This window comes from Lepidochelys kempii, chromosome 1, assembly GCF_965140265.1.
Source record: "Lepidochelys kempii isolate rLepKem1 chromosome 1, rLepKem1.hap2, whole genome shotgun sequence".
Lineage (NCBI taxonomy): Eukaryota > Metazoa > Chordata > Testudines > Cheloniidae > Lepidochelys > Lepidochelys kempii.
The window spans coordinates 206085567-206321263 of record NC_133256.1 but is presented as its reverse complement, the minus strand read 5'-3'; the positions used below and the strand labels follow the sequence as shown (position 1 = coordinate 206321263).

The following is a 235697-nucleotide window of genomic DNA, read 5'->3' as shown; positions in this document are numbered from 1 at the left end:
GATGCTGCTTATGACACTTGATACAGCCATTGATGCCCTCTACGTAGGCTGGGGCTTCTGCAACAGGACCACAAGCACAGACCGGTGGGATCACATTGTCTTGCAGACCTAGGATGACCAGCAGTGGGTCCAGAACTTTCACGTGAAGAAAGATACATTTCTGGAACTCCATGAAGAAAGCTTTCTGGAGCTCTGTGAGCAGCTTGCCTTGACCCTTCAGGGTAAAGACACACGCATTAGGGTGGCCATGCCGGTCCAGAAGCAGGTCGCTATAGCTGTCTGGAAACTGGCTACCCCAGACTGGTACAGGTCTGTTGACAGCCAGTTTGGTGTTGGAAAGTGAATAAGGAGGTGTTATTTACTCCTTCACATAACACAAGAACTAGGGATCATCAAATGAAATTAATAGGCAGCAGGTTTAGAAGAAAGAAAAGGAAGTACTTCTTCACACAACGCACAGTCAACCCATGGAAATCATTGCTGGGGATGTTGTGAAGGCCAAAACTATAATGGGGTTCGAAAAAGAATTAGCTATGTTCATGGAGGATAGGTCCATTAATGGCTATTAGCCAAGATGGTCAGGGATGCAACCCCATGCTCTGGGTGTCCCTAAACCTCTCACTGCCAGAAACTAGGAGTGGATGACAGCGGATAGATCTTATGTTCTTATGGAAAGTTGACTGTGTGTAAAGTGATGGTGGAGGTTTCTGAGGCAATCAGGAGTATGATTTACCCCAAGGAGATGGGCATAAAAAGATATTCCTGAAGTAACTGCTGGCTTTGAGAGAATGGGGTTTCCAAACTGCACCAGGGCCATTGATGGGACTCATGTGCCCATAGCTTGCCCTTCTCAAGGAGCACATGAGTACCTAAATCACACAGAGTATTGCTCTATTGTTATACAGGTCTCATGGACCACAGAGGCCAATTTATGAACATCAACATGGGCTGCACTGGAAAAGTTCATGATGCCATGGTTTTGCGCCAATTGGGAGACTACATTCTCCAGTCTCCCTTTGTTCTTGGTCACTTTGATAAGTGCAGGCCAGGATACAGCTGGTTCTGTCTTTCTGTTTGGGCAGTAGAAGGAGGCTTGATTTCTTACTGCCTTCCCACCAAATGTGTTGCTGGCACCTGGGATGCTAATAAAACTTCTGCACACGCTGCACCCGGGGCTCTGGCTGAACCCCTATTTAGCTGCTCTGCATTGCACCTTTTCTAAGTTCCTGTTTTAAAGCAGAAAGAAACACCTGGCAAGATGCTATTCAGAGTCATGAGCATATTGTATTTTTCAGGACAAAGAACAGCTGGCTCAAGCTGAACCCAGACAAGACTGAAGTGAAGCTGGTTGGAAAAGAGAAACACTTCGAAGAGCTGACCAAGACATTGTCTCCACCTTCATCAGCTGTGTGAAGCCTTGGGTGATGAGGCAGCCTCCGTTTCCAAAAAAGCCACCTTTTCCTCCAGCTCACTAGGAAACTTTATTCCTTCTTTCTGGATGTGGAGCTGACCATAGTGATCCACGCATTTGTCACCCCAAGGCTGTATTTCTGTAATTCACTGAATCTGAAGCTGAATTTGAAGATGATGTGCAGGCACCAGTTGGTTCAGAATCCAGCTGCCTGCCTTCTCCATGGTTCAGGCTGCCGTGAGCACATCAGGCTTGTATTCAAGCCCCTCCACTGGCTCCTAGTCAGTTTCTAATGCCAGTTTAAGGTCTTGGTCCTAATCTTGCAAGCAATTAATGAATCAAGCCCCGACTACATCAGAGATGGAATTCCAGTCTATGGACCACAACAGCAGAGCTCCTCTGGGACAATGCAGATTTCAAAGCCCAGGACAAAGCACATGAGAGCTGGGGACAAAGCATTCTCTGTCAAGGGGATCCAGGGGGATCCAGCTATGGAACAATCTTCCAGAGAAGATCAGGCAAATCCAGGAAAAACTGCAAAATTGTCTTTGAAAAGACTTCGTCCCCAATAGCCAGAATGAGACTTGCAATCTAGAAACCCCTCCTACTCATCACCCAGCCTCCCAACCAACAAACAAAAACCCTGACAGAAAATCAACCTTAAAAAAACCTCTGAAAGTAAATCAATAAATTAAACAAAAACTCCAAACCCCTCACTCCAAGCAGAGAAGAGACGATAAAGACTCTAGGAATCTCATTGGGGACTTTGCTATTGCTATTGCATCAAGGTGTAAGGCATTCAGATACCATGGGGCTGGATAGTGAGAGCTGTGAAGTGTCCCATTGTTATTTACTGTAGCTCACTGTGGGAGAGGTGATTTGGCATAACTGGACAATCCTAATATTGCATTAACATTGGGGGCAGGATGCATGTAATGAGCCAATTCACCCGAGCAGGTGTCAGGAAGAATAAGTTACCGCTCCTCGCACCACGCCAGGAGTCTACACCCCAAGGGAGGACAAAGGCACTGTTGTTGTCATGACCTGATTAGGGTTCATGACATGATCAGAGGGGCCGGGGGAGGGAGCTTTAACTTTCTCCATAGGAGGCTGCTGCGGGATTCCCTACATCAGCTCCAGCAACACCACTTTCCCACCCAAAGTTGCCCATGTTTTGGACAGTACTGGTGTCCTATGGGCAGCAGAGGGGTGGTTGGGACCACTTTTCACCATTGCAGTCTCAATCAAGCAAACTTTTCACTGTCCGGAATCTCTGCCAGGGTGGGCCCTGGCATGAATTTGGTCCAATAGATATGTGTTCACATGACAAGCAGCAATAACTGACCTCCTATTTGGCAGCCTCAGCATACTGGTTAAGGACTGATGGGACACGGAGACCAAACTCTCCTTTCACCCCACATTAGCTGGCTGCACAATTTGTGGGAATCTTGCCTTGCTGCTGCCCAGCTTGTTCTGGTTCCGGGGATAAATACAGAACTCCAGTCTCCAGAGCGCTGTCATCGATTGCCTTTCACCAGCACTGCAATCTTTCATCACATTGAGGGCTGGATTCTCTGCTGAGGCCCATTTCTGACTATAACTGGCTAAGAAGATAACAGGATTCAAAAAAGAACTAGATAAGTTCATGGAGGATAGGTCCAACAATGGCTATTAGCCAGGATGGGCAGGGATGGTGTCCCGAGTCTCTGCCAGAAGCTGGGAATGGGCGACAGGGGATGGATCACTTGATGATTACCTGGTCTGTTCATTCCCTCTGGGGCACCTGGCATTGGCCACTCTCAGAGGACAGGATATTGGGCTAGATAAGGGGTCGGCAACCTTTCAGAAGTGGTGTGCCAAGTCTTCATTTATTCACTCTAATTTAAGGGTTCGCCTGCCAGTAATACAGTTTAATGTTTTTAGAAGCTCTCTTTCTATAAGTCTATCATATATAACTAAACTATTGTTGTATGTAAAGTAAATAAGGTTTTAAAAATGTTTAAGAAGTTTCATTTAAAATTAAATTAAAATGCAGAGCCCCCTGACCAGTGGCCAGGACCCAGGCAGTGTGAGTGCCACTGAAAATCAGCTCGAGTGCCCCCTTTGGCACGCATGCCATAGATTGCCTACCCCTGGGCTAGATGGACCTTTGGTCTGACCCAGTTCGGCCATTCTTATGTTCTGCTGGTCCCCACCAAGCAGGGGAGGGGTTGCTGGAGTGGGTTACAGTTCCTTGACTGTCAACCCCAACCTCAGGGCTGCTCAAACTGCAGGCTGGTAACAGCTCACACTGCAGGCTGGTAACAGCTCACAAGAAACCATCTACCAACTGAAAAGAGCTGGTTTGCAGCAGCACTCCAACCACACCCCTATGCAACACTGGGGCAGCGACCTATGAGAGGGTTACACTGCTTCAAGATCCACCACCGATGAGGGACCCACATGAGCTCTGGCCGTTTTCAGAGCAATGCAAAGGGGTGGGCTAGGAGAAAGAATCTCATGCTGAATTGCACCGGACCTGCCTTAGGCTTGGAGCTGTAGAGCATGCACTCTGAGCTGGCAGTCCCGGGCACACGGATCAAGGCTGAGTTCGTTACTGAAAAGGCTTTGTCAAAGAATAGAAGCTGAGGAGAGGGGAAGTGAAAGCCGCAGAGGCCAAGACACCTGTTCTTGTGTCTCTGTTTCTCTGGTGACCTTGAACTTCTATATTTGAGCAAGCGATTATGACTTGTTTGTTTCTGTCTTATCCTTGTTTGTGAAGCTTGACTGAATTCACATACCCCTATTTACAGAAAATGCCACCTTGAAGCTGCTGGGAAATTCTCACACCTGGCCAGGCACTGACCTCAGGGCAGGGGATTTATTCTCATTGGAGATACATGGGGCCTCTTGGAAAAAGCAAGTGAGACCAACATACTGACCATAACTGGCCTTTAAGAATAATTTCAAAATGTATCCGTGACGGTAATGCTCATCAAAAGGAGCAACTGAGGGCCAGGACAAACATGCAAATTTCCAGGACAAACATGCAAATTTCCACACAGGTCTGCCAATGCACTATAAGCTGATCTGCAGCAACCCTGCTAGTCCAGTCTTGGGCACCCCATCCCACCAATGTGCTGAAACCAGAGGAGACGCACCATGTGCGACCCACAGCTTTACTGCTTGGCTTGTACTGAGCATGCTCACATGGACTGAGCATGCTCAGTAACATCTGCTGAAGCTGTTGCCCTCACTCTGCCCCTCCCCACTGTCGGCAGGTCTGGGTCATCTCTGGCTGAAGCATCTCGGTTCTGAGCTAAGTACCGGTCTCCCCAGCCCCATATTTCTGCCAATGCACCTTATGCCTGCCCTGCTGCACTCCATTCCTGTGCCCCCATACAGGCTTGCCAAATACTCATGGTATAAGAAAGCATTTCTGGTTAAAGGGAAGAACAATCATATTCCAAAGCACGCTCATAGTGCAATACATGCACTCCCTGGTGTTTATCAAGGCCAAAAAGGTAGAAATTTTATGGCATCCCCTTGTCAAAATATTGCCAGCAAATCATTAAGCCTGCCCCAGTTATGTCTGAGGGACAGCTGGCTACAGAGATAGTGTCTTCATATTTATACAGATCTTTAACTTTGATCCTATCATGATTATCAGTTTCCCTCAGAAATACTCATCTATACCTTAAACGAGGAGCTCATTGTCGAGCTCTAGAAGCCAAATGATGCTGTCACACAGCTTCTAGTAAATCCCATGAAGGAGTCAGCCCTCCTCGCAGTCCAAAACCTAGTGTCAGCATCACAATCTGCCTCATTTGAGTGGCAAAGAGTGTCCGCACCCTTCATGCCCAAGACTTACGATGGAGTGGTGTCCAAAAGCCCGGAGCCCACTGCCCTCTGATGGTCTGCAGCACCATAAGAAGATGTGCAACAGTCCCTGTGCCTCACAGGAGACTTAAGCCAAGATGGAACCATTTCCTTCATCAGGAGATGAGGCTGAGGTGAGGCTGCCTTTGACTATGCACTCTGTAACTAGCCTCTCGGGTGTTCTGTTGTTATGGCACATCCAGGGAAGATGGGCTAGTTGTGAATCATTTAATGACCCATATGACAGAAAGGAAAATCAGCTGCAGCTCAAGAAAAGGTGTATGTGTAACACTGACAGACCCCGGTCGTCCGTAAGATCAAACCGGGGTCCTCTGGAGCTTAGTGCATGAGCCTCTACCGTATGAGCTAAAAGCCAACAGCCTCTTAAAGCTAAGGCTGTAGAGTAGACTCATTTTAACTCTCAATAAGTGGTCTCGGTGCCACTGGATGGGACAGAACACCACACCCAGGAAGTGTGTGGGTTACATATGGTTAGGCAGACACCATCTCACTAGTGGCTGAACTAGAGTGTCCCAACAGCAAGGGGAGGGTTTTTCATTCCACCTGCAGGCTGTGCTCACAGGAACAGGGAGGAAGAGTCCTCTCCCTAAAAGCCTGGCTCTCTTGGAAGGAGAGAAAGAGAACTATGAGAGAGGAAGGTACCTCTGGGAGGGAGACAGGCACCCCTATTAGTGAGACTGGACCCAAACTGAGGGAGGGGAGACACATACACTGAGGGACAGCAGGGAAAATAGAACTCATGGGGGATGCCAGGGGACATGTACCAGGATACAGAATCCAATTTAGAGCTAACTTTAGCTGCCATGAGCAGGCCTCAGTTAAGACAAGACAAGCCTCAACAAATAACTGCTGAACAAGCCTGAAAAAGAAATTAGTGAAACAACTAACTACTGTGAATATGTTTATAGAAAATAAGGGAGGCAAAAAATAACTAAACTAACTCTTGTGGCTGTGTTTATAGCGAACAAGGTAGGCAGGAACACCCCGAACTGATAAGATTGGTCCTTATACAATCTGCAAAGCGATTGTCCTTGAACAATCTGCAGTGATTGGTCCTGACATGCAAGCAGTAAAAGTTAGTAGCTAGGAAAGATGTATATAAACTGTGTAGTGTGTGACATGAATTGGACCTGGGGTATCACCCTGTACCTACACCCCCTGCATCTGAGCCTGGGCTGCACAGACGAAAAGCTGTTACATGCCTAATAAAGTAACCAGAGTGATGAGCTGGAGTTGAACTGAGTTTTTTGGATCCCAGAGAACCCGCTGAAACATTCTTCCTGAACTGGAGGAGGTGTTCTGGATATGCCAAGAGGGAGGACTGACTACCAGAGGACATGAGGATGCAGCAGATGGAAAGGGGTTGGGGGACATAAAGCATGGGAGGTAACAGCGCTGGGGAATATGGGGGACACAGAAACCTATGCACAGACAAACGAGTACACACAGGCATGGTCATGCACACAGGGCTTTCAGGATGAACAGAACTGACATCATCTGTGGATTTAGCTCCTCGTCCCACTCAACTCTTTGTGGCTGCCTATATGGTTGAGCTCACTGTAATCCCGTCTTTGTACTACTTATTCACAGAATAGTGGCTCAGAGAGGTTCCCAGCTGAGTTTTTTACGTTTTCTAAAAAGGTGCCTGCTCACTAGCACGCAGGTTACTCCAGTGCCCTACACGGTGTGACTGACACACAAAGGAACTTCAGGCACTCCTTTCGTTCCTGTATTTGTGTCACTGTGACTTGCCTTTGCTAGATTCTGTGTGTTACTAAAGTGCTGCCCCTACCACCACTCCTCACGTACACAAGGCCACCACTGCCAGCGATGAAAGTAGATTGATTGAAAGAGCCTGGGGAACACACCACAACAGCCAGAGAGGAGGGGAAATGCTGCTGCCCAAGCAAGATGGACAGACAAGCTTTGCATGTGTATGTTCTCAGCTGGTGGAGAGAGCCTCCTTTGTGGGTTTTGAAAACATGAGCTGAACATTGGGTTTGGGCTGGGGTTGCTGCGCCTCTGATTTCTTCTTGTGGGGACAGCCCCACCTGCGCGTTCTGAGAAAGCACCAAGGATCAGTTCCCCTTTCGGAACACATGTGCCTAGCAGATTTCATCTGGGGGCTGTTCATGCGTCTGAAATAGGAGTGAAAAAATAATTGCACAGTTGTTGCTGGGCAGCCACACACCCCCACACAGAGTTTATATAGACCAAGTGTTTAGCAGTAAGAGTGGAGGAGGATGTTGTGGGGGTGGAAGGATGGCCTTATGGTTAGGGCACTGACTGGAGACTTCTTGTGCGAACTTCTCATTTTGTGTTCCTATGACTCACTTTTCCATTGGCAAAGGGGGGTTATAACATTTCCTTGATGCACACAGGTGTTGTGAGCATTTCCTGATTATGACAATGAAATTAGTGTTGGGGAAGATATTTCATGTGAGCAGCCTGTGTTTAGCAGTGGTTGAGGATGGAACCCATGATACTTCCATAGGAAAAAGGAGCTATGCTCCTCCCCAACCACGTGTGAACCACAATGGATACCAACCAAGGGGGGGGAAGGATACAGCAGGTCACAAGCATACAGAGGGCATTTGCCACACCAGCATCCAAATGTTTCTCTTGGCGACACCATCTTGCCTTCAGAATGCCACGTGTGCAATCTGTCACCATCCTGCAAGTGATAAGTGTGTAATCAAACCTTCTTTTGCCAGACCTTCAGATCAGGGTAAGATTTCATGAGTCATAACAGGAGAGGGTAGATAGAGACCCTCAAAACAGTGGGCACCTATAGTCTATCAATAAACGTCATTTGGAGGAAATAAAATCCCTTCTTCTCCTGAGAGGTAAATGCCAGATCTCCTCAGTATCTGCCATCATGCACCCTGCCAGTATATCTCATATTGGTGTCCCTGAACTGCCTCACTGGTTGACCAGGGAGTACTATCCTTTGTGGCGGACATATGCAGTTGCTCCTTCTGGCAGGGAAACCGTCACTGGCCCCAGTGCAGCTGGGAAAGCTAAATCTCTGGAAGCCATCTATTTAAAAAGGCCATCTAATTTCTAATACCAACCATCCATGAGTAAGAATCACAGTAAGAATCCCCTTACAGGCCACCCTCCACACCACAGCACTGACAGTTGACCTGCCTTGCCATGGACCCATACAAGTCTGGGGTAGCCAGCTTCCACAGGACAATTGCAACCCACTTTCAGACGGGACTGGCCTCCTTCTGTCAAGTGTTCTGGCACAGGAGGGTCCAAGCAAGCTCGTCACACAGCTCCAGGAAGGTCTGCTTCCTTATGAGGAAGTTCTGCGGCCACTGCTGGTCATCCTACATCTGCATGACAAAGTGAAGCATGCTTGTTCTCCTGCTCCAGACGGACAGTGGACAAACAGGGAATCCACAGCAATTGCAGCACTGATCATTACTGTCCAGTCTGCAATATGTTAATTTGCCTCCAAATCCCAACACATTCTGCGTTTTAGAAAATGCTTCCAAACTGCCCTCCAGACTCTCAACGAACATTTACATACATAAAGAAAAGGAGTACTTGTGGCACCTTAGAGACTAACCAATTTATTTGAGCATAAGCTTTCGTGAGCTACAGCTCACTTCATCGGATGCATACTGTGGAAACTGCAGCAGACTTTATATATACACAGAGAATATGAAACAATACCTCCTCCCACCCCACTGTCCTGCTGGTAATAGCTTATCTAAAGTGATCATCAGGTGGGCCATTTCCAGCACAAATCCAGGTTTTCTCACCCTCCACCCCCCCACACAAATTCACCCGGCTCCGGACTGCTCCAGCCCCAGCTCCACTCTGCCTCAGGATAGGGTTGCTAGGTGTCTGGTTTTCAACCGGAACGCACTGCTGACTGGGCCATTAAAAGTCCAGTCAGCGGCGCAGCAGGGCTAAGGCAGGCTCCCTACCTGTGGCTCCGTGCAGCTCCCACAAGCAGCAGCATGTCCCCCCTCTGGCTCCTAGGTGTAGGGGCCTCACACTGCCCCCCGCCCCAAGCGCCAGTTCTGCAGCTCCCATTGGCTGGGGACTGCAGGGGCGGCTGCCTGGCTGCACCTTCACGTAGGAGGCGGAGGAGGACATGCCGCTGTTCCGGGAGCTGCTTGAGGTAAGCGCTGCCCAGAGCCTGCATCCCTGAGCCCCTCCCCATGCCCCAACCCCAGCCCTCATCCCCATCAGGGAGCCCGCTCCTGCACCCCAAACCCCTCATCACTGGCCCCACCCCAGAGCCAGCACCCCCAGCTGGAGCCCTCACCCACTGCCTCAGCCCGGAGCCCCCTCCCGCATCCTGAATTCCTCATTTCTGGCCCCACCTCTGAGCCTGCACCCTCAGCTTTACCCTGTCCCCCACCACATCCCACCCCACCCCTGAGCCAGCCTGGTGAAAATGAGCAAGTGAGTGGGGGTGGGGAGAGTGAGTGACACAGGGAGGGAGGGAGCAGGGGGCGGGGCCTTGGAGAAGGGGCAGGGTGGCACATTGGGCAGGACAAAGGTGTTCAGTTTTATGCGAGTAGAAAGTTGGCAACCCTACTTCAGCACTGCGGTTGCTCTGCCTCCAGCCTCTTGGGCTGCTTCTCTGGCTCTGGTTGCTGCAGCTCTCCTCCCAGCACTGACCTGCTCCCTGGGCCACGTCTCTGGCTTTTGTTGCTGTGGCTCTGCTCCCAGCACAGATCTGCTCCCTAGGCTGCTTCTCTGGCCCACCCAGCCCTACTCCCCAGCTCAGCTCGGGCTCCTGCTCTCTCCTGGCTCAGCCCCACTCTGTTCCAGACAATTCCAGCTAACACGAAAGATGGGACCCCCCTGGCTTCCTGACTCGCTCATTAGCCTGCCTGCCCTTTCAGTCAGGCTGACCTGAAGCATTGTCCTCTCCCCATTGTTCCTGGGACTGTCGGTCTGATTTCCCATCGACCTTTCCCCTTTCTTTTGGTACTGGGAGCTAGTCAACCAAAAAACCCCAACAGTCCCCTTACATATGCAGCAGAGTCACTGAAACAGGTAAAACCCTCTGCACCCTCTTGGTGGCAGGAAGAAGCAGGCAAGGCATATAGAGTGGCACATGATTGCTAATTTTGTGACAAATAACCACAACAGAAAGGATTGCTACCACTGGGAGACAGCTGTCTGTTGCAGTTGGATGCAAATGGCAAGTACTGCAGCTCATTCTGTGGCTGCTGAATTTACATGGCCCTAAGATGCTCTCAGCTTTTTATAGCACCTTTTCTTCAAAAACTCACATTTAACAAAGCACACAAAACTTACTTCCCCCCCTGCCATTGAAATGCAGCTGACTCAGGTAGAATGCAGCAGCTGTGGACCATCACAGTAACACCACAACAGCTCAGAGAGGAAATGAAGACTATTCCCACATCCAGCTGAAAGTCTCATGCAGCTCCCAGCCACCCTTCCCACCATGGAGAGCCAGGAAGCAAGGGGCAACTGACAGACCCACTCTGCTTACCTTGGTTTCTGGCTATGGAAAAGGAAGGCAGTGACTGGAGGGGTAGGAGAGTTTTTTCTTTACGGAAAAAATTATATTTTACAGTTTTATTCTTAAGCAGAGTTAGAGCACAAACAATTAACACTGTAGTTGAAAAGTGTGTTTACCCAAAGTTGCCAGAACTAATAAATTATTCAACAGGAATACTGTGAATTAAAAATAAGGCAACAATCCTAAACAGCCCCTTAAAGGTCTCCTCATCCCCAAAAGTACAGAACTGATAAAGCTAGTAGAAAATGAGTTGGAAATGCTAAGTGTCACCTCTCTTCCAAGGAAGGGAGGAGCAACCTGCAAGGGAATTGTCTTGTAAAGAAAGGAGGCAGTTGAGGGCTTCCAATTTGGACCATTCTTCCCCCACAAGGTGCTGGCCTTGATGCTGCACCACCTATGCATAGAAAACCCTTAGATCCCAGCACTAGCTGCTCCCACTTCAGATTCTGCTATCTGATAATTCCCTGTTTCCTCCTGCCTCTTCATTGGTTGGTGAAAAGGAGCGGAGGTCCACAAGCCCAAGAAGAAAAAGGGGGAGTCCTTCCTCTCCCTTGGTGCTTTCATACTCTTCCCCTTACACCTGCATAGCATTTGTAGCTTGCAAGGGTGATGACAAGTTACAATTCTGTGAGCTCACTGTTGCAATGCATTTAGGATGCTGGGCAGAAAAAACCCAGGCATCTCTGAGGCTACTGGCTCAGTATCTTCATTGTGCTAACTGATCTCAAGGCATTGGCCTCTGTTAGATCTCACTTCAGCACCCCCAAGCTTGCTGAGATGGTGACAAGGAACTGGCCTGCATGTGCTCACTGGCTCAGCCCATCTAGTCTGATGCAAGAGGCTAACGACAGAACGTTTCTAGTGGAAGTGTGGGGGCTGGATGTATGTTATTAAATCTTCCTGATCACTAGAAAAAAGGGGTTTTCGTGGTTTGGAGGAAAACAACCTGGCCCACCCAGAGTGACATCCATCCTCCAAATTGAATCCCAGGCTGCCTACTAAATACCAAGCAACAAAGAAAGCAGTTCCTATGCTAGCCTGAAGGGAGTCACTCTGGATCAGCTAGGTTTAATAGCAGGAATGTACTGCCACTTGTCCTGGGACTCAGCCCTTCACTGCAAGGAAATGGCTGTATGTACAGCGACTCTGGGACTGGCTGCTTAGTAGATAAGGCCAGAGTCAGTCCACAGAAGAGCTTATGGCTCTCACCATTTTAGAACAGTCTCAAGGTCTTACTGCAACCAACCCCACAACAAGACAACACGAGAAGCCCTACTGGTGAATTTGCAAAGTAGCAAACCAACACAAAGAGAGTTTCCGCAGTATGCATCCGATGAAGTGAGCTGTAGCTCACGAAAGCTCATGCTCAAATAAATTGGTTAGTCTCTAAGGTGCCACAAGTACTCCTTTTCTTTTTGCGAATACAGACTAACAAGGCTGTTACTCTGAAACCTGTGCTCACAGAGTAGAGCTACCTGGCATGTCATTATGGCAGGTCCTATGAATTTGGTTACCCTCACAGGAGCAACATTCAAAACCTTACATTACTTCCAAAGTGATGGGCTCAACCTGCAGAGGGCTTGGGTATGAGCCGACATTAATTCAAATAGCCTGCTCCCATCTGAATCGTTAAATGGGCAACATCTTGTCCCCACCTCGTGCATCCCTAGAGACACTTGCCTCAATTCTACTATAGAGGTGATGGCAGAAATGAAAGATCAGACTCCATCTCAAGAAGGATCTCAGTATGCTGGGATACCAAACAAATGATAACCAGACAAGGAGTTGTCCTGTTATTTTATTTACTCCTAGTTTCAGAATATTTCATCTTAAAACTGCACAGTTCACCATGCCCCATTTTTAGATCTGGTTAGCACAGGCCGTGGTTAGAGCAGCAGGCCCTGGGAGTCAAGACTCCTGGGTTAAATTCCTTGTTCTATAGTATGGGGCTTGGCAAAGGTGCTTCCCCTCTTTATGACTCAGTTTCTCTGGCTGTGAAATGGTCTTTCCATCAAAGCACCACTGTGAAGGAGGGCAGCTAGCAGTTTTAAACATCTACACCACTGGCCAGAGTTCAGCTCTGGGTCATAATTTTGCTCCAGCTCTCCAAAGCAGACATGCCATTATACCCTAGGGCCAGAGTGATCCCTCGAGTAATTCCATGAATTGGGTCCAGGGGGCTAAGTCCTGTTCAAGGATACACATTCCCATTTAAATGAGTGGTGGCTGTGTGTCATGGGGCTGTATTCAAGGTCAGATTTAGAGCAATACAATCAATAACCCAGAAGCTGCAGTTATATTTGCCAGTCTGTTAAGGGTTGATTTACGCTACCCTTAGCAGAACTTCTACTGGAGTTAGAGAGTTTTGAGCGTAGCTGGATGGCAGGATCAGCCCCAAAAGCCTGAAAACAAACCTGCACCTTGCTTTAAGAAAAATCACCTGGCAGGGGAGGGGGGGCGGAGGGGGAAGAGAAATGCACTCATGTGCTCTGTAAAAGCTACATCTGCCCTGGCAGTGATTCACTAATGTGAGGTTTTAGAGTAACAGCTGTGTTAGTCTATATTCACAAAAAGAAAAGGAGTACTTGTGGCACCTGAGAGACTAACCAATTTGTTTGAGCATAAGCTTTCGTGAGCTACAGCTCACTTCATCGGATGCATACTGTGGAAACTGCAGAAGACATTATATACACATGAAACAATACCTCCTCCCACCCCACTCTCCTGCTGGTAGTGGGGTGCTAAAGTGCTCACTCTCCTTACAATGTGTATGATAATCAAGGTGGGCCATTTCCAGCACAAATCCAGGTTTTCTCACCCCCCCCCTTTTTTTCCCCCCAAAACCACACACACAAACTCTCTCTCCTGCTGGTAATAGCTTATCCAAAGTGACCACTCTCCTTACAATGTGTATGAAAATCAAGGTGGGCCATTTCCAGCACAAATCCAAGTTTAACCAGAACGGGAGGGGGAGGGGGGTAGGAAAAAACAAGGGGAAATAGGCTACCTTGCATAATGACTTAGCCACTCCCAGTCTCTATTTAAGCCTAAATTAATAGTATCCAATTTGCAAATGAATTCCAATTCAGCAGTCTCTCGCTGGAGTCTGGATTTGAAGTTTTTCTGTTGTAATATCGCAACTTTCATGTCTGTAATCGCGTGACCAGAGAGATTGAAGTGTTCTCCGACTGGTTTATGAATGTTATAATTCTTGACATCTGATTTGTGTCCATTTATTCTTTTACGTAGAGACTGTCCAGTTTGACCAAGGTACATGGCAGAGGGGCATTGCTGGCACATGATGGCATATATCACATCGGTGGATGTGCAGGTGAACGAGCCTCTGATAGTGTGGCTGATGCTATTAAGCCCTGTGATGGTGTCCCCTGAATAGATATGTGGGCACAGTTGGCAACGGGCTTTGTTGCAAGGATAGGCTCCTGGGTTAGTGGTTCTGTTGTGTGGTATGTGGTTGTTGGTGAGTATTTGCTTCAGGTTGGGGGGCTGGCTGTAGGCAAGGACTGGCCTGTCTCCCAGGATTTGTGAGAGTGTTGGGTCATCCTTCAGGATAGGTTGTAGATCCTTAATAATGCGTTGGAGGGGTTTTGAATGTGAAGTGTTTTGAGATCCTTGGATTAATGGTAAAATAGGCAGGCTAAGTACTATTATGACTAGCAAATGTGCTGGTGAAAGCAGGAATAGGTAGGTTCTCAATCTCAACCCACCCCGCTAGAAAATTCAAGACCTAGGGTACATGGCAAATCTAAGATTTAGGGACTTTTGCTACTAAAATAAGTGAGAATACTAAATATTTCTTCTGTTTGCACCAGGTGACTGCAGCAAAAATAAATGTCTGCTTCCAAAATCTCGCATCTGGGTCTCCGCAACAACTAAACCTGTATCTACTAAAATGTATTTCAAGACACCTGCAGGTTTCAACATTGCCCAAAATAATATTGCACACCATGGTAACAATAAGAACAATTCTCAGACCGGTGATAGCTTTGTGTTACTTATGGCAATATAAGGACCTATTTCTCAAGAGAAGAGTATTACACCATTTTATCGAATGGAAATTGAGGCCCAGTGTACTTATGAACCTTATGCAAGATCACCAAGCAAGTCAGCAGCAGAGATAGGATTAGAACACAGAACTGTCTGGCTCCATCCCTATTTGGAACACTTCACTTTGTAGAGCCATTCCCTGGCTTGTATCATTTAAATGGCAGGGATGGTAGTAAGAGGATGAGTAGGCAATGAGTTCTGCATTCAATATAGCACTGAATCTGCTTGTATTTACATCATAACCAGTTCTTGGATCAATCACTGGATGGAGCTTTTCTATCCAGAGCCTAGGTGGATGGCAGAACTGGTACTAGATTAGCAGTCTGTGCGTGGCCCTTTCTCAGTACAACACAAACAAAGACAGGAGTAAGCACACTTTTCATATCAGACTTCAGATGCAGATAAAACCTCAAGTACCCACAAATTGCATATAAGTTCCAAGGTCAAGATATCCTGGTAGGACAGAAGCCTACTCATAATACTAACCCTCAAAGACTTAAATAGAGCTATGCTGGAGCCAGGGACTGGGTTGCATAGACTCAGTTTCAGGGACTTCAGCTTCTGCATGGGTGGTGTCTAACACACTATGATCAGTAGTAGGAGTTGCCATGAGGTATTTAAGCGTACTTTCACTGCCCATTTCCTACTAGCAGATATTAGGGGTTTTTCAATCCTTTCATCACGAACTATGCCAGTACTCTTAGAAACCATGAAGTCCTATACGTTTCCAAAATGCCCACCTGCAGCTGCTCCTCAGCTTTAGGAGCAGAGTAACAATGCTTTGGCAGGATCACATATGTTTGCCGTAAATACATTAGTATCTGGCACTTGGTCCTCACCATCACCCCAGGTTCCTTTGAATATAGGTGTGGCAGATGAAAGGTAATCAGATGTGGTTCTTTGCAAACAACTTTCTAAATCCCCTCAATTGAAGCATAAGGGATTCATGGCGGTGCAGAGAGGAGGTTAAGAAATCCCTCTTTTCCATAGCCTCCAAGTCCTAGCCAGCTGACCTAGTTGGAGAGTGAGCAATCTGTTTTTGAAAGTTATCTGCTGTAAAGCCGCATGCTATTTTGTGGAAGCAATCAAGTAAAGCTTGAATAATTTTTCTGTTGGAAAGGCAGCTTTCAGGAAGAAGAGATGTATTTTAATTTGTCATTTATCCTTCAGCCACCCCCACATACAAATAGTCCGTCACACACAGGGTGTGTTCTCACATCTGCCCTGCACCACACTATAACTGGTTAGGAATGTTGTATAGGATTTAGCTGATGCACCCAATAAAGCAAGTTATACCAGTCCTTTTTCTCATTTACATACCTAACCAGAGTGAAATACACCTTTGTTACATTGAAGATGGGTTATTTTCATGTCTTATACCTTGACCTGACCCTGGAGGGCACCTGCAAGTTACAGCTGAATCAACACAGAGAATCATCAGTTAAGTGGCTGTTTGAACTTAATCCATAAGGATCAACATGATTCTGTAAAGGGAAAAACTGCTTGTATGATGAAAAAAACGTAAAGATTTGATCCTACACTATACATATGTGAAGAGCTGCTATACAAGATAAAGTAAAATGACTGGGGGTGCTATAGATACCATTCTACAATGAGACATAGCTTTTGTGTTATTCCTGTGGAGAAGCAGGAGTAAGGCCAATGTGGTTGCAAGGTTTTACATATAAGAACAAGAATGGAGAGGCTGGTACACCAAAACAAGAAATACAAGTGAGGACAGAGGGAGGTTTCACATGAGATTAAAAAGTGAGGCAGAAATAAGACGGGACTATTCAGGGTGGCCAGAGCTGCAAAGAATGCTCTTGCACTTCTGTAATACTGCGTCTGATGATCTTAGAGTGACAAGATAGCAAATGTGAAAAATCAAGACAGAAGGTGAGGGGTAATAGGTGCCTGTAAGAAAAAGTCCCAAATATCAGGCTGTCCCTCTAAAATCGGGATACCTGGTCACCTTAGATGAACTTGACTAGAGGAACAAAAGGAAAAGTTGTGATAGAGTAAGGAGGAGGAAGTGGAGGTGAGAGAAGAGCCATAACCTTAACACATACATGGTTTCCTCCCTTGCCACATCAACTGGCAGCACTAAAAACAACCTGGAATCTGAAAGTCAAGCTAGGTTCTTTCTGGCTCACACATCCACAATAAAGATCCTGCTCATACAAATTAATTAAGACAAGTCTTATTTTTGCATGAGCTAGAGGAGAACCTAGCTCCTGCAGCTATATTCACCCTGGAGCACTCACACAGTAATAGGTTTCAGTTCTTTTATAATGCTTTTTATACACAATTCGTAATTGTTCAGTCAATAGTCAGCAGCTATAACTGAACCCATATAAGAAGTGTATCATGGTGCTATTTTTAGACTAGAACCATGATTTGATGTGCTAGCATTCCTGATAGCATGCTAGATCTTTGAGAGATAAAGGAGGAAGACTTTCTCTGCTGGATCAGGGACAACAAAAGCCTACATTAATTTGCAATCTTGCATCTAAAGGCGACAATGTAGAAGCATGCAATAAGTTAAGAGCTATGCTGAGGTTCTCCAGCGCTAGTTCAGATTGTTTCTGTAAAGTAGAGTCTACCCCCCCTCGACTCCAACGATGAACATGGGGATGAGTCATTAGCATCTGCTGGCTCACTGCCAGGGAAAGAGTAATACAGCTTGTTAATAGAGGCTATACGGGCTATCATAGGCTGTAGGAAAGATGTGTAGCTTTTTCCAAGCCTCTGCTGTCTCTTGGTTAGGTCTTTAGGGGAAGGATCAGCTTGTTTCAGATCAAAGGTAATGAACACACTGCTGAAGTCCTGTTCCTCTTGAACCTCTCCAGGAGTTTTAAGACACCACCACCAGGTGATCTAGGGCTCTGAAGCTTGATCAAGAGGCCTAGCTCATCACTACTGAAGTGCCTGGTGGAGCATTACTTTAAGAAAGGTGACATTTTCCCCCATACCCAGAGGATGGAAGAAACTTGAGGCTTTTGGTTTAGATCCCCCCACCCCGTAATGAGAGCAAAGGGATGAAACAAACAATAGACTGGCATGGAAGGGCTGCCTCTAGTTTCCTTTAGAGACTTGGCTTCTTTCACTGTTGTGGGTAGGCCCAGTAAAATGCCATCAACAGCTCATGACTACTCAAGAAGATGCCTCTCATCGTGAGGTATAAGCGTTGTTTAGCTTCCTTCTTGCCATTCCTGAGGCCACCAGGGGAACTGAAGCACAGAAAATGGTTTAGTGTGCACCACCTGTCCCAAGAAGGAAGCATAAGCCATTTGTCTTCTTCCCCCCCCCCACCACATTTTACCTTCCCCCTCCTGCCCACATGAGACCATTGCATAGGGTCTGGAGACAGACTAGTATTACTACCCCTGGATCAATGAGTAAGTTTACAAGAAGCCTAACTGGCTAGGGGGAGGAGATTAGTCCCTAAATGAGGTCAGCTATAGGAGTTCTGCCATAGTGGGCCCAGGAAGGTGCCTACCTCAACTGTTCAGTAAATAAACCCTGTTGAGGCCAGTAGGATGAGCTAGTTCCTCCTTATTAGAAAGGAACATAATCTGACTTGTGTTCCAGTGCTGTTGGTTCTCCTCAACTTTGTTCAGATACATGACAAATCTCTTCCATTTCACCTCCATTGTAAAGATCTTACCACTCCTAAATTATGGTTCTTTTCCCAAGTGACTGAATGGAGAGGGATGAATAGCCTCCTCCCCCTAGGGACATGAAACAGTTTGTACTCATTACCTGCTACACCCAAGAGCAGACCAGTGACATGAAGTTGCTTTTTGCTATATATTCAAGCTATTAACTTAACACTGTTCCACATGACTTGATATTTGGAACATTTGCCTAGTTTTATACCCATCTATTGTTACCAGACAATAAGTAGACCTTAGCACACAAGCGGCAACATTAAATGACAGTGGAGTCCTTAAGTTTTTATTTGTCCAAGAAACTCAAAGGCATAGTTAAGGTCCAACATCCAACATTTTTATTTTAAACATAACAAAATAAATTTGAGATCACAGTGCATGGGAGTGAGCACGTTAAAAGTGACCAACCATTCTGAGATAGGCCCTACTTAAGCACTGGGGGCTCATTATAAGTTTGAAAATCCTCCAGAGACTACACCAAGCTGTGCCAACTCCCCAACCCCATCTCAAATTAAAAATAAAAATAAAATCAGTTTCTCCCAAGTACCCCCGGGCAGGTTTCTGGAACTGGCTTTTAAACAGTTTGCTATTAAAACAAAAAAGCCACTTGTTGAGGACAAATATAGAACAGGCTCTCCCAGACCTAAAGCAAGAATATCACATCACTTTAGTCAGTTAAGGAAAAAAGAAAACTGAACTATTCTAAATGCCTCAAGTGAGTGGCTGTTTCACCTTCCATTTACACATGAGGAACAAAAAGAGAACGAAGTTCTGACCTTTAATTTTTCCAGTGTCCATGAATGCAGCCCAGTTTTCCTTTCAAAAGCCCTTTAGTCCAATCAAAACGAGCTATAGACTAATACATTTTAACTACTGTGAAGAGCAACAGGTAAGCAAGACTTCAGCACTTGGAAGCACTAGTTAGTCTTCCCATCAGATATTACCAAGGCTGAGAATGTTCCTCTGAATGCCCAAACTCGGCCTAGACTCTGAGCCAACTGTGACAGGAACTGGTTTCCTGTTACTCTTGTTTCCTGCCACACAAATACTACACCCTGATCCAGTGCAGTGTGGCATGTCCCTCAGTAAAGGAGAGGGAATATTCCAAGTTGATGGACGGGCTGAAGGCTTATATTTGAGTTTCCTTTTAATTTAAGATTATTTCTCTTCTAAGTCTCTGTTCAAACCTCTCAATGAACAGGAAGTCAAGAGTTATCACATCATTAGTCAGCAATAGAAACCCCTGAAATATAGGCAGTATGTAAATACCAAGTGCTTGTCTCCAACAGCAGGTCACTCTGGTATGAAAATTGGAGTTATTTCCATTATAAAGTTTGTTCTGAGGGGTGAAAATTTCAGCTAAAATTAAAGCAGCTAGTATTTGAACATAAGTATAAAAAAATCAGAAGTGAATAGGGCATTTAGAGGTAGGGTCACCGCCTGCTTCCTTAAAAAGCATGCTTTAGCCGCCAGTCTAACTGATAACTGGATACGCAGAGGATAAATACGGTAACATTTGCTCTTCCCTTAATTTGCAATAAAGGGGAAATGCTGCTGTCCTCACACCAGTTCAGAGTAGCTATGAATCACACAGAGGTGGTCATTCAGAATACCTGTTGTGGTCTAAATGTTTGGGTGCACTAGCCTAATGTGCATGAACAGTTCATTGGAGCAGTAGCTCCGCTTCCTCTAAAAAAAAAATTGGGGGGGATGGGAGAGAAGAGATACAATGAAGTCTTAGGACTTCTCTACACTTCACTAAGCACTACCAACACCAACAGGAGAGCTTGTCCCATCAGCATAGGTACTCCACCTCCCCAACATGGAGTAGTTATGGTGATGGGACAAGCCCTCCCATCACTACAGTACTGTTGGCACCAGGCGTTAGGTCAGTATAACTATGTCACTCAGGGGTGTGGATTTTCTACACCCCTGAGCAACGTAGCAATACAGACATTAGTTGATAGTACAAACCAAGCCTTAGGAGTAGAGATTAGATTTCAAGAGGGCATACTGCCTATAGTTAAGGCTACATTGCAATCGGGGTGACTGCAGCATGTGTATGTCCACACATCCTGCAGTCACTCCCGATTGCATGTAGACACACTCTTAGTCTCAAGTCAGGCTAGCCCAGCAAAACTGGTAAACAGATTCTCCTGGGGCTCAAGTGTTGTTTAGACTATAAGTTACCTGGCTGGTGTTTCTGAAGACTTTTGTGAAGCTACTCCTGCAACAGTGAGCTGTGATAGTTCTAGTGTAAGATTTGAGTTCTATTCAAATGGAAGTTTTGCTTCCAGTATCCAGGCAGGCGGTATTAACTATTGCAGTTCAGCCTCTTACCCCACATTCAACCTGCACTTGAACCAGAAGCATGCAATGGCAGCACAAAGCCTAGTTGCAAAGGCATCATTAATACCACCAAGGGAGACTGAATCAAGTGAGCAGCCTAAAGTTAGGTTAAGGCTTCTACTTAAACTCTTCCCAGTGCTCATTCTCATGTTACCCAGTGCTAAAAAAAGACGGACTTACAAAATTAGATAAGCCAGTGAATAGGTTGCCAAGAATACTTTGAAACAGAGAAAAGCTGGACTAGTAGTAGCACCTTATGCGAGGCTATTTATTACTCCAGCTCTACCGCACCATTAAGCCAGGATTGCTGTGGAGCAGTACAGAGGAAATAAAGTACATTCTAGCAATACTCTTTTGCCAGTGCCAGTGGTGAGCCTGGCAGAGCTAGATATGGCTTTGAGACCTTAATTTTAGGAAGGCAGACTGGGGGGGGTGGGGAAGAGTATTTCAACATATAAAAATTAAAGCCAGGAAGCTGGCAATAAGGAAGATACTGAGCCAGGGTCACCATCTAGCATGTGGCTCTGCAACTCAGGAATCTGGTTACTACACCAGCACTTTGAACAAGGGGAAACAAAACAAAGTTTCCTGAAACTAGAGCTTAGCTACCCTGGCTCCAGAGGGATCCATAGCCTTTTCCTCTGGCTTTCTTCCTCTCCTAGAAAGACGGTTTCCCTTGCTAGGTAACTTCCTGGCAGCCAGATTTCTGGCCTTGATTCCCCCCCACCTTTCTGAGTTTAGGGTACATACAGCAATACCACCTAGCCAGATCTGCAGTAGTAGGATTTATTACAGTTAGTAAGACTTTAGGACTAGATTTTTTGAGAGATCTCAGCAGCTCTCAGAAGAGTGGAGTTGTACACATAAGAATCTGCCTACTTCCTTCAGGCATCAGAACAGGAGCAAAGGTATGTGGGTTTTTTTGTTTTGTTTTCTTAAAGATCTAGCCCTTAGATCCTACAAGAGAAAACAGCTTTGACTCATATACACATCTATTTGAGACTGAAAGAAACGTGCCCCTTTCAGGAAGGGGGTTGGTATTAAAGTTAGTATAAAGGATAAGTTCAGGTATTGATAACAGAGAAACTAAAAACCATTAAAAAGGGACAATATTTGAGGTATAGTTTTACTCTTGTGATCCTCTTGAGAGAGTTCTCCTCCTCCCTTATTAGTGGTCCTTGTTAGTGGCACTGGAGAACCCAAAACTACCCGTGTTTGATTTACTCCTGTACACCACTTTTGGTAAGCTTACTTGCCTGGTCTGAAGATTTTGGCTTTAGACGACAAGGTAGATTGTCAGTAGATTTGGTAACCACAGGAACTTTAGAAAAAGAGGACTAAGTTTTCAAACTGGTTCAATCTTTCTTTCTGAACATGGCAAGGAAACGCCACACTTAGACGCACAAGTAAAGATTTTTTAGGAGTAGGTGTCTTCATTTATACTTGGCAGCATAAAGTAGTGCTGAGCACCTAGAAGCCCCCCAGTTAAGTCAATGAAGTTGCTAGATACTCATTTTTGAAAGTCAGCTGTTTGATATTTAAAAGAATGCTTCAGGTTAAGCTCAAGTTTATTCTTCTCTACTTTAGACTCCTACCTAGCCATGGTTATGCTAACTGAATAACTAAAACTAAGCGTTTCATATTTTACATCTGTCCTGCTGAAGTGGTCCTTATGAGTCTGCCATCCAAGAGTCAGACATACCGATAGCTTTTTATTGGAGGAGGAATTTTATCCTTTTGAGAAAGGGGCATTAGAGGAATTTTATTCTAGCAAGAAACAGCCTTCTCTGGTTGTGCCAGAGGAGTGTTGCCCAACCACTGCTTTTGCCCTTCACCTTTAGTTCTGAAGATTTGGGTCCTCATCTTACTTTCTACTTCATTCTGTAGAGAAGTTTGAATCCTGTGCTTAATACTTGACAGTTAAGCTATTGCAATTCCAGATATTGAAGTATCACCCCAGGCTCAAACAGGAGAAGACAGATGTAACTTCAACTTACTGAAGATGGTAAGAAAAGTTATGCAAAGCCAGGCTTAAATATTGGCTAAGTCTATTTGAAGGTTACCATGTGTAGGTTATCATTTTACCCTCTTTCCACTTCTGGGAAAGAAAAGCTAAGACCGCCAGGTCCTCTGCTGGACTGTACTTAATCCATGTTTCACTACTAGGCATCTAAATAATCATATGGGTTAATGTGCCAATAAGCTTCCTGACCCTCCTATGGAGAACTCTGGAAGATTTGGGATTTTTAGCCTTTGGTTAGGTCTACACTACAATTAGACACCCACTGTCAGCTAGCTCAGGCTGCAGGGCTGTAAAATTGCAGTGTAGATGTTTGGCCTCAGGCTCTAGCCTGAGCTCTGGGACCCCATAAGGTGGGAGGATGGTCCCAGAGCCCAGGCTCCAGCCTGAGCCCAAACATCTACACTGCAATTTTACAGCTTCAGCCCCTCAATGGGTGTTTAACTGCAATGTAGACATGACTCTTCTCTATTGGTTAGGAAGGGTCAAGACAAAAGCTAAGCATCCACCATTTAACTAGATTCAAGACATACTCCTTTGAAGAGCAATCCTCCCCTTCATAGAAAAGGGGTCTCCACTTCAGAGATTACTCAGAACACAGTATGGCCTGATTTCTGCCTTATTCAGTCTTTGTGCTACACTATTTAACAATCATATGAAGTTGCAGTGAAGACACAGAGGAGAATTTGAATAGGTCTCCAAACAGCTTATCTGATGCTATGAACTTGTGAAAGGGCTATTGTTGAACTCTGAAAGGAGCATTTTCAGTTTGAGACAGGAAATTATTAGATTAGTTTCTGTAAGGGAAAGGGTTTGGTCCTGCCCAAAGGTGTACAGGAATATATGCATTTGTATGAGGCACTTGGTAAATATCTAAATATATTTGAGAAAAGGTTGGGTGTTTGGAGTGTGCCACATAGGCACACCTCATCCTACAATTTAGGAGAAAAACATGCTCTCTTAGTACTGTACATGGTGGTGAGGAAAGGGCATATTAAGCTGAGCTTTAGTATAGGAGGTGTGCTATTCCTATTGGAACCCTGTGAAAGACATTCCTGGGAAGGGTTGCCCAGTCAAAAAAGGGTTCCAGTTCCTTTAGAAGGGCAGGCTTCAGACAATTTTTTTTTTACCCGAACATTGTTTCAATACTTGTAATTGTTTTTGAAGCTTTAATTGTGTTAAGGACTTCAGTCTTTAGTACATAGGAGTTAACATTCTGGGGAATTGGTCAGCTGAGAAATTCTCTTCTGAAACTTGACACCCAAAGAGTATTTCAAACCTGCCCCACTGTCAAACTCCTCAAGAAATCAATTTTCAACTCTAGAAAAGCAATACACAGCTACTGCAGGAACCAGTAAATTCTGGAGCCCCCCCATGAAAAAGGACAGTGTCCCTACAGTGACCCATTCTGTAAAGCCAGAAAGTACAAGATGCTCATGCACAGCATGAGCTGTTAGGGGGAACAGCTTATGCAAGAGCTTCCAATGGAAAAAACTGACCAGGACTTGAGACTGAGGGAGTGTAAAGTGAGCAGGGGAGGCAATAAGGAACACACAGAATGATCTTGTTGCTACTCTAGGACAGAATGTCTTTGGTTCTGTACAAGTTATTCTCACAGTTTCCTCTCAGTATGCAGCTGTATTACAGTACCTAAATCAAATGTGCAACAGCCATGTCCTCAAAAATTTATAACTAACTAATTCCAAACATGAGGCCATAGGATCCCTTCCCCTAACAAAAGGGCAATAAGGCTTCTTGTGGCTTTTGTACAGAGGGTCCTGAAAGGTGCTTTTTTTTTTTTTAAAGCCAGGAACCTAGTGGTGTGATCACACTGCACACCAGGGAAACAGCAGAGCCAGAGGTAAGCCACAGATCCCCTTTAGAAAGCCTCTGGTGATTAATGGTTCCCACCACAAGATTCCATTTAAGAAATGCTCAAGTTAGAGATTAGTTACAAGGCAGCCAGGTGGGATAAGACTGGCTATAGGGGATGGGAGAGTTTGCAATATAGTAGTTGCTGAAGTTCCCATCGCTGACATAGGGTGCTGGCTGATAATAACAGGTAACATTAGTGGCATTAGGTATGATGTTTTGTTCTGCCAACACTCTAAGTGCTAGCAGCGAGATCAGGTTGAGAGTCTGTCTCCGCTCATGTCCCATGAGGCACACTGTGCTTGAATTTACCACCCTGCGCAGGATCATGAGATAGTCATATTTGCTTCTCTCCTCTTTGGAGAAGTGGTTCTGGAGGTAAGTCTCCAGTTTGCGTTGCTGATCCAGGATGTCAGGGAAGTCTATGAAGAACCGGGAGCACATGTAGCGCTCTAGAGTTTTAATCTCCTCCTTGTCCATAGGCTGGAAATCCCGCACTAAGAGGTTGCTGTACTTCAGGAGCCCACCACCTCTGATCTCCTCAGGATTCTTGGTAGCTATCAGTCTGTTTCGGAGGTGGTCAAAGGCTGCCTCAAAGTCTCCATACATACTCTCTCCAATTACAGTTGGATGGAAGTGCTCCGACATCGGATTTTCTGAGCAGTCATAGTAAAAAAGCAAGGCATCTAGTATGATTTGGAAGGAGTCCACACTGAACTCAAACTGTCGTCGTATGCGATCTACAAACTTCAGCTCTACATTCCTGCCATGTTTGTTGGAGAGAGATATTAAGCTCCATCGGTCCGTCTCTGTGGATACTTTCACTAGCTTCTGGATGTAGGCTTCTTTCAGTGTCATTGGGCTGATTTTTAGTTTGCTCACCCCCTCTGGCAAGAAGTTTAAGAGGGACCGCAACACCACATCTCGGACTAGCTGAAACTCAGCTTCAGTTGGAAGGGACACTTGAAAAATTAGGTCCAGATCTTTGCAACCCAGTCCATTATCCTTGACCAAGACGTGACCAGCTGCAGAACCATTCAGCCGGACATCGTGTACTTGGATGCCTGCCTCATCCAGCCTGTTGCGAACAGTCTGAACAATGTCCTTCAGGGTTATTTTCAGTGTTGGGAAGTTGCCCCGTCCATGGATTGGAACCACCTCTGTCAGAACCTCATGCAGACGGCTGACCTGCTCCCAGCTCAGTACACTGCATGACATGCAATCAGTATTACTTCCTTTGCCTGCCATTTTAGAGTTTGATCTTCTCCAAAGAAGCTGGAGGGGAAAGAAAAATATTAAGTCAGATTTCACTGTTATCACAGAGCACAGGCTATACATCCAGGAAGTTAGTCTATTCATATCTTCATTATACACAGTACTTGAAAAGCCATCCACCTACACCCCAATAGTGATCTCTTTCTGAAGAGATATTTAGTCTGTCTTGTGGTAGACAAAAGTAGTTTCATGCTCAGTTTTGCTGCGAAAGACTTTTGTTAGCAGCTGACCTACCGTCAGCTACAATCCTACATGCTGCTGCATCACGACAAAAAACTTGTCTTTTGAATTAGATTAAGGGCCTGAATTTCATAGGGACTGTAAATCCACAATGCCAACTCAAAATTCAGCACTTCTGAAGATCAGATCCAAGATATTTCTATTTAGAGCTGAAATAATTAGATTTCACCTCCAATTGCCATGATGCTGGAAAGCAGACTCAGTCTGTACCTTATCACACCCCAGTTAAAGAAATCCAACCCCACTGAGCTCAAACTCAAATTCTTACCACTCTAAAAGTTCCAAGATATTTCAGGATTCTGAATGCAAGCTGAAACTACACTTCAGTCATATAAAAGCTAAAGCCCCGACATTACTCTAGTCTCACCCTGGTCCTCAAAAGAGAAGTCATTAGTTACAATGCATAACTATTTTTGAAATTACTGATATGCTTGCACTGACATTTTGCCTCAATTGTGAAGGAGCTAGCATGAATTCAGTTAAATGCTATTAAGGGTCACATAATGACAGTATCTCACCTAGTTTTATGCAAAGGTGTTTCTAACCTCAGCAGCTTGATGTCAGGCAGCAAGTCTGATAATGCCTAGTCTTAGTCCAGACCTTTTGAAGTCTGTTGTGTTGAAGTTGAACAGACTTACATCTTACTTGCCTAAATAGCTTTATTTGAAAATGTTAGACACTTATGGCTCTAGTATTCAACTCCAATTGATATTAAGTTACATATAAAGACACAGAGGAAACAGACACCTTAGGTTTCCATTGTGGCCAGATGCTTTTGCCAATCAAGGCCTGGTCTGTTGCTCCATCTTGGAATGCTCAAGGAGGCTGCACATGCAGCTGCAAGAACTGGTGCAGCAAAGGTATTCATTCAATAGTAAACACCTCTTAGAAGCAGAAGGTCTTACATGCATTACTAATCTTGTACCTTCCTGTCAAAGAGCCATTGCAATCACACTGCAAGGAGGAGAGGGTTTTTCAGGCAAGAGATGTGGCTATCAGAACTGCAGGGTTCTATACCCACTGTCCTTCAGCCTTAGTGTGACCTTGGCCAACTCATTTCACCTATGTCCCCACTCGCCATCTGTAGAATGGGGATGACCCCTTACACACATGGGACACTGCGAGGCTAAGTGCATTTGTGAAGTGCTTTGAGGTCTTGGGTGGAACTTACTACAAAGACCTGATAACATCCTCTCATGCATGCATAGCGCTCATTTAGTTCAGTGGGTATGACGGGTCCCCAGAAATGCTAAGACCACTGTCTAAATGGATCACTGGCAAGCTCTCTAATGACATTCCATCTTTGGATCTCATTTACTGATCAGCCCTAAAATATTTAGTGAGCTCCTCAGATCCAGATGACACTGCTGCTCCTGAGTCAGAGCAAGGCAAACACAGGCCAAGATATCAAACCTTCTGGCAACACTGCATGGATTAATTGGATCTCCTTGGACACCTCAAAAAGATAAGGAAGAACACCTACATGGCCCGTTTTGCTAGACCTACATAATTACTTCAGTCATCAACATTCTATGCCATATTATATCTAATTAGAGAGAATATATTTTCATTTATGCCACAAGTGTTTAGATGCTCCATCTGGGACAGACTTCCCCCTCCCATGTCAACACTAGTAACATTAAGTAATGTCACTTTTGGACCCAACTGAAGTGAAAATAGTATGTAGAATTCTAGCAAAATAAAAAACTTTGTGAACTTTCTTTGGTACTGCTATTCCTGCTTTCAGGACACTTCTAGATGGAAAGTTAGTTTAGTGCTGCTACTACTGTCAGTTTCCTCAGAGGAATTTCTACAGTTGTGTAGAATTTAAACCCTAGGATTGTTAAAATCAGAAGCCTCTCACATCTAGGTCACTGGTTGTAATCATGTACAGATTAGATGAGATGTTAACTGGTAGTGGTTTAGTGACAACTGACCCAGCTGTCTTAGACTAGTTTCTAATAGGTTTGGGACACCAGAGCTGATTAAGGCATAGTTTACATTTCAGTAACTTCCATCCTAAAATTCTTTATATAAAGCAATGTGATATTAGAAGTAGCCTATGCCCTACCATGGTTCTAGACCTAAAGCTAGAGAAACTAGCTTAAGATAAATCTAGTTTTTAGACTCTCTGGAGAATTACAACAGGCTGAGATTTTTAATTTGCCCAATGAACCATTTGTATTACCTTGTAATAGTCATTAGTATAAAACATAGGAGTACTTCGTGTTACAGCAAAGAATATTTCTTAGACATCAAATAAGTATTATTTGATAGAATGACAAACATTTTAGTTGTTAACTGCAGGTATACTCAGAATGCATTTGCTATGGCATTACATAAGTGTGGTGAATAGCAATATATATTAGAAGTGCAGAAACAAGCTTGTTGCATCTTATATGATCTTTAAGAATACAAGGAAAGCACATTTGCTGGTCTACACTTGGTTTTAGTAACTAGACAATGACATAGGTAGATGTGTTGACATAACAGCTGCAGCTACAAGCTTGATAATTTTAAATGCACAAGCTATTATACTTCTGCACACTAGGTTCATCATCACTTGCTCTATATAGTGCAGCTACTGTTACATACAGTAAAGTTGCACTCTATATTGTATTACTTCAAGCATGTTGGGTATTATTGCAACCAAAATTTGTACATCTGTGTTTCCCTCATTATAGAGGCACACAAAGTCATACCAAAATATGCCCAGTGTTTGTTTCATAGATGCCAAGGCCAGAAGTGACCACTGCCGATGTAAAATCCTCCTGTGCACCAGCCCTGAATATTTGTTCCCCATGTAGGTACTTTTGGGTCACCCCTTTACCTTCAGTAAGTTACCATCGCCCTTAGTCCCCCATGCAGGGATCTTGTTTAACGACTCACATGTAACAGACGTGTTTCCCCAGACTGTCTAACCCCCTTTGCCAGACATGCTGTGTCTTCACTGAAGACAGACTCCGTGGCAAGCAGGAGGTTTTCAGTTTAGCAATTGAGTTATCAGCGTGCAAAGGTAACTGCTGCAATTGGCTCAACAGCTAATAGGAGCGCGGACAGATCAGCCAATGCTTTAAGTGCGCCCCCGGGAGAACAGTGAAGCCCAGGGTGGATTTTGCTCATGGAGTTGCCTGCACCTGTAACCTGGAGGGGGTGTGCGGGGCACCGCCAGGCTCTGCCCTCAGGTGCAGCAAGCACGGGGCCCGCTAGTCTCCCCGGGAGCCGCGCACAGTCCGTGGCCTGCAGCGCAGCCAGCGCCGGCCGGGTGCAGCGCAGCCCGGCCCGCCCACAGGAGCGCAGCAGGGCACCCGTCAGCTCCTCGCGCCCGGCCTTACTGGCTCGCGCGCCGCTCATTAAACGCGGCCGCGCGGAGTCTCATTCACTCACCTGCTCACTCGGCGACACGCGCCTCCGCAACCGCCACTCAAACCTGTCACTCCGTCCAGCCGCCCCCCAGAGGCCCTATTTATACCCGCTCCGGCCACGCCCCCTCCGGCCGCGCCCACTTAATTTGCATGGCGCACGCGGGCGCCGGAGCCCAGCTGCTATAGGTAGCATCCGCTTTGTAATTGGCCGCCGCCTCGGTGGATCGCGCGTGACGCAAAGCTAGCACGGCAGAGCCGGCGCCTTGGCAACCGCGGCGGATGGATCACGGGAGCGCGCCCCAGCCAGAGCGGCCAGCTTCGCGTTCCGGGAACGCGCCGCCACACTAACGGGCACCGGCCAAGCCAGGCGCCCCGCGGTCGGGGGGCGGGGCTTGGCCTTGGGCCTGGGGGCGGGGACCCACCCCTCAGACACCGCTCCCCGGCCTGTAGCCCCCCGCCGCGCAGCGGGACACCGTAGGGAGATGGAGGCGCGCGGGCGCGTGGGGTGGGGCAGGAGGGGGACGGGGGGCGGGAGGGGGATGGGAGCGCACGCAGGAGGGACGGCGGGGGTATATTGGGGTTCTCCAGGGGGATGGAGCAGGAGAGGGGTGTGGGGGGGATGGGGGCTTAGGCCAGGTGGGATAGGACATCTTGCCTGGGCTTGCTCCGTGTGTGACAGCCATCATCCCCCAGTGAACGGGCCACCTGGCAGGCAGGGGCAGATGGGGATGCCTTTCACCCCGCGCACCAGCCTGCCCGCACCCTCTAACACAGCTGCTCCATCTCATGCCACTGGGAGCCCCAGCCATTTGGGAGCCCCTTGTGGGTACAGAGCACCCTGTGGAACCTCTCCTGAGTGCTGCCCTCACTAGTGCCCTGGATTGTGGTCCAGCAAGGCCCCAGGATGCAAGAGTACTGAATTTGCTTAGACACAGCTCCTAGTTTCCATTCCAGCAACATGATGAGACCTAGAAGGGATGGTCTGGTGAACAGTGCACTGGGCTGGCACTTGGGAGATCTGGTTTCTGTTCCTGGCTCTCCCACAAGTTCTGTGTGTGGCCGTGGCTAATCTGCTATGTGCTTCAGCTTCCCATCCCAAAAATAGGGATAGCACTTCCTTTCCTCCTGGGGTGTTGTGAGGGTAAATCTGTTAATGATTGTGAAGATACTGTAGTGATGAGGGACATATAAGTATACAGATAGATGCTGTGGAGCTGGCTAAGAAAATAATATTAGCCACAACTGAACAGCATGGAAGTGTTGGCCACCATGCCTCGAGACATTTAAGATCCCTGTCTATGGTGAATAAAGGCTGAGAAACAAATGCAGTGGTAGTTACAGATGTTTCAGGTAGTCAAAGTGTGAGGAAGGTGTTCTGCTAGTGAATGAGGCTGACTAGAAAATACGAAGCTTGTACACTGTGATGCATCTTATTCAATGGTGTCCATACAAACAGTGATCTCCAGTAATTACATTTAATAGGTAAATAGCCTTTCTTTCCACTAAAAAGAAAAGGAGTACTTGTGGCACCTTAGAGACTAACCAATTTATTTGAGCATGAGCTTTCGTGAGCTACAGCTCACTTCATCGGAGTAGCTCATGAAAGCTCATGCTCAAATAAATTGGTTAGTCTCTAAGGTGCCACAAGTACTCCTTTTCTTTTTGCGAATACAGACTAACACGGCTGTTACTCTGAAACCTTTCTTTCCACTGTAGAGGACAGACCCTCCTTTTTAGCTGAACTTATGTACATTTAAGACAAATTAATATTTGTGCTAGTAACAAGATTTTATTCTGTTTTCCATATTTAGGGGATAAAAATGCTTTGACTATTTTATTTTTAAAGACATGCTCCTTCTTTGAATAGGTGGAAGAACAGAAAGGCCAAGATTTTAAACTCAATCTAAATGTAAGAAGCCTGGTTTTCAAAAATTGAATAACCAGCAATTTGCACTGACTTAAGTAAGGAGCTGCTTGGTAGTCAGCATTTTAAAAAATCAGGCCATTTAATTTAGGCTCCTAAAAACAAAGATTTAGGAGCCCACCTTTAGGTATTCATTTAGAAAAATGGGAAAGGATCATAGGGAAAGTTAATTGTCTAACTGTGTATATATGTGTAGCTGAGAGCATAGTGATAGCTCAGGATCACAGCATATAGATGTGATTGAATTTTACAGCCACCTCACTCACTGACACACCTTCCATTGGTTAGTATCCTGGAAACCTCAATCCATAAACCTGAAAGAGATTTGAAAGAAAAAACAGAATGATGTGTGAAAAACATCTCGGTTTCCTGAATTTTGGACAGAAGATGTTAAACTCCCCCTGGCTAGTGCATAGTATTTTTTTAGTAGTAATTTTGAGACCTGATAAATTAACTAAATCTGATCTGATTCTCATCACAAATAATTTGTTTGATTTCTCTTTCTGGAATAAGCTCCATGTACATGTCTTCTGTCCTCTCTTTTTAGCTGTTCATATCCATTCTGTGCTGTCAGCAACATTCAACTTGATTTTCTCAACTGAAATAGAAACATTAAATAGAGGAAAAATGCTTCAGGAACATCAAAGAAAATGTGGAATAATGGGCTGCTATGGTAGGAGAGAAGTGTTTGCCAAGGCATATGCACTAATACCAAACCACTATCAGAATGAATCAATACATCGAGATATGGGGCCAATAAGGCTCTGAAATCAGCAGGCTCATGGATATGTTACTAAGGAGTAATTGGGAGTGGGACTCACCATTGCTGATTTAGGAGCATGCTTAAAAATTAAACACTTTCCAGAGGCACAACATTTACTTGCTCACTTGGATTAGCAAATTGTAAGTTGTACTCCACAATGTGATCTGTACTCACGGTGGGTTACATCTCTGTGTTAAAGTTGAGAGTCGCTACAGATTTCATTGTAGAACTCAGGATGCATAGGCATATTATGCATCCAGTGTTTAACCTGATGAAAACATTCTGGAATCTATACTGAGCCTCAGAGCAGGAACAATTTCTATTTTTCATACCTAGTAGAGCCTGTAATGTTCACTCAAAATGCAATCAGTTTAAAGTCATACAGGGAACACCCATCAAAATCCCCACATCTATTAATAGTGCTTTCAGCAGTTTTACACTGCACCTTTAGATGTCTATGAGATTGTGTTTGGTGTGTTGGGGGAGTGTGAATATTCTCTAAATTTGGTAGTCTTGGGGGACAGAAACTAGTGCTTCTATGCAATGGAAAACTCTTCTGAGAATGTCTCTACCACATTCTATCTCTACCAAACTGTGAGTTTCCATAAACTCTGAGGGAAGATGCCAGTCATCATTGCATGAATTCATCCTTCAGAGATGGGGAAAAGAAAAATATATTTAGCAAATATGGTGGGGGAAGCCAAAAACCAGTCATTTAATCACCTTCTTTCCACACACTGTGTAGGCTCCGTTTCCACACCCTGTAGGGTCAGTTTCTTGTCCCTGCTTAGTGGGGAGGCTTTCTGGTATGACTGCACCTGTGAGCCTGTAAATAGTAGAAGATACTTCTATACCAGAACAAGAAAGAGAAGTGGAATTTAGAGAAGAGAAATGGAAATTAATACAAGCTGAAGAGCTTGTTGGTGAGGACAGATAAAAGAAACTAAACATTTATAAAAGCAACGAGGAGTCCTTGTGGCACCTTAGAGACTAATGCCCAAATAAATTTGTTAGTCTCTAAGGTGCCACAAGGACTCCTCATTGTTTTTGCTGATACAGACTAACACGGCTGCCACTCTGAAACCTGTAAACATTTATAGTTTGACTAAACAATAATCACTGGGTACAAGTATCTGAAAGATGTAAACATCAAGCAGCAAGAGGAATTATAAAGTCTGATCTGAGGGGACATACAGGGGACTAATGGGGTGGACTTAAGAAAAGAAAAATTTAGACTGGTTATGAAGAGAAATTTCCCATCACTGAGGCTTGTAGAAAGCTAGAGAATGGTCTCCCATGAGAAACAAGGCAAGCCCCTTCAGTTGTGTCAGTTAGTTTCAGTTCTGAGTCATAACTACAATTATACTACATCTTCAACCCTACTCCTGCCTCAAGCATTTTTGGATTCTGTGGCAGGAAATGATTTTTGGCAGCAAATTTTCTGGTTTCTTGTGGATTAATAGCAATTTTCATACAACCTGAAAAACACTTTCTAGTTACAATATTTATTAAATATCAATAAAAGCAAAAAGATACAGTATAGAGTTTACTGAAACTACAAATATAAAAATTGTATTCTTGTTACAACAGGCCCACATTTTACAACGTGTGTTTACAAGATCCTTGTTTTACGCCAAATGCTGGTAAAATGAAGGAGATAATTGGAGGAACAATGACCTCATCTCTACTGAAGGCATCTGTCATCATATTACCAAGGTGGAATGGTACACAGTCGTGAGGAGCTACTGGACTCTATTACACAGATTGCAGTAGTGGAGAGGAATGCCTTCTTCCACTTTGACTGATAGGAGACTGTGCCAGTTCCTCTCTGATGAGGATCTAGCCTTTGTGATTCACATCTTTGCACCTTCAAGTTAGTTATTGCAACGCATTCTACATGGAGCAGGTTGGGAGGGCCACATGGAAGCATGACTAGCAAATTACCTTTGACGCAAAAAAGACCAAAGAACATGCATTACATCAGTACTCTCTATGTGCCACTGGTTCCCATTTGGTTCCAGATCCAATTCAAGATTAGAGTCTTAGTTTTTAATGGTCTGGGGTCTAGTTTCCCTCAGGACTGACTCTGGAGATGCTCCAGAAAATGAGGCCAAAAACTGGCTTCCTTTCAGGAAGGGGACAACGCAAGATTCATCTTTTCACACAACCCTTCCTTCAACGATGATGGTATGAAAATGCTCTGGTGATACACCTTGCTGGGGAAAAAAGAAGAAACAAAGAAATGGTGAAAAACACAAAGTAATACTGTCACACAGAATGATGAAGCCTAGATGCCCTTTGTGGGAAAATATTTTTTAATTTACTTTTGTACATAGTGCCCAGAAACCTTGTGATGGTCACATTAAAATTTGTTTAAAGATTAGTAAATTCTTGGATTAAAATTTTTTCCCCATTTGAATCCAGTAATAGGACAACAAATTTATTTTTGGCAGAAGAAAAGCAGTTAAAAACCTTTGTAAATGTCAACGATCTGGCATTACCATTTGCCTTACCTGATGCAAGCTGAATGCAGTGTGTCACTATAAATCTAGGGAAGGTATTTATAAATTGCAAAAGCCTAGAAGTGAGTGTGAGATAGATTAGATAGATCGCACTCTATTCTGTGATAGACAAATAGTTCTGCAGTCAGGGAATAATTCTGTGGAAACATAGAGTACAACATGGTAGACAATACTGAAGACTCAAAGAACAGATAGAACAATACCATCCACTACTTCCATCATAACAAAATCTTCCTTTCTCTAATACCAGAAGCAGCTACAGGGCTTTCACGCTGCTTGGGGGAGATACAGGCATTCTTTCTCCTGTGTTACGGCTGTAGAAAAATATGAAACCTTGGACACATCTGTATAATGTTCTAATGAACTGGTTTGTGTGTGTATGTGTCACTGCCTTCTGTCTGAATGAATCAAAACTCCTCAACTGTATGTCATAGGCCCTGTACTGCTAATACTGAATGGTTGCTTATGCCTTAGTTCAAGTCTCTGGGACTTGTGCCTTTAGAGCAGGAGGATCTCAGTTTTACTCCTGCTGTTGCTGTGACAGCCCAAAGAAGGCCAACATTTTCCTTTCAGTTATGAAATGGAAACCATAGTGATTGAAGCATGCTGAGACAGAATGCATTTACCGGAGACAGTGGGTAGCAGTTGTTTTTCCCTGCACACGAGTTTGCTTGAACTACTTAATTAGTCACAACGTTTTCTGTAACTGAGGGTAGAACAAACTGTTACAGATTTCAGTAGCACTAGAAAGGTAGTAGGGAGATTGTGGATGAAACTGAGAAACATTTAATCTATTTTGGAGGTTGTGAGCAAATTCAAGAAACAAAGCCCTAGGCAAAAGCAGCAGGTAGCAACCCGGGTGAAAGGGTAGTTCAGAGAAATGGCAAAAGAGAGACAATTGAATGTACAACCCCAGCCATGTGAAGGTCTTCCAGCGGGGCTGTCCTCCTGCTCTTCCAACAGAATTCAATGCTCTCCTCTCAAGATAGACATTCATTCTGAAATATTGGCTCCTTCATATTGCATCATCTTCCATGCCCATGGAAGATGATGTTAGTCAAGTGCTCTGTAAAGCTTACACCACCATCCTTACCAAGAATCTGAATCCTTGAGTCCTGTCTGCTCCTCCTCTTTTCTGTTCTGTATTTAGTTGAATGGTGCTGTCCCCCCTCCTAGTACATTAATAGATTTTAAAGCCAGAAGGGACCATTAAATCATCTACGTTGACCTCCTGCATAACATAGACCATAGAATTTCAGCTAGTAACCCCTGCATTGAGCCAAAATAACCTGTAGATGACTAAAGCATATCTTCCAGGAAGGCGTTTGGTCTTGATTTGAAGACAGCCAGAGATGGAGAATCCAGCACTTCCTTTGGTATGTTCCAATGTTAATCACTCTCACTGTTAGAAATATGTATCTCTTATTTCTGATTTGATTTTTTCTGGCTTTAACTTCCAGCATTGGTTCCTGTATGCCCTGTGAAGATATTTATATACCATAATCTGGTCACCTCAAGTCTTCTTTTTGATAAGCTAAACAGAGAGAGCTTCTCACTATGAGGCATTTTCTTCAGTTCTTGAATAATTTTTGTGGCCCTTTTATAGCCCCTCTCCAATTTTTCAACATTTTTAAAATGCGGATCACAGAACTGGACACACTATTCTACTATTGATCTCACCAATGCCGTAATGAAGAAAAACCATTTGTCTGTCCTACTCACTAGTCCTGTGTTTATGAAGCCAAGGATCATATTAGCCCTTTTAGGCATGGCACTGCACTGGTAGCTCATGAGTTGTTTGTGCACTAGGACCCCTCATTTCTTTACGGAGTCACTGTTTTCCAGGACAACCCCCCCCCCACACACACACTTTAGGAATGGCCTGCATTCTTCATTCCTAGCTGTAGGACCTTGCATTTGTATTTAAAACGTTTTATTTAAATGGGTCTAGCCTACCAAGGGGTCCAGAATGCTGTGTATGACTTGCCCTGTCCTCATCACTATTTACCACTCTGCCAATTTTTGTGTCCTTCTGCAAATTTAATCAGCTGTGGCTTTATATTTACTTCCAGATCATTGATTAAACTATCGAATTAAACATTGGTGAAAGGTCTTGAATTGACAGTTGAAGCCTTTGGTTTATTCCCTGTGGCCATGACAATAGGAAATAGGGGCACAGCATGGAATACGCAGCCCAGGGGGAGGGAACGCTAAAGTGGCTTTGAGTCACCTTTGCACCTTCACAATCCTGGTCTGCTCCAAGGCACCCAGTGTAACTTAGAGAGTCCTTTGGTCCTATCTAAGTTATAACAGCCTTTTGGGGCTGCCCTGTGGACTGTGGCACTGCCTCGAATCTCTACAACATTGCATACTGTGGCCCTGCCCCCAATACAATCCTGCCTCCAGCATGACACCATCCCAGGCCTTGCAAAGGGGATTTTGAAGGGCAGCCTTATATCCATCTTGTGCAGTACCTGCATCAGGGGAATGCTCCCCTGGCATGAACCAGGGCTTTTATGATCCCTTATGCCACTCCAGCCCTTTTACACAGTGTAAAGGTGTCAGGGTGGGTGTGAGGATATTACAGTGTGAATGTAACAGCACCTTACCTCTTCCTAATCTGTCATTTTGACTGTGCCCAAGAGAACTCTAAAACAGCACTTCTGTTCATGCATTCCCATAAACCCTCATTCTGATCTGTGCAGCACCATTGCACTGGGAAGTTCTTTCATAGATTCCAAGGCCAGTATGAACCACTGTGATTATCTAGTCCAGGGGTCTCAAACATGTGGATGTGGCCCCGCGGAGTTATTTCCTGCAACCTGCCATAGGCGCCGACTCCACTGGCAGCCAAGCTCCCCTCTCCCCCAGCTCCCCATTCTCCTCCCCCCCCCGAGCGCGCCGCATCCCTGCTCCTCTGCCTACCTCCCAGCGCTTCCCGCTGCCAAACAGCTGTTTGGCGGCACTTAGGGCTTTCCAGGGGGGAGGGGGGAGGAGCAGAGACGCAGGGTGCTCAGGGGAGGAGGTGGAGAAGAGGCGGGGTTGGGGTGGGGATTTGGGGAAGGGGTTGGAATAGGGGCAGGGAGGGGGCAGAGTTGGGGCGGGGACTTTGGGGTAGGGGTTGGAATGGGGGCGGGGAAGGGGAGGGAAGAGGCAGGGCAGGGGTGGAGGCTCACGGTCTAGATGAGCAGTCTGAAGTATGAAGTTCAGCATGTATGATTCTTTGCTGTGAGTAGTTGGGAAGAATGTTTGTTAAAAGTGGCAACATATTTTGTATGAATAATTACTTTAAAAGGTCCTGCCATTACAGGTATGTTGATAGACTGTTAGTGTAGATCATCATCAGTGTTACTGACCATATAAGGAACAGTTACAGGTGTTTATATTTTATTAAAACCCCTCTTCGTATTACAGTTTTTAAAAAAATTAATACATTGACTTTTAATAGCATACTATATTACTCTTCATTGTTTTCATTTTTGACTATACTTTTGTATCTTTGTATGAAAAGGTTTCAGTGATGCAGCGCTCGAGCCAATGTACTAGTCCTCATGTGGCCCTTGTGGTGATTTGAGTTTGAGATCCCTGATCTAGTCGGACCTTCTGCATAACACAGGCCATAGAACTTCCCCCCAAATAATTCCTAGAGCATATCTTTTTGGAAAAATATCCAATCTTGATTTAAAAATTGTCGGTGATGGAGAATCCACTACGGTCCTTGATAAATTGTTTCAAATATTAATTACTCTCGCTGTTCAAAATGGATGCCTTATTTCCAGTCTGAATTTGTCTAGCTTAAACTTCTAGCCATTGGATTGTGTTATACCTTTCTCTGCTAGATTGAAGACCCCAATTATCAAATATTCGTTCCCCATGTTGGTATTTATAAACTGTAAGCAAGTCACCCCTTAACCTTCTCTTTGTTAAGCTAAATAGATCGAACTTCTTGAATCTATCACTATAAGGCATATTTTGTAATCCTTTAATCGTTCTCATGACTCTTTCTCAATGCTCTCCAATTTTTCTTTCTTGAATTGTGGATATGAGAATTGGACACGGTATTCCAGCAGCATTTGCATCAGTGCCAAATAGAGGTAAAATAACCTCTCTATTCCTACTTCAGATTCTCCTGTTTATACATGTAAAGATAACATTAGCCCTTTTAACCACAGTTTCAGATTCGGAGTTCATGTTCAGCTGATTATCCATGTGTCCCCCAAGTCTTTTTCAGCATCACTGCTTCCCAGAATAGTGTCTTCCATCATGTAAGTATGGCCTGCATTCTTTGTTCCCAGATGTATATATTTACATCTAGCTGTATTAAAATATACATTGTTTGAAAATGCTAAATGTTAAAATTCATAGGGCCAAGAACTGATCTATGCAAGACGACACTACAAAACACATCTGCTAAGTGATGATTCCCCATTTACAATTACATTTTGAGACCTATCAGCCAGTTTTTAATCCATTTAATGTGTATTATATTAATTTTATATTGTTCTAGTATTTTAATCAAAATGTCATGCAGCACGACATCAAATGCCTTCCAGAAGTCCAGCTATCAACAGTATTGCTTTTATCAACCAAACTTGTAATTGCATCGAAAAAGGGTATCAGGGTAGTTTGACAGGATCTATTTTCCATAAACACATGTTGATGTGCATTAATTATAGTACCCTCCTTTAATTCTTTATTAATTAAGTCCAGTATTAGCCACTCCATTATCTTGCTCAGGACTGATGTCAGACTAATGGGCCTATCATTACCTGGGTCATCCCATTTTCCCTTTTTAAATATTGGCACAACATTAGCTTTCTTCCAGTCTTCTGGAACTTCCCCAGTGTTCCAAGACTTATTGAAAATCAACACTGATGGCTCAGTATGCGCCTTAGCCAGCTTTTTAAAAGTCTTGGATGTAAGTTATTGGGACTTGCTGGTTTAAAAATGTCCGACTGTAGTAATTGCTGTCTAACATCCTCCCAAAATACTAGTGGAATGGAAAGAGTGTTATCATCATATGACATGACTACATCATCTATTTTTTCCCCAAATAGAGAACAAAAAATGTATTGAACACTTCTGCCTTTTCTGCATTATTATTGGTAATTCTACCATTTCCATCTAGTAATGAACGAATACCATTGTTAGGAAACTTTTTGGTCCTAATATACTTAAAAACACATTCTAATTGTTCTTAATTCTGCTGGCCATAGATTTCTCCTTGTGTCCCCTTGCTTCCCTTATCAGTTCCAAGTTTTTGATTTATATTTATTACTACCAACTTCCCCTCTCTTCCATTTGTTATAGATCTATACTTTTAACAGGTGCCTTCACTTCCCCTCTAAACCAACTTTTTCAACCGATACACCTACTTCTTCAATTGTGGGATTGTGGGTTTTTTGGGTATCTAGTAGAGTGTTCTTAAACAATTCCCAGTTTTCATTCACATTTTTCTGTTTAAATTCTTCCTCCCAGTTGATCTGGCTCATAATTGTTTTCAGCTTTGTGAAATAGGCCCTTTTAAAGGATCAAGTACGTATATTACTGATTTGGACTTTATTCTGTTAACACGTTATCAGTGTGATCAAGTCATGATCACTGTACCTACAGTAGATTTAATTTTTAGTTATGTGATCAGTTTCTCTCTCTGTCTAGATGAGGTCTAATATAGAATTCCCCCCTGTTGGATGCAACAATTTTTGAGTTGGGAAATTTTCATTTATAGTATTAAGAAATTCCAAGGATGCTTTAGTACTGGCAGCATGAGACCGCCAGCATATGTCACTCAAATTGAAGTCCCCCATAATAACGCAGCTTTTTTTTCAGCACTTTATAAATAGGTACTTAAGGAGCCAGTCATCCTGTTCCCTATCATGATTTGGTAGCAGACACCAACTAATACTCTATCTTATGCTTTATCTGTTAGTACATTGTTCCATAAGTATTCAAGATCATTTTCTTCCGAGTTGTCAGTGACTCAGAAACAAGTAATGCCATTTATTACATAGAAGCCCACTCCCCCTCCTTTGTCTATGTGATCCTCCCTAAATAGGTTGTAATAATTGATTTTAACATTCCAATCATGTAAATCAACTCACCATGTTTCACTAATACCAGCTAGATTGAATTTATGTCCATAATCCAGTTCCTCTTGTTTGTTACCCATGCTCCTATCATTGGTGTATTGTCAATTAAAGAATGTCTTCTCTTCATGTCCTTTGGTTCTTTGATTAATTTTGTTCTCCACATCTCAATTTTCTGCTTGATGAGTGCTCACATCTTCCCTCTTTTTACTCACCCCTTTTGTTATTAATTTAACAGCCTCCTGACTGCTCTAGCCAGCCTGTCTCAAAGGAGATTGGTTTCCTGTCTACTGAGGTGGAGGCCACCCAAACTGTACAACTCCCTTTTCCTCTAGAAGGTGGACCAATGTTCTGCAAAACCAAAACTCTGCAGCCTACACCATTTACCTAGACAGCAGTTCACTTCCAATATCTTCTGCTTGTAGCTAGTTAGTAGATATCAGACTGGACAAGAAAGCTGAAGTAAGAGTAAGGCACTGTGATCTCTTAGGATATGAAAGAAAAGGGGCATAGTTGAGATTGTGGCTGTTTTATGTGGGAAGTGTCACTTTAATTCTCCATTTCCTGGTTTCCTCAAATCAGCACATCAGGAATCTATCTGTACAATTTGTGAATTATGGTTGATGCTGTGAAGTTGTTCTGATGAAATTGCTGTGTTTTTGAATGCCTCTGCCTATGTGGAATCCACCCTTTGCGGACAAGGGCTGTGTCATGTCCTTTACAGACCAGATACAAAAGTGGATTGTTAGAACTTAAAGGGTGCTTATTCAGGTGGAAACACCTTGGGACAGTGGGTTAGATAGAGCTTAGGAGAACTAGTCTTCTCTTATCTTGTCTGCAGGAGGCTGGTGAAGAAGAATGAAAACACCAGCAACAGAACTAAGGAACCAGATCTTGGTAGGGGAATATATAAACTCAAGAGACTCTGGGCGACACGGATTGGAAATTTTGCGCCGGAAAGGGGAAGAAATGATCAGGTTTTCATAGCAGGGTTTCCTGTTTAACCTTGGCCCAGGCACAGTGAGGGAAAGCTAGCTGACCTAGGGAGAGGTTCCATGTTTCTGAAAGTAGACATGAGCTGCAGGGGAAGGATTCTGCACATCCCAGAGGGCTGTGCCCAAGCCTAAAGAACTCTCCAGAGTGGTGAGGAAACCGAGGCAAGGAAATATGTGTAGGCATGTTTATTATTTTGTCTAGATCTTTGTATCTCTTGTGCTGTGAAGTAAAAAGCAGTGGTGTTTTAGAATCCTATGCAAAGGCTGTCTGTGTATCTGTTTGCTTTCACTATCGCCATGCCCCTGAAGAGTTAACCTGTAAAGCCAAAGTGCTCACAAAGGTGGAGTTCTGGAAGGGGATGTGCATAAACTCCGCAGGAGACTGAGGGGTCAGCACTAATCCCAGGGGTTGGGCAGTTGGACCTTGGGGCAGGGCCGGATTAACTTTTTGCGGGCCCAGTGCCAAACATATTTGTGGATCCTCATGGGGAAAGGTGCAGGGGGGTGGGATGGTCAGTCTCCAGAATGAAGGGTGGGCTGGGGGCAATGAGGGACAGCACGGAGGGAGCAGCCTCGCTCTGCGCAGCCAAGCAGGAGGGCACTGTTTACAAACCTGCAGCTGCCAGATGCACAGTGGCCTGCCCAGCCCTGTGCTGCCAGCATGCCCCTTCCCCTTGAGGGCAGGCCCGCACCACACCACTCCCCGCCCAGTGCCCCACCCTTAAGTCCAGTACCCCCTCGCCCAGAGACCCCCACCACAGATCTCTATGCCCAGCCCCCACTCCTCCCAGAGACCTCCCCCGCTGGCCTCCCACCACAACTGCACAGCACTCTGCATATCACACTGCTCTCCCAGCACCCCCTGTCCATAGACCTCCCCACTACCCACCACCTTCCTCACAGTCCCACTATCACAGCTGCACAGTACCCCATATTCCTGAGGGGATTCTGCACCAAAAAATTAAAAATTCTGTGCACAGTATTTTAAAATTCTGCAAATTTTATTTGTCAATAAATAAATGTGGAGGCTCCACCATGGCAGCTGGGAGCACAGGCCACTGGTTGCATGGAGGTGGGAGATTACCCTGCAGCCTCTCCCCGCCCCTCCCCACCCAACCCCGGGACAGGGACTCGGCAGTGAGGCTGCACCCGACCCTGACACAGTGCAGGGGCCAGGCCTGCCCCAGAAATATCCTGGGGCCCTGCCCCCCTGTGCCAGGCGCACCAGGTGTGGGTGAGCAGGCTCAGCCCAGCAGCAGGATCCAAGTGCAGAGGCACTTTGTGTGGGGGGATCCAGGTGGGGGTAAGAGAGTTATCTGTGGGGCAATCTGGGTGCGGGCGGCTCAGTGGGAGATCTGGATGCACAGAAGCTCATTGAGGGTTCCCGGTGCAGGGTCAATGGGACCAGGGGGAGTGGGGTTCACTTGGATGGGGGTTCAGGTGCAGGTGGTTGGGGCTCAGTGGGGAGGGTGTCTGGGGAGACTCATTGGGGTGGTACAGATGCAGGGGAGTTGGGGCTTGTCAGGGTGAGGGTTCGATGGGCCTGCTTAACGGGAGCCCCAGCTTCTGCCAAGGAGATGCCGCATGCTGGGCTCCGGCTTCCCCCCGCCCCCGCTGCCCTCATCCCCTTCCCCTCCCCATCCCATGCCCCTTCCCCACCGTTCCATCTCCTCCCCAGGCTTGGGGGACAGGGGTGAATCCACCCCTCAGCATGAGCCAGTGGAGCAGAGTGGGTTAGGGCCGGGTCACTCCACTTCCTGCCGCCAGGTGATTGCAGGGTGGGCCCGACCCCGCACTCACGGGGTGGCGGGAAGTGGAGTGACCTGGCCCCAACTGCTCCTCTCTGCTCCCCTGGCTCCCAGGCTTGAACTTGGGGGGCAGGGGGGAACTGCCCCCCCAGCACTCACCAGCAGCACGGCTGGGAGCCGGTGGAGCGGAGCGGGCTGGGGCCGGGTCGCTCCACTTCCCACCGCCCAGTGAGCTCTGGGATGTAGCTCAGGGGAAGGGGTGGAGTGGGGGCAGGGCTGGGGCAGAGCAGGGGTGGGAAGAGGTGGGGCAGGGGCGGGGGCAGCTTTCCTGGCCGGCTCAGCTGGCTGGGGGATCGGGCTGGCTGGGGCCACTTCTGACTCTGGGCCCGGCGCAATGGTAAACCCGGCACAATGGTAAATGCCCTGGGGTATCAGCTGTCATAAAGGGGAGCTAGATAGAGGATCTGGCCCAGAAGAGTGTGCCTAGGGACCCCCTGCCAGGGGCAGTGTCTTGTGTCTAGACTCTCTTCAGACTCTGGAGGTTTAAAGCACACAGGGGACTCATCATTTGGATCCCCTTAGAGTAGTGTAGGGACTGTCCAAGAGGGGGAGCTTGACTAGATCTGTAACACCTATGATGTTTTTACTGTTATGTTCTCATGTTCTCAAAGGGCACAAGGAGCACAAGGTAGTGTCTAGCACTTGCAGCCTTAATTGCATGTTAACAAAGGATTTTGCATGTGCATGCTAAGTTCTAAGTTCTGACCTTACCTAAGGTGGGAGGGGCCAGTGCTTTCTGAGCAACACAATTTAAGTTACATTTTTTGTGTCACAGCAAGGTTTTGAACGTTATGGTGTGCAGCAGAGATGGCTGGCATGTCCTTGTACAAAGGCTTCTGCTTTCCCCCTCAATTTTAAATAGAATCATGGGTTGCAAACCTCTGACCCAAATAAATTCTGATCCCTGAAGAAATCCAGTCTCTAGATTTTATCTTATTTCACTGCTGATTGAGACCCATAGTCTGGTTAACAGGGATTGTTCAGCACAGAAATCTAGGTTTAACTTCCATTTCTATTTTGCTATTCACCTTTAGCAATTGCACAGAAACTAGCATAATATAGAGGAGGGCAACAGCAATTTAATTAAACAGAGGAACAACTGACCTTCAGTGATGGGACTCAGTTTGGGGGTTTCAAACAAGACTTCTCAGGAGTTATTTGGGTTAGATTCTCATTTATGTTAAGGCCCCTTAACGATACTATACACTGGCAAGTATAACAGGGCCTTAGTGTGAATGAGAATAGGGCCCAGTTGAATGCCAAAGCAGATGGACCAATTTTGGTCTATAACATAAAAAAAAAAAAATCAGTCTTAGATTGGACCCAAATGTGGAAAATTTCAGTCTAGAAAGAGATTTTTAGACTTTTATTTTTTCCCTGCCTTTATTAACTCCCACTTATGTGATACTATCATGAAATAGATCCTAGGGCAGAGTCAACTCTTATTTCCCAGCAGATTCTCTGTGTGGGTTATTCCCTTAGGAAAGCTTGGCTCAAGTGTAAAATCCAGTTGGTACCTAATTTCCAGCAAGGCAGATGGATATCACACAGTGAGAAAAGGATCCTCTGGGCTCCAATTAACTGTTTTAACCTAAACCCAGTGGCTCTCAAACCAAGTCTAGGTCTGAGTACTGGATCTTCAAGTTTTTCAGACTGGTTCTCTAGGCTCCCAGTCTTTACCAGAAGGTTAGTTTATTAAATCCTTATGTTGAGCAGTATTTACTTATATGAGTGGTTCCACTGTGGTCATAAGACTACTCACAGAAGTAAAGGATGGCAAAATCTAACCCTTATTTATGAGTAAAGGCTACAATTTTTATCATGGAGGTCACAGAAGTAATGGAATCCGTGACTTCCAGAGACCTCTGTGACTTCAGCCCGCAGTGGCTGGGAGCTGCAAGGTCCCCCCGCCATCTGTGGTAGCCGGGAGCTGCAGGGTACAGCTCCCAAGGGCTGCGAGGGGACCCTGCATCTCCAAGCCCTGGGCAGCGGGGGACCCTGGAGCTCTAAGCTCCATGAATTTTTCTTTATTGCCCGTGACCTGTCCATGACTTTTACTAAATATATGCATGAAAATATCTTAGCCTTAATTATGAGCCTTTAGGCTAGGTCTGTCTGTGGCACCTATGCTCACCTTCCCATTTCGTTCTGCACAGTAATATACAATGGAACTCGCACTGCTCCAAATCTCAGACACTCAATCAGGAGAGATTAATTGATGAGCTCAACGTTGACTAGAAAACATGACCCTTAATCTTATCTAGAGAGGTTCCTAATTTTTTATCGATAATTCATTTTCCTGATGCTGAGTAGCAATGATGCCAACACAGAGCACTTAAAAATAAGAATCAAGCCCTGAAAAATTATGCAACTGGTTTAAAAATGGCAGTATTTTAAAAAGTAATAAATACTGAGTTCTTTTTGCTTGTCTTTTGGTTTTTGAGCCTTTAGCACAGAGGTGGGCAAACTACGGTCCACGGGCCACATCCAGCCCGCAGGACCGTCCTGCCCAGCCTGTGAGCTCCCAGCCGGGGACGCTAGCCCCCGGCCCCTCCCCTGCTGTCCCTCCTCCTCTGTAGCCACGTGGGCAGTGCGGCTTGTGCCCGCCTACCTCCCAGGCTTTCCAATAAGCCTGTCCTGCCGCTCTGAGTGGCATGGTAAGGAAGCGGGGGGAGGAGGGGTTGGATAAGGGGCAGGAGGTCCTGGGGGGTAGTCAGGGGGCGGTTGGATGGGGTGGAGGTTTGGGGGTGGGCGGTCAGGAGAGAAGGAGCAGGGGGGGTTGGATAGAGGGTGGGGTCCTGGGGGGTCCCAGGAGGGGGGGACAGGGAGAAGGCGGGGTTGGATGGGGGTGGGGTCCTGGGCGGTCAGTTAGGGGACAAGGAGTGGGGCGGGGGGTTGGATGGAGTGGGGGGCCTGTCAGGGGGCGGGGGTGTGGATGGGGGTTGGGGCAGTCAGGGGATAGGGAGTAGGGGGAGTTGGATAGGGGGTGGTGTCCTCGGGGGTCTGGGGAGGAGGAGGACAGGGAGAAGGGGGGTTGGATGGGGGTGGGGTCCTGGGGGGGGCAGTTAGGGATGGGGGTCCTGGGAGGGGGTGGTCAGGGGACAAGGAGTGGGGTGGGGGGTTGGATGGGTCAGAGGGCCTGTCAGGGGGTAGGGGTGTGGATAGGGGTCGGGGTGGTCAGGGGACAAAGAGCGGGGGGGTTGGATGGGTCAGGCGTTCTGAGGGGGGAAGTCAGGGGGTGAGAAGTGGGAGGGGGCGGATAGGGGGCAGGGGCCAGACTGTTTGGGGTGGCACAGCCTTCCCTACCCAGCCCTCCACACCGTTTTGCAACCCTGATGTGACCCTTGGGCCAAAAAGTTTGCCCACCCCTGCTTTAGCATACACTAAGGTCATGCTTTCAAGGTTTTCTCTACCACCCGGAGAGCTAGAAATATACTTTATTGTTTAAATTTCTCAGGTTATCACTTGACTTCAAGAACTGGGGCTTTAAGAAAAACGCTACATTTAGTGAAACATGATAAAATTGTGAAAGTTGGCAACATTAAGCTAGACTGCTTCTTCTTCTGCCCCCACAGCTCCTTTTTGTAGCCACAGGTACAGAAACTTTACTGTTTTCTGGCTGTGTCCTAAGCAGAAGTATCCTTGGACAGAAGAGAAAAATACTATCTGTGGAAAATCCTTGTTAGACTCTACACATGTCCTGCACCCCAGACACGGACCGAAGAGGAGAGAAAGAAATGCCAAGGTCATTTGATAAACCAAAACATCAGGCTCCTGTTACTATATCCTGATGAATATTGCAAGGAAGGCAGCCACAGGGAAGAGCTGTGGCACTCTGCTAAATAATACAGTACCCTGCATCCTACAGGAGCACAAAGAGTTCTATAAATGCAGAAAAAAAACATAATCTTGACAAGGAAGACATGGTAAAACAACAAAGCACTAAAAAGCTAAGGGAAAGTGAAGGAACAGTAAAGAGATCTCCCATTTAAAATGGAAAAGGTGACACTACAGTGCTAATAAGCGATGGTCACATAAACACCACCCTATACCGGAAACCTACTGACCACTATACTTACCTACATGCCTCCAACTTTCATCCAGACCACACCACATGATCCATTGTCTACAGCCAAGCTCTACGATACAACCGCATTTGTTCCAACCCCTCAGACAGAGACAAACACCTACAAGATCTCTATCAAGTGTTCTTACAACTACAATACTCATCTGCTGAAGTGAAGAAACAGATTGACAGAGCCAGAAGAGTACCCAGTAGTCACCTACTATAGGACAGGCCCAACAAAGAAAGTAACAGAACGCCACTAGCCATCGCCTTCAACCCCCAACTAAAACCTCTCCAGTGCATCGTCAAGGATCTACAATCAATCCTGAAGGATGACCCATCACTCTCACAGATCTTGGGAGACAGGCCAGTCCTTGCCTACAGACAGCCCCCCAACCTGAAGCAAATACTCACCAGCAACCACATACCACACAACAGAACAACTAACCCAGGAACCTATCCTTGCAACAAAGCCCCTTGCCAGCTGTGCCCACATATCTGTTCAGGGGACACCATCATGGGGCCTAATCACATCAGCCACACCATTAGAGGCTCATTCACCTGCACATCTACCAATGTGATATATGCCATCATGTGCCAGCAGTGCTCCTCTGCCATGTACATTGGCCAAACCGAACAGTCTCTACTGTGACGGGGCAAGGCCAGCTGGCTATAGAAAAGTAGTGGGAGATAGATATATTAGCTCCAAGCTAAACAAATCCCTGGTACCAGGATAAGTGAAATGGCAGGGAGGTCAATGCTCCAGGTCAATTAAGACACCTGGGGCCAATTAAGAACTTTCCAGGAGGCAGGGAGAAGGCTAGGTTGATTGGGACACCTGAAGCCAATCAGGGGCTGGCTGAAACTAGTTAAAAGCCTCCCAGATAGTCAGGTGGGTGTGCATGTCAGGAGCTGTGGGAGGAAGTTGTGCTGTTGGAGAGGCTGAGTAATACACACCATATCAGGCACAAGGAAGGAGGCCCTGAGGTAAGGGTGAAGTGGAGCTTGAGGAAGTGAGGGCTGCTGTGGGGGAAGTAGCCCAGGGAATTGCACATGTTATGTTTCTAAAAGGTCAGCTACCATAGCTGATACTATTAGGGTCCCTGGGCTGGAGCCTGGAGTAGAGGGTGGGCTGGGGCTCCCCCACACACACCTTTGCCCCCTGATTAATCACTGAGACTGGGAGACAACAGAGACTGTGCAAGAAAGGATAACTTCTCCTCACCTCCCTTGCTGGCTTATGATGAAAATGGCTCAGTAGACTGTGACCCTTGTCTCTAGAGAGAGAAGGGTTACATGCAGGGTCACAGTGAGCCTCTGAGGCTAGCAAAATCTGCCAGGAAACGTGGGACCCACGGAGGCAAGGACAGAGCTTTGTCACACTACGTAAAAGAATAAATGGACACAAATCAGATGTCAAGAATTGTAACATTCAAAAACCAGTTGGAGAACACTTCAATCTCTCTGGTCACTTGATTACAGACCTAAAAGTTCTGGTCACCCTAGTCCTGTTCAACATATTCATAAATGATCTGGAAAAACGCGTAAACAGTGAGATGGCAAAATTTGCAGATGATACAAAAGTACTCAAGATAGTTAAGTCCCAAGCAGACTGCAAAGAGCTACAAAAGAATCTTTCAAAACTGGGTAACTGGGTAACAAAATGGCAGATGAAATTCAATGTTGATAAATACAAAGTAATGCACATTGGAAAACATAATCCCAACTATACTTATAAAGTGATGGGGTCTAAATTAGCTGTAACCACTAAAGAAAGAGATCTTGGAGTCATTGTGGATAGTTCTCTGAAAACATCCACTCAATGTGCAGCGGCAGTTAAAAAAGCGAACAGAATGTTGGGAATCATTAAGAAAGGGATAGATAATAAGACAAAAAATATCATATTACCTCTATATAAATCCATGGTCTGCCCATATCTTGAATACCGTGTGCAGATGTGGTCTCCCCATCTCAAAAAAGATATATTGGACTTGGAAAAGGTTCAGAAAAGGGCAACAAAAATAATTAGGGGTATGGAACGGCTTCCATATGAGGAGTGATTAATAAAACTGAGACTTTTCACCTTGAAAAAGAAATGACGAAGGGGGGATGTCATAGAGGTCTATAAAATCATGACTGGTGTGGAGAAAGTAAATCAGGAAGTGTTATTTACTCCTCATACCACAAGAACTAGGGGTCACTAAATGAAATTAATAGGCAGCAGGTTTAAAACAACCAAAAGGAAGTATTTTTTCACACAGTGAACCTGTGGAACTCCTTGCCAGAGGAAGTTGTGAAGGCCAAGACTATAACAGGGTTAAAAGAAGAACAAGATAAGTTCCTGGAGGATAGATCCATTAATGGCTATTAACCAGGATGGGCAGGGATGGTGTCCCTAGCCTCTGTTTGCCAGAAGCTGGGAATGGGCAACAGGGGATGGATCACTTAATGATTACCTGTTCTGTTAATTTCCTCTGGGGAATCTGGCATTGGCAACTGTAGGAAGACAGGATATTGGGCTAGATGGACCTTTGATTTGACCCAGTATGGCCGTTCTTATGTTCTGTTTTGGCAGCCTGAATGGGATCAGGGAAGAAAAGTTCACAAAATCCCAGAGCCCCTTAAGGTGGGTACTGAAAGGGAAGCAGCAGCATATCAAGGCATTGATCTTCATACCTAGCTAAAGTGACCTGCAACAAGGAGGGAACACTCTGAGCCAGTCCTAGCTGACTAGTGAAATATGACATTAAATATGTTAGAGAGACAAGCTGGGTGAGGTAGTATCTTTTATTGGATCAACTTCTGTTGGTGAGAGAGACAGAAGTTGGTCCAATAAAAGATATTACCTCACCCACCTTGTTTCTCTAGTATCCTGGGATCGACACAGCTACAACACTGCATACAACAGTGAATATGTTGTCTGTTTCTTGTAAAGATAGAGAGCTGTGTTGGGAACTTCCAACAACTTTACTTGTTAACTTACTTTAAAGGTGAAGTACAACACATTTTGTCAGCACCAGTTCTGGGCTCCCAGAAAGGTTTTTGCTGCAGATGCCTTTGCTAAGAATTAGGGATAATTTTGGGGGAGGCTTCAAAGGTGTTCTGCAGTGATATATTTAAAAAAAAAAAACAGGAGTCTTTTCTTGGTTCATCTGATTTGTTGTTAATGCAGATCCATTTTGACTTGATTCAGTTCTAACCAACCCAGTTATTAGATTGTAATACAGTAAGTGGCTGAATTTTCTTTTCAGAGTAAAACAAGCTCAAGCCTGCCCCCTGCTGACATTTTTGCTATTTGCATACTGGGAAGGCAAATATAGGGACCAAGCACTCTGGGTGCTCTTATTCTCCTGAGACCTCCTCAGAACCTAGTTGCTGACCTCTGAGCACAGTGGGAGAGGAAAACTCTTCCTGAAAACACAAAAGGACTTGCCATTCCCAAAGCCAGTCCCAGATGATGGAACACCCCTTTCTATGGTGTAAGGATCTGTGTACTGTTGCTTTGAAACAGCAGGAAGCCAGGTAGGAAGGGGATAGGGAAGCTAGGCAGAGGCTTTGCATTGAAGAGGAGACAGAGCAATGTTAGGGATAATACTGTTTTCCTTATTATAAAAAATATCCCATTTTAGTGCTAGAAGAAAACAACTTTCAGGGATTCTTTGGTATTGACACAAGAGCGCTCCTGCTTCTTGGACCCACATGGAACATGTAGCTGCTGGCAGGCATGGCCACCACATGATCCCCCATACAGATCAGGCTGACTCAGTTCTGGAATCTGACTCCTTTTCCTGTAGTCTCAGACCTTGCAAAGTCTTCTCAGAGCCCTGTCCCTGCCCTCCCACCCCAATCCTAGCCCGTTCCAATTTACTCTATGTCAGTGGTTCTCAACCAGGGGTATGCAGAGGTCTTCCAGGGAGTACATGAACTCATCTAGATATTTGCCTAGTTTTACAACAGGCTACATAAAAAGCACCAGCGAAGTCAGTACAAACTAAAATTTCATATGGACAAAATGAGAAAGGAAGCAATTTTTCAGTAACAGTGCTCTGTGACACTTTGTATTTTGATGTCTGATTTTGTAAGCAAGTAATTTTTACGGGAGGTGAAACTTGGGGTTCGCAAGACAAATCAGACTCCTGAAAGGGGCACAGTAGTCTGGAGAGGTTGAGAGCCACTGCTCTGTTACCTCATACAGTCCTATGTTTCCATGCAGGGCATTCAAGCAGCCTGGTTTGGGGTATTGAGTCTACAAGTTTGTGTATAGCAGGGTGGGTATGTATATGCAGGTCTCAAAGGTGGTGTGTGCGCCTGTGTGTTCGGGTATGGTGTGTCCGCAAAGCTCAGCTGGGGTGCGTGTCTATATGTGTCTGTACATACAGTGTGAACACGCCTGACTCGGCTGCGGGGGTGCGTTTAGGTGTCTGTGCGCATGGTGTGTACGCCTCACAGTGCACAGGTGTGTGTGCGCGAGCAACCACCAGAGGAGACAAAGATGGAAACTGCCCTGCTGGTGGGTGGGGGAAGGAAGAGGCTCTTCCCTCAGGTACCAGGAGGGCCCTTTCCACTGTAGAACCGAGGACGTCTCGCTGTCGGCGCTGAACGAAGCACCGGGAGGCGGGGTTCGGTGGCAGCGATGGGGAAGGGCTAAGCCGGGAGACGCCATGTTGGTGGTGGCAAGGGCGGGGAGAAGGGGCAGGCCGGGAGACGCCATGTTGGTGGTGGCAAGGGCGGGGAGAAGGGGCAGGCCGGGAGACGCCATGTTGGTGGTGGCAAGGGCGGGAAGAAGGGGCAGGCCGGGAGACGCCATGTTGGTGGTGGCAAGGGCGGGGAGAAGGGGCAGGCCGGGAGACGCCATGTTGGTGGTGGCAAGGGCGGGGAGAAGGGGCAGGCCGGGAGACGCCAGGCCGGGCCACACGACCCGCCAGTCGAGACGCTGACAGCGGGGCGCGAGGCCGGATGGTGCCGGTGCTTCCTGGCCTGTTCGTGGCCGGCGCGGCGGCCGGGGCGGCGGCCGGGGCCCTGCAGGCGGCGGGGGTGGCGGCGCTGCTCTCGGTGGACGCGGAGGAGCCGGCCGCGGTGCCGGGGATCCGGACCCTGCATATCCCGGCGCGGGACGAGCCCGGCACCGACCTGCTGAGCCACCTCGACTCCTGCGCCGCCTTCCTCAGCGCGGCCCGGGCGGGGGGCGGCGCCGTCCTGGTGCGATGGTGAGCCCGGGGCAGGGGACCCCTCCTCCCCCCAGCGTCCAAGGGGCCGCGTCCTGGCCCGGGCTGGGCTCCCGGGGCAGTGCGGCCGGAGGCTGAGCTGCCCGAGCCCCTTTGCACTGGCCTTAGCACCAGGGCAGGCAGCGCCTCAGCGCTAGGCCTGGGGGAGAAGTGCAGAGCTGCTGGAACGAGCCGTGTGGCGGGGTGGGAGCTGCCGCCGCACGGCCAGGCTGGAAGCGGTTCCCGTCATACATCGGGTTTACAGTTTGGTTCAATGGCTCTCAGCCCCCCCACGGTGCAAATCTTTCCAGCATCCCTGGAGAAGTGAGATGTGGTCGGGCCCTTGCTCCCTGCAGTGACCAGGACCAAGCGATCCCGTTTTCACCTCCCAGGTCCGCACGCTCCCCTGCCAGGCCCTGCTCACCTTCCCCCTCAGGCCAGAAACGGAGGAAAGAGATTAATTTCCCCAGAAGCAGACCAGTAAAAATGGAAGAGAGGCTTGAAATGAATGAATTCTCCTAGTGTATTTTCCCCAGTTTTGTTCATGATCTTATTCTGAAGAGTTCTTTGTCTTTCAGCCATGCTGGAGTCAGTCGAAGTGTTGCTTTAGTGACGGCGTATTTAATGAAAACCAACAATCTCACCTTCGAAGAGGCTTATGCCACTATCAAAGCCATCAAATCAGATGCCAAGTGAGTTCTTTGCCCTGATAAGATTCCTTTCTGTCCCTGTGTGGACTAATATGTACGTTCTCCATAGCCTAGGAAATGTGCCTCTGATTTTCACTATTGTTCCAGAATGAACGAAGGCTTTGAATGGCAGCTGAAACTGTATGAAGCAATGGGCTGTAAAGTTGATGTGACCAGTGCCATTTATAAACAGTATCGCTTGCAAAAAGTTACAGAGAAATATTCTGGTGAGTGAAGGTAATGTCTGAGGTGGTGTGTGTTCAGGGGAGCTATATGGTAGCTAAGAGTTATTGAACTTGCAAAAGGATGGTATATTATAGTTTTAGGGTAGATACCTGTTCCAGGACTGAAATATTAGCACTATCGGAATCAGCCTTTCAGTTACACTCTGCTGGCTCTAATCTAATTTGGTTTGGCAATTCTGTTGATTTATACCAGTGCAACTGAGAGCAGATAGTGCCCAAATATGGTGATTTGTGCATGTAAAAACCTTGATAGCCTGAAAACTTTGCATGTTGTGTGTATAAAGTTTTGTGACTGGGAGCTATCTGTACACCAAGACAAGATCAAGACATACTATCTGTAGATACAAAGCTTCTTGTAATTAGCACAATGGAACTCCCCTTTTTAGGAACTAAGGAGTGAGGCTCATCTCTTAGGAACTTCCTAAGGAAGGGGAAGGTGAGGGTAAGAAGTGCGAAGACTATAAATAGGTCATTAAGTTTGAGTTCAGTTCACAGATTTGTATCACTCTCTCTCTGCAGAGCTGCAGGACTTGCCACGAGAAGTCTTTGCAGTTGACCCAACCAGCATTTGTCAAACTCTCAACAGTGAGGTTCTCTACAGGTGCAGAAAATGCAGGTATGGAGCCTTTCATTTCTCACAAAGCGTTACTCTGAAATAAACTGTTGTAAGGAAAATAGCCTTTATAGCTTATTGGGTTTGTCTCTTTCAGAACAGGAATAAGTCCTTGAAAAACTTTCAAACAGAAGTACATATGATACTTTCCTTTGCCTAATCTTTGTTTTGTGATCATGAAGAATAAAATGTCTCTCAGGCTCTGAAGTCCCTTAGAACCCCTGGAGCTAAGTGTACATCTTCTGTAAGTAGGTGCAGCTCCACTTCGTTTTGGTGTAAGCAGAAGCAACTTAACACTGAGTTTAATAAGTTGAAACTGTTCAAAATCTGCCCCACCCCAAAGAAGCCTCTTAACTCCATAGGTCAGTTGTCTGGTCTTGTTTCGGCCTCTTTTTCTTAAGCATTGGAAATAAGAGAAATTCCTATTTTCTAGCTGTACAGTTCCCAGACGCATGTACCTGGATGATCTCATGTTTCATTAGCTAGGAGTTTGCTAAAAGTAACCACATAAGAAACAAAGTGTAACTGTGGGAAAGAGGCCCAGGGCTGAAAACATGATAGGATTTGCTGAGGTCGGGAGGGGGCCTAAAAAGGGACAGCCTTCATTGTCCTCGTCAAATGAAAAAAGAAAATGTACACTGTATTACCCCATCCATTTGCTGCTGCTACTATTGCCTTGTACTTCACTGTTGTCCAGTTATCTTCAGCCTTTTTCTCTCTCTCTCTCTCTTTTTCCTCTGGAGAATAGACGTTCCCTATTTCGTAGTTCGAGCATTTTGGCCCATGCTGAAGGAAGTGGACCAGCAGCCTTTGCTCACAAGAGGATTACAGATCCTGCTCAGCTTCGTAATGACAGTCGGGTTAAATGTACCTCTTATTTCATTGAGCCTGTACAGTGGATGGAGCCAGTATTGTTAGGAGTGATGGAAGGACAGGTGAGGGGAGCAAGCACTTCACAATGTTTATCTATGAAACTCCCTTAAGAGACATTCTCACTTTTTTTTTAATGATTCTCTGCATCTGACCAGACTCCTTAAATCTCCTGGTTTTACTGCTCGTGCAAGACTGCTGTTACAGCTACAGTCCTTTCAGTCTCCACCACCTCTGAAGCTCGTTAATAAGCTGTAAATGTCGTCTTCTCCCACTTCCTACAGCTCTAGGGCTCCCACATGACAGTCACCAATAGCCACTAGCTGATGGAGGATGATACCTGGAGTGGAATTCTGTTTCAGGTATCCTCCATGACAGTAGATTATTAAGCCATAGGACACCATTTTTATAGCTCTATCGAGTAAAATTGTGATTATGCAGCAGAGATGTTTTTAGAGCAACCTTGCAGAGTTTCACTTACCCTGTTAGAGATTGTGGGTTTTGTTTTGCTGAAGAAGCATATCTAGGTTTTTTCCATTATCACCAAAATGAAGGACAAGTAAGTAGATTTGATGCCTGGACTGGTGAGTCTTCATGACAACACTGTAAAGCTGAGTTAAACTATATGTTTGCTGCTTTCTCAGCTCCACTTCTGTCAGAAGACTCTTCTCAGCTCTCTTCTGCCCTCCCAAAAATCCCAGCTTTACCATGTATGCAGTTCTGCTGCCTTTTTCTTCCCACATTCCAGAAAAGCATGATCACATTACTCTACATTTGTTGAAAATGGCTTCCAGAGAAACTTGAAAATAGGCACTGTTTTCATCGCTCTAACAGTGGCATATGATACGGTATGGCACAGTGGCCTGCTCGTGACGGTATCATGGGTTCTGCTACCTTAGATCACAGGCGTTGTTGAACTGTTCCTCTGCAATAGGCAGTTCAGAGTCCATGTGGGGAAGAATACGAGTGCTTGGAGACGATAGAGCGGTGGGTTACCCCAGGGCTCTGTGCTTTCTCCAATCCTGTTCAACCTTTACATTAATGACCTGCCAACAACGGAGTCACGAAAGTTCATTTACGCAGACGACATCTGTTGTGGTACCCAGGCCCGGACATTTCATGAGCTTGATGCCACCTTAAACCGGGACAAGATAAAGTTAGTTGACTACTGTAAGACTTGGTCACAAGAGTCATAAAAACAGTCTAGTTCGTTCTATCTTCATCACGCCAGCACAACATGAGAACTGAATGTTTATCTGAATGGTCAGAAGGTGAAGCCTAAAGTAGAACTGCTCTATCTAGGTGTGACCTTAGACCGCACACTGAGTTACCATGCCCACCTGAAGAAGACAGCAGCTAAAGTTAAGATGCACAACAATCTTCTTAGCAAAGTGGCAGGTTCATCATGGGGTGCTCGTGCTCCAATTTTGCAGACATCAGCTCTTGCCACCTTGTATTCGGTGGCGGAGTACTGTGCACCAGTTTGGAGTTGATCATCACACACCAAACTGGCAGATATGCAGTTACATGCTGCCATGAGTATCATCTCTGGCACCCTGCATCCAACTCCACTCCCATGGCAGCTTCCAGTTCTGAGTAATATTTCTTCTTCTCATATCAGACGAGAGGTTGCCACTGGCAAGTTACTGGAGAAAGTATGTGCCAACTCAAGCCTGCCTCTGCACGATGACCTTTTAAAACCACCAGCTGCACATTTGTTGTTACGTCGTCCATTATAGTCTCATTTGCCATGCCAGGATGTTAGGGCAGAAACACTCTGGCGAGAGAAAATGATATCGCCGACCCCACAATTTGCCCACCTGGTTTTGACCTGCCCCGTCGCCAATAGTCCCTATTGAACAGGTTTTGGACCAGGCAAGGTCTCTCTGGAGCTAACCCGTGTAGTTGGGGCCTTCGTGACAGCCCTTTATGCAGCTGTGGTGCAACACAGATGGTGATGCACATTGTCAACGAATGCCTGCTGACTAGTTTCAGTGATGACCTAGAAGAACTGCATCACGCCACTGAAGATGCCATCGCTTGGCTAGATGACTATGCACACGCTAAATAAATAAATGATCCATACAGTACTCCTGGTCAGTTTCACTTAAAACTTTCCCTATTGTCTTCCAAACTTTCTGTGCACTTTCCCAGGCTTATCTAATGGACTTAGGTTCTCTCCCCACAGTTTCACTTCTTTAGATGCAAAATTCTTCTTTGCTGTAGCTTCTGCCATCTGGAGTAGCCGCCTTCTATCTCCCCAAATCCTTTAGAATCCCGACTTTGCCTTTACTTAATTATTTTTGTTCCTCTGCTACTTATGCAGCTGCATTCTACTATGTTTTGGGATAGTTCTTACAGCATGAAATGCTATGCACAATAGGCTTTATCGCAGAGGTGCTCAAACTGTGGCTCACAGAGCCCTTTCTAGCGGTCTGCAAAGTGGAGGGCCAGATCTTCAAAAAAGCTCAACTCCCATTTAGGCATCTGAAAATCTGGTCACTTAATTTAAGTGCTTCAGACCCATCAGCTATAATTGAGGACAATTGTAGATGCTAAATGTTGAGAGCGTCTTAAAATCTGGCTATTTCATTTCAGTTGTAATCAGGAGATGAGCTGTCTCTTCTTCTGGTTGCTGAATGCTCTTGTGAATCTGGTCCAAAATGTTCTGAATACCCAGCAAAACAGGTGATCTCTTGAAGTGATCTGCAAAATAAAAAAATAGAAAAATTCTTCCTTTATTATACTGAAGTGGTTAGATTTCAGTAGTCTTGTTGGACTTGTGAAGTATGATCCTCTAATCTGAGAAGGGACTTGTGTGGATTTGATTACAGTCTATAAGTACCTACATGGGAACAAATATTTAACAAACATGGGCTCTTTGGTCTAGCTGAGAAAGTGTTAGAACATGATGCACTGGCTGGAAGTTGAAGCTAGAAAAATTCAGACTAGAAATAAGGTGTAAATTTTTAACAGGGTAATTAACCTTGGAACAACTTACCAAGGGTCGTGGTGGATTTTCCATCCCTGATAATTTTTAATAAATATTGGATGTTTTCCTTAACAATATGCTCTATGAATTATTTTGGGGAAGTTCTGTGGCCTGTGTTATACAGGAGGTCAGATTAGATGATCACAATGGTCCCTTCTAGCCTTGGAATATGTGAAACTGTTGATGTGGTCCCAGGCTCTGTAGCTGCTTCCTAGGAGTTCTAGTCCTGAAGTCTGAGAAGTGAATTGTTTGAAAGAGCCTTATATATTGTTGCTTGTGTTTATTGCAGCTTCTGTGCCCCAAATGCACTTCGAAGTTGGGCTGCTTCAGTTGGCGTGGTGAACAGTGTTCGTGTGGCCGATGGGTGACTCCTGCCTTCCAGATTCACAAGAGTCGGGTGGATGAAATGAAAGCGCTGCCAGTCTGTGGATTCCAAACTCTCAAAACGTGAACGCTGGTGCTTGCTGGCTTTAGTGACTCCCCTGAGATTCTCTGAGAACTGTTGCCTGTTATAGTGTATTGATGTGGTCAGTAGTTACTTCCTTTCTGTTAGCATGAGGGTAGTTTGACACTGCTTGAACATACAGTTGTAGCACAAGCTTCTAGTGTTTATGAACATGTGCATCGGTGCAAGAGAATTGTTTAAGATGGGCTGGATGACTCTCCTTGAGGCTTCCTGTATTTCATAGGTTTGGGGAGGGCCATATGAATTAATGGAAAAAATCCATTGACATCTTTTTAAAAAACCATAGATGAAATATTGCTGATCGTAGAGCCTGCAAGTGTGAAGTGCTAATAAACTCCATCTAGTCATGCCTATGGTCTTGCAAAATATCTGGTAAAGTGGTGGAACACATTTGACATCTGTAAACACAGAGCATGAAAGGCATATTTTGAAACCAGTGGTGTTGTGAAGGCTCCTTAGTTTAGAAGGAGGATTGCGTGTGGCTTTTGCTTGTGGGCTATCATTTCATGGTAGCATTTCTGTAAGACCAGTTCCAAAGGTCCTATTTGAAGGCAAATGTTTATGAAGTGTTCTGAAAAGGGAATGCATGCTGTATGATAGGGGCTTATGACCAGAACACAGCATTGGGGGTGAGGAGTTTTATTCCACTCTCTTCTGTAAACTGTGTGTGTGACTGTGGCAAGCTACTTCTCCTCTGCCCCAATCTCTCCAGTTTCCTCAGCTGGAAAATGGAGGTGGTGGTTTTTTGTAAAACACTTGAGATTTTTGGAAAGAAGGTGCTGTGTATGTACTGTTTAGTCATGGAGATGGTCTCTTCTGAGGGTGGTTCTTCAACTTTTGTTTAATTTGGATCAAAGAACTGTTTCAAGTTAAGTTAGTAAATGGATGTTGAGACAATTTTCTATGAATGCCACTTTACAACAGGAACCTAAACAAGTCACTGAACAATTTTTCACGGGCCTCATAGGTAGCAAGGGGAGAGCAGTACCGGATTTAAAATGGCTCCGGTGGCACCGTTACGCCAGGCCCACACTTGGAAGGGGCCCACAATGGGTTAATCCAGCCTGGGCCACAGCCCAGCAATGTGAAGAGTCAGCAACTTCCCAGCACCAGCTGAAACACTCAGCAGCCTGGGGAGCGCAGCGCGCAGGTGCAAAAGGGACTGGGTGTTGCAAGTTTCTAAAAAGTGGTGGGAGTTGTAGTTTGCATGCCGCTGTGTTCTGCTGGGGCCCGGGGACCTGCACTGCCAGCTGCACTACTAGTCCCAGAATGCCCCCCGCCATGCTACCAGCCACCCCAGCTGAAGTTGTCAGAGCGGACCAAAAAGAAACCCCAAGCAAGGAAATGGCGTGGTGCAGGGAGAGGGTTCCCAGCACTAATCCCACTGCGCTCCCCTCCCTCTTGGAGCTCCTGGCTCCCCCCACCCCGAGTCTCTCTCTCCTGGGGCTGTGGGGAGATGGGGGCAGCCCTCCTGGGCACTGTCTCGACCCTGCACTTCGGGGGGCGGGGGGATGGTTGTCTGTGGACCCTGGGAGTAGGGGGTGTGGTGACAGCGGGCCCTTGTCAGTGCTGGCTGCCATGCCCCCTGCCAGTGAGAATGAGTTAATGGAAAGTTTCTAAAAAGAAACTATGATCGATAAGAGTGATTGCAGATGATTTAAAATAAGACAAAAAGAATGTTTTAAAATGAGCCTACATGGCCCTTCCCAACCCACATACCAGTGTTAAAGCCTATGTGAACCCAGGTGCAAAGGGGAAACTGTTGGTCAGCAAAAATGAGGGGAGGAATGAGGGAGGAAAGGCCTTAGAAAGACAGGAGGTTGTAAATCTTATCTTAATCAAGACTAGAAGTTGGTCTGAAATGGGTTTTAATGGAAGTCAGTAATTGGCAATGACAAGCACTCGTTTGCTAAAGGGTATAAAAAGTAATAGTTAAAGGGTGCATTGCTAATACCTGCCTGACCATGTTGAAGCTGCCCAAAATGGGTCTAAGCACTCCTGGGTTTGGTGTTTTTGTAGGTATCTTGATCAAATGCTTATAAATGTTTTGTTTGTGTTTTGGATGTATTAAATTGCTATTATTTAGTCTTTTTAGGCATGTTCAGAGCAATTGTATAAAATACAATTAGGCCTTTGGACTTATGGTTACATTAGGGTCTTGATTGTACCCTGCATAATCATTCCAACACTTCCTTAACTTTTTGCCCAGTGGTTAATGCACTCATGTGAGAGACCCAGGTTCACTTCCCCCATCTGCCTGATTGGGGAAAAAGGTGGGAGACTCCCGTTCAGATCCTCTCTGGGGGGTGCTATGGGACAACTACTAGCCTATGGGATATTCTGTTGCGGGTCTCCCTCAGTCTCCTCTTGAAGTTGTTCTGCTGTAGAACATTGGGCCAGAAGAGAGTGACTCTATAGCAGTGGTCCTCAGACTTTTTCAATTGTGCTCCCCCTTACCCAATTGCATGCCCCTGGGAGCTGGGGTGTGTGTGAGTGGGGCAGGATGGGGGAGAGGGAGCTGTGCTCTGGGGATGAAGGGGTGAGTGGGGCAGGATGGGGAAGCTGCACTTTGGGGGTGGGAGGATGAATGGGACAGATGGGAAGGGGCAATTGCACTTGGGCCAGGAGAGGGGAGCAGCTGATACCTCTCTTGCTGGAGCCATCCCTGAGCTCCCCCAGGCTCCAGGAGCAGCAGCACCTGCTGCTGCTCTTCCCACCTATTGGTGGCAGAGACCAGTTACTGCAGGTAACTTGACTTTTATTGTCTGGGCAGCTGGGACTGAGGCAGGATGGGGCTGGGAGGTGCTCTCCCTTTTCTTGGGGGGGCAGGCCTAGGCCTGCTGTGTCTAGGGTGACCAGACAGCAAGTGTGAAAAATTGGGCTGGGGGGTAAAAGGAGCCTATATAAGAAAAAGCCCCAAATATTGGGACTGCCCCTATAAAATTGGGACAGCTGATCACCCTAGCTGTGTCCCATCTCCCCTGATGTTCCTCTGTGCCCCCTGGGGGATGTGCCCCACAATTTGGGAACCACTGCTCTATAGCCTGCTGGTTAGGGCACCACCTTGGGAGATGGGAGACCTAGGCTCCCCTTCCTCCTGCTCCAGTGACTATTTAAAGGTCTGTCATTCTTCATAAGTTTCTATTTCAGTAGCTATTGGGACAAGACTGTCGAACATAAATTGCCATCTTTCAATATCCCCTATCACCCACAGTTCAATGGGAGGGAGCCCATATCTGCCCATATCTACTTTTAAGATCTTCTCAAAAGGGCCATATAAAGGCTGTCCTTAGTAAAGAGCACCAATCCCTTTTCTTGTACGGTAAGTGATGCCAAGCTGCCCTTGGAGAAGATGGCCTCTGTGTGGGATGGGATGAGGGGAGGAACAGGTGGATGGTGGTACGGTCATCTTTGTGAAGGGTAGCTAGTGGCCTCACTCCTTTGCAGAATTGTAAGCTGTTGGAGACAGCACCTAGCACAACAAAGACCTAGTCTCAGGTCCTGCACTAATACAAATGGGAGGTGGCTGCCATTTTTGAAAGAACAGTTTTTGGGGCATGTCATTCTTCAGTGTCCAGAGAAACAATCCCATTTTTCAAAAAAATATTCATTGCTCCAGATCCACAAGATTCATCTAGCTGTTTGTAGGGATGCCTGAGTGGAGAGATGTGGGATAAGTCAAATAATTTATAATGGATCCCTTAAGAAATTTTTTACTCCCATACTAGCTAATGGCTTTACATGTAAATTCTCAAACTGTTCATTTATGGGTAGGGTATTCTTCAGCCATGCTGAATCTCCCTGCACTTAAGTGCAAAGCTTAGTACTATAGAGCCCCAACAACTGCTTCCATAGCATGAGGGTTGGGAAAAGTGCGAAGTGAAGGGCTGTCAAGCTCCTGTTGCAGAAGTGGAGCCTAATTTGTTATTCATGGACCCAGCACATTACTGTTTAAGGGATCAATTGTCCAAATAAGCCAGGGGCCTACTGATCAACCTGTATGCATTATAACAAGGCAAGTATATATATATGCACCCATTCCATAGCTATAGAAACAAAGGCAGAAAGGTAGATGGTGTGACAAGAGGCTGTTCCCTGTGCTATTAAACAACGTGGGACTGTTTTCAGAGGCTAAAAGGCCAACAGTGGTGGCTGTAAAGGTCACTAATTGCATCTTGTCTTTAGGGAAAGAGACAACCTTTCACCTGCAGCCATTGGATTTGTACTGATTCAGTTTTCTAAGGGAAAGGGCTAGATGCTTGGGAAGAAGTTAAACTAGGTCTACCAAGGCAGTTTTAGGGGGGAGATCCCCCTCATCCCTTCCTGTGAGAGCTGGATAGAGCAGAACTAAGTAGCCATTTGCACAACGAACATTGAAATTGTACATTGAAAAGCATCGAGACTGACAGTTGGGTTCTTTTGTAAGTTAGTTAAAACTACCTTGACATTTCAAGCATTGATCTGCTAGGGCAAGCCTAAAACAATTCCTGCATTAAATTTTATAACATTTTAAAACCAGGAAGTGAAAAGTTTAATAATGGATTTTAATATAATAAATGCCTTTAATCACATAAGATTCAAAGTGTTTCTAGAACCCCAGGTTGGTCTTCCTCTTACAGCAATAGGTGATGCTAGATTAGAATGGTCTATTCTAGTTTTACATTCATTTTCTTGATATTTCTTCCCAGCTAAGCCCCATGCAACAGGATGCTTTTCCTTTCTGAAAGGCAGCTTTAAAACCTAAAGGGATTCTAAAAGCAGTAGTGTAAGGGGTGGGAGTAGTTTAGTTTGCTCAGACTTTATTTGTAGTATGCACTCTAACTTCCTAGAAGTAGTTTTGATTTTGCAGAGAGGAAATAGACCATGAATAGGAAGAGCCCACAAATACTTTAAATCCACTTTATTCTCACTGACTTGAACAGTTTTGCACAACTTTCAGCAACATCCATTATGAAATGAGGAAGAGCAGGTGTTGGTTTGTTTTTTTACACATCCTTTCATTCCTTCCACATGTGTGGAGGAAAAATTTGTAGCAACACAGTGAAACATCAATTTCAACACTGAAAACAGACAAGACAAAACAAAAATATATATATATGCAACTTTGAACTGGTCACACCTTAGGGCCAGGTACAGCACAATAAATATTACAACTGCTTTATCTTAGACCTGTTGTAAAGTTTATAACATCCTCTATTAATTTAGAGAAATAGAACATCTGTCCTCTAGCATGGAATGCTACAGACACAGTACACTTGTGATAGGTGTGAACAATGAGGATTCTGGTAAGGGCTTGTATAACTACTCATTTATACATGACCATGCTTCATGGGCAGCATACACTGAAATTAAATGAACTGTAAACTGTCAGCTATTCATCACCAGAGCACTGGGTTGAATATCTTTAATTTGTTTATTTTGGGAGATCAAAGAGGTTAATATGTGAAGAGCCTTTTAAAGTTTCAGCTGGGCTCAATGCCAGAAGTGAGTTAGTATAACACAGGAAGCAGCAGAAGTTGGTCCATTGTCATTCAAAGCTGAAGGATAGCTCAAAGGCATTAGCTGGAATAAGTCTGGGATTAATGTGTGGCCAAAAAACAAACAAAAAAGCACATTTAATTCCTTCTGAAATACAAGATCAAAAAGGCTGCCCACTCCCTTATTAATTTCTCCCACTGTGAAGCAATATGGTGAGTTCTGGCTCTAGTAGGTTAATGAGAAAAGGCTCCTCTGTATTTAGTCCTCATCACATATTGGGTCTGCTGTTAAACAAGTCCAAGAAGCAGTTGCTCTCTGACTACTTTGAGGACACCAAACACCTCCAGAGTGCAGTGCAAAAAAGAGTTACCAGCTTCTCTTGGCATCACAATGAACCTTTCAACAAGAAAGTTTAGCATTGAACATTCCCTCTAAAAAGGACCTTGCATACCATAACTGGACAAACAAATCAAATTCAGGTATCTTAAGGGAAAGTTTTGGAAGCATGTGGTGACTCAACATTGCACTAGAAGGCAAATGTTATGGCATGCAGCCACTGAGGCAGGACGGGATTCCTGCTCCATACAAGTAGGATTGACACAGCTTGTCCTGTCCTGTAGTACAAAGTAGCTACACTGAAGCAACTGAGGGTCATGCTATTTTCTGTTGGGAGAGGGATGCAAGAGAATAAAATTCTTGCTGCTGATAGTTGAGCAACTATGGCTTTGATTTTTAATTAAAGTGTAGTCCAACAGTCCTATTTAAATATTAGGTAGGAAAATAAATGCTACTTCTCAAATGCAAACTGACACATGGCTGCTTTCACATGTTTCTCCTCTTAGTTAAGACCTTGCAGAGTTCCACAACTACTGTGTTGTAATACACTTGCTTTAATACAGGCTCAGTTGGAGGTTTAGAAGGGGAACTGTACCAAAGAATACACTATATATTGGTAGTAGCAGTTCACTGGAAAAATTGAATAAATCCTATTTCAAAGCAGGGGAAATGCCCATTCTTTGCATGATAGTCACTGACTAAAAGCTAGGCCCATATGCCCTTAACATCACCACCTCAATGTACCATATCACTGCACTAAGAGTCTCACCTCCTCTGCCACTACAACTTATTTGATTTACTTCCCCCAAGAAGCAAGAGCCTGGCTGTTAAGAGATCACATCTATTTGGGAGTGAAAGGTGGGGGGGGGGTAGAGAATCCCCCACCTTACAAGTTTACAATTGCAGTACCTCACTTTCTCTCAGGCCCATTCACACTAACTCCACCTACCATTTCAAACACACTGTGAGGCCAAACAAACTAAGAGGAATGTTTTATAAAGACCTACTGTGTATGAACAAGGACATGTAGGACTGTTATAAACTCAGGTTCTCTCATTTCAGTCTTGCACAGTAGGGAAGCAGAGGGGCTGAGATGAGAAATTTAAACTGAAGGGGATAATTGGAATGGGGGCAAAGCCTAGTCTTCCAGACTACGGAATGCATTCTGCATGTCCTCAAAGAGCTGAGCATAGTCCGCCTTGATATTCGCCTCGCCGTCTTTCACTGGGTCCTGAAAACACATCAAGTGAAAAAGTTAGGCTTGAAAAACCTCTGCTCCCTCATACAGTCTGACAATGCTTTGCCACTGGCTTAACTCCTTCCTGACTTCTGAGTTTATATCTGCTCACTACACTCTGGAGAATGCAGATCATAGAATATCAGGGTTGGAAGGGACCTCAGGAGATCAGCTAGTCCAACCCCCTGCTCAAAGCAGGACCAGTCCCCAGTTTTTGCCCCAGATCCCTAAATGGCCGCCTCAAGGACTGAACTCTCAACTCTGGGTTTAGCAGGCCAATGCTCAAACCACTGAGCTATCCCTCCCCCAAATGTTTATAGCCTCTTTAAATGACAGCTGGGTTTATGTCTCTCCTTCCTCTCCCACATACCACACAATAGCATAATGGAAAGTTTTCCCAGCCATTATCTAGGAAATTGGACCTATGGTTTGTAGAAACTTCTCAGATGAAAACCAAGTGTAAAAGATTGAGGTAATGCTCACACTGGGAGTGATGCTATGTGATACAAGTGTTACAATGATTAAATACCATCTCCCCTCTAGCTACAGCCAAATGGCATATGGAACTGTGGCATGAAAAAAAGCAATTGAGCACATTAAGATTCATCTTCCTCATTGCACAAACAAAATCCTTTCCACTGAAATTGAGCTAGTACAAGTCTGCAAGAACATGTCAGGACATCTTCACTTTATACCAGAGAACTCTAAGGCCCCAGTTTCTCACTACAAATGGAGGGTGGCTGAACGTGCAGCTACACTCCCACTGAAGACAGGCTATAAGGCCTCTACTCCAGAGAAGCCATTTAATGAACAGGCTGGGACAACCTGATCCGCTGGATCTTCACCTCTCCTCTCCCTTATCACTGCACACTCCATAGTGATATTACAGTGAGGGAGGCCACAGATGTATCTAGACAGATGGTTTATACTTTTCAATCTACTCCCTCAACATTTCTCCTTAAGGCTCATGTCAAACTGTGGGATGTGGGCCATGTAAATGCTAATAAAACAGTTTGTGCCTCTCTTGAACCAGATTCCTGTTCACAAGGTACTTTTTTTTATTTTCATGGGTGCTTCTTTTCCGTTCCAGATTGGATGTGTGTTGTATGGACATTGCCCATCATTTATTGAAGGTTTACTTGAAAAAAAATGTGTTTTTAATAAGTCACGAACACATTTCTTGTCAGACACCTAAAATACAATACTATCTAATTTTTGGACCTAAGCCACTAGCAGTGCCCAAGGCCATTTGGTTGGGCGTGACCCTATTAACATAGCTGCTTTCTCTGTACTCATCCACCAAGGCAGTTCTCAGCTGAAAGAACCAGGGCCATGTATTTGATTGCAGCTTAGGCCGAGTCTCAAACAGAGAGGCATTTTATATTAACCAAAAAAAGTAGAGCAAGTGACTCAGTTTGTGGAACCACTTCTCCTCATGTAAGAAAAATGTTTACAGGCAACCCAGGATAACGGCTTTGTAGATGCATTGAAGGCTTCCATAGAACTTTGTGTCTCCTTAGCAAAGCAATGTCAATATCCCTAATTCCAATGCAGCGGGTGGCCGTACAGAGAAGCCAGGGAGCCAATGCCCTGCTGCCCACAGACATACCTTGAATTTCATGGAAACAAGTCTCTGGAGAATTTCAGACATATTTTCTCGGATGATGGACCAGGTGATCTTATTGTCACTCTGGGCTGTGGTCTCTACAGCTCGGCGCGCCATGTCGTAGAATGCAATCATGTTGGAAAGCATCCCCACGGTCTTATAAAAAGGGCAGAACCTGATGGAAACAAGACAGAATCTAGTATGTACAACTAATGACTTTCCCAGGCTGTAGCGCAGTTGAGAATATCTTTAATGAAGTGAGAGCTCTGGTGCCTTCATGACTAACATAACCCCCTCACTGAGGCTGGATTCCCTTGGTGGGTGGAAGTATAAGAGTGTTGGCCTATTTCATCCCATAAAGCTACATCACAAAACCCTTGATACACTCACTGCCAAGTGGCATAAACTACCTATTACAGGCCGCAAACTTTTTCAAAAGTATGACCCACTGGCAATGGATCTTTAACTTCAGTCATAAGCAGAGCTGAAATCTTAAAGTAGTGGCCTGGCATGATGGTGTGATCCTTGCAATACAATTCCAAGCTGTAGTGACACAGTGTCACCACATATTGACATCATGGCAACACCACAGCATCAAGTCACATCATCTCCATTATTGTGGCTGACTCCATTTGGAGTGCATTTCTGAGTGTTTCCCTTCCCATCTGTTTGGAGGAATGATGGCAGCTCCAGTGTGTTTCCTAGCATGACCTGGCAGCTCCTATGGCCCCAGCACTCCACTCCACACTGAGAGACCAGGCAAAGAAAGTGGTGGTCTTGACAGATACCACAGAAATACCACATTATTTATGCAGCGCATTGTTGTACTAGATAACGGGTGCACGTAGCAAACAGAATCCCTTCCCAAAACTTGGTCTAAAGGCACAAGCAGCTGCAACAGAGCAGCACAAGCAAGTTGCCACTGGAGGGGGAATGTGTCACAGCACAGATAGGTCTGGAGTTTGGGGAGAGGAGGAGGGAAGGCTGAAGAACTCCATGGAAGGCTATTCCAGACACAAGGGATAGCATGGAAACAGGGTATAAAGTAGATAAGAGGAGCCATTGAGAGGGAAGATTGAGTGGAGCACCAGGCTGAGTAGGGGCTGTAAGAGGAAGTTAGGAGTTGTAGATGGGCTAGAGCTGTGCAGTGATAGTGGAGAATAAGTGGCTTCAACCAGATTCTTGTGACACTCCTGAGTATCACTGGGGCCTATTGAAACAAAGATAGATTCTTATTGGGGGGGGGGGGGGGGGCGGAATATCAGTTCAGACTAAATGATCCTCTTCTCCCTTTCCAGAGGGAGTTCGTTTATCCAGGCAACGGGCTGGTTCATAGCACTGGTTTATTAGCAGTGCTCATTTCAATGGACAGAATGCTGGGGAAACTATCAATATAGCCAAGACCCTACCACGGGGCCCAGAAGGGGTCTGCATACAGTGCCTCTCTGACAACATGGAGCCAATGGCCTACATGGAACACCACAGGCTGCATTTTCCTAGGAGCAGCTCTCGGATCACCTTGAAAACAGGTCCTGGGTTGCCACATCAAACTGGATCCTATTCCCAAATAGGATTTCCATCTGAACATAATATATGGAAGAATGAATGGGGAGCACACAGCCTCTCGGCCCTCACCTGTCATAAGGGCTGTAGCCATTCTGCTGCAGGAAGTCATCTTTGATCAGTTTGGCAACCTCTAGGGTAATTTTATCTGTTTCCGCCAAGGAAGCCTAGAAGGCAAAGTCCAAATTTAGTTTGGTGCCAAGTTCTGTGTATGGGAGTGCTGGGTGTTGGCTTCCTAACTCTGCTAAGGCCCATAATGCCAGTTACTTGTTTACATTCATCTACAGGCATGTGGCTTACCTCCCTGCCTTTTCAGATCTTTGTATAAATACAAGGAAATTTTGTTGCATATTTCCCATTCACAGATACAAAGCCAGTTACTCAGCCAGCCACCAGTAGATTACAAGCAGCATTAAACACAACTGTTAAGTTTCCACCCTATGTTGGGATTCCTGCAGGTGTTAAGCAATGAGTTAAGTGAGAGATTCCTTCAAGATGCTAATTGCTTGCCTGCCAGGGCCGGCTCTACTGGTTTTGCTACCCCAAGCAGGACGTCTGAAGATGGATGCTGCCGCCGAGGCGCAGCGTGCAGAGTAAAGCTGTTGCCAAATTGCCCCTGCGGCAGCCTGAGAAAAGAGGCTGCCGCTGAATTGCCGCTACCGTGGAAAGAGGAGATGCCGCCCTGAAGGCACACGGGCTGCCGCCCCCTTTACAGGGCCGCCCCAAGCACCTGCTTGGAATGCTGGTGCCTGGAGCCGGCCCCCTCGACAATGCTTGCTAAGAGGCAGCTGTAGCAGTGACGTAAGCCTGCAGGAGATCGGGGAGCCAGAACTTCTGCTTTCCCTTCCCGGTTCCAGCATGTCCACATGAGGAAAACCAGACTCCAAAAATGCATCTGAGGGCATTTCAGTAAAATGATGATATTTCTGACCATCAAAAAGAAAAAGAAAACTGCCGCTAATCCCTGAAACCAGTAGTTGCTTTTCCCCAGTGTGCCATTCGCAAATGAAGTCAGCGATAAGAAAATTCTTAATAGCATGTTGTGCAGAGCCATCTATTCCCCTTCTCCTGAGCTCCTTGCACTATCAGTCCCTTCATCTTTGCCTCAATTTTATCCTCTCAAAAGGGGGTGACTGAGGCTTGAATGTTTGGGAAGTGCTTTCAGAGAGTCATGTGAGAGGCACCACAGAAAGTTTCAATATAAAAGATAATTAAAATAGCACCCAAGGAGCATGTTTATGCACTAAAAAAAAAGAAGAGAAATGCCAAAGTTGAAGACAAACACATGACCTAAATTACCCCTTGTGCAGGTACACTACAGCAGTCTCACTCCACGACCATGGGCTATTTTCACGGGACCTCAGCCTTATCAATATGCAGGCTGGATAGTGCTCAATGAACGAAGCAGGGGTATGACACTTCTTTCCAAAATAACCTGTTATAACCACAGCAGAGAGCAAGGCTGCACCCATAACATGTTAAACTGCTTCCATTTTAACAACAAACAATTTTAATCTTATCTGGTCCTGAGTGCTGTCATGCCTCACCCAGGAAGCACAACCTGAACTGCGATCTTGTAACTGAAGACTACAGTCATGCATGCCCAAAATGGGGCAGGAGTTAAGATTGCATGGGCTACCTTAATGCTGGCATCTCCTGACTTCAGCATTTCACTCTGCAACCTCAGTGTTCTTTTTTTGGTGTTTCAGAAGGTCCTATTTTACCCCCAGAACAACCAGAAGAATCCAAACCACATTCACGGTTCTTCTAGGTCATTTGGCTAGAGAGCAGAAGAGCAGCCAAAGCTAAATTGTGTGCGCGCACTATTTCACATGTCCCACTTAATAATGTAGGGTTACAGAGAAACCCTCATTCAATAAATCTCTTACTTCCAGGTCTGCCAGCCCATCCAATTTTAAACAAATAAAAATGGACATGTGTAAATCTGACACACACAATGGAAGCATTACAGTTTTACCAGAGCGCAGTTCCAGCTTAAAAGCTAGGTGAGTCACAAATTGGGGAACTGGATGTGGGAAGAAGAGAAGTCTTGAACCTTGGAGAGCTGCTGATATGGATGCAAGGGACCAGGAGCGAGGACAGCTTCAGTCAGAAGGAGGCCACCCAGCAGAGGTCCATGCTCGGTTTTAAAAAAGGTGTCTGGCACAGACAAGACTTGGGTTTGTGCCTTTTTGCTCTTTGTGGCGTGTAGATAAGCCCTGAACAGGTGAGTTGTTTAGGTTTTTTAGGCTTTTTTTCCTGCTCTTTTCACATCAGAAATTCAAACTGTGATCATCATTTTGCCTGGAGAGTGAAGAATTGGTAGGTTGACAGAGAAGCCACAGAAGTGAAATCTGATTGAGAGGAAAAGCAGTTTCTTCTTCCAATCCCCCGCACTGCTTAAAGTGGTTTGCTTTTGCCAACATTTAACTCCAACACATGAAAAATCCTTGGGAGAAGAGATTTATTAGAGGCTAGGATTTCTGTAAGGTGAATGAGGCATACAGATATAAGCACCTTCAGTCAAGCATAAATGCATCCACACTACAGGGGTTGTACTACTTTGTCTAGAAACCAATATAGCTAAAGCGGTACAAAAACCTGTGTGTAGACTCAGGCTTAAGGTCAAATCAAGCAAAACAAATCTGGAACACACATTTTAGACCGGTTTCAGAGTAGCAGCTGTGTTAGTCTGTATTCGCAAAAAGAAAAGGAGTACTTGTGGCACCTTAGAGACTAACCAATTTATTTGAGCATAAGCTTTCGTGAGCTACAGCTCACTTCATCAGATGCATTCCGTTTTAGACCTTCATACATCACAAAGTAGAAAAAGGCACCCCCCAACATTTTCCTCTTTTCTAGGACAGAGAAGCAGAGCTTAGAGCTCTGGTGGACAGGCACCTTCTGGTGCAAGTGGCCCCTCCTGTGGCTGCTGGAGGACTTCTTCCTGCCCATTACTTTCCTCCCCCAGTTTCTTCCAATGAAAGTTAGTTAATGCATGTAAGCTAGCTTGGCTCATGTGTACTACGCACATGTGAGCTACAGTCTTTATAGCATCTATATCAGTTGAAACAAAGTCAGTTTTCACTGAGACCCTCAAGACACCTTTCCTCAAGAGCAGTTTTTCTGGTTAGGTTTACGCGTTCTACCCCAAAATGCTGAGGTGTACTGAGAAACTGAAAGAAGCCTGTAGAATGGGAGGTCACAGCTAATAGGTCTCTAACACTAGGCATGACGACTACTCAGCCACTTCATAGAGAACAGACATCACTCATCTCTAATTCTTTGTATCATCATGCCACTGTTGTGTGTTAAAAACTCTAACAGGACAAAATTTAAATGCAACCCACTCTTCAGGCCTATACTTTGAGCACCGAATTAAGCGCATCAGTGCAGTGCTTTGAAAATAGCCCTTGTCAGGGTGCTGCAGGAGAAGGGACCTCAGGATACTGTACTGCTGCATGGCTGTGAACTGGCATTTCACCAGATGACAGGGGCACTCAAAGAAGTGACAGTGAAACTTTTCAACACGTTTATTAAATTAGAGACTGAGCTTCCGGGTCTAGTTCAGAGATAGGGGAAACAAATATCAGGTCAGGATCACTGCATCCAGAGCATTTTCCTTAACAAACAAGAAGTGCACTGCAGTTGGCTGCAGAGTTGTTTTGCAAGTGTACTCACGGGTTACTGGCGTGGCGATTTCTCCTATTTCTAGACTACTCTGAGGGCTGCTTTTTGGTTCCAGCACCAGAGCAGTAGAAAAGACTGAATTAAGTACAGCTAGTGGCAGGCAAGTCTATTGTTTTTGAGAAACACTTCTGTCTGAAGCATCTGGCAACAGCCACTGTCAGAAGACAGGATACTGTGCTAGATAGACCATTGGTCTGACCCAGTATGGCCATTCTTATGTTCTTAAGCTCTTATTACCTTCCCTCCAGCTCTCAGTGCCTGCACACCAATATCCACCCATCTCCCCATGGATAGTGTCTATAGTCTATGCCAGGAGCTGTGCAGTGGAGGCAGACCAGTTCTTTGGAAAGTCTCGCTAAGACAAGATACTCTTCCCCACTCAGAGTGATCATTGCTCACCTTCCCCACAAGCTGCACAATCTCTGCCAGGTCCTCCTCTTCCTGCAGAATCTCCTTGGCCTTGGTCCTCAGGGGGACAAATTCTGTGAAGTGCTTGTCATAATACTCATCCAGGGCCCGTGTGTACTTGCTGTAGCTGATCAGCCAGTTGACAGATGGGAAGTGCTTGCGCTGAGCCAGCTTCTTATCCAAGCCCCAAAACACCTGCCAAATCCAAAACAGATTCATGAGTTTCCTTCCCAGCAGAAGCCAAGTTATTAACTGAAGATGGCCAAACTCCCACACATTTCTGTATAATGAGTACAGCAAAGACCATCCAGACACAGGCTTGAAAGAGAAATCTTTCCTTCCCACACTAACTGGACCATAACTCGGGGCCTTTAGACACTAAGAGATCCTCCCCTACTAGATCAACTCAATGCATGCTAGACATTCATTTCATGATGGTGGATCCCAGCTCCAAAACTCTGTCTTGAATACTATCCTAGTGTCACGCTGGAGGGACTGCCTTGCACAGAACAGATTCCAGCACTGGTACCTGCAAAACTAAGTGGGGCCCTACTAACCGCCAATACCTAAAATCAACCTCTCTTCCCAAAACACAACTGTGCTGTAGGTTCACCCCCCCTAGAAAACTGTCCAAGTCTCAATGCTCCTTCATTTAGGGATGGAGAGAGAGGGGGCTGCATCCTAGTACAAGGCTGCCATCCTTACATTTGCCCTTTAAGAGGGACATGAATACTCCTGGGGAATCAGCCAACAGGACGATCCTGTGTGTGTCGGGAGTAGGCAGGACACGACACAGGGATGGGGCAGCTGCCCTTCCTCCCCATTTCCCCATGAATCCTGGCTGCACCAGGCCTGAGGGAACATCTTTCATAGGGGCAGGCCTCGATGCTGCCAGAACATTTCAAACCACCCTTACAAAACCCTCTTTCTGCAAATGAAGCCATTCACACCATGGCCATTAGGCACAATGGCTGTCACTGTACATTCATGCACTTCTGGTGCAGTTCATTCATTTCAAACCCAAGTGGAGTAACTAGGAGAATACAGCTTCAACACAGACTGCAACAAGGTCGCACGTACCTGAACAATGCCCAGAGTGGCAGATGTGACAGGATCCGAGAAGTCACCACCAGGGGGAGATACACTTAGCAGGAAGAGAGAAAGGAAAGTGGTGATCAGCAGCACTCGTGCAGGGCTAAGCTGAAGCTCCAAACCCAGCACCACAACTCAATACCAGTAGCAGCCAGATTTGCCACCCTCCACATCTTTCTTTCAACAAAATGCCACACTCCTTTGAAACCAAAGTCAGAGGATGCAGAAAGAGGAAGGATCTTGACTGGGTTTACTCTTGGTGAACAGTCAAATTTTCCTAATCCAGCATTAGCAGCATCAGGCCTTCCCAATTCTTGGTACAAAATAGAATTCATCTATCAAGAGTCAAGGTTTCAAAGCAGACAGCAGGGAACCACGGCCAATGGGAGCTGCAGGGGCGGTGCCTGCAGGCGGAGGCAGCGTGCAGAGCTGCCTGGCCACGCCTCCGCCTAGCAGCTGAGCAAGGGGGATGTCGCCGAGGAGCCCCCCAGGTAAGCACCGCCTAGAGCCCGCCTCACCCCAAGCCCCTCCCACACCCAAACCCAAACTCTGCTGCTGGGGGGCGGGGTGAAGAGGGAAGAGGTGCCGAGCTAGGTAGGGAGCCTGATGGCCTTGCCAACTCCTCCCCCCCACCCTCCAGCAACAGCAGGGGTCCCAGGCCACGCGCCGCCGCTTGCCTCCACCCCACTGGGCCAACCTCCAGTTTTATTCACTGGTATTTTTAGTTAAAAGGTTATGGACAGGTCATGGACCATGAATTTTTGTTTACTGCCTGTGACCTGTCCATGACTTTTACTAAACATACCCGTGACTAAAATGTAGCCTTATGGATGACTGATGAACATTTTAATTTCTGTAAGACCTCCCAGAGAAATGGATGGGCACTAGAAACCAGTAGACCCATCTACCATTTTCAGATAAGCAAATGAAGTTGATTTTAAATTTAAAGGTTTCCAGCTCCTCAGACAGGTATACAGATGTTTAAATTATTAGGAGATTGAGCACAAGGAGAAGAAATCAGAGACATTCCTGCAAGTCTAGGGAAAGTTACCTTCCTAATGCCACACTGAAACAGCTGTCAGCCCATCTACAACTATTACCTCACTCTACAGTAACTGCTGTCAAAGGTCTCCAGCATTTCTTCCTGTCCAAGTCTCAGCACCTATACTCTCATCCTGCTCAACCTCTCTGCTGAAGAGACAATCAGCTTCCCCGCCTGTCATTCTGATCAGGTCACTTCCCTCCCTTAGCTTGATGCCGTAGTGGATGGGGAGTCCGTGGAGGGATTTTTCAAGCAGTGTGTCACCACTATCAAAACCCTCCCTATTTATGCAAGCTTCTCTCACATCACAATGAGTTCCTGTCCAGCCCCCACTGGCTTCTCTGCTCTGCCTCTGTTCCTACTCTCAACCACTCATGTTCCAGCTTCTCACATAATCATCTACATACTGTCTTCCATCCATGCTGCCCCTTGAGCATGGTACAGTCTCCTTGAGCATACCTACATACCACATATCCTCTTATCCTCCCCACATTTCAGTCCCTCTTGAATTCTGTTGACAGGTATGTTATTCCCTCCCGGCCCAAACTCTGCTTACCTGTCAGTCTGTACTCAGGCTGGGAATTCCTCAGGGCAGGGGCCATTTCTGCTTGCCTGTCTGGGAAGCACCAACCCACTGCTCCCACTACCCACCCCCCCGAGAAGAGCTGCAATCCAGGGAATGCTGAAAGGTTCAGTACTTACGCCCCGACGATGCTGACGCTCCCTTCTCGCTCAGGGTTCCCCAGACACTTCACTCTGCCAGCTCGCTCATAGAATGAGGCCAGACGGGCACCGAGGTAGGCTGGATAGCCACTGTCTGCAAGCACCATACAGAAACTAAGTCACGTGAAGGCTCAACATCTACAGGAAGGCTTCCCGTGGCTGGACACCAAGAAAAAGACTACTCACCAGCTGGCATTTCAGCTAAACGCCCTGAAATTTCCCTAAGGGCCTCAGCCCATCGGGAAGTGGAGTCAGCCATCATACTGACATTGTAGCCCATGTCCCGGAAATACTCAGACAGGGTGATTCCTAGAACAAAGAGAAGAGCACACTGCAGGTTACAGTTCAGACAAGTACTCTGGCTCATATGCCTTCCCTAGAAGGGCAGGAAGCCTGTTCAAGTATCACTGAATTACTCATTTAGATTTTGATGACAAGGGAGGCTGAAAGTTACTCCTTTTGGACTCCCAAGAGTTTCCTCACTGCTCTGGTCTCTTCTCCCTCTCTGCTCCTATTCTCTGAACACAGATTTGCTTCCCCCTTGGTGAGCCACGTGGACTGTGTCCCATTCTTCTCGTCCATGAGATTCAAGAGCTATGCCATCAGTTAACTTGTGCTTCTTTTGAAAGGCTGCCTCTGTGGTGGTGTAACAGAGAGGGAGGCTAACCTCGAAGTGTGGCTTTAAAACAGTCCTTTACAGTAGAGAAGGGGATTTAAAGCTAATGGGACGCATCCTTTGGTTTCCAAATGGCAGACTACAATAACTTTAAGGGAGGTCAGATTTTGTCTCAAATATTTAACAGCATTCAGTAAACAGCTTGTATTTTAAGATGAAGGGCATAACCCTCATCCCACCAATTTAATGGGGGAAGCTAGCAAAGTAAAGGGAGATAAAAAGGTGCATAGCTGTATTCCACAGTCAAGAAATCATAGACTCTCTCCAGAATGAGCTAAGCTTTACAGAGTTAATACCACACAACTACAGGATCAGAGCAGACAAAAAAAAAAATCCACACTAGTGGCAAGGATTAAAATGGCAAATGTAATTCCTTGGCAGCCTATATCTAAGAGAAGATCAAACTACTACACAAAACCTATTGGATGAGGAAGGTTTAAAAAGATCAGTTTCTGAAACTAAGCAGAGCTAGTAAGCAGAGAATACATCGGTATCTGGATATACCGGAGGGCAAGGTGACACCTGTCCCGGGTAGCCTTTACTTCTCTTATAACTCTTACCAGTATAAATAGAGGCCTCTCTGGCAGCGACGGGCATGTTGGAGGTATTTGCTACTAGGGCTGTTCTCTTCATAATACTTTCTACCTTGCCATCAACTTCCATTGTGAGCTAAAAAGGCAAAAAAAAGCAGCACACGAATCTGTATAACCCTACAGAGATTATCCTCATACTCCTGTGCCAGAAAAAGCCCCAGTACAAGAGTATTTGCCCTCACAAGTGGTCTAACAACTAGAGCAGGGGATTGGACTCAGGGCTCGTGAGTTCTAGATGCTGTTCTACTACTGAGACCCCCAAGGGACTTGGGTAAATCCCTTAATTTACATGCCTTTGTTTGCCCACCGGTGAAAGGAAGAGGACAGATTTACTAGAGGTAAAGCTTGTTCAGGTAATTGGATCAATACCACTTAGAACGGATATAAATGCTTTCACCTTCAAAATGGTGTACGAACAATTGTACTTTGGAACCTCTGTGGACAATATGTAGATAGGGAAACAGACAGAAAAGGTAAATGACTTTCTAGAGCAGGAGGTGGGATTAGAACTCACAGGCCCAGGCCTCACTCCTGTGCTCAGACCATGTCCTGTAAATATGCTAGATGAGCAGTATCGCTATATTATTGCTCTCTGGTTCTTACGTTTGCCATTTTGTTGGCTTATCTTAGTATTAGCAGTGTTACTGTTCAGTAAACTTGTGAGGGAAATGCAGAGTGTATTGTCTTTATGAATTTAATTACACACTCTTCCTCGGCCTCCCTGTGTGGCCAGAAAATAATTTACTTACACGTTTGTGCAATGTGTTCTGTAATTTCTAGAAGAAGCTAGCTCTCCCAGGAGGCACATCTGTCCTCCCTACTATTATATCCCCATAAAGAACTGACTCAACTCTCCCAACGACAACTGAGGTGGATTATTTTTTGGGGGGAAGAGGGAAGAGCAGGGAACTGCACAGGTATTGCTTTGAAAACATAAGGCTATAGGAAGGAACCACAGTAGTCAAGTTAATAAACTGACGTGCAAAACATTCTTAATGCTACATTAGGGTTTAGATTTTAAAAAATAAATAAATTTACACACGAGTTTTCCATTCCATAAATGAGACCTACCATTAGGAAACAGAGACAGGGATTCCCTTTTCCCTTATAAAGAAAGAAGCACTGAAGAACACATTGTCACATTGCCTGTATTATCTTGCAAGAACACCCCCTAGGATCGGATCTGCAGAGGTGCTGAGCACCTACATTCTCAGTTACTTCAACACTAGTATATACCATACAAAGGGGCAGAGTTCAAACAGCTTTTGGAAAGATTTTCTTCATGGGTGTAACTAAAACCTCAACATTTATGTAATTTTGCCTATTATTTTGGGTTTGTTTTAAAACAAACATTTATCCCAGTGTTAGTTCAAATGCTGTGTGAGAGCTCCCAAAACTGATGTCCTTCCCTGGATGGGCCAGTGACAGCTCTTACTATAGCAAAACATAGATTACCATGCCACAGGGTGTCTGGAGGGACATGAAACAAGGCCCACAACAGCTGAGGTCTGACAGTATCCAGTGGTTCAAAACCACCACCTCACCAAGACACACGCAACAGCTCTGTTCCCAGGAACATTTGGAAAGAATCCTTGCATCCCATACTGACCTCTGGGAAATCTCTGAGTACTTCAGACATCTCATTTCCTCGTTCTCCACAGCCTACGTAGATGATAACATCACTGTTGGAGTACTTGGAGAGAGACTGCGAGATCACAGTCTTTCCACAGCCAAAGGCCCCGGGGATAGCAGTAGTACCACCTTGTACACACCTGAGGAAAAGAGCCAGACTGGTTTATACTGAACTCAGACAGAGAAAAGCGATGTCCTGTTTGCATATTGTAGTAAGTTTTCTTCTCAGCCCTCTGAGGCTCTCACTTCACTTGCCTAAGACAACACATGGAGCCAGATTTACCCCATGTCATGAGTGCATGTGATATTTCAACAAGCCAGAACAAAGGGAACGAACAGGCTGTCCCTCTATGCCAACAGCACCTACCACTGTTCCCAGAGTAACTACCTAGTGCTGGGACAATGGCTGGAACAGGTTCAGTACAAAAATATGTTTCACGAATGGAGATGTCTGAGGAATGAGCACACTGAGAACATCCAACTTAGAAGCATCATTGAGAGATGAGACATTAGGCCAAAGTTGTCAAGCATAAATGCCTAAAGTTAGGCACTTAATCGATATGTAGGAACCTAAATAAGTGGTCTGTTTTCACAGGTGCCAAGCCTCTGAAGTCACTAGGAGTTGCATGTGCCTAACTTTAGGCTTCCAATTTGAAAAATGTAGGCCCTTGAACAAGCTGCTCTCTCAGTGATAAGACCTTCAACTCTATTTATATGTGGAGACTCCCCAGTTATAGTATTTACTAGGCCTGTTTTACATTTTCCTCCTCCTTTTGGTGCACAGTGAGATTTTGCTTTTGCCAGGGATTCCTCTGAAGTACTTGCATCACCATTTTTGGGATGTTGCTTTGGGGCACAGGAGATTTATGTATAATTTTCCAGCCCCCCTTAAAGGAATTCTTGTACAAAGATCGGAACCAAGCCCCGCAGAACCCCAGGTGATACTTACGGGAAGAGGGCATCAAGGACCCGTTGGCCAGTTAGCAATGGATGGTTGGCTGGTAACTTTTCAGTGACAGGACGGACTTGACGTACGGGCCAGACCTGGACCATAGTGAACTTCTCCTTCACACCTTCAAATTCCAGCTCCAAGACAACATCCTACCAGAAGGCAGCAGACACCCAGAGTAAGCAGACAGCTGGATGCGGGGGGAATGCGCGAGTTCTCATTCTCACAAGTCTATACAGAATCCCACCAGCAATCCACATCATTAATGACTAGGTATTTTTTAGAGCCATAGGCCTTCCAGACACCTCAGTGTACTACCCCAGCCTGGGGGAAGCCCACTTCCTAGATTTACCATGTCGGGGAAATTACTCCTGGAGGAATTCAGCACCAATGTGCGCATGGAGAATTTACGTTCCCCCACATATTTCTTTGTTTCCCAGCAGAAAAATGACTTTCTGATGGGGAAGCAAAGGGAAGCCACAAGAGCCGTCATGTGACCCTCCCCAGCAGTATGTTTCGGGTGCCCAGGGCAGCCAGCAGAGGGTAAATCACTGTGGGGCAGAGGGTGGGACTGGGGAAGACCCAGCTGGTGGCCATTACCCTGCACCAGACTCAGCTGCCAGTCCCGGCTGAGCAGGACGAGACTACTTCTCCTGCATGGCATCCGGGGCCATGTCAGACCAATCCCCAGATTTCTCCCCCAGCTGTAGGAAGCTCTGCAAATTCCCCTCCCCCACATGCTTCCTGTGCCCATTGCTCCTCAGCTGCAGGGGGAGGAATCACTGTACAGGGCGCTGCTCCTTCATCTGCCCAACCTCCATGCATCCAGACCCCCTCATACTCAGACCCTCCCACTGAGCCTCATCCCCCCACCCAGAACCCCCTGACAAGCCCCACTCCCCCTGCACCACCCTAATGAGCCACCTGCACCTGGATCCCCAACCCACTGAGCCCCACTCCCCCAGCATCTGAACCCCCCCTGCCAAGCTTTATCCCCCCCCCCTGTCCTCCTGCTGAGTCCCAATCACCTTCACCTGGACCCCCCTGTAGAGTCCCATTACCATTGCACCTAGAACCAGTCCCCCCCGCCCCAAGCCCCTGTGCATCCAGATCCCCCCTGCACCTGGATCCCGCACTGAGCCACCTGCATCCAGATTGCCCCACACAGAACCCTCTCAAACCACACTTGACCCCCCCGCACACTAAGCCCCGCCACACTTGGATCCTGCTTTGCTGAGCCTGTCTGCCCACACCTGGCATGGAGGGGCAGGGCACTGTGGTGTTTCTGTGGCTGCCCCAGTCCTTGCGCTGCGTCAGGGTTGGGTGCAGCCTCACTGCTGAGTTCATGTCTGGGGAAATTGGGGGGCCCCTGCACAGTGATCTCCCATCTCTGTGCAGCCAGTGGCCTGTGCTCCCCAATGCCATGCTGGAGGTTCCACATTTGACAAAATTTTGCAGAATTTTAAAATATTGTGCACAGAATTTTTAAATTTTTTGGCACACAATACCCTCAGGAGTAGGAAATCAAGTGTAAGCATAAAGCCTCAGCTTCAAATAATCATGATGCACAGTAGCTAAAGAAAATGCCCTTGTTGATTCTGCATATACCCAGGACACAGCAGGACCACCCACAGTAGAGTAGCAAACATGGTGTATTTAAATGGCACTTGCTCACGCACATGAGCAAGGCTGAGTTTTCACCATACAGAGCAGCTTGATTTCACAAGGCATTAGGGTGATCACTGTTGGCAAGTTGGCAGCAGGTGACCTGCATCTCCAATACCCAGCTGCATATAATGCCCTTTGGTTGGTGCTGCAGGACACAGAAGGGGTGTACACACCTTCTGGCAAAAGCGTGAAATGCATTAGCCAGCACCATCTGGAAAACTTACTGATGTGTCGTAGTTCCCTGGCGGAGCAATATATGTTACCGTACCCCTGTTCCGTGGGGGCAACATAATTTTGTGTTTGATAAGGGAGTTTTCATTCACCAATCCATAAATATCTCCCCCAGTGATGTGACTGCCAACCTAGGATCAGGAAAAGAAAGTACTCCTTTAATCATACAAATGAAAGGTTTAGGTTTAGAGAGAGAAGCACAAGGCTTTATAAAAATGGTCCTTAAATCTAGCACCCTGATTGTCTCCCATGTAAGGTACTGTAACAGCACAATAGCCTGTTTGCATCTTTTACTAGCACTGTGACAGCCCTGCTAGAAACATGCCATCAGCCTACACAAGAACAGCAACCATTCTATGCAATGAGGCTTGCAAGGCTCAGGCAGCTGTGTGATTACAGACGAGTACTGGAGATTCCCTGGACTCCTTTCTACCCACCAGCCAGACTGACTTGTTGAGTACAGCAGAGGTGGAATGCATCAATTTGTAGGCAATGGAAAGTGAGGTACTAGAAGGCGGCAATCAGATCAAAGATTGCATGTTTCAGCAGCGAGGCCGTCTTCAGGGTTGACAAAATCACTTGGCTAGAAGTATTCCATTTGCAGAGGTATACCACCCTCTCCCAGAAAGCAGATGCGTTAGAGAGCTATAGCTATCCTACTTGCTATGCCCAGCATGTTCCCATTAATTCTCTTTATTGTACTGTAAAGACATCCAGTTTAATAGGTACCAATGTATTTCCCAACAGTGCCACCTAGCATCACGTCAGTGGTACAGTGACCTGCTCTTTCATAGCCACTTTGCCTTAATCCACCAGTATGCCCATCCTCAAGCGCACTGGACTTCTGTTTCACAGACACAATGTATCTGAAAATGTGACAATTCATCACTGCACGTTCTTCCCCCACACTGCAATGTGCCTGGGGGATTTTTGGCAGCTTTGTCATAGCCTACCCGCAGGTTTTTGGAAGGTGAAAAGTCCCATTTGAGGTCTTTGCTCAGAGCTGACACGTTGACACCTCTGGGGATGTAGATACTTTGGGTCTGAGTGCTGATGTCTGTCAGAGGCCTCTGGATACCATCAAAAATGGCCCCCATAATGCCAGGGCCAAGTTCCACTGAGAGGGGTTTACCAGTCCGGAGTACAGGATCTCCTACAGACACACCAGCTAAAGAGGCCTGTTCAGGAAAAGCTCATCCATACATTTACCAAAAGACGCTTTATCTCACCAATTCAATTGCTCAGGTTGTGCAATGCACTGTATTGCAAAGGAGATAAGCATTCAGCCTCTATTCTCATACCTCGGGCTGGAATAATTAAGATTGAAGTTTTCACTCTCCAGAGAGGAGACACTAAATATTTTCCCTTATGATCACTAGTCTCAAGCCACAAAATGGAAAAGTTTACTGGAAACTCACAACCATATTTAGAGATCCAAAGAGGACAGATAAAAGCTAGCTCATCTCTAAAGAGCCTCATGTGACTTACACCTCCTGAGGAGAGGATAAGAGAATGAGTCACAGGTGACAGTTGCCATTTAATATGCTGTAGGAAGGTGCTCACATACCATGGTGATGAGGGCTGTATAAGGGCTCTTCCCATGTGAAATTAACCTGTGGAGTCAGTCGGCAAGAGGTCTATTCTCCATTTAAGCCCTCAAAATAGAACTTCAGCCAGACTTCATGGCCCACATAGTACTTTTGCACAGAGATGGAAACATTGTGGCAGACTCCAAGTTTAATGACTCCCTCCCTGATAGTCTCCCTCCTTCTTCAACATCATTATCTATTACCATCATCACCACTACTAGATGGTACATTTTTGTAGCAAGCAAGTTTGGATCAATAGAATGGATTTCCCAAGGATACATGTGTAATATGCTCATGTTTAGCAGCGAAATCTGAATCCACCTAAAGGATGAATCCTTCCCAATTTTAAAGCTGTATTAGGATATTTTAATAGTACACACTTTTTGAAACCAAAGCAAAAACCACCCCCAAAAACTGAATTTGCTTGGTAGCGCTGGTATTTGATGTTTGTATTTGTCAATGAACAAATACAGTCCAGTTACCAAGTTCAAGTGTAACTGATGTTAGACATTAAATTAGGACTGAGGTTCAAGGAGGTGTGATAGAAATTTCCTTCTATATCCTCGAAAAACTTTACTGGGCTTATAAGTAACCGCTTTAGGGGGGAGATGTAATGTGAGGTGTGGGAGTTCAAAGGACTATGCTGAGAAAGGCAGGAATGAACTTTTGGGACTTCAAATGTGAAGTAGATTTCCGGGGAAATATCTAGAGAGAGGTTTATGCGAATTCCCCACCTCCAGTCATACAAAATTCCAGCCTTTTGACGCTGTATCTGAGGACAGGATGACATTCTGCTGATTACCTGTTCTGGGAGGTTGGCGATCGAAGGCCTGAGCTATAAAAGAAACAGGCTGATCTGTCCAGTCTGCGTTCTGGTTCTCCGTCTGAGATAGTTATGAACTTGTAATGATGGAGAAAGTCCAGTTGCGGTTTTGAAAGACTGACTCCTACTAAAGCCCGAGGCTGGAGTTGGTGAACCTGGTGAGCTTTTTAGCATGCGTGTAGATTCTTTTATTATTTTTAATATGTTTTCTCTGTATTACTTTCACTTTTAGAATAAAGGTGCTGGTTTATGTAGAGCTGTATGGTAACTTGTAACTTCTGGCAATTTCTCTGTTCATAGCCTCTGGAAAGGAAGCAAAGCCCAGACACTGGCCTGTACAGGCAGCCTGGCTTGCTGGGAATATCACAGTGTAGGCAAGGAACTGTGCAGCCTGGAAATACTCTAGTCAGGAGGGAGTGAGACACAGGTCTCTGTCCAAGAGAAATGATGGCTGAGGAACCGGTAGCCTAGAGTGGGTGCCCTGCACGGGCCAGAAAGTAAATACAGGTGCAGTTGCCTTGAACTGGAACAATAGGTACTGGGTATATTATGCAAGTCTTATACAAGCAGATGTGTACTTTGAAGACTGTCATTACCAGGGTTGTGCAATTATAGCAGTGTAAGGGATAAGGAACAGAGATGGCTTCTGTGATCTGGTCCCACTGAGGTTTGTTTATTTGCTCTACTGTACTCATCATCCTACCTGTTAGGATTACTTAGTTTGACAGGCCTTAAAGACACCAATGAGAAGGATACAGGTTTCTTCATACACCTGGATAGTGGCCATATCACCCTCCAGCCGGATAATTTCTCCCACCAGTTCACAGTGGCCAACTCGTACCAACTCGTACATAGCTGCACCTGCCATGTTGCAGGCAGTGACCACTGAAAAAGAAAAACACCTGGGTGAAACCATTTCACATCTTGTCTGAAGAAGTCTGCTAACCCAGCAGAGAATGTAGAGTGCTGGAAAGCAGAGGCCTGGTACCCAGTCAGTCCATGTAAGCAGTAAGCCGGTCTGGGAGGCACAACTGCAGAGCTTATAAACCAAAACAAAAAACTGTCCTGTGCTTATTATTCCTGCTCTGGGGCCTATGGCCAGGTACCATCATACCATAGTAGTCTATAGACAGCTGTAATTCATATCCAGGATATGCCCTGTACTCAGCACAAGATTAAGAAGGTTTAAGGTTCTAAATGACTATCCTCCCAAATCCCTCTATAAAGACACTCCTTCCCCAAAGCCCATCATGAGCACATTCGCCTCTGGGAAAAAGTAAAAAAAAACAAAACAAGACACCCCCACTACTCTGACATCAGACCATCTGGTGTATTGTCTATTTAACTTATGGAGTGTGCTGGGGCAGGGACTGTGCCATTTATTGTTACTATTTGTATTTGATAAGTTTGATTTTGCAGGAAAGTGACAGATTATTTTTAAACAGATCTTTAAAGTTGATAGAGCCTTTGCCACCTGATTAGAACTATTTTAAAGCAGATTATATTTTGGCCCTAAGCTACTTCACTATCCTAAATGACCAGAAACTAACTACAATAGTTTAGACACTGGCTTATGAATTAAACTGTTATGTTTAAGAGATTCCTAAAGTTGTCCCGCTTCCTTCAATACAATGCCCTCTAATACACAGGGTTTGACATACAGGAGGACATGCATCCACTGTGGCCGATGTATAATAAATAAAATACATAGTAACACCTTGCTGACATTTCCCATGCTGGTGGCTCCCAATTTAGTACACATGTGTAACGCAGCAGACAGTTCTTTGAGGGCTCTGTGCTAGATAGAGTGGGGGGGAAACAATTAACCACTTAGAAAAGCTTCACTGTGCTTCCTCCAAGAGGATATAAAGGTCCATGAAACAGTTTTCATAATACAATGTTGAACCCACGTGGGCCATCCCCAACCAAGCAGCACCTACCAGGTCCTGAGACTCCATGGACGTAGCCAAACACGCTCTCCCTGTCTTCATCTCGGATTTTGGGTAGCTTGGAAAAGTTCATCTTGCCCAGTTTACCTGCCCAGTAAGAAGACAATCAACAGTTCGTTCTATACAGAGCAGGAAGAGACCTAACCCAGTGAGTAGCAGGCTCCCCTTTTCCAGTGCTTCCAATTAAAGCCCACTGCAGGAGTCTCAAAATTCATGTGGACTCATGCACCTTAACTCCCCCCTCCACCACTATGAATTCATAGCCAGCTATAGTCAAGAGTGGTTTGCTTGGTTTAATTCAGCAAGACATACTAGTATGAGCAAGCTTTATTACCAATAACATGGGGCCCTGTACTGACAGTGTCACAAAGAGCTTATTATGGAACTGCTTCCACCCTGATTTTAACAGCAGAAATCACTAAGTACAGCAAACTATGCTTTGAATGTATTATTTTAAGCTCAAAGTTCATCTCCCACTCCCCTCCCCCTTGCTGAAAGGCTCACTTCAATCTGCAACATTTACTAGAATGATAAGTGATTTCACAACTTTCAAACCAGCATTTCTGAGCTGCGTAAGTACGGTATGCAGCCTAAAGTACCACTATGCCTGGAATTCCCCCAGTGCATTTTTATAGCACCACTTTTCAGCGTTTGTTATCTCTCTGTGACTGCTACAGCAAATGTACTCCTTCTACAAGTCAAGTGATGCCAACACCACAGCATCCAGCTGCTATATGCTCCCTTGTTAAACAGCTGTATAGATTCTGCAGGGCTAACAGGAGGCCTTATACTTACTAATTGGGAAAGACTTAAAAATAGATTTAGAGTTTAAAAACAAGGATTTGCAAAACAGCTCCTCATTGACTGGCCACAAACAGACTGTAGATGCACGTTCTTCCTGTAGTAACTGGCCGTAGGGCTGCACTGTGCTTTAGGTGCAGATAACAGCCCTTTGCTTGGTGTGTGTTACCTTGGAAACTCCCCACAATGTTACTGATCTAAGTGGGCATCACTTGCTACTCGTATGTTAATTCACTCCTAGAACAAATCAAAATAAAGTGTTGGGAAAAGCCCTGGAGACTGGCTGCTCTGTGTATCCACAGGGCAGATCAGATACAGCCAACAGCAGTTCATCCCCACCATCAAACCAACCCTGGAGAACTGAGTTCAGGCTCACAGCGCACCCTATGCCCAGTGTCTCTGTTGAAACAGTTAACAAGGGGGTTTATCATGGCTTGAAAAACTTGCCCCATAAACCAACTACCCCTTGTGAAAGATGCATGTGCTGCTAATCCATCTGCACATACACATCGCCTATCCCACCCGCCTTGCAGGGTTCCTCTTCCCAGTCTGCTCTCTAGGGATAGTAGGGAGAAGGCTGCTGCTCTCCAGGGCACATAGGGCTCAGTCTCTCAGTTCTTCCATTGTACATGGGCCCTCTGCTCTTCCCTAGCCCCACTCAGCCAGAATTCCTACTCACCCTGAGCAAGCAGGTTTTTTCAAGCCCAAGTGCTCACTCATGGTAGTGGTTTGTGTGATGTGGATACCCATTTATTCATTTCTCTAGCCACCAAAGAGATGATCATGACTCAGTCCCTACCAACTTGAATGGGAACTGGTAACCTAGAGATCAAAGACTGGGTGTTCCATTTCTAGTTCCTAGAGCTACCTAGTCCTTCTGGGCACAAAGTGTCCTGTGACCGTGCAGGACCTCAGGAACAGAGTGGAGTCCTCAGCACTGTGAAACTAGACTGTGTAGCTTAGCATTAGAAGCCAATTTCAAAAAGTTTGTTGAGAATTCCGTCAGCTATTTGACAACTCCAAGAGGGTGTCGTGACCAAAAGGCCACCTGAAGCTCAGGAGTCGCAGGCAAGGGAATCGGTGCAGCAGTGGCTCCAGCAGCGTTATTCCACATGCCCCACTGAACAAGCAGCAAGACTTAGAATTCCACCCAGAACGTGTACGCCAAGAGATCATTCACAGATGGATGCTCCAGAGCCATTAACACCACGGCAGGGTTAGTTCCTACCTACACAATCCTTAAAAAGGTGAAGCAAAGACTAATCTACATTCTGATGGGACTGAACCATGAGAGGTAAAAAGTTGCTCCTCCTCATCCATACTCCCACCTAGCTTAACAGAGGCATACAAGGGACTTGATCAGGTCACACCATTCTAGGTCAGTTCCTTCTGGAGCTCAAACACAAACTGTTCAGATCAGGAAGGTCAGCTGTGAGCCAAAGCCAGTGAGGTTATTTGAAAGGGTTTAACTCCTCTTCAGTCAGATTTTTTGAAGAGCTCACAGCAGGCGGCAAAAGCAATCATTCCAAGGACAGACAAGCACATGCATTTAGACCTGCAGCAAAAACACCCTACCTAGATCTTGTCCATCTTTCATCCAGACGGTCAACCTCCTCCACTTCTCTAGCATTCCCATTCCCCACTTGCTTCCCTGTACTTTGTCCAGAAGGCTACCAAAGTAATTTTCCTCACCCACCACTCTCTCCAGGTGGAATGTTTTGGAATCATTCCATTAGACTGCCCTTGACCCAACCATTTCAAGCTCCTCATCCTGACCTCTAAGGATATGCCTACACTGCAGCTGGGAGGTACAACTCGCACATGCACACCTCCAACTAGCATGCTAAAATAGTAGTGGGGACATTGTGGCACAGGCAGTGGCTCAGGCTAGCCACCTGAGCTCAGACCCATGGGGTGGATGGGCTTGAATTTGGGTGACTAGTCCAAATGGCTGCCCATGCTGCACTGACCACACTGCTATTTTTGACATGCTGACATAGCATGAGTCTATCTGGGCTGGGAATCACACCTCCCAGCTGCAGTGTAGGCATGCCCAATGTCTGCACAGCACTGCTCTGGCCTACACCTCTCCAAAACCAACATCCACTGCTAAGGTTTCCACTGCCCTGGCAACGAAACCTGCTTCAGCACTCCCTTCGGATCCTTCTCCCACATGGTCAGAGCAGCCTCCACATCCTGCTGCACCAAGCCATGAGCCCCAGAAGCACTGACACCTTTCTCAAGAGGTTATGATCCTTGAAATACTGAACACTATTCAGAAACCACTGTTCTGCATCTCCCCCACTGAGATACCTGGTAGCTAGTGCTCAGGTTGGTTCTGCAGGTTTTCATCTTAGACTGTACGGTCAACTCCTTCGGGGGCAAGACTGTCACTATATTCTGTACTGTGCCCCCCCACACTGGTGGAACTCATCCATGTGCTATAGGAGGCTGCTATCTGCCAGCCAGCATTGCACTATGAGCACAGATCGTGATTGTGTTTAGTATTTAACCACCACCACACTACTGACCTTCATCAGCCAAGACCACCTTAATATGTTAACAGAGCTGGACACAAGGATTTTACTAAATTCTTTTAGTCCCTTAAGAGGATTCCCCCAGCCCCTGAGGTTAAACATTACACACAGTTCACTTTTCCTTGGTTACCCGCAGCGTGAGCAGAGCAGTTACATAGAATGTAACAGACTAACAAGCATTACTGACCAGTTTTGTTTTTTTAATAAAAAGCTGAAAAAACCTGATTTTAAAGATCCTTTCAGAGTGGCCTTCTAGAGAGAAGATGAATGTATTCTGTCCAAAACCCTGCAGTAATAGCAGACCTCAGAACACAACCAGATTCAGACTTAGCTGGTTGAAAGCTATGCAAGTACACCACGAATCTAACTAGTCATTTTATAATGGAAATCCATAAGTAACAGACAGAAAAGCCCCAAATCCAGTAGTTTTCTACCTAGATTCCCCCCAATAAAATCATTTGACTGCAGAGAAGACCCCCAAAAAGTGAAAGATTTTCTGCTGCCAGTGTAAGAAAGCACCCAATATTCTCTGTCATGATTACTATCTTTTGCCTTTTAAATTTGATATGCGATCATTGATGGAGAGACGTTCAATTCCATTCAAAGTTTGAGCCCCATATCCTTGGACGAAAATTGGTTTAGGAATTAAGACCCTGGTGAGATGATCATAAAGTGCCTTTTTCTAGCAGGAAGCAAATGACTCTCGATTTATCATACCATAAATATCAAAGGATTTCTTACCTTGCTTTGTAAGGGAAAGGGGGAGGCAAAAAATCCACAGGCCAGATGAAGCAACCCAGATTTCAGCACTAAAGTAGCAGCACTTAGTAGCAAATGACTGTCCTTCCCAAAAGGCCCTCCAACCCCCTTACACAGAGGGATGCAAAAAGCCTGCTGCAGAGGGGGAAGAAATTCCAGGCACACAGCAAAGACACAGTCACCTGACTTGATGACTCATCAGTCTCTCCCCAACAGCACTGAGAATGCTGCAATAGCAAATCAAGCTGCTCCAGGCCCATCTGAGCTCTTGTTCCTAAATACAGCTTCACTGTATTAGCTGTCAGGAGGTAAAAGGAACATCATGGTTCGTAGCAAGTTCTTCCTGCAAAGGTCTCTAGGGGAAAAGCTAGTAAATTCAGCTTTGGAAATTAACATCCTTAAACAAAATCCTTAAAAGAAGCAGAATTTTACTACACTTTCTACTAGCTGCTTAAGTCAGTCTATACAATCAGTTAATTCACTTTCAGATTTCATACATCAGTTTCAGTACCAAGTTCTATCTAGTTATTTCTTGGTGGTTTTACATAGCTACGCATGCACATCAAGCAGCACAGTAACTAGCCGAACGTGAGACGCAAATTCGAGCGCAGTTTTAAAAGAATGACTGTTTCTTACTGCTCAGTCAACAGCAGCCTGTGAATGGAACACCGCTGCGACAGTGAAGAAACAGGGGAAAGAATCTGCAATACTACTTATGGCTTAAAATAGGGAATGAACTCATGGTAAGGTAAGGAATAAGTCCATATGGCGATTTAATGCTGTTAAAATTAAAAACCTTCTCTAGCTTAGCGAGCAGAAGAAGGGTATTAGCTATGAGGACCAATGTTCTTGGAGTAACAACTGCTAGAATTTGCTGTGGAAAATAGTTACATGACAACAGCGAGCTCTGCACTATATAAAAAGACAGGGGAAGATGTGAGCCCTGCCTCAAAGAGCCAGTAGGTCTTTGAAGAAGTCTCCTCCACCTTAAAATAGTTGCCTCAAAAACAAAAATAGGCATACAGTTACGATCCCTTCTCATTAGGACAATAGCATAGATGCTGCCACTCCACCGTGCGCATCGCATGGGACATGTATTTTTTAAAAAGGACATCTTAATTGTAATGTAGTGTAACTAAGTGTTAAGGATCTAGAAGACAGACACTTTTAGGTCCTGCAACTGACAATATTAAGAAGTGGGCCCCTTCTCCCACATCATTTGGTTCTGTGGATGAAGGGAAAGCAGTGGATGTATTGTTTCTTGACTTTAGCAAAGCTTTTGACACTGTCTCCCATAGTATTCTTGTCAGCAAGTTAAGGAAGTATGGGCTGGATGAATGCACTATAAGGTGGGTAGAAAGCTGGCTAGATTGTCGGGCTCAACGGGTAGTGATCAATGGCTCCATGTCTAGTTGGCAGCCGGTATCAAGTGGAGTGCCCCAAGGGTCGGTCCTGGGGCCGGTTTTATTCAATATCTTCATAAATAATCTGGAGGATGGTGTGGATTGCACTCTCAGCAAATTTGCTGATGATACTAAACTGGGAGGAGTGGTAGATACGCTGGAGGGGAGGGATAGGATACAGAAGGACCTAGACCAATTGGAAGATTGGGCCAAAAGGAATCTGATGAGGTTCAATAAGGATAAGTGCAGGGTCCTGCACTTAGGACGGAAGAACCCAATGCACAGCTACAGACTAGGGACCGAACGGCTAGGCAGCAGTTCTGCGGAAAAGGACCTAGGGGTGACAGTGGACGAGAAGCTGGATATGAGTCAGCAGTGTGCCCTTGTTGCCAAGAAGGCCAATGGCATTTTGGGATGTATAAGTAGGGGCATAGCGAGCAGATCGAGGGACGTGATCGTTCCCCTCTATTCGACATTGGTGAGGCCTCATCTGGAGTATTGTGTCCAGTTTTGGGCCCCACACTTCAAGAAGGATGTGGATAAATTGGAGAGAGTCCAGCGAAGGGCAACAAAAATGATTAGGGGACTGGAACACATGAGTTATGAGGAGAGGCTGAGGGAGCTGGGATTGTTTAGCCTGCGGAAGAGAAGAATGAGGGGGGATTTGATAGCTGCTTTCAACTACCTGAAAGGGGGTTCCAAAGAGGATGGCTCTAGACTGTTCTCAATGGTAGCAGATGACAGAACGAGGAGTAATGGTCTCAAGTTGCAGTGGGGGAGGTTTAGATTGGATATTAGGAAAAACTTTTTCACTAAGAGGATGGTGAAACACTGGAATGCGTTACCTAGGGAGGTGGTAGAATCTCCTTCCTTAGAGGTTTTTAAGGTCAGGCTTGACAAAGCCCTGGCTGGGATGATTTAACTGGGAATTGGTCCTGCTTTGAGCAGGGGGTTGGACTAGATGACCTTCTAGGGTCCCTTCCAACCCTGATATTCTATGATTCGCATTTCATCAGAGAAGTGTTTTCCTTTTCTTCTCATTCACTGACAGTTAGGGTTGCCAACCCCCAGGATTGTCCTGGAGATTAATCTTGAATTAACGATTATGTCATGTGATCAGACCTCCAGGAATACACCCAACCAAAATTGGCAACCCTACTGACCGTGTATTGTGGTCGGGCTCTCAACACTGGAGGGGCGGGAATGTTTTCAAATTTCACAGAAACTTGCTTTCATAAGTACTATTCCTATGTAGGGCACAGAAATGTTGACGAGCCCTGTATTGAAGGCCTCTCAGTAGATGATGTGGCTTTAAGGGAAGTTGTCACATGAGCATGGTTTATGGTAGTGTAATGTTTGAAAGCAGAAGCCCAGTCTCAATGCAACACTCTTTCAGTGCAAAATTCTGCATTTTGGGGTGGGGGGGGGGGAAAGACAGTCACTGGACTGTGAGCAAGTTTCAGCTCAGCTGCCCAGTGCATTGTAAGTTTTTCACATGCACAATGAGACTTTTTTTTAGTCAATTGCCAATTACTTCATTTCAAAGCCAGACCGATTTCATGTTGCAGAGGCTTTGAGAACCAGTCACTAGAAGCAGCACTGGAGGGTAAAAACAGAATTATTTTTAATCTGAAGGAGGCAAAGTTTTTTCCCTTCCTGCTTGTTTTTTCTTCAAAAATATCAAGAATGTGAAGTCTTGTTATTCTTTCATTTGAGAACTTCTTGGCTGACTTAGAAGAGTTGCCTGGGAGCAGTCTCAGCCCTTAATTAAAAGGTGCAATGGTGTTGAATCAGAGAGATCATTCCTCCCAACCGTTTGTCAGTAATTTGCATTTAATAATTGTATAAAAACTGTTTTTAAAAATAGCTTCCTCTGTTAGATTTCACTTCCTTACTACTTGAGATTTCATAACTCAAAGGAGGTCTGCAGACATCCATAGAGTTTCAGGGTGGCAAAGACAATGCGAAGTACAAATAGTCACGGCAAAAAAAAAAAAAAAAAAATTCTGCACTAGGACCACTGTTACAGATATTAATTATCTCGAAATGGGGCAAACAGCGAAGCTACGTGTGACAAAACTATTTCAGTTAGTCAAAACCAGAGAAAAATTAACTTCAGAGAGATTTAAACAAGGTAGGTCAATAGGCAACATGATAGCAGGTGAAATTAAGTGTTTACAAATGCAAAGTAATCCACATTGAAGGGAATTATCTGAACTACTCAGACTTCTTACATGGTTATTAACTGTATTAACTCAGGAAAAAGACCAGGGCATTATTGTACAGAGTTCAGTGTGCAGCATGAGTCAAAAGAGTAAATATACTGGATTTCATAACAGAGTAGAGAACACAGAAATTATGATGCCACTATATAAACCAACAGTATACCCTCACCTGGAATACTGTACCAGTTCCGGTCACCACAGCTCAAAGGGCACAACAAAATTACAGGGGTTTCAGGAACGGGCAACAAGAGTAATTAGCAGTCTGCAAAAACTTTCATGAAAAGATATTTAAAAGATTGGGGCTACATACCTTAAAGAGAAGATAAGAAAAGATGTGATACAATAAATGGTATAGGTAAGGTAAATTGGGAACTTCTAACAACTATGTCTCATAATACAAAAGCAAAGGGACATTCAAAGAAACTGAAAGTGGCAAATTCAAATTGTGGAATTCATTGCCACAAGATATTACTAGGCTGAGAGTTTAAATGTCTAATTCTTGCTTGAGTTCTAAACATACAAACTTACGGCTTTTTAAAAAAAAAAAAGTTTTTGCAAGGCCATTGTGATAGAAGACAACAATATCCTAGACAAACCTTACTAAGTTTCATACCATTGGGGTTTATTGAACATAAAAACAGCCATACTGGGTCAGACCAAAGGTCGATCTAACCCAGTATCCTGTCTGTCAGTGGTCAATGCCAGGTGCTTTAGAGGGAATGAACAGAACAGGCAATCAAGTGATCCATCCCCTGTTGCCCATTCCCACCTTCTGGCAAACAGAGGCTAGGGCTGCTATATTTTGTATTTGTATTCAAAATACAAATGTTTGAGTACTATTGTGGGATTCTATAGAACTTCTTTAGGAGGAAACTGGGATTAATGCATCCTCTAGGAGATATTAGGAACTTCAAAGGACCTTTGGGAGATAATACACTGGACCCTTGCTAGAACGCGTGTCTATATAATGTGAATTCGGACATAACGTGGTCGCAGCCATGGATCCCAAATTTAAGTACTGTACAGTATACTCAAAAAAACTGTTGACGCAATAAATCGACCACTGAGTGCTCTGTCGACTCTAGTACTCCACCAGAACGAGGAGCGCAAGCACAGTCAATGGGAGAGCGTCAGCTATTCATGTAGTTGAAGTTGCGCATCTTTGATCGACCTCGTGTGGTAGGGTAGACAAGCCCTAAGACGATTGCTGTAGGCCCAGAACACCATACAAATGTAATGTAATAAAAATTTACAGGTACAGTATTTATGTTTAGAAAAGTCAAAAATGGCAGGCAAAAGGCAGGCTTACTTGGTGCAGGACAAATTGGACACTATCGAACAACTTAGAAATGGTGAAACCCAGGCAAAGATTAGCCGTGATATTGGCATTAACAAGTCCACCTTTTGTGGATGGCTAAAGAATGCTGACAAGCTCAGAACTTGCATTCATAACCTGGATGAAGAGCATGGCCTTCAAAGAAAACGAGCCCATTTAGCAAATGATGCCGATCTTGATTCTGCAGTGTACACATGGTTTGTGCAAGAACAGCAGAAAGGCATTCCGATCTCTGGTCTGCTTATAGCCATGCAATTCGACCTGGAACTTAATGGCGAATTCAGCAATTTTAAAGTGAGTTCAGGTTGGCTAAGGTGATTTCAGAAATGACACGGAATCTCTAAGATTGCAGTTTCGGGAGAAAAACGCTCTGCTGATGCAGACGCCAAGCAATCATACCCTGCAAAGCTGAGGGAAATTTTACATGCAGAGAGTTACTCGGAGGAACAGGTTTACAATGCAGACAAAACAGGAATTATAAAATGTTACCCGATAAAACCCTGCCTGTCAGAACAGATGAATGTAAGAAAGAATATAAACAGGCAAAAAGTCACCTTACTTTATTGTTGTGTGTGAATGCAAAATGCAAGCATAAATTAAAACCATTATGCATTGGAAAGTCTCGCATGCCTTGGTGCTGTCATCACGTAAATGTGAACTGCCTGCCATTTTCATACAAGAACTCCAAAAATTCCTGGATGAGAGATTTCTGAACAATGACTCTTCACCGAATTTGTCCCTTCTGTGCAAAAGCCTTTGAGGGCAAACTGCTTAGAAGAAAAGGCCGTTCTTTTGCTAGACAACTGTCCAGTGCATCCTCTGGCCTAAAGACTCAGAACCCATGATGGTAAAATATGGGTTGAATACTTACCTAAAAACCCAACTTTCAAAAATCCAGCCGCTTGATCAAGGTGTTATCGCCATTTTTAAGCGGCACTATTAATGAAACTTGGTACGACAAATGATAGAAAGCGAGTTGTCTGTCACTGATTTTCTGAAGAAGTTGATTATAAAAAAAGACTTTTTACATTGTCAGCAATGCCTGGAATTTATTATGCGCCGAAACAATAAACCGCTGTTGGATGGTGGGACGGAGAGTGTCATTTGGCCACCCGCTCCTGGAAGAAAATGAAGAAAGCAGATCACAGTCTGACAAGGAATTCGACTTAGAGGAATTTACAGAAGAGGAAGTTGGAAGAACAGACATGGAGTGGATATAGGAGCTGTGCCAGCAACTGCCTGGGCTCAGGGTAACTGTTCTGCCACAAATTATCGAGTCCTGGATAAGAGGCGACAATGAAGCAGAAGAATTTTATCCCGTTGCTGAAAGTCTAATGGATGACCAAATTCTTCAGGCAGTATGACCAAACAACATTCCAGAAGCTGAAGAATTGGCCTTAGTCATGGAAGAGGAGGAAGATGAAGTGGACATCGTTCCAATGTCAACTGCGACCGTAGCTGGCTTAGAGACCGTTTTGAGATGCAAGATGTTGAGCCTATAAAAATTATGCAGCTACGTAGTCTTTTGCAGTTTGCTAAGCGGAAGCGGCACAGCAGCAAGAAGCAAAAGCAACTCACTGACTAAGAAAAACTAGACTATTTTATTGTAATGTCTACTTTAAATCTCTAATAAAGCAACACTTTTCGTCGTTTATTGTTTCCTTCAAGTCGGAGTTTATTTTCTAGGGTTTTCTATACTTTATGGATGTGACAATTACTGTATACAGTAATTTCATTTTAACACGGTCCCCACTATAACGCAGTACTAGGCATGGATCCCAAATCCCACATTCTAGCGAGGGTCTGGTGTACATGTGAAGTGGATTTCCTAAGAAATACTAAGGCAGAGGAGAATGCAAATGCCCCACCTGGAATCCACTTTTTTGAAGTTGCACTTTGAGCAGAGACCCATTGTCTGGCTGATTACCTATTCAGGGCTCTTCAAAGAGCCAAACTGGATACATGAGTGACACAAAGGATAAACCCAAGTGCGAGCCAAAAGACTATTCCTGCCGTAGTCCACGTTGCAGGTGGGGTGATCACTGCTAAGCTTTTTTGGTATGTGTGTGAGGGTTCTTTAATTGTTTTAAAATGTTTTCTTTGCATTCCTTTAAACTTAAGAATAAAACATGCTTGCTTAGAAAGAACTGCGTGGCAATTTATACTGTGGCAACTACACTGTGTACTTTCTCTAAAGAGAGGTCAAAAGAAGCCTGTGTAGGCAGCCTGTCTTTTGCTGGGGATTTCACAGTATCATCAAGGGACCATGCAATGTGGAAATCTCTCAGAGAGAAGAGAGATAATTGACTCCACCCAAGAGAGGCAACAGCTGGGGAGCCAGAAACCTAGAGTGGGTGCCCTTGCTGGACCACTGAGGGGGAACCCAGGTGCAGTTGCCCTGAAGAAATCAAAGTGGTATTAGACATTTAAACAAATACAAAGTTACAATTTAAAAAAAGTTTAAGGATATAAGCCCTTACACCTTAGGACATTTTTAACAACCGGGAGTTAGGACGCCCAAGGGCAGGATATACCCTTTTTGCCTCTATTACAGCGCGGCTCTTCTGAGGCAGTTGGTATGAGCCACTGTTAGACATGATATTGGACTAAAAGTCCACTGCTCTGATTCAGCAGGTCAGTTCCTTATTTTCTACTTTCTAAAAGAAAAAAAAAAAAAGAAAAAAGTTTCAGGCCTTGTGTTTTCACTATGAAGAAACAAAAATAATGCAGATAAGGCCAATTTTCCTTCCTTGGTAGATCACCTTTAAGTCCAGTGCACACATAGTGCCGGATCACCTCTAGGAAAAGAGGACCAAGAAGTTCTGGATCCACTATTTCCCTGGAATACAACATTAGGAGTTGACGGCTGTACCACAAAGGAAGAGGACTGTTCTGTTTTCCTCTATTCTACCCCTCTGAAGTAGACACTTCTCAAAACACACAGTGAGTAAGGGTGAAACACACAGGCATGATATTCCAGCTCAGTCCACTGTCTGGGTTTTCTTGATGCTGTTTCCCTCCAATGGGTCATGTGGACTTGACTGCTCAGGAAAAAAAAAGTCAGCAATATTTTCAAGTCGAAAGAAAATTTTGGAGTCATGTTGAAGGGAAAAAAATCTATTTTTGTTCTTCCCCTCCAACAGAAGCTCACACCTAACATGGTCAATGCAATCCCTTTGCTACTTTAAAGATGGATCTTTACCTTCCACCCAAAGAGACAGACTCTTCATAGACTTCTGGCCTTAGTCTTACTTCCTGTCTAACAGAGCTCATAGGATTTTCCTTATATTGTTTCCTGCTTCAAGTCCAGTAGCTGTACTTGAACTACAGCATATCTGTTTGAAAAAACATTTATTTTGGTAAATTGTTCCAATGGTTAATTACCCTCACTGTTAAAATCTGACACCTTATTTCCACTCTGAATTTGTCTAGCTGCAACTTCTCCCCATTGCATTTTGTTATTTGTCAACTAAAGAGCCCCCTATTATCAAAAATCTGTTCCCCTTGTAGGTACATATACACTGATCAAATCATCCCCTGAATCTTCTCTTTGATAAGATAAGGTAAGATAAATAGATTGAGTTTCTTACGTCTTCTCGCTATACAGCATAGTTTCCAATCTTTTGGACATTCTTGTAGCCCTTCTCTGAACCCTCTAAAATTTATCAACATCTTTCTTGATTTGTGGACACTAGAACTGGACACTATTCCAGCAGTGGTTGCACCAGTGCCAAGCAGAAGTAATATAACCTTCCTACTCTATATTTTCCCATTTAGACATCCAAGCATCAAATTAGGCCTTTGACCAGTGTCGTACTGGTAGCTAACATTCAGCTGATTATCCACCATTATTCCTAAAGTCCGTTTCCCCCGCACATAATCCCTGCTTCCCAAGATAGTCCCCGATCCTGTAAGAATGGCCTACGGTCTTTGTTCCCAGATTTATGACCTTACATCTGGCCATATTGAAACATAGTGTTTGTCTTCCCCCAGCTTACCAAGAGGTAATACCAGTGACCTGTTCTCTTGATTATTTACCACTCCCCCAATCTTTTGTCATCCGTAAATTTTAATCACTATTCATTTTTATCTCTAATAAAAAAACAAAAAGTTTTCTTAGCCCTATGCTATATCTGATCCCTGTGGGACATCCACCTGATTCTCCATTTACAATTACATGTTGAGACCCATCAGTTAATCAGTTTTTAACCCATTTAATGTGTGCCATGTTGATTTTGTTTTGCTATAGTTTGTTAATCAAGATGTCATGCAGTACCAAGTCAAATGCCTTACATAAGTCTATCACATCAACACTACCACCTTTATTAAACTTGTATTCTCAAAAATAATATCAAGATCTATTTTTGATAAATCCATGCAGATTGGCATTACTTATCCTCCTTTATTAGTTGAGTCCTCTATCAGAGATTCCATTATTTCATCTGAGATCCATCTCAGGCTGACAGGCCTATCTGTGCCTGTGCAAGCAAAAGGAGCAAGAGAAGAACACTTAATGAAAATTAATAAGAGCCTTAGATGTGGTGTCAGAGTTCTAAAAGAAGTCAGGGCTTGGTCTACACATGGAGCTCTTCAGGAACCAGTCCACATGTGGAGACACTTATTCCAGAATAAGACAGTCTAAAGCTGCAGGGGCTAAGAAAATTAGAGAACTACTCTTATGATCTCATACCACCAGATTATGCTAAGTGTAGTGGGGACACTGGATAGGGAGCCATACAGTGACTCTCCCTATGGGACTGAGTCACCTTATCAGATGATCTACAGTGGCTTCAAACAACAACGTTCAACGCCAACAGAAACATCCACATCCCCTTCCCTTAGTTAAGAACAGTGTCTGGATGAGGTAAGTACAAGAGATTGGAAAGGGGAGACTATAAAGAGATACTTCAGATCAACTATCAAAGTAGTTGGAAGCATACAGCCAGTGTAGCTCTAGATTAAAGAGATTCAAGAGCCGTTTCACGTTCTCTTACTCTCCCATTGCTGAAATGAAAGTTCTCTGGGGCCTTCGAAATTGCGGCGCTAATTCCTTCACGGGGGACCCACTCAATAGCAGGATCAGCCCGCACAGCAGCATTTACAGGCGTTACTTGTGCAACGCCAGACACCGCAATGGAGCCGCTGCTAAACGCTGCCACCTTCCAGCCTCAGGTTAGCCGCCCCCCCCCCGCCGCCCCCTTGTTCTGCATTTCAGGGGGGCGGTTTCGTTGCTTTTTTGTTTGCCAGGCTTGGCCCCCGGACCGCAGCAACAGGGGCGCGTCTTCATTCGGCCAGTAACCGGCAGGGTGCCCAGGCCGCCGGGTCACGCGTCAGCCCCGCAGCCCGGCTTCCCCCACCCCCGTAAGCACGGACCGGCCTCAGCTCCCGCGGCGCCAGCCGCCCCCAGGCCGGCAACGCGCGCGACCCCCCCTCCCCCGCCCCCGGCAGCGCCTCCCCCCCCCCCCCCCGCCGCGAGTCGCAGCAGGGGCCCACAGGCCGCCAGAGCGACGCGCCCCGGACGCCGCAGCCAGAGCGGCGCAACGGGCCCGGGTACGTCACCACGGCCCTGCGCCCCCCGGCCCGAGCAGCATGGCCCGGCGGCGTCACGGGCGCGCGCGCGGGGGTGAGGTTGAAGAGCCCCCCGCGCGCTCGGCCGGCCTCGCCCACCCCCGGCTCGGCGCTTCCCACATCTGCCAGGTGACGACGTCTCGCGGCCGGGCGGGGGGGGGGGAGGGGATGGGGGAGAGTCTCACCTGGGGCGGGCGCAGCCGAACCACTTCTTTTTCCCTTCACTTCAATGGCAGGCAGCGGCGATCAGCTGCTCATTCGCTCATAGGGCGCATGCTCCGAGTCACGAGCGTAGTCCCTGACCCGCCGGAAGTGAGGGAATCGGGAGACCTTCTAGTTTAAGGCTGGGGGTGTTTCTTTTAAATGACAGGTGGCCAATGCGGAGGCAGGCGATTGGCCTTCCAGGGCCACGTGACAGGACAAGGCCCTTCCCGCGAAGTGGCCACGGGAGAGGTCACGTGGGTGGCGCCGCCGCATAGCGCCGGCCCAGTCACGCCGCAGCGAGGTGAGGGGTCACGTCGGCGGGGTGGGGCGGAGCGCAGCGGACGGGCGGCCCGAGGCCCATGTGGAGGGGGAGCTGCAGGGCGAACCGCCAGCGCCGAGGAGGAGGAGGAGGAGGAGGAGGCCGGAGCCGCATCGTCGGGCCCCGCACGCACTGAGCGCGGATCCCGGCCCCGCCAGGCCGCACCATGAAGGGGTGAGTGCGGCCCCGAGCTCCAGCCCGGCCCTGAGCCTGGGGGGGGCCTGGCGCGGCCCGGCCTCGCTGTGACCGGGGCCTCCCCGTGCCCGGCTCCGTGCCGCTGCCGAGCTCCCGCCCGGCATCCCCGGCTGGCGGCGGCTGGCCCTGCCTCGGCCCTGGCCAGCGGGGGAGCCCCAGGCGCCGCGGGATCAGTGGGGGAAGCCGCCTGGTCCTACCCGGCCCCGGAGTCTGCGCGGGCTGCCGGGACTGGTGGCGTGATCCTCCCGGGGCGGGGGCCAGCGCTACTCCTGGGCCGCCTCCGCCGCTCCCCAGCGAAGCTGCGCGAACACCGAGACGTTAACCGCTCTCCAGCCGCCCCACGCGCCTTGTCCGCCCCTCGCCGTGCCCCGCCGCTTCCCGGCCAAGTCCCGCCTGGGGCCCTCCATTCAGCCGGGCAGCCCCCGGCTGTCTGTGCCCGGCCCCTGGGGCGTGCTGCTGGGCCGGGCTCTTGGATTGTTGGTTGTCGTGTGGCTACCTTGTGTGTGGAACGGGCTAGAGAAAACTCAGCTATTGAGTTGCAGTCGGTGCTTAGTGTTAAAGTAAAACCCATTAAGGGTCTGTCTGGTAAACACTGATGTTTATCTACAAGAAGCTCACAGCACGTTGCCCTTCGAAAGTACCCCACCTGCACGACAAAAGCGGCTCTCCTAGTCCTTGTCTCACCTTATCTGCTGTACTACAGAAATACTGGGTGGAAAAGCTGGTGCGTTCCATTCCGCTGTTGGGAAATGCAGATTATCATTTTGTGCAGAGGTCTTTCCTGTGAAGTTATCTTGCCAAATTGATATAAAAACAAATTGGTTTTCGCGTACAATCTCCTTAGCCTCCCTTCACGATAATAATAAAGAAGATAATAAAGAAGATATAACTAGTGTCATCAAATTGGTAGCTGGAAGTCACTCAGCAAAGTTCTGGATTGAACAGCATTGGAAATAATGTTTTATCTTAAAATGTTGCCTCCCCAGGCCAGGTAGAATTTTGTGTGACTGCTTTATAGGGAGGTTTGAAAGGATGGTGTAATTTCCATGAGTATTTGCTTTGATGTAGCCTTTAAATTCTATTGACATCTCTTTGAGGTTGCAGGACATGGATGGATGAGAAAGAGCTATGTTTTGTAGCTAACAATGATTTCTGCAGTGTAATCTGTTTGGGGTCTCCCTCCCTTTCTGGTTGTCTTGTGAAAATGTAGGATAGGGATTTCAAATGTGGTAAATGACACACTGATTCCACTGCTAAACAGAGGTAACATGGTCTAGTGCTTTGAACACAGGACTGGAAGTCATGAGACCAAGGTTCTGTTCCCAGATTTGATGACCTGTTTATGTCTAGTGTCTCAATTTCTCTTTCTATAAAATAAGGGTGTTCCTAAGCTGTCTTCCAGAGGTGGTGTTGGAAATAATTACTGTTTGGAAAGTGTTTTATAAGTGTCCGATATTACTATTCCAGTTTGGCAGCTTAAGGCAGGGTGAATGATAGCTGAAGTTCTTAGGTTTTTAAACCACTTTCTATTTGTTATTAACTTGTTAGCAGTTGGGATGAGGTCACAAACCAAGGCTGCTTGATGATAAAAACTTGGTTATCTCTCATTTTCATGACTAGTTTCAAACACCTTAAATGGTTTTCGGGGACTGAGTCAGTGAAGCTGAGAGATAAAAAACAGGCTCCAAAACTTAGACATCAGGTAACAATGTGGAATGGTTCCATAGAATTGCATACGAATAAAAGATTGCCCAACAGGAGTGATGGATTCCTTTCTCTTTTCCCACTCCCTTGGAGCTAGTCAGAGTTACCTTATTTGGTGTAGGGAAGGGCAATAGAATTGATCAGCAAAGGTGAGCCAGCAGTTGGCATAGTTATTAAGTTAGGTCCGCTCCTTTGTTGCTGGAGCTAGAATTTTGTCTTTTTCTTCTCTTTGTAACCCATCTTGCAGATTTCTACAGCTTGGCTCTCCTCTGACTCCATGTTGATTGTGAATCAGACAGAGGAGCTATTTGGGCCTGGATATGATACTTGTATGTCTATGCATGTCAGGGCAGACCAGACTGGGGTCTCTTGGCAGGATATAGTTATATATCCCTCTAGTGCAGCTCTGTCGTGTTCTGTGTACTCTTGGCTTTCAGTGGCTTCTGAGTTTGGGGCTCCCATACAAGTACAACACCCCACTACCACCCCCTCATAACAATTTAATACTCAATTTTATGTCCCCAATCCTGCTCCATTCAGGTCAGTTCTGGAAGAAGCCATTCATAGTCCTCTAATGTTCTGTGACCCTTCAAATCTAAGGAGGCAGTGGCACAGTGTATGTGGTTTATGGCTCTTCTCTCCAATCTCTCTGAATTTAGAAGAACATGCAGCAGTGAAGCTGCGTGTGCAGTTGCTTCACGTTCTATGTTGAATCTACCATATCATTTAGTGTGGCCATAGAATCTGCATAGGCCCAGAACCCCCTCTGCTGAGAGCAAGGAGAAATCAATGAGAAGTTAAGGGACCTCTGCTGGCAGCTGCTGTGGCTCCTTGGATTCCAGCAAGTGAGCCGAACTGTAAGCTTCTGAACAAGTCCTCCACTGCTGGTGCTCGCAGAAGTTCCCATCATTCTCTTCTAAGGAGACCTATGCTACTGGAGGGAGCCTCTTCCCATTTTTAAAACTCCTGTCCGTTGGACTTTCTAATGCTGGAAGTTCTAGCAGAAAGATCCCTGTTACTGACAGATATTGCATAAGATGGAGAAGAGCTGTGGTTTCTTTCAAGGAGGATGTGAAATCATCTAGCTGTGAAAAACAGTTTTCTCTGATTTGTTCTGTTTTACGAGAGGTTAAACATTAGACTTTCGGAAGGGTAATTATCAGGATCTCATTTGTTTTTCTGAAGATCATGATCACATTTGCTTTTCTCTCATCTTCTACACCTTCCCCGTTTTTTCATGACTTAAGCCATGTCTACACTACAAAATTACATCAACCTAACTTAACATCAACATACAGCTATTGCAGTTATTAAATCGCTTGTGTGTGTGCACACTTGACTCCTTGTGTCAGCGGTGCACATTCTCTCCATTAGTGCTTGAATCGATTGTACTGTCATGGTGGGGTGGCTCGTGAAAGCCAATAACAGTCGATGTAAGCAATGAATCTCTGCACTAACACTGCGTCAACCTAATTACGTTGACCGTGACTCTATGCTGCTTTGGAAGGCGGTGTTACAAAAGCAGCGTAGAGAGGCACTTATGTCAGCTGGAGCCAAATTTAAGTGAAGACACTTCCACAGCTAGGTCAAGGCAAGGCAGCTTATGTCGAATTAATCCTGTAGTGTAGACCAGGCCTTACTCACTAAGTTTATCCAATGTAAAGGTTATCTGCAAAACTTTTTCATGTTTGTTCACTTTGCAGCTTGTGAAATTGATGGTCCATGGAGATCCACTTTTGCTTCTCTTATTTTTGCCATAAATCCAGTTTTCATATTTTTTTTAATTAAAAATATTGGCTCTGATTAGTTGTGGGGGGGACTTTAGTGAGAGGAACTTGAACTCCGCCCCCTGTTGACCTCACTGTTTGCATGCAAAGCAGTTGCGAATAGCATCCCTGTCTCTATATCACATTCTGTTACACTGTTTTGTTAAAGTTTTTACATTGCTGCCTCCAAGCAAGGACTGTACAAAGGGAGGTTCTCACTGACTTGCAAGAGCTCAAGTTACAACTTGCTGATTAACATTTCTGTGGGATTTGTAATGTGTCAGAAAATAAAGTTATACCACCTGCTGAGGCAGGAGGGGTCTAGCCAAAAGGCAGACTTCAAAGAGGAATGAAAAACAGAAAAGCAGTTTCTCAGAAGCTCTATCTGTGGCCTTAAGGACTCTACAGGTTGATTCAGATGTCATGGTATTATCCAGGGCGGTGTTTCTCAATAACCGGTTCATGGACCAACGCCGGTCCCTAAAATCTCCTTGACACAGTTCAGGAAGGCAGAAAACTAGTCCCTGGAATCAAAAAGGTTGAGAAACACTGGTCCAGGGGACCCAACTGAAATCGGGACCCTACTATGCTAGATACTACACATATGCATAGTAATCAACGGTCTTTTCCACCCCCTATTCCCCCAAAAAGCTTTGAAACTTGGAAGCCTTGCAGATGAGCTCTTCCAGAGGCAGCTGGCTCTCTGTGGACTTATAGAGGTGAGACTACAGTTGGGAACATTGAATATAGGCCAGAGAAGTGGTGGTAATATGCATGAAACCCCTGAAGAGCACATGATGAATAGCTATGGCTAGGCTTAGACCTCAGATGAGTAGGTATTGAGGAAACATGTAAAGCCCTAATGCCTGAGGATATCAAACTGTAGATCAAGTTTGTGAAGCCTTGTGCTCACGTTGGACTCTTCGCTGTGCCTGGACAGGTAGACTGCCACAATAATACAGGAATGTCCTTGTTCTTCAGTTGGCTAGGAAAGTGAGTCCTGAACTGAGGACCTAGATCTGGTAATCCTACGCTTTCATGTACCGTGGGTAGAATGTGACCATCACACAACAGCTACATTTGATACAGCACACTACAGGCTGCATCAGAAGCAACATGAGAAACACACATTTACTTAGCCCTGGCAAGCCAGGGGACAAATTTAAGCCAAATATGGGGAGGTGGGTAGGGAGGCAGCAGGGGCAATGGGATGGATGGGCGGCTGGGGCTGGCACCTGCTGCCAAGCAGCCAGGGCCCCACAGTTGGAGGCAGCATGTCCAGAGCCCGAACCCCCACCATCCCCGGAAAGGTGGGGAAACTCACGCTAGCTGCCTGCTCCAGCATTTTTGGCTCCAGAGGAGGGCACGGCCCAACTCCTGTTGGCAGCCCTGCGGGAGGGGCTGCTGCTTTGCACCCCCCAATTCCCCCACAGTTGGCTGCATTTGAAAAATGCTGCAGGGAAGCAGAGTAGGTGTGCAACCCACAGGTCTTTAAGGGATAGTTGAAAACAAACTGACATGCCCCTGAACCCTGAGTAACCTGTGTGCCTAGCAAGAAAGCCAATCTGTTTAAGAAAACTAGAGGCTCTTCTGGCTTTGGAGGAGATTCTAAGCAAAGCTATGCTTTGCAGATCATTCATAGCTCTGTTTCAGTTTTAATTTATGGGAGTGCATTATCCTGTCTTGACTTCTGTTTTAACTTGCAAGCCAAAACAGAAGCAATAAAGTTAGCTTGCTGTATACTGGGCAGCAAACCCTCTCCTGAGTCCTCAATTTGTTGTGTTAAATTTTTTTCTCCCCCAGCTTACTTTGACTGTTCCTTGATACCTCCAGTAAAATTTGTGAGTTGGAGATTCTGTTCTGCTAAATTTAGAACACCAGCTGCTTTAGATAAATCTGAGCTCTGCTATCAGTTACACAGAGATCTGTTTCAGTCAGGTACATCCCTTTAGAAAGGGACTTGCATTACTTAGGCTATGTCTATACTACGGTGGTAAGTTGAACTAGGCTACACAACTCCAGCTACATAAATAACATAGCTGAAGTCCACGTTCTTTAGGTCGAGTTACCACGGGGTCTGCACTGCGGGGGGTCGACGGGAGACACTCTCCTGCCGACTTACCTTACTCTTCTCGTTGGGGGTAGAGTACAGGGGTTGACTGGGGAGCAATCTGCTGTCGATTTGGTGGGTCTTCACTAGACCCGCTAAATTGACCGCCAGTGGATCGATCTCAGAGCATCGATCCTAGCTGTCGTTCTCAGAGCATCGATCCTAGCTTTATGGTTGAATGGGGCTGAGATTCTTGTAACATTTTAAAAAAAAAACTTGAAATTTCCCTTTCTCCTCTTTATAGTGGGTTCTAACTGGTTTTGAAAGCTCTGAATATTGATTGTCACTGAAGCTTCTCATCATGATCAATGTTTCTGGGAAATAATTTGAATTCCTTTTGAACTGTAAACTGGTACAGCGTTCAGAGTAACAGCCGTGTTAGTCTGTATTCGCAAAAAGAAAAGGAGTACTTGTGGCACCTTAGAGACTAACCAATTTATTGGAGCATAAGCTTTCGTGAGCTACAGCATGCATCTGATGCATCTGATGAAGTGAGCTGTAGCTCACGAAAGCTTATGCTCTAATAAATTGGTTAGTCTCTAAGGTGCCACAAGTACTCCTTTTCTTTTTATTATATACACAGAGACCATAAAACAATACCTCCTCCCACCCCACTCTCCTGCTGGTAATAGCTTATCTAAAGTGATCACTCTCCTTACAATGTGTATGAAAATCAAGGTGGGCCATTTCCAGCACAAATCCCGGTTTTCTCACCCCCCACCCCCATACACACACAAACTCACTCTCCTGCTGGTAATAGTTCATCCAAAGTGACCACTCTCCCTACAATGTGCATGATAATCAAGTTGGGCCATTTCCAATCATACACATTGTAAGGAGAGTGATCACTTTAGATAAGGATACCAGCAGGAGAGTGGGGTGGGAGGAGGTATTGTTTCATGGTCTCTATGTATATAATGTCTTCTGCAGTTTCCATAGTATGCATCCGATGAAGTGAGCTGTAGCTCACGAAAGCTTATGCTCAAATAAATTGGTTAGTCTCTAAGGTGCCACAAGTACTCCTTTTCTTTTTGGTACAGCATTGCTTCCTTTGAGTACACCATCAAGGGGACACATTCTGCCCTGGTGTAAGCAGATGCTGCTGCCAGTGAAGTGAGTGGGACTTGTCAGTTCCACCAGGGCCAAATAGGTTATTTACCTACCAACTTCAAATCTACAGTTTGCACAGTAACACCAACTCTGCGCTCCCCTATGTATGGTTTTCAACCCATACCACAATGAGTTGTAATTAGATCTCGGGGGAAGCAGGCTTGTGTTTGGCAAGCACTGGAAAGATTGTAGAGCAGTGACAGTGGACGTGTTAATGCCAGTGTTCTGGGCAGGCTTCCAGTTTCAGTAGCAATAAGCACCTCACTAAATTCCTACTTCCATTTCAATTTGATGTAGAATCGTTCTTTGTTTCCTTTCTTAAATTTGTGTAGTGTTTCTGTGCATTGTCAGCAGCTGCATTATACCCCAGAAGTCATGGGTGCCCTTCAGTAGTTAAGTGATTCCTTTACATAATGTTTGTGGGATGAAAAGTGCCATATAGTATGGAAAGACCAAAGTTTCTCTGGAGTTCCACTTGCTACTAGACTTCTAATCGTAAGACAAGGTTCCTCAGACATCCTTGTAACTTAACTCTGGACATTGAGCTTGACTTTTTGAAAACATGAAGTAGACTTTTTTGGACATTAAAGTAAATTAAACACTTTTGCAGTTTGAGATTTTTTTTTTAAAAATCACTTAGTGAAGTGTTGAAGAAGAAGAATGGTGTAGTATTTTTGTCCAATGGACTCAAATTCCACCAGACTTGAAGTTGCATGTATGTTGACACACTTGCCCTAAACTCTGTAGTGAGGCCCATTGAATTTCATCACATTGTACACACACACACATACTACACACTGGAAATTCTTTGTCAGCGTCATTTAAATGGTCAGTGGAGATTGTATTATCTAACTTAGTAAAAAACAGTACAATCCTGACCCTTTGCTTTAATTTGGTATTAAATTCTATTTTATGTTGACAAGTTTAACGGGCTGCAGAATTTTGTATTAAAAACACAACTTTTGGGAGTTGTGGTAGAAATTTGGGAGTGGGGTGTCAGAGCAAGAAATTTTGGCATCCGGGTGAGGGACAAATGGGACTCCTCTGTCACCTATACAGTTGTCAGTAGTTTGAGATTATGGGATGAGGACATTAGGTGGATGTTTCTGCTAAAATTAGTGAAATAATGTTGTCGGTTTCAGTGTTAATGCTCCATTAAGATAGGGACATTTCATATAGTTGATTGTTTCAGGCTGTCTGAAGACTCGAGTATCTATGACTGCATCTGTTACACTAACAGTGGTCTCCAACCTTTTTACGCACAAGATGACTTTTTGAATTTAAGTGCAAACCAGGATCGGCCCCGTCCACTCCACCCCCCAACCCCCCATCGCTCACTCTCCCCCACCCTCACTCACTTTCATAGGGCAGGGGGTTGGGTTTCGGGAAGGGGTGCGGGCTGTGGGCTGGGGCAGAGGGGTTCGGAGTGTGGGAGCGGGCTCCGGGCTGAGCCTGGTGAAGGAGGGGGTGAGGGGTGCAAGCTCTGGGAGGGAGTTTGAGTGCAGGAGTGGGCTCCGGGGTGGGACAGAGTATTGGGTGTAGAAGGGAGTGCAGGTTGCTGGCTCTGGGAGGGGGCTTGGGATGTGGGCTCCTACTGGGTGGCACTTACGTTGGGCGGCTCCTGGTTGGTGGCACAGCAGGGCTAAGGCAAGCGGCCAGCATGCTCCTGTGGCCGCGGGGGGGGGAGGGCGGCTTGTGACTCCACACACTGCTCATGCCTGCAAGCACCGCCCCTGCAGCTCCCATTGGCCACACTTTCCTGTTCCTGGCCAATGGGAGCTGCAGGGGCAGTGCTTGTAGGAGGAGCAGCGTGCGGAGACACCTGCCCCACCCTGCCAGGGGCTGCAGGGGGGTGCTGGCCGCTTCTGGGAGCGGCATAGGGCAGGCAGGGAGCCTTTTAGGGGCTGGAGATCACAATTGATTGTTAGAGGCTCCAGGATTGACCAGTCAATCGTGATCTAGAGATCTGCACTAGAGTCTGGTCTACACCTAAAACTTAGGTCAACCTAGCTATATTGTTCAGGGCTGTGAAAAATTTCTTGCCTTGTGCTATGTAGTTAGGTTGTCCTAACCCCCACTGTAGACATAATTAGGTTGACAGAAGAATTAGTCTGTTGACCTATTTACTGCCTCTCAAAGGGGTGGATTTACTACAGCCATGGAAAAATCCCTTCCATTGCAGTAGTATGTGTCTATGCTAGAGTGGCTTAGCTACAGTGCTACAGCTGTACCACTGTAGCACTTGTAATGCGGGAGTACCCTGAAGTTGTCTTTAAAGTTTTCTTCACCACCATAAGGGATAGAAATTCTGCAACAAATTACATACAGAGTGGAATGCACAGAGATGGCCTCCTCAGGATATACTAAATAGAAAAAGTAAACAGTTTTCATTAATACCTTGGGCATAGAATAGTTTTTAGCAAATAACAAAAGAATACACGTTCATTACTAACATTTTTTTTCAAACGCTATACTTGTGTTGTCACTGATGCAAATGAAGAGAAAAGCATGGCCAAATATATATGCTGTGTCCGAGATATGTTTGGTCTAGGGCAACTTTACAAGTCCTTAGATTTGAAGACGGAAAACTGTCTGTCTGTACAGAGTGACTCTTGCAGATAGTGAGCTTCAGCATGTATGCGCTGAATGGTCCCTGTTTTCCATGTACTTATGCTGTCCCATCTCTCCCTAGACAAAATGAATCTATTTTTCTTTGTCCACAGTTCTTCAGAGCTAATGCAGTTCATGTGATTCTCAGATCTTTAAGGCCTGTTGTGGACATTAGATATTGTCCACGCAGGTGCTCCGAAGAGCAGATTTGGGCCAGGTTGAGCTTTGAAGTCCTGTGCAAACTGGAGGAGCATTTGGAGAGGGAGGCCTGTGTGGTGAGGAATGGAGGGCCAAGCTCTCCTTCAGCTCATGAAGATTTTTGGGGTCTAATTTATATGATGACAATCATGTAGTGGTATATACTGAAAATATGCTTTCAACAAAAGATTCCTCTGTGGCATTGTATCTGGTCCTCTCTCTTCTCGTTGGCACTGACTTTTCGAGATGAAATCCAGTTACACCTGCTATCAAGAACTGGGTTTGATGCATTTTAAAGGACCATTTGCAAGCGTGTGGATTTTAGAAGAACCATGTAGACAGGGTCTAGAGCGCTGAGTGAATGTTTAGATGAGACCCTATACCAATGGCATGTTAGATATTTTTTGCAGCAGTGAAAAGAGGGGCTTGCAACATCACTGCTTGCCCCAGGGTAAGTCATGTTGGTTCAAGCCTTGCTTTACATTGGTGCAATTACGCTGAGGAAAAGGAGAGAGGTTGCACTGATGCAGTAGTGCCAAAATCCTTAATGTAGACATGCTCAGAGTAGCCTAAGGCAAAAGAGATAGCGGTGACACAGAGGGAATGGCAAAAACTGTGAGGGTGACAAGAAAAATGGGTACTTTGTGGAATAGCTCAACAGGGCCACTTGGTTCCCAGCCATTTCTGCTTTTAATACACTCAGATGTATTAAAATAAACTATAAAATAGAAGTAGGGTGATATTAGCTGTGTACATGGCATTGGTGAGGTCATTACTGGAATATTGCATGCAGTGCCGGTGTCATACTCTAAAAGGGAAATAGAAAAACTGGAGAGGGTTCAGCAACAAGCTACAAGAATGATTAATGGTCTGGAAAACACACCTTACAATGAGACTAACCAAGGTTAACTTATTTAGTTTACCAAAGGAAAGGTTAAGAGGGGGCTGGATCTGTCTATAATTATCTACAGAAGGAGAAGATACCTCCCGTATCTTCTATCTGATACAGGGGGAGGGATAGCTCAGTGGTTTGAGCATCAGCCTGCTAAACCCAGGGTTGTGAGTTCAATCGTTGAGGGGGCCATTTAGGGATCTGGGCAAAAATTGGGGATTGGTCTTGCTTTAAGCAGGGGGTTGGACTAGATGACCTCCTGAGGTCCCTTCCAACCCTGATATTCTGTGATTCTATACCTGAAAGCTCTTTAATCTAGCAGGCAAAGATATGATAAGATCTAGTGGCTGAAAGTTGAAGTCAGCAAAGTTCAAATTGGAAATAAGATGCAATATTTTTTAACAGTGAGAGTAATTAACCATTGGAACATATTGCCAAGGGATGCAGTAAATTCTCTATCCCTTGAGTCTTTAAATCAAGACTGTATGGCTTTTTAAAAGGTAAGATATGCTCTAGTAGCTTAGCCACAAGTTTTTGGGCTCAATGCAGGAATCACTAGGAGAAAACTATGGCTTTTGTTATGCAGGAGATCAAACTCGGAAGGATCATTATCGTCATCTAAGCCTTAGAATCTATGAATGAAATAGCCTTGCAGACCTTGTGAATGCTTCAGTAGCTGTACAGAAATAATGCACACTTTATAAAGTGTGTGTTTGGGCTGTGTACACTTCTTAAAGTACATACTGGGGGTTCTATACTGTGGCCCTAAGATCTGTAGTAGCTCTCTCAGGCTATAACACTATGTTTAGAAAACAAAAACCTAACTTCCTTCATTGCTGGTGGTAGTTGACTTGATAGTTAATTAAGATGTATATTGTACCTAAAGTGATTAAATACAGTTGAACTTGTCAGTAGTTAATCAAGAGACTAAAAAATTGTTTGCTTAAAGAAGTTGATCTCTTAATAAAACAGAGCTAAACTGTATCCCGCATGTTTGGGGCAGTACTTGAAGACAGCAGGGTGCCTAGTTCAGCAGAGGTCATACTTGTTTTACAGTGTTCTGCATATGTCATCTATACTTTTTTTTTTTTTTCTTCTAAAGACACTAACCCGTGTGAACAGCTCTTGCTGTTAGGAAAAAAAGTGCAGGAAATCAAAATAATTCTAGAGAAGTGTACTTACCTCAAACCTTGCCAGCCTGCATATGTCTTTGTAAAATGGTCTTCCTGAAAACAGAATTGTTATAGAGTGTAAAACAAAACAAAACGCTAATGGTGTCTCTTGAGCAGAAGAAAATTCTAGTTGTCTATACGTTAGTCAATAAAATTGAGGCCGTAGACTAATCTGGAATCATCCATGCTTGCTCCTCAGTCATAACACACAATGAGCTGGCAGCTGCCTGTGTATATAGAGCTGTCCACTTGGAACAAGGTTGTTTTTTTTTTTTTCATTATGCAAGTCCTTGCTAAAGCTGTTAGAGCATTCTTTTAAGTCCCCCTCCATAGCTTGGAGAGAAATTGGCAGGGATGGTGTATACAGTTGATATCCCCACACATTGCTGTCCTGGATGCATCATGTTCCTACCAGGAGTCTGTATTCTGGATTTATGAAAGGGCATGTTATTTTTCCTCAGTATTGTTCATCATAATGGTATTTCAAAAGTTGTAGATTACAGTCCCAGTTCTGCTCCTGTCATATTTAACAGGAACAGTGACTTTGATGACTGTAATCTGTGACCTTTTCCCCCCAAGCAGTAGTTCACCAGCATATTAAAACAGATCTAGCTCAAGTGCTCGTGGCAATATTTTGTGCAGCCTCCAGGACTCTCTGGGAAGGAAGTTTAGGGAGGACCTGCCTTTCTTAGGTAATTTGACTTCTCTTAGGTTCATCCCCTGATTTTGTTGAAAATCAGCACAAATTCAGGACTGTCTTGTTAGTAGTTGGACTTGGCTAAGGAGCTTATTCTGTACATTGAACAGATGGAGAGAGGCACGCATGAGGCTGGCACAGAGGCAATCTTAGTGAATCTGTGGTAAAAATTTAAGGGGAAGGTTTGGAAACTAGTGCCACTTGGCTCACAGGGTGATTCTGACATTTTCTTGTCATGTTCTCTTTTTGCTTTCTTTCTCCAATGCTGGCACAACCACACACACACACAGACACAGTATTTTGTGGAGAGCCAGCCTTGTGTAACCATTTCAAGACCTTTAGCATCTTCTGAATTTATGGTACTGATTGGGACTTTTTCTTGGTATTAAAGCAGCTGCCCGCAAAAGAGGGAGTAGGAGCTGTGTGTGCGTGTTGACCCCACACCAATGATTCAGGTAGCTATTCAATTGGTTGTTCAGCTAACTAGCCCTCTAGGTATAAATAAAATACCTGGTTTTAAATATTTGATATACTTATAAATTGTGGGTTTGTAGACGTGTTAAGCATGTTTTGATTTGTTCCAGTAGCCGGATCGAGCTGGGAGATGTGACGCCACACAACATTAAGCAGCTGAAGAGGTTAAATCAGGTCATTTTTCCTGTCAGCTACAATGACAAGTTCTACAAGGATGTGCTGGAGGTTGGCGAGCTAGCTAAATTAGGTACAGTTTTTGTCCGTAGTTTGGGGGTGGGTGGAAGTATTACTCTCTTCTGTTCTTGGTATTTGTGACACTAGCTCCTCCTGTTCTGTTAAGCAGTGAAAATATGCTTAGCTCTGTATGAGGCATAGTCCTTACCCTAAAGAACTTGCAGTCTAAATAGGGTCTGTCTTTATTGGGAGTAGATGTTCTGTTCATTACCAGGGGAAGCACAGGAAGATGTATGTGGAATCTTACCCCTTTTTCCCACGTGGTTCATTGGCTGGACTTCTGATTAATCAAATCCTTTGACATGAGCACCACAGGGCAAACATCACCCAGAAAATGTCAGCCAAGATTTAACATTTACCTGAATGTTTCTTGGAGCAGTGTGGAAGAAGTTAATTGGATATATCTCCATATGACTTATTTGACTAAAAGTTTTATTGTATTTTCGGGAAGAATATAATTATCCATGTTCCCCAGAAAAAGGGAAAAAGTGGTTATGGGGAAAAAGAAGAGAAGTGAAGGAAGACAAATGAAGGATAGGATATTTATAAGACTTGAGATTTCTAAATGACCAAAACTTGACTGTTTCCCTCCCTGGCAGCATATTTCAATGATATTGCAGTGGGTGCAGTGTGCTGCAGAGTGGATCACTCTCAGAACCAGAAGAGACTTTACATCATGACACTTGGATGCCTGGCACCCTACCGAAGGCTAGGAATAGGTAAGGCTACCTGCATTTTGATCTGCATCTTCCCCAAAAAAAAAAAAAAAAAAAGTGCTGGGCAGCCTTCTGAATGCTTTTCTAAAGCTTTCAGTTCCTTTGATACAGCAGAACTTAATGCTTTATTAGAAGATGATTCCTGTCTTAGGAAGGGAGCTGTGGGAAAGAAGAACTTGTTTTATAGTGAACTCTGCTTTCCCTGTCCTGTGGAAGTGAGTCTGCTTTCTAACTCAAGATTTCAAAGGGCTCTTTGTATATCAAGCCTAAGACCCTCCCTGTGATGTAGGTATTCTATTTTACAGATAAAAAATACCGAAGCAAAGAGAGGGGAAATGATATGCCTTAGGGTCTCACAGCCAGTCAGTGGCACACGTAGAAATATAACCCACTGGACAATGTTCCATCCAGTCACCATGTATCTTAGTTTTCCATCACAATAAGTTAACTCTCCTTGTTTGAGGAGAGCTGCTATTTTCTATCTACATCATAGCATATAGTTTCGGGGGGGGGTTCAGCTTTTTCTCCCAGATCTATGGGCTTCTCACATTAATACAGGCCTTTTATTTCCATTAAAATCTTTCACTGGGACAAAAAGCCAAAAACGGAGCTTTATTCATTTAAATTATTTGTTACCTGCTTGTCAGGTAATGTTGTTAATACTGTCAGTGCTATTACTTAAATTTAATCGCATTCTTTGCTCACTTTGAGGCCCTGGAAGTTTTCTTTTGAAGAAGGTTCTCTAATCAAATCATTGGTACCACGTAGAGTTGCTTATTAGCATTGCTAGGCTGTAAGCTTTTTCTGTTAACTTTAAAAGCATTAAGGCATTTTCTTAAAAGAAATTATAAAGAATTAGACTTTGTGAACAGTCAAAGGAGGGAAGATAGGCCTATTAACCTTAAATTTAATTTGCTTAAACTCTCTGCATCTGTTCACCTATGGGGAAAATATATAACAAGGTGTTGGGAGGCTTAATTCATAAATATGTAAGATGATTTGAAATCTTTCATGAAAGGTGTTACAGAAGAGCAAACTATTATGTTCAATAATCTTTTCTGTTCTAAATATGTTTCCTGGTCTTCTGACATGAGGTTTCTCCTATTTTTAATATCTTCTTTTGCAGGGAGTCCTCCTTGTGATTGATATTTTTAAGCCTCCCTGAGGCCTTTGAATTTAGGCAACTTAATTTTAAGTTACTGTTTAAAATATCCAGTGTGTAGATTTTAATGTTCATAGCAGCCTCAAATAACACTTAAAACATGAAGTGCAGTATAGTATGCTAATTTCAGAGTACAATAGCAATGCTCTCAGCACTTGCTCTATGAATATGTCATATGAACTCACTAAGAGCAGTATATCCCTGCTTAGGGAATTAAGCAGTTACAGAGCTGACTGCAAACTTTAAACTGATTTGGTTGCACATTTGTGGGGTGATTAAGTCTCTCTCTATTCCTTGGCAGGAACTAAAATGTTGAATCACGTCTTAAACATCTGTGAGAAAGATGGCACTTTTGACAACATCTATTTGTAAGTAAATGACATTCTTGCTCTCCTGGGCTTGGGAGAGGCTCCATAGGGGAGTGAGGAGGGTACAATATTTCAGTTTCAATTGCTGTGGGATGATGGATCAAAACTGGTCCCATCTTATAAATACTGCCCAGCCATTCAGCACTCAAATTCTAGATTTGTTCCAGGCACTGCCCAGTAGCAGACGCTTCCCTAGTTTTGAAAGGTTTCCTTCAAAAGTAGTGCTGAATTTTAAAGTAGGGATGTCGACTAATCACAGTTAACTCATGCAATTAACTCAAAAAAATTAATCGCAGTTAAAAGAATTAGTCACTATTAATTGCAGTGTTAAACAATAGAATACCAATTTAAATGTATTGAACGTTTTTGGATGTTTTTCTATATTTTCAAATATATCGATTTCAATTACAACACAGAATACAAAGTGTACACTGCTCACTTTATATTATTTTTGACTACAGATATTTTCACTGCATGAAAAATGATAAAAGAAACAGTATTTTTCAATTCACTGCATACAAGTACTGTAGTACAATCTCTTTATCATGAAAGTGCAACTTACAAATGTAGTTTTTTTGTTTATATAACTGCACTCAAAAACAAAACAATTTAAAACTTTAGAGCCTACAAGTCCACTCAGTCCTACTTCTTGTTCAGCCAATTGTTCAGACAAACAAGTTTGTTTACAGTTACGGGAGACAATGCTGCCCACTTCTTAATGACAGTGTCGCCTGAAAATGAGAACAGGCATTTGCATGGCACTGTTGTATCTGGCATCACAAGATATTTATGTTTATTTGTGCTAAAGATTCATATATCCCTTGATACTTCAACCGCCATTCGAGAGGACATGCTTCCATGCTAATGATGCTTGTTTAAAAAAAAAAAAGCGTTAATTAAATTTGTGACTGAACTCCTGGGAGGAGAATTGTATGTCTCCTGTTTTACCTGCATTCTGCCTTATATTTCATGTTCTAGCAGTCTCGGATGATGACCCAGTACATGTTGTTCATTTTAAGAACACTTTCACTGCAAATCTGACAAAATGCAAAGAAGATACTAATGTGAAATTTCCAAAGATAGCTACAACACTTGACCCAAGATTTAAGAATCTGAAGTGCTTTCCAAAATCTGAGAGGGACGAGGTGTGGAGCATGCTTTCAGAAGTCTTAAAAGAGCAACACTCTGATGTGGAAATTATAGAACCCAAACCACCAAAAAAGAAAATAACCTTCTGCTGGTGGCCTCTGACTCAGATGATGAAAATGAACACGGGTTGGTCTGCACTGCTTTGGATCGTTACTGAGCAGAACCCATCATCAGCATGGACACACATCCTCTGGAATGGTGGTTGAAGTATCAAGGGACATAATAATAATTTTTGAATGTGGGTTTTTTTGTACATAATTCTACATTTGTGAGTTCAACTTTCATGATAAAGAGATTGCACTACAGTACTTGTATTAGGTGAATAGAAAAATACTATTTGTTTTTTACAATGCAAATATATGTAATCAAAATAAATATAAAGTGAGCACTGTACACTTTGTATTCGAAATGTAGAAAATATCCAAAAATATTTAAATAAATGATATTCTGTCATTGTTTAACAGTGCGATTAATCATGCAATTAATTGCGATTAATTTTTTTAATCGCTTGACAGCCCTATTTTAAAGCACTGTAACTACATGCTAATGGCCAAACAGCAAGATCAATTAAACAATGGGCAGCATTTAAAAATAAACAAACATTTACCACACTGATATCTCCTCTCCTTAGAGTAGGTAATACTATAAATCCTATATTAAACTAAAATGTCATAGGTGGTAAGTGTCTATAATGATACCCAGTCCACACATGTACATTAAAACGCCAGATCACTAGAAAATGTGGTTTTGATCCTACTTCAGAGCAGTTGACTGAATCTTGAGCCTCCACCAGGATTGCTGAGGACCCTAGTATGTGGAATGTTTAACAAGCTAATATCTCCTGATGGATTGGTCAGTCCCCACACCCAGCACTGCATTAGCAGGAAGCTGAAGCAAAGACCCTAATGGGAGAATTCTCAAAAGTTTACTGTGCTGACTCTGGCTAGTAGTGACTGATAGGAAAAGCCTTGCAGTGGAGCTTGTTTGCAAACTAACTAAAATGCTTCCTGCTCTCTCCCCTCAGAGGTAGTGGCCTATCAGGCCCATCGTTAAACATTTGTTAATGAATACTAGTTTTCCTTCTGTCTCCAAGTTAAGAAGCTACAGTAATGTGCACGTTGGAAGACTAATCTGAAATATCTGCTGCTGTTGCCAAAAAAAAGGGGGAGTGGCGCGCCCTACATAATCTGTCTCTCCACCTACCAAAGTACTGTTCTAGGATGGGAGATGAATAGCTGGCAAAGATGGGCACACCAAATACCTGTTACGAGTGGCCATATTCTTGGTTTTGCTGACACTTGGGCCAGCATCTTCAAATTTAGGCCCCTAACTTTAGGCAACTAATGTTCAAAAACATGGCCTTATGTCGTAAGTGTGAAATGCCCTCTTAGATGTTGACCATTGCCGGTGATGAGACTGGACTCTGTTTTTGTTCCATTGGTTCCACATCATGTCATTTAGGACCTTGATATGTGAAAGCAGTGATTCCCAAACTTTTTACTAAGGCAACCCACCAAATGCATTTTGTCTGTCTTTGCGAACCACTATTACACAGATGCACCCTTCACCCTGACACAGCAACCCTAATCCCAGCCCAGTTGCAGAAGGGACGCCCTGGGGTGAGGGCGGGAAAGTGCTGGAGAACAAACTCACTCCAGTTTGGTGCTCCTGTCCCACTGAGCTTTGCTCCAGGCATTGTGACCTGATGCATGGGTTCACAGATCCTGGAGCTGGGAGTTGGTCTAGCCCCTCAGGATTGGAGCCACTGCTGCGAGGTGAGTTCAGGTCTGGCTCACTGTCCAAACCTCCAGACCTCCCCTCTTCCCCAGGATGAGAGAAGTGTGTGTTTGCATAGGCCAGGGCCCTGTGATGGGTTAATCTCGTCCTGAATGTGGCAATGCATCTGGAACCTTGCTACCATCCCATTAGTGGGTCTAGGACCCACCATTTGGGAAATGCTGTACTAAAGCATCTAGATCACAAGCATCTGGAGTGTCTGTTCAACTCTGAAAATATTTATTTAACAGATACTATTGAGCCAGCGGGAGTCGAAACACAAATCTTTTTTTATAAGACCCATGACAGAAATTTAAGTCCTCTAGCAGTTTAGAATAGAAAATTAAAGGCTGTTTAGGGGGATTATCCGCCACCTCCCCAAGAGTTTCTGTTCTCCCAAGCTTTGTAAAACTCTAAAGAAGAGGGAGAAATGTTTCCCAAACCCCACAGAATCTGTCTATGCTACAAAAACTGTTGTATAGGAGGGAAGGTGCTGTAATACAAAGCCCCAACCACATCTAAACAGTCTGGTCTTGCCTGTGTGGGTTGGGTCAGGGCATGTGTTAATACCATCAGAGCACTCTTTTGTTGTGGTAGAATTCATGACATGATTGTCATTGATAAGCCTGATTTTACTGTAGTGTTTAGAGTGTGTTACTGAAAGAACTTACAGAATCAAACTGCAGTAGTGTCTCCAGTGAAACTAGGTTGTATTGTTATATTTCACAAAATATCTGCCAAGGTGGAAACTACTGAGCTGATAATGTTAATACTTAACACTTCATATAATCAAAGCACTTCATATGCTAGCTAGTTGATCCCCACAACAGCTCTCTCGAGAGGGGTTAGGTTTATTTTACGGATGGGGAAATAGAGGCAGAGAGGTGAGGTGGTTAGCTAAAAGTCACAAAGGAAATCTGTGTTAGCACGGGATTAGATGTCAGAAGTTCCTAATTCTCAATTCTGTGCTCTATTAGACCACGGCATCTAACTCTAGCGCATTACCCCCCCTCACCTCCATCGTAGGGCTAGTCTACACTGGCAATGCTAAAGCGCTGCGGCAGCGCTTTAACGTGCCTGTGTGGTCGCGACACAGAGCTGGGAGAGAGCTCTCCCAGCGCTCTAAGAAAACCACCTCCATGAGGGGCGCGGCTACCAGCGCTGGGGCACTGTCTACACTGGTGCTTTACAGCGCTGAAACTTGCTGTGCTCGGGGGGGGGTTCACACCCCTGAGCGAGAAAGTTGCAGTGCTGTAAATTGCCAGTGTAGACAAGCCCTTACTCTCTATTCCTGGGTATACAATTCCTGGGTATGTAGGCTACATTTTATACTACAGAAAATGCTGATGTCTTTTTCTCTATCCTCCTGTGTGCCCTAGGCATGTCCAGATCAGCAACGAGTCAGCTATCGACTTCTACAGAAAGTTTGGCTTTGAGATCATTGAGACGAAGAAAAACTATTACAAGAGGATAGAGCCAGCAGATGCTCATGTCCTCCAGAAAAACCTCAAAACCCCTTGTCTTGGCCAGAATGCAGATGTGCAAAAGACCGACAACTGAACAAAACCCCAATGAACACTTTCTTGCACTTGCTTGTCGCCAAATAAGGAAAGAGAGGCCTGTTGATTTTTTTTTCTCCCCCCTTCCCTTCATCTTTTTTTTTTTTCTTCTTGCCCTCTCTCCAACAAAATGTAATGCTTTTCCCAAGGATTGTTCAATCATGTTTGGGGTTTTTTAGCTCTTTCTGTTCAACAGGATAGGAAGAGGTGTACAGATCTCCCTAGTTTGAGGTGTGGAGGGCTTGGGTAGGCTTTCCTGAAGTCAGTCTCCTTCAGAGAGTGATTTTATCTCTTGCTTTCACACCGAAAGGTAGGGCCTAAAAAAGTCTGTGTTGAAAGAAAAAGCATTATCTTGTCCTTTTTGAGTTCTATAATACCAGTTTGTTTTTTACAGCCCCTGAAATATGCGTGAACTTTGTTTTAGCAATTCTCTTTTCCCTCTTCTTCCCCAGGCCCCCCAAAATGTTTAATCTTTCCAAATATTTTTGTTTGACTTTTTCTCCATCTCTTGCTGAGAAGAGCAGGCTGGTTTACCAGCACATTTATTGTGCCTGTGCTGAAAGTTATCACCCCAGCTGGTGCTACATTCCTTGATTGACCCAAAAAAGGATTCAGAGTGAGTTTTAGTTTCTTCCTTTTCAGCTACCATCACCATTCATCCTACCCAATTCCGACCAGACTCTTGCCAGGGTAAGAGCTAAATCTGATGTCAGCAAGAAGAGCCTTGCAAAAACATGTATCCTGAGGTGAGGTGCTTGTTTTAAGAGCAAGTGAAATTCTCCAGGTCTCAGCTGTCCATAAGGGGCAGTTCATTTTATCCAGACTACTGGAATGGGAGAAGGGACTGTAATCATCATGTCCAGTTCAATTCTAAGGCAAGTGCCTGTGTCCAAGTGTTAGTTTGGTGCTAGGACTGTCAAACCTGCGGTAACAAAGAAACCTGGGATTGGAGCAAAGGTGGAGGAACCAGGCAGTGAGACTGAGAAGGGAAACCAGAGTCCTGACCCTAATCAAATAGCTTTGCAGGGGATCTCTGAAATGGCCTGGGCTCTGCTTGGCTTGCTGAGTTTATATGATCTGTGGGTATGAAGGGATTAAGAACTGCTCTTTGAACTCCTCTGAAGACTTTTCTCCCACCTGCCAGTGTTGCAGTTCTCCTCTTGTGAAAGGGTGTTTCATGGAGCATCAGAGAAAACAGCTCAGACTGGAACATCTTTTGGGATTTGGAAAATAGGCTGGTTGACTGGCTTCTTCCTAGTACTGTAACATAAAAACTACAGTAAACTTTTTACTGAGCTCTGCTTTGCATCCTTTCATGCTTCATTTGCATGAATTTCAGTGCTACCTTGTACACACTGTTGTCAGCAGTTACATACCAACTTGACCTAAGAGGAGACTCCAAGCATCTGGGAAATGCACTGAATTGAAACTGACCCTCCTGCCCCATCACCTAGATTGAGATTAAACTGCATTCCTTTGCCATAAGTGTTTTTAAAAATGCAGCTGCCTGTTGAGCCCATCTGCTTCAAAAGCCTCCAACCCATGGTGCACATAACAGTATACATCTCGTGAGCAGGTGCTGTTGCTCTGAGGCTGACTTGGGAACCAAGGATTTTGACATTGGGGGTGTGAGACTAAGGCAGGAAAAAATGTCTCTCACCTCATATTATGCAATCTAGATCCCTGGTATCAAAAACAGGCAACCCCAAAACTATCACTATTCACCATGAGAGCTTTTTGAATACATTGATGAGCCTGAACTGAGTAGCTGCTCATTGACTTCAGTTTCTGGATTTATGCTAATTGAGTCTTGGTGGTAGAACTCCCCGTTGGCTTTGTAAAAGCCTTGCTAGAGTGGCCAGGGGAACTGTGTTCATATCACCCTGTGGTGGACTCTAGCTAGAAAAGTGCTGACAGTGTTTCCTTGGCCACAGATTACCTAGTTTTGTAAAAGTTTTATAGCATAGTTAGACCCTGCCTACACTGATTATGGAGGCAGTTTCAGCACCTTTCTAGCAAGATTAGTGTTGAAGCACAATTAGTTCCTCAGATGCCAACATAGTTTTCTTGAACAGTTGTAGACAGGACTAAAAGGTGTTAATGGGGGGAGAGAATATGCATTGGAGGATGTTCATGCAGCACAGCTATAGTTCAGACCATAGCTGTTTTTTGTGCCAAGCCAAGTGCTCTTGATTCTTCTAGAATTAAGTGGTAAGTGTTTGGGTTGGGGAGGTAAGTATAGGGGTGAGCTTTTTAGGATTTGCTGTTGTAGGCTTCCATAAATCAGTGGTTTGTAGGCAGTTTTCCTGCAGGTTTCAAAAGCATAAACGAGTCTGGTGTCTGGACTTGCTTGGTTGTCTCTGTCTTTTTGCTTTGGGCTGCCATCATTCTATGAATGTATCCCTCAAAAAAATTCTTAGAACTCCCATTCCACAGCAAACCGGTCTCACTAACTTCTAACTAAATATTTTATAGGAAGTGGAAGGGAGAGAAACTAGAAATCAAGGCTCCTTTTCTCAGACTATTAGTCTTGGAAAATGGTTTTTTTGTACTCTTAAGCACACACATCAAAAGGTTTCATCTAAAACCTCTTCAAAAGCTGCACCCCATACATGGGAAGAAGGGCAATAGTTCTGGCTACCAAACGGTTGTGTTAATATTAGTGTACCCAGACTGTTGGGTGTGGGAGGAGAACTTACCTCAGTGCTGTCAGTAGGAGACACTGGAATAGTGTTGAGTATTAGTTTGTCTGCAGTAAATTTCTATTACTCCAAATGTTACTGCAGCAGGACCTCCCATTAGCTTGAAAATAACAGCATATGCACAACGATTTAAAAAGTTAGGAGTGTCTATGAAATAATCACCAGCACTTCTGCTCTGGATGAAGAGCTTGCAGGCAACATTTAGGCTGTGTACATGCAAGTTGCTTTTAAACCTCTCTACAATAGGTTATGTCATACGTTAGTTGAACCATGAAGATACTGTCCTCCACAAAGAGACATTCGCTACCAGAAACCATAATATAGGGGCCTGGGAAAAGAAGCACCCAGAATGATGTCCCTCGTCTGGGGGGATGGAATATTTTTTTTGTATACACAAATGGGCTGAGTTTACATGGTGCAGTTAATAGTTAAACCTGCCAATGCTGTTACAGCTAAAACAAATAAGTGATATTGTGTTAATTCTTGATGGTGCCCTGTGATGTCTAGTAAATTTGAACCAAAAACCCCCACTGTTACATTCTCCTCCCCTGTGCTGTGATCCAGGTTCAGCAGCTATGCACAGAGTCGGTTTTGTAATGTTTGTGCTGACTTGGATGTTTTTTCGGAATCTGCAACTGCCTCGTACTGAATATGGCTAAGATTGCCCCTGTCTCTTGATTAGGACTTTGTCTGAATGGGCCGGTGCACTGTGCGGCTTACAGATGCATCCTCAATGTTATGACTTTTAAATTACTGGGGTAATCAAATTCTTTACAAATAAGATGGTCCATTTTTAATCTAGATCATTGCCCTTGTACATCAGGAGCATGTTTTGTTTTTCTCAAACTCTTGAAAGTAAAACTTTTAAAAATACTGTTCAGAATAAACGTGCACTATTGGAGTTGTCATCCATGATTTGTCTTGTGCATTTCTTGCAACTTAGCCTTGTTTCCATCAATCCTTGGTCTGTCTGAAATCAGGTGTGGGGTTTTACTCAGGTTTTTCACAGACCATGCAGCTTTCCTCTCCTGATGATCTTCAGTAAGTTGAGCAGCATGAACTGTGGTATGGATCTGGCAGTGTGGTGATTGCTGTGTGTAAGTGACTATCAGGGAAGTGACTTTTCCAAAATCAAGGGCCACTCACTGAAATCCCCTGCCTTATGTGGGACCAGAGCAATTGTGGACACTTTAGCTGATGTACTTCTGTGGTATTGCACAAGGAGAGGGGCATCAACACAAAACACGTTAGGCTTTGTAGGTTAAAAACCACTAAACTGTCTCTGGAAAATAATTGCCAGCCATTGCAGATCCTGAAGAACAAACAGCGTGCTTCCTGTGAGAAATGCTATAAAAGCAGGCAGCTGTAGTGTGTATCTGTAGAAGTAAGTGGTCTTAAGGTGCAGAGAGCACTGTGAATCTGTTTTGGATCAAAGAAAAGGTCACTTTTCATCCTGTTCCCACTGCTGCCCAGCCCCATCTTGTTCATAGCGTCATTTGCTAGAAAGCTGGTCAGGAATGTTTTGACAAAACACTTTTTGCTGAAAAATGCCAATTCAATGCAACTAAAACTGTTAGCACAAAACTAATTTCCAAACTTCAAAACCTTTTTTCAACATTTTTCATATCAAAAGATCTTGTTTCAACATTTTCTAAATGAAAAATTTCAAGTTTTGATTCAAAACTACTTGTTTAGAAATTTATTTTAAAAAATCACAAAAAAAAAGCTAAAGACAAAAGTGAAAAAATTGAAACAAAGCTTTGAAATTATCAAAATGAAATGGTCTAATTGACCTGAACCAATTTTTTCCATTTATTGGTTTGTAAAAACTTTTAAGTTTTTGAAAAAAAATTTTTCATCCTGATGTGGGATGGGAACTTTGAGATTAAAAAATATATATATTGCAGGATGGGAAAAATGTTTCCTGCTCAGACCTTCTTCCTGCCCTTTTTCACTTGCTCTTTCCATTCCAACAGTTCTTTCCCACTATTGCTCTCCTTTGCTTCAACAGCTACCCCAAAAAGCATATTTTTATATTATAAATATATAACAGTGCATGCAAATTGCCAAGCACAATTCAGACACCATTGCAATATCAATTATAATCTGGAGGAGTGTATAACAAGGATTTTGGCCACACTTAATTCCCTAACCTCCAGAAGCAGCTGGAAATCCCCCAAACCTTTTCTTTTTTAAAGTTGGGCTATATTCTGATCTTAAACCACAGTGGAAGGGATCATCATCTAAGATGCTGCAGGAGGCAAACATGTTGCTGGACTTGATCCATCACTGTAACCTTACCCTGGGAAGTGAAATAAGACAATAATTGATTGAGATTGGTAAAGTATTAAGAGGTTTCCTTAGGATTGTTGGTAGTGTCCTCTTTAAAAGAGGCATGGACAATCTGTCAGTAGTAGCTCCAGGCACTGCCTAGGAAGGGGCAAAACTTACCTGTTCTGTTTTTTCTTTTTAAAAAGCTCCATTAGCTCAGATAAGGCTGTGAGAGACTCTTTAAGCACTAAGAACGAGGAGTACTTGTGGCACTTTAGAGACTAACAAATGTATTAGTCTCTAAGGTGCCACAAGTACTCGTTCTTTTTGCTGATCCAGACACAGCTACCACTCTGAAATCTTTAAGCACTACAAACAAAAGAAATGACCAATTTAAAGTAATTGCAACATCTATTTCCTTAATACATCCCAGCAAAACTGACTTACAAAGTAACTTTATCCCAAAATGCTAAATATGAGGCACCAGAAGATGCCCCAGAATTAAGCTTCTGATGCAGTTTCTGAATAAGAGCAATTTTTCATAGTACTTTAAAATGTATGTGCATAGTCAAACTGGCCTGAAAACTGCTGTGCAAGCAGATGTGATCGCTTGATCAAGGGATTCCCAAGACACAAACTCCCCCATTAAAATTACCTGCTTTTAAAATTTCCAGTTTAGCTTTTTTAGCAAAGCTGGACAGTGCTATGGGCAGTACCCCCATAATTTACATCATGGATCTTGCCCAGTTCACAGCCATTGTCTTGTCACAAAAAAACCTGCTCCCAAAGCAGTAGTTGAACTTATTGGTCTTAGTTTCTGGTTCTGCAGTGTGGTGTGCCAGGCTGCTGTGAGCCTGGATAGAATGCACTGCTGCCAATGCTGAAGATACCAGCTGTCGCTTGACTTACTGGGGAACCTGAAGGGCACAGCTGGTGCTAAAGCTGTATCAGGAGTGGAGCTTAGAGCTCTGGTCTCACCAGCAGCAGAAGCTGGCAAATTTGTGCTCCACACTGCTGCAGCTGCTGTCATCTCAAGCGCCTTAGCTGTGATATCTCAGGACTAGAAAGAGGACAGGGAGACGTGATTGCAGCAGAGGCTGCTGTGGGGCATGTCTGCTTGCCCCTGGACTGCTCTCTTCACTTCTGCTGAGAGTCATCAGCTGAGGACTGCAATCTCTGTCCCTTGCAGTATTACAGCCCACCCCCTACCAAAGTCCATCTAGCATATCTCATCCAGTTTGCCTTGTAGGTGTGTCTTTGCTGCTCGCTGTCACCCAAAACACAGCACAGTTGAGGGGTATGTGTCTTGCTTAAACAGGCATCAATAATTTCATAAAAGAAACAAAGAGAAGGAAACAGACAGCTGAAGTCTACATGATTTTGCTGTAAATGACAGACCATCCAACTAGCCTGTAATCTATGAGATGGACATAACCATGGGCCTTAGGAGAACATGGGAGAATGTGAATTATGGTCTCATGTCTGTCTACTACTGTTTATATATCTGCACTTCATACCCCTTATTGCTGACCAGATCCTTTTACCTAGACCCCTGCATGGATACAAAAATGTGGATCCGCATCTGCAAGAATCGACCTGTGATCTGCACTCAGTCTTTTTATCTATCTGTACTACACCAACAGCAGCACACTCTCTCACAGTGCCTCTCAGGAGGAGCAGCTTGTATGCATGCATGCATGCACTGCATATAGCAGGAGTGGCCAAACCACAGCTCCTGAGCCACATGTGGCTCTTTTACAGTTAAAGTGTGCTTCCCCCCATTCTCCACCTACCAGACTGGGAGGGGGTGAGGGAAGCTCAGGGCTTCTGCCCTGCAGCAGCGTGGTGGGGCTTCAGCCCTTGGGGAGGCACCTGCTGGGGCTCGGGATTTCAGCAGGAGTGGGGCTGAAACCCAGAGATCCCCTTCCCCACAGGTTTAAAGCCCCAAGCCCCACTACCTTGTCACAGGGCAGAAGTCCCGAGACCCAGGCGGTGCGCCCGGCTCTTGAACTTCTGAAGATTATTGTATGCAGCTCAGAGGGTCAGTAAGTTTGACCACCCCTGGTATATAGGCTCTCAAAGGCAGGGAAGCAGCTGACTGCAGCTCATAGCCTATGAGGATCTGGATGGCAGGGAAGCAGCCTCTATTCCCTCTCCCTTGCATACTGAAATAGGGGATGTGATAGAACAAGACAGACAGCAAAATCCCCTGTGGTCCTATCACAACAGTTTAAGTAGCCAAGCTATTTAGGAAACTTCTCCCAACTTCATTATTGAGGTCAGTTGGAGAGGGAGGCAGCTGTTTCTGTTAAGTAAGTACATACGGGGGAGGGGGGAAATATAAGATTTGGAAGGCGGGGAGCAAACTCATAGGCTAAGAGCTCTAGACAGCTGCTTCCCCACCTTTGAGATCCTATATTTACAGCCCTGTGCGGATAAAAAATTTGTATCTGCATGCAATCCACAAAAATGGTCCACAGATTTGCAGGGCTCTTCTTATACCCCAATCCTGCAAGACACTTGAGTATTAGCCCCACCCCATTTTACAAGTGTGAAGTTGCTCAACATCACTTCAAGTAGACCTGGCAATAGAAGCCAGGTCTTTCATATGGCAGATCCAAATCCACTCACCTACAGAGCTGCTTGGAATAAGTGCAGTTGTGGGTGGTCTACAGTGATCAGATTGGACATACTGAGCTACCTCTCTTAACTGTTCAGTGAGAGAATTTGCTAAGATTGCCACATGGATATTGTCAAATTGCAAATGGAAAGGGAGGTAGTGTCAGGGATCCACAGGATCAGTGCTGTGGCCCCAGCTTTGGAATGGTCTCTAAAGTAACTTCTGTAGTGTGCCAGACTAAGTGTCTCACTCTTCCTCCACGATAAGCCACGTGACTTTACTGCTTCCTTAGGCAGGACCTCTGGCCTGCACCACATCTCCTTCACACGGTGAGCCCTGTTCAGCAAGTCTAGATGAGACAGACCCCTGATGGAGATGTGTACACTGATGGCATGTCTCCAAGCATTTGCAGTGACACTCACGCAGCATTGTCAAAACAGTAGGGTTTATTAGTCATCTGGAACACAGCATAGGAAGTCCCTAGGTTAACACAGAGGAATGAAGAATAAAGCATAGTTCATTCTGTTTAGTTCAGAGCCTAGTCAAGCTGTAGTGAATCCCATTGTTCAAGCTCTGCTCTCTCCATCCATCTAACCTCTGTCAGCTTCCTAGGTGAGCCCCAAATGCTTCCTCCAGCCCACACTTAACCCTCCCCACTTTTAGCCATTCTTCAACAAAAAAAACTTCAAAAACAGACTTCAAAGAGAAACTGTAGAGCTACAATTCATTTGCAAACTTAATACCATCAATTTGGGCTTGAATAGGGACTGCGAGTGGCTGGCTCACTACAAAAGCAATTTTCCCTCTCTTGGTATTGACACCTCATCAATTATTGGGGGTGGACCACATCCATCCTGACTGAATTGGCCTTCAACATTTGTTCTCCACTTGTAAGGTAACTCCCTTCTCTTCATGTGCCAGTATATATTTATGTATCTGTAATTTTCACTCCATGCATCTGAAGAAGTGGGTTTTTTATCCACAAAAGCTTATGCCCAAATAAATCGGTTAGTCGTTAAGGTACCACCGGACTCCTCATTGTTTTTGTGGCTACAGACTAACACAGCTACCCCTCTAATACTTGACTGCAAGCTAGAAGCAGGGCCTACTGGGGCAAGACTATGTAAGAGACTGCCTTTCTTTCAGTAGGGGAGTGCAGAAATGAAGTGAGACCTTGTGTGTCTCTCTCCATGATGGAAGAACAAGAAGTAGCTGTGGGAACTGTCTAGGGTCTGAGGGTATGAAGAACCCAGTGGTGGGTCCTTATGGAGAGTGAACCAGGCACAGAACCCAGGTAGTGGTCTGCTGGGGATAGGCTGGTAGGGAAGGCCTTAAACAAGCATTTCCCAAACTGTGGGATGTGACCTCCAAAGGGGCTGCAAAAGTGTACTGGAGGGTTGTGAGGAATGGGGAAAAAAAGAAAATGCAAAAAAAATTTGTAAAGAAGGGGAAAAAAATTAAAAAGGCACATTACAACCAACTGTAAACTTGCATGCAGGGCACTGGCAATCACACAGTTCCTATTGGCATGCAGTTCACGCGGGCCCTGGAAACAATGCTGGCATGGGATTCAGATCCCACTGTGGTGGGCTGGGATCTCAATGTGGCAACTGAGGCTTCTGGAGAAGTCCAGTGCAGGAAGTTCATATGAGCCTTCAGGTGTATAAAAATCTCCCCCTTCCCCAGGGATTGAGCAACAGGATGGCAGCGGCCCACCTTCACCCCAGCTTAGTATTATCAGCTCTGGCACTAGGTTCCCAGGGGCCAGGGCTCTGCCTGGGGATACAAGCTCTAGCCCTTGAGGGCAATGGCTCTCAACCTTTCCAGACTACCTGTACCCCTTTCAGGCGTCTGCTTTGTCTTGTGTACCCCAAGTATCAACTCAAAATCAGACATCAAAATACAAAAGCGTCACTGCGTACTGTTACTGAAAAATGGCTCGTCTTCACCATATAGTCATAAATCAATTGGAATAGAAGTATGGTACTTACACTTCAGGGTATACTATTATAAACAAGTCACAGCATGAAATTTTCTTTCCCAAGGACTTCGCTAGTGCTTTTACGTAGCCTGTTGTAAAACTAGGCAAAGCTCTAGAGGAGGGTCTGCAGCCCCCAGAAAACCTCTGTGTCCCCCCCCGATACCTGGACCCCCGCTTGACGACAAGAGCTGGAGGGAACCGGAACCCTTCTATGGACCCTCCCATTGGCTGCCTGCCCCAGCTGCCCGCCTCCTCAGGAAGAGCAGCCAATCAGCGCTGGGGCAGGGAGCCCCGCTCCCCTCAGCCCTACACAACCCGGGCACGTGGCTCCGCTCTGCCCGCCCCTCCCCGGGCGTGGCGAGCCGGCGAGGGCGGGGCTTGGGAGCACTGGGGCGGGGCTGAGGGCTCCTGCAGGAGGGGCCGGTGCGAGGGGAGCGACCCGCCAAGAGCCGGCCCCAGCATCTGACAGTCCGGCCGCGACCCCTCCGGCTCGGCCAGGTCAGCCCCGGGCCAGCTCAGAGACTCCCCGGCGGCCGCAACCGCCGCCCGACCCGCCAAGGACCTATCCCCCTTTAGTGACTCCCGGCCAGCCTCTCCGCGCGCGCTCCCCCACCTCTCCTTTAAGGCATATTCCCGCCCTCTGCTTCCTAGTCCTTTTGCTCACTTGCTCCGCGGGTTGCCAATCACCAGCAGTTCCTGTTTCGTGCAACCTAAATTATTGGCTGCTTTTACGCTTTTCCACCCTCTCTGTATCTGATTGGTCAGTCCAGGGCAGCGATGGGTACGGCGCAGGTCTTCCCCCGCGGCTGGCTTGCGGATTGGTGCAGGCAACGCAGCATGTGGCCGTTGATTGGCTGCTGCGGGCCGCGTGTGCGTCTAGCAGGTTAGGGTGCGAGTGAGGGGCGCTGAGGGGATCGGAGTGGAGCCTGTGGGGGACGCGGGGCGCCCGTCCGGAGGATGGTCCCCGCGGTGGGGCTGCCGCGTCTGCCCTGCCCGCCGGTGAGTGCCGCTCGCTGCCTCCGGGCGGAGCCGCAACGGGGGGGGCGACGCAGCAGCGGGGGCTGCTGGGCGGGGGCCGGCGCAGCCTCGTCCCGTCCCGCAGCCGTTAGCGGAGCGGGGCTCTTCGGGCCGGCGGCTGAGGGCGCTGCGGGCGAGGGGGGGGCGCTGGTGCCGATGGAGGGGACCCGAGCGACGCCCGGGATGTCAAACGGGAGGACTCCTTGGAGAGGCCGGGGGCGGGAAGCATCCGGCTTTGCCCGGGGCGCCGGCCCCAACGCGGGGACCCCCGGGCGCTCTGATCCTTGCGGTGAAGCCCCCGTGCGCGCCTGTGGCTTTGTCTGTCTGTGCAGCCTGGCAAACCCGCCCCAAGGGAAGGGCGCCTGCTGTAGCCGTGGTACAGGTCAGCGCAGTTCAAAGGTGCCTGTGCTTGGTGAGTCCACAGGCCTTAATCTTGAGCTGGGATGCCCTGTTGGGACAGACCCAGGAGAGCAGTAGTTGTGTATATGGGTATAACTGTTTTGCCCATGGGTGTGGGGCAGGGGAGAGGTAGTTAGTAGATGGACCATGGGCCAAATCCAGACTTCCAGAGGCTTTTGAATGGACTCCGAAATCTTTTAATTTACTTTTTATCGTTGTTGTTGTATTTTCTCCAGAGTCTGGACCTTGACTATACCTTGATCAAGAAATTTGGAACTTGACAAAAATAATTGACTATTGCTGGTGTGGGGGTTTTAATCAAAATAGTTACACGAGTACAGCTCCTGTGTGGATGCACTTTTCAGGAATACATATACCGTTATATCAGGTTTCAGAGTAGCAGCCGTGTTAGTCTGTATTCGCAAAAAGAAAAGGAGTACTTGTGGCACCTTAGAGACTAACAAATTTATTTGAGCGTAAGCTTTCGTGAGCTACAGCTCACTTTATCGGATGCATTCAGTATAGCATATTCTGCTTTTTCTATTGGAATAAGCTATAGCATTATAATTACCTTTATACTGCTGTAGTTGCATCCATACTAGGTGAGGCTGAAGTTGATTCCTTAATCATGGGACTAGCTCTTTACTTGTGGTTTCTAGTTCCTTATTCAAAGACCAACATTATTTAAAAATATATCAACTAAATTTTTAGAATGTTCATCAAGTTAAAGTGAGTGAACATGATAAATAGTTAAATTACCAATTACTTATCTGATTATTTAATATATAATTAAGGAGCTGAGGTTTGACTAGCTGTAGGTGACAACACCCCAAAAGAGACATCCCTGCAACTTAGTGGTCTGAAGGAGAGGGACATGCCACTCCCCAGACTGAAACCTTGTTTGTGAGCAATATCCTGCCACTTGTCATGACTCCATCCCACTTCTATGATAGGGGTTGAATAAGGAGTTGGCTTTTGATTGGCTATATGACAAAATTACTGGGTCATCCTAAGTGACATGTCACTGCAACTGCTGTTCCATTATGAAGTTTATGGAAACATGCAAAATGGTTCCCAATGTTTCATGTTATCCCAACAACTTCATACCTATAAACTTTAGGCTTTAAACTAGGTTCGCTGGGGGGTGCAGACCTAAGCCCTGAGGTAAGCGGAGAAGTGGGATAATGGGAGGAAACACAAGGAGGGTGCAACAGGGGAGGCCTCCTGGTTCAGACTGAGAAAGCAGGGCAATCAGCTAGTTATCTTAGGTGCCTGTACACAAACGCAAGAAGCCTGGGAAACAAGCAGGAAGAATTGGAAGTCCTAGCACAGTCAAGGAGCTATGATGTGATTGGAATAACAGAGACTTGGTGGGGTAACTCACATGACTGGAGCACTGTCATGGATGGGAATAAACTGTTCAGGAAGGACAGGTCAGGGAGAAAAGGTGGAGGAGTTGTACTGTATGTAAGAGAGCAGTATTATTGCCCAGAGCTCCAGTATGAAACTGGAGAAAAGCCTGTTAAGCGTCTTTGGGTTAAGTTTAGAGGAGAGAGCAACAAGGGTGATGTCGTGGTGGGCGTCTGCTAGAGACCACCAGACAAGGAGGATGAGGTAGACAAGGCTTTCTTCAGACAACTAACTAATTCTCCAGATCACAGGCCCTGGTTCTCATGGGGGACTTTAATCACTCTGACATCTGCTGGGAGAACAATACAGCAGTGCACAGACAACCCAGGAAGTTTTTGGAGAGTGTTGGGGACAACTTCCTGGTGCAAGTGCTGGAGGAACCAACTAGGGGCCATGCTCCTCTTGATCTGCTGCTCACAAACAGGGAAGAATTGGTAGGGGAAGTAGAGGTGGGTGGCAACCTGGGCAGACATGACCATGAGATGGTCGAGATCAGGATCCTGAAGAAAGGAGAGCAGCAGAATACGGACCCTGGACTTCAGAAAAGCAGACTTTGACAACCAGGCGTCTGACTCTCTCAGAGAACTGATGGGCAAGATCCCCTGGGAGGCTAATATGTGGGGAAAAGGAGTCCAGGAGAGCTGGCTGTATTTTAAAGAAACCTTATTGAGGGTGCAGGAACAAACCATCCCTATGAGCAGAAAGAATAGCAAATATGGCAGGCAACCAGCTTGGTTTAACAAAGAAACCTTTGGTGAGCTTAAACACAAAAAGGAAGCTTACAGGAAGTGGAAACTTGGACAGATGACTAGGGAGGAGTATAAAGATATCGCTCGAGCATGCAGGGGTGTAATCAGGAAGGCCAAAGCACAACTGGAGTTGCAGCTAGCAAGCGATGTGAAGAGTAACAAGAAGGGTTGCTACAGGTATGTTAGCAACAAGGAAAAAGGCCAGGGAAATTGTGGGACCCTTACTGAAAGAGGGAGGCAACCTAGTGACAGATGATGTGGAAAAAGCTGAAGTACTCAATGCTGTTTTGCCTCGGTTTTCACAGACAAGGTCAGCTCCCAGACTGCTGCACTGGGCAGCACAGTATGGGGAGGAGGTGAGCAGCCCTCAGTGGTGAAAGAACAGATAAAGGACTATTTAGAAAAGCTGGACATGCACAAGTCCCTGGGGCTGGATGCAATGCATCTGAGGGAATTGGCTGATGTGATTGCAGAGCCCTTTGCCATTATCTTTGAAAACTTGTGGCAGTCGGGGGAGGTCCCGGACAAATGGAAAAAGGCAAATATAGTGCCCATCTTTTAAAAAGGGAAGGAGAATCCAGGGAACTACAGACCGGTCAGCCTCACCTCGGTCCTGGGAAAAATCATGGAGCAGGTCCCCAAGGAGTCCATTTTGAAGCACTTGGAGGAGAGGAAGGTGATCAGGAACAGTCAACATGGATTCACCAAGAGCAAGTCATGCCTGACCAACCTGATTGCCTTCTATGATGAGAAAACTGGCTCTGTGGATATGGGGGAAGCTGTGGACGTGATATAACTTGACTTTAGCAAAGGTTTTGATACCATCTTACACAGTATTCTTGCCAGCAAGTTAAAGAAGTATGGATTGGATGAATGGACTATAAGGTGTATAGAAAGCTGGCTAGATCGTTGGGCTCAATGGGTAGTGATCAACAGCTCGATGTCTAGTTGACAGCTGGTAATCAATCAGAGTGCCTCAGGGGTCGGACGTGGGCCTGGTTTTGTTCAACATCTTCATTAATGATCTGGATGATGGGATGGATTGCACCCTCAGCAAGTTCGTGGATGTTGCTAATCTTGGGGGAGAAGTAGATATGCTGAAGGGTTAGGGATAGGGTCCAGAGTGACCTAGACATATTGGAGGATTGAGCCAAAAGAAATCTGATGAGGTTCAACAAGGACAAGTGCAGAGTCATGCACTTAGGACGGAAGAATCCCATGCACTGCTACTGGCAAATGACCTGGGGATTACAGTGGATGAGAAGCTGGATATGGGTCAACAGTGTGCCCTTGTTGCCAAGAAGGCTAACGGCATATTGGGCTGCATTAGTAGGAGCATTGCCAGCAGATCGAGGGACGTCATTATTCCCCTCTATTGGGCACCGGTGAGGCCACATCTGGCGTATTGCATCCAGTTTTGGGCCCCAACTACAGAAAGGATGTGGACAAATTGGAGAGAGTCCAGCGGAGGGCAACAAAAATTATTAGAGGGCTGGGCACATGACTTATGAGGAGAGGCTGAGGGAACTGGGGTTATTTAGTCTGCAGAAGAGAAGAGTGAGGGGGGATTTAATAGCAGCCTTCAACTGCCTGAAGGGGGGTTCCAAAGAGGATGAAGCTAGGCCATTCTCAGTGGTGGCAGATGACAGAACAAGGAGCAATGGTCTCAAGTTGCAGTGGAGGAGGTCTAGGTTGGCTATTAGGAAACACTGTTTCACTAGGAGGGTGGTGAAGCACTGGAATAGGTTACCTAGGGAGATGGTGGACTCTCCATCCTTAGAGGTTTTTAATGCACTGCTTGACAAAGCATTGGCTGGGATGATTTAGTTGGGGTTGGTCCTGCTTTGAGCAGGGGGTTGAACTAAGTGACCTCCTGAGGTCTCTTCCAACCCTAATCTTCTATGATTCTATAATCACAATACCTTTTGATTTAACAAACTCTGTTATACAGGTAATTTTGATAACGACATCTAATGAACTAATCAATGTTTGAAACATTTTAAATATTAATTAGGGATGACGATTAATCGCAGTTAACTCACACGATTAACTTAAAAAATCGTGATTAATCACAGTTTTATTTGCACAGTTAAACAATAGAATACCAATTGAAATTTATTTAATATTTTGAATGTTTTCTACATTTTTTCATATATATTGTATTGTCATTGAAATCAATGTGTATATTTTTGATTACAAATATTTGCACTGTAAAAATGATAAACAAAAGAAATAGTAGTTTTCAATTCACCTCATACAAGTACTGTAGTGCAATCTCTTTGTCGTGAAAGTGAAACTTACAAATGTAGATATATTTTTTTGTGTGTGTTACATATCTACACTCAACCAAAACAATGTAAAACTTTAGAGCTTACAGGTCCACTCAGTCCTACTTCTCATTCAGCCAATCGCTAAGATAAACAAGTTTGTTTATATTTACAGGAGATAATGCTGACCACTTCTTATTAACAATGTCACCAGAAAGTGAGAACAAGCATTTGCTTGGCACTTTTGTAGCTGGCATTGCAAGGTGTTTACGTGCCAGATATGTTAAACATTCGTATGCCTCTTCATGCTTTGGCTGCCATTCCACAGGACATGCTTCCATTCTGATGAGGCTTTAAAAAAAAAAAAAAGCGTTAATTAAATTTGACTGACTGAACTCCTTGGGGGACAATTGTATGTCCCTGCTCTGTTTCACCCACATTCTGCCATATATTTTATGTTATAGCAGTCTTGGATGATGACCCTGCCCATGTTGTTTATTTTATAAGAACACTTTCACTGCAGATTTGACAAAACACAAAGAAGGTACCAATGTGAGATTTCTAAAGATAGCTATGGCACTCGACGCAAGGTTTAAGAATCTGAAGTGCCTTCCAAAATCTGAGAGGGATGGGGTGTGGAGCATGCTTTCAGAAGTCTTAAGAGAGCAATTTTCAGATGCGGAAACTACAAAACCCAAACCACCAAAAAAGAAAATCAACCTGCTGGTGGCATCTGACTTAGAGGATGAAAATGAACATGTGTTGGTCCGCACTACTTGGGATTGTTATTGAGCAGAACCCCTCATTAGCATGGATGCATGTCCCCTGGAAAGGTGGTTGAAGCATGAAGAGACATATGAATCTTTAGCATGTCTGACCTGTAAATATCTGGCGACGCCAGCTACAACACTGTCATGAGAATATGCCTGTTCTCACTTTCAGGTGACGTTGTAAACAAGAAGCGGGTAGCATTATGTCCTGCAAATGTAAACAAACTTGTTTGTTTGAGTGATTGAATGAACAAGAAGTAGGACTGAGTGGACTTGTAGGCTCTAAGGTTTTAAATTGTTTTGTTTTTTGAATGCATTTTTTTTTTACATAATTCTACATTTGTAAGTTCAACTTTCATGATAGAGATTGCACTACAGTACTTGTATTAGGGGAATTGAAAAATACTATTTCTTTTGGTTTTTTTACAGTGCAAATAGTTGTAATTAAAAAAGTGTACAGTGCTCACTTTATATTTATTTTTGTTCTGGTTTGTAATTGAAATCAATATATTTGAAAATGTAGAAAACATCCAAAAATATTTAAATAAATGGTATTCTATTATTGTTCAACTGTGTGATTAATCACAATTAATTTTTTTAATTGCTTGACAGTCCTAATATTAATGCTATGTACAAGCTCTACAGAGAGGGCAGATAAAGGATTTTTCTGGGAGTTGGCATATTTCCTTTTTGTCTGAATAGTCAGCAAATGATACCTGAAAAAACATAGGTTACTACTGTGAGATGCATTTGCCGAAGTGTGTCTTGTTTTCTTCCAGTGCATTTGCTATCATGCACAAAAATATCTGATGAAAATAGATAGCAGAGGGTCAAATTTTTAATCTTTCTGTGATCAGACTTAACTCACGAAAGCTCATGCTCAAATAAATTGGTTAGTCTCTAAGGTGCCACAAGTACTCCTTTTCTTTTTGCGAATACAGACTAACACGGCTGTTACTCTGAAACGAGTTGAAATGCATGGCTCACCGTTAATAAAATGTGTATTCAATTGACTTAATCCATTGCACCTGTTCCCTTTGACACTGACATTGTAAAATAAGTGAAATTGAGCATTTGTTGCTGCTGTTAATGCTGGCCACTGACAACACCTATGTTTAAGCATTCCTAAGTATTTGTATAAGACCCTGTTTTGCACAGAAGGGAAGTTTCTTTGTGAATTTTTGCACAGAATTTCTGCCTAATTCGGTCCTCTGTGCCTTCCATAAGGAGATGTTCACCAAACATCCATATGGGGGAGAAAGTTTGATTAAAATTATGGGCACAGAAGAGCCAGTTGCAGGATTCAGAAATTTTCAAGTCTGAGGGGATCAGTAGATGATCTAGTCTGACCTGTATATCACTAGAGAATTTCATCCTTCTATTAAACCCATTAGCAACTTTTATTTTGACTAAAATATCTTCTACAATGGTATCCACTCTTGAGTTGAAGACAGCAAAAGCTGGAGAATCCACCATTTCCCTTGATAATCTGTTTCAATTGATCATAATCTTCATTATTAAAAATGTGCGCCTAATTTCTACTTTGAATTTATCTGTCTTCAGTTTCCAGCCATTGTTTCTTGTTCTGCTTTCCTTTGCTACATTAAATAGCCCCTAAGAACCTGGTATTTTGTCCATGTGAAGATGCTTATACATCATAATCAAGGTATGTCTTAGTCTTCTTTTTGATAAGCTAAACAGACTGAACTCTAACTTTTTCACTGTAAGGCATTTCTCTAGCCCTCAAATAATTTTTGTGGCTCTTTTCTTTGCCCACTCCAATTTTTCAATGTCCTTGTAACAGAGTCCGCTACCTTCTGTGCATCTCCTTGAGGCCAGAAGTGGGTCTGTGGTGCCCTTCCACAGTTTCCCCTCATGGTGCTTCAGTAAGCTCAAAACAGCCTTTCACCAGTCCAGTAACAGCTCTTCTTGAAGGGGGGGGGTCTAGTTTTATTAATAAAGTTCCAAAACAAAAGAAATCCTCCTCCCAGCCTTTAGAGACAAGTCCCTCCTCCCTCACGTATTGCCTTTTCTTTTGCTTTTTGAGGGCATGTCTACAGTATTGCCTAAGTTAATCTAACTTACATCACACAGCGGTGTGAAAAAGACCCTCCGAGCAACGCACATCACAGTGACCTAAGCTCGGTCCAGACCGGTCTGGAGGAGGATGGAGTTGGGGATCCCTAGCCCAAATATATGATCTCTGGATCTGATATACACTTACTCTCCAATTCCATTAATCACAATGATTCTCAGAAAATTCAGGCAAAATGTTCATAGTAGTTCCAGTGTGGCTGAAGTAGTTATGATTCTTGGGCCTAAAGAATCCAGCCTCAAAAAAAAACAAAAATTGCCTCTCCAGCCAAGTGTAATATCTCAGACTGTCAAGTCCTCCATCTGGATCCACACTTCTTACACCACACAGCATGGCTGGCTAACATCAGTTGAGGCAATCTGTTCAGCTGAGGCACACAACATTCTCATCCACAATAGAAAGAACTCTATGAGGTGTATTTTGCCAAATGGAAATGATGCATTATCTTTGCTCAAAACCAGTCATTTCAGTCTCTATCTCAGGTACCAGTCATATAGATGTACCTTCTATCATTAAAGAATTCCGGATTCTCAGTGAGCACTCTGACTAACCTTATCAGTCAGTTTTGCTTTTCACCCTTCAGTTCAGGAGTTTTCCACTTTTTCACACCCTACAGTGGCTTGGTTTGTAAAAGGCCTTGTGAGGGTATATCCCCTAGTCAGAGAACCACGTCCTTGCTAGAATCTAAATTCTAAATCTTGTACTGGTTGGGTTAATTGGTCCACCTTTCAAGCCATTATATAAACATTTTCTGTTCTGTCTTTCCATCAGTATAGAGTCTCAGGTAGGGGAAATACGAGAATTAATGGGAGACCCCCTAATTACAATCTTTCATAAAGACAAGGTGAAAGACAAGTGAGACCTCACCCTAAATATGTGCTGAAGCTACTGTCACTTCCATCTAAGCACTTGTATGCACCTACTTGTATTTTTCCCAAAACCACATTCAAAAAAAAGTGAGGTTAAGCTGTACGCTTTAGATATTCTTATGGTGCCCTCTTTCTACATTGATAGAACTAAGACTCCTAGGGTGCTTCTACACTGCATCCTTCTTTTGGCAGTGTGTAGTGTATGTACATATACAGTCCACCTAATACAGGTATAAATTACAGTGTAGTCAGTGAGACATGGCTTAGCTGAGTAGAGACATGTCTGAAGGGTGTGGGTATTGTGACAGGGTCAGGCCAGATGGCTACAGGAGAGTGATAGAAGGCAGATATATTAGCCCCAGGTTAAGCAGGTCCCCTTTCCCTGGGTAAGGTAACGGGTAGTTCCAGAACAATCAGGTAATTGCTGGAACCAATTAAGGCAGACAGGCTAATTAGGACACCTGGACCAATTAAGAAGCTGCTAGAATCAGTTAAGACAGGCAGGCTAATCAGGGCACCTGGTTTAAAAAGGACCTCACTTCAGTCAGTGTGGGGGTGCGCAAGGAGCTGAGAGTGAGAGCGCGTGCTGCTGGGGGACTGAGGAGTACAAATGCTATCTAGCATCAGGAGGAAGGTCCTGTGGTGAGGATTCAGAAGGTGTTGGGAGGAGGCCATGGGGAAGTAGCCCAGGGAGTTGTAACAATAACACAGGTGTTACATGAAATACTGTGGATAGCTGTGATCCACATGGCTGTAGGCTGGAACCTAGAGTAGAGGGCGGGCTGGGTTCCCCACATCCCCCCCAACTCCCTATTGGATACAGGAGGAGTTGACCTGGACTGTGGTCCTACCAGAGGGGAAGGTCTCTGGCCTGTTCCCCGACCCACTAGGTGGACCAGGAGAGACTGCGGGAATTGTTCTTCCTTTTCCCCATGCTGGCCAGTGATGAGGTTAGCTGAGTAAATGGCAGGTTTGAGCCACTAATAAAAGTGGCCAAACTGAGGGCTGCCGTGAATCTCTGAGGCGAACAAATCCTCCAATAAGCACAGGACCCACCAAGGCAGAGGAGGAACTTTGTCACAGTGTGTACCTGGCTCTCTACTCACCCAAGTCATTCCTCCCCTGTTTACACTGCTGTTTTTAGCAGTGTCATGTTCCTCTGCCTGCCCACATCTGGAGCCTTTTCCTGCCACAGGAAAAGATTCTGGCATGGGGGAGACAGCAGGGAGGAGCCTTTCACTGTAGCTACACACATGCTACAGACTGCCACCAGTGGTGTGTAGTATAGATGCAGCCCTAGAGCGTTCCCCAGATCGTTCATAGATTATGGGAACAGGTTGAAAAGTCAGGCTATTTCAACAGACTTTCTAATGGGCTTTCTACTTGTATCAGCCTGTGCTATGAATGAGACAACATAGACATGAGACAACATAGTAAATCACTAGTAAGAGGATCTTTAGCCATATAAATAATTTAAAAAACAACAACAACAAGGAAAGAAGTGGGATTGCTAAATACTGAGGACGTGGTGGAGATTAGAGGTAATCTAGGTATGGTCCAACTAAATGACTACTTTAGCCTTATTAAAAATAGAGGCAATGAGGAGCTTGGGAGCAGTGACAGGGTGGCTAATGGGAACAAATATATGGAAGTAGAAATAATCACATCTGGGAGGAGGGTATGCTGGGCACAAAGCCTGGGCATGCTGCACCTCTACTTCCTGCGCCTATGGAGACCCGCTGGCACTCTGCATTGACCTCCCGTGATTGGCATATTCTCTGGTTCAGCACCAGTCAGGTCCTGAGGGTGCCAGACTGAGAGGTTCAAACTGTATTAGAATTAAAAGATAGGTAAGGAGGTAGTTACAGGGGGGACTACAATGGGCATGCTGAAAGATAAACCTTTAGGCTGAAAGGAGGTTACTGATGGAATTACTCAAGGATCAGTCTTGGGACCAATCTTCATTAATTTTTTTTTTTTAATGACCTTGACACACAAAGTGGGATTGTGCTAATAAAATTTGCAGATAATGCAAAGTTGGGAAGGATTGCCAATACAGAGGAGGACCTGAATAACATGCAAGAAGATTTGGATCACCCTGAAAACGAGTAATAGAAATGGGATGAAATTTAATAGTGTCAAGTTCAAGGTCATGCACTTAGGGACTAACAAGAAGAATTTTTGCTATTAGCTGGGGATGTACCATTTGGAAGTGACAGAGGAGGAGAAAGACCTGGGTCTATTTGATTGATCACCAGGATGACTGAGCTGCCAATGTGGTACAGCTGTAAAAAAGCTAATGGAGTCCTAGGATGCATCAGTGAAGTATTTGCAATAGAGATAGGGAAGTGTTATTTCCTTTATACAAGGCACTGGTGAGCCCTCATCTGGAATACGGGATGCAATTCTGGTCTTCCATGTTTAAGAAAGATTAATTCGAACTGGAACAAGTGCATAGAAGGGCTACTAGGATGATCAGAGGAATGGAGAACCTATCTTACGAGAGGAGATTTAAGGACCTTGGCTTATTTAGCTTAACAAAATGAAGGCTTGGGGAGATTTTATAGCGAGCAGCCATTATAGCAGAGGAATAAATAACTCCTCTCTTTACCTCCCTGGTGTTTAAGGGCCAATATTGGCACAAGAACAAATGGGATATAAACTGGCCATCAGTAAGTTTAGGCTTGTAATTAGACAAAGGTTTCTAACCATTAGAGAAGTGAAGTTCTGGAACAGCCTTCCAAGGGGAGTACTGGGGGCAAAAAAACTTTAAGATTGACCGTCATAAGTTTATGGATGGTATGAGGTTGCTTACAATGACATATGGCCTATCCATGACTGCTGTTAGCATATATCACCAATGACTGGATATGGGGCACTAGATGGGTAAGGCTCTAAGTTACTACAGAGAATTCTTTCCCAGGTGTCTGACTGGTGGGTCTCACCCATATGCTCAGGATCTAACTGATCACAGTATTTGGGGTTGGGAAGGAATTTTTCCCCAGGTCAGATTGGCGGAGACCCCGCGGGGGTAAGAGGGTTTGTCTTCCTCTGCAGCATGAGTCACAGATCACTTGCTGGTTTGAACTAGAATAAATAGTGGATTTTCAGTAACTTGAAGTTTTTTAACTCAAGCTTTGAGGACTCCAGTAACTCAGCCCAAGGTTATGGGCCTACAACAGCAGTGGGTGGTTGAAGTTCTGTGGCCTTCAATGTGCTACTCCTAAGGGCATTCTGCACCAAAACATTGTACCTTGCAAAGAAATTCTGTGCACAATATTTTAAAATTCTGCAGGTTTTATTTGCCAAAAAATAAATGCAAAGGCTCCAACATGGCAGTGGGGAGCACAGGCCACTGGCTGTACAAAGGTGGGACATCACCCTGCAACGTCCCCACCCCTGGGACACAGACTCAGTGGTGAGGTTGCACCTGACACAGCATAAGGCCTGGGCCTGCCCCAGAAACACCCTGGGGTCCTGCCCCTCTATGCCAGGTGCACCAGGTGTGGGGCAGGCAGGCTCAACCAGGCAGGATCCAAGTGTCTTGGCTCAGTGGGGGGGGATCTAGGCGTGGAGTGAAAGGATTCTATGTGGGACAATCTGGGTGCAGGCAGCTCAGTGGGGGGGGGTCTAGGTGTGGGGGGGATCTGAATGCACAAAGGCTCGTTGGGCATGGGGTTTCAGGTGCAGGGGGCATTGGGACTCTGCAGGGCTTCCAGGTGAAAGTGGTTGGGGCTCAGCAAAGGGGTCTGGGTGTGTGTGTGGGGGGGGGTTTCAGCAGGGGGGTCTAGGTGCTGGGGGAGCAGGGCTTGGTGAGGTGGGGGTCTGGGTGCAGCTAGTTGAGGGTCATTGCTGTGTGGGTCTCGATATGGGGGCTCAGGGTGGTGCAAGGGGGTGGGGATCATCAGGGTGGGGGCTTGAGTGCAGAGAACTCAGTGCGGGGTGGTCTGGGTGCAGGGGTGGGAGTCCGGAGGCAGGGGGTATCCAGATGCAGGGGTTGAGGTTCAATGGGTTAGGGTTTGGGTATGGAGGGCTAGGTGGGTTCTGGGTGTATGGGGTAAGGCTTGGTGTAGGTGTCTAGGTATGGGAAGTCCAGATGCATGGGGGTTACACCGATAGGGGAGCAGATCCCTGTACAGGGATCCCTCCCCCCCGCAGCTGAGGAGTGATGTCGGTAGGAAGCAGGGGAGGATGCTTAGCTTCCTGCAGCTGGGGGAGGTTTCCGGAGGTGGATCTGACACAGCTCCAGCCATTTCTTGCAGGGGAAGGGGAAGACCCGTCCTCTCCTGCCTCCAGCCAAGCTTGGACTTGCTGATCTTGGCTCAGGGTAGGAGCCAGTGCCTGAGTGTCCCCAGCCCTGCAGTGATTTACCTCTCTGCCGGCTGCTCTGGGTGCCTGAAACAATGTACCTGCTAGGGAGTGGTGCATGAGTGCTCTTGCAGTTTACCTTTGGCTTTCTGACAGGGAAGCATTCTTCTGCGGGGAAGCAAAGAAATCTCTGGGGGACATGAATTCTGCGCATGTGCAATGGCGCAAAATTCCCCCAGGAGTAATGTGCAGGAGGTCAGACTAGATGATGGTCACTTCTGGTCTTAATCTGTGAGTTACTGTTATCATGTTGATGTACAGTATGGCGCACATACAACCTTTACTAGTATTTACTAGTTTGATGGCTTCATTTTGCAACTTGGACATTCTTAATGCTTTCTATGTAGGATATATAAAATCTTCCTTCACCCACAGACAGGAGCCAGTTAGTAATTGGTTGCTTGGTCCAGGGATTTGGACCAGTCAAATTTTTGAATTGCTCCGCTCTAGCTCTGGTCTGGCACCAGTTGTATCTGCTCCAGCTCCGCTCCGACTCTGCACTCCGACTCAAATTAATTTTTAACTAAATAAAAAAGTGCATACTGTAACTTTGAAAAAACATTATTTTTATTCAGACTTTTAAAACAATTTAAATGTCATCAACAATGATACAAACTAGAATCATTCATAATTCATTCTGTAAAAAATTATTGTAGCAATCAAGTCATCTTTCGTAGCCTGCCGCAAATCATTTAAAATTAACTTTAAAGCCGAAAACAGTCGCTCTACACTAGCTTGAGTTGTTGGCATGCTTGAAGCAATTCTACAGGCAGCCTGAATGCAGTGTGGGTAGCTGTGAATGGCCTCAAAAACAGACTTAACTTTTAGCTTTCCAATAGACTCCATCACCTCACAATATTCCTGAAAGTTTCTCTTGAGTAAAGCTTCATTACAATTATGAATCACAGAAACTCGCTGGCGTCTTTCTTGTTTATCCAGTTCCTTTTCGAAGGCGTCATATTCTGAAGAATTGGTGCTGGAATTATCTCCATTTCCCTGTGTTGGTTGAAGACATCTCAGGGATGGATGCTCGAACAAGTTCAGAGTGGAGACGGAAGTTTGAGAACAGCCTGCTATTACTGAAGGATGTGAACTTTCCGAAACCGCAAATTCGATTGTTGATGACTCCTTTTGTTGTGTTTCGTTTTCTTCAACCTTCTTCGCCGAGTTCAAATGTAGCAATAGATTTTGTTTTTCGAGTCGTCGAGCAATATCCAGGAGCCTGTCCTTTTCCTTTGGTATTTCCCTTGAGGTAAGAAGAATCCGATCCCATGGGTCAATGTAAACTCCAGCAAGAAATGAATATTGTCAAAAAGCTTCTCTTCACGTTTCTGCATGGAGGATAGAATTCCTTCTGCAATTTGTCCACCATTTTCTTGCAAGAATTTTGACAGTTTTCAGCATTCCTGCATTAAAACTCCTGGGGTTACGTTGACAGCTTGAAGATTCACAGTTGTTTGGTTTGGCTTTGCCAGGAGGTCTCGCAAGTTCTTCACTTCATCCCATTCAGCTTTTGTTAACTTGAGTTCTCTTGTTCTAGCAGCAGCCACTTGTTCACAGTAAGATTGAAAAACAAGAAGCCGATCAATCATGGCAAATGTTGAACCTCAGTGAGTCACAGTATCCAATGATTGAGTTACCCCTTGTAGATCAAGCAGAACACTTCCAATACTTTGGGTTCGTAGTTTGAGAATGACTTGTCGCATTTTTGCCAGTAATTTTTCTTCGCATGTTCTTTGTTCAGTCCATCCCAGATTGCCAACTGAAGAGTGTGAATTCCACACCTCGTCAGTTGGACTTTTGAGTCGTCCTCATGAAGCCATGCTGGAAGTAAGAGGCTAGGGTCATTAACCCATTGCACAGCAGCATCCATGTTGAGTTTGATTTCATCCATTCCTTTAGTTCCTTCATCAGGCAAAATAGCTTCAGTTCTGTCCACATCCCTGTTCTCAGAGGTAGAAATGGTTTCATTGTCCTCCCTGAAATTTTTGATAGCACACATCATGTTTGCTGCGTTGTCAACGCAGATGCTCTGTACTTGCATTTCACTGATCCCAAATTTTTCTAAAATAGCTTTTACTTGACTTTTCATGTACAAAGAATTGTGACGCCCTTCAGTGTTGATTTATGTCCAAGGTTTTTACCACAGCTTTATCTTTTCCTTCTTCGTAGTACTGAGCATTGATTGCAAGGAAATTTCTGTTTCCACGGGTTGCCGCATCCATTTTCAGGTAGCACAGTTTTTTGCTCCAAAGCTTTCTTCAGCTCTTCGCGACCAGACTTAACTGTGCTGACAACTAAATGACAAACCGCATCGTACCCCGTCGAAATGCCAAGCTGCCGACCCATTTTAAAAGTCCTTTGTAAAGGACGTAGTCTTACCAGATCAGGAACCATTCTAGCCAGACCCACAGGCAGGAGAATAAGATAATCATTTAAGCTAAACTTGGATACAGCAGCCTCCACTTTGAAAGTTTTGGCTGCATTTTCCCATTGTGAAGGCATGTGCTCAACTGGGAGGTCATTGGGATTGTGCCCTAAAAACCCTACGTAAAATGGACTATAAAATTAGTTCTCTTACAGCTTTTTCAGGACCGAAGCTTCATCTTTGATTTGCTGTACTTTCAAAACTACAAAGATGTGTCCTTCAGGCAACTATGGTCCCACTTGAAGAAATTGGAATTGCAGGCTAAACTGGTAACTAAAAATTTGTAAGGGTAAGCTCTTTGGAGAGCATAGACACAGACCACTTGCTGAAGCTTGCGGGTTTAGACAAGGTGAGAATTTCCTCCTTCCTTTCAGCGAGAGAATCTTCAAACTACCTTATCTAAGCAGGTGTTTCATTTGAAGCCATGGCTTCTCCAGATTCTAGCCTAGAGACTACACATTCAGGAAAGATAGCAATGATATCCTCTTGCTGGGGTTCTCTGGCAAGCCATCCAACCCAAAAGGGGTGTATGTGTTTTCATTCCAAGTCTGGACAGATTTCCCTGTCCTTCTGTGGGAGATGCTTCAGCATGGGCCCTCATCTGGGAGTAAACCACTTTGGAAAATGGGTGCTTGAGATAATCAGGGAAGAAAGTTCCATAGAACTCACTCATTATCCCAGGTACAAGTTTATCCTTTCCCAAAGGTATATTAAAATAAACCAACACTTCGCTAAGACCCTTCAATAGCATCAGAAGATGAAGAGTGCAATAGTCTATCTTCTACATGCTGCAGTGATGCAACCAGTTCTATGGAGAGTCAGCTGTTTTGGACAGGGCACAAGATTCTATGGATTCACAAAAAGAAACTGTATCATGTAGTCTATTTTAGATCTTGGGTCTCAAGTCCCTATGGAGATTGGTATTCAGATGGAAATACAGAAATCTGTCATTACGATTTTATCTTCCCAAAACTTCAAAATGTGAAAATAAACCTTCTAGAGATCTAGTGAAGATATGTCTATAGAGTCAACTAGAGATACTTTGGCTTCTGCTACAGCAAGAAGCATTTCGAGTAGAGTTACTCCCGTTTTGGACTCTGCACTTCTACATGGTATTCACAAATGCCACATAATTCCTTCTTTCAAGTGAAAGGGATACATGTCTACCCTCATCGGGATGACCATATCATTTATCAGGGCCCAGCAACAGTCCCTTAAAAACCTTAACATGGTTTTAAGCAAACAAGTGGAAGGGCCAATTACAGCCCTCACAAAACTCCAGCATCTAAGTTATTGTGCAAGACAGTCTTCTTATTTCAGGAGAGAGAGAAGATTAGCACGCCTTATTTAAAATAAGATATTTGACTTAGCTCCTGGGCTAGTTCGTCTCTTATATGGATACCCTACACCATTCTTGCTTTGTTTCCAGCCAGCGATTGCAGCAAATCACTGTATAAAGATCTTAGTGCAGATTTTCTTTAATATTAAACAGCTAACTGATATTGGGTCCTGAGAAACTGATCATCAGTACAGATATCTGGCACACAGAATATAACTTGTCTCATGCTATGGACTATCAAGAGTATGCCTCTATTTCCAGCAGATAGAGAGGGTTGGAGTGTGTGTAAAGCATTAAACCTTCTGTGCTGTTTAGAGAAGTAGCCTTACTCATGTCCTGGGTAGAAGTGCTAGTGGGAGAGTGGCACTATAGGTGAAAGAAAGCATAGAGTCAAAATAAAAATCTTAAATCAAACTATACCATAGTCTCTAGCAATAGAAATTCCATGCTTGAACAATAAGAGTATAGCGGTAAGAATATGCTACCAACTACCTGACCATCAACATGCTGGGAATTGTCCTTTCTAATTTTCCTGAGTGTTTCACAAAGGCAGAAAACACAGTAATAATGGGTGAATTCAATTATTCTCAGTGACTTCACTTGAGTAATGGATGCAGAAATAAAATTTATACACACCTTAAATGACTGCTTCTTGGAGCAGCCTGTCCTGGAACCCACAAGGGAAGAGAGGCAACTCTTGCAAAGAAGCTAAGTTAAACAGAAATTAAAAGGAATAGTCACAAGGATGAAATGTGTGCAAGCTGCATGGAGACTATGTAAAATACCGTAATAGAAGCTCAAACTAAATGTAATCCCTAAATAAATTTAAAAAAAAGACCAAAAAAGTGTCAACATGGTAAATGGTGAAGCAAAAATGGCAGTTAGAGGCAAAAAGGCATCCTTTAAAAATTGGAAGTTAAATTCTATCACTAGCAAGAATTCTTTTGTCTGTATATCTTTATTTGACAGTTCTCTAAACTAAATAAGCTGTACTTCCAAAGGACTCTTTTGCCAGAATAACTACCTCTACACTAGGAGTTTTAGTGGCATAGCTTTATTTGTTAGCAGTGTGGCTTTTTCACATTCCTAACTGATGTAACTATGCCAGCAAAACTTAAAGGAAAAACAGTCTTAAGTGTCCAGCTGTTGCAGTTGGGAAGAGAACCTTCCAAATGTGACCAGTGTGTAATCAATACAGACATGTGTCTGGTACAAAACTGTTTTGTAGACCAGGTCTCTGAGTTTGTAGAGTCTGAAATAATAGCTCTGAGGTGTCAACTCCACCATTTATTTCAGTGAGTGCAAACTCAGAAGCCAAGGACAGTATTTCACAGTTGAGCAAAGCTTGTAAGAAAAGGGGAGGATATCCTATTAGGAAGATTCAAACAAATTACCGAATAATATCCATTCTTTTGGTGCAGGCCTGCCAGCTGCTGTACACATGCAGCAACCTGGATTGAAGCTTCACAAGAGGGTTGCTTAACATATTACCCATCTAAATGTTGCTACCTACTAGTGATTATTTTTTATAGTTATTGCTGCTATTGTAAACTTGAAAGTGTTCTATTTCAGTGTTAAGTAACAACTCTTTTTTTCCAACAAGAAATTCTGACATTTCCTAACTTCTAATAAAAATGTAAGGACATATTTTCAAATATTTTATAATTTTAATTAAAATTGTGAGTAGGCATTTAACATATGCTGGAGTTGAAGGTGGAGGATTAATTGGCTTCGTTTTCTGAAGGGAAGCATAAGCTTTAAAAAGTTTGGAAATCCTCACGTAAACCATTTCATGGAATAATCATCTCTAGAGATTCAGATAAACATTGACTGTGAATACTGAGGAACCTTGTCCATTGCTTGCTGCTGTTACCAAGGATGCTGATTTTCATTATTTTAAAAAAGCTATCCTGTCCCTGCACTTTTTTGTTTCCTTAGGGTATGTCTACACTACGGAATAACGTCGAATTTATAGAAGTTGTTTTTTTAGAAATCGGTTTTATATATTCGAGTGTGTGTGTCCCCACAGAAAATGCTCTAAGTGCATTAAGTGCATTAACTCAGCGGAGCGCTTCCACAGTACCGAGGCTAGAGTCGACTTCCGGAGCGTTGCACTGTGGGTAGCTATCCCACAGTTCCCGCAGTCTCTGCTGCCCATTGTAATTCTGGGTTGAGATCCCAATGCCTGATGGGGCTAAAACGTTGTCGCGGGTGGTTCTGGGTACATATCGTCAGGCCCCCGTTCCCTCCCTCCCTCCGTGAAAGCAAGGGCAGACAATCGTTTCGCGCCTTTTTTCCTGAGTTACCTGTGCAGACGCCATACCACGGCAAGCATGGAGCCCGCTCAGGTAACCGTCACCCTATGTCTCCTGGGTGCTGGCAGACGCGGTACGGCATTGCTACACAGTAGCAGCAACCCCTTTCCTTGTGGTAGCAGACGGTGCAATACGACTGGTAGTCGTCCTCATTGTGTCCGAGGAGCTCCTGGCCACATCGGCTGGGAGCGCCTGGGCAGACATGGGCGCAGGGACTAAATTTGGAGTGACTTGACCAGGTCATTCTCTTTAGTCCTGCAGTCAGTCCTATTGAACCGTCTTATGGTGAGCGGGCAAGCAATACGGACTGCTAGCAGTCGTACTGTACCATCTTCTGCCAGGCAGGCAAGAGATGAGGATGGCTAGCAGTCGTACTGTACCATCTTCTGCCGAGCAGCCATGAGATGTGGATGGCATGCAGTCCTTCTGCACCGTCTGCTGCCAGCCAAAGATGTAAAAGGTAGATGGAGTGGGTCAAAACAAGAAATAGACCAGATTTGTTTTGTACTCATTTGCCTCCTCCCCTGTCTAGGGGACTCATTCCTCTAGGTCACACTGCAGTCACTCACAGAGAAGGTGCAGCGAGGTAAATCTAGCCATGTATCAATCAGAGGCCAGGCTAACCTCCTTGTTCCAATAAGAACGATAACTTAGGTGCACCATTTCTTATTGGAACCCTCCGTGAAGTCCTGCCTGAAATACTCCTTGATGTAAAGCCACCCCCTTTGTTGATTTTTAGCTCCCTGAAGCCAACCCTGTAAGCCGTGTCGTCAGTCACCCCTCCCTCCGTCAGAGCAACGGCAGACAATCGTTCCGTGCCTTTTTTCTGTGCGGACGCCATACCAAGGCAAGCATGGAGGCCGCTCAGCTCACTTTGGCAATTAGGAGCACATTAAACACCACACACATTATCCAGCAGTATATGCAGCACCAGAACCTGGCAAAGCGATACCGGGTGAGGAGGCGACGTCAACGCGGTCACGTGGGTGATCAGGACATGGACACAGATTTCTCTGAAAGCATGGGCCCTGCCAATGCATGCATCATGGTGCTAATGGGGCAGGTTCATGCTGTGGAACGCCGATTCTGGGCTCGGGAAACAAGCACAGACTGGTGGGACCGCATAGTGTTGCAGGTCTGGGACGATTCCCAGTGGCTGCGAAACTTTCGCATGCGTAAGGGCACTTTCATGGAACTTTGTGACTTGCTTTCCCCTGCCCTGAGGTGCATGAATACCAAGATGAGAGCAGCCCTCACAGTTGAGAAGTGAGTGGTGATAGCCCTGTGGAAGCTTGCAACGCCAGACAGCTACCGGTCAGTTGGGAATCAATTTGGAGTGGGCAAATCTACTGTTGGGGCTGCTGTGATGCAAGTAGCCCACGCAATCAAAGATCTGCTGATATCAAGGGTAGTGACCCTGGGAAATGTGCAGGTCATAGTGGATGGCTTTGCTGCAATGGGATTCCCTAACTGTGGTGGGGCTATAGACGGAACCCATATCCCTATCTTGGCACCGGAGCACCAATCCACTGAGTACATAAACCGCAAGGGGTACTTTTCAATAGTGCTGCAAGCTCTGGTGGATCACAAGGGATGTTTCACCAACATCAACGTGGGATGGCCGGGAAAGGTGCATGATGCTCGCATCTTCAGGAACTCTGGTCTGTTTCAAAAGCTGCAGGAAGGGACTTTATTCCCAGACCAGAAAATAACTGTTGGGGATGTTGAAATGCCTATATGTATCCTTGGGGACCCAGCCTACCCCTTAATGCCATGGCTCATGAAGCCGTACACAGGCAGCCTGGACAGTAGTCAGGAGCTGTTCAACTACAGGCTGAGCAAGTACAGAATGGTGGTAGAATGTGCATTTGGACGTTTAAAGGCGCGCTGGCGCAGTTTACTGACTCGCTTAGACCTCAGCGAATCCAATATTCCCACTGTTATTACTGCTTGCTGTGTGCTCCACAATATCTGTGAGAGTAAGGGGGAGACGTTTATGGCGGGGTGGGAGGTTGAGGCAAATCGCCTGGCTGCTGGTTACGCGCAGCCAGACACCAGGGCGGTTAGAAGAGCACAGGAGGGCGCGGTATGCATCAGAGAAGCTTTGAAAACCAGTTTCATGACTGGCCAGGCTACGGTGTGAAAGTTCTGTTTGTTTCTCCTTGATGAAACCCCCCACCCCTTGGTTCACTCTACTTCTCTGTAAGCTAACCACCCGCCCCTCCTCCCTTCAATCACCGCTTGCAGAGGCAATAAAGTCATTGTTGCTTCACATTCATGCATTCTTTATTCATTCATCACACAAATAGGGGGATGACTACCAAGGTAGCCCAGGAGGGGTGGTGGAGGAGGGAAGGAAAATGCCACACAGCACTTTAAGCACAGCACTTTAAAAGTTTACAACTTTAAAATTTATTGAATGACAGCCTTCTTTTTTTTTGGGCAATCCTCTGTGGTGGAGTGGCTGGTTGGCCGGAGGCCCCCCCACCGCGTTCTTGGGTGTCTGGGTGTGGAGGCTATGGAACTTGGGGAGGAGAGCGGTTGGTTACAGAGGGGCTGCAGTGGCAGTCTGTGCTCCAGCTGCCTTTACTGCAGCTCAACCATACACTGGAGCATACTGGTTTGGTCCTGCAGCAGCCTCAGCATTGAATCCTGCCTCCTTTCATCACGCTGCCGCCACATTTGAGCTTCAGCCCTCTCTTCAGCCCGCCACCTCTCCTCCCGGTCATTTTGTGCTTTCCTGCACTCTGACATTATTTGCCTCCACGCATTCGTCTGTGCTCTGTCAGTGTGGGAGGACAGCATGAGCTCGGAGAACATTTCATCGCGAGTGCATTTTTTTTTCTTTCTAAGCTTCACTAGCCTCTGGGAAGGAGAAGATCCTGTGATCATTGAAACACATGCAGCTGGTGGAGAAAAAAAAAAGGGACAGCGGTATTTAAAAAGACACATTTTATAAAACAGTGGCTCCACTCTTTCAGGGTAAACCTTGCTGTTAACATTGCATACATAGCACATGTGCTTTCATTAAAAGGTTGCATTTTGCCATCTCCCACCGCGTGACTACCCCCTCAACCTTCCCCCCTCCCTGTGGCTAACAGCGGGGAACATTTCTGTTTAGCCACAGGCAAACAGCCCAGCAGGAATGGGCTCCTCTGAGTGTTCCCTGAAGAAAAGCACTCTATTTCAACCAGGTGACCATGAATTATATCTCACTCTCCTGAGGATAACACGGAGAGATAAAGAACGGATGTTGTTTGAATGCCAGCAAACATACACTGCAATGCTTTGTTCTACAATGATTCCCGAGTACGTGTTACTGGCCTGGAGTGGTAAAGTGTCCTACCATGAAGGACGCAATAAGGCTGCCCTCCCCAGAAACCTTTTGCAAAGGCTTTAGGACTACATCTAGGAGAACCGCAAATGCCAGGGCAAAGTAATCCTTTCACATGCGTGCTTTTAAACCATGTATACTATTTTAAAAGGTACACTCACCAGAGGTCCCTTCTCTGCCTGCTGGGTCCAGGAGGCAGCCTTGGGTGGGTTCGGGGGGTACTGGCTCCAGGTCTAGGGTGAGAAACAGTTCCTGGCTGTCGGGAAAACCGGTTTCTCCGCTTGCTTGCTGTGAGCTATCTACAACCTCATCATCATCATCTTCTTCGTCCCCAAAACCTGCTTCCGTATTGCCTCCATCTCCATTGAAGGAGTCAAACAACACGGCTGGGGTAGTGGTGGCTGAACCCCCTAAAATGGCATGCAGCTCATCATAGAAGCGGCATGTTTGGGGCTCTGACCCAGAGCGGCTGTTGGCCTTTCTGGTTTTCTGGTAGGCTTGCCTCAGCTCCTTCAGTTTCACGCGGCACTGCTTCGGGTCCCTGTTACGGCCTCTGTCCTTCATGCCCTGGGAGATTTTCACAAAGGTTTTGGCATTTCGAAAACTGAAACGGAGTTCTGATAGCACGGATTCCTCTCCCCAAACAGCGATCAGATCCCGTACCTCCCGTTCGGTCCATGCTGGAGCTCTTTTGCGATTCTGGGACTCCATCATGGTCACCTGTGCTGATGAGCTCTGCATGGTCACCTGCAGCTTGCCACGCTGGCCAAACAGGAAATGAGATTCAAAAGTTCGCAGTTCTTTTCCTGTCTACCTGGCCAGTGCATCTGAGTTGAGAGTGCTGTCCAGAGCGGTCATAATGGAGCACTCTGGGATAGCTCCCGGAGGCCAATACCATCGAATTGTGTCCACAGTACCCCAAATTCGAGCCGGCAACGTCGATTTAAGCGCTAATCCACTTGTCAGGGGTGGAGTAAGGAAATCGATTTTAAGAGCCCTTTAAGTCGAAATAAAGGGCTTCATCGTGTGGACTGGTGCAGGTTTACATCGATTTAACGCTGCTAAATTCGACCTAAAGTCCTAGTGTAGACCAGGGCTTAGTGTGTATAAAGAGGACTGAAAAGGGTCTTTCTCAAAAATACACTCCGTATGTAATCTGGAAAATTCTGTGACTAGAGAGTTGGTGTAAATGATGATCCAATAAGAGACAAAGAAAGTTAATCTATCACATTATCCATCATAAACAACCAAAAAAATAAATAAAATCCCACAAACTCAATTTTTAAAAGTCATTTGCGTGTCACCATTAGTGATGGGAGCATCTGTCCACTCCAGACTCAACTGGAACCATCAAACTCATTTCACGTGCAACAGTGAAAAGCCATCCTAGAGAAGACCACTACTGACCTAGCGATTTACCAGTTCCCTTAGCTATGCACAGGTGCAAATTGCAGATCTTGTGACCTTGCTCTCTACAGACTTCTGCTTTGTTGTCTGCTGATGAAAATCATATAAGTACTGAAAACCATCTCACTTTCCATTAAATTGTTTAAAATATTTCAGTGTGAACAAGGCCTAACATATATGCAGAGTTTGACAAAAACTAACTCGGGCTCCTAAGTCACTTAAATGCTTTTGAAAATTTTATGCCATGTCTAGATTGAAGTCTGGATTTCCCACCTTGCTTAACGTTGGTGTTGCATTGCTCAAACAACTTTTGGTAGGTGTACATTATGTATCTTCAGATTTTTGGAACAATTTACCAATGATAGTGGTGGATTCTCCATCACTGACCATTTTTAAAACAAGATTGGATGCTTTTCTAAAAGATCTACTCTAGGAATTACTTTGGGGAAGTCCTCTGGCCTGTGTTATACAGGCGGTCCAATTAGCTGATCACAATGGTCCCTTGTGGGTTTGGAATCTGTCACTTCAAAAATAGTCATTTAGTATAGTTATTCTCAGCTTGATTGACTGACAATGTATTGCAAAATTATTTTTAAACCTACATAAATGGGAAGATTTTTCATCAGTTCTTTGGGGGGGGGGGAGGTTCTCCCAGCTATATATTTTTTCTATTAGCCTTCAGTGAGAGATGCTGAATCATCTGTTACAAAAGTGAGAGGTGGAGGAGCAATCTTCCACAAATTTTTATCCTCTCCATAGTTTTCATCTATCCCTGTCATTCAGTTGGTGATCCTGGAGGCTTTGACGCAAACTGTCACCCAAAGTAGCAGAGGGCTGATCGCTTTGCTGAATGGGACTAAGAATGCATTAGTAGGGTTCACTGGGTCATCAAATATAAATATGGCAAATTTTAAGAACTCAGGGAAGTAAGGAAAAATAAAGATAAATTCCTGATTTTTTTTTTTTTTTAATCAAGATTGACTAGACCTCTGTGATGGGGAATTGACCCCTCCTTGCCTTTCCAAGCAGAGAGGTCCAGGTGTGGAAAAACAAATTCTGCAAAACACAAAATTCTAAAAAAAATTCAGAAAGGCAATATATTTCCTACTGAGCAAAATGACTTCTCTTCATTAAAATGTAGATATTATAGCTAGTGTGGGTGGTTTCCACAAGATTTTCAGAGGTTGAACACTGAGTGGGGAAAAACTTCACCCCAAGCTTAAATCTATAAAACTCAACTGCAATTGCTAGGGTCTAGGAAAATGTAGGTAGCTTAGAGATTAGAACAAGAGCTCTTGTAAGAACAGTGGGTCTTCCTGAAGAAGAGGAAGGAGTGAAGTTGCTTTTTCATAAGTAATTTAAGCAAATATGACACTTTTTTTTTTTTAAGATGAATGAACCCACTACCACACCTTCTTGAAAAAACTTGATCAAACCACCAAGAGCAATAATAAAATTCTTCATCCTTCCAAAATAATCTTAGTTAGCCAGGGAAGAAAACTTTTTAATTACAAAAGGAGAAACTTTTCCCTCAGACAAAAAGATATGGTATCCTGCCTTTTGTTGGAATCAGTTTAAACTGTTTAATAATTTGGAGGAATTGATGACATTTTCTACAGCTTGTGGAAAATCAAGATGGATTTAAGCAACTAATGTGTCATCTCCATTAACAGAAGCTAGATGAGAAGAGCACAAATGAGCTCTTAAAAGCACCAGTGTCTCCTTTATTTTCTTACTTTTTTATTTGTTACAATATTTTTAAATGTACACAGTTGTAGTAGCTAAATGCTGTATAAAATATTTTAAACATTCTTTATTTAAATAAGGAAACTGTTATAAGGGGAAAAGTGATTGTTCAATATCTAATTGTATCAATATCTAAGGCCTGCTCTACTTATATCAGCATAGCTGCATCTCAGAGGTGTGAAAAATCCCTATGCCAACCTAGCCTCTGGTGTAGACAGTGCCAGGTTGATGGTAGAGTTCTTTTGTTGATCTAGCTACCGCCTGTCAGGCAGGTGGGTTATCTTCCTGCACAGGAGAACCCCTCCCATTGGTGTAGGTAGTTTCTACACTGCAGCTGTGCCCCTGAAGAGGTTTAAGTGTAGGCATGCCCATGTAAAATGTTGTTAAATCTTGTTAATGGAGATTTTTTTCCCCTCTTAAAGGTTTTGGGAAGTAAGGAAAACTTTACCTCTTCCAGATTCTACCACATAATGCAGACAAACAGAATTTATGCAATAGTCTAATTCAGTGTTTCCCAAACTTGGGACGCCGCTTGTTCAGGGAAAGCCTCTGGCGGGCTGGGCCGGTTTGTTTACCATCTGCGTATGCAGGTTCGGCCAATCGCGGCTCCCACAGGCCTCGGTTTGTTGCTCCAGGCCAGTGGGGGCTATGGGAAGCAGTGGCTGGTACGTCCCTCGGCCCGTGCTGCTTCCCGCAGCCCCCATTGGCCTGGAGCGGCGAACCATGGCCAGTGGGAGCCGCGATCTGCCGAACCTGCGGTGCGGCAGGTAAAAAAACCGGCCCAGCCTGCCAAGGGCTTTCCCTGAACAAGTGGCGTCCCAAGTTTGGGAAACACTGGTCTAACTGATTGTTAATCTAGCTAATAATCCAGGAAAGGTGTAGGGAGAAAAAAGATACCCAGCTATCTTTAAAAAAAAAAAAAAAAAAAAAAAATTCATCCAGATACTGCAAGTATACAAGAAACTTATCTCCCTAGAGGACCATTAACTGGGCTGAAAAAAGGTTAGACGGGAAATCTGTGTATTCTCTTTTATAAGAGGGGAAAATACCGAAAGGGGCTTCTTTCCTTACCGGTTCAAGTAATGCAGGTCTTATCTGATACTGAGTATAGAAACATAGTTGCCTTAGGCAACTGTGGATGATGATCTAGACCAGTGGTCCCCAACACTGTGCCCGCGGGTGCCATGGCATTTATGTTCACCTGTCTAGTGACACTGTGTGAAAAGTAGTTCCCAGCAGGGGAGAGAAGCCGCAACCCCATGCCTACCGGGGACCGAGAACTCCAGGGCTGCAGGCTGCGGGTGCTGGTGTTCTCTGTCCCCGTCGGGTGTGGGACTGCAGCTTCTCTCCGGCTTCTCTCCGCACTGCCCAGAACTGCCCCTTCCCCCCCCTCCATCCCTCCCCCACACACACAAAAAGTAGCTCGGACTGTCGCCACCCGAACTGCCAAAGCTCAAAAAAAAATAAAACCGCTGAAGCAGGGGGGGAAAAAACCGCTCAGACTCTTCCGCCCCAAGAATGGAGAGAATGTCACCCCTTAGCAAGTGACGCCCCAAGCACGTGCTTGCTCCACTGGTGTCTGGAGCGGGCGCTGTATGTCCGCTGCACTGATACTGCTGTTTTCTCGTGCTTTGCAATTTTTTTTTTTTTTAACATTTTGCCCAAAAATGAGTGGTTCAAATAAAAGACAACGTACATATTATTTCAACACAGAGTGGGAAGAATCCTATTGTTTTATTGAAAATAAAGGGAAATGTGTTTGCTTATTGTGCGGCGATACTGTTGCAGTGCCAAAAAAACATAATGTCGAACACCATTTCCAAACTAATCACGGCTCTTTTGACAGCCATCCACTTAAATCTGAGTTGAAAGAGGTTTGATTTGAGTTGATTAATTTTCTTCTATCTGCCCAGCAATCTGTTTTCACTAGACAAGTGGTAAAGTCTAAAAGTGCTACTATTGCTTCTTTTAAAATTGCTCATCTGCTCGCAAAGAAGAAAAAACCTTTTCAAGATGGTGAATTGTTGAAGGAAGCATTTTTGACTGGTGCTGATTGGCTGGCAAGGATTTCCTAACTGCAAGTCTTGTATTGCCGACAAAATCTTATGCTTGTTATCAGACAACACAATTATGAGGAGGATACATGCACTTTCAAGCGACATGCAAACTCAGCTCAATGATGACTTGGAAATATGTGACTGGTTTTCACTGCAGTTCGATGAGTCGACAGATATATCGGATACAGCGTAGTTGGCGGTTATGGTGAGGATGGTATTTAGTGACTTCACTGTTAAAGAAGAGTCACTAAAAGTATTGCCTATGAAGGGGCGAACAAAGGGTGAGGACATCTATAATTTATTCAAATCATATGCAACATTAATTAGTATGCCACTACACAAGCTGTCTGCAGTCACCACTGATGGGGCACCAGCAATGATGGGCAGCGCCAATGGATTCATTGCACTCTGCAAGAAGAATGAATCCTTTCCAAACTTTGTCTTATCATTGCATTATCCACCAAGAAGCTTTGTGTATCAAAGTTCTTTCTTTTCAACACGTCATGAATGTCGTTATTAAAATAATTAACTCTATTCGAGCGAAACCTTTGCAGCACCAACTTTTTAAGGCCCTGTTGGAAGATGTTTATGATAAACAATCTGATCTTGCACACAGAAGTCCGATGGCTCAGTAAAGATAAAGTTCTTGCATGTTTTTAAGTCTAACTGAAGAGATCAAAGAATTTCCGAAGTCCACAAATCAGAACTTCAAGCAACTAGAAGACTCCAGCTGGTTAATGGACTTGGCTTTTCTTGCCGACATCACTGACAAATTGAACATTTTAAATCTTGAGTTCCAGGGAAAAGACAAACATGTGGCTCAAATAATAGGTTCTGTAAAATCATTCAAAGCAAAACTGATCTTGTGGGCGTCACATATGAAGACGAAGTCTCTCGTACATTTCTAGTATGAAGAAAATGGTATGTGACAGTGATTTTAACCCGTCACCATTTGTTATCCACATTCAAACACTTCTGGAACAATTTGAAAAGAGATTTTAACAGTTCACCATCGTTGAGCCTGTAGTTGCCTTTCTTGTGAATCCTTTTACTTGCCAAATAGAAGTAACAGAAATGACTACATCAATTGCGAGTCTCATTCAAGTAAGAACAGAAGACGTGGAACTGGAGGTTTTGGACCTTCAAAATTATATTGTTCTAAAATCCTGCGCAACGGATGAAAACTTTTGGAATCTGGTTGACCGAAAAAAGTTTCCTGCTTTAAATGTAGCATACAAAATAAAATCTTATTTTGGTTCCACTTATCTATGCAAAGTTCTGTTTTCAACAATGAACATCATAAAATCAAAATACAGATCTCGGCTTACAGATGCCCATCTTGACGATTGCTTACAAACGGGAATAACATTCTACTCTCCCAACTATGAAAAATTGGCTGAAGAAATGCAGTGTCAAAAATCACGCTGACTTTATTAGAAAAAACACGTGAATTAATGATATCTATTTTCCATTAAGTGCTGAGGAGCGTGTATGATTAACTTGTGTTTAACTTTTTTTCATATTTGTTTGTTTATTGAAATCCAGATACAAGTAACAATACAAAGAATATTTTTGTATTAACCATAACTGGCTATCTATGTTAAAGTAAGAATAATAAATATATTTGGACCAGCAGTTCAACAACGTTTTATATATAGGGCTGAAATATTACTAGCCTCACTTTCTGCTACAGCTAGTCTAAATTTTTCAAAAAAACTGTCCAATCAAAAAATAGTTTTACTTTTTTAAAATAAGATGAAAACTGTTTATGATATTTATTTAGTAAAATCTCCTTAATTTTTCTTACAGGTAGCTAAAAAGGAGCAAATTCACATGGTAAGGTGAAACAGTAATTGCCAAATAATTTAATTAATACCTTTTTACATGTAAAATTACCTTTTTTTATCTTATGGATTCATATATTATGTAATATTAAATATGATTTTTTTGTATTTAATGTACAAATAAAAAAAAGCCTTGAAAAATTGTTGGCACCCGCCACACTCTTCTGAAAACATGAATGTGCGATTGGCCACAAAAAGGTTGGGGACCACTGGACTAGATATTTCTCTTTATAAATCTGTGTACACCCAATTAAAAAAAATGCAACATAGTTAACATATAGCTGAATCTCACCATGCATTTCAAAAGTATTTCATTTGATAGCGGATTTTAGTTAGATCCCACACCTAAAGATAGACGGTCTGATTTTAAATTTAAAAAAAAAGGACATTGAGTGAGGGGAACATGTTAATAAATGACTCAAAAGCAATCACTATAATGTAGGTTTCAGAGTAACAGCCGTGTTAGTCTGTATTCGCAAAAAGAAAAGGAGTACTTGTGGCACCTTAGAGACTAACCAGTTTATTTGAGCATAAGCTTTCATGAGCTACAGCTCACTTCATCAGATGCATGCTGTGGAAAGAGTAGAAGATCTTTTTATATACACACAAAGCATGAAAAAATACCTCCTCTCACCCCACTCTCCTGCTGCTAATAGCTTATCTAAAGTGATCGCTCTCCTTACAATGTGAATGATAATCAAGGTGGGCCATTTCCAGCACAAATCCAGGGTTTAACAAGAACGTCGGGGGGGGGGGGGAGGTGTAGGAAAAAACAAGGGGAAATAGGTTACCTTGCATAATGACTTAGCCACTCCCAGTCTCTATTCAAGCCTGAGTTAATTGTATCAAATTTGCAAATGAATTCCAATTCAACAGTTTCTCGCTGGAGTCTGGATTTGAAGTTTTTTTGTTGTAATATCACAACTTTCATGTCTGTAATCGCGTGACCAGAGAGACTGAAGTGTTCTCCGACTGGTTTATGAATGTTATAATTCTTGACATCTGATTTGTGTCCATTTATTCTTTTACGTAGAGACTGTCCAGTTTGACCAAGGTACGTGGCAGAGGGGCATTGCTGGCACATGATGGCATATATCACATTGGTGGATGTGCAGGTGAACGAGCCTCTGATAGTGTGGCTGATGTTATTAGGCCCTGTGATGGTGTCCCCTGAATAGATATGTGGGCACAGTTGGCAACGGACTTCGTTGCAAGGATAGGTTCCTGGGTTAGTGGTTCTGTTGTGTGGTATGTGGTTGCTGGTGAGTATTTGCTTCAGGTTGTGGGGCTGTCTGTAGGCAAGGACTGGCCTGTCTCCCAAGGTTTGTGAGAGTGTTGGGTCATCCTTCAGGATAGGTTACAGAACGTCACTAGCCGTCACATTCAGCCCCCAACTAAAACCCCTCCAACGCATTATTAAGGATCTACAACCTATCCTGAAGGATGACCCAACACTCTCACAAATCTTGGGAGACAGGCCAGTCCTTGCCTACAGACAGCCCCGCAACCTGAAGCAAATACTCACCAGCAACCACATACCACACAACAGAACCACTAACCCAGGAACCTATCCTTGCAACAAAGTCCGTTGCCAACTGTGCCCACATATCTATTCAGGGGACACCATCACAGGGCCTAATAACATCAGCCACACTATCAGAGGCTCGTTCACCTGCATATCCACCAATGTGATATATGCCATCATGTGCCAGCAATGCCCCTCTGCCATGTACCTTGGTCAAACTGGACAGTCTCTACGTAAAAGAATAAATGGACACAAATCAGATGTCAAGAATTATAACATTCATAAACCAGTCGGAGAACACTTCAGTCTCTCTGGTCACGCGATTACAGACATGAAAGTTGTGATATTGCAACAAAAAGACGTCAAATCCAGACTCCAGCGAGAAACTGTTGAATTGGAATTCATTTGCAAATTTGATACAATTAACTCAGGCTTGAATAGAGACTGGGAGTGGCTAAGTCATTATGCAAGGTAACCTATTTCCCCTTGTTTTTTCCTACACCTTCCCCCCCCCCCCCCGACGTTCTTGTTAAACCCTGGATTTGTGCTGGAAATGGCCCACCTTGATTATCATTCACATTGTAAGGAGAGTGATCACTTTAGATAAGCTATTAGCAGCAGGAGAGTGGGGTGAGAGGAGGTATTTTTTTCATGCTTTGTGTGTATATAAAAAGATCTTCTACACTTTCCACAGTATGCATCCGATGAAGTGAGCTGTAGCTCACGAAAGCTTATGCTCAAATAAATTGGTTAGTCTCTAAGGTGCCACAAGTACTCCTTTTCTTTTCACTATAATGTAGTTAGTGAATGTGTTGAGAGAGCTACATCTTGAAGAGAAAACTTGACCTTTTGTTTGAGTAATCAGTGCTCATGCTCTGAAATTGTTCACCGTCTGCAATGGTTAAGGTAATCTATATAAGATGTGTTAAGTTGGTATAAGCAGTATTATTGTAACAGAGCATGCCCCTGTTTGGGGTATTTTACAGGATATAAAGGAGGAAAAATAAGGCAAGCGCTGGACATTAAATGATAGTCTTTTTCTTTTCTTTGTACAGTACCTAGCACAGTGAGGGTCCTGGTCCATGAGTAGGGCTCCTAGCCATTAAAATGATACGATATTCTATTACAAAACCTGAATTGTTACAATATTTTTAAAAGGATGCTCTCAAATATATAAAAATGAATTATGTGGAAGATACAAGTGATGCTGCTCCTTGTGAAACAGTTTAAGCAGTAATCTGAGGAAGATTGTTTGATATAGCTAATAATTTAAAGAAAAAACTAATGGAAAGAATTATTTTGCAAAATAGGAAGCTCTTCACAAAGATATGCTAAATCAAAAGCAGTACAGAGCACGTATAAAATTTAAAGGGATAATTTATTATACTATTGAGTGAAAAGATAGTAGCAAATAAAGCTAGCTAAAATAACCTTTTTATGATAGGATGAGACAACTGATAACATTCTGGATTTTTGTCTGAGAAGGAGAGCTCCTAAGAAGGTAATTTGTCAAAACAGGAAGGGGGGAATGAGAGACTTTAGATCAGTTAAATCATCTTTTCAGGATTTCTATCCTATTTTTATACATCACAATCTTACAGTGTTGGCAAAATTAACATTTATCTCCCACCACCATACTCCCTAAAAACCACCTCTGACATTTCTAGCAGAAGATTATTCAATTAAATTAGAAGACCCAATACCTAGAGCCGAAATTTAAAGGGCTATGAATGAACACCTTAAAGCTTTACAAAACCCCAGGACTGGATGGCTATAAAGCCAGCCTGTGATGTACGTTGAATTCCATATATTCAATCGGTTGAAGAAACAGGAATTTGTTCTTTTTATCTGTTGATGCAGAGAAGGCCTTGAGCTGGGTTGAGTGACCATTTTTGATAGCTTGATTTGCACAAAATGTCCAGCTTTACAGAACAAGTGAATGCCTTATACTGAACTCAGAAAGCTATTATTGTAGTACAGCCGACCATCGCTAGAGCACACATCATTATAGCGCGGATTCGCATATAGCGTGGTCGCAGCGATGGATCCCAAATTTAAATATTTAAATTGGGATCCGCGGTACCACGCATGGATCCCGAACCCCACGTTCTAGCGAGGGTCGGTGTAAGTGAATCCCTTTAAAAGGGGAGCAAAATGAGAATGTCCAAGTTCACTCCTTTTATTTGCTCTAGTTACAAAGCAGTTGTTTGGACATACTATAAATGTTACAGGACCCAAAACTAAAACCATAGAACAAAAACACCATCTGTGCAGATGGCATTTTATTATATCTTATATAACTCTTACCTTCAGTATTTGTACCTCTCCAGGGACTTTCTAGCTTTAGTCATGTCTTGGGTTGTTAAGATAGGCAATAACACCGTATTTTTCTTCATACCAATGTGAAGCAAGAAACTACAGTGAAAATCAAAACTTGCTGTAATTTCTCATTGGCCTCTACAAAAATAAAACACTTAAGGTTATGTATAACTGACACAGTAGACACACTTTATAAGATTAACTTCACTGTTCTTCAAAAATTCCAGGAGAAAGCCAAAATCTGGAATGAACTTCATATGAATTGTTTAGGAAGATGGTGTGCGATATGTGTTAACTGGCTGCCTTGTGTCTTTTACTCTTTCTATGTGCTACAGATTAAAAACACTTGGAAATATTGAGCGGTTGGAGGGTATCAGGAATGTTGCTTGTTTAGGGTTGCCAACCCTCCAGGATTGTCTCAGAGTCTCCAGGAATTAAAGATTAAAGATTGTCATGTGATGATACATACAGGAATATGTCCAACCAAAATTGACAACCCTGTGCTTGATTATTGCAAGCCTTTAAAAACTCTCACCTTAAAGAGATAATTCTGTACTAACCCTCAGAACAAATTCAGATGTGAAAAAAATTGGGTTGTGGATGAATACAGGAAGTTTTAAATTGGAGAGTAAGGAATATAAATTTACACATACTTCTAATCATTGGCCAAGCTTGCAAAGCCCTGTGTTCAACTTGATAACGTTTTTCTATTTGGATGCAACAGAAGATTTTTGAACACCACATTCAATCAATTCCAAAATTTCGGGGGATGTTCTACATATCAGTTGGTAGGTAGAACTCTGTTTATTTTGGTGAAAATCTAAACACGAAGAGGAAAATTGGGGGGATACATAGATCCCGGGCATCTGGTTGGTAGTCCAAGCAACTTCAGTCAGGTAATTCTCTAAAGATGAAAGAAATGGTTGATGGCATCCGCTAACATTCTTGCACAACAGTGCCCCATCTTCCAAGTAGAATTTAAGATGTTGATGCCCTGAATAACTTATCTGCCAGACAAATACCATCCCTTTAATATGGACCCAACCACAGAATTCTTAGTAGAAAGTATTTAAATGTTTTCAAAATGTAATTGTGCTGAGAGAGATTAAGTTCTCTCAAGAAATAGTCATGGGAATAGATTGCACTAAAGTAGTGAGTGCAAAACTTAGGCCATGTCTACACTACAAAGTTAAGTCGACTTCAAGTACGTCGACATCGAGCCTCCGATTTAAGCAAGTCGATCTTGCACGTCCACACTATGCTCATTGTGTCAGTGGAGTGCTTCCTCACTAGCAGAGCTTGCATTGACGTATGGAGCACTGCACTGTGGGTAACCATCCCACAGTGCACATAACCGAGTGGAATTTTGGGTTGGGCTTGCAATGCCTTATGGGACCAAAACGTTAGCACGGATGGTTATGGGAAATGGCCTTAGCTCCCATGATGCACTTACCTGCCTCCCTCCCTGAAATCAGTGGCAAACAAACCGAGCCTTTTTCATAAGCCTGGGTTACCCATGCGGACGCCATATGACGATAAGCATGGACCCCGCTCAGCTGTACACTGTTGTTGTGAGCATTACAAACACCTTGCACCCTATCCTGCAATATTTGCACAGCTGATACAGGAGCCGCTGAATGAAACAATGTGATGCCACACAAGCAGCCCTGCTGGAAGACCTAGAGCGGAGCAATTCGCAGTTGCTGGCGACAGTCATGCATTACCTTGACATGACTGAGTGCTGTTTCTGGGCCTAGGAAACAAGCATTGACTGGTGGGACCACATAGTTATGCAACTATAGGATGATGAACAGTGGCTGCAGAACTTTCAAATGCACAAGACCACTCTCCAGGAACTGTGTGAAGAGCTTTCCCCAGCCCTGAAGCGCAGCAATACTAAAATGAGAGCTGCTCTGACAGTGGAGAAGCGAGTTGGAATAGCTATGTGGAAGCTTCCAATACCAGACCGCTACCAGTCAGTGGGGCATCAATTTGGACTGAGTAAATCTACCATGGGATCTGTTATGATCCAAGTTTGCAGGGCCATCAACAGACTTCTGCTAAGAAGGGTAGTGACCCTGGGCAACGTGCAGAACATAGTGGATGGTTTTGCCATGATGGGGTTCCCTAACTGCGGTGGGGTGATAAACGGAACACATATCCCTATAGTGGCACCAGACCACCTTGCCAAAGAGTACATAAACCAAAAGGAGTACTTCTCAATGGTGTTGCAACCACTGGTGGATCACAGATGCCGTTTCACCGACATCAGCGTGGGATGGTTGGGAAAGATGCATGATGCATGCATCTTTAGGAACACAGGTCTGTTCAGAGAGCTGCAAGCAGGGACTTTCTTTCCAGGCTGCAAAATAACCATTGGTGATGTTGAAATGCCAATCATGATCCTCAGAGTCCCAGCCTACCCCTTGCTCCTGCGACTCAAGAAGCCATACACAGGCAGCCTGGACAGCAGTAAGGACTGGCTCAACCATAAGCTGAGCAAGTGCAGAATGATGGTGGAATGTGCACGTTTAAAAGGTCGCTGGTGTTGTTTGCTTACTAGGTTAGAAATCAGTGAAAGCAATACCCCATTGTTATTGCTGCCTACTGTGTGCTCCATAATATCTGTGAAACAAAGGGAGAAAAGTTTCTGGTGGGGAGAGGGGGTTGAGGCAAATCATCTGGCAGCCAATTTTGAGCAGCCAGACACCAGGGCAATAAGAAGAGCACACTGTGAGGGGCTCTGCATCTCTGTGAGGCTTTGAAAACAAGTTGCAGCAATGAGCCAGAGTAATGTGACACTTATCTGTGTTGTACCTTACCAAACTGTCTACTCCAGTGCATTTTCTCACCTGTAAACTCCACCCCCACCAACAACCGTGTGTTGAATTAATAAAGAGCCTTTTCTCCTCAATCGTGAAGTTTTATTATGCACACAAGCACAGCAAAGAAAAGTAAGATAACACTGTGGGGGGAGAAACAAGGAAAGCTTGCTTTCAGATGCACTGCAGAAACAATGGGAATGGGTGCCTTCTGGTCCTTGTACCCTCCCCTGCTGTTGAGTGCAAGGGATACCAAATTCACACACACACACACGCACCCCCGGCCTCATGGGATGTTTGGGGGAGGAGGGTGTAGAACTGGGCGATTATGGCAGCAGGTTCAGCATAGGCTGCAGAGGGATTCTAGCATCCAGTGCCTTTCTTGAACCTCAACCAGATGTCTCAACATGTCTGTTGCTTCTTCATAACCCACAGCACCTCTTCCTGCGTGGCACACTCTTGTTCCCTGCATGCTCTCCTGTCCTCCCTGTCCATGTTCTCTAACAGTGTAATCATCCATGCTCTGAGCTCCGTCTTGTCACTCTTGGAGGCGTGCATTAACTCATTGAAAATGTCTTCCCAAGTCGTCTTTTTCCGCTTTCTAATCTGGGAAAGTCTCTGTCCCGGTGTGGAGGATGTGCTGACAGACAAGATTTCAGCTGCAAGGAATGCAAAGCACAAGGGTAGCATTAACAGCATTTCTGGCAAGGTTAATTCTTTTTATTAAAAAAACCCACCCCTCAGTACACTTCACTTCAAGCCACAGTGTAATTACAACCACTGGCTATTGCAAGAGTCGGTTTCCTGCTCCAGCCATGGTGAGTAAGGCCACGAGGCATGGGCAAGAGGTCTTGTGCTGCTGTTTTTGTGAAGACAACCTTGGGATCTTGAGAAAAGCTTCCTTGCCCCTAGCAACGTGGATGGTACTTGAGGACAGGCATCAGTGTATAGCCCACCAAATAGTTGGGTTTTTTTTGTTTTTTGTTTTGTTTTTACAAAAGCGGCTTCGGGCTGGGGGGGGGAAGGAAGACAAACAGGAAACCACTACCCCTCTTTTCTCCCCTTCCCCCCCCCCACTTTTTTGTTTTTCTTCAATGCTGCTTGCAATACATGGTGATTCCTTTCAACCACAGCACGTTTTGGAAAGCGTGGTTGTGTGACCTGGATTTCACCAAACAGGACGGATTAGTTGTTGAATTGTTTGCGGTTTAAAGGCTAGCATTCAAAACTTCCCCCGTTTCCCGTAGGTGATCTTATGAGATGCTCTCCTGAGGGTAACGGAGGCAACAGGGAAGCAGATACTCAAGCATCTGGGTACAGACCCAGTCCTTATGCTGCAATGCTATGTGCTGCAATGATGCCAGCAGAGTTAATACTGGAGTGGCACAGGAAAGTGTCCTACCGTGGTGGATGAAATAAGGCAGCCCTTCACAGAAACCTTCTGCAAAGGATTGCAGAGTACCTCCATGAAGGCTTCCTAGAGATCTCCATGGAGGATTCCTGGGCCATCCCCATGCATGTAAACTGTCTTTTTTGGAGAGCACCCTCTGCATAGCTGGAGTAGCCACCGATACCCAGGATACCTACTTTTTTGTTCAGATTAAACATAAAAAATAATAGCATGTAACCTGTACAGTTTGACTGGAAATGTGTATTCACCAGAACTGCCTTCCCCTGCATAACGCTCCGCCACCAACTGGTCCTGTGAAGGGATGGGCTCAAGGGTTAAAACAGTTCTTGGCTGTCCGGGAGAATGGATCCTCCACTTGCCTGCCTTACGTTCTCCTCCTCTTCCTCATCAACAGTGTCCTCCTGGTTGTTGCTCAAGGATGCCTGGGGCTCCTGGGAAACATCCATGGAGCATTTTGGGGTAATGGTGGGATTGCCGCCAAGAATCACATGCAGCTCCTCATAAAAGTAGCATGTCTGTGGAGCAGAACCAGAATGACTGTTCACCTCCTGTGTACCTGCCTGACGTGCAGTGGAGTTGAAAGCGCTCTCCAGAGCGGTCACAGTGGAGCACTGTGAGACACCTCCTAGAGACTAATTCATTCGAATTACACAAAGCAGTGTTTACGCTATCCTCATGTCGACCCGTGGATATCGACTTAAGTGCCTCTTGCGGAGGTGGAGTACAGAAGTCAACTTTACAGCCACTTAGGTCAGCGGAAGGGACTCGATAGCGTAGCTATATACATTATTAGATCAAGTTAATGCAGCTTATGCTGACCTAAGTTTGTAGTGTAGACCAGGCCTTAGAAAAAACATTAACATTAGGGAAATATCCTCAGACTTCCAAACTCTTACTCTAATATATGTCTACGCTTCAATAAAGCATCTGCAGCTAGCCCATGTCAGCTGACGTGGGCTCACAGGGCCTGGACTGCAGGGCTATAAAATTGCTGTGTAGACATTCAGGCTTGGGCTGGAGCCCAGGCTATAGGATGCCTTGGCTTCAGCCTGAGCCCAGTTGTCTACACTGCAACTGTATAGCCCTGCAGTCCAAGCCCCGCAAGTCAGAGTCATCTGACATGGGCCAGCCACGGGTGTTTTATATAACTAAAACACTTTTCAGCTTCTGTGGAAGAATTTTAAAGCTGGATTCTTCTCAAATTATGGGCAGAATGTTCTCAAGCAGAATCTTGATAACAGGAAGAGCTCATACAATAAATGGAGAAGGGGAAGCCAGAGAAGGTATTCAAAGAGGGTGTGACCTGCTCAGATATTTGGGATAGGAAAGTCATTTGATGTCTGTATTTTAAATGGCCTGGAGTTGGGTGGTGTATAATACCAATTGGGCTCTGGTGACACTGTGGAAACTTGATTTAAAGGTGATTAAGGGTGCAACTTTTTATGAAGCTCTGAGCACCGTCAAGTCTGACTGAGGAGTTGAAGGTATATGGAATTTTGCAGAATTGGATCTTCAGTATCTCCAACTAGATGTGATCTCAGGGGGTTTTTTTCCTCCACAGGATGGTGATATTCCCTGTATCAATCTCATGCTCAGGGAAAGGATGTTAGAGATGTACAACTTTCAGAGCTAGAATCTATTTTTCTTGGTTGACTTGATAAGCATAGGTCTCTTGTTCAGTCAACTATTTAGGACATCAGAGGCTTAGATTCTGAACTTCATTTCTGTATGCCACCCTCAATTCTCTCATATACACAGTTCTAAACTTTGGCGTTCTTTAGATGACTGACTTTTAGACTGTATGCAGTCTTCTTACTTGCAACATCAGTATCATCAGGGTCAAGTTACAGAAACATAAAACATTTCCTGGTAGCCAAATTTAATATAATCTTTTCTTTTTCTTTTTTTCTCCTGTATAGTAACAAAAAAAGTTAAACATAAGAAGTCTGCCAGTGGAACCTGATGTGTCTGGATCAGAAACTGATGTGAGGTGAAGCTGGGAGGAGTCTGAGAATTCATGTGAAGAATTCCAGCTACAGGTTGGTGGGTGAAAGGATGTTAGCAAAACCCAAAGATCTACTGGATACCATACCCAGTTGATAATATGGGATACCGTTTTCTGGGCTTCGCACATTGCTTTCTAAATCCATCTCAAATACCCTTTTGTAACATACTCCTTTCTCCTTTAGAGGCCAATTTTTTGACTAATATAAAAAAGGGGATGAAGCCCAACAAAGAGGGTGTAAAGTAACCAAATATAGTGATAGAGGTCAGCAAGGTATTCAAGCATGTGCCAAATTCTGAAGCAGAGGGACTGTTCATCTCCTTAAGTATCTTGCTCATTTGGGGCCATCGTGCAGCTGGTAAGGGATTTTTATCACCTATCAGGAAAATAACATAAAAAGATACAGTTAAAAGGTTGTTTTTCTTATTTTAAATGAAATGATTTTTAAAAATGTAGTTGACTTTTCAGTATTTTTTCAGTTGACTTTTTTGCATGTCCCTCTACTTGGTCAGTGCATACCTGTTTGGTGTTTCACTCTGATATCTAGTTTTTTTCACTTTATGGGTTTCCATGCTCTAACCAAGTGTTGATTGAGACACACAAACTCCAGAAGAGTGTCTTAAATTTAAAAATTGTTGAAATTAATTTAAATGTGTTTGCGTATTACAACCTATTCACTCCTTCTGCCAAGACTCTGCCCTTCCCCAAGTGCAGACCCCTGAACTGTGTAGAGAGTTCAGGGGTCTGCACTTCATCTGGTTCAGGGAGAACAATGCTGTGAAGATGGTTGAACCCACCTTCAACAGTATATATCAAGGGGAAACACAGTCTGGCCCATTATTGTATTTGGTTGTTTTCAACACCCCAGGTCACCCAGATTCCTTGCACAGAAATTTTTTTCATGGTCAAGGAATTTTGAAAAGTCCTATTCAGATCATGAATCTGACTGATCATGACTGATTCTGCAGCTGTGATTCTGTGAGTAGACAGTTGGGTTTGTGTTGGTTCTTTTGAAGGGGACATAGAAGATTTACTGCTGTTGAATCCGCAACAACTCTCTCACTGTATGGAGCAGAGTGCTGTTTTCCTGCATGTTGGCATGTGTGTATTGCATTTCTTCATAGTGATCCTTCAAGCTAACTAAGGGCTTGTTTTTGTAGAACCTGTAATAAAAATAACTAAACTGGTTGTAAGCCACACCTTTTGGTTATTTTGGTGCAAGTCTGCATGTAGACACTCTTATTTCAGATTAAGAGTCCCAAATTTTGATAGGTTTCAGAGTAACAGCTGTGTTAGTCTGTATTCGCAAAAAGAAAAGGAGTACTTGTGGCACCTTAGAGACTAACCAATTTATTTGAGCATAAGCTTTCGTGAGCTACAGCTCACTTCATCAGATACATACTGTGGAAACTGCAGAAGACATTATATACACAGAGACCATGAAACAATACCTCCTCCCATCCCACTCTCCTGCTGGTAATAGCTTATCCAAAGTGACCACTCTCCTTACAATGTGTATGAAAATCAAGGTGGGCCATTTCCAGCACAAATCCAAGTTTAACCAGAACATTGGGGGGGTTTAGGAAAAAACAAGGGGAAATAGGCTACCTTTCATAATGACTTGGCCACTCCCAGTCTCTATTTAAGCCTAAATTAATAGTATCTATTAATATTATCTATTCAGGGGGACACCATCACAGGGCCTAATAACATCAGCCACACTATCAGAGGCTCGTTCACCTGCACATCCACCAATGTGATATATGCCATCATGTGCCAGCAATGCCCCTTTGCCATGTACATTGGTCAAACTGGACAGTCTCTACGTAAAAGAATAAATGGACACAAATCAGATGTCAAGAATTATAACATTCATAAACCAGTCGGAGAATACTTCAATCTCTCTGGTCACGCAATTACAGACGTGAAGGTCGCTATCTTAAAACAAAAAAACTTCAAATCCAGACTCCAGCGAGAAACTGCTGAATTGGAATTCATTTGCAAATTGGATACTATTAATTTAGGCTTAAATAGAGACTGGGAGTGGCTAAGTCATTATGCAAGGTAGCCTATTTCCCCTTGTTTTTTCCTACGCCCACTCCCTCCCCCCCCCCCCCCCCCAGACATTCTGGTTAAACTTGGATTTGTGCTGGAAATGGCCCACCTTGATTATCATGCACATTGTAGGGAGAGTGGTCACTTTGGATGAACTATTACCAGCAGGAGAGGGGGGTGGGAGGAGGTATTGTTTCATGGTCTCTGTGTATATAATGTCTTCTGCAGTTTCCACAGTATGCGTCCGATGAAGTGAGCTGTAGCTCACGAAAGCTTATGCTCAAATAAATTGGTTAGTCTCTAAGGTGCCACAAGTACTCCTTTTCTTTTTTCCAAATTTTGATTTAAGTCAGTAAAAAATTGACTTAACTCTAAATAGTTATATTGGTTCCAGTTTGTGTATAGAAAATCCCTGAGAGGCAGTGTTGATGAGCCTGAAAGAAGAGTTCTTGTCTTTTTCAGAGAGAATGTAATTGCACCACAGACTCTTGGGTAGGGTTTAAAGTGGGTGAACAGAGGTCTGGGGAAATTCCCTATCCAGTTTTTTTTAGAAATGAATGTAAATAGAGTCTAGGTACTGGAAGCTAATTGATACCTAAGAATTATTTTAATTGATTGATGATGTAGTTTTGAATACATTTTGACATCTCCACTTCATTACAAGATCAGTAGAAACATCCCTGCATACAAACACAGAAACATACATAAAGCATATTTGAGTTTTTAGAATAAAGAAGGTTACAAAAAATTCGGTAAGAAATAATCTTCCTGCTGGCATCTACAGCACGTTCCACCTTATGTACAATCTCTAAAATCTTTCCTTTCCATAATGCGCGCGCACACACACCCACACCCATTATGGAGAGGAAAGATTTTTAGAGATTTTACATAATGTATATAAATAAAATAGCCATCATTGGCATAACTTCATCTTCAAATTCATGTAACCCTACTATTGTGTCGTCTTAACATTTTTAATGGTCTTATTACAAATTGCACAGCTTGTATTTAATCTTTGGAAAGGTTATATGTAAAGTCATGTTGTGCATCGGAAAATGTAGTCATATTTTAACTTTGTTTTTACTGACTTCTATGTTTTTGAGACCATGGTATATTATTTGTAGCAACCTTAACTGTATATTGATGTGAGGTTTGTTTGTTTTTTGGTCTAATTATACCAGGGCTCAGCTCTGTATATTTGCCACAGTAATGCCCAAAAGGAGTCTGATAGTTAGTTAGTAGACTAAACCAAGAAACCTAGATAAAGAGCTTTTATATATCATCTGTACAAAAACAAGAGCTGACGAGAAAAACCACATTGCCACTGTTATACTTTTTATTGAATAAAATACTCTCAATCTAGTTTGTTACTTTGCTCAGCAATTATTTGCTTTATTCAAAACTGTGAACTGTACACATATTAGAATGAAAGACTGTCCAGTTTCATCATATCTTCTGTGAGTATCTCATGAAAAATTGAAACACCCACCCCCAATCAAGTGGTGTAACTTTGTTAGTGGCTTCCCTGAAAAGATGGGAAACTTTTTTTTTTTTTTTTTTTAAGCCACACTCAAGGAATGGAAATTTGTTCAATACATATAGCAAGAGTGCACTACAGGGATCGCACTTACTCTTTTGATGTGCTCTTGCCTAAAGATGTGCTAAATCAAGGTGCTGGACTTCTTGGCTCATTCAAATAGATGTTGCACTTATAGCTGAAATGTTAAAGATCAAGCTGACACTTTTTTGTGCTAATAGAGTTCTAGAGAGATCTGTATTTGCTAATTCTTTTGCCCATTCCTCTTCAGGCCCTTCTGTCTGAAACCATGCCAGAGATGACAGAGAATGAGACTCCTATGAAGAAGCAGCACCGGTAAGTATCTGTGGCCAATTGACTGGCACGTGTTGGCCAGCTGAAAACTCTATAGAGCCTCTGTCTGCTGTACTGCTAGGCAGTCTGTCCAAGGCAAGCGTATCTTGGCAACATAAGTGAAGGCCTCTGACTATCTACAGGGCAGCAGACAGACAAGTTCTTCTTTGACTGATGTCCCTATGGCTACTCCTGCATCTGGGATTGGAGATCTTTGGTAGCATTGTCTGTTGGACCACACATGTGTTCCTCCCTGTCTTGCGTCGTGAGTGAGATCTATATATAGCTCTCTGTGGTCCAACCACTCTGTTCTTTCCAACCGCCTTTGGTCTGGGATGGAATCTGTAGCAGAGCCTTTCTATCCTCTGAGTCTTTAGATAGTACCCTTACCTGTTTAACATAGTAATTAGTAGTTTCCTTTAATTGTCCTCTTCCCCTAAAAAAGAAAAACAAAAAATTTCTTCCTCTTTCTTCCCTCCCTATTAGTACTTAGCTTAGAATATGTTTTTCCCGCTACCTGCCCTTCCCTACCGGAAAGCTCTTTCCCTCATACTTATGCCTGGGCTTAGAAGATGCCTTTCATGCCATGAAACCATCCCTGTCAATGATGGGCACCCACAGTGCATCCACTGCCTCAGTGAAGAACATGTCACACAAAAGTGAACTCATTATCACAGCTTGACTGCTAGGGCCTGAAAAGACTGAGACATCTGGCTGACACTTCTCCTCATGGAGAGGTCTAGACACTTTGCTTGCTCGACTAGATCATCAGCTGACCCCCCACTTGTCACGTCCTTCCAAGATAAAATCCTCTTTCGCTCAGATGGGAAGAAACGGGGTGCCACATCACCCTGTAAGGAATTGTCTGGTAGAACACCATCCCCTGTGAGGTAAGTAGCCTCGACATCTTCAGGGGTAGCTCCTGTGACCACCTGAGTGCCTTTGGTACCAGCACTAAGAAGAAGCCTAAGGATCCTAAATAGGCAGGCCCACAGGCCACTGCAGTGTCTCTTGGCACCAAGGAGCACAGTATGAGACCTTCAAAAATGGTACCAACTTCCCCAGCCAAATCAACTTCAGACACTTCGGCACTGACAAAACCATCAGCACTGACATCTCTATTGGCACCAGCCAGACCTGCAGCACCAAGCAAGCCCTCGGCACAGATATAACCTCTGGCTCGGACCAAACCCATGGCACTGAGCAAGTCCTCGGCACTGATACAATATCCAGAACTGACGAGACCCTCCACACCAGGCAAGACTTCGGCACTGAACTGAGTAAGCCTTCTATTCCATCTGCTGGCTGTTCCAGAGAATGCACCCTCCCCTCTGCACTGACAGGATGATGCTCCTCCCTCCTCCACAGGAGTTCAGATACCCTAAAGATCTGATGGTATCTGACATGCCTGAGTCACCGCTACTCAGAGTCGAGCTCCCTCCACCTCATGTTTCTTCTCTGGAGTCATAGCATGACTCTCTTTCCCCTCCGAGGATGGCACCACATTTCCCTAGCAAGGAAGAGGAGGAGGAATACTCTGTCCCCCACATCAGATTCGGGACATACACAGAAAGCATCCTCTACATGTCCTCACTACTCGGAAACCGGAACCAAACCAGGGCACTGGTATGGACCACCATGGATGCAATCCCATGTGTCAGTCCCTCCACATTGGGATCCATGGGCTATGTACAGAGCACAGTTTTCAAAGCTTCCATAGAATAGAGCTGCAGACATCTATGCTCATCATCGTCATCCGTCCCTCTACCACCAAAGGCTGATCCACTACCTGTGGAGGAATAGGAAGATGAACAAGAGGAGGTTATACCAACCCTCCACTTAGCCTCACTGAGGGAAAGGGAGGAAATCGTGCCTCCACCCCCTACATCAGCAGACAATCTCAAACATTTCTAAGAGCTGTTCCATAGGATCGTGGGCTCCCTCCAGATCCCTCTGGAGGAAGTGAAAGAGCAACAGCAAAGATAGCTCTCCCTATCAATGAGGCCCTCTTGGACGCAGCCAAGGTGCTCTGGCAGACCCTAGCTTCCATCCCGCCAACTTGCAAGCGGCCAGACAAAAAATATTATGTCCCTGCTAAGGACATGGAATTTATTTTTCCCACCCTACTCCAAACTCCCTGGTTGACAATGCAGTACATGAAAAAGGGCACCAATACCACCTAAGTTCAACCCCTTACAACAGGGACTGGAAGCGACTAGACCTGTTTGGTCGCAAGGCTTATTCCTCTGTCATGTGCAGTTTCATATCTCTAATTATGAGGTTCCCATGGCCAAATACAGTTACATAAACTATTCTAAGATACAGGATTTCTGCCAGGATCTTCCCGACAACAAGAAGGAGCAACTCCAGGCACTTGTGTCTGAAGGATACCAGTTGGCCCGTATGGCCTTAAAAGCCTCCTTAGATGCTACTGGTACAGCTGCCTGTTCCATCAGGATAGCCGTAGTGATGAGACTGAGTATCATGACTGCACCTCTCCAGAGTCCCCAAGGAAGTGCAAACCACTGTTGAGGACCTATCCTTTGAAGGCTCCAAGCTATTTGCCAAATGCATGGATGAGTCCCTACGTTTCCTAAAGGACTCTTGAGCGACTCTCTGCTCTCTCGGCATATATATGCCAGCACCAAAGAGACGTCAGCGAAAATGCCAACGTGCCATGAGGTCCCAGCCTCCACCTTTCACTCCTCCATTGGCGGTATGACTCACAGCAAAGACATCAGAGGCCCCCAACAAAGTGCAGACAATAGACAACTCAAGGGGCTACCTCTCTTATATCCATGTCCAAACAACAATTTTGAAGATTTGGTCTACGCCCTGAGAAATCTCCCTCTGTTCCAGTCATGGCAACCATTTTCAATAACCACCAGTTTGGTGACCACTTAGCTCCTTTCTAACCATCGTGGCGGCAAATCACTTTGGACAAGTGGGTCCTAGAAATCATCAACAAATGGAATGCATCCCATTCCTATCTATCTCCCCTGCCCACCCCCCCTCTCCATCCCTCTTCTGGGGCTCTTCTTATGAACACCTTCCACAAGAAGAAATAAACCACCTGCAAATGGGAGCCATAGAATCAGTCCCATCCCAACACAGAGGGAAGGGTTTTTATTCCCATTATTTTCTGATCCAAAAGAAATCCAGTGGGCGGAGACCAATCCTAGACCTATGAAATCTCAACAGATTCGTCAAACTGCAAAGCTTCAAAATGATTACGCTATCCATCATTATCCCAGCACTGGAACAGGGGAACTGGTTCTCTGCCTCCAAGACATGTATTTTCACAACACCAGATGGTTCCTCAGATTCATCATGGGGACCATTCATGACCAGTACAGGGTACTTCCCTTTGGACTTTTTACAGCCTCCTGAGTCTTCTCCAAAGTCCTTGCAGAAGTGGCAGCCTACCTATGCAAACAAGGCATTGTCATATTCCCATACTTAAATCACTGACTCCTCAAGGCTTCATCCAAACCTGACTCAGTTCATGCCGTACGGCAGACAATGAACCTTTTCTCAAATCTCTGCCTTCATATAAACATACAAAAATTGACACTATCACCTGTACAACACCTGGAGTTTATTGGGGCACACTTGGATGTGATAAAAGAAGAGCCTTCCTCCCAGCTCACAGATTTTCAGGAATAGTCGACCTCGTGTCCACAGTGAGAACCTGTCCCCAGATCTCTGCCAGGATGTGTCTCCAGCTGCTCGGCCACATGGTAACAGCCACATTTGTGGTAAAGCATGCCAGGTTGCATGTGTGCTGTCTCCAGGTGTGGCTACGCACTGTCTACGTACCTCAGAGGCACAGTCTTCACAAATTCCTGTCCATGCATATCAAGGTCAGTGGCTCACTACTCTGGTGGACAGAACCCAAAAACGTTTGTGTCAGGGTACCTTTCCTTCAACCAGCTCCATCCCTGATACTAACAACTAACAACTGACACCTCCCTAATTAGTTGAGGAGCACACCTTCTCACCCATATAGTGTAGAGCAGGTGGTCCCTAGTGGAATCCACCCTACACATCAATCTTCTAGAGTGACAGGCAGTCCACAAGGCCTGCTGGCATTTTCTACCACTGATCAGACATCACATTATATGAAATATGACAGACAATATGGCCTGCATGTTCTACATTACTGGACAAGGTGGAGCAAGGTCCCACTCCCTATGCTCGGAAGCCCTGAAATTATGGAAATATGTCCAACACAACATCAGCATTTCAGCTGCATACTTCCCTGGACACCAGAACGCTTTGGCAGACTCAATGAGCAGGACGACAAGTGGAAGCTAGATACAAAAACCCTACACCACATATTCAGCTGTTGAGGATTCCCAACCATAGATCTCTTTGCCACAACGGAGAATGTCAGATGCCCTCAATTCTGCTAAAGAGCAGGCCTATGCCCTCAGGCGCCTGTGAGATGCGTTTCTAATTACGTGGGATGCCCCACTACTCTATGCCATCCCAACCATTCCCCTGTTGTTCAGAGTGCTTCACAAGATACAGGGGGACCGAGCCTGAGTCATCCTTACAACTCCAACATGGCTACGTCCGATTTGGTATACTCACCACCATACGAAGGAGATATATGTTCTCTGATCACTCTGTGACCAACTCCGTGCCTTCTCTCACAGGATGCAGGTCAAATCCTCCATCCCAATCCACATTGCCCCTATATCTGAAGTCATGAGTCCTCCATGGTTTCAGGATTCGGAGGTGACCTGTTCAGAGGCAGTAAAAGAGGTCCTCTTGAATAGCACACGTGACGCAACTCAACGCACTTACCTCCAAAAATGGACAAGGTTCTGATCCTGGGGCACCACCAGTCACATCATGATTTTACTTATTTTGGACTATATTTTGGATCTTAAAAAATCAGGGTTATCCACAAGTTCTATTCATGTACACTTAGCCTCCATCACAACATTCCATCCCAGACAGCCACACTGTCTTCACCCATCCATTCCGGAAGAGATTCTTAAAAGGTCTCCAAAACCTTTACCCTCACGAGATCCCACCCCAGTTTGGGACCCTGGTCTCATCTAGCGCTGCCTCAACAGACCACTGTTCGAGCCCATGGCTCTTGTATTCATCTATCCATGAAAACAGCATTTCTCATCACCATCAGATCGGCTCGACAGGTAGGAGAAATTGGCGCTCTCACGGCATACACCCAGTACACAGTTTTTCATAAAGACAAGGTCACATTATGTCCACATCCAAAATTCTTACCAAAGGTACCAACTTCCTTCCATTTAAATCAACCTATCTTCCCAAATCACATAGCAACCAGCAGGAGGTGACGTTACACACCTTGGATGTCAGGCAAGCATTAGCTTTTTACCTGGATAGAACTAAATCTTTCACACAATAGCCATGCTTATTCCTGTCAATGGTCGAAAGATAGAAAGGCCTGGCCATATCCAAACAATGCCTTTCCAAGCAGATCTTCCAATGTATACACCTTTTCAACCAATTACACAATCAACAGTCTCCTCCTGGAACTTGAGCACATTCTACCCACTCTCTCTCCAACTCGATTGCCTTTCTCAACAATATCCCAATTATTAACATTTGCAAAGCAACCACCTGGGCTCCATAGACACTTTTAGCCATCACTGCGCAATTATTATGCAGCATCAGCTGCCCTGCTAGGACACATTGTCCTGTCATCTGCACTAAACTCCACTCCGAAGCCCAAGACTTCCAACTAGGGGCACTGCTTTACAGTCACCTATAGTGGAGCACCCATAGGGACATGAGAAGAAGAGAAGGTTACTCACCCAGTGCAGTAATTGATGTTCTTTGAGATGTGTGTCCCTATGAGTGCTCCACTACCCACCCTTCTCCCCTCTGCTTCAGAGCTGAAAGATAAGCTTTGCAGTAGAGAAGGAACTGAGGGCAGTTGGTCTGCACAGCGCTATATATAGATCCCATTCACAGCGTGAGATGAGCAGGAGCACATTTGTGGTCCAGTGGGCACGCTACCAAAGATTTCCGATCTCAGGCATAGGGGGCGCTGCTGCACCTACTGTGGAGCAGCCATAGTGGGACACAGTTCAAAGAACCTCAGTTACTGCACAGGGTGTGACCTTCTCTTTCTCACATATACTATCCTGCTAAGCATGCCCCAACCCTGGTCTAGCGGTAGCTTCCTCTAGAGATAAAAGGGGTAATTTAGTCTCTGTGGCCCATACAATTCTTGGATTCTAGTAGAAGTCTGCCAATTAGTGCACTATGTGACGGTGGGTTTTGATGTGGAATTAAGACCCATTAGACTCACATAGGGGGCCACTAAATATCCATTAGATGGGAACAACTTTTAATTACTACTGAGCTAGGCTGGTTTCAAACTGGTGAAAGGCTCTGTAGTTCCTTAGCAATACACTGAGGTATCAAGTCCCCAAGTAAGTGCTAACCTTCAAGAATGAGGCTTATTTTTGGAGAGAGATGTTTGTTAAATCGAATTCTGATCTCGTTGGAGCTTGCACAGGCACTGTCTCCCACTCTGTGGGGGCACAGGTAAAATCTCCCACATACTGACTTGTCTACATCAAACACTGTATAACTGCTCTATTTTGTTCTTGAAGGGACAGCTTCCATTAACAAAAATACTATTAATAATAATGCAGTAATAAAATAACGATTAATGCATTATCCACATTCACCTCTAATATCATTTCAACAAATATGATTATTCTAGGTTCCTCACACTAGCTTGATAGGTGTGGTGTGTGTGTGTACATATATGTGTATATAAAAACACATTTAAAAGAACTTAGGGTAGAAGATAAAATTAAGGTCGCAAAGTCAGCATAGAAAAGCTAGGAAATTCCAGAATTCAGGTTAGCTGTATCACTTCAATTATGATGCTTTGGGATACAAGATAAAATTTTCAAATGTGCTTAAGTCTATTAAAAATCAATAGTACTTAGGGCACCTAAGTCATGTGGATGCTTTTGAAAATGTTACCCACAGTCTTTAATCACATAACTACATACTATTTTCCCCCCAAGAGTAGGCTTTGAACCCAGGACCTTCAGATCCACGATACAAGCCCCTTCCACTTGAGGCAGTGCTACAATGCTGGGTATTCATGCATTCTGTTCCTGGCTCTTGAAAGCAGAATGTGTTCAGGATGTGGTAGAGGCAGCATATTGAAGCACATAATTTGGCACAAAGAAAAGGAGGACTTGTGGCACCTTAGAGACTAACATTTATTTGAGCATAAGCTTTCGTGAGCTACAGCTCACTTCATCGGATGGCACAATCATTCTGAAAGGCATTGTGGCAAAACAAATCAGATTCAGGCCCAACATATTAGTTGCCTGGATTCTATTCCCTGCTGTGGTTGAAATTACCATGTACAACCTCTCTGCTATTTTATCCATGAAGTGGGTGAATGACAATTGCTTCGCCTTGTGGTTCATAATATAGGTTTTGAAATTCATAGCAATATTAACAGCAGCCACTGGAGAAAGGTGGGACTAGAGCTTGTGGTTTCCTGGTGTTTCATTATTATTATTTACTTGTATTATCGTAGCACCTAGGAGCCCCAGACACATACCATGACCCCATTGTGCTAAGCACTGTAGAAACACAGAAAAGAGACAGTTCCTTCCCTAATGATCTTACCATCTAAGTATAATACAAGAAAGAACAGATGGCTTCAGACAGACTGATGGGGGAGTACAAGGAAACTATAAGAACATAAAAAGAAAAGGAGTACTTGTGGCACCTTAGAGACTAACCAATTTATTTGAGCATGAGCTTTCGTGAGCTACAGCTCACTTCGTCGGATGCATGCCGTGGAAACTGCAGCAGGCTTTATTTATACACAGAGAATATGAAAAAATACCTCCTCCCACCCCACTGTCCTGCTGGTAATAGCTTATCTAAAGTGATCATCAGGTGGGCCATTTCCAGCACAAATCGAGGTTTTCTCACCCTCCACCCCCCCACACACAAATTCACTCTCCTGCTGGTGATAGCCCATCCAAAGTGACAACTCTTTACACAATGTGCATGATAATAAAGTTGGGCCATTTCCAGCACAAATCCAGGTTTTCTCACATCCCCCCCACCCCCATACACACACAAACTCACTCTCCTGCTGGTAATACCTCATCCAAACTGACCACTCTTCAAGTTTAAATCCAAGTTAAACCAGAACATCTGGGGGGGGGAGAGGGGTAGGAAAAAACAAGAGGAAATAGGCTACCTTGCATAATGACTTAGCCACTCCCAGTCTCTATTTAAGCCTAAATTAATAGTATCCAATTTGCAAATGAATTCCAATTCAGCAGTTTCTCGCTGGAGTCTGGATTTGAAGTTTTTTTGTTTTAAGATAGCGACCTTCATGTCTGTGATTGCGTGACCAGAGAGATTGAAGTGTTCTCTGACTGGTTTATGAATGTTATAATTCTTGACATCTGATTTGTGTCCATTTATTCTTTTACGTAGAGACTGTCCAGTTTGACCAATGTACATGGCAGAGGGGCATTGCTGGCACATGATGGCATATATCACATTGGTGGATGTGCAGGTATACGAGCCTCTGATAGTGTGGCTGATGTTATTAGGCCCTGTGATGGTGTCCCCTGAATAGATATGTGGGCACAATTGGCAACGGGCTTTGTTGCAAGGATAAGTTCCTGGGTTAGTGGTTCTGTTGTGTGGTATGTGGTTGTTGGTGAGTATTTGCTTCAGGTTGCGGGGCTGTCTGTAGGCAAGGACTGGCCTGTCTCCCAAGATTTGTGAGAGTGTTGGGTCATCCTTTAGGATAGGTTGTAGATCCTTAATAATGCGTTGGAGGGGTTTTAGTTGGGGGCTGAAGGTGACGGCTAGTGGCGTTCTGTTATTTTCTTTGTTAGGCCTGTCCTGTAGTAGGTAACTTCTGGGAACTCTTCTGGCTCTATCAATCTGTTTCTTTACTTCAGCAGGTGGGTATTGTAGTTGTAAGAAAGCTTGACAGAGATCTTGTAGGTGTTTGTCTCTGTCTGAGGGGTTGGAGCAAATGTGGTTGTATCGCAGAGCTTGGCTGTAGACGATGGATCGTGTGGTGTGGTCAGGGTGAAAGCTGGAGGCATGCAGGTAGGAATAGCGGTCAGTAGGTTTCCGGTATAGGGTGGTGAACATAAGAATGGCCATACTGGGTCAGACCAAAGATCCATCCAGCCCAGTATCCTGTCTGCCGACAGTGGCCAATGCCTGGTGCCCCAGAGGGAGTGAACCTAACAGATAATGATCAAGTGATCTCCCTCCTGCCATCCATCTCTACCCTCTGACAAACAGAGTCTAGGGACACCATTCTTACCCATCCTGGCTAATAGCCATGAATGGACTTAACCTCCATGAATTTATCTAGTTTTCTTTTAAACCCTGTTATAGTCCTACCCTTCACAACCTCCTCTGGCAAGGAGTTCCACAGGTTGACTGTGCACTGTTTGAAGAAGAACTTCCTTTTATTTGTTTTAATGAGACAGTGTACCAGCAGCCTAATTGTTGTCAAGTTTTTTTTGTTGGCATCGTGCCAAAGGAATGTTTTAAGGAGAATAATGACTTAGTTTTGCAGATGTTTGCAGGGAGCTCCTCCCAAACCTGAGGGACTCCATGGGAGAAAGCAGCAAAGTACTTGTTTAACAAGCAGACAATGGAGACAGGCATTGTCCTTTTTGATATTTGCATGAGAGATGATAGGTGGGTTGGGGATAGGTCGAGAAGAGGTTTGAAAGTGAAGACAAGTAGCTTATGTTTGACACAACAGAGAAGAGGGATGCAAAGAGAGGAGTGACATGGTCAAAGTGACGAGTTAGAATGCTGCTGCAAAGACATGTTTCCTAATGGATATAAGCAGAGCAAGATTGCATTTGTCAAAGTCAAAGAGAAGAATATTGCAGTAACTGAGATGAGAGCCTGGATGAGAATTTTAGCTGTGTGGATGAATAGAGATGCTATGCAGAAAGAATCTGCAAGACTTAGACATAGCCTTGATGTAAGGACCTAGAGAGAGTTCCAAATTGAAGATGACACCCAGATTATGGGAGTCCGTGACAAGCAGGTTGGTGGTGTTGTCCACAGTGATCAAGAAAAGAGTAGTGGGGAGGACTTGTGGGAAAGGTTAAGTAGACATTCTATAGGCTAAAAGCTTTTAGGAGGGGGGCAGAGGAAGGGTGTGTGAGTTTCTCATGCATAGCATTTTATCAGCTGTGGGAGAAGACATGACAGATCTGCTAAATGTGTGAGTGTCACACAACATACAGCATTTGGCAGGCCTGAGAATGTAATTTCCCAAGATGGAATTTCACCAGGTTGTCAGCTTTATGTGTCATCTGAAAGACTGCACCCTCGAGGATCAGGTCTTGTGTTGTCCTCCTGTTGATTTCAGTGGGACCAGGAGCAGGCACTGGATTAGCTGATAGGATCATCTCAACAATTAGATTTGAGTAAGATCTGCAATTAAGCATTCATTTTCACTCTCCCAACAGAAAACTTATTTATTTGGTGGCAAAGGATATGGGAAAAGTTGTTCTTGTGTTAGGTCTCTGATTCAGGAAGGAGTCCTTATTCAGGAAGGATGTTTAAACACATGCTTATGTGCTTTCCTGAATTGAGGCCTTGGCCTTCTTTAAGCTAGGCCACAGCCTGCTGCTTAATAAAAGTGAGTGTTGAGATCCATTGCATTTCTTCCCCCCTTGCCTCACAAGTAGCTGTGCTTCTTCAAGTATTTGTCCATATGGCTCCCACTCAAGGTGCACATGTACCTGTGCATGCAAGATTGGATTCTTTTGGCCTGCAAGTGTCTGGGGCAGTGCATGCACCCTGCATGGCCTCATGCCTCTAATCGAGGGCATACAGGGCATAGTGAGTCTCAACTGCAACTTGGTTCCTTCTTACTGCCCATGACAGTGAGACAGGACCTCCATAGTGTCCAACTGCTACCCCATAGCTCTTTGTTACCTTTAGTATTAGTTCAATGTTAATTTTTCTGTATTTTTTTCTAGCAGGTTGACAAGCTTGTCTTGCTTATGAGGCAGCTATTCCCTTAAATGATGGGAATATTAAATATTTTATTTGCCTTTCCAGACAAGTGTTCAACATGCAGGGCTTTTTCAAAACACCCTCAGAAAGTCCGAGATGATTGTTTGAAATTATTTTTATTGGAGCAATCAATGAAGGGTACGTCTGATTCCGAAACCCTCTATCAAAAAGAAACAACTACTACCTCCAAGCTGCACTCAGCAAGTGCTCAAGCACACTGATCTCATGACCCTCCTTTCCTGTTCATGTGGAGTCCTTTAATCTTGGTGAAGGAATTGAATGGTAGTTGGGCCCACTCTGCCCTTTATGCCCTTGGGTAGGGGGCAAGAGGACATGCAGGGTGCCAGCATGGCCCCTATAGACATTGCTGGCCAAAAGAATCGAATCTCGTGCACATAAGGCACATGTGCACCTAGAGTGGGAACCATGTGGACAAACATTGTAAAGGACCGTACTTGCTGTAAAGTAAGTAACTTGTTCCTTTTCTGCCTTTTCCATTAAGCTCTGGGAACAATAAAATACTTGTGCATGTAGCATGGCTGTATGTACAAAAAATTAAGTGTGTTCTGTTTAGTGCAGCTTTTTCATGAGATGAGCTTTTCCACTGGTCAGAAATCTGATTAGTTTTTATTTATTTGTATCATGATAGTGCCCAAAGACTCCAGTGAGCAAGGGGGCCCCATTGTGCTAGGTGTGTACAAACACACAGGAAGAAACCATCCCTGCCCCTATACATGTATAAATTGTACCAAGTACACACACAACGCACATGTAGTATTGCACTCTAATCCATTTAGTCTGAACATTCATGATCTTTTCTCAGAAATCATTAATATAATATATTCCTATATCAAGAACTACTTTTGTGGGTTTTTATTTCTCTCTTCTCTATATTCATTCTTGCCAAGAAAGCAGAATTTTGTATTAAATGTATTTTTTTAACTGTAACAATAAAATAGCTTTAAAACATAAAAGAAATAATTGTACATGTGGAGGTTTTCCCTTTTATTTCACATAATTTCTTTTGAACTTTTGTATTACAGAAAGAAAAACCGGGAGACACACAATGCAGGTAGGAACTACAGTATTTTACTGTTCAGAGTTGAGCTGCACAGCTCTTTGAGTTCCTTACTCCAATCTGCTTGAAAGCATACAAGGACTGGTGCATTTGGAATGGGGAAGGATCCATTTATTGGAGTGTATTACATGAAAAGACTCCAGAGCCCCACATGGAACACCTGAAGCAGGGCTGCTTCATGGACAGCTGTAACCATCCTTTAGTTTGCCTAGCCTATGGAAAATGTATAGAATAATAGAAATAATATCTTGAATAAACAGGAGAGGCTTTCTGAATGTGACCCTCATGTCCCTTATTCCTCCCAAACACCTCTGTGGACACCTTGGCTTTTCATTTCATTGCTAATAAACTCAGTGAATCAATTTCTGTTCAGTTACAAAAGAAGATATAAGCAAAAGCAGATATTGGTTTTGTGTGAGTATATTTTTGGGAATAAACATATAAACTATATGGAAATCAGGGGCAGGCATCTAACACATAGAATGCATTTTAACTTTTAGAGGCCTTGGGTTAAATATTTTGAGATGGGATTACTCCACAGCATAAACTTCCATTGCATTCCGTTGAACACCACCAGTCCAGAAATCCTCCTTAGAACCAATCTGTGCTTTGTGGAGATTCCCCCCGATCTCCTAGCACATGCCCTTTCCTCTCTGTTGGTTCCCAGCTTAAGCAGTGTTGGGAACTCACAGCTGTAGAACAGGACAGGGAGGGGCAGGTTTCAACCAACTCAGAGAAATAGTGGGCATGGTCCCATGGAAAGACCAATTAGGAATAAAGGAATCGAAGGGGGCTGGCAGTTCCTAAAAGATGTAATACAGTACTGGAGACTCAACAGCAAGCTATTCCAGTGCACAGGAAAGTTAAGAAGAACCACAGAAGGCCAATGTGGCTGCACAAGGAGCTTTTTAGCTATCTAAAAACCAAAAGGGATACGTACATTGAAGATAAATAAGTCAGCACGGATTTTTCAGCAATAAATCATGTCAAACCAATGTAATAGCATTCTTTGATGAGGTAACAAGCCTTATGGATGGAGGGAAGTGGTAGGTATGGTAAGTCTTGACTTTAGTAAAGCCTTTGATACTGTCTTGCATGACCTTCTCTGATTTGCCTAGTTTGTTAACAACATAGATAGAGTTACTATAAGGTGGGTGCATAACTGGTTGGAAAACCATTCCGAGAGAGTAATCAGTAGATCAAAATCAAGGTAGAAGGGCATATCGAGGGGTCCCGTAGGGATCAGTTCTGGGTCTGGTTCTGTTCAATATCTTCATCAGTGATTTAGATAATGGCATAGAGAGTACACTTACGAAGTTTGCGGATGATAGGGCGGGTTGCAAGGGCTTTGGAGGATAGGATTAAAATTCAAAATGATCTGGGCAAACTGGAGAAATGGCCTCAAGTAAATAGGATGAAATTTAATAAGAACAAATGCAAAGTACTCCACTTAGGAAAGACCAATCAGTTGCACACATACAAAATGGGAAATGACTGCCTAGGAAGGAGTACTGCAGAAAGGGATCTGGGGGTCATAGTGGATCACAAGCTAAATGTGAGTCAACAGTGTAACACTGTTGCAAAAAAAGCAAACATCATTCTGGGATGTATTAGTAGGAGTGTTTGTAAACAAGACACAAGAAGTAATTCTTCTGCTCTACTCTGCACTGATTAGGCCTCACCTGGAGTATTCTATGTAGTTCAGGGCCCCACATTTCAGGAAAGATATCAACAAATTGGAGAAAGTGCAGTAAAGAGTAACAAAAATTATTAAAGACCTAGAAAACATGACTTATAACGGAAGATGGAAAAAACTGGGGTTTTTTTAGTCTGGAGAAGAGAACTGAGGGGGGACATAACAGTTTTCAAGACATAAAAGGAAAAGGGAGAAAAATTGTTCTCTTTAGCCTCTGAAGATAGGACAAGAAGCAATGGGCTTAAATTGCAGCCAGTGTGGTTTAGGATGGACATTAGGAAAAACTTTCTAACTGTCAGGGTAGTTAAGCACTGGAATAAAGTGCCTAGGGAGGTTGTGAAACTCCATCATTGGAGATTTTTAAGAGCAGGTTATACAAACATCTGTCAGGGATTGTCTAGATCATATTTAGTCCTGCCTTGAATGCTGGGGACTGGACTAGAAAACCTCTCGAGGTCCCTTCCAGTCCTATGATTCTATACAGAAAATGGAAAGAGGGGTATGTCACCAAGGAAATATACATGAGAATAGCACAAGCATGTAGGGATAAAATCAGGAAAGCCAAGGCAAAGTTACAGCTGGCAAGGAGTGTTTGAGATAACAAGAAGATGTTCTTCAAAAAAGTCAGACAAAAAAGAAAGGTCAAGGATGGTGTGGCTCTGCTGCTCAATTGAGAATATGAGCTGGTAACAGAAGGTGATAGGAAAGCAGAGCTGCTCAATGCCTATTTGCTTTAGTCTTCTCTCAAAAAATAACTTGTGGGTGGATGCCTAGGGAAGTTACCATAGATGATAAAGGGGAAGGGATGCAGATGGGGATAAGTAAAGAAGATGTCCGAGATCTTCTGATCAATTTGAATTAATTCACATCAGTAGGGTGGGATGCTATACACCTCAGGGTATTGAAAGAATTAGCTGAAGAGATTTCGCAGCCACTAACAATAATATTTGTAAACTCATGGATGATAGGAGAGGTCCCAAAAGACTGGAGAAGGGCTAACATAATGCCCAGCTTGAAAAGGAGGAGCTGGGGAACTATAGAACAGTCAGTGTGACTTAGATACCTGGGAAGCTACTAGAGCAATGTATAAAACATTCAATTTGTGAATACATGGAGGACAAAGGGGTGATCACTAACAGCCAGCATGGATTTACTAAGAACAAATCATGCCAAACCAGCTTGATTTCCTTCTTTGACAGAGTAACTGGTTTGGTGGATAGGGGGAATGCAGTAATATACATAATATACCTGGATAATATACCTGGATTTCAGCAAGGCTTTTGACAGTCTCACATGACATTCTGATAGGTAAGCTGGAGAAATGCAGGCTTAGTGGAACTGTCTCTAAGTGAATACAAAATTGATTAAACAACGACAAACAAAAGAGTAATTATTAATGGAATGGTGTCAGATTGGAAGGAAGTCTCAAGTGGGGTTCCACGGCGAACTGTTCTGGATCCAGTGCTGTTTAACATCTTTATTGATGATCTGGATGTAGGAATAGAGAGCATATCGATCAAATTTGCAGATGACACAAAGGTGGGGGGTGAGGGGGTTGCCAACACTTTGGAGGATAGAGCTAAAATTCCGATGGATCTTGATAAATTGGAGAACTGGGCTATTGAAAATTCAACAAAGACAAATGTAAGGTGTTACACTAAGGGAAGAAAAACCAAATGCACAAATACAGAATGGGGGATAACTGGCTTGGCAGCAGCACTGCTGAGAAGGATCTGGGAGTTGTGGTGGATCACAACCTCAACGTGAGTCAGCATTGCAATACTGTTGCAAAAAAAGCAAATGCAATTTTAGGTTGCACTAACAGAGGCATGGCATGCAAGTCATAGGAGGTGATAGTACTGCTCTACTCGGCACTGGTTAGGCCTCAACTGGAGTACTGTCTCCAGTTTTGGTCAACAATGTATAGAAAGGATATAGAGAAACTGGCCAGCAACAAAGATGATCAAAGGGATGGAACTGGGTATGTTTAGTTTGGAAAAGAGGAGATTAAGAGGGGGACATTAGAGTGGTCTTCAAATACTAGAAAGACTTTCATAAAAAAGATGACAGTTCTTCTCTCTTGCCACAAAGGGCAGGATAAGAGGCAATGGGTTCAAACTACGGCAAAAGAAATTTAGATTTAATCTCAGGAAAAACTTCCTAACTGTAAGAACAGTAGGACAATGGAACAGGCTACCTACGGAGTTGTGGAAGCTCCTTCATTGGAAGTTTTCAAAAGGAGGTTGGGTAGCCATCTGTCTTGGATGGCTTAATGCAACAAATCCTGCATCTTGGTAGGGGGATAGACTAGATGACCCTTGCAGTTCCTTCGAATCCTATGATTCTATGTTTGCATTAGTTTATCCCAAGAGTTCTGATCCAGTTCTGCCTCCAAGCAGTCAGAATCTATTCCTCCCTGGAATAGTGGTAACTAGTGACATTCCTAAATCTCAAGGAAGTTGTTCAGTGCTTAGAGCAGGATTGTGGGAATTAGGGGTCTTGGTTTCTATTCCCAGCTCTGGCACTGTCCTACTGTGGTGGCTATGGGCAAGTCTCTGCACTTCTGTGCCTTGGTTTCCCCATATTACAGAAAAGTGGTGAAATTTATTGTTTGCAGGGAGCTTTCAGCTCCTGGGGTGAAAGGTGCTATAGTAATTCAGAGTATTATTCAGATGTAGAATGCTAGAAGATTAGCCAATTTCTTAAGGGTTAAGAAGTGTTAACAAACAGACTTTCTGCAATCTAGTATTCTCATTAGTGACATATATACTTAAGATTGTCAAAGTGTTGCTATTCTAGGCCCCTGATTTCAGTTGCTCTTATTTTTTCAAAACTTTCACCCTTTGGGCTGAAGTTTTCCAGTCATGGGGCCTGAATTCTTACTACCCTGCACCTGAGCAAATCCACTTTTCCCTCACTTGGCACAGATATTAATGTGACTGCACAGTGTGTGAGGCCTGGTCTACACTACAGAGTTAGGTCGAAGGAAGCTGCCTTAAGTCGACCTGTTAATGTATGTGTCCTTTACATCAACCTAAATCGCCTCTGATATAGACTTCTGTAATCCACCCCTGCGAGAGGCGTAACACTTAGTTCAATTTTCATGGGCCGTCTGCAAGGTAGTGCGGACGCAGCATTGTGTAATTTGACTTAATTGGCCTCTAGGTGGTGTCCCACACTGCTCATCTGTGACCGCTCTGGAGATCATTCTCAATTCTGCTGTACTGCAGCTAGGTACACAGGAAACAGCCCCTCCCCTGTTAAAGCCCCGGGAACTTTTGAATTCCCATCACCTGTTTGATCAGCACTGGGAGCATGCCAGCTGATCATGGAGACTACACACCCCAAACGCGCTCCAACCTGATCTGCACAGGAGGTGGTGGATCTCATCGCTGTGTGGGGAGAAGAGTCTGTGCAGGCAGAGCTCAGATCCACCAGAAGAAATGCTGATATCTATGCGAAGATCGCTCTTGGAATGGGGGAGAAGGGCTACACGAGGGACACACAGCAGTGCCGTGTGAAAATAAAAGAACTTTGCCAGGCATACCAGAAGACAAGGGAGATGAACAGTCGTTCTGGTGCTGAACTCCACACATGCCGGTTCTACAGCGAGCTGCATGCAGTTCTTGGGGGTGACCCTACCAGTACCCACACAAGCAACGTGGACACCTCAAGGGTGTGTGAGTCTACGGACAATAAGGAGGATTATACGGTGGAGGAGGAGGATAATGGGAGACAGGCGAGTGGTGGATCCATTCTCCCCGAGAGCCAGGAAATATTTTTAACCCTGCAGCCCTTTGGGTCGCAGGACAGCATGGTGGCTGACTGTGATGCCAGGGAAGGCACCTCTGCTAAGTATACATTTAAATTAAAAGTCCAGTTAAACTTTAGCGGGCACACACATTCGGTGGTATTGCATGTTTACTGTGAAGAAAAAGCGAGGTGCTGTGGCCACTTACAAGAGGCCACTCCAGCTACGCAGACGGTGGCTCCTGGAAAAGACTGTTTATGTGGACTGGGATAGCCCAGGAATCCTCCATGGATATCTCTAGGAAACTTTCATGGAGTTACTCTGCAATGCTTTGCAGAAGGTTTCTGGGCAGGGCAGTCTTATTTCTTCCACCATGGTAGGACACTTTCCCACACAACTCCTGAATTAATTCTGCTGGCATCATTGCGGTACACAGCAGAGCAGCATAAGGACCGGGTCTATTCCCAGACGCTTGTTACATCTCCTTCCTTTCCGCCTCTATTACCCTCAGAAAATTGATATCACATTGGGTTGCCTAGGGGAAACGGGGGAAGTTCTCATTAAAAGTGCTCTTACATGGGGGAAAAAAGGTCATGTAGACCCCACCCCACCCCCATTCCGGATTGCCAAACCACACAACCGCTAATGTGACTTTACAATGCTCAGCATGGGTTGGCAAGTAGTTTAAAGTGGCTGATAGGGGACTGGGGCACCACATGAGAGATCCTGGGGGGGGCTACTCACCATGGCTGGAGCAGCAAAACAGCACAGTGAACGGTTATGAATTCTGATTGTTATGGCTTGCACCTAGTGTAATAAGGGTGGGGTTTTTTTGTTTGTTTGTTTTTTATGAAAATGGCCTTGCTATGGAAACATTTTATTCATGTACAATGGCTCCTTTATTTTTTCCCCTGACTGACAGCTGGAATTGTGTCCTTCAGCGGGTCATCAACACCTGAAAGCAGACTTTCGCTGATTAGAAGAGGACAAAGAATGCAGGAGTATATGTTCACCAAGATAATGAATGCCTCCGGGACAACTGACGCAGAGCTGAGAACAGGGAGGATTTCACTGTCCGAGAAGTTAGACATGGACATGGAGAGCAGGAAAGCTTCCAATGAGCGAGAGCATGCAGCACAGGATGAGATGCTTTGGATTATGAGGGACCAAGCAGACATGTTGAGGCGTTGGGTTGAACTGCAGGAACAGAAGCAGGAGGGTAGAGTCCCTCTGCAGACGCTGGTGGACGCCTGGCGCAGAATCACCCTCCCATAAGCATTCCATGAGGTGTGGGCGAAAAGTCCATTATCCCTTTCACTTAACTCGTGGCAGGGGAAGGGTACAAGGAGCAGAAGGTGCCTATTCACAGACCTTTCATGGTCTGGACTGTGGTGTTATGTTACACAGATGAAAATGTTTCTCCCATTCCAACTTTACAACCCCTTTTCCCCAAGGTTACCTTTTCTTTCAGCTCTCCCTCTTTACTTATGTTTGTTAAATAAAGTAAATGGATTTGAGGAATAAAAGTTCTTTATTGAGTAGAAGCAGGGGGGTTTGCTTTACGGGGACAGTGATACAAGCCAGGTGAAGGTTTGGGAAAGCACAATGAGGACAAGCAGCTCACATTACTGTGACTCATTACTGAAACAGTCTTGCAGATACGCAGCACGTCTTGCAGTGCTCTTCTTATTTCCCTGGTATCTGGCTGCTCAAAAATGGCTGCCATGTGATCTCATAGAACCATAGAATATCAGGGTTGGAAGGGACCTCAGGAGGTCATCTAGTCCAACCACCTGCTCAAAGCAGGACCAATCCCCAACTAAATCATCCCAGCCAAGGCTTTGTCAAGCCTGACCTTAAAATCCTCTAAGGAAGGAGATTCCACCACCACCTCCCTAGGTAACCCATTCCAATGCTTCACCACCCTCCTAGTGAAAAAGTTTTTCCTAAGATCCAACCTAAACCTCCCCCACTGCAACTTGAGACCATTACTCCTTGTTCTATCATCTGGTACCACTGAGAACAGTCTAGATCCATCCTCTTTGGAACCCCCTTTCAGGTAGTTGAAAGCAGCTATCAAATCCCCCCTCATTTTTCTCTTCTGCAGACTAAATAATCCCAGTTTGCTCAGCCTCTCCTCATAAATCATGTGCTCCAGCCCCCTAATCATTTTTATTGCCCTTCACTGGACTCTTCCCAATTTTTCCACATCCTTCTTGTAGTGTGAGGCCCAAAACTGGACACTACTCCAGATGAGGCCTCACCAATGTCGAATAGAGGGGAATGATCACATCCCTCGATCTGCTAACAATGCTCCTACTTATACAGTCCAAAATGCCATTAGCCTTCTTGGCAACAAGGGCACACTGTTGACTCATATCCAGCGTCTCGTCCACTGTAACCCCTAGGTCCTTTTCTACAGAACTGCTGCCTAGCCGCTCGGTCCCTAGTCTGTAGCAGTGCAGGTCTCATCTGCCCAGCCCTGTGGAAAATTTTCCCCCTTTTTTTCACAAATATTATGGTGCACACAGCAGGCAGCTATAACCATGGGGACTTTCTCCTCACTAAGGTCCAACCTTGTTAGCAGACTGCTCCAGCGCCCTTTCAAGTGACCAAAGGCACATTCAACCACCATTCTGCACTTGCTGAGCCTATAATTGAACCGTTCCTTACTGCTGTCCAGACAACTGATGTATGGCTTCATGAGCCATGGGAGCAAGGGGTAGACTGGGTCCCCCAGGATAACTATAGGCATCTCAACGTCGTCAATGTTAATTTTGTGGTCTGGAAAGAAAGTTCTGGATTGCAGCTTTTTGAACAGACCCGCATTCCTAAAGATGTGTGCATCATGAACCTTTCCCAACCATCCTACATTGGTGTTGGGGAAATGCCCCCTGTGATCCACCAGCGCTTGCAACACCATTGAAAAGTATCCCTTTTGGTTCATGTACTCTTTGGCAAGGTGGTCTGGTGCCAAGATGGGGATATGCATGCCATCTGTAACACACCGCAATTAGGGAACCCTCGCAGCAAAATCATCCACTATGTCCTGCACATTTCCCAGACTCACTACCCTTCATAGCAGAAGTCAATTAATGGCCCTGCACACTTGGAGCCCAGCAGCTCCCATGGTAGATTTACGTACTCCAAATTGATTCACCGCTGATCGGTAACTGTCTGGCGTTGCAAGCTTCCAAGTAGCGATCCCCACTCGCTTCTTCATTGTCAGAGCAGCTCTCATTTTTGTGTTGTTGAGCTGCAGAGCAGGGGAAAGCTCTGCACAAAGTGCCTGGAAGGTGGCCTTCCACTTTCAGAAGTTCTGCAGCCACTACTCGTCATCCCATACCTGCAAAATGATGTGGTCCCACCAGTCAGTGCTTGTTTCATGGGACCAGAAACGGTGCTCAACAGAGTGCAGCTGCTCTGTGACTGCCATCAGTAATGGTGAATTGTTTTTTCCAATGGCTTGCAGGAGGGCTGCTTGCAGGACATTGCTATGTTCTGCACGGCGGACCGTACTTTGGTTCTGGAAATACTGCAGGAGAAGGCATGAGGTGTTTGAGATGCTGACAGCAAGAGTGCACAGCTGAGCAGGCTCCATGCTTCTGGGGCAATGGTGTACATGCGGCGGTTTTAAGACGCGAAAACCACTGGGTTGTTTGCCGTTGTTGGGAGGGAGGGAGCACAGTGCATCATGGGATGCCGACGCAGCGTTCCCATTCTCCTCTGCGACAATGTTTTGGTCCCAGGGGGTATTGCACAAACTTCCCAAAATACCCTGAGGCAAGTTGCACTTTGGGATAGATACCCACAATGCACTGCTTTGTGCATCAATGCAGGCACTGCTAGTGAGGACACACTCCATCGAGACAATGAGCATGGTGTTGTCACGCACAATCGACTTCATTATTTCGGGGGCTCGAGGTCATATTAGATAAAGTCGACTTAATTTTGTAGTGTAGACAAGCCCTAAGTCTGGGATGAATCAGACCACTTGGGCCAGATATGAAAGGTATTTGGATGCCTAAAGATGCACATTGGTTCCTATTGCGATTTTCAGAAATGCCTAGGTGCCTAATTCTCATTGATTTCAAGACACCCCATCTTTGTTTCTTTTTTCCTGTGCCTTTCCTGTGAGAGAGTTTACTTATTTACAAATACAAGCAAAAAAATAAGGTTGAGGAATCCTTAGAGAAGTTTATAGTAACATATATGTTTGTGATCAGGTGGGCTGAAATTGAGAAGTCCCCCCCACCCTTGCCTCCCAGTGCCTCCAATGGTTAGCCTTATCTTCTTCAGTGTATGAAGTATTGAATTGACTGAAAAAGAACTTGGTACAAGTCTTTAGTTTCCATAGCTACTTCTGAGTTTAGGATTAAAAATTTTTTCTTGGGCTCCAAGGTTTAGATGCCCTTTTTGATTCTTTTGAGTTTAAAATTAGATTTATTGAATAAAATCCTGGCCTCACTAAGTCATTGGGTGTTTTTTCATTGACTACAATGATGCCAGGATTTCACTGATCATCTGTAATGTTGTACGATGCAGAGAGAGAGAAGGGTAATCATCTGAAAAGAATATTAATAAACATCAAGAAAAAATAGATGTGAAGACTAAATAAAAGAACACCAAATGATCCTTTTTGATGTGCTAACTAGACTAGACAATATATTGTTTCATAGGAAAGTTTCAGTCTTCGAAAATTTTTACCAATATCTGCACTATGCGTGTTCTGGATGTCCCTGAAGACTTGGAGTGGAAGGACCTAAGTAATTTTATGTTAATGAAGTTAATCTTCTACTTAAAATATCAAGCTGTCCTGTATCCCAAATAAGGACTATCTTGCAATTCTTTCAGCAAAATCCTTGACACTTACAGTGATCTTTACTATCACCTGTTTATTGAGAAAGGTTAATATGCCAGGTCTGGGATGGGGGAGCTAATATTTTTTCAAAATGAACTGTGATGTATCAAAAAGCACACTGGCTTGGAGAAAGAAGTTATTGCTTCTAAGAGCCAAGTATGTCTTTAGGTTTAAACCTGTTTTATTTCCATCTAAACTTTGTCTTAACAACAGTGTTTATTATCTTTGTTATCTGTTATTTTTATTATTAATTTGGTATTTATATCATAGTGGCACCCAAAAGCTCTGGTCAAAAGTAGGGCCGTCTTGTGCAAGGTGTTGTACACACACAGAAGGAGATGCAACCCCTGCTTCCAGAGAACTTTCTGTTCTAAGGTTTTAATGAAACTAAAGCTGTTCTAGCTAGGCATTTGACTACTAAGAATACTGTGAGCTTGATACTGAAGATGATTTATCAAGCCCATTGGTACTGTAATTTAATGAACCTTTAATTCATTTATAGACTTTGCTCTTTGAAGTTGTGAAATTGTTACAGACGATAAGTGTGACACTACCTCAAAATAGCACCCTGGAACCCCCGTATTCACCTCTCTGATATGATTATGATATGTTTTGTACAAAAAGAAAAGCAGTACTTGTGGCACCTTAGAGACTAACAAATTTATTTGAGCATAAGCTTTCATGAGCTACAGCTCACTTCATCGTATGCATTCAGTGGAAAATATAGTAGCGAGATTTATATACATAGAGAACATGAAACAATGGGTGTTACCATACACACTAACGAGAGTGATCACTTAAGGTGAGATATTACCAGCAGGAGAGCGGGGTGGGGGTGGTGGGAACCTTTTGTAGTGATAATCAAGGTGGGCCATTTTCAGCAGTTGACAAGAACATCTGAGGAACATCTGGGGTGTGGAATAAACATGGGGAAATAGTTTTACTTTGTGTAATGACCCATCCACTCCCAGTCTCTATTCAAGCCTAAGTTAATTGTATCCAGTTTGCAAATTAATTCCAATTCAGCAGTCTCTCGTTGGAGTCTTTTTTTGAAGTTTTTTTGTTGAAGAATTGCCACTTTTAGGTCTGTAATCGAGTGACCAAAGAGAGTGAAGTGTTCTCCGAGTGGTTTTTGAATGTTATAATTCTTGACATCTGATTTCTGTCCATTTATTCTTTCACGTAGAGACTGTCCAGTTTGACCAAGGTACATGGCAGAGGGGCATTGCTGGCACATGATGGCATATATCACATTGGTGGATGTGCAGGTGAACGAGCCTCTGATAATGTGGCTGATGTGATTAGGCCCAATGATGGTGTCCCCTGAATAGATATGTGGATGGGTCATTACACAAAGTAAAACTATTTCCCCATGTTTATTCCACCCCCCACTGTTCCTTAGACGGTCTTGTCAATTGCTGGAAATGGCCCACCTTGATTATCACTACAAAAGCCCCCCGTCCCCCCGCTCTCCTGCTGGTAATATCTCACCTTAAGTGATCACTCTCGTTACAGTAAAAAGAAAAGGAGTACTTGTGGCACCTTAGAGACTAACAAATTTATTTGCGCGTAAGCTTTAAAGCATAAGCTTTATTTGAGCACAAGTCTCTAAGGTGCCACAAGTACTCCTTTTCTTTTTGCGAATACAGACTAACACGGCTGCTACTCTGAAACCTGTCGTTTTGTACAAGGTATGTCTTGTGAGGTATCATTTGAGAAATCATGATCTGCTGAACATTACTACCCTGTTGAATTATATGTATTATCACTGTATATGGAGTTATGAGATTTTGCTATATGGCTATTATTGAAATATGTTGTGAGTCTAGGAGACACCCACAACTAGCTCTGCAGTGGCAACAAGGGAGGTGGCCCACACCCAGGCTGGTGTTAAGTGACCACCACCAGCCACTGACCAGCAGGGGAATTGTAAGCAAGAGATTTACAATTCAATAAGAGACAGTTTCTCAAGCTCCACACAATGGGGATTGTTTACCTCCGTGACTGAGCAAGGTTACAGGACATGTGATGCTAGACTCCATGTTTAGGTCAGTATTTTTCCAGGTACAGGAACTGAGAGTATAAAATAATGAACAGTAGCATCATGAGACCACCTCTCTCTTCCCCCATCTCAACACCCGGAGATAAGATCTTTTGGAAGAAAAAGAGAAGCCTTCATGAACTGGGGGGAAGGGATGGTCCCAGCTAGAATGGTTTCTAGCTAGCATGAACTGTGAACTGAATTCTGCCTGCAATATCCAGTAGTATGAGAAAAATTGCTTGATTCAAATCTTGCTTGGTCTGATATTTCTAATGTAATCAACTCTGACCACTATGCCTAACACGTAAAATCTATCTTTCTGTAGTTAATACTCTTATTTTAATGTTTTATCTTTACCAATGAGTTTGTCTAGGGATCATTGTGACTCCTTAACTCTCCAGCCTGGGGAATCTGCTCAGATTACAAAGCCTGGTGCATGTCCACTATCCTCTGATGCAGTGGCAAACTAATTAATGAGCTTGCACTGTTCAAGGGAAAGTTTTGAGCAGTGTAATATGGTACATTTCTGGGCTGCAAGGCTAAGAGCTGGGGGGATTTGCTGTTGTCTCCGCCATGTATATTTCTTGAGTGGCTTAGAGAGCATTCATGCAATTTAGCTGGGTGTGGCCCTGCATGTTGTTAATTGAGTGACCACAGCACCTGGAAGGGTTTGCTGCTTGTCATTAGCAAAGCATTGTGAGAGACAGCCCAGGCTGGAGAGTTAAGGAGTCACAATGATCCCACAGTTTCAGGTTGTATCCCAGGGGGTGTCACAATAAGGTACATAGTTAATATTATATTATAATTAAATAGCTTCTAGAATATATGCCTGCAATATCTGCTTTCTGAATAAGAAATTATACTATGGAAAATCAGTCTGTTTGTTTTGATCTACAGTAATCTGTTGTTCATTTTATAGGTCTTTTATCTCTTTGAGGATCTACTTTTTTTTGCATTCACTGTTTATAAAGGATAGTCTTTTGTTAAGGTATTGGACTGGGACTCAGGAGATCAGGGCTTAGCTCTGCTGCAGATGTGCTGTGTGACCTTGGGCAAGTCACTTAGGTCCCAGTTCAGCAAGGTACTTTATGGAAATACTCATGTGTTTAAACTTAGGCGCATGGTTAAGTACCTTGCTGAACTAGTGCCTATGACTCCCTGTACCTCAGTTCCCCATCTGTAAAATAAGAATAATAATACTTTTTCTCCCACCATTTGTCTGCTCTGATTAGATTGTAAGCTGTTCAGGGCAGGGGCTGCCTCTTACTATCTGTTAGTACAGGATTTTTTTTTAGCATAATTTGGCCCCAGACTGGAGACCTTTAGCCACTACTGTAATACAAATTGTAAAAATGCTCTATGGACTTGTGTCAGTAGTTACTGATATGCTGAAACTATAAATGCAATTTTTTAAAAAACGTGAATTGACTCATCTTAAATGGATGTGGTAGAACTAATACATTGTTCCACTTGTAGTAAATATGCATATCTGTAGCTAAACCTGCCTACATATATGTTCTTGTTCTTCTCCCCCACCTCCACAGTAAGGTGGCCTGTTATAAGAAACGTAAGCAGATGCTGATTCCTGCCAAATGGAGGCATGCTGGCCTGCCACTTGGGTATGTGAGTGGATTCTGGTTGTTGATTTGCCAGCTGAAAGAACTGTGGAACATGTCATGTCAGCAACTCATTCACTCTCTTTGGAAAAAAGCTGTTATTCCAATTGTCAACTTTGATCTGAGTAACAGACCAAAACATCTCCGGAATCAGCTGCAAAAGCAGCTGCTCAACCATGCTACCATGTGGATGAACAACATTTGAAGGCATCTGATTGCATTGGGAGGGGGGAGAGGCTAATAAGCTTTGAAAAGGTCAAGCTCAAAAGCCATGTGAGTTTGCATAGCTGCACTTAGTGAATTTTTAACCACAGTTGTCATGATTAAGGTGTTGCACGGAGACTAACGATGTCACAAGGGGACTAAAACTAATTCAGGCTTTTCTTCTCTTCTCCCAAAAGAGCCATAAAGTGGAAACATTTTCATAAAATATTTTCTTGGTGAGTCCTTCACTGCCACTCACAGCTAGACCCTGCAGTAACCATAACTAGAAGATGGTAAAAATGTATGGTTGATGCTCCACACACCCAAAGCCTGAACCATGTTCTCTGTGTTCTGTTGTACCCAACAGCATATAGAATTGGTGCTTCAGCTTAGAAAATCAGAGCCATTTCTTGTTTGGGGGCTGAGAACTGGAGTGGGAGACCAGGGTTTCATTCCGCACTCTGCAACTAGTTCTTTGTGCGTCTGTGTGCCAATTAATTTGCCCAACTGTGAAATGGAAATAATGATTACTACCCAACTTCGAGATGCTTATTCGACCTTTGAAACCCTCAGCTGAAAAGCTTTATAAAAATATGAAGTGTTGTTATATATGTCACTGCTTTCACAGAGTGTTTCTGATGATCCTCACCTTTTAAAATAGCCCCTTCTCTGTCACAGCCCTCAAACTCCATTGAGTGAGAACTCAACAGTTGAAGAGTTTTTTTAGAGCTAATTCTTGGTGCTAAACTGCCTAGTAGGGGTTGTGATAAGCATAAAGTAATACATTTATGAGTGCACACATTGGTGCCAGGTGTGTAGTTGGTGTGTTGGTCTGAGTAGCCCAATGACAATGCATTTTATTTTTTACCTAGTGGAGAGACATCGAAAGAAGAAGATCAATGCTGGGATAAACCGAATTGGAGAGCTCATTCCATGTTCCCCAGCACTTAAGCAAGTAAGTGGACATTTAAATGTGCACAGCTATCTCCCAAATGGTGTTCATTTGGTCTTGGTTCTTAGCAGCTGTAAATACATAGGGATACTTCTTGCTTCAGACTTTATGCTGGAGGCCCAATGAGGTTTGATACACTCAAGAAAACCTGGATGAAAATCTTATTTACAAAGTTATCTGTGATGGAAATGCCCTTGGAAATGACAGGACAATTTGAATGCAGTTCTTTGAAACTTTAATCTCCCAGCTGACTTGGAATTCAGTATCACTCTGAAGGAGTGGTCTGGGTTTGACACATGAAAGACATTCTCTTCCATCAGGTGTCCTAGTTCATATATTCGACTCTTTGGAGCAGATATTTTTGAAAAGCCTTTGCCCAGCTAGCAGTAGTGACCCTGCACTGGCAACATGAATTCAAGGACTGTGAGAATGGAGGGAGCAGGCTATGTAGAATCAGCTGCAGAAGGGTTATGATTGTTTGTTTTTTTCTCATTTAAACATGTAACTTTGGAAGCTGGTTTGCTTGCCTATACTCTTCTAGTCAGATTGGTTGTACCTACTTAGGAGTTGATTCACAATTCCCAGAAGCTCTAGTTGTTAGACTGTTTTCCTATTGACACTACTAAGTGTATTCTGTCATGATGCTCTTTCATGCAAAAGTGAAGAAAGTTATAGACTGTGAGAGAGGAATTTTCTGTTGACTCTTCTTCCCCGTGCCTGCCCCTTTCATGTCTTCACTCAGTGTCCTGCTATATGATGCAAATGCAATTCTATATATGTTTATTTTTTAGTCTTTTATTTAAATGGTCGTGAAGTAGTTTATTGTGTTAAATAATAATGGTGAAGGGAAACAAAGAAGTCTAGGTAAGGGGAAAAGTGTTTGTGTGAGATATGAAATGATCTAGATAGTTGATGAGGCAGAGATATTATAGGAGGCTTTTCAAGGTGGCACATACTACAGAGAAGAAGATTGTTCTTGTACATGTCTCTATGGTACGATGGTACGTGCTCCACTGTACGATGTGCACATGCCCATGCATTCTCAATCAGAGACTGCAAAATAGTGTCAATGGGCCTGTGTCTCCGCAGACACTATGCCTCATGCTCCCAACAAGGGCTTATAGAGAGGTGCAAACCTACCTACCTACTCAATGCCTTCTCAACTGTCTGCTACTTGAGATGGAAAGTTCTTCTGTCTGCTGTATTCAGCTTCCTGCCTTCACTTTGTGAATTCTTTACCTTATTTATTTGTTTGTATTTGTAGTTTCTTTTCATTACTTATTTTCACATGGCACCAACACTGTTGAGGAGGTGGGAGGGCTCCTTACCCTCATCTTCTTGGATCTTTTGTTTGTGTCAGTCCACAATTTGTTAGGCACTGAACCCCGGGATTTAAGACATGAGACTTGCTACAGGTCCTTTCCTCACACTGATGGACACTGCAGCTGTCTGTGATGTTTGGGGGCTCCCCAAACCCTTCTAAATACAAAGTTTGTCAGGGTTTCAAAGGCAAATCCAAGAAAGAAAGGGAGACTAGACTTAACCTCCTTTTAATGGAATGTGCCCTAGCTCTGAAGGGGTCTGCTTTGCCCCACTGTACATTGGCCTCTACATCACAGACCACCTTGGTCCTGTTTGTTGCCTTGCCTTCAGCCCCACACCGTAAAACTCTAAAGAAGAGGAAACATCTCTCTCCAAGAAAGGAAATGAAGAAAAGGGTTAGATGAGCCCATAAGATCTACTCTTCAGAGACTTCTCATCCCTCTAAGAGTACTGTAGAGGCTCTGACCGAGTCTGATACGGAGGCATCGGTATCGAGGAAGAAGCCCCGTTCATGCATACCTACCACCAAAGCAACTCACAGTGGCATCGTCTGACACCTTGCGACACTGCAAGACAGGGCTTTGGAGCGGAGCCCGGTGCTGGAGCGCGGAGCAGTGGACCTGCAGGTTTTTGCCCGGAGCTGGAGCAGAGCCAGAGCACAGAAAATCTTGACTGTTCCACTGCTCCTTTTTTTTTTTTTTTTTCTTTCTTTCATTTTCAATCCAGAATGAATGGTATTTAGCAAGAAAGTCCTAAAGGTGCCAAAAAGTTTCAGATTGTATAACAATTGATATTAACATCTACTTTACCACTTTACGTAATATGTCACAGTTATTCTCACTTCGGCCAAAATCAAGATTTAATGTACAGATACAAAATTATAAAGCTTTTGGAGATATGTTTTATTAAAGAATCAGATAATTATCAGACATCCAGCAACACTGCAGACTGCTCCCACCCTTGTGCCAAGGTTAGGCGAGTACGTACTCGCATAGATTAGTTAGATTAGTATGTGTCGATACTTCTTTTGTAAGGGTTGATCAACGAGACGCGCTGAGTGCTGCGATTACGGAAAAGTGTGATGCAAGACACAACGTTTAAGATACCACAAACAGGTATATTGCAAAAAAAATAATGTTTTTGTTTATGGATATATTAAGATATCGCCAGAAATATTAACCACTTATGCTCATTTCTCACACAGGCTCCCGTTACTGATACATTTGTTCTTTTGTACATGCTCCCATATCGCTCTGGTGGACTTATTTTATATGTCATCTGTTCAACGGTCTTTTGGTAGCGTTGTTTGTAATTTTAAATTTACTGAAAAAGTCGCGTGCAGCAGGCATATAAATATACAATAAACATTTTTGCATAAATTAAGAGTGATTTTTGTGATATATCCAGAGTGATTGGAAAATGTCCAACACAACTTTGGGGGTGAATCCTTAGGTCATTTTAAGAAAAAAACGTTTCTGTGAACACATGTCCTAAAATTCTTCCTAAGGGAGCAACAGTCCCTTCAAGGAAGTGATGAAAAGTTAATTTCTGATTAATATCTCAAAAACGCTTTAATATTAAAGTAATTAAATTGTCTGTGTCTTAGCTTTAGTATGTGCTACCGTATTACATTATCCAAAATTATTTAAACCATAGGCGTACCGAACTGGCGGTTGGTCATTTTTATTTCATATTTCGAGAAAGGCTTGTCATCGACTGCCCCTGGCTACGAGCAGTAATATTATGTTCCATAATAAGTGAATAATTTTTGGTTATTATTTATTATTATGTTTAAAATGTACAGTTCCAAAGTTGAAAAATAAGTAACAAGTAAAATTGTTTGTACCATTCTAGGCATCTAAGCAGATTAAAATTTTAAAACAGTTTTCTCAGAAATGGTCAATTATACAAAATAAATGAAGAGTACCATTTTTATTCATGTTTTAGCATTAAATCATATTCCAGGGTCGGCTCTGTTAAATAGTCGAAGATTTAAAAATTATTAAATAAAATTGGCCCAGTCCCCCCAGTTCACAACACCTGTAGTTTAAATAATTTTATTTGAATGATGTTGTATGATAGAATGTTGGAAATAAACTTTAACAGGAAAGCTTTCCCATTAAAGTTTATTTTCAAACTTGTAACATGTAGCCTCGTTACTTCCCAACAATAGAACAGTAGAACAGCGATAGCACATACTAATGCTATGGCAAATACCAAATTTCATTGCTATATCTACATTAAAGTCTTTTTGAGATATTAATTAAAAACTTGGAAAATATTTTGAATATTTTTACCACAAAGTTTCATGAGAAAAATTAACTTGCAATTTATAAATAAAAATTTATATTATGTATATTAAAATCCTTCTTACTTCATTAAAACTGCAAGAAACATGTTAAAATATTAATATACTTTAATAATAATTTTGTGTAAAAAGAAAATGTGATCACTTTTGTCCAGAAAATCCAAAATAAATTTGAAGTACCTTAAGTGGTTAAAATATCACAAGCAGGTACGTTATAAAAAAATGTAATGCTTTTGTTCATTGCTTTTCGAAGATCATAACAAGAAACATTTGGATGTGGTAGCAGCACAAGAAGATTTGGCCATGGCTTCAAGAAAAAAAATCAAATCTGCCCCCCATGATTGATAGCCGATTTATGGAAAAGGATCTCACCGACAGCTTTACTTTTGAATTTGAAAAGCCCAAATTGGGGCTTTGGGGAAAAGCAAAGAAGAAATCGGCAACGTGCAAGGTGGCAAAGGAAGTGAATGGCGAGCTCAAACCATGTAGCTGCAAGACAAGTGAAGCAAGTGCCGTGAAAAGTTTCAACCTTTGGTGGCATGTAAAATGTAACCATCCTGAAAACTATGCGGCTCTGGTTATAAAAAAGGTCCAGGAAGATGAGGCAAAACAGAAAGCTGACGCGGCTAAATGACATTTATCTGGCTCTTTGAAAACTCCTGGACAAGATTTTTTTTCTAGAGCTTCATCTGAAAAGAAACCCAAAATTGAGCAAACAAAACTTGACTCATATTTGAAGTCCTCAAAGGTTACAGTCACCATAGATGCCAATAATTTCCATGAAAGGCTGATGGAAATGGTTTGCTTGAGTTCAACACTGCTCACTACCTTTAGGCTAAAGAACAAAGGATTCAAAAAAATTGCAGGTGAAATGGGTCGGCAGCTTGGCGTTTCAATGAGGCATGATGCGGTTTGTCATTTAGTTGTCAGCTCAGCTGAGTCTGGTCATGAAGAGCTCAAGAAAGCTTTGGAGCAAAAATTGTGCTACCTGAAAATGGATGCGGCAACCCGTGGAAACAGAAATTTCCTTGCAGTCAATGCTCAGTACTACGAAGAAGGAAAAGATAAAGCTGCGGTAAAAACCTTGGACATAATCAACACTGAAGGGCGTCACAATTCTTCGTACGTGAAAAGTCAAGTAAAAGCTATTTTAGAAAAATTTGGGATCAGTGAAATGCAAGTACAGAGCATCTGCGTTGACAATGCAGCAAACATGATGTGTGCTGTCAAAAATTTCAGGGAGGACAATGAAACCATTTCTACCTCTGAGAACAGGGATATGGACAGTACTGAAGCTATTTTGTCTGATGAAGGAACTAAAGGAATGGATGAAATCAAACTCAACATGGATGCTGCTGCGCAATGGGTTAATGACCCTAGCCTCATACTTCCAACTTGGCTTCATGAGGACGACTCAAAAGTCCAACTGACAAGGTGTGGAATTCACACTCTTCAGTTGGCAATCTGGGATGGACTGAACAAAGAACATGCGAAGAAATTACTGGCAAAAATTCGACAAGTCGTTCTCAAACTACGAACCCCAAGTATTGGAAGTGTTCTGCTTCATCTACAAGAGGTAACTCGATCACTGGATACTGTGACTCACTGGGGTTCAACAGCTACGATGATTGATCGGCTTCTCGTTTTTCAATCTTACTGTGAACAAGTGGTTGCTGCTAGAACAAGAGAACTCAATTTAACAAAAGCTGAATGGGACGAAGTGAAGAACCTGTGAGACCTCTTGGCAAAGCCAAACCAAACTGTGAATCTTCAAGCTGTCGATGTAACCCCAGGAGTTTTAATGCAGGAATGGCGAAAACTGTCAAAATCCTTGCAAGAAAAGAGTGGACAAATTGCAGAAGAAATTCTGTCCTCCATGCCGAAACGCGAAGAGAAGCTTTTTCACAATAATCATTTCCTTGCTGGAGTTCATGTTGACCCACTGTATTGGATTCTTCTTACCTCAAGGGAAATACCAAAGGCAAAGGAAGGGCTCCTTGATATTGCTTGATGACTCGAAAAACAAAATCTATTGCTACATTTGAACTTGGCAAAAGAGGTTGAAGAAAACGAAACACAACAAAAGGAGTCATCAACAATCGAATTTGCGGTTTCGGAAAGTTCACATGCTTCAGTAATAGCAGGCTGTTCTCAAACTTCCGTCTCCACTCTGAACTTGTTCGAACTTCCATCTCTGAGACGTCTTCAGCCATCACAGGGAAATGGAGATAATTCAAGCGCCAATTCTTCAGAAGATGACGCCTTCGAAAAGGAATTGGATAAACAGGAAAGACGCCAGCGAGTTTCTGCGATTCATAATTGTAATGAAGCATTATTCGAGAGAAACTTTTGGGAACATTGTGAGGTGATGGAGCCTATTGTTAGGCTAAAAGTTAAGTCTGTTTTTGAGGCCATTCATAGCTACCCACATCACATTCAGCCTGCCTGTAGAATTGGTTTGAGCATGCCAACAACTCAAGCTAGTATAGAGCGACTGTTTTCATCTTTAAAGTTAATTTTAAATGATTTGTGGCAGGCTATGAAAGATGACTTGATTGCTACAATAATTTTTTACAGAATGAATTATGAATGATTCTAGTTTGTATCATTGTTGATGACATTTAAATTGTTTTAAAAGTCTGAATAAAAATAATGTTTTTTCAAAATTACAGTATGCACTTTTTTATTTAGTTAAAAATTAATTTGAGTCGGAGTGCAGAGCGGAGCTGGAGCAGTCACGATTGGTGCCAGAGCGGAGCTGGAGCGGAGCAATTCAAAAATTTGATTGCTCCAAATCCCTGCTGCAAGACACATTCATACCCCAGTAGTGGCCTCTCTCTCTATTTCTTAAAGGGGAGATGGTACCACAGTCATATTGGTACCACAACAACCTTCATCTCACCAGGCAATACTGACCCAAACTTTGTGTGAAAACTATGAGAGTCGTCCATCTTCTTCCAGGTTCCTCTTTTCAGAGGATCTCATTATCTCTGATGAACCTGAGTCGCCAATACGGGGAAGGTCTACCAGTGCCACTGTGCTGGTACTGCTGCAAAAGCAACAAATTTAGATTTGCTCATGTCTCCAGCCTTTGGTACTGGTTAGGACATCAGAGGCTCCCCTCCTTAGCTCTGGAAAAGATTCATTAGACTTAGAGATCTTGGTACAGGGATCCATCCCAGGACCATTCTACCTTTCCCACTCGAGTCCCTTTCATGAAGAGGATCTTAGGGGACCTCCTAAATATCACAGGCCCAGAGATTATGATTATCATTGGTGTCTCTTCATTATCGCCTCCCCCATGCAGTTACTGGACCCATGGGGCCACTAGCACGACCAGCTGCATTGGATGCCTAAAGAAAGCACCAGCACCCACCAATACCATACCAGACACCAGCACTTACAAACTGCCCTCCAGTACTGCACACATTGGTGTCACACACTTCTCTGATACCAGACCATATACAGGAAGGGAAAGAATCTCAGGCTGAGGAAATCTCACCTCCATCTGTAAAGTCGTCGTCTTCTCCAGACAACGGAGTAATGCCACTACTGTGCTGCTTCACTGATGATATTAAGATCTTCTAGGACTGCATGAAAAGATTAGCAGACTGTCTTCAAATCCCACTAAAGCAGTGGTTCCCAAACTTTTTATCTCGCGACCCCGCCCTTACCCCTGCCCACACACACCCCACCCCACCCCAAGCCATAGTGCGGGGCTATGGCCAGTGCCACGGTCCTGGCCAGGGGCCGAGGCTGGAGCTGCTTGGCTGTTTTTTCTACTTTTTGTTTTATTTTGTTCACAACAAAAGTACTGCTGCTGCTTCAAATGGATTGTCCGAATGGGATTCCACTCTGGTGCATACGTGCCCTCATACGCACAAGATTGGATTCTTTTTGGCTGGCGGTGTCCATTGGGGTTGCAACTGTGCCCTAGATGTCCTTGTACCCCCGGCATAAAGAGTAGAATGTGCCCAGTGATCAACCAGTTCCTTTTTACCATCCATGGCAGTGACACGGAACCTCTGCACTGTCCACTTATTCTGTGAAGTGTGCAATCTCTTATTAGGCTAGTCAGTAGTAACTAGTTAATATAGTTAGTATAGTTACCAGGTTTTTTCTTTAATGCCTGTTGGCAAGCAAGCAAACATACAAAGAACCCCCCCCAAAAAATAATTTTTCTACTAGTTTATGGAATATCCCTGGTACAGGGACCTTAGGTACTGTGGCTGAAACAAAATCCGTGGCATTTAAAACTTTCCCCTTTTGTGAGGCTGCTATCCTGCTCAGTAATGGGCACTCTAAGTGCCTCTTTTGCTTCAGTAAGGAATAGACACCTGACAAATGCTCAATCTGTCGCTCCCTCTCCAAAAGGGCACAGAAAGTGAGAGAGGCCTTCTTCAAGCTCTTTTTTACTGGAGTGCTTGATGAGAGACCCTCCAGAGCCTAAGGTAAAAGATCCCACCAAGTCTGAATAGTTACTTTGGGCTAGTGCTCCTGTTAGCTGCAGCTCTACACTGAATTCCTGGGCTCATTGTTCATTGAAAGGATTGAACCCCTTGACTACTGAGTATGACAGCACAGTCAAGATCTCCTCCATCCATTCGTCACCAGAAAGGGTTAGGAAGGAACATCGTTTCCAGGACAAACATAGATATAAGTCACTTGCTCTGATGCCTAGTAAAATAAGACAAAAGATGTCTCTGCCTCCACTCCTGTCCCTCAGTTGAAGGGCAGCTCATGGCCCAGATGGCAGACACTTTGGAGATTTCGAGGCATGTGAGTGCAAGAAAAAATCCCTCAAATTACTGGACATTCTGCACTCTTCTACACCTGGGAGGTTTGCCATGCCTATCAATGAAGGGTTTTTGGAACTGGCTGCGGTTCTGTTGCAGTCCCTAGCACCCTTGGCATCCCATGAAAGCTGATAGACGTAGTCCAGTTCCACCTAAGGAGTTGAATATTTTTACAACCACCCAGTCCTGGGATCATGGGCAGTGGCAGCAGTGCACAAAAGACCAAAACACCAAGGGCCACCTCTAAAGATGATTCCAAGAGAGAAGGACCTTAAAAATCCTGACCTGCTTGGCAGAAAGATCTACTGTTCTGTTAGTCTCCAGATGCATATTTCTGTCAAAATGTGACTCTTTGAGTAAGGATGAGGTGGTATAATTCATAGAGAAGCTTCCACGGGAACATAGGGAGGAGCTAATTTCTCTGGTTTCTGAAGGACAGTTTGTGGCCCAAACATCTCTTCAGGCTACTCTAGATGCCTCTGATGCTGTGGCACATTCATTAGCCACTTCCATAACTATGCGCAGAGCTTCATGGCTCCAATCTTCTGGAAAACCCAAGGAGGTGCAAACAACCATTGAGGACATCCTGCTCAAAGGCTCTGAACTATTTAAAGTGCAAACTGATGAACTTCTTCCTTTATTACAGGATTTGAGAGCCGCTTTCCGCTCACTGGGCATACTCACCAACCCTAAGGAGGAAGCAGGATAGACCCCAAAGTTTTGCCAAACAGAGACCCACTACCTCTTATTTTTATAGTCTGCAGAGACTGTAACAGAGGTCTCCAGCCTCTTCTTCCCCTGCGACACACTCTCTGTGTCTACCTCACAGCAGCAGGTTTGATGCCACTATAGACTGCTGATCACAACCATGTCAAGACTGATGCTGCCAGGGATCAGACCAGCAAGAAACAACTGCTGGCCTGCTCACTGACTAACTGTGCTGCTAGGCAACGAATACTGCCTTACAATGTTGTTGAGTGGCCAGAGCCACTGATTGGCTTATAAGCCTGTCCCCCACAGCAGGTCAGTGGCTGCTCAGCATATACCATGCCCGCAGCTGCGCTTGCCTTTGCTCCAGTCCCTGCTCCAGCCTGCTTCCAGTCCCTGCTCCTGCTCTGCTCCCCTCTGGCTTCAGCTCTCAGTTCTGCTTCTGGCTTACAACTCCAGTTGACCTTCTTGTTCCGGCATTCTGATTCTGTCTCTCTGGTTCTGATCTCTGGCTTATACTCTGATTTACCCCCGCTCCTCTCCCCACAGCTTTGGCATTTGATTTCTGTCCCTTGGTACTGACCCAGCTCGTTTCTTGGATTCAACCCATCCTGGATCCAGCTCTAACCGGTAGGCTGAATTCTTGTTTTCACCTCTAGGCCTGACTGCCCACGGCCAGTCGGCAACAGATACCCTGTTCCACACCCTTTTGACAACTGTCTTTTTTATTTTTGGGACGTATGGACCTGGATCACCTCAGACCAGAATGTTCCTGGAAATTATAAACGGGGTTTTCTATCCAATTCCAGTCCTTTCTTATCCTGCACTCTCCTTCACCTTTCCTTTTCAGGGACTCTTCTCATGAGATACTGTTAAAACAGGAGTTGTGCTCCCTTCTGGAAGAGGTGCCCTTCAGATTCAGAGATCAGAGATTCTCCTCCCATTATTGTTTAGGCCCAAGGAAAAGCAAGGCAGGCATTTTAGACTTGAGACATCTCATCAGATTCATCCTCACTGCAGGTTCAGGGTGGCAACCCTGAACTTATCCCTCTGTAGCAGCCTTATCATCCCAGACCACCCCAGTGGCTTTTTTCAGTGATCTCCTGCATTCAGGCCCCGCCCTCTAATCAGATTCCTCTAAAGTCCCACCCCTTCCAGGGCAATAACCCCATCAAGTTCAAGCCTCAAATTTGAAGTGCGGGAGTCTGTCAATACAAGGTCCTGCCCTTTGGTTTCTCCACCACACTGAGAGTATTCACCAAGTATCTAGAGGTCATTGAAGCCCACATAAGAGGACATGACATTCTGGTATAACCATACCTAGATGGCTGACTGATCCAGGTAAAATCATCTCAGAAGCTGACCAACTTGATTTATATGATCTTAGGGATTTTCACCACACTGGGGCTCAAGATTAACAAAGACAAATTCACACTTTTACTGATCTAAAGCATAGAATTCATAGGAGCTGTGTTAGATCTGAGGTCAGCTATCTCATGCAGGAGAGGTTCCAGACTATAATGGGTCTCCTCAGTCATCTGCAGGCTCAACCAGAGATGTCCGCAAGAGCATGCCTTAGAATCCTGGGTCACATGACCTCCTGCATCAGTGTCACACAGCATACGAGACTATCCAGCAAGTATCTATCCAGCAGGCACCACATGGCCATGAAGGTCCCATGAGAAGTCCTCTCCTCATTGGATTGGTGGAAGGATCTTCTTCACGTGTGCAATGGCGTACTCTTTTCTGCCCCTCTGTCTACCAAGATACTGGTGATGGATGCTTACTGGGATGAGGAGCTCATCTGGACTCACTTCAAACATAAAGCCTTTGGGTCCTGTCACTACCCTTTCCCCTCCAGAAGCTCATCTTATCATAAATGTCCTGAAACTCAGAGCAGTTTGTCTAGCCTGAATGGCATTTCTGTTCTTGTTACAGGGATCTACTTTCCAGGTGATGATAGACAACACCACAGCCATGTATTATGTCAACAGATACGGGAAGAGCATGGTCATATCCACTCTGCCAAGAAGCCATCTGTCTCAGGCTGGTGCATTCATTATCAAATCACATCAGAGGCTCTGCATCTTCCAGGCTTGCAAAATGCTCTAGCAGATCAGATCAGCAGAGAATTCACAGCCAACCACGAGTGGACTGACAAAGACTCAGTTCTACTGAGCATCTTTCACATATGGGGGGTGCCCAAAAATAGATTTGTTTGCCACCGACCAGAACAAGAAATGCCATGCATTCTGTTCTAGAGAGAGAGTTCAAGCCCAGGCTCCCAGCTGGGTACTTCATCCTCTCATAGGCGCCAGCATTCATGTATTCCTACCCTCCAATCCCAGTAATACCAAGTGTTCTGAGAAAACTTAGACAACATTCAGCTCAACTTGATCCAGACAATTCTGGTACTCAGATCTGGTGAACATGTCAGCATAGCCTCTGATCATATTACCTGGTCTACCTAACTTGGTTTTGCAAAATGGAGGTCAGATTTTATGCCCAGATCCAGCATGATTACATCTGACAGCCTGGGTGCTGTCTGATTAACTCCCTGCAGAAGAAGCTGTTCAGCTGAAATCCAGGGCATTTTGATATATAGCATTCTGGTATGCAGCAAAGTGGAAGCGATTTTCTATTTGGGCAGGACAACATGTCCTGACTCACATGAAAGCCACTGTTTCTGCTATTCTGGACTATCTACTAGCCCTAGAAAATTCAAAACTATCTATCAGCTCCATAAGAGTACTTTTAGCAATATCTGCACATCATCCTCCAATTCAGGGTCATACCATATTTTCCCACACTACAGTTGTTTGTTTCTTCAAGGATTTAATTCATACGTTTCCTTCAGCCCTCTTCTTCTTGGGACCTCAACATAGTGTTAATTGGTTTAAAGGGCCCCCCTTTTGAGTCCCTAACAACCTGCTCTTTTTACCCTCTATCTATGAAGTTTGCCTTTTTAGTACCCATAACATCAGCTTGTAGAAGAGGGAAAATTCAGACCCTTCTGACTGGTTCACCTTACTCAGTGTTCCATAAAGACATGGTGACTCTTAGGCCTCACCCCAAGTTTCTGCCTAATGTTGTTTCAGATTTTAATTTAAATCAGTTGATTCATCTCCCAGGTTTTTTTCCCATGCCTCACTCAAACCAGGGAAAAGCCAAACCTGCACATCCTTTATTGTGGTCAGGGCTCTTTCATAGTACCTGGACATAGTACAAGATCCTTCAGGAGCTTTCCCGTGCTCTTTGTAGCCTTCGGAGATAGGATTAAGGATCAAGTTGGTATCACTAAAAAGTTGTCTAAATGGGTATCTAATTGTATTATATCATTTAGAGATCAGTCCACCAGAGTTTAGACAGCTTCTGTTGCTTCTCAGAGAAGCACCTGTGTTTCCAAAATGTGCAGGGTGGCTAAATGGGGATCAGTCCACACTTTTATCAAATATTATTCCTTTGTTGAGGCTTCAAGATCAGATGACAGACCTGTCCTGAAATCCTAATTTAAATAGGACTCCAAGCACCCACCTTCTAACTATGAGATCACTGCTTGCTAGCCACCAGAACTGGCATCCATCTGGACAATCACTCTAAGAACAGTTACTTTACCTTACAAGATGTGTTGTTCACTTGGATTCCACGACCCACCCTCCTTCCCTGCTTCTACAGAGTCCTATGGCTGTAGGATTCAGTATCATCAAAGAAACTGAGGAACAGTTGTGCCCACTCTGCTCTTTATTCCCTGGAGTGGAGGGGCACAAGGACATTGATGGCATAGCCATGGCCCCAGTGGTCACTGCTAACCAAAAGGAATTTTATTTCAGGGTACATGTCAAAAGAAGTGGAAACCATGTGGACGGAGCATCCCAAAGAATCACACATACTGTGAAGAAAGTAGCCAATCTTTTTTGGAAGGAAAATACAAGGGAAATAATTAAAAATGTCAGACAAGTTTGGCACATCCTTAAAATGAACATTCCAGTTGAAATCCCAGGTTTGAAAAGTGATGTGTACAGACTTTTCACTAGTAGGTCTGCTTTTGATTTTAAAAGTTTCATTGATAGATCTTTTTCCCTAATATACACACATTCTTTTGTAGAGTAAGAACATGATCCTGGATCAGGCCTTTAAATATATAACAGAAATGAAAAGGCAAAATGATGAACTCCTGTTGAATGGAGGAAACAATGAACAAGGTAAGTATGAAATGTGGTGAAGGTTCTTGAATTTCCCTTTCTCTTCCACTGTGGTAATGTGGCACTGGGTGTACTGTATTAGATCAGTGCTGTTTTTTCCCACAACAGTGTATTAATACTCTCCTCTCCTTACTAATCCAGTGAGGATGTGGCATATTGACATGACATCACCATTGTTCCCATCCCGTGTTCTTTTTCTCTGCTACAAGGCAGCAGCTTCATCCCTGGAACATTAATGAATTCATTGTGTTCATTATGCATTTCATTCCTGTCCTCCTTGGCTAGTGAGCCTAGTAATGAAATCAGCAATTCTTTACTTCAGCTGGATCAACAAACTGGGGAATCCCAAGAGTTTATAGGGGTGGAGAGGAGAAATGGTTGCTTAAGGTAACTTGAAAACAAGAAAGTTGAAGCATATGCCCTACCGCACATTCTTGCATTTAACTATAGCAAATTGAAGCATCCCTATCATGGTATACTGTCATTGATAAGTTTACACTTAATGCAATCATTTCTGCAGATTCCACTTCGAGTTGTTTTAGTTTGACTGTCCTAATATCTGTTGCCTGTAAATTAATAGACCAGAGTAATTAAACCAGAGAAAGCTAATATTTTGCCAGTCTTTTTAAAATGGGTAAATGGAATGACCTGGGTAATTATAGGTCTGTCAGTCTGACACTGAGCCCAGGCAAAATAATGGAGTAGCTGATATGGGACTTGATTAATCAAGAATTAAAGGAGGGTAATGTAACTAATGCCAATCAACATGGATTTATGAAAAATGGATCCTGCAAAATTAACTTGGTATCTTTTTTTTTTTATGAGATTACAAGTTTGGTTGATAAAAGTAATAGTGCTGATGTAACATACTTATTCTTCTGTAAGGCATTTGACTTCGTACTGCATGACATTTTGATTAAAAATTAGAAAGCTGTAAAATTAACATGGCACACATTAAATTGACTAAAAACTGGCTAAGTGAAAGGTCTCAAAATGTGACTGAATGGGGAATTATCATTGAACAGGTGTGTTTCTAGTCAGGTCCCTCAGGGATCAGTTTCTGCTCCTATGCTGTTGAATATTTTTATCAATGTCCTGGAAGAAAACAAAATCATCACTGATAAAGTTTGCAGATGACAAAACCTAGGGGAGTGATAAATAGTGAAGAGGACAGGTCACTGATACAGAGCAATCTGGATCACTTGTTAAGCTGGACACAAGTAAACAATATGCATTTTAATACGGCTAGATGTAAAGAATACATCTAGGAAGAAAGAATGTAGGCCATACTTACAGGATGGGGATTCTATCCTGAGAAGTATTGACTGTAACAGAGGTATGGGAGGTCAGGGTGGATAATCAGCTGAACATGTGCTCCCAATGCAACGCTGTGGCCAAAAGACCTAATATGATTCTTGGATGGATAAGTAGGCGAATATTGAGTAAGAGGCAAGAGGTTATTTGGCTGCTGGAATTCTGTGTCCAGTTCTGGTGTCCTCAGTTCAAGAAGGATGTTGATAAATTGGAAAGGGTCCAGAGAAGAGCCACAGAAGAGGAGAGTTGGCTGTATTTTAAAGCATCCTTATTGAGGTTGCAGGAACAAACCATCCTGATGTGTAGAAAGAATAGTAAACATGGCAGGCGACCAGCTTGACTTAACAGTGAAATCCTTGCTGATCTTAAACACAAAAAAGAGGCTTACAAGAAGTGGAAGATTGGACAAATGACCAGGGAGGAGTATAAAAATATTGCTCAGGCATGCAGGAGTGAAATCTCCAAATCACACTTGGAGTTGCAGCTAGCAAGGGATGTTAAGAGTAACAAGAAGGGTTTCTACAGGTATGTTAGCAACAACAAGAAGGTCAAGGAAAGTCTGGACCCCTTACTGAATGGAGGAGGCAACCTAGTGACAGAGGAAGTGGAAAAAGCTAATGTACTCAGTGCTTTTTTTGCCTCTGTTTTCACGAGCAAGGTCAGCTCCCAGACTACTGCACTGGGTAACACAGTATGGGGAGGAGGTGACCAGCCCTCTGGGGAGAAAGAAATGGTTCAGGCCTATTTAGAAAATAGATGAGCACAAGTCCATGGGGCTGGATGCGCTGCATCCGAGGGTGCTAAATGAATTGGCGGATGTGATTTACAGAGCCATTACTCATTATCTTTGAAAACTCATGGCTATCAAGTGAGGTCCCGGATGACTGAAAAAAAGGCTAATGTAGTACCAATCTTTAAAAAAGGAAAGAAGGAGGATTCGCGGAACTGCAGGCCAGTCAGCCTCACCTCAGTCCCTGGAAAAATCATAGAGCAGGTCCTCAAGGAATCCATTTTGAAGCACTTAGAGGAAAGGAAAGTGATCAGGAACAGTCAGCATGGATTCACCAAGGGCAAGTCATGCCTGAGTAACCTAATTGCCTTCTATGATGAGATAACTGGCTCTGTGGATGAGGGGAAATCTGTGGACGTGTTATTCCTTGACTTTAGCAAAGCTTTTGATACGGTCTCCCACAGTATTCTTGCCAGCAAGTTAAAGAAGTATGGGCTGGATAGAAAGTTGGCTAGATTGTCGGGCTCAATGGATAGTAATCAATGGTTCCATGTCTAGTTGGCAGCCGGCATGAAGCGGAGTGCCCCAAGGGTCAGTCCTGGGGCCAGTTTTGTTCAATATCTTCATTAATGATCTGGAGGGTGGCATGGATTGCATCCTCAGCAAGTCTGCATATGACACTAAAGTGGGAGGAGTGGTAGATACGCTGGAGGGTAGGGATGGGACCTAGACAAATTAGAGAATTGGGCCAAAAGAAATCAGATGAGGTTCAACAAGGACAAGTGCAGAGTCCTGCACTTAGGACGGAAGAATCCCATGCACTGCTACAGACTAGGGACTGAGTGGTAAGGCAGCAGTTCTGCAGAAAAGGACCTAGGGGTTACGGTGGACAAGAAGCTGGATATGAGTCAACAGTGTGCCCTTATTGCCAAGAAGGCTAACAGCATTTTGGGCTGTATAAGTAGGAGCATTGCCAGCAGATTAAGGAACATGATCATTCCCCTCTATTCGGCATTGGTGAGGTCTCATCTGGAGTACTGTGTCCAGTTTTGGGCCTCACGCTACAAGAAGGATGTGGAAAAATTCCAGCGGAGGGCAACAAAAATTATTAGGGCGCTGGAGCACATGACTTATGAGGAGAGGCTGAGGGAACTGGGATTATTTAGTCTGCAGAAGAGAAGAATGAGGGGGGATTTGATAGCTGCTTTCAACTACCTGAAAGGGGATTCCAAAGAGGATGGATCTAGACTGTTCTCAGTGATTGCTGATGACAGAACAAGGAGTAATGGTCTCAAATTGCAGTGTGGGTGGTTTAGGTTGAATATTAGGAAAAACTATTTCAGTGGGAGGGTGGTGAAGCACTGGAATGGGTTACCTAGGGAGGTGATGGTGGAATTTCCTTCCTTAGAGGATGTAAGGTCAGGCTTGACAAAGCTCTGGCTGGGATGATTTAGTTGGGGATTGGTCCTGCTTTGAGCAGGGTTTGGACTAGATGACCTCCTGAAGTCCCTTCCAACCCTGATATTCTATGATTCTTAGTGATTAAAGGATTAGAAAACATGCCTTACAATGATAGATTCAAAGAGCTCAATCTATTTAGTTTAACAAAAAGGTTAAGGGATGACTTCATTTACAGTCTATAAGCACCTGCCTAGGGAACAAATTATTTGAAAATGGGTTCTTCAGTCTAGTAGAGAGAGTTTTTTATAACATGATCCAATGGCTGGAAGTTGAAGCTAGACAAATTCAGAAGGGAAATAAGATGTAAATTTTTAATAGTGAGTATAATTAACTGTTGGAACAATTTACCAAGGTTTGTCATGGATTCTCCATCACTGGAAATATTTAAATCAAGATTGGATGTTTTTCTAAAGAATATGCTCTAGGAAAATTTTGGGAGAAGTTCTATAGCCTGTGTTATACAAGAGATCAAACTAGATCAGGGGTCAGCAACCTTTCAGAAGTGGTGTGCCGAGTCTTCATTTATTCACTCTAATTTAAGGTTTTGCGTGCCAGTAACACATTGTAAAGTTTTTAGAAGTCTCTTTCTACAAGTCTATAATATATAACTAAACTGTTGTATGTAAAGTAAATAAGGTTTTTAAAATGTTTAAGAAGCTTCATTTAAAATTAAGTTAAAATGCAGAGCCCCCCAGACCGGTGGCCAGGACCCAGGCAGTGTGAGTGCCACTGAAAATCAGCTCACGTGCCACAGGTTGCCGACTCCTGGACTAGATGATCACAATGGTCCCTTCTGGCCTTGGAATCTATGAAAAACCTCTCACAAATTTCAGAATTAAGTGATCTCATTATAAACATGGGGGGGGGGTCTTCCTATGGGACTACTCTGGGGCTGCTGCCTCTCTACTCAAGTATCTTGAAAGTTAATAGCATGGTTTTTGGGATCCCCCCAAAAATCATGTTAAAATATTTTGCTTTCGAGAGGAACCTTCTTAAAAGTAAGCACTATAAAACAGCAACAGGTACCATTGAGCTATTCTTTTACTGTAATTTGTTGTGGTCTATGATTCTGTTTGTCCCTACAGACTGTGCTTTTAAATGGCTAATTTTAACTTGAAATATAGTCAATTTTAAAAATGAGTTAAAATTAATTTTAGATATCACACCTGTCCCTCGGTCCATTGCAAAAATATTTTCTTGCCCCTTTCTGTGTAAATACTACAGTGGGTTTAATAAAATGTAAAAATGAACTGGGAAGCCAAGAGAATACCAATGCAGTTTGCAATATAAATGCATTACAGGTGTTTGGCCACAGAGAAAAGACAAATTAATGTGCCAATGATTTTTTTCATTTGTTACAGAATTTCATCAATTGTCCTAAACTTCCAGTATGATTTAGTCCACTAACAGATGGCCTAGGTGGAAAAACAAATGTCTCTGTCTATTACAGTGATTGAGTGCTCTGGTGTGACATTGCTAAACTGAGCAGGAAGGTGATAGGGTGCCATACTGTAAAAGAGACTTGGTCGTACTTAGAAGCCCTTATAAGTACGGGTTTTAGAGACAGCATGTCATATTAAGAGTTTATTACAGTGACACTTAGAGTCTATTTCCCAAATCACATGATGACAATAATAATTTCTGGCATTTTTAATGACACCACTATAAAGTTGTATTCTCACTGTTTTGCAGCTGAAGAGATAAAAAAGCTCCGGAAACAGTTGGATGAACTCCAGAAGGAAAATGGGCGATACATAGAACTACTGAAAGCAAATGACATTTGCCTGTATGATGATCCCACAATTCACTGGAAAGGGAATCTCAAAAGTGCAAAGGTCTCTGTTGTTATTCCTAGCGATCAGGTTCAAAAGAACATCATTGTCTATTCGAATGGGAGTCAGCCTGGTGGAAATAACCAGGGGGCATCTGTCCAGGGAATAACTTTTAATGTTGGTCATAACTTACAAAAACAAACAGCCAATGTTGTACCAGTTCAGAGAACTTGCAACCTAGTGACTCCTGTGACCATTTCTGGTGTTTACCCCACAGAAAACAAGCCATGGTCTCAGACCACAGTTTCTCCATTGGCGTCCAGTCAACCAGTTCCTGCTGAGACTGTGCTTGAACTTTCCACCTCAGAGAATGAGCAGGATATGCTTACCCCTGCTACTGCAAGCTCACAGAATGCTTGTCAGTCTGGGACAGAACAGGAATTACAGTGTTCCTCAAGTAGCACACCACAGAATGATCAAAATGTCCCCAAAATTAAAAATGGACAAGAATGCACCAAGTTGATGAAAAAAACAATCATGCATGGCATCAGCATTCCTTCTAACACCACCATAGAGGCCTCTCAAGTTCAACAGGTGAATGTGACCTCTTCAAGCTTACAGGATCCTAGAAGTGAATTTCAAGAAAGCTTTGTCGTTTCAGCAACTGATACCACTTGTACCCCATCTGTGAGACTCTCCATTGTGGATAGCCTCCCTTCAGTAAACATCCTCAAAACTACAGACTTATTAAGTAGTGCTGGGGTCCCTGTGACTTCTGCAATAGAAACTGTTAAGGCTGTTACAGCAATAAGCACACTGCCTGCTGGTCCATTAGACAACTGTTGGTCTTTTTCAGGCTCTTCAGGTGTTGGCACTTCTGATTTGAAAAACATGAGTAGCCTTACACGGATCCCTTCAGCTGGAATCACACAAACCACATGGACTACTTTGCAACTAGCAGGAAACACTGTTCAGCCATTAACCCAGACACCGTCCAGTGTTATGACTGCATTGTTAAACGAGCCAGTTAATGGTGCTGGTACCATATCTTCCACCCATAACAGACATTTGGCTCCAAGCATCAGTTTGAATACTTCTGTGCCTGGAGATGGGCAGGCAGCTGAACAAAATGTTGTTACCTTGCCCTCTTGCCCATCTGTACCTATGCAGCCATTAATCACTCAACCACAGGTTAAAACCCAGCCTGCTGGAAACATCTTTCCATTAAATTCAGCTATGCAGGTAATTCAGATGGCTCAGACAATTGGGTCAGCTGTTACTGCAGTACCAGCTAATCAGAATGTCATAATTCTCCAGCCTCCTAACACCACTCCATGTCCACCAGTGGTGAGAGCTGAAGTCCCCAGCCAAACCGTTAGTCAACAGATTGTAATTATACAAGCAGCTAATCAGAATTCTCTTCCTCTCCTCTCTGCCCAGCCCCCTGGTTCTCTCAGAGTTCCTGTGAATGGAGCCAGTCCAATAGCAAGCTCTAACAGCTCTGTGCAAAATGCCTCTGCTCCACAAACTTTTGGAGGGAAACATCTTGTCCATATATTACCAAGACCACCTTCTTTACCATCTTCTAGCGCTACACAAACTTTTTCAGTTACAATGTCAAATCAACAACAGCCTCAGACTATTTCTTTAAATGGACAGCTGTTTGCATTGCAACCTATGATGTCCTCGTCTGGAGCTTCAAATCAAGCCCCTATGCAAATTATTCAACCTACCACTAGCGAAGATCCGAATACCAATGTTGCCCTCAATACATTTGGTGCTTTAGCTAACCTCAATCAGAGTATATCACAAATGGCTGGGCAAAGCTGTTTACAGCTGTCCCTTAGTCAGCCTACTAATCCAACAACTGCCAGCAGCCAGATTGCCCCAATTAACTGTGTTTCATTACCAACTTCTGCAGCATCTTCCATAGCTACTGAAAGTTCAACAGTGTTATCCAGTGCTTCTAATTCTATAAACATTTCTCCAAAAAAAGCTTCTGCTGGTTTGCCATCAAACATAAAATCAAAAAGGACAAACAAAAAGACAAGTACTAAAAAACATTTAGCAGCCAACAGCAAAGCATCATGTCCAGCGAATCCTTGCAGAGAAGCAGGGAAGCTTGATTGCACTAATGTGGAAGCTACAGCAGAGCATTCAGATGGTGAACAACTCATTGAAAACATTCCTGTAGTATCACAAGCCTTAGCTGTATCACAAGCAAACAGCGTGGCAGCACCAACTGATGTAAGCATTTCTGACTGTCAATCCAAAGAGACTCTGAGTTCTGAACAGATGGTGAGTTTACCAGAGCTGAGTTCAACAGAGGTACCGAGTTCATCACCGCTAGAATCTGTGATGTCAGAACAGTTTGTACTGGTTCCATCAAGTTCCAAAGATTCCACTGCTCTTCTGCAAACATCTCGGAATAACCCGTTACCCAACTCTGTGTTGCCAGAATCTTCCAAATCATTTGTTACCACCAGCATCTCAATGTCCTCTGCCACTGAAGCACACGTGACAATTTCTCAGGTTTCTGGGGCATTAGCTCCACAAAACAGTGCAACGACAGACCATGCTTCTGAGGCAGAAAGCATTTCAGAGACCTGCAGTGTTGGGCAAGAGTCATCAATTGTGATGCAAACCACAGACTTGTTAGAGGGACAAGGTCTAACCAGAATGCTGTCTGACCTTACTAAAGAAAGAACAGCGATGCTAAAACCCTCTTTTTCGCTTCAGGTGGAACACTCTGATTTCCCCCCAGAAAACTCTAAAACAATAAAATCAAATGTTGATTTGCCTGAGAAGCAGGAACTTTTGTTAATGAACACTGAAGGTGACACTCTCACGCAACATCATTCCTGCATTTCCGATCAAGAGGTTGTTAGTGGTTCTCTTATTGCTAGCAGGCAGGCGGACTCTCCAATGTCAACTAGCTCTGGGAGCAGTCGTGGCTTCTCAGTTGCATCCATGTTGCCAGACACATCTAGGGAAGATGTAACCAGCAGCACATCAACAAATACATGTAACAGTTGCACTTTTTCAGAGCAAACTGACATTGTAGCTCTTGCAGCAAGAGCTATTTTTGACCAAGAGAACCTTGAAAAAAGTGGAGGGGGGATACAAGTTAATTTAAGGGATGCTGCCTCTAAATCTTCTGAAGTTGCACCTTTGGAAAGGGAGCAGCAGCCTTTTAAACCACAAACAGGTAAAGCTAATGTAGGACAGTTGGAAGCAGCACCAAACAAATTCCAAGCTCAGGATCCAGTGCAAACAAATGTTGATAGACCAGTGGAAAAACCCAGCTGTTCTGTAGGAGTGGAAACATCAAATACTGTACAGATATCAACTTCCCAATCACCAAATGTAACCAGTTTAAGTGTAAATAATCTCATACATCAAAGTCGCATCATCCACCCCCTTGTAAGTTGCTCAGGTTTATCCCAGCCTTCAGAGCAAGCCACTGTTCCTGCCACAGAGATTCGGTCCATATCATCTAGTTCCTATGTCAATCAGTCTCCAGGATCAGCTATGATGACTGAATATGTTCAAGATCAACTGAGTGCTATTAGGGCAAACACCATGCAGGCTCCACAGATGCAGGAACCCCACTTAAAGCAGCAAAACCATGAAAGTCGCAAAGACTCTGCTAAACGTGCTGTCCAAGAGGACCTTCTGCTTTCTACAGCAAAGAGGCAGAAGCAGTGTCAGACAACACCTGTCAGGCTTGAAGGCGTGGCATTGACGAACCGAACACCAGACAGTATTGCTGACCAAACTCAAATGTTGGTTAGTCAGATCCCTCCTAATTCATCCAATCCAGTTGTGTCAGTGAGCAATCAAGGGCACACAGATGGTCTTAACAGATTATTCCCATCCAACAACAACTTTGTGACCTCTGCTTTGAGGCAAACTGAAGTTCAGTGCAGTTCTCAGCCATCCATTTCAGAGCAGCAAGGTCAGACAGGAGGTCAGCATCTGCAACCTATACAGCATGTACCTGCTCAAGGCGTATCTCATCTTCATAGTAACCACCCATACTTAAAACAACAGCAGGCTGGACAGTTAAGAGAGAGGCATCACTTATATCAGCTACAGCACCATGTTCCTCATGCAGAGAGCTCAGTCCATTCTCAATCCCACAGTGTCCACCAACAAAGAGCAATACAGCAAGAGGTGCAAATGCAAAAGAAACGAAGCCTTGTCCAGGGAACCCAAGCGAGTCAACTTTCTTTACAGCAGAAGCATCATGGAAATGATCAAACTCGGCAAAAAAGTGGGCAGCCTCATCCCCACCACCAGCAAATACAGCAGCAGATGCAGCAGCACTTTGGAGCTTCCCAGCCTGAAAAAAACTGTGAAAACCCTTCAACAAGCAGAAACCATCATAACCATCCTCAGAACCATCTAAATCAAGATATTATGCATCATCAGCAACAGGATGTTGGCAACAGACAGCAAGGCTCAGGGGTTTCATCCGAACATGTATCTGGACATAATCAGATGCAGAGACTTCTGACCGCCAGGGGCTTGGAGCAACAAATGGTGTCCCAGCCAAGTATTGTAACCAGGCCATCAGATATGACCTGTGCCCCACATAGACAAGAAAGAAACAGAGTTTCTAGTTACTCTGCAGAGGCACTTATTGGGAAGACGCCTTCTAATTCAGAACAGAGAATAGGGATATCCCTTCAGGGCTCTCGGGTTCCAGACCAGCTTGAAATGAGAAGTTACCTAGATGTTTCTAGGAATAAAGGTTTGGTAATTCATAACATGCAGAGTCGTATATCTGTAGACCATGCGGTTGGCCCAGAAGTTCAACGGCTTTCTGATTGTCAGACATTCAAACCAAATGGGGCCAGCCAACAGCCAACAGGCAATTTTGATGTACAGGCCTCAAGAAATAGTGAAATTGGTAACTCTGTATCATCCCTCAGGGGCATGCAATCACAAGCTTTTCGAATTAGTCAAAATACTGGGCCACCCATAGAGAGACAAAAGAGATTGCCCTATCAACCAGTTCGGGGTATTCCAACAGGAAATGCTCTTCCGCCAAGGGACAATGAAAATACATGCCACCAAAGTTTTATGCAGAGTTTACTTGCCCCTCATCTTGGAGATCAGGTTAGTGGAAGCCAAAGATCAATTTCAGAACATCAGAGGAATACGCAGTGCAGTGCATCCTCCACAATTGAATATAATTGTCCCCCAGCACGAGAGAGCGTCCACATTCGAAGAGATGGTGAAGGTCAGAATAGAGAAAGTTGTGACATGTCTATGGGTACAATTAATACTAGGAATAGTTCTTTAAATATTCCTTTTTCAAGTTCTTCTTCCTCAGGAGATATTCAAGGTCGAAACACAAGCCCAAATATTTCTGTACAGAAGTCCAATCCCATGAGAATGACTGACAGTCATGGAACCAAGAGCCACATGAATACACCTGTTTCTAGCAACATGCATGGAGTTGTCCGGCCAGCTCTCCCACACCCTGCTATCTCTCATGGGAATGCTGAGCAAGGGCAACCATCTGTTCGTCAGCCAAATTCTTCAGTTACTCAGCGATCAAGACATCCTCTACAGGATAATAGTGGTTCTAAAATCCGCCAGCCTGAAAGGAATCGATCTGGAAATCAAAGACATGGAAATGTATTTGACCCTAGTCTGCCCCATCTTCCCCTGTCTACTGGTGGCAGTATGATCCTTGGGCGCCAGCAATCTACGATAGAAAAAAGAGGCAGCATTGTCCGTTTTATGTCTGATGGCCCTCAAGTGTCTAATGATAATGCAGCCCCTGACCAGCATGCTTTGTCTCAAAATTTTGGATTCCCATTTATTCCAGAGGGAAGTATGAATCCACCAATAAATGCCAATACTTCTTTCATTCCACCAGTTACTCAGCCCAGTGCCACTCGAACACCAGCCCTAATCCCAGTAGATCCTCAAAATACACTGCCATCTTTCTATCCGCCTTATTCTCCTGCTCATCCTACTCTTTCCAATGACATTTCTATCCCTTACTTTCCCAATCAAATGTTTCCTAATCCAAGCACAGAAAAGCCCAGTAGCGGAGGTTTAAACAATCGATTTGGATCCATTTTATCTCCTCCCAGACCAGTTGGTTTTGCTCAGCCAAGTTTTCCTCTTCTCCCAGATATGCCGCCAATGCACATGACCAATACGTCACACTTATCCAATTTTAACTTGACATCTTTGTTTCCAGAAATAGCCACAGCTCTTCCTCCAGATGGTTCAGCAATGTCACCTTTGCTTTCAATAGCAAACACGTCAGCTTCAGACTCTTCCAAGCAGTCCTCAAACCGACCTGCCCACAACATAAGCCATATTCTAGGTCATGATTGTAGTTCAGCTGTATGAAAATTGATAGATTGACGGTTTAGTCTGAAGGGTTATGTTTATATTAAAAAAAAAAAGGCATCCTTGAAGAGACCATTCATAGCATCACTGTTTGTCTAAAAGTATGTATATATGTGGGTACTTCTGTATTTATATACATACTGTATATCCACCCACTTACTGACTTTAAAGCACCAGTGCCTATAGCAATTCTTATCATTAACAGTAAGAATGCAACATCTAGAGCTATACAAATATTGAATGTTGATTTTACAGCATTCAAAAATCTGATCGTTCCAGAATAACTGACTCTTTCAGCTCTTGGATCTAAAGTACCAAGTAAAAGATTAGCCTTGTGGGAGATGAGACTGGAGGAAATAAGTGCTTGAGTTTTTATTTTAATTCTTTGTTAATTAACTTGTCCAGAAGATAAAGTGAACTGTTTAGAATTTGGGGGTTTTTGTAAAGTATCTTAAAGAGCCTCGCACATACCTGGTCTTTAAGTCAAATTGGTATCAAGCCAGTTTTAGTTGATAGAGACTTTGGCTTTTTGTCTGTTAAAGCTTGTGACATACATACTAATTAAGGCAGAGTTAATCAGGTAAAAATTTGTGTGTATGTTTCCAGGGTCAGCTTCTGAGCAGCAGTAAAACATTTATGTTATTTTAAAACATTCAGTTTCCCTTAAAACTTGATTTGCTGTCACTTTCTGTGGAGAAGAATTTTATTCAGATTTGTATTTGGAATGGCATCAGTTCCTGCTGAACTGTGTATAGAGTTTTTAATATAATTTATTACCCCTTTTAGTGTAATCAACATAGACATAGCCGTCATGTTTTTTGTCATCTGTCAGTTGTTTGTCTGCTGCAAGTTACATCAAGGTATCTTACCTATACCTTGTTTAGCACTTTCTTTATGAGTCCTTTGTTTTTTTTCTTGTAATCCATGTCTTTGAATCTATGTCCGCTTTTTTCAATTCTTTGGATTAAGGACCCTTCCTGTAATTCACAGCAAATGAGCAAACTGCTATGCCTACATGGAACCCCACTGAAGGTAATAGGGCTCCCTGTGGACACAGCAATCTGCGCACTCACTGTCAATAGCAGGATCAAGGCCCAATTTAATATTAATACTTTGCACTTAAATAGCACCTTTTAGCTAACCCAGTGTGATTGTGGGTGGGGCAGAGAGATGAATGTGTCAATGCCTAAACACACAGCATATTGGGAAGTTCTTTCTGATTTGTGGAGGAGGGCGAGAGGGACAGATGTTGACTGATCTTCTTTTGATTTTTTTTAATATTTGCAAGAGAATTGTACACTGTTTGGTCCCATTTCATTAAGTGAAAATGAGGACAGACCTAGGTAAGTGGTATTTATTTAGTGACTACTGCAACATAATTATCTTGAAGGAAGGCAGAAGTCTTTTTTTGTATTCATCCAAAACCATCACTCCAGACGTTTCCTATTTTTGCTTCCACCAGCCCTCCTATCCCTGTTTCCCTAAACTCTAGGATCAAGCTGGCGCCACAATGAGGGGTAACAGCCAGAGTTTCTCTGAGGCATCCTTCCTGTGCAGACCAGGTGCAGGCAAAATGCTTCAAGCAGCACTAGGTGTACTGAGCTGTATAGTGCTCTATAGGCCTTCTCCTGAAAGCTGCAGCATGATCTCCTGTGTTTGCTGCCAAATGCTTGAGGGATGGGGGAGGCCAGGCCACACCTCGTTGTGGCTATGAACTATCACAGCCTAGCCCATTCTCATTTGTGGATCTGCTTAAAAAAAGGAGTCTCCTTGTTCACCCCCAGCTGTGGCCCCATATGGATGAAGCCAGTTTTGTTGGTAGACTGAGGATCTGATTCTCATATATAGTAGTCCTCTTTGCGCTGCTCTGGCAGAGTAAAGGAGTCTTAAAGAGGGCACAAATGCAAGGAGACCTTAGTGTATATGAGAATCAGGCCCTGTGTCTATAATCTGTCCTGAGGGTGATTTCATTGGTAACGCTATATATGGCCTGGTATGAATGGCTGTGCTTCAGCCTCCAAAGTAAAGAGAAATGGTTCTGTCTCAAACTGGGAATCCCATTCTAATTCAAATGGGAAGTATCTTGAGGGCACTGAACGTATTTGGTGCTTCAAGTTTCAGTGTTTGTCAGAAACAACGAATGAAATAAAAATTGCAAAAGTTTATTTATTACAAAGTAAACATGTTTTTGCTCCATTTTCAGGTTACACTGAAAGGTAGAACCTATGAGAGGTCAGTGCCACAGCCTGAGGCAACTGGTTTATGCAGTATGATAGGGGTAGGAATTGCCACCAGTTTCAGCTTTGAGGCTAACCGGACATCCTAAGGGCTTTATGAGGTTCAGCTAATCACTGTTTGTCTGGAGTTTTCAAATACTGTAATGTCCCATGCCCTGCATTATGCCTTGGAACAAGTTCCATAATGTTGAACAGTGTCATTGACCTGCCTCATGAAGTCAGGAGAACTGAGACCGCTTATGTCAGCATTTATACCTGTGAAAAGTGAGTGTAAAACACAGCCATGCCGATGTGGTAGTATTTTGCACTCACAAATGTAAGTGGCTACACAAGAGACAAAGTAGTGGAGGATTGGGTCACGTTCATAAAATGAGATTAATTTTTTTTTTTAAGTTCCTAGGTGTTGCTTTATTCCCACTCCTCATTCCAGGCATTCATATAGAACAGCTTCACGTTGCAGTTTCCATACTACAAAGTCTCAATTGCTTCATGAGGCCTCTGAAAGTTGAAGTGAATGTGTGAAATTAGTAAGGCAAATTCATCATTCATATAACTCTGTTGACTTCACTGAAGTTATACCAGGGTTAAATTAGGTCCTGTGTTTTTTTCAGGGGATGCAGGGCAATCTTTTCGCTTGTTGTGTATGTTATTCTGAATGGATGTAAACTAATAGCATAGTAATTTTACAAATAACCTAAACTCCCCGCACTCCCCCCTGCCCACCTACAAAGAATGTAGAAAAGAGTGGCCCCATTTCATATGACAACAATAGTCTAAGTATGAATACAGGTGTCTTTAGTGACATAAGACCCTGTAACTTTGCAGGAACCACACATTGCTGATGCACATGGCTCAAAAGTAATTATCAAGTAACCTATACTCTTTAGAGAACGTAATCCTGCAGTACAGTTACAGAGCACAGTAGTTCCTATGTAATCACAGAAACAACGAGGAGTCTGGTGGCACCTTAAAGACTAACGGATTTATTTGGACATAAGCTTTCGTGGGTAAAAAACCCATTTCTTCAGATGCATGGAGTGAAAATTACAGATGCAGGCATAAATATACTGACACACGAAGAGATTCCCTAAAGAGTATAGGTTACTTGATAATTACTTTTGAGCCATGTGCATCAGCAATGTGTGGTTCCTGCAAAGTTACAGGGTCTTTATGTCACTAAAGACACCTGTATTCATACTTAGACTATTGTTGTCATATGAAATGGGGCCACTCTTATCTAAAGAGATATTTTAACTTATCCTGCTGACATTTATCACATTAAAGTTGGTATATTGATGGTTTGTGTGAGATCAGAATTGGCTGACTGCTGAGAAAAGAAAAGAAGCATAAAAACAAACTAGAAAGCTTGATAATGGACCCTCTCCTTCTGAAAGAGCCATGTTGAATATCTCTTGGCCATTCTGTTGCACTCCATCCTTTTTCTGAAAAAGGGGTCAATGTTTGGCAGCTTAATCAGTCTGAATGGGTGCATGATGATGACGACTTGTTTGTCTGAAAGATTGACTGTTCCCCTGAAACAGCTTTTTCCGGATTTCCCTCTTAAAGGGCTCATCATTTTCTACCTGGAGAAATGGCCCTGCACTTGCTTTCCTAACAGCAACCTCCCAGTGACCAGATAGATTGTTACAAAACATACATTCCTTATGGGTGCCTGAATTAAGGATTTACTGCCCACCTCACCTACTTTAAGGTGGTAATCTAGAACTAAATCAATCTATCTACTTTTTCCTCTCCATGGTCCTCTTCTGTTTTTGTTTTTAAATTATCCACAGGAACAGCAGTCAAAAGTCAAATTGCAGAGAGCCACATTCTGCTCTTATTTAATCCAAATTTACAGCAACGTAACTTCACCGAGTTACTCAGGCTTCACGCTTGTGTAAACGAGAGGAAAGTTTGTCCCTAACATGTAAATCTATCAACTGGAATTGGCTGGTCGTAACTTAGTTCTGATCCTTTGGGGCAGGCAAGCAAGTGCTAGGTCTTGACAGGTGACTGTGTGCTAAATTATGGCTAGAACACGGGTACAAACTAAAAAGTTACCTTTTGTTTTATTGTGCTAAAATGGCATTGTATGAATTAAAACATTTCTCATCTTACTCCCCTAGGAGATTGTATACTTGGGGACATAGCCTGGAGTAGTTATACTTATTCTGCACTAGCTCCCTGTGTATATTCTCTTATTCTGCACTGAAGAGTGCCTTTGAGCAGTTTAGCTTAAAAGGCATTCAGTGCAGAATGAGAGCATCCACACTGAGAGCTATTGTGGAGTAGCTGTTGTGCTCCAAATTCACAACCTAGCTTATTTTGCAATAGCTTTCCTGTGTAGACAAGCCCTAAGCTTTCTCTGTATATTGCCCTAAGGTAATATATATGTATCCTCTCCAGTAGCCTAAGAGCACAGGCTTCCCTAAGGCACCTTTTTCTATTATTCGTTACTCACTCCCAGGGCTAATGGTTTGTTACAGGATTCACAGTTGTCAGGTGGTTTTGGTTAAAGCTGATAATGTGAAAAAAAGCAGAAGAGAAAGCAATCACTTCTCTCTCTCCTACTTTGTTGATGCTGGTGAACTAAACATCATTCATCAGTAGAGGGAATTTAAATTTAATTAAATAGCTTTTAACAGTTTTTATTGCAAATGAAGATTAGTTTGATTAAAATAACAGGACCAGGACACTTGGATGGAGATATATACATATGTGGCCAAACTGTGACTGTGTAAGTGACCGTGAGAAAGGACTAGCCCTGCTGGTAAGTGTGGTGTTTCTGCAAACTCTTTCCAGTGCAAGCTGGGAGCAGGTGTTTCTGTTCATTTTTGGATTGGCAAGAGGAAAGACTTAACATCTGAAGTACTTTCAGTGGGAACAAGTATCTCTGTTTTCTCGGACACTGAAATGGTTATGTTTAGGTTTCAGATTAATGGGAAGAGTTTGATGTAAGGCATGTCTTCAACATATTATTTTCTGGACAAGTTCATTTGGAAAAGGGGCTTCTGTAACTTCTACTGACCAGATAACTCTATTTTTATAATTATTACATATCTTCAGTGTACATTAAAGACCAGAAATTCAGAGGCATTATGCAAACTGAGAGCACCTTTTTTTAAATAGCAACATGAGTTCAGTATGTTCAGTTAAAATATAAATAGGAATTTCTACAGGCAAATGTTCCCCTCATCAAATATCTATGGCACCAACAGCCACTTGGCAGCTGTTTCTCCTAAGTATCAACTGACAATTAAAAAGACAAAGTATTTTTAGAATCAATTTAAAAATTCCTTTCCTTCCAACACAGTTTATAATAACCCCTGAAACTGGAATTTTTTTCTTCCTCATGAGTGAGCACTATTTTGTTTTCAAAGGGTGCTAACTATATTTTGGTTACTTTTTTATTATTGAAGGGAAAAGATACAAGCAGTATTACCTGGATTTTACAAAGCAAAGAATAATAATAAAGAATTCTGAGCCTATCAGCCTTCACAGTATTTCTTCTTTTCACGCTGTGATGGTATTGCCACATCTGGCAAGCACTGTGTATAAGTTTCAGCTTCCCATAGGTCAGTTCAACAAACAATAGCTAAAGGACATAGGGAGTGGGTCCCATCCATTTTAGTGCAACGTTTGTCTCCTTTTAACATGCATCCTGTGAAGAATCTTGAAGAATCAGGGAAGGACCAGGTTCAGTTTGAAGCAGACAATATAATAATACTTCTTTAACAGTTTTCATCAAGAGTTGGTCTCAAAGTGTCTTACAAAAATGAGCGAGTATTTATCCGCATTTTTAGTAGTTAGAAAAACCTCATAGACAAAGAAGTGAAGTGATTTGCCCAAGACCACACACTGTCAGTAACAGATTAGAACACAAATCTTTCTACTCCTATTCCTCTGCTCTGATCACTAAACTGCGGTGTAGATGCAAGTACACATCTCTGCAAAATGCTCTGGTATTCTCTGTGAGCAGTACCGCCTGAATTTTGCACAGATTTCCTACTGCACTTTAAAACTGTGCTCTGCTGCCACCATGACAAGTGACTGTAATGCTATTTCAGAAAGCCAGCGGCCTGGCAGCATCCCAGAGACCCAGTGACTACCCAGAGAAAATAACTCAAATTGTTATTTCTGACCTACTGTTGTCCTTTAATCTTATTTAGCCAAACACTTACTGAGAGCTGTGATTCTCCTTTCTCTATCCGCCGTTCCCCCTTTTGGAGAACTGGCTTGTCCTAAATCGATCTTCCTTTGACTGGAGACGGTTGGGAGGAAAGGATGTAGAAGTAAGATCACTTTATGCCAAATTGTTCCAGTGTTTGTTTTGATGTCAAATGGTTTAAAGGCCCCTTAATTAATTAGCTGTCTACAATCAGGTTTTCTGGTAATACTTCCCACTCTTTCTACCACGAGTCCAGCATTGTCGGTGGTAACTTGGGCAGGAGTGCTAGTGTTTTAAGCACCATGTTGTCTAATGTGGCTCAGAGCAGGTCTACATCACACAGGTGGCCAGCAGCTGCCAACACCCTATCTGCACTTGCACTCCTGCAGTTCCTAACACCCATGACAGCTGAGCCTGTTGTAGCAATGGCTGGAAATTTTAGCAAAAATTTCCTGTGGCAGACAAGGCCATGGTGTCACAGAACCTTCTTCTATTCATGGTAATGACAGTTACTTTAAGTGTGCAACTTGTAAAGCAACATATTACTTGTTTATTTGCAGATAACCACATTTTCCATTGATAGAGTAAATATAATAGAACAGTTATCATTTGCAATGCACTGTATCTGTAAATGGGTGGCCTTCTTTAGTGGCTAAATGTTCGTGTGTACACACAACTATTCTGCATAAGAGAAGTTTAGGTATTTCCCCATCCCTCACTACATTGTCCCATTTTCTCAGTCTCAATACAGACTCCAACTTTGTCATGCCATTCTCTTACATAGCCTACAAACATGGGGATGACTAAAATGGTAATGTACAGTACCCATTTCCCCACACGCAGTGAGAAGGAATGCCAATATGGATTTCACCACAGGAAAGAAATCAAAGATGCTCTTGATTTCCATAACGTAATAATTTTATTTATACTCGGTCCAGAATTTTCTGCTGTGTACAATCGGCTACAAGCTGTACATTACCTGGTTATAGTCCCAGTGGAAACTCCCACTACTGTTTTGTAAGGGAAAAAGGAAATCCAGAGCAGAAATGTATAATAAACATGATCAGGAACATCTTGCAATTGTAAATAAGATCTTGTTCTGTTTATTTTGGCATCTTTTTACAAATGTGTTGCTTTCAGGTGTAAATATCCCAAACCATGATCTTGTTCAAAGTTCTGAGATTTTTATTGTTAAATGTAACACTTTGTTTAATGGTTGTAATAATTATTTGTATAGATATGAACATTAAAGTATTTTATTAAAAAAATTAAAATGACTGTTTGTGTACTGTGTTCTTTTTGGATGATGTTTAGAGTATATCAAGCTTCTAGAAAAACCAAAGTTGTAAATTAATTTTTCTTAAACAATATTTTAAAAAAATTAAACATTTGAAGCTCAGGAAATTCCAGAGGAGATTTTTAGAGACACTCTCACTTGTAAAAACAATGAGGAGTCTGGTGGCACCTTAAATACTAAGATTTATTTGGGCATAAGCTTTCGTGGGTAAAAACCCCGCTTCTTCAGACGCATAGACTCACTTGTAGCAGACCCATGGATTTTCTCAACTGTTCTTCAGTGAGAAAGCACCAAAATGAGGCACTACATTTCTCATCTGCTCTTCCACTTCTGTTCGGTTTCCTGGCAGTAGCAGTAGCCATAACTTTGTGACTGAGGTTTCAAGGCCCTCCAACAATAGTGTGCAATGAGATGGAGCAGCTTTTGCTTGCTACTGCTGCAAACACAGCTGCTGAAGTTGTGGAGAAAATCTGCCTGCTACAAGCACCTTTCACACAAAGGACCT

At 44.2% G+C, this 235697-nt stretch overlaps 5 protein-coding genes and 1 long non-coding RNA gene across 15 annotated transcripts; 4 read left to right on the top strand and 2 right to left on the bottom strand.

The window, feature by feature from the left end:
• Positions 1-18764: 18764 nt before the first annotated feature.
• On the bottom strand, positions 18765-29740 carry TENT5C (terminal nucleotidyltransferase 5C). Its single transcript, XM_073310224.1, has 2 exons — positions 29688-29740; positions 18765-26060 (listed from the first exon to the last, which is right to left on the bottom strand). Exon 2 carries the CDS (start codon positions 26031-26033, stop codon positions 24861-24863), a length of 1173 nt encoding a protein of 390 aa, XP_073166325.1. The 5' UTR covers positions 26034-26060; positions 29688-29740; the 3' UTR covers positions 18765-24860.
• A 229-nt stretch (positions 29741-29969) lies between these two features.
• On the top strand, positions 29970-42191 carry LOC140905547 (uncharacterized). 2 transcript variants are annotated; one of them, XR_012156881.1, is made up of 4 exons: positions 29970-30139; positions 33943-36250; positions 39047-39139; positions 41199-42191. It is a non-coding gene; the product is annotated as an uncharacterized lncRNA (long non-coding RNA). The 2 variants fall into 2 exon arrangements; XR_012156880.1 differs by lacking the exon at positions 29970-30139 and adding an exon at positions 31315-32262.
• A 10458-nt stretch (positions 42192-52649) lies between these two features.
• Positions 52650-60998, top strand: DUSP12 (dual specificity phosphatase 12). The gene is made up of 6 exons (XM_073310208.1): positions 52650-53036; positions 53612-53725; positions 53831-53949; positions 54487-54583; positions 55329-55515; positions 58732-60998. The coding sequence occupies exons 1-6, from the start codon at positions 52786-52788 to the stop codon at positions 58891-58893; spliced, it is 930 nt and encodes a 309-aa protein (XP_073166309.1). The 5' UTR covers positions 52650-52785; the 3' UTR covers positions 58894-60998.
• Positions 60999-63793: 2795 nt separating this feature from the next.
• ATP6V1A (ATPase H+ transporting V1 subunit A) lies at positions 63794-101151 on the bottom strand. 5 transcript variants are annotated; one of them, XM_073310187.1, is made up of 16 exons: positions 101008-101149; positions 99647-99732; positions 86185-86280; positions 85001-85129; positions 82786-83000; positions 81826-81963; positions 79934-80085; positions 78962-79124; positions 77320-77428; positions 76270-76392; positions 76063-76177; positions 74307-74370; positions 73218-73421; positions 69201-69295; positions 67569-67740; positions 63794-65953 (listed from the first exon to the last, which is right to left on the bottom strand). In XM_073310187.1, the coding sequence occupies exons 3-16, from the start codon at positions 86264-86266 to the stop codon at positions 65861-65863; spliced, it is 1854 nt and encodes a 617-aa protein (XP_073166288.1). In that variant the 5' UTR covers positions 86267-86280; positions 99647-99732; positions 101008-101149; the 3' UTR covers positions 63794-65860. The 5 variants fall into 5 exon arrangements, with proteins under 5 accessions (XP_073166288.1, XP_073166263.1, XP_073166279.1 ...); XM_073310162.1 differs by lacking the exon at positions 99647-99732; XM_073310178.1 differs by lacking the exons at positions 99647-99732; positions 101008-101149 and adding an exon at positions 90273-91681.
• Positions 101152-101263: 112 nt separating this feature from the next.
• Positions 101264-124847, top strand: NAA50 (N-alpha-acetyltransferase 50, NatE catalytic subunit). Of its 2 annotated transcripts, none has more exons than XM_073310220.1 (5): positions 101264-101519; positions 114387-114520; positions 115107-115226; positions 116687-116753; positions 121058-124847. In XM_073310220.1, the coding sequence occupies exons 1-5, from the start codon at positions 101512-101514 to the stop codon at positions 121236-121238; spliced, it is 510 nt and encodes a 169-aa protein (XP_073166321.1). In that variant the 5' UTR covers positions 101264-101511; the 3' UTR covers positions 121239-124847. The 2 variants fall into 2 exon arrangements, with proteins under 2 accessions (XP_073166321.1, XP_073166315.1); XM_073310214.1 differs by having other exon boundaries at positions 101266-101519; positions 114384-114520.
• A 6826-nt stretch (positions 124848-131673) lies between these two features.
• Positions 131674-230486, top strand: USF3 (upstream transcription factor family member 3). Of its 4 annotated transcripts, XM_073310131.1 has the most exons (8): positions 131674-131810; positions 161191-161217; positions 171222-171341; positions 175171-175235; positions 187343-187371; positions 202419-202501; positions 215739-215835; positions 221033-230486. In XM_073310131.1, exons 4-8 carry the CDS (start codon positions 175189-175191, stop codon positions 227488-227490), a joined length of 6714 nt encoding a protein of 2237 aa, XP_073166232.1. In that variant the 5' UTR covers positions 131674-131810; positions 161191-161217; positions 171222-171341; positions 175171-175188; the 3' UTR covers positions 227491-230486. The 4 variants fall into 4 exon arrangements, with proteins under 4 accessions (XP_073166232.1, XP_073166230.1, XP_073166250.1 ...); XM_073310129.1 differs by lacking the exon at positions 161191-161217; XM_073310139.1 differs by lacking the exons at positions 131674-131810; positions 161191-161217; positions 171222-171341 and adding an exon at positions 183723-183804 and having other exon boundaries at positions 175168-175235.
• Positions 230487-235697: the final 5211 nt, after the last annotated feature.

Bases quoted from the DNA above. Each gene is read 5' to 3' on its own strand.
- TENT5C (XM_073310224.1), bottom strand. From the start codon at position 26,033: ATGGCAGGCAAAGGAAGTAATACTGATTGCATGTCATGCAGTGTACTG.
- DUSP12 (XM_073310208.1), top strand. From the start codon at position 52,786: ATGGTGCCGGTGCTTCCTGGCCTGTTCGTGGCCGGCGCGGCGGCCGGG. The intron at 53,037-53,611 runs GTGAGCCCGGGG...TTTGTCTTTCAG, and splicing joins GGCGCCGTCCTGGTGCGATG to CCATGCTGGAGTCAGTCGAA. The intron at 53,950-54,486 runs GTGAGTGAAGGT...CTCTCTCTGCAG, and splicing joins AGTTACAGAGAAATATTCTG to AGCTGCAGGACTTGCCACGA.
- ATP6V1A (XM_073310187.1), bottom strand. From the start codon at position 86,266: ATGAACTTTTCCAAGCTACCCAAAATCCGAGATGAAGACAGGGAGAGC. The intron at 81,964-82,785 runs GTAGGCTATGAC...TCCTGATCCTAG, and splicing joins CACCTTCCAAAAACCTGCGG to GTTGGCAGTCACATCACTGG. The intron at 79,125-79,933 runs GTAAGTATCACC...TCTTTTCCTCAG, and splicing joins GTCCTTGATGCCCTCTTCCC to GTGTGTACAAGGTGGTACTA.
- NAA50 (XM_073310214.1), top strand. The intron at 115,227-116,686 runs GTAAGGCTACCT...ATTCCTTGGCAG, and splicing joins CTACCGAAGGCTAGGAATAG to GAACTAAAATGTTGAATCAC. The intron at 116,754-121,057 runs GTAAGTAAATGA...TGTGTGCCCTAG, and splicing joins ACTTTTGACAACATCTATTT to GCATGTCCAGATCAGCAACG.
- USF3 (XM_073310129.1), top strand. From the start codon at position 175,189: ATGCCAGAGATGACAGAGAATGAGACTCCTATGAAGAAGCAGCACCG. The intron at 202,502-215,738 runs GTAAGTGGACAT...ATTCTTTTGTAG, and splicing joins GTTCCCCAGCACTTAAGCAA to AGTAAGAACATGATCCTGGA. The intron at 215,836-221,032 runs GTAAGTATGAAA...ACTGTTTTGCAG, and splicing joins TGGAGGAAACAATGAACAAG to CTGAAGAGATAAAAAAGCTC.